Genomic DNA, 283,867 nt, shown 5'->3' with positions numbered 1-283,867 from the left:
TAGGAGAGAACTATTGGTGCCGCATATTAATGACACATAAACTGGAGGAGCCCACAACGCATTACACTTCAAACAACACTGGAAAGTGCTTGAGTATTAAAGGGTAAATAATATATATAATGAGCAGTCATTTAGAACTTGTACACAGTAGATAGAGAGTTACAATATGGCAGTACTAATTCAACTTAACTATAACATTTTCTAGACAATAATAACAATGAAATAAGAAGTTTAGTCATAAAATAGGAATATTTAAATGTTTCTCACCTTGAAACAAGAGAGAAGAGAGCTGTGAGGTCTTTAGGGTTTATTGAAGCAAGTGTGCTGAGGACCAACACCCAAGGAGTTATAGACCCCCACAGCTCTACTCGTATCACATTAACAATTACTTTGAAGTTATAATTTCGGTCTCTGTTACCTGCCCTAGGCTGTCAAAGTTGACTACACAAGGGCAGGTGGTAATAGAATAGTATCAGTATTGCCCAATAAGAATTTTTTAAAATTTTAATTACAGTTTTAGATGATGGTCAAAACCTGCGCCAGCTGGTAACAAAACATTTATCAAGAGAACAAGGGCCGTTGTCCCGGTATAAACTCTCCCCCGTACAATTTCTCCCCCCGCAGATTTTATACCGGTTATCAGTTTATTCATATATAACTGTAAGGCCACAGGCCCATAGTACAGAATACATGACAATGTGGAATGTTACAAGGATTCATTTCTTAATAACATGGCATGATATATAAAGAGAGAGAGATTTTGTATAGCCGTTTTGCTCACATGTGAAATTAAAGAGATAAACTTGTATTTATTTGGATGTACATAGTATTTCTTTTCAATATATTTTTTCCTTAAATTATCATATTTACAACATACATGTAGAAAATGAAATTCATCTTCGACAACATTTAAAGAACATTGTTTACATAATCTTAAACATTTGGGTAGTTTGTTGTGCCTGCCAACTTCAACCATTAACCTGTGTGAGCTGCATCTAAATTGTGTTAATGATATTCTGCATTTTCTTATATTTACATCAGTTAAATATTTTTCTGCGCATATTTGCATTTTAAAATATCTATAATATTCGCATTTGCTAGAAACATCTACAGTAGATCTCCATGTTTGAAAGTACATGTCAAAAAGCGTCTGCCTTATTTTCGATATGAACATGACATGATTCTCTAAGAAACATTGGTTTTCCCAGATGTAACCATACCCACATTTATACAGTAGACATTTAACATTGTATGCCCAATTTTGATCTCCATTCTTTTCATACAATAGCATCATATTATAACATTTTTTTGGCAATCTACTTACTGGCATTTTTAGTAATTTTAACCAGTATCTTATGATTTTTAAGTAGTGATATATATACAAGGGCATGCGACCACATTCACCATAAACCATTACATTTGACGTACTATGTTTAACACCAAAAAATCTTTTGCATGCGTATAAATGTACGGATTCAATTTCTTTAGCCTCTGCAAAACCCCATATTTCTGAACCATAGGAAAGAATAGGAATTATTTTCGTGTCAAAGATTTTGAAAAAAGATTTATAAGCACACTCGCTAAAATGCCCCACACAGACACAGTATACTGACTCCGAGCCGACCAGTCCTTGCTTGAAACATACAACATCATAACTATCTAATTCAGCACTGATTAAATCTACTTTGTCTTTAAGACAGCGTACGTTTAGATATATAATCTTTAAATCTGGACTATGCAAAGGTCCTGGATTCGGATGGATATCACCGCAGCCAAAGAGAAAAAGTAAAACTAAGAATGATAATAGGAAATTTTATAAGCAAAGTAACCCAAAATATAGAGAAATGTGTATCATCTTCCCGAAATGATTAGCATGTAGAATAGATTCTAAAACACCCACCGCCAGCCTGTATTGAACAACATCAACCAGCATCGTCAAAGCAAAGTGCACATGTAATTGTTACAATCGGGCTGGCGGTGAATCTTAATGAAAAACACCTTGTTAAAAAGACACACAGAAACTGATTTGCATAACTGATGACCACAACATATTGCAAAATATCAAAACAGTAAAAATGATACAGTATAACCTCATACTCAATCGCCAGCTGTCAATATACAAAACAGAATCATACATCAAGATGACAGTTTTCATGTATAGATTAAGTATTTCTAAGCAAATTAAAGATACATTTATCTAGATATTGTGCATATCTTTAGGTTGCTTAGAAATACTTAATCTTTACATGGAAACTGCCATCTTGATGTATTATAATGTATTGTATATTGACAGCTTGTGATTAATTGTTACCAGATGGCTCCAGCTGGGGTAGCAGACGACACACTTTCCAACAATGGGGAAAAGGGTAAAAATATGAGTAGGCTGGTTATCATCGAGCAGACGACTCACCAGTCTAAGATGTATTGAAAATACACACACTTAATTCTCAATCTTATCAAATGTTAATTCAACAATTTATCATATACTTAGCAGTGGGATATTCTGTTAATAATCTCTCATAATTCTATTGAATGGTTCTGTATATTATATCAAAGTTTATTTGTACAAAGCTGTTTTATGTATGTACAGAAGTGAGACATTAATAAATTATTGGCTGTCTGTCCACAATGTATACCGTACGGGAGATTTTATTCTGGGGTGACACGCGGACTTTATCTATGATTACGTAATTTAGTTTTTGTGTGTATGAGCTTGCCAAGGAGCAGACGTCATGGTCGACCAGTGGCGATAAAAAAACGAGAAATACTGGTCTAGCGACTTCAGAATTTTCATATTTCATAGTTTAAGTTTAATTTGTGAAAAATATAAAAAGTATAATGAAATATATGCACTGTAACAATACCCCTAAGCGTCGAGGAGCTTTTGTCCTCAAAAGCCAAAAAAAAAGGATTCAAAATAAAGCAAATGTACCTAGATAATCAAAATACAACGATACAATAGATTACGTTGGACATGAACAACGTGTGAATGAAGATAGTTTGATAAGTTGAAAACACAAGGCACATGATTTCCATTACAAAGGTTCTGAAACATACCTACACATTAACTACAAGAAAAATGACAATTTGAAGTAATGAACAAGCATTTCTGTGAAGTGGAAACCAGTTAACATGAACATACATAATATGGATTGAGGAAAGGTTGTGTGATGAGGGATGTTTTAGCGTTCCCGAACAATTTGCCCTTACACTGTGAAACATTTCACATCATGCTAGGGCTACGATTTAAAAGTATCCATGGTGAAATATTAGCATATATGCGGCAAAGAGGTGCTTAAAGAGTTTGTGAATGTGCGGGAAGTGAGACACCAGAAGGAGTTTGGATGTGCCAATAGGAAGGACACAGAGTGTGTGGAAGATTTGGAATTGTGACACTCTCAAGTCTTGGAGAATACAGTTGAGATTTTGAGACAAGGATGAGGAATGCTGCCCAAGGAACAGCCAAGATTCCTAACAGAATGGAAACATTGTAGTCCATTAAGGTGGTGATGACAACGAGAGATTAACGGTAGTTGACGTGTAAGTATCATAGTTAGGGATTGGAGGCAAAGCAAGTTCACTCAGGACAGGAGGCACGAATATCAGCCGAACTCAAGGATAGTGGCTACCCATGATGGACCAAAGACAAAAAGAAACCAAAGTACAAGTCAGATGGGATGACCATTGATGCTAGAAAGTTGTGGCCACAACAGTTCACTGCATAGCACTCACAGAACACAAGGCAATTTGATTACCTGTAGGGGGTGGTCAGAGCTCATCTACCTTGACAAATGATGACTTGTTGCCAGGAGGAATAGCATGGAAGGTCACGACCTATGATTTTGCAAAATATCTGTGTTTCCGTTTCCGTCTGTGACCAGATCCTGTTCTAAATGTATGGTAATCACTTATCATTTCCGCACTAAGGTTGGAGGCAGGTTCCCAGGTGCGTTGGGGGTAACCTTTCCATTCAATTAGGTAATGAGTTACTCCTGACTTCTTTTTAGCTTTGTGTATGCTTTTTACAGCATAAAGTTAATCATCTGGTTGGGCAGATGATGTGGGACTCATAGTGGGTAGCATAATGGGATGCTCTGCGGAAGTGTGCTGTGTTGTGGTAGGATTGTCAGGATGGGAGGATGTTGACTGAGTTGGAGTTGATTGATGCTGAGCTGTTTGTGAGGCTTCTCTACGAGGATTGTCGGGCTTTTAGGCCATCGACTGAGTGGGTGTTGCTAGATGCGGAGCGGGTTGTGCAGGTTGTCTTCGAGGGGTTGGAGGTTTTTAAGTTTTAAGTCTGTTGGCATGAATGAAGGATTTATGTTCTTTGTTTGTGTTAGTGTTCTTTAGTTTGAATGTATGGTTTAGACCGATGTGAATGATTCTGTAAGGTCCGATCCATTTCTTTGACAGTTTGGGGGAAAGGCCAGTTTTGACAGTTGGATCAGTCATGAGAACCTGATCACCAACTGCAAATGAAGTGTCCTTGGCTCTGATTGATATCTTGAAGATTCTTGCTTTTATCCTGAGCAGCAGACATGTTGTCCTTTGCAAGGGATTTTGCCACATTCAGATTTTTCAAGAGATCTTGAAGATGACCCTGTGTATCTTTGCCGAGGGTAGATTTAGGCAGCAAGGTTGTGTCAAAAGGAAGATTCATTTCCTGAATGAATACCCTGTAGATTGACAAGGTACATTGCGCATGGCCATCATTACACATGGAATGAGTTTGGCCCAATTGGTCTGATCAGGGTCAGCATATGTTCGGAGAGCCTGCTCTATGACACTGTTCCTCCTTTCACACATCCCATTAGTCTTGGGGCGGTAGGACGAAGTGTAGTAGTGCTTGATATCGAGGAGTTCACAGAGAGCATTTGCAAGCTTGGAAGTGAACTGCCTACCTCTGTCAGTAAGAAGTGTACGGGGAGCACCAAACCGTGAGAAGACCTCAGTGAACAGGATTGATGCAACCTCAGAGGCTTCTTGAATGCACACAGGGAAACCTTCTGTCCAGCGTGAGAAGGAATCAACTGCAAGGAGAACATACTTATAACCTTCCTTGTGGCCCAAGGATGTCGACATGGAGAAGAGAGAATGTGTCCTCAATAGGCATGGGCACCATTGGTGCTGGCTTGGCATTTGTCCTTCATCACAGTCATCACAGGACTTGACATAATTCTCAATATCCTGGTATAAGCCTGGACAGTAATACTTTGGGAGTATTGTCTGACGAGTGGCATCTCGTCCAAAGTGGCAACCACCAGCTTTGGAATCATGGTAGGCAAAAAGAAGCTATTTGCGACAGCAGACAGGGACAGCTATCTGCATTACCATAGGAGGGAGATTATTTTTCTGACCTCTGTGCTTTGCATGATAGAAGTGGTACAGAATACCATCATGTATGTCATACTCTTGAGCAAGGCCAGTTAGACCCTTGACTTGAACATCTGTATAGGTGGAAGGAATTTCACCTTTTAAATGTAGTCCACCTGCTTTGAAGGTGCTGTGGAATTAGCAGACGTTGACTGTTGCTGGAGCTGTACGGGTAGAAGGGTGGCGTCTGTTGTTGTTGCTGTGCTGTGTGGTTGGGCTGAGGTGATGGGACTGGATACTCCTTCTGTGGTGGCTGATAGTGCTGTGGTGATGGTTGGTATTGTTCCTGTGTAGGTTGATATTGTTCCTGTAGTATCTGGTAATGATGTTGTAGTTGTTGGTTCAGCTGTGGTGGTGGTTGGTATGGCTCCTTTGGTAACTGGTATGGTTCTTGTGGTGACTGGTATGGTTCCTGTGGTGACTGGTATGGATCCTGTGGTGACTGGTATGGATCCTGCTGTGGTTGGTACTGCTGTGGTGACTGGTATGGATCCTCTTGTAGTTGGCATGGTTCCTGTTGTGGTTGCTGGTGGTATCTTCGTGATGGGGAGGGTGGCTGCTGCTGGACCTGGGGCTCGTGCTGCTGATGGTGGGACGAGCGAGTTGCTGATTGTACAGCACAGACCTTGTTTGTAGTGATCAGCATGGTCACCAAGTTCGTTAATTTCTCAACTTGTTGGAACAAGCTGACCTATTCCTTGCTTGGGGCCTGCGATTGTACGGCCAGTTGGGCGTGGTGACGAACCTCATCCTGGGTCAATGGCTCCTTCATATACACCCACTGCTTAATCTGTGGGAGTAGCCCATTGATTGCAATGGCTACTATCACATACTGTGGTAAGCAGGAGTGTAACGCGGATGCTTGGACCCTGGTGATGATGTCTCCAACGTCCTCCTGTTCCTTCTGTGTCATGTCAAGAAGACTCAAATTGAAAGCTGATGAACTTCGGAATCGTTGCTGAAAGGCCGCTTTCAGCAAGTGGATGTCCAGCTGTGTGTGCGCAGGCAGGTCCCTGAACCATACTTTAGCAGCTCCGTCCAGGTAGAAGGGCAGAATTCTACAGGATTGGGGGTCTGTGTGACCATGGAGGAAGTTGAAATTGTAGAAATCTGCCCACCAACTTTCAGCCTCCTGCTGACCTGTGTATGTGGGGAGATGTATCTGTGCCATTACTGGGGGTTGTTGCTGGGTAAGATGAGACTGACTGTGTTGTTGCTTCTGTAGGGGACAATGGTGTCAGCAGGCATAGTGTGGTGTCAAGCCGTGGAGGTGGTGGTGGTAGTGTGCAGTCAGGTACAGGTAACGTCACAGTCTCAACTTGTATTTCACAAGGCTGGCTCCAGGCACCGAGGATCGAACGTCTCCACCAATTAAGACAGCCTTGTTGGTGTGATACAAATAACTGCCAGGCCTCGGTTTGGGGAATTAGCTATTGGGAGCTAGCCTTGAAACAAGAGAGAAGAGAGCTGTGAGGTCCTTAGGGTTTATTCAAGCAAGTGTCTCATATCATTCAAGTTACATCAATTAATATATAATAGTGACGTTTGAACTATTGGTGCCGCATATTAATGACACATAAACTGGAGGAGCCCACAACGCATTACACTAGAAACAACACTGAAGAGTGCCTGAGTATTAAACGGTAAATAATATATATAATAAGCAGTCATTTAGAACTTGTACACAGTAGATAGAGAGTTACAATATGGCAGTACTGATTCAACTTAACTATAACATTTTCTAGACAATAATAACAATGAAATAAGAAGTTTAGTCATAAAATAGGAATATTTAAATGTTTCTCACCTTGAAACAAGAGAGAAGAGAGCTGTGAGGTCTTTAGGGTTTATTCAAGCAAGTGTGCTGAGGATCAACACCCAAGGAGTTATATACCCCCACAGCTCTACTCTTATCACATTAACAATTACTTTGAAGTTATAATTTCGGTCTCTGTTATCTGTCCTAGGCTGTGAAAGTTGACTACACAAAAGCAGGTGGTAATAGAATAGTATCAGTATTGCCCAATAAGAATTTATTTTAATTACAGTTTTAGATGATGGTCAAAAACTGCGCCAGCTGGTAACAAAACACTTATCAAGAGAACAAGGGCTGGGGCAGACGTACGCGGCGACTTTATCTATGATTATGTAATTTAGTGTTTGTGTGTATGAGCTTGCAAAGGAGCAGACGTCATGGTCGACTAGTGGCGATAAAAACGAGAAATACTGGTCTAACGACTTCCGAATTTTCATATTTCATAGTTTAAGTTTAAATTTGTGAAAAATATAAAAAGTATAATGAAATATATGCACTGTAATAGAAAAAAGCTAAATATGCAAAAAGTATAAGAATCGCGAGAAAGCGAAATTTGGCTCAGATCTCGCGTTCTCGCGATCTCGCATTCCTCTGTTGATGTTATTTCGTACTTTTCGTCAATAGTCGAGAACGCGAGAATGCGACATTTTGACATGGGGTATAAACCATCCCCGTGTGGCTACATTCTCGTGTAGCGGGTTTGCCTGTAGAGGAGGTCGGGGACTAGCCTACAGCATTTAGCGATGCAGGAAACGTTGAACCAATTTCCGTGTAACGAGTCTGGCTGACGAGAAGGACGGGGAGAGGCCGAAAGCGGTTAACGGTTTCCTTGTAGCGAGGTATTAGCACTTTTGGACAGCGTGAACAATTGACGTGTCAGAGTAATCATATGAGCGTTAGGGAGGTAACTTTCATTTGATGTAGTCTTACTGTAGAGTAGACACCTCTTTATTATGATTTGGAACCGAGCACTAAACCACAATTCTACCATGACTGCAACAACGCTTTGAAAACGGTGCTCTCTTGCAATGCGTAACAATACAGGCACATAGCTCCGCAATCTTAGATCATTCCGAAAAGTGGTCACAGGTAGTTATATATGTAACAATTATTACTAAAGTTCAAGATTAATAACTCCATAGTCGTGAGTAGTTCAAAATAAGTGTTCAAAACAGATAGTTTTGCAAAAGAAGTTGACACAATAAAACTCCAAACTTAGTCCAAAGACAGATGTTTTAATTCCTTCCAACCCATGGTACACTGTTTCGGCTGACCCTGTCATTTCTTGAAAATCGAACATGCCAGCATTTCTATAGTAGGGGTGACAGGTTGTAGAAAAGGGTTTTAAAATGCTAAACGAATATACTTCTGCAACAGACTTTTTGAATTAACATTCTATTGTACATTTAACTTGTGTCAGTGTTATTAGTTAGTTATCAATTACCCCCAGTAAACAATAATAACACAAATATGAATGCCTCTCCACCCCGAACTTGGATGAGGCAGAACTTGACCTTCATGACGGTGACTCACACCTCACAGCTGTCAATGGCTGACAATCTTGTGTTTACATTCTCCGTTGCAAGTTAAACCAAACAGGATGACAACCCCGATCTATGATGTGGTACAACGATGCTTTTAACAGTATTCCAGTTATATCACGGCGTGTCAGCTTAATGTGGGAGGAAAGCCCCAAGTGATGCAGGTCTCAGACGTTTACCACTTCGGTGAAACCCACGAGCACGGGTATGGTGCTGACAAACTTAGAAACATAATCGGGGCGAACCGGTATTCGAACCCACAATCATAGGTTTCTGGCGAGCCCAAGGGACGCAACTCTGTACAGCGAATCGCAGACGACTGGGCCATCCGTGCCCCCGTGTTCTGAAATGAATTTCATCAAGTTTGACATCAATTTATGTCGGGACATTGTTGGGGACGTGGATTTTCGAATGGACAACTGTTTTCTGAGTTATTGACTTTCAAATCCTTTTTTGCCAAATCCTTACGATGGTGGTTGACGGAGATGGTAACGAATATCGCTCACTTAAAAAGGTTTGTAAAGAACATGTTGTCATGAATAAAGTTTTTTCAAACAATTTATATAATGTTATAATATACTTTCATTGTCTGTTGTTTCAATGAGGAAATACCTTAAATTGTTCCGATTCTGGTCACCATAGAACATTTTCCTAACAGTTTCATAAACATTTCATCTGTTTGCAAAAGATATGCCTTCGTTAAATCTTTTAATGTCATCATCGAAGCAGTTACGGTTGCGGCTAAGCCAACGCTCAAAACATCCGATATCAAACTACCGTATTTCCTCTATTTGACGCTATGTCGTCTTTTAATTTCGCGAGAGCCCTTGCCTCGGCGTGTATGAGAGACCTGGCTGGTATTAGAGACCCAGAGTTTATTAGAGGAAATATAGATACGTTTTACAGTTGATATTGGGTGATCGATCGGCAGCCATTTTCTATGAATCGGTAGCGAGAGAGTTTATTGCAGTAAAGGGGCCACCGGCCCATTATACAATACATATTTCTTTGATTTTTTCAATTCAATTGAGCACCATACAATATTATACATTGGTCAATCAAAGTGACAATTAATTAATATTGAGTTGTTTACATCTTTTTTTCATTAACAGGAAAATATATTTCGCTAAGACATTTACAGTGTAGGCATTTTGTGATGACAGTAGTTGTTGGAATTTAAAAAGAGTTGGGTTTTGTACATAATATTTCGGTAATAGAGTTCTTATATCATTATAGATCTATGATCTATGAATCGATATGTATACTATCTATGTATTCATACGCACGTTTTTTGTGTGTGAAAAGGCTTAATATGTGTGAAAGGGGTTTCCGTAGCAATAAGGAAACCTCTTTTTAACCAATCAGAATCAAGCATTCATCAATGTCATGGTAGAATATAAAATAATATTACAACCATGTAGCTATTACTTATAAAATGTATTTATGACAATAACACTGTAGATATATCAACGCCAACCGTATAATGTATACCACTATGATTATGTCAACATATACCCCTTCTTACTTGAAAAAAATCACAATTTTTTCTGGAAGGTATTGATGTGAAAACATATTACCTTTTATACATGGAAGTACGTTATGCGCGAGGTTAAGGGATTTGAAACCGCTGTCCATCAATCTACGGATTGGTTTAAGTGAGTGAGTGAGTGTGGTATTACGCCGCTGTTAGCAATATACCAGCAATATCACGACGGGGGACACCGGAAAATGGGTTTCACACATTGTACCAATGTAGGGAATCGAACTCGGGTCTTCGGCCTGGCGAGCCAATGATTCAACCACTGGGCCAACTCACTGCCCCCGGCTTGGTGTAAGGACAGGTCGCGTTAAAGATGCGAGGTCAGCCTTCAGTGATCCGACGAAGAGTACGAAAAGGGTCATAGTGAGGGAATAAAATCACACTGCCAAAGACATAGCACAAAAAATGGATACACCTTCTTATAATTGTCGAATCAATGTGTAACACCCCCTTTATTGATTGAGTTAATATAAGAACAAAACAATACATAAAGCTTTGTGATTTTATGGAGTAGTATATTCACGAATAAAACTAAAAGATTGGAGTTGCGAACACAATTGTATACTGAAACGTGCAACATGAAACATTGGTCTTCAGCAACCAATGCTTGCCGTAAAAGGTGACTAACGGGATCGGGTGGTCAGGCTCGCTGACTTGGTTGATGCATGACATCATATCCCAATCGCGTGGATCGAAGCTGATGATGTCAATCATTGACTTGTCTGGTCCAGACTCGGTTATTTACAGACCGACGTCATACAGCTGGAATATTGCTGAGTGCGGCATAAAACAACAAACAAACAAACAAATTATCTTCATCAAGGAGCTGGATGGAAATGCTCTAAGGATCACCAAAGAAGGTCGGCTTCCAGAGTATGAGGTGAAGCTTAGGCTGGCAATGACTGGCTGTCTCAGAAAGGAAATGCACGTTGGATATGGATGAGGCTGATTCAAGTGACTTACGGCCAGTGATTACTGATTTTCTGAACTGGAACGTCCCAGGAGATATGTATTTGTGTCCCAAATTATGAATCAAGATAATACGAACTGACTATAACATATGTGTACCATAAAGCTTTTTATGCATCTGGGAGGACTATGTTTGGTATTTGTTTATGAAACTAAGACTTATCACCTGATACAACAATATGCCTCGCAGCTAGAATATCTATCCTTCATGGGGACAGTACATGAATGGACCGCTGTCTATCTCATGACTGACTGACTCATGTTTCTTCTGTGAATCAACCATGTGTACGCTATATGTAATTGCTTTTTACAAACGGGATCACCAAACTATGGTGTATTGTGCCAAGCATACTTAATTGTAAATGGAATATAGAACTGAGGTATTAATACCTGTAAAATGAATGCCATCCCAAGTGGCCATCCCAACGATTTCATGTAACATATTCTTTTCTTATTTGCCTACTTTGATATGTATCGTTTATCATACTTATATTCTATTCATGCATTGCTTTCAATTGGATGTACAGATTTATGCTTAAAGAAGAGCCAGTCGTGGTTCTTAGTTCATTAACCACCAAGAAATGATATCACTGGAATACCTATCAAACCCTTTGATGTTGATTTCTTATGTTCTTCACTTTATAAACACGCGTTATAGTATCCAGAAACGATATATATTGTTACAAAGCTACGTTCCTCCGTACAGCTGTAGATGTATGGTATACTTTTCCTTTATGTGGATATTCACGGATGCATTCCACGAAAAAGTTAATTGCCTAACATTATACATATAACTTTGGTTGGTGGTAATGACGATATTTGCATTTTGTTTGCATTCATTTGCTACAGGATTAGACAGAAACATTCTTTTCGTTGGGAAGTTCTTCGATGCGAGACGGACAACACTAAGTCGTTGTTTCACAAATCTTTTCGTTTGTAGGCGTTTCTAAGTACGAACTTTGAACTATTTTTCGACAAAACGTACTCCATAAAACGTTTTCAAGAAAAGGGCAAACTCAACCTCGAAGTGAAAGAAGACTAAGACCACAAAGAAAAATAACTATGTGTTTTCTATCCTATTCTTGCTTCTACTCATTCGTCACTACTCGCGTGTTTCCATAACCAACAAAAAGGCTCGTCCACTTCTCGAAGGCCGCCATGCGTCGAAACGGTGCAAGCCAATCAGATTGCGCGTCACTATATGGGTACTTCGATCGGGGTATTCTCAGGACGACGACCCCTCGAATTTTTCCATTCGCAGGACGACGACCGGAGGTACGCCTTTGATAATGCAGAGTATATAAATCAAGTATGGCAACAAGCTTTTGTACAAAAAAAGTGGAAAAATATAGAATGTCAGTTTCACATCGCAGTGTATAAGGATAACAGAAATGTGTTATAAAAATTGATGTTGTTCCTTGTAGGGCTGTTTGGTGATAAATTCAAATATACACGTGAGCTTAGTTACATTCACGCAACGGCTCACTTGACTGCGACAGTTCATTTGAGCTATAACTAGTCTTGGCTTTCAAAAACGACATTCTGTGTAGTATCCTTTGTATAAAAATACACCAAGAGTTGAAAATGTATCAAAGTAATTAACTAATTACCGATTCCAAAACAAATTACTCACGTGCCTATGAAGGTCTATGTCAGCTTTAATTAACTATCTAAAATATTTCTTTGTCAGACATTGACATAAATAGAAACAACCCACTTCCATAACTAGTGCTTTAACAATGATGTTATATTTGCTTTATTATCATATTAACTGGTGCATTTGTGTAGATGGATTATAACTATCAAAATTAGATCAGTGGTAATGTATTTAATATACGGATTTAATTGCTATAAATATATATTTGGGTGATTATCTGGTTCTCTAAGATACCCCTTGCAACTTCTTTGCGACAAGAGATAAGTGAACAAAAAATTACATGTTGCTTGAAAAATATCTATTCTCCAATAAACATTCTCAACTAAGTGATGGTTGGTATAGCATAAATCATAAACGCAGTAATACACAAGATTGAACAAATTATTTCGAAATTTGTAAAAGAAAACTCTCGCATAAAAAAGTTCTATGCCCAACAAACAAAACCAACAATTGTGAAAATGTTTTTAATTTTATGTTTTCAATACACTTCTCATATCGATAGTGAAGCTTTTCAATTTCAATCAGGAAAAAGTTTCTGAAGCCATCCTGATAAACCCATTGACGGCAGCTTTGTGGTCATTGTTGTCGTGAAAGCGCTTTCCACAAAGGTGTTCTTTCAGTTTAGGAAACAGGTGGAAATCACTTGGTGCCAGGTCTGACGAGTATGGAGGATGAGGAAGATCTTCGGACCCATATTGTCGCACAGCATCCTTTGCAAGTCGAGAGGTGTGAGAAGAGGCATTGTCGTGAAGTAGTAGAACAGGAATCAGCATTCCTCGCCGCTTTTATTTGATAGAATCTCTCAGACGATGAGGCAAATCAACATAGTAGGCACCGGTAATCACCTTTTGACTATAAATAATCAACAAGGAAAACATCCGTTGCATCCCAGAAAACAGTGGCCATAACTTGGTGTCATTCCATGGATTGACGTTGTGTCTCGGGATCATAGTGGTAGACGCATGTTTCCTCACTCGTTACTAATCCTTTTCTGAATTTGATGAAATCCTCCTCAATTAGCTCTCAATTGTCTCTGACAATGCCTGTTCCCTTTCCCTTAAGATCAGAATTTAGAAACTTTGGCAGCCAACGAGGAAACATCTTATTCATCTGTAAATGTTCATGAATAATAGTTTCAATGTACCCATGGCTAAGACCTGTGTCTTTATCAAGTTCAGCAATGGTAATACGTCTATCTGACAGTATAAGTTTTTTCTATCTCTTTGATTCAATCTTCATTGATGGAAGTTGAGGGACCTCCAGACCTAGGGTCAACATCAAGGCTTGTATTGTTCATCCAGCCTTAAAATGTCCTTGCAATGAAATACACAAACAATGTACTCTACTGACCAGTTCACTTTGTTATGGTCCATAGTTTAAAGTTAGTAAGACTTAGAACTTTATGACCAGCCCTCGTAGCTTAGAAAGATCAACATTAAAGACCTACAGAAATTGTTTATGAAAATCACGGTAAGCTTTGCAAATTTGTTTTGAATTCCTACTATCGGATGCTCAGTTGCAGTTGGATATGACGAGTTTGTCAACTAGCGGTTACAAGTGTAGAAATATTGAAATTTCCTCTGATTATGTAGGATAGATGGCAGCATTTACGTGGTTAATAGCTCCTTACCGATATGTTGTTCGCTTGGGACAGCACGTTTCAGATCTTGCCCCACGTGCGGGCACGTGCGTTTGTCGGCTGCATGCCGATTTAGTGTTTTCAGTCGTGGGTCGTATGGTAAGAGCGCTCCGATTGGTTGGTGACAGACTGGGTTAGCCAGTGGCTGCACCGTTTAGACGTGTTGACCCATGGGTTACGTGTCCTTGCGAGTATATAAGAGATTGGCGCGAATGCTCTCCTTGTCTTGCATGATCGGGAAGATCACTACAGGTGAGGGAGACCACACCAAATTACCTGTTCGGAGGTCGAACAATTCCTGGATGGGTGGATTTAATTAGGAAATAATGTAAGCTATGTGATGTAGCTACATTGACCGATTTTGTTCGGAGGTTTGGAAGGGTGGTTTGTTTGTCCTCGTAGACGGTGTTAAGGATGCTGTAGGGATTATTTATTAAAGTGGGTTAGTGAGGGGTTTCTCGTCTGCTTTAGGCTGCTTCTGAGTTTTATTCTTAAGATATAAGTAAGTAGGATTTTTGGCTTAATAATGTAAATTTTAGTTAGGCATAGGAATGACTGATTTGTAATTGTTGTTGAGTTCGTATTTATATTTTGTTACAGTTGGTTTTTTTCGTGTGTTTTTATTTTTCTGTAATAAACTGTTGAAACTTGATTATATTTTTTTGAATCACCTCCCTATATCTAACTAACTGAGGTCGTAAAGGACAGACAGAGGGACCGTAGACACCTTCTTTAGTATTTTCGGCATCAATATATCCTTGATAAAAGAATCACAACGCAAAGGCATGCAAATATAAGGTGCCCAAAGCCTGTCTTGTTACACAACTAATATGCTATGTGACGCATTAAACACTGAATACACATCTCATCATTTGATAAATGTCCACACCAGTGTTACGTGATGTTGTAACATACTTGTGGTCATCTTCCAGAGGCAAGGGAGTTAACTGACTATAAAAGTCCAGTTTCCACCCTTGCCGAACTAGGCTGGTATTATGAAGTTACATTTTGGCTGGACTAATGAGTCTATGCATAGTCCAATCAAAATCGCCTTCCGAAATCGAAATCCGGTTCGTAAATTGTCATGTAAATTTCGGTCGATTACAGGATTTGCAAAGCATGTGCACCGCTAGCTCATTGTCAACATATATGCTCACGTGATTTGATGCACTTTTCGATGTAAGAGTCGTTTTATCACAATATATAGATCTTGATTATCGATTAGATCGTCTTGACTGGGCGCCGAGGTTTTTTTGAAGCAAATACAAGTGATACGAGAGGTGGAATCTGATTGGTCCATAAGAGAAGCATAGAAGGGACATAACTCATAACAACCACTGGTGGCGCTACGATCAAGCCGAGGAATTCCAACATGGTTCGGCAAGGGTGGTAACTGGACTTTTACACTCAGTTAACTCTTGCCTCTAGAAGATGACTTGTGGTAGATATATGCATCTACCAATTGGGGTTACAACTGTCAGATTATTTTGTTATGATATGGTTTTTGAGTTGCTTAGATATTGTTATAAGGTAAAACTGCATCCCCCAAAACCTTACAAAATAATAACAGACAACCTTTAAATTGATGGTTATAGCTTTAAAAAAATATGGAGACAGAAGCAAGCAGGAAATCAATAGGGCGATGACAGTCACAGGATATTTCGGGATAGCTTCGGTGGTGTTTTCGCCAATTAATCAATAGACATCTTTAATCGGTTTGTAGGTTCCGGTAATTTGCTGGTCACGACGCTGACACGAGTTCATGGTCTGATATTGTTCTTAACCAACTAAAATTATCTATGAAGACATGTGACAAAGGCCAGGCCCGAACACTTTAAAATGATAGTCAACATTATGAGAGAAGAACGCGGTTTGCGCCCGATCGAGTCAAACTCCGATCTTTCTAAGTTCTACCCACTTAGTGACGAGCCTGGTCGGTCTGATCCCGTCGTGTAGTTATAGATAGATTGAGAGTCAGTAAAACTAATGTGAGTATAAAGCTGGTGATGCGTTTCTTTATCATGCGAGTATAAATGCTGATGGAGACAATTCGGAGTAAGCGTCGATAGACCAATCACTCCTTGACATAGATGACCCGATGCTGACCAGGCGAGCTGCAAAGTCATGGCTTAACTGACCATGATGACCAGGAACGACGATGCGTTCAGGTAACTGTAGTCGGGTCTCTTACTTGACGCCCGAAAGCAGTTACGACAATATCATGAAAGTTCGAAATCAGTATTAAATATTGTGTTAAACAATTCGAACAACATTCCTGGCTGGGTAATAAAACAGCTTAACAATTCATTCATCATGTACCCATTATTAAAATACGAAATAACAGGGTAAATAGTTATGCTTTAGACTAACAACGACTCAAATCAAAACAACTGTTAGACTATAGTTATTAAAATACAATAAAAAGGAGCCCAGAAACTCTCCCCCTGGTACTGCAAGAAATCTAGACTTGCCAAATATTACAGACTCGCATCGGCCGAATTGGATATATTTGTTTCAGGGTCTGTTTGACGGTCTAGTAATGAACATGCGCTGTAACTTTGATATTCAGAAAGTTCGGAAGCCATAGTAATCCTTCTATGGCGATAAAACATTTTTGAATTATGTCAGATGGCCTATTATTTTTATATAAATACATATCCGCGTACTTTTGGATAAAGTTTACTCCACCGAAACCGTAAAATGCTGCATAACAAGACTTACATTCATTAATTCACTGATTAGTGGAAAGCAGAAATGTAGGGCTCCAAGTAAAATTCTTTTTATTTACGTTTGTTTATGCAAAATTTGTTTTGTTTGTTGTTTAACGCAACACTCAGCAATATTCCACTTATATGACGGCGGTCTGTAAATAATCGAGTCTAGACCAGACAATCCAGTGATTGATATCAAGAGCATCGATCCTCGCAATTGACATGCATCAACCAAGTCAGCGAGCCTGACCACCCGATCCCCTTAGTCACCTCTTACGACAAGCATAGTCGCCCTTTACGGCAAGCATGGGTTGCTGAAGACCTTATCTACCCCGGATCTTCACGGGCGTTTATGCAAAAGCAACGCCAATGAACCAAACTTCTTCATGGCTTTAGTTCACTGACTATTTGGGCATTAATGTTTCTGGTCTTATTCCACTAAGACTTTGAACTGTATTTCAGTTATATCACGACCTGTCAGCTTAATATGGGAGGAAAACCTGAAGTGATGCAAGTTGTAGACGTTCATTTCTTTTGTGAAATTCACAAGCATGGGTATGTTGCTCAGAAATCCAGAAACATAATCAGGGCGAACCGAGATTCGAAACCACTATCATAGGTTCCTGGCACACATAAGAGACGCAACTCTACACCGCGAAATACGGCGCCTTATATGACCGCGCAACCTGTGCCTCTTTGTACTGGATAGTGAAAGATCGTAACAGCTCGTTACAACACCACTTATTTATTCAAGATTCAGACTCTGCTATTCTACCATCTCCGTTACATCCTCACTACCGAACCAGATATCGATATTCGATCACTTACCATTACTTACCAGTCATACTTAGCGGCCATAAAAAAATTGTGTCCCCTGAAGGGATTCGAACCACGGACCTTCTGATCAGAGGTCTGACGCGAGGTCTGACGCCTTGTCCACATGACCAAAGAGGTTAACCCCGTCAACAAGCTGTCAAGGTAAGGATGTCATCTGTGGGATGACTCCACGCCCTGCTACATATTCCCCGTCAACAGAAGGTACGTCCCGGGCCGCATAGTAGGGTACTGAGGCTTATTTTGCTCAAATGTAATATGAAAGTGCTCAGCCCAAAGTTGGGCGCCAAATTTGTAGCCGGGGTGGTGTATTTGATCCGGCTCAGGCTGGTGGAGAACACAGACACTAGCAGATGATGATTACGCTTTTATTAAATGATGGGGGTGGCTGCTGTTGAAGAAATAACCTGAAGAAAAGAACATATACTTACTCCTCAACAGCAGCACATGAAGTCAGGTATTTGCAGGATAACAGGTATTTATATTATCATAGAAGTACAAAGCCATTTTGTAAACATAATAAAACTAGTAATAATCTAACATTAAAATTCTATAATACTTGAAAAAGCACATGGGCCAAAATGGACCATGTGGTTAATTATTTTACAAACTAGTTTTATAATATTAATATTTCATTTACTAATTTAATATTACTTTGAAAGATATTACATATGTTATTCAATTTAATTCCGCAACCTAATATAGATATTAATTTCTGACAGAGGCAGATGAAAACAGATTGAAAAGTGGCCATTCCATACCTGAAGAAAAGAAAATATCCTTCCTCCTCAACAGCAGCACAAGAAGTGAGGAGGAAGTCAGGTATGGAAAGAAGCTACCTGTAAAGGACCAGGGTGGCCAATTAGAAGATAGATCAAAGGAAGTGCTTAATGCAAGATATAAATAGACTGGGGAAGCCCTGCAGGTGTGAAAAAATGTCTAAAGATAGACAGAAGGTTTAAGGGGACGATCTGGTGAATTGAAAATAAGGGCGTTAAGTAGATTAAAGAATTATTTACTGACATGCAACTGTAAACAAGACAAACAATCAAAATATAGATAATTATGATGATGACGATGTATGAATAATTATGTAAATAGCAATAATATAATAAAGGTAACAACAGTTGACATTCGTTATCACATCCGGTATCTAGAGTTATCTCCCTTTGACCGTAAGCACTTGTCGCATTCGTGACCAACTCGTGTTATTCCCGGACAAGCAGGTTACGGAAAGGGGCGAGTGGTGACGAATGCGCTTGTCGCTACCACAAGTCTGTGGATATCACAGGTAGCACAAGTATCATATACGTCACTTTTGAGTTTTGGTAATTTTTTACAGGATCACTTCAGCCTGGTCCTGCCCTTGTTGGTCAGTCTGAAGGTGTTGGTCTGCAACATGATGTGGACGAACTCGTCGGGGGTGATCTTCCCGTCCCCCGTGACGTCGGCCTCCTGCAGCATCTCCCGCACCGCCCTGTTGGACAGGCGCACCTGGGTGTGGTCAGCCGCCTCCCGCAAGTCAGAGAACGTCAGGAAACCTTTCCCAGATACGTCGAGAAGATGAAAACACTGAAATTAGATAGTTACCAAGGTAACACTGTAGTGAGGCGTACCACAAGGGAGTGAGTGAGTGAGTTGGGTTTAACGCCGCTTTGAACATTATTCCCGTTATAGCACGACGTGTCAGCTTAACATGAAAGGAAAGCCCCAAGTGATGCAGGTCTTAGACGTTTACCACTTCGGTGAAACCCACGAGGACGGGTATGGTGCTGACAAACCTAGAAACATAATCGGGGCGAACCGGGATTCGAACACCTAATAATAGGTTTCTGGCGTGCCCAAGGGACGCAACTCTGCACAGCGAATCGCGGCGCCTTAGACGACTGGGCCACCCGTGCCCCCACCACAAGGGAAGTTATATCATACTACTGTAACAAACTGTAACAGGCCGACTGTGGAGTGATCGAATAAGTCACATCGATAGAATTTCAGCCATTTTGTGACGAGCCGACTGTAAAAGTTGAGGCAGAAACAATATTGTGAACGTACCTATCAGTTTTTTATCATCCGCACAAAGCAATCTTATCTCTGATTATGTTTGTTTGTTGTTCAACGCTTCCAGCTTTTTGACGACGGTCTGTAAATAATCGTGCCTGACCTGACAGTCCAGTGATTGATATAATGAGCATCTATCTACGCAATTGGGAAACGATCACATGCATCAACCAAGTCAGCGAGCCCGACCACCTGACCTAGTTAGTCACCTATTACGGCAGGCATGGGTTGATGGATACCTATTCTAACCCGGATCTTCACGTTTTTTAAGCTCTGTGAATATTCTATGATGATGGCGACCAGGGCCCACTTGTGCAAAACGTCCTAACGCCCATACTCGTATTTTGACTTACAATAGCCTTAGTGTCTATATGATCTCCTGGGCGAGTGTACAGACTGACTGCTACCAACCTGTATGATCTCCTGGACGAGTGTACAGACTGACTGCTACCAACCTGTATGATCTCCTGGACGAGTGTACAGACTGACTGCTACCAACCTGTATGATCTCCTGGACGAGTGTACAGACTGACTGCTACCAACCTGTATGATCTCCTGGACGAGTGTACAGACTGACTGCTACCAACCTGTATGATCTCCTGGGCGAGTGTACAGACTGACTGCTACCAACCTGTATGATCTCCTGGGCGAGTGTACAGACTAAATGCTACCAACCTGTATGATCTCCTGGGCGAGTGTACAGACTGAATGCTACCAACCTGTATGATCTCCTGGGCGAGTGTACAGACTGAATGCTACCAACCTGTATGATCTCCTGGACGAGTGTACAGACTGACTGCTACCAACCTGTATGATCTCCTGGACGAGTGAACAGACTGATTGCTACCAACCTGTATGATCTCCTGGACGAGTGTACAGACTGACTGCTACCAACCTGTATGATCTCCTGGGCGAGTGTACAGACTGACTGCTACCAACCCGTATGATCTCCTGGACGAGTGTACAGACTGACTGCTACCAACCTGTATGATCTCCTCGTAAGGATCTGGTCCCTCACCCTGCGACTTGATGATAAACTCCAAGAAGTTGATAAAAGTGACCTTCCCTTTTTGATCTGTGGAAAGCTCGTCTGAAATTGAAATGGCGGAGTAGGTTGAATATTAGGTTTGATACAGACTACCAATGTAAATTATTTAAATAAAGAAGTTCACACATATAAATGTCAGGATTCGAACCCCGAGTCGGTTTCCAGGCAGTCTCAAGTTTCAACAATCTTAGGGAAAAACGTTAGAATTCTAAACACATAATACCAGCGCAGCGATTACACCTATCAACAACCAATTCCGATCCATTTCTACCCATATCCATCCTTCGATGTCTTAGCTTAACACCCAAGCTCCATCCCAAACACACTATCCCCTCATAAATACCCTAGCTCCGCCAGTCAATACACTGGTCTCACCCAGACTAGCTCCAGCCTTCATTATCACAGCTCAACCCGTCAATACCCTAGCTCCATCCATCAATGTCCTGGCTCTACGTATCAGCACCCTGCACCCTCCATCCACAACACACCCAGTTCCGTCAATCAACACAGTAGTCTCACCCATCAGTAGCCAAGTTCCACACATCAACAACTTAGATCGACCGATAAAATGCCTAGCTCCACCCATCAACAGCTTAGATCCATCCATCAAATTGCCTAGCTCCACCCATCAACAGCTTAGATCCACCCATCAAATTGCCTAGCTCCACCCATCAACAGCTTAGATCCACCCATCAAATTGCCTAGCTCCACCCATCAACAGCTTAGATCCATCCATCAAATTACCTAGCTCCACCCACCAACAGCTTAGATGAATCCATCATATTACCTAGCTCCACCCACCAACAGCTTAGATCCATCCATCAAATTGCATAGCTCCACCCATCAACAGCTTAGATCCACCCATCAAATTGCCTAGCTCCACCCATCAACAGCTTAGATCCATCCATCAAATTACCTAGCTCCACCCACCAACAGCTTAGATCCATCCATCATATTACCTAGCTCCACCCACCAACAGCTTGGATCCATCCATCATATTACCTAGCTCCACCCACCAACAGCTTGGATCCACCCATCAAATTGCCTAGCTCCACCCATCAACAGCTTAGATCCACCCATCAAATTACCTAGCTCCACCCATCAACAGCTTAGATCCATCCATCAAATTGCTCTAAACGTCTTGGTTTGGGGAGACCCGACGTGTTTTCAGTCGGTTTTTTCCTTCGGGATCAGGGTAATGCATCCATGCCCCATCACTAAAATTAAAATGTTATGGGCTGTGATTCTATCTGGATAACAAGGCATTCGAGGTGATGACCCCAGTGGCCTTTGTGGAACCCATCGAGCACAGACCTTTCACATATTTAGATGTTCACGAAGGATTGAAGCCTGTGGTCTCTTCTCACACATAGAGTGTCATAAAGAGTGTTCAATTATTCAGTCGAAGTCAACTATCAACAAGTCACAAGACTGAAGCACGCTAATTTGTGGACAATGACTCAACCAACATAGGTCTGTACTAAAATATGCCAGCATAACAACCTAGGTTCAAACTTTTTTTTAACCCCTGCTTGTATAAAATAAAGTTATTCCCATCCATCGATATCCTATCTCAAGCCACCAGCATCCCAGGCCCATCCATCGATATCCTATCTCAAGCTACCAGCATCCCAGGACCATCCATCGATATCCTATCTCAAGCCACCAGCATCCCAGGCCCATACATCGATATCCTATCTCAAGCTACCAACATCCCAGGCCCAACCATCAACTCCAATTCCACCAACCCTAGCGACATAATGCGTCTCTCGCAATAACCACCAGCTCCTAGCTCCACCCATTACAAACTTACCTATCATCTCCTTAAACACGTGTCTCTTTGCTGTGAAGCCAAGCATCCCCGCTGCTCTCCTCAGGTCGTAGGAGATGATGTAGCTGCAACAGTCACGTCAAAGTCACCGCATGCTTAAAGTGTTATGGTAGACATATGGAGGTCATTTCGATATTTGACACATCAGTGACAAAAATGATGTCCGATGCAATTCCTTATTTTGACTTGTACCCTATGTTCCCATGTTTTTTCAGGCTAACAATTGATTTGCCTTTGCATGTGTTTGTAACGGGTGCCACCGATGGGGCAGGGTATGCTCACTTTTCGCGAACACCTTGTATCATTACTATTTGATAGTGATTCATTAACACATGCTCACGATATAATCGTAAATCGTAAATCGTAAATCGACTCTGCTTTTTGCAGAGTTCTCTATTAAATAAGGAAAAAGGCTTTTGTAGCTTTGTTTACATGCCACTGTCACAATATCAATTGAATTGTAATAACCAGGGGCGGTCGGGTAGCCTGGTGGTTAAAGCGTTCGCTCGTCACGCCGAAGACCCGGGTTCGATTCCCGACATGGGTACAATGTGTGAAGCCCATTTCTGGTGTCCCCCGCCGTGATATTGCTGGAATATTGCCAAAAGCGGCGTAAAACCATACTCAGTCAGTCAGTGTAATAACCACCTCCGTGGTCTAGTGGTAGAGCGTTCGCCCGGAAAGCGGAAGGTCCGGGGTTCGATCCCCGGCCGCGTCATTCCAAAAGACGTTAAAATATGGTACTTGTTGTTACCCTGTCTGGCGCTCGGCATGAAGGGGCTAAAACAAGGACTGGTCGGCTCGGAGTCAGTATACTGTGTCTGAGTGGGGTATTGTGTCAAACTGCGGCATGGTATCTCAGTGAGCTAGCACTATAAATCGGCATCAGCCCGGACTAGTACAAGCAGCCACACAAACACACACACGTACATGCACGTCGCTATATAAGTGCAATAATCTTGGATGCGACGTTAAACCCCATTTCACCTCACCTCACCTTAAACGTAATAATTTGTGGTTGGATGCTGGTAACTAAAAGATGTTCAAGGTCGTTGGTAGTTATCAGATGTACTTTTGTATTGTCAGGTTCCTGAATGAGAGAAATAGTATATGTGGCCATATTACCTATCTGGGTACAGGAACTCTTTTAAAAAGTCCTTCCCTGAGCTGTGAGTATTAATTAGGTATACGTGTCGATGCTTATACACTGTAAAGATGTCATTAGAATGTAAACACAGACCAAGACATGTTTAGATTTAAACATAATTAGGAATATGTTGAAATCCTAAACGGAATACATTGGTGTGTTCCATCTGAAAGGAGTTTGCGCATGCGTGGGTAGCAAGCGGTCGTGTTCATGTCGCTCTTCAAAATTCGTCTGTGACACGGTCTACACCAAGTTATAAACAACAACAAAGCAGTCACAAGTATCGAATTTCAGTGAGTACACACTTATTCTTAAAAAAGTAACGATAAAAATAGAGTGGAACGTTTTGTAATACGACTGTGTCAGAGTGAACCATAGTCAGATTGTGAAGCACGGACTGCACGCGCAAGATGGGTGTTTGTGTTGAACAGTGGAGGGTCAAAATTGGCTGTTTCATTCAGAAACGGAAGAAAAATAGGGACAAAATGAAGTATTTGACACCATATTGAAGTTTAATAAACAGACAGCTCCAAATATTCATTCTTGTAAATATCTTGCTCTATCTGAATGGATTTCACAGCGCTCGTTATACCGCGCAGTTTGGTAAGGAGTCCCCGTACACCGACTTGACAAATCGCTTTAACGCTCCACCCTGGCGACGACTGGTGTTTTATTTTGATTGTGATGGTCCCCATTGCCTGAGTAATAGTGACTCTCCGTATGTAGATAAACTGTTGCAATTATGTTCCGATATGGAACTTAATCCTGGCCCGGGGGCGTGGGTGGCCCAGTCGTCAGAGGTGCCGCGGTTCGCTGTGCAGAGTTGCGTCCCTTGGGCACGCCAGAGACCTATGATTGTGGGTTCGAAACCCGGTTCGCCCCAATTATGTTTCTAGGTTTGTCAGCACCATATCCGTGCTCGTGGGTTTCACCGAAGTGGTAAACGTTTTAAGCTGACACGCCGTGATATAACTGGAATTCTGTTAAAAGCGGCGTTAAACCCAACTCACTCACTCACTAATCCTGGCCCGAGAGAAACTCGTCAAAGTAAACTTCCCTTCAGTCAGTCAGCCGATAGTAGTCCCGATGACGAAAGCGATGAATCAGTTCACATGAGTTTGAAATCTATCAAAGCAGAGATGATTGCATTGCATAATAAGTTTGACAATCTCAGTGATAGTATACAATCTGAAGACAAGAAAATGCAAAACTAAGAGACAGGATTTCACGGCTTGAAGTGAATCAAGATAAACTTGAAGCCCAGAGCAGAAGGGGAAATATCTTAATTCATGGACATCGTGGTAAAGCCTGGGAGTTTTGGGAAGAAACAGAATCTTTAGTAAGATATATTTCAGGGACACATTGAGGCTAGAAAACTCGGATATGATCCAAATAGATCGTGCACATCGTCTGAATACCAGGTCTACCATCAAGCCTGTAATAGTGAAATTTAGCCTTTACAAAGAAAAGCAAGTGGTTGTAAGTGCAGCAAGGGATATATCAAAGAATGTGAAAGAAATGAGAGTCTCTGATGACTACACGACCATGACAAGACTAAAGCGTAAGGCTTTAATTCATTTTCATGTCCAAGCACGGGATTCAGGGAAATTGGCTTATCTCTCGTACGATAAACTTGTGATTGAAGGCGATGTTCACACACTGGATGAAGACAAGGGAACGCGAATTGGATCCAAATCCAAACACAGAGAACAGCGCGACCAAGCTAACACTACTGGCCCATAGGGACTCGGCCGTGGCCTAGATAATACCGCCCTAGCAGTTGAGAAAATCGATAAGACGGAAACTGTCACTGTGTGTTCGTGGAATATATGTGGGCTGCGCTCACATCTGTCTAATCAAGATTTCTTTTCTTTGCTCTCCTCGTATCACATCATTAGTTTAATAGAAACTATGCAACCGGATAATAGTATTACAGAATACTATTTCCCTGACCATGTTTGTTTTTCTTCATTTGTCACAAGACACCATGATAGAGGTAGATTTTCGGGTGGTGTTTGTCTGTATCTCCATAGTTGACTATCAAATTTTTGTATAAGACTCCATCCAGAATGGAAAAACTGTGTATTTGTTTTATTTCAGTCCGTTTTTCATCAGTTCATTATTGGTGCTGTTTATATTTTACCTGAAAAATCTCACATGTACAGTAATTTAAATACTGATGGAATAGATGAATTAGACAGTAAAATTGCTGTTCTTAGTTATAAATATGGAAATGACTGTGAAATTGTTATAATGGGAGATTTAAATGCGAGAACGGCAAATCAAGATGATTATATTTTGGAAGAGGATAATTATCAAGATTATCTCCAGTTACATGACAATTACATTGCCGACACTTTTAATAAATCAAGAGTTTCACAGGATAAACAGTAAATAAATTTGGCATGTCTTTATTAGAACTGTGTAAAACTTGGAATATCCACATTGTAAATAGACGAACTGCAAAAGACAGATATTGAGACCCAAGCAACTTTAGAGGTATTTCGTTGTTAGGTGTTATGGGGAACGTTTTTACTAATATTGTTGAATCAAGAATTAGGAAATGGGTAGAATTATTTGATTAAGTTGATGAATCACAGGCCGGTTTTAGAAAGGGATTTGCAAATGCGGATAATATGTTTGTTCTTCACTCACTATGTCAAAAGTACCTTAGTAAACCAAATCACAGATTTTATGCAGTTTTCATTGATTTCAAAAAGGCATTTAATTTAGTTGATAAAGAAAAGGTTTTATATAGGTTATTATTAAATGGATTTCATGGTAAATTATATAATGTTGATTCATGTTGATATAAAGGAAGATTCAGGGAGGGGAATATTTGTAAATCAGGATATTGAAGACATTTTACTGCTTTTATTTGCAGATGATGTGGTGTTGGTAGCGGATTCCGTTATTAATCTTCAAAAGCGGCTAAATAGTTTAGAAAAGTTCCCTAAGAAATGGGGGTTAGAATTTAATTTAGGTAAGTCAAATGTTGTTGTGTTTAGAAATGGAGGCATTCTCAGAGCTTGTGAAAAATGGTTCTATAAAGGAATTCAGTTATCGGCTGTTACATATTATAAATATTTAGGAATTGTTTTCTCTTCTCGTTTAGTTTGGTCAAAGGCATGTGAAACATTGGCGATCCAGGCTAGAAAAGCTGCTTCTTTCTTTTATTCGATTTTTTTATAAGTTTCAAAATATTTCCTTTTCTGTTGCACGTAGAATTTTCGACACTAAAATATTACCGATTTTGACATATGGTTCCGAGATTTGGGGATTTAAATATAACGATAAAATAGAAAAGGTTCAAAGTTGGTAGGTTTATCTAAATATTCTTCCAGCAATGCGGTTCTCGGAGACTGTGGTAGAAATTATATAAATGTTGAGTTTTTCACAAAAAACTTTTAACCTTAGATTGTGGTAGATATCCCAGGGCTTGTTATGCCATGTTGAAATCACATGATGAGTTAGGAAGAGTAAACTGGGTCAGTCACGTTCGGGAACTCTTGTTCAATACAGGTTTTTCATATGTTTGGATTATGCAATCGTATGGGGGATGTGGATGCATTTCTGCAGCAGTTCGAACAACGGCGTAAGGATATTGGAATTCAAAATTGGCATAGTAAAGTAGAAAATTCTCTTTTTTTTAGAAAGTTATTCTAGTTTTAAGACACTGTTAACTCCCGAATCCTATATTCTACATATAGAACTCTTAAATCACTATAAGCATTGCATATAAGCACAAAATGATATTCGTCCTCAATAAAATTCTGGTTACAAATCAAACACAGTCTCTGTTCTCTAATTTCCTTAATATATCGACCGGTCTCTATTGGACTTATTGCCTAATGGTATGCACTTTATTGAAACGGGTTTAAATTCTAAACATGTTTTAACGTGTTTACATTCTGGACATGTTTAGATTATGGGGATGTTGTGTTTACCTTTTTTTGTAGGTGGTGTTTTGGTTGTGAGACGATAACTGATTTCATGTGTTTAGATCTAAATGCGTTTAGATGAAACACACCAATGTATTCCGTTTAGGATTTAAACACAATACCTAATCATGTTTAAATCTAAACATATCTTGGTCTGTGTTTACATTCTACTGACATCTTTATAGTGTATAAGCATCGACACATATACCTAATTAATACTCACAGCTCAGGGAAGGACTTTGTAAAACAGTTCCTGTACCCAGATAGGTAATATGGCCACATATACATATCTACAGTTGCCATTGACAACATGGGTATTTGAATTTGCAGGGTATCAGTTCAAATATGGAACTGTATGTATCACGAAAATACATTTTGTAAAATATTTAAAAAGTGTTTTTGCATCTCGAACTCATTTGTGCTTAGTCGCTTTTTCGTTACCCCTTCTCCCATTCAATCAACCATTTACACTCCAGATCAATTTTTCACTCCGATCACTGTGCAGAGTTGCGTCCCTTAGGCACACCAGAAACCTATGATTGTGGGTTCGAATCCTGGTTTTCCCCGATTATGTTTCTAGGTTTGTCAGCACCATACCCGTGCTCGTGGGTTTCACCAAAGTGGTTAACTCTAAGACCTGTATCACTTCGGGCTTTCCTCCAACATGAAGCTGACACGCCGCGATATAACTGTAATGCTGTTCAAAGCGGCGTTAAACCCAACTCACTCACTACAGGTATTTAGGCAGATCCTCCTTACCCCCTTCCTTTGACGTCAAACATGTCAAACACCAGCTTGAGGTCCCGGATCTCCTCGGTGGTGAGATTCAGCCGGATGTGATCAGGTAGCAGCTTGTTAGGCATCTCCTTGCTGCTGTAGAACTCACTGGCCATGACTACCACGTCAGGAGACGTATCTTTGTCCTTTGGAATGCCATGTTTTGATTTTATTTGGGAAATCATTTCCACTGTCTCTTGAGCGAGATCTTTCTGTTGACTCTCCATCGCCATTTTCTCTTCCTCCGTCAGGAACGCTCGTATCACTCCGCGGCTATCACGTGACCCCGGCACGAGTTCAATACCTTTTCGCCTCCTTACTTCTTCCATTTTCCTACGAAGAAGCGCCACCTCTTCATCTCTTTTCTTCCTCGCTGCCATCTTCCTTTCCTCGTCCGCTTTTTGCATCCGGTCCATCTGAAGACGAAGCTCCGAAGAAGTGGACTGCCTGCTACTGAGAGAGTCGCGCTTTCCGGTCCGATTACTGGCGTATGAACACGCACCGTCGTCGCGTGAGCGAAACCCGGGAGCCTCTTGGTTGTCACTGCTGTCATACGACACACGTGACCCGCCCCCACTTCGTCCCCTCCGACTTCCCCCACTCCAGACGCTGTCTTCACGGGAGGGGGGTGCACAATCGCTCTCCAGAAGCAACAGCTCGTCGGGACTTCCGGTTCCGCTCGCAAGTGTCCAGGCTCCGCCGCTCTTGGAAGCCTCTGACCCAACATCCTCCACCTCCACCGCCTCGTGGTCAGACCCACCGTCGGGATAATGGGCGTGGTCCAGATCTTCCCCGGAAACTACGGAGCCCCCTGAGTCGGTTCTGGACGCCATATTGAACTGTGTCAGTTCAGTTTATCTTCACGACTAATCCGCCACTGGTCCCAGCTGCATACTTTAAGCTGAAACTATTAATTTAGACATGTCTATAAATAAACGAAACTATAATAAACCAAGTAGAATTGCATGGTGTGGTTATACTTAAAAAGTTGTGTGCATTTATATGAATAGAAGTTAAAGAACATCCGTTCTTTTTTCATATAACTATAGTAAATCTGTCTTGTTCTTTAACTTTCTGGGGCACGGGTGGCCCAGTCGTCTAAGGCTATGATTGTGGGTTCGATTGTGGGCTAGGGACCCCCTAAATCTTCAATTTACAACATCAGTGTTATGACAAGTATCACTTGAATTTCATGCTATTTTCGAACACCATTGACTGTTATTAATGTATGCTTGTGATAGGAGTCTGTTGAGATTCCATCCCAGAATTGGGGGCACAACTCGTTTAAGACACCACACTTCGCTATACAGAGTTGTGTCCCTTGGGCATGCCATATACCCATGATCATGGGTTCGAAGCTCATTCATACCGATTATGTTTCTAGGTTTGTCACCACCATACCCGTGCTCGTGGGTTTCACCGAAGTGGTAAACGTCTAAGACCTGCATCACTTCGGGCTTTCCTCCAACATTAAGCTGATATAACAGGACTACTGTTAAAAGCGGCGTTAAACCCAACTCACTCACACACTCTTTAACTTTCCTATGAGTAGTGTATTTGAGTCAGTACACAACCAAAGGGTCAACAAGTAAGATAGTTCTATGAATATACAACTTCTTTAATACAATGACGTTTCGGTGTAGAAAACAACACCGTCATCATGCAAGTGGCAGGGGCATTATAACCAGGATAGACTTATCTCCCTTGTTCATCAAACCAACTTGAAAATGCCACTAAATAAAGTTAACCAAAGTGACGTTGGGACGAGTCAAAACTGGGACTGCCAGTTCGTCAGCCTTTAGCCCTAGTAAATGTAGTTAATTATTGTCATACATTTCTGGGATGAGTAATGTTTTATACATTATGGTGACTTATTACCCAGTGCATTACACCTCTATGATAAACACACAGGACCCAATAGCTCTCTCCCTTTGTGTAATATGTTTGGATGGCTATTTTGGCGTTGTGCCTTTCGAATAGGACTGAGAATGAAAATGAAAAAAGCAATGGGAATGTACCCTGGGTGTTTACTCGTATAATAATAGGAAGGAATAACATTAGAAGGTGAATGCTGCCAAATTCAGATACTTGTCCAGCGAGTACTTAAGTTACCGAAGAGTAACAGGACCCGTGAAGATTCCGGGGTAGTATAGGTCTTCAGCAACGCATGCTTGCCGTAAAAGGCGACTATGCTTGTCGTAAAAGGCGACTAACGGGATCGGGTGGTCAGGCTCGCTGACTTGGTTGATGCATGTCATCGATCCCAATTGCGTGGATCGATGTTCATGATATCAATCACTGGATTGTCTGGTCCAGACTCGATTATTTACAGACCGCCGTCATATAGCTGGAATATTGCTGAGTGCGGCGTTAAACAACCAACCAACCAACCAACCAACCAACTTAAGAGTAACAGAGTAGGTAGCCCTTGTACACACGTCCACGGTAGTTCCATTACCGAAGCTTTTGAATATACTCGGGACGGGCTGACGGCTGAGAGCTGATTTGGAAGCTACCATTGTGTTTTCTCACTGCATATGATAATGAATGAGCTTTGTAACAAATCAAGGCCCAACAATAACCCAAAACAGCAAATCACTAAGGCTGTAGCCTTATTCATATTCTTTCACCATGTGAAATTGCACGGAAATAATAGTTACATGTTGGTATTGATTAAGAGTTCAGATTCGGGTTTAACTCCCAAAAGTAATGAAATCAGTTGATTGATTTGTAGAAACATGAAGAGAAAAGATCGAACTATAACACAGCATGTGCCAAACACACGTCTGGAGCTCGGACCAATGCCATAAAACTGAATGTGGTATTGGTGGTACATGTAGCACTACATGGAGGTAACCGTCTTTTTGGATTTTAGAGAGGAAAGTAGTGCAGAAAGGCATTGGTCAGAGTAATGTATAAAAGTAGTGCAGAAAGGCATTGGTCAGAGTAATGAGAGGAAAGTAGTGCATAGAGGCAGTGGTCAGAGTAATGTATGAAAGTAGTGCAGAGAGGCAGTGGTCAGAGTATTGTATGAAAGTAGTGCATAGAGGCAGTGGTCAGAGTATTGTATGAAAGTAGTGCATAGAGGCAGTGGTCAGAACAATGAGAGGAAAGTAGTGCATAGAGGTAGTGGTCAGAGTAATGTATGAAAGTTGTGCATAGAGGTAGTGGTCAGAGTAATGTATGAAAGTAGTGCATAGAGGCAGTGGTCAGAACAATGAGAGGAAAGTAGTGCATAGAGGTAGTGGTCAGAGTAATGTATGAAAGTAGTGCATAGAGGTAGTGGTCAGGGCCTAGATTTTCGAAACGATCTTAGCTAAGATAAATCTTAACAACTTACGTTCAAAGATAAGATATCTTAAGGCTAAGATAAGATAGATTTTCGAAACTATCGTAAACCTGTCGCAAATCGTTCAGAGTTACGATACCTGTCGTAACTCTGACAGAGAACTCATTTGTGTTGGAGATAGAAAAGCGGTGTGTTTTCCCAATGACGTCACAGGGATTTCCCTGCTGCTGACAATAACAACAACATAGATAAGTGACACGGAATTCATGATCACATTGTCAGGTCACATTGTTTAACACGCACATATTTGAGTGAAATTCTGTACAATCCTACTTATGTCCTACATGTAGACGTGTTGTTCTTATGATAAAAGATGCCATGACTAACCGAACACAAAAAGCATTCGTGTGCCATGCAATAGCATTTTTCAAAGCCAAAAAATGTTAAAATCAATAAGTATAGTGTTACCACACTTTAGCTATTAGAATGGAAATAATGTGCCAAAAGATACTTCACTATTTTCCCTTCAAATGGTCCTCTCGTGACCGCGCAGAACTTGGTGATATAAACACATCGCGTACAAAGTCAAGGACGAAAGTAAGGGACGTTATTCTAAATGACAATGACGAGACCTTTGATCGAACAGCATATGCGTTCAGCATTTAACATGCGTGTTCAAGTCTTATGTTAAGTGATGTATACTTATATGTTTGTGTTTATGTCAAAAGTCAAGTTTATATTAGTGTAAACACCAACATTATACCTGGAAACACTCAAAACAAAAATTGTTCAGGAAGCAGCGCACCCACAAGCAAGATTTTATGAAAATCTAAGCTTGTTAAGTTTGTTTTGTTATGTATGTATCCAATATATTTCACGGATTAACCAAGGACGTAAATACTATATCAAGCTATAAGTATTTAGATGATGAAATTATTTTTTATCTATCTAGATCCATGATTCTTTTCAAAATTTAAAAGTGACACTAATTTTCGTTCGCAAAGAGAGATAATTTCGGAATTGTCAAGTTATGTTGTCTCATGGAACACGCCACAAGTTAACGTAAACATACATATAATGTAGTCATTGTCTATCCTTTTAAATTAAGTAGAGCTAATAAACTGATTTGTCTGATTTCATTTAAATCTGACTAAGGAGCGAAATACTTTGTAATGTGTCAAATCTATTCCAGAACGTAGTTCAATGATGTTTGGTTTGTCTGACAGCATTGCTGAGGATCATTTACTAGTATTTGTCCGTTGACCCTAAACGTGACAACGATTTTATTGCTTGAATGGTCTCCAGTATATCTATATATTTTATACATAAAACGGGAAGATGTAGACTTAAATATTAAAAACACCAAAATATTTTAAAATCGGTTTATTGAATGCAAAGATTATTGTGTTGAAAATGTGTATTTTATATTGATCAGTGAATTTCATTCAATAAACCTTTTTTTCTGCGAACATATATTGGAATTTGCAAACCATGCTACATTTTGACGAGAACCAGAACGAGCATGGGAACACATTTTATATTTAATTTGTCGATACGAAAATCTGTGCTGAACTTTTATTGTCAAAATTTCAGTAAATTGTTATATTTAATTGAATACATCTATATGCCGATAATCAATGTTTTTAAAGAATGCAATTGTCAGACAGACAGTTTTTAATCACTTTTTATCAAATATTTGTCTTTCAAGAGGATATAGATAACGTAGGTATTGAATTTAAAACGAAACAAATTACAATTACTTTTGCACGAAAAATATTAGATATTGTATACAAATATTTGATCACATGTATTTCCTTGTTAAGTCAACAAATACTACACTGTATAGTTAAAATTCAATTATTAAAACCACCCGTCCCACACGATTTTAGATGTAAAAATATATGCGAAACCTTTATGGTTTGTTTTTACATATGTAGATTGATATAATTTTATAAAATGCGAAAATAAAGACTAAAGCATTGACACAAATGCGACTCAATAATATAACAGCGGAACTCTGCGCTTTATGAAAACTGTACCATTGAGCAAGGTGTCCCGGGCGAATACAAAGGGAAACCACTCTCAACTAGAGTTTGAACTAAGATTAGCTCCCCCTAAACTATCAATAAGGTCACGGTCATTACTGTAGCCTGCCGACACCTTCCGTTTTTATCCTTCCCCAATTATCGAAAAGGTATGTTGTTTCACACTTCTTCAGCATGGACTCGGATAGAAAAATAATGTAAGCTATCGACTCCACAGTTATGTGTATCGCTGTCGCGATTAAGAACATTTTTGACGTGAAATCCTTGATGCGTTCTTCGTGTTTTCGAAGTGTCAATTTGAATCACTCAGTTTTACAAAATGAAATGTCAATGTTTGAACGTAAAGCGGACTAGTTGTTTGGCACAATATCTATGGAAAAGTATGCCGCCATCTTGGATGAAGATAAAATAAACTTACGACAGGTATAGGGCTATCTTAGATTTACGACAAACTGAAGATATCTTAGGGCTACGATAGTTTCGAAAATAGGCTACGATAGCCTACGATTTCCTTACGATAACTTTACGATAATCTTAGGGCTAAGATCGTTTCGAAAATCTAGGCCCAGAGTAATGTATGAAAGTAGTGCAGAGAGGTAGTGGTCAGAGTAATGTATGAAAGTAGTGCATAGAGGTAGTGGTCAGAGTAATGTATGAAAGAAGTGCAGAGAGGTAGTGGTCAGAGTAATGTATGAAAGTAGTGCATAGAGGTAGTGGTCAGAGTAATGTATGAAAGTAGTGCATAGAGGCAGTGGTCAGAGTAATGTATGAAAGTAGTGCAGAGAGGCAGTGCTCAGAACAATGAGAGGAAAGTAGTGCAGAGAGGCAGTGGTCAGAACAATGAGAGGAAAGTAGTGCATAGAGGTAGTGGTCAGAGTAATGAGAGGAAAGCAGTGCATAGAGGTAGTGGCCAGAGTAATGAGAGGAAAGTAGTGCAGAGAGGCAGTGGTCAGAGTAATGTATGAAAGTAGTGCAGAGAGGCAGTGGTCAGAGTAATGAGAGGAAAGCAGTGCAGAGAGGCAGTAGAATAATGTGATGAATGTTTGCAGTGGCAGTGGTCAGAGAAAAGAGAGAAAAGTAATGTAGGGAGTAAGAAGACATTTTTTCAAATCTAATTCCTCTTTGTAATTACAAACATACAACACAATATGACATTTGATATATTTGTAGTCGTGATATATTCCCAGTACGATTTCACCTTTAAATAAATTTGTTTGCATCAGAGTAATTTCATTTAGAATTATACCTTAACCATTGAATTTCAAGGATGTAATAAGCCTCTCACCTGTTTCGTTCTCCTTCCCCACAGACAGACAACACTGCAGAAATCCCGGGAAATAGCGTTAAAACAGAAAAATCTTAAACGTACAAACGTCGGATGACCAACCAACACAAACATAGAGTTAACATCAGTACAGTCTTCTGGTATACCTGATCGGTGCCGTACTTTCTCCGTCTGGCTCTTTTAGGTCCCACGTTCTTATCAATAACCCTCTGACCATACGGATTTAACCGTTCGTAAATCAATCAATCAATATCCAATATTATCGACACAATAAGCGCGTATCACTCTCTACCGCGGCTTATCGGCCTGTCCCCCGATAAGCCCGTGGCTAACATTCTATCGCAGTGTAGGGAGTCAGGGCTGTGTATAAAGGGGTAGGGGTGGGAAGTGACGGGAGGGAATAATTATTCTGTAGTCCACAACTACAGGGCAGGGGTAGGCATTGTCCCTCAGACCCCCGACAACACCGAGCTTCGACAGAAGACGAACTCTTTGTAAAGAAAAGATCTCGAAATAGCAATTTCACTTTCAGTTAATCCGCGTGATTGAAAGGTTCAAGCCCTCGTGGATTGTACGTATTCAGTGCGTATTGTATGTTGCGTCTGTATGTCACAGTACCCCTGTGCTTTAAGTGGAGGTCGCCGACCCCAGATATAAGTTGGTGAAACCAGGGCCTGTTCAGCAAAGCAATCTTAGTGCTACGACTACCTCAAGCCTATGTTAAAATCTGGGGGTTACGATCATCTAGCGCTAAGATCGCTTCGTTGAACGAGGACCTGGGCCTAGATTTTCGAAACGATCTTAGCTAAGATAAATCTTAACAACTTACGTTCAAAGATAAGATATCTTAAGGTTAAGATAAGATAGATTTTCGAAACTATCGTAAACCTGTCGCAGATCGTTCAGAGTTACGATACCTGTCGTAACTCGGACAGAGAACTCATTTGTGTTAGAGATTGAAAAAGCGGGGTGTTTCCCAGTGACGTCACGGGGATTTCCCAACTGCATATGCGTTCAGCATTTAACATGCGTGTTCGAGTCTGATGTTAAGTGATGTATACTGTATATTTTTATGTTTATGTCAAAAGTCAAGTTTATATTAGTGTAAACACCAACATTATACGTGGACACACTCAAAACAAAAATTGTTCAGGAAGCAGCACACCCACAAGCAAGGTTATATGACAATCTAAGCTTGTTAAGTTTGTTTTGTTACTTAAGTATCCAATATATTTCACAAATAAACCAAGGACTTAAATACAATATCAAGCTATTAGTATTTAGATGACGAAATTATTTTTTTATCTATCTAGATCCATAATTATTTTCAAAATTTAAAAGTGACACTAATTTTCGTTCGCAAAGAGAGATAACTTAGGAAATGTCAAGTTATGTTGTCTCATTGAACACGCCACAAGTTAACGTGAAAATACATATAATGTAGTCATTTTCTATCCTTTTAAATTAAGTAGAGCTAATAAACTGATTTGTCTGATTTCATTTAAATCTGGCTGAGGAGCAAAATACTTTGTAATGTGTCAAATCTATTCCAGAACGTAGTTCAATGATGTTTGGTTTGTCTGACAGAATTGCTGAGGATCATTTACTAGTATTTGTCCGTTGACCCTATTCGTTACAACGATTTTATTGTCTGAATGGTCTCAAGGATATCTATATTTTTTTAAACATAAAACGGGAAGATGTAGACTTAAAAAGATATTAAAAAGACCAAAATATTTTAAAACCGGCTTATTGAATGCAAAGATTGTTGTGTTGAAAATGTGTATTTTATGTTGATCGGTAAATTTCATTCCATAAACTTTTTTTCTGCGAACATATATTTGAAAGTGAATTTTGGACAATGTGCAATCCATGCTACATTTTGACGAGAACCAGAACGAGCATGGGAACTCATTTTTTATTTGATTTGTCGATACAAAAATCTGTGCTTAACTTTTGCTGTCAAAATTACAGTAAATTGTTATATTTATAAGTAAATACATCTACATGCCATTAATCACCTGTTTTCAAAGAATGCAATTGTTCGACAGACAGTTTTTAATCACTTTTTATCAAATATTTGTCTTTCAAGAGGATATAGATAACGCAGGTATTGAATTTAAAACGAAACAAATTACAATTACTTTTGCACGAAAAATATTAGATAATGTATACAAATATTTGATCACATGTATTTCCTTGTTAAGTCAATAAATACTACACTGTATAGTTAAAATTCAATTATTAAAACCACCCGTCCCACACGATTTTAGATGTAAAAACTTATGCGAAACCTTTATGGTTGTTTTTACATATGTAGATTCATATAATTTTATAAAATGCGAAAATAAAGACTAAAGCATTGACACAAATGCGACTCAGAAAATATAACAGCGGAACTCTGCGCTTTATGAAAACTGTACCATTGAGCAAGTGTCCCGGGCGAATACAAAGGGAAACCACTCTCAACTAGAGTTTGAACTAAGATTCGCTCCCCCTAAACAATCAATAAGGTCACGGTCATTACTGTAGCCTGCCGACACCTTCCGTTTTTATCCTTCCCAAATTATCGAAAAGGTATGTTGTTTCACACTTCTTCAGCATTGACTCGGATATAAATATATTGTAAGCTATCGACACCACAGTTATGTGTATCGCTGTCGCGATTAGAACATTTTTGACGTGAAATCCTTGATGCGTTCTTCGTGTTTTCGAAGTGTCAATTTGAATCACTCCGTTTTACAAAATGAAATGTCAATGTTTGAACGTAAAGCGGACTAATTGTTTGGCAAAATATCTATGGAAAAGTATGCCGCCATCTTGGATGAAGATAAAATAAACTTACGACAGGTATAGGGCTATCTTAGATTTACGACAAACTGAAGATATCTTAGGGCTACGATAGTTTCGAAAATAGCCTACGATAGCCTACGATTTCCTTACGATAACTTTACGATAATCTTAGGGCTAAGATCGTTTCGAAAATCTAGGCCCTGAACCACCGCTGTGTACTTCGACAGAGGGAACTAAGTGTATGTTACAGGTTACACACAACCAAATGTTTTCCCATATATTTTTTTTAAAATAACTAAGCATTCAACAGCTATTACCTGTACCTGTGTGCACAGTTTGGCCTTAGAGCAGCAATAAAAAACATAAAAAATGACTAGCTTAGCCAGCTCCTTTTCCGGGTACAGGAAGCTAAACACACCACCCCCAGTTTCGCACCATATGTCAACTCCTTGAAAATAGCTGTGGTCACATTCAGCATAAGTCATCATGTTGAAAAAGACAGTACTAAATATAGAAAAACATGGTCAGTTTTAATAACTGGATGGATGTACATTTAAAAGACATATAAAAATCTCACAGAATATCCTCCAATCACAGCCTGCAGATATCTCTCGATCTGCATTGAAGGCTCCCTACGAAAACCGCACTGTCCCAACTGGTTCTGATTTGGTGTAGTAGAACCTTCATACTCTGAATCGTTCTCTATAAATACTGAGATGCAGAAGTGCATTCTCCACTTCGGTATGTCAATCAAAGGTAACCTAGCTTGCAGCTCGTCATGGCGAAAACCACTGTTAGGATGAACACATAAATTGAAGCATGTCTTTGGTTTCGCGGTTATGATTTTGCTGCAGTAGGATGGTGATATTTGTGACTGATGCACACCTGCGAGCTGTACAGGCAGCGGAAGTTATCTACACGGGTGGGACTTTCACTGCCAGTTCTGATTTGTGGGATCAAATTTATATCCCTCATGCCAGAGTAGGATCATCATGTTATGCTCTTTTGAATGCCCAGATGCCCAGCCGTTCCATTGCTGCCTATCGTCGTCTCCTGAGTCACCTACCCGTGAAGATCCGGGGTAGAATAGGTCTTCAGAAACCCATGCTTGCCGTAAAAGGCGACTATGCTCGTCGTAAGAGGCGACTAACTGGATCGGGTGGTCAGACTCGCTGAGTTGGTTGATGCATTCATCGTATCCCAATTGCGTGGATCGATGCTCATGATGTTATTCACTGGATCGTCTGGTCCAGACTCGATTATGTACAGACCGCCATCATATAGCTGGAATATTGCTGAGTGCAGCGTTAAACAACAAACTAACCAACCAACCAATCCTGAGTCTCCTCAAGACGCATGTTCTGCGCATTGTAGATCAACGTTCTCTCCAGCTAAAATCCAGAGAGATTTAAAATTATTTGAATTATTTTTGGGGAAATTGGGTTGACTCTTGATAAATTATTTGAGTGACCATTAAAACCTTTTTGTTTAAATTATGTCATATTTTCGTGAGGTGTCTGCCAAATGGGGTGAGACAAACTCACTCACTCACTCACCCTACATCATTTCAGATAATATTCAGGAAGCGTCCCGATTCAGCCGTTTCCAGCTGAATTCGTCCCGATTCTCCCGTTCTCAATCCGAATCTGATCCGATTTGTATCTTCCGCATGGTAAAAAAACAACCGAATCTGTGCCGACAGCGTCCCGACTCACCCGAATGGGATCCGACAGTGGCCGGACAGTGAACCGACAAAGGCGGTTCGCATTCGGCAAGATCCGAACTCAGTCGACAAGAAACGGCAATGAACAATCCATGCCCGTTCATCACGACAGAATCCCGATCCACAAGAAACCGTCCAGACATCACCGGGCATTGTTACGATTTTGATCCGATACAGCAGAATCAGTCACGACATAGTCACGATTGTAATACGACTGGACAAAATTGACTGAGTTTCCCGAATGTTACGGGACGCACCATACTGCCGGGAGTGCTTGGCCGACCTCTCTGGACCTTTCCCGATCCGTAGAACTCTGTTACGAACGTATACGACTGCGTTCAGACAATGATAGGACATTCCAGATCATTGAGGATAGTAATCCGACTTTTTCACTTTTCGTGTCGTAGCGCAGTCAGATCTCAAACGGGAACCATAATCGGCACTGAGTGAACCTGGCCTAAGGAGAGGTTTCAGGTAGTGCGACACTTAAGACTTTGGTCAAATATATATGTTCAGATCTAAGGTGAAGTGAGGTGAAATTTAACGTCGCGTCCAAGATTATTGCACTTTTATAGCGACGTGCATGCACATGTGTGTGTTTGTGTGTGTGTGGCTGCTTGGACTAGTCCGGACTGATGCCGATTTATAGTGCTAGGTCACTGAGATACCATTTTAACATGAATACCCCACTCAGACACAGTATACTGACTCCGAGCCGATCAGTCCTTGTTTTAGCCCCTTAGTGTCGAGCGCCAGACAGGGTAACAACATGTTCCATCTTTGAACGTCTTTTTTTATGACGCGGCCGGGGATCGAACCCCGGACCTTCCGCTCTCCGGGCGGATGCTCTACCACAAGACCACGGAGGCGGTCTCAGATCTGGGGACGGACATGTGTGATAGTATGTACGTAATCACCATCATTCTACAGGAACCCTGAATCTGAACAGTCAAGAAGTTAATATAATCTCTGGATGGATTTAGGGAGAGATGTATGTAAAAACTGGTTAGAGTTTAATCTTGCAGCTCTGGGTAGTTCGGGGTAGTTGGTTCAAGATTTGAACGTATAAAAACATGACCCCTATTAGTACAATATCGACTGTTTTGTATTGAAGGTATTGGTTGCCTATTTGTACCAGATAGGAAGACACCTACAATACATACTAGGCATAAGTGACAGTAGGTATATAACTCAACTTAATGTCACGAACACAAGAAACAGTTGTTTCATGACATCCGCCATTGCGCTCCCCAACCAATTTAGGATTTTATCAACAATCACTGAACAATATATTTCGGACGAATCTGTGAAATGGATGGATGAGTGAGTTGCGTTTTTAGTAATATTTCGGGAATATCATGGCCAGGGACTTAAACATTAATGGGCATCAAATTACTGCATCCATGCAGGGAATCAAACTCTGTGTAAGCTGCCAAAATCTACCCCCCTTCAGAGTATACCCGGGTAGATTCTGGGAGCTCCCAGAATCTACCCCTGGGTAGATTTTAGGGACTTCCCAGAATCTAACCCAAGGAGGTATAATCTGGGAGTTCATCATCAACCATGCCTCCTCGCCGAACAGCCCGAACCAGAGGTTTCTAAAGTTTCGGGGACAGATGCAGTAAGTATATTCTTTTTCACGTATGAATACAGACGTAACGGGGAGTATGTAACTGTGTCACTGTTGAGTCATCACAAGCTTCTACTGTGTGTGTGTGTGTGGACATCACAAGCTTCTACTGTGTGGGTGTGGGGACATCACAAGCTTCCATCGTGCCAGTGTTGAGTCATCACAAGCTTCTACTGTGCGGGTGTGGGGACATCACAAGCTTCTACTGTGTGGGTGTGTGGACATCACAAGCTTCTACTGTGTGGGTGTGGGGACATCACAAGCTTCTACCGTGTGGGTGTGTGGACATCACAAGCTTCTACTGTGTGGTTGGACACCACAAGCTTCTACTGTGTGGGTGTGGAGACATCACAAGCTTCTACTGTGTGGTTGTGGGGACACCACAAGCTTCTACTGTGTGGTTGTGGAGACATCACAAGCTTCTACTGTGTGGTTGTGGGGACATCACAAGCTTCTACTGTGTGGTTAAGGGGACACCACAAGCTTCTACTGTGTGGGTGTGGAGACATCACAAGCTTCTACTGTGTGGCTGTGTGGACACCACAAGCTTCTACTGTGCGGGTGTGGGGGCATCACAAGCTTCTACTGTGTGGGTGTGGGGACATCACAAGCTTCTACCGTGTGGGGGTAGGGACATCACAAGCTTCTACAGTTTGGGTGTGGGGACATCACAAGCTTCTACTGTGTGGGGGTAGGGACATCACAAGCTTCTACTGTGTGGGTGTGGGGACATCACAGGCTTCTACTGTGTGGGTGTGGGGACATCACAAGCTTCTACTGTGTGGGTGTGGGGACATCACAAGCTTCTACTGTGTGGGTGTGGGGACATCACAAGCTTCTACTGTGTGGGTGTGGGGACATCACAAGCTTCTACTGTGTGGGTGTGGGGACATCACAAGCTTCTACTGTGTGGGTGTGTGGACGTCACAAGCTTCTACTGTGTGGGTGTGGGGACATCACAAGCTTCTACTGTGTGGGTGTGGGGACATCACAAGCTTCTACTGTGTGGGTGTGGGGACATCACAAGCTTCTACTGTGTGGGTGTGGAGACACCACAAGCTTCTACTGTGTCAGTGTGGATGGACACCACAAGCTTCTACTGTGTGGGTGGACACCACAAGCTTCTACTGTGTGGGTGTGGGGACATCACAAGCTTCTACTGTGTCAGTGTGGGGACATCACAAGCTTCTACCGTGTGGGTGTATGGACATCACAAGCTTCTACTGTGTGGGTTTGGGGACACCACAAGCTTCTACTGTGTGGGTGTGGAGACATCACAAGCTTCTACTGTGTGGTTGTGGGGACACCACAAGCTTCTACTGTGTGGTTGTGGAGACATCACAAGCTTCTACTGTGTGGGTGTGGGGACATCACAAGCTTCTACTGTGTGGTTGTGGGGACACCACAAGCTTCTACTGTGTGGGTGTGGAGACATCACAAGCTTCTACTGTGTGGGTGAGTGGACACCACAAGCTTCTACTGTGCGGGTGTGGGGGCATCACAAGCTTCTACTGTGTGGGTGTGGGGACATCACAAGCTTCTACCGTGTGGGGGTAGGGACATCACAAGCTTCTACAGTTTGGGTGTGGGGACATCACAAGCTTCTACTGTGTGGGGGTAGGGACATCACAAGCTTCTACTGTGTGGGTGTGGGGACATCACAGGCTTCTACTGTGTGGGTGTGGGGACATCACAAGCTTCTACTGTGTGGGTGTGGGGACATCACAAGCTTCTACTGTGTGGGTGTGGGGACATCACAAGCTTCTACTGTGTGGGTGTGGGGACATCACAAGCTTCTACTGTGTGGGTGTGTGGACGTCACAAGCTTCTACTGTGTGGGTGTGGGGACATCACAAGCTTCTACTGTGTGGGTGTGGGGACACCACAAGCTTCTACTGTGTGCGTGTGGGGACATCACAAGCTTCTACTGTGTGGGTGTGGAGACACCACAAGCTTCTACTGTGTCAGTGTGGATGGACACCACAAGCTTCTACTGTGTGGGTGGACACCACAAGCTTCTACTGTGTGGGTGTGTGGACACCACAAGCTTCTATAGTGTGGGTGTGTGGACACCACAAGCTTCAACTGTGTGGGTGTGTGGACATCACAGGCTTCTACTGTGTCAGTGTGGGGACATCCCAAGCTTCTACTGTGTGGGTGTGGGGACACCACAAGCTTCAACTGTGTGGGTGTGTGGACATCACAGGCTTCTACTGTGTCAGTGTGGGGACATCCCAAGCTTCTACTGTGTGGGTGTGTGGACGTCACAAGCTTCTACTGTGTGGGTGTGGGGACATCACAAGCTTCTACTGTGTGGGTGTGGGGACATCACAAGCTTCTACTGCGTGGGTGTGGGGACATCACAAGCTTCTACTGTGTGGTTGTGGGGACACCACAAGCTTCTACTGTGTCAGTGTGGGGACGTCACAAGCTTCTACTGTGTGGTTGTGGGGACATCACAAGCTTCTACTGTGTGGGTGTGGGGACATCACAAGCTTCTACTGTGTGTGGACGTCAGAAGCTTCTACTGTGTTAGATTTTGGACATCACAAGCTTCTACAGTCTGGGTGTGGGGACGTCACAAGCTTCTACTGTGTGGGTGTGGGGACATCACAAGCTTCTACAGTTAGGGTGTGGGGACATCACAAGCTTCTACTGTGCCAGTGTTGGGACGTCACAAGCTTCTACTGTGTGGGTTTGGGGACACCACAAGCTTCTACTGTGTGGGTGTGGGGACATCACAAGCTTCTACTGTGTGGGTGTGGGGACATCACAAGCTTCTACTGTGTGGGTGTGGGGACATCACAAGCTTCTACTGTGTGGGTGTGGGGACATCACATGCTTCTACTGTGTGGGTGTGGGGACATAACAAGCTTCAACTGTGTTAGATTTCGGACATCACAAGCCTCTTCCATGTTTGAGGGGTAGTAAAGACAGAAACAATGTATTTACTTGTATACCTTTATTTCATTCAAGAGAGCAGATAACAGAGTCGGTGGTACATATATACACTGTTATCAAAATAGAGAGAATGTCCGGTGATCACACGTGTGAATGAAAGAAAGCTACACCCAAAATACTTCTGGTAAAAGATAAAAATAAATAAAATGACAAAGGACGGTATTTGTTGAACCCGATTGGGAGAGTGACAAGAAACCAAAGTGAATCTTGTCTAAGTGTGACCTGTATACAAGTCTGTGTGACTGACTGACTGTCTGTCTGTCTGTATGTAGAGCATACCGACTCACCAAATATCACTCGGGGGTGGATATCTGGATGTGGGTTCAGTTCTCACACAGATGTCTATTATATTAACAGCTATGTGTCTCACTTCAAAACACATTATTCAACCATCATATTGTCACCATATACAGTTCCTACTCAATATAGAGTAAATAGTAAATGTCGCCATTTACAGAACAGTATTTGCTTATAAGGCCCACATAACCTTTTATTGTTCCATCTAAAAAAACAACTACCATTATTCATCAGTCTCCATAATCAACAGGACTTAAGAGGATGCTATGGTTCCTTATACAAATCTTTGAAATTTGGGTCAACTGCCTTGGAATTTTTTAAATGTTATTTTTTTGTACAATTTCAGATTAAAGATAATGCAAAAACAATTTCTCATGTAATTAATACCGAAGTCCCTTGTGTTGTTGCAGGTGCAATGGAACCACATCATTTCCTTTTAAAACCTTTATTGTTTCTGTAAAGATATGGCTTTACAGCCCTCAATACAGATGGCGAATGTTTTACATATGTTACCATAATATACATGGGAACTCCTTAAACTTTGAGCAGATTGCTAAACTTGATATGTACGAGGACCTTTGGATGATGAGAGCGTATCGGCAACAGTGAATACACAAACAAAACTGATGATACAGCACTTTCAACAGCTTTTTGTCATAAATATCCCATTCTCTACACGATGCACAGCAATGTGTTGGACTGCCCATGGTGGACAACTTACACTGATATGTAGACGATGGTTCTTGCGTACATAGAGCTGGTACAGCCTTGTACATAAAGATACCGGTACTGGTAAACAAACGCAAGAAAAACCTTACTGCAGTAAACCCTCAGTTCGCAAATATATGCAGGCCAGGCTATTCATGAATGCAAAAATGCAAGACACTTCAGTGAAGAACATCATTATTCAGTGCAAATTACAAGGATGGTTGAAAAATTGAATGTAATAACTTTCAGATCTTTGCACATGTGCATTTTTCAATTCTAAAAGTTGATTGGGCATCTTGGTGCCCCTTTACTGCACTGATGAGACCAATACGATGATATGTCAGAAACTGATAATGTTTCGTCACCAGGAGAAGATGAGTTTCACAAAGGTTACCTTGTTTTACGTTTGAAATGGGTTTTTTCATATTCTTTCTTAAAATGTCAATGTGTAAAGCACAAAAACATATCATAAATTTCATAACACAGATTGTGTCGTGAATGAACAATGTAAGTACTAACCAAAGACTTGTCACATGCTTCATTCACTCGGGACACGTCTCATTGCATCTCATGGTTATTTCTCCAAATCTCCCTATCTTGATGATTTTGTTTGTGTTTTGCTTAACGACATGCCACACTCGGCAATATTCCAGCTTTATGATGGCAGCCTGCAAATAATGAGTCCGGACAATCCAGTGACATGATGACATGCATCAACCAGTCAGCGAGCATGACCGCCCAATCCTGTAAGTCGCGTCTTACGACAAGCAAGGGTTGCTGAAAACCAATTCTAACCCAGACTTTCATGTTGATGAAAAGGACTATTTTTATGCAGTAAGGCTACACCTGTGAACTGGGAATATGCAGGTTTTTCTTAAGTTAAGTTTGCCAGTAGGATGAAAACATGTCTGGTTTCCTATCTCGATCAGTCATTAACACAAACAAACTTGTTTACCTCATGCAGGGAGGTTTGAATGAGGTCATGCTCATGCATTACCTATTTCACATCATGGACAGAAAACAAATATTTCATTATCAACAACTGCTACCATTTTGCAGTTGATTCAAATCTTCAAAAATAACAACAGCTTAAAATTACAGCAAAACACACAAATAGGATGGACATAAATTCTGATTTGTTAAAGCTATATTACAAGTGGATCAACGAATTAGTGAGGAGTCATTATTTTGGCAGAAACAACAGTATCTGTTAGATGTACAAGATTAGAGGTTGGACCAACAGAGGAATCTGAAGATACTGACTACTGGGTACCCAGGACGTTAAGTTCCAAGGATGACGGATCAATTAAAGACAATAGTTTGGAATTAATGAACGAATGAGAATGGTTTCACGCCGCTTTTAGCAATATTCCAGCAACATCACGGCGGGGGGACACCAGAAATGGGCTCTACACATTATGCCCATGTCGGGAATCGAACCCGGGTCTTCGGCGAGACGAGTGAACGCTTTAACCACTTGGCTACCTGACGCCCCTGTTTGGAATGAAGAGATGGAGAAGAAAATGGAGGGATGGTAGAAGCCAGTCAGGGTTACCTTACAGTTCTGGATAGTTGGTTCAAAATTTGAACGTATGAGATCATAACTTTTATTTTATTCCCTCAGCAATATTCCAGCTATATGATGGCGGTCTGTAAATAATTGAGTCTGGACCAGACTATCCAGTGATTGACACCATGAGCATCTATCCACGCAATTGGGATAGGATGACATGCATCAACCAAGTCATCAAGCCTGACCACCTGATCACGTTAGTTGCCTTTAACGACAAGCATAGTCGCCTTGTGTAAGTCTAAGGTGTTTGTCGCCTATCTAAGTCAGGGGGGTTGAATTCATTTTTCTTCCAGAAGTGACTTAAATGACTATCACAAAAATACATACCAATAAGAAAACTGAAACTAATTGTTGGATCAAGCAGTGCCCTTATGCTTGTCCCTTTGTCAACATCCCTGCTCACACATTTGTGTCATACATACATCCCCCTGACCATCCCAAAAAATGGTATTCCCCCACCCCTCCCCAATAGTATCAGCAGCAGGTGTGGTCACTCAGTCTGCTGCCACAAAATCATTCAGATGAAGATGCTTTCTAAACCCAGGTCACACCAATGTTCTGCACACCGTGACTCAGAATTTACCTGTCATCAATCATACATGTTTTCAAGGAACATTATTCAGCCCTACGATAGTCAGGTAAAAGCCACTCTCTCCACAGATTAATTGTAAAATCATAAAAATACAACATTATCATATGGTCAATTCATAATTGTCTCTCTTTTCAATCAGTAAAATTTGATTATGTTTTTAAGGAATTTCACATGAACCTCAACTTCAAATACATCAGTTTCCATCAGTTATATTGATAAGATTGGGTGAAATTCTGGTGCCATGTATTCCAGAATTGGTAGAATGTGTCTGTGGCACACATGCCTGTAACACCAGGGTGATTGAGGTGACCTATCACTGGACAGAGGTCATCACGTCGAACTAGGTCACTGGTAGGCCATATTGGGGACATATATCCCAGGATATATGTACAAATATACTATGTGTACAATATATATATACACCTTGTGTACAGATATGCAATGTGTTGATATCCATAAGATGTGTACAAATACACCAGGTGGAAATATACACCAAGAATGCAAATACACTAGTTATCACATACTGAGGTCAGTGTAACCACCAAAGATGTAAATATACTGCTTTAAAAAAGGTAAGAATACAGATTCTTTCAAATGACTATGGTTAATCTGTCATGAAACTAACCATAATATGAAAAAATCAGTTGTTCTTATCTTCTTTTGAGAAGTATACATTCAAGCTATTACACAAACAGCATGATGTAAGTGTACACAAAGACATGTCAATATGATATACCGTATTCGACGTAATAAGCGCCCCGCTCTAATAAGCGCCCACATCGATATTACTTAATATATTGGCTAGTGAACAATCCCAATCAGCACCCCTTCCAATTGATCAATGTACACAAGACTTACTTATTCATGTATAATACACACTCGTGTGTTATATGCATCCTTAATTATGGGCAATTAAATTCTGGAAAAATATATATATGTCGTATATAAACATTTCAGGCTGTCAGCATGAACCACAAAATTTATCTTTCAACTCTGTTTTTTTCACCAAAATATTATTCTAATAAGAGCCCCCTATTTCTAATTTTGAGAGCTCCCTGGGAGCTTATTACGTTGAATATGGTATTGTCGAATATCATCTCACAATAGACAAATACAGCGGATGCCAATATACACCAATGTGTATCACACCCCAGGTTACACACAAACCAGACAAAACACACACTCTTATGACCGATACGCACAGATAAAGTAAGAACAAGTTGTATCTATTGTGATTATTATGACCATCACAAAATATTATGTCCATACACAATATGTCAGTATCGAGATGTAGTTTACACTCTGATAGTAAGGCAGCTGTCAAATGCATATACAAGGTGATGACCACTACAACGCCATCTGTATCAGAACCATGAACAGGGGAGACAACCGCTGTGAAGTTAAAAAGGATTTGACCTAAAGGGGCATGGAAATCAGCCTCTAAATCCGGTACTAAAAAGCAGTGCAAACTCTTCCTTTTCGCATGAACACAAATTTCTTTAAGCGGCTACCACAACACGACCTCTTGGGGCAGAGCTGACATGTCTGAAAACATGTCTGTCACAACAACAACATTTGAGTTTAACAAATTAAGTAACTTGTAAAACATAGGCAGTAAGCCAAGGATGAGTTTCAGATCTACATCCCTCAACTATCATCAACTCAAAATATGTTAGTTCCAATCAAAAATATTTCTGGTAAGTAGTTAAGGAACCAGCCATTTATTATTTATTGCAGGGGTGGGGGTGGGGGTGGGGGTGGGGGTGGGGGTGGGGGTGTAGTAGGGGTAGGGGGAAGCGATTGGTCTTAGGTTTGTATCATATTTTGCTACCCCCATTTTTTCAAGAAACCCAAAATAATTTTAACATTTAACTTTTTTTCATGACCTTTCCCCCTGTAATAAATTACCAGTCCTTACATACTGTTCAAATTTTTCAAATTTATAACTATTTCATATGAAAAAATAGAATTTTGTCATTTCTTTATGCCTCTATACAGACAGTTGTGAAAAGTGTTGGTGACCCCATCTGTTTAGCTCGGTCATTTTTTCATGACCTCTTATCTCACCGTTCCCCTACTCCTATAATAAATTACCAGTCCCTTCACTGCTACCAGGGTCAAGGTAAGTGAACACAAAACACACAGCATAGGATGGCACGAGTCATCATTCACTCTCACCCCCCGTAGCAGTTTCTTCAACACTGTGCAAACACAGTACATATGCAGCGACAACAAATCACATGAGTCAAGAGAATCATTGAATGTCTGGTTGACATCAGTGAAATGACTTGCGTCACACTGAATACTGACATTTGATTAATTACTTGCTAAAAAAAATGGGCTTTTGATGATCGTGATATCTAATCATGTAAATATATTCATAAAAAAAATGAGTTTGCTAATTCCAAAATAATCTCCAGATCAATTGAAAGAAATGTCTTGAACATGTATTTGTAAAAGATGGATGATACGAAGCTGAAATCTAGATTGGTTTATTTAGTTTCTACGTCCCACGCATGGTGGGTGTCGAGTGATGGATCACAGCATTGCTGGAATGTGCACATGAATATGGGGGGGCAGTAGGACGACGGCTAGTGTGGGTACGCCATGCCGCCATTGCTGTGAAATGGGCGGAGTCACTGAGTCGCTAACAGCACAACAAAATATCAAATAAATAAAACATCAGACACGCAGAAAGAATCCACAAACAAAGGAAGGGAAGAGGTGGGCTTGTTGTCATTCAACTTCGTCATATTTTGATTCATTTCCTCTAAGTCATTACGTAACTAGGACAACCACTTCACAAACAAAACAAACATTCACAACCATTGGCTGGATCCCCAGCCAATCACATCACACACAGCTATAGCATCGGAATATAGAAGTTCTAATAAACTCTAAGTAGTTTGCAAAACATGATGCACACTTGAGTAGGTGCTACGTTTACCGAGTACCTAGAGAGTAACTCAAAATTGTTAGTTTATAAAATAGACTTTATGGTATTCGGCAAGCATGTCTATGTGTACAGACAAGGAGACGCCAGGTCCTGATGAAGTCTACCCATGGGGATGATGCTGAAGCCGTTGATGACGCCTCCAGATTCCGATGTCGTAAGGCCCACCCATCCAGTCCCTGTCTGAAGAACACACACTTGTAGAAGTCAATGTCCGAGTGCACAGAGCAGCCCTAACTACACACTACCACCTGCCTGCTGTGGTAAGTCCGAACATCCTTCAAGTTTCCTATTAGCACTTGAACTTATTGTGACCTAGATCTTGAAAGACAACAAAGCTAGATACTTTGTGAATAACCCTTCTCGTAGCTATAAGCTCTGCACGGCAAGTCGGGCTCGCACGGGGCCGTGTCATGCTCTGTCTACGTACACGTATATACATATATATAGAGATATAGATTTTCCTAATGATTGCACCCCGTTGCCATGCAGTGTTGCCATGCAGCAGACAGTACTACATCACTCGGATTCCCACTTGTCCATCAGCCATCCTATAATGTACATAGATGAGGGTCACTCGCACGCCAGCTTGCCGTCGAAGCTACTGAGAGCAATGCCGAAGGCTTGGAGAGCACACATGGGATAGTTGAAGTCCATGGTAAACACGTCCTCCGCCACACGGCCAAACTGCATCACGATGTAGTCAACTGTAACAAGAAAGGAAGTTATTAACTATGATGTGATACCTGTGAAGATCCAGGTTAGAATTGCTCTTCAGCAACCCGTGCTAGTTATATGAGGCGACTAATGGGATTGGTCAGGCTCCGTGACTTGGTTGATGCATGTCATCGTATTCCATTTGCGTGGATCGATGCTCATGATGTCAGTCACTGGACTGTCTGGAGAAGAATCGATTATTTACAGACCGCCATCATATAGCTGGAATATTGCGCTATTTCATAGTGCAAGCCCATTGAGATACTATGCTGCAGTTAAACATGGATACCCCACTCAGACATACAGTAAACAGACTACGAGTCGACCAGTCCTGGTTTTATCCCCTTAATACACATCTCCCCGAAGCAAGAGAGTTAACTGACTATAAAAGTCTAGTTTCCACCCTTGCCAAACTAGGCTGGTATTATGGAGTTACATTTTGGCTGGACTAATGAGTCTATGCATAGTCCAATCAAAATCGCGTAACATAATCGAAATCCTGGTTCGCAAACTTTCGTGCTGATTTCGTTCAATTCCAACTCGTTGACAACTGATATTTTCCAAACCTTTTCATTATTTTAATCAAGATGCACTTCGCGATGTAAGACTCGTTTTATCACAATAGATCTTGATAATCTATCAGATCGTCTTGACTGTGCGCCGCCACTTTGTTTGAATCAAATGCAAGTGATCCGAAAGGTGGAATCTGATTTGTCCATATGAGAGGTTTAGAAGCGTCATTACTCGTAATAACCACTGGTGGCACTACGATCGAGCCCAGGAATTCCAGCCTAGTTCGGCAAGGGTGGAAACTGGACTTCTAAAGTCAGTTAACTCTCTTGCCTCGGGAAGATGCTTAATACAGGGCACCAGGGATGGTAACAACAAGTACAATCTTTTAACGTTTTCGATATGACGAGGCCCAGGACCGAACCATAGACATTCTGCAATCACCGGGCAGACACTCTATCCACTACACCACAGAGACAGATTATGAATACTGGCAGGGGATTGTTATTTTACACCACCCTGAACAGTATTTCAGTTACATCATGGTCTGTCACTAAATGTTGGAGTCAAGGCTGAAGGCATGCAGTTCTTACACATTTACCTATCTGTTTAAATTCACAGTCAGTAATTTCCTTAAAACGTTCCCGTTCTTTGTAGATATATTTTTTGCTCACTTGCTGGAGCTGCTAAAATATTTTCACGCTTCCCCACTTCGGATTTAGAGCCTTTACACGACAAACTTTTTGGGGTTTTTAAAATAATAAAAAAATTGATTTGGCATTTGGGTCTTTTGATAATGGTTTCTTCCTCTTCTTTTTTTTTGACTGATCACTGTGTCTATCAGTACTAGACATTAAACTTTAATGACATCACCACAGGCAAGGAGTGGTGACGTTATCTCAACATGACGTCACATAACAATTGAATAGATTGTCCAATCAAGGATAAGAGATCATGGTAAACTTGATATAATATATAACATTGTGAATCTGCCACGGATCTGAGAACCTGCCATGGATAAGCTTCCCGCCCTAGATCTGAGTCCCACATATTGTGTCGAGAAGTTTCAGTTTAATGTGGAGAGCAGTACAGACTGACAAAGATATGCTGTGTCAAACATGATAGGATTACAAGTATTTAGGATAAAAGCCTCTCCAAACATGCAGAAGTCCTGCGTCAAGAGGTCAAACCCTGGGGACGAATAGCTCACTAAACACATGAACATTCTAAAGGTAGACAAAACAGTAAGTGAAATTAGCCACTCTATAATAGGTGAGGTGAAATTGGGTTTCACGTTGCGTCCAAGATTATTGCACTTATATAGCGACGTGCATGCACGTGTGTTTGTGTGGCTGCTAGTACTAGTCCGGACTGATGCCGATTTATAGTGCTAGCACACTGAGATACTATGCCGCAGTTTAAAATGAATACCCCACTCAGACACAGTATACTGACTCCGAGCCAACAAGTCCTTGTTTTAGCCCATTAATGCCAAGCGCCAGACAGGGTAACAACAAATACCATCTTTTAATGTCTTTTGGTAGATGCAGACCTTCCTCTCTGGGCAGACGCACTACCACTAGACCACGGAGGCGGTCCACCCTATTATAAGCAACATTGTAAGCAGTTGAGATGAAAATATGGTATTCTTCAATGAAATTCTCTTGATAGATAATCAAATCAAATTTCAAGGACTCTGCCTGAGTGCGTCTACTGTGGAGAAATGGAGCCACTGTAGACCTTGGTAACCTTGGTAACCTACCATCATTATCATGCACAATCTGGAAATTCTTCACTGAAGCCTGGGTGACACGTCCGTGGAAATTCAGCACATAGGACTGGGTCTCTGAAACACCATGAGAACATTAATAATCACATAAACAGTAGGTATCTGGTGGAGGGAGTTATTTTACCAAATTCACTATTGAGTAGGGCTGATTATTAGCTAGTTTAACGATGGTAATTGTATTGTAATAGTAGCTAACACTATGGCAATAGTATTCCAAAGGTAGTAAACCAACATTAAGGCTTCATTATATCATTAATCAATGTAATAGAAATGAATAAAGTATTATTGACAATTTCAAAGATGGCCATTTTCCTCAAACCAAAGGGAAGTAACTCTAATCTGAAGTTGTCGTAATCCTTGCTAACCAACAACACAGATAGGTTTGAAATTCGCCTAAAATATGTATTATTTATAACGAATTGCAACCATTGAAACTATCAATTGTTATGCATACTATTGACATTTATAAATTCCTATCGATATAGTACTATTTTAAGGTTTGATAGTACTATATATCATTACACTCCTAGTAGTAAGTGAGTAAATGTTGTTTAAACTCCAGTCAGAATTATCCCAGCTTTATGACAGCAGCCTGTAGAAAACTGTGTCTGGCCCCAGCAGACAAATGGTTGATGGCAACAATGCCCGATCAGGTTCGATGACACACTGATGTGTGTTGTTGAAGTGTTGTACTGACCATCGTTCCAGACCGGTGTCTTGTTGTGAAGCTCCAGTAGGTTCTCCATATGTTTCCTCTTGTACCGCTCCACCAGCCCATCATGATCCTGCAACACACATTGATTCAGTAATAAAACACACCAATTCAGTAACATCACACACCGATTTAGTAACAATACACACTGATTCAGTAACATCACACACCGATTGAGTAATAAAACACACATATTCGGTAACAACACACACATATTCAGTAACAACACACACATATTCAGTAACAACACACACCGATTCAGTAACAACACACACATATTCAGTAACAACACACACCAATTCAGTAACATCACACACCGATTCAGTAACAATACACACCAATTCAGTAACATCACACACCGATTGAGTAATAAAACATACATATTCAGTAACAACAGACACTGATTCAGTAACAACAAACACCGATTCAGTAATAAAACACACATATTCAGTAACAACACACACTGATTCAGTAACAACACAAACCGATTCAGTAACAACACACACCGATTCAGTTGGTTTTTCTAATCAAGCAACCTCAAAAACGTTAACACAGGGTATTCTGAACTAGAGTTGCGAGCTGTATGACAGACTCCATCCAAATCGTCTATCTTTCGCTTCAACGGGATGAACAGCTTTCATTCATAAAAAAATATAATGAAAAAATGATATCAAATATGAAATACAGAAATGTTTCAATTGCTGCCCCAGAGTTATGTCCCCTTGATCAGCTACCTCCACAGCGTCACTCACCCCTCTAGGTTTGATGTCCACTCTCTCGTGGTCCAGATTCATCCCAGGGATGATGACTGTCATCTTGCGCGGACCCTTGAAGCCCAGCACATTTGTTTCCTGAAAGCAAGGACAGTGTTACAGCAGATGTACAGTAGAGACCTTGCACATGTTCTGAGGTGAAATGGGCTTGAATGTCAAGTTCAAGAAAATTGCACTTACGGTATATTGTGATGTGCATGCACGTTTGTGTGTGTGCGTGCATGGGTGCGTGCTGGTGCTTGTACTAGTCCGGACTAATGCTGATTTTAAAGTGCTAGTCCACCGAGATACCATGCTACAGTTTAACATGAATATCCCACTCAGAAACAGTACACTGACTCCGAGCAGATCAGTCCTTGTTTTAGCCTCATAATGCAGAGCACCAGGCAGGGTAACAACAAGTACCATCTTTTACTGTTTGGTATGATGCCGCTGGGGATCAAACCCCCAACCTACAGCTCTCCGGGCAGATGCTCTACCACTAGTCCACGGAACGGTCACACAGGACCCTTGCATTATTGAGAACTTATAGATCCTATGGTCTGCATGTACAGCATAAGGTAGCCTCATGTGGCACCGGAAAGCATCTATTCCATTGAGGTTAGTGATGAATGCTGTTTTATGCAGCACTCAGCAGTATTCCATTTACATCATGGAAATGTATCAGTTCCATCCCACACCTTTGGGGTATGATGACACACAATCATGCAAATTACTGAGCCTGACCATTTTAGGTTACTAGGGTGAGATGAGGTGAAATTGGATTTAACGTCGCGTCTAAGATTAGTGCACTTATATAGCGACGTGCATACACGTGTGTGTGAGTGTGGCTGCTTGTACTAGTCCGGACTGATGCCGATTTATAGTGCTAGCTCACTGAGATACCATGCCGCAGTTTAACATGAATACCCCACTCAGACACAGTATACTGACTCCGAGCCGACCAGTCCTTGTTTTAGCCCATTAATGCCCAGCGCCAGACAGGGTAACAACAAGTACCATCTTTTAATGTCTTTTGGCGTTTCCGCTCTCCGGGCGGACGCTCTACCACTAGACCACGGTGGTGGTCTAGGTTCCTGGGGACCTTACCAGGGTCCCCTCAAGTTTATTCCACTTGGAACATACAGCATGATACAAATTATCTTCCGCTATGAGAGTTAGCAATAGATAGGCAGTAAACTACTCACATAGACAACAGCAACCATTTCCCGTCTTGCGCCGTCCCCAGCTTTCTTGGGGTTGTCACCATTATCAAACAGCGTGAACTGTGTCCCTAGCAGGTTAGATCTGGAATGAAAATTTGAGTGTCAGTGTGAGTGAATTGGATTCACTGCCTCTTAAATACACTAAACAAAGTAAGTTAGGGATCATGGTTAGTATTGGGGCTATTCACTACAAAAACATTTATCATATCTCCATGTCAGAATGTCGAGATGTGATTGGTTCACGTGATAATGATAAAATACAAGGTATCCTGCTTGCAAGAGAAATAAATTTCTGAGAGGGAGAATAGATTCCTTATACCCCATCATGAAGAAAACAGGCTGCACCTGGATTTCTCAGTGGGAGCATAAATCTCTTATACCCCACCACGAGGAAAACAGGCTGCACTTGGATTTCTCAGTGGGAGCATAAATCTCTTATACCCCACCACGAAGAAAACAGGCTGCACTTGGATTTCTCAGTGGGAGCATAAATCTCTTATACCCCACCACGAAGAAAACAGGCTGCACTTGGATTTCTCAGTGGGAGCATAAATCTCTTATACCCCACCACAAAGAAAACAGGCTGCACTTGGATTTCTCAGTGGGAGCATAAATCTCTTATACCCCACCACAAAGAAAACAGGCTGCACTTGGATTTCTCAGTGGGTGAAAAAAATCCTTAAAGGCAAAAAGCTGCATGCTTTTTTCAAGTCAATGAAAGACAGGTGACAAGTTCACCTCAGCAGATTAAAACATGTCTAAACCTAACACGGGATGCATAAAGCCCCATGTACCCCAAGTGATCCTACTACAACTTATAATACCAAAAATTACTGATGACCCCAATCAGTGTAGTATAACAAGGCTGCTGTGAACATTGACAGGCATGTTAACCACAGGGGATGCAGCTTGTTGATGTATACCAGAGTGTTGGCAGCTTATGACCAATACTCAGGATAATATTGGACTCAGGTACCCTGTGCACAGCCATTTGCCATACAGATCATGATCACAAACACGATTGCTGAATCACGTATTTTCATCTCAACTGCTTATTCAAACTCAGATGAAGTATACTGTTTTGTTTGTTTCTTGTTTAGCACCGCACTCAGTAATATTCCAGCTATATGATGGCGGTCTGTAAATATTCGAGTCTGGACCACACAATCCAGGGATTGACATCACGAGCATCCATCTACGCATTTGGGATATGATGACATGAAGTGTACTGACTGACAGGACCAATGATGGTGATTCTCACAAAGTCAAACATACCTTAGTTTGCCAATAAAGGACTCTCCTGTACGGGACAGGTCGGTGGGGTCAGTTGAGATCAGATAGTTTGAGGTCGCACTCTTCTTCCGTTTTCTTCCAGCTAACAGGAATGTCTGCAGACACACAAAGCAATAACTTCAACGAAACCTTCAGGGCAAATGTGGACTAAAGTCTACCAGTCTTTTCACTGACTGATATCTCTATTCAATCTAATATCAAGACCATTGTTTGAGATTTTGTATGTAAACTGTATACCCGTGAGACAGTAGTCTCGAATCAATAAACTATTATATCTGAGGCTAAAAAAAATAATAATCTTGGTTCAAAGGCACCATCACATCATCAGAAACTCTGGTGCACGTTTCGTTTTTATTTCCATTTAATTTTTTTTTTTAAATTCCTAATTCTTTAAAACAATGCGATCCAATATAGCACAAAGTTACTTCCCTTACATGCACACTGCTTAACCGTGGATCTCGTGTTATGGTCATGGCGGCAATAGGAGTTTGGATGCTTGTTAATGTAGGGGGGCCCTTTCCCATGTTGATGGTACACAACTGTTTATTTGGTTACATATTAGTTTGAACAAGCAAAAAAATCAAATAAAAAAATCACTGCCTGCCCGCACTATATTTTCAAAATTCATTGCTCCAGAACCAATTATTTTATTTTTTTCAGCCTGAAGAAAGTATTGTATGAAAGAATACTATCATGCAGATCATTTTCTTGACCTGAGTTCTGACAGTCTACATGAGCAGAAGGCATAACATGGCTATTCTCACCTTCTTGCCATCATCCTTCTCCATGTGAAGGAAGTAGGTGGGGAAAATACCACGGTCCACACCCTTCTTGTCCCTGGTGATACGACATTTGACAGTTACCCCTTGGGGCGCGGGGCGCAGAACGAAGTCATCCAGATCCTCACCGGGGTCGGGGGTGTACACACGAGGACCAACAGCACCCATGGCAGGTCCATCAGCATTGTTGCCTTCCTGCCCGCAGAGATAAGCACAGGTTAAGACAAACACATCACAGCAAGGCTGTGCTCCTTGTAGATTATAAGGAAGATAGGGGGAATGGTGTAATCGAATGGTATTACCATCAGTAAACAGGAGTGAGTTGGGTTAACAACAGCTTAATCTGGAAGAAACACCCACAAGGATGAAAATCACATGTGTATGCGTATGTGTGTGCATGTGTCTATCTGTCAAAGGTTCTTTGGGTGAGGTGAGGTGAAATGGGGTTCAACGTCGCGTCCAAGATATTGCACTTATATAGCGACGTGCATGTACGTGTGTGTGTGTGTGTGTGTGTGTGTGGCTGCTTGTACTAGTCCGGACTGATGCCAATTTATAGTGCTAGCTCACTGAGATACCATGCCGCAGTTTAACATGAATACCCCACTCAGATACAGTGTACAGACTCCGAGCCGACCAGTCCTTGTTTTAGCCCCTTAATGCCCAGCACCAGACCGGGTAACAACAAGTACCATCTTTTAACCTCTTTTGGTATGACGCGGCCGGGGATCGAACCCCGGACCTTCCGCTCTCCGGGCGGACGCTCTACCACTAGACCACGGAGGCAGTCGGTTCTTTGGGAGATAAATGTGGTAATTTTGGGGGGAATTGGGGGGAAGATTCAAGATGCATATGATTTAAGAAATCAGAACATGTATGTCAGCAAAAGAACCACTACATTAACTCTTACTGATGCCATGAATCTCTCAGGAACCTAACTAGCACTGTGGCTATAAATCTTCGGTTCATAAATAAGACATTTGCTTAAAAAAAAGGCCAAAAGCAATTACAACTTAAGGATCCACTTTGCAATGCAAAAACTAAAAATGTCAGCAGCAACTGAACCTATTTTTAGCTTGCTACATCACATACATCAAGTAACTGGGGACTTTTATTACCAAAAATTGATTCTTGTTGCCCTAATTTGCTATTAGTAATTCAAAAGAGATAATTTTGTGCAGTTCTAGATAACATTAATCAAACTAGCTCAAACAAACATTTCTAATCTGTATGAAAGAATAATGCTGTTCTGCTAACAATTCCAACTTCTTAATTTATCAAAGCTGGAAACCAAATATGGCTACTTCCTCTTACAGACATAGTTTGTAGAAATGTGAGAAAACTGCTAATATTTTGAATCCAACATGTAGTACAACTACAAAAAGGTAATAACTTGATTTTTTTGGGATTGATTGGGAGATATCATAAGATCTGGCACTCCTTATGTAAGTCATATTTCAAGGCCAGACATTGTATAAACTACCGGTATGTGCTAATAGTGAGAGTCTGGTCTCCGTTAGTCTCTGTGTGTTGGATGACCATTCATGTGTTGGTTGATCGTGTGCATGTGCTGGGTGATTGTGTGTGTGTGCTGGGTGATTGTGTGTGTGTTGGTCGATCATGTGTGTTAGATGATCGTGTGAGTGTGTTGGTTGATCGTGTATGTGTTAGATGATCGTGTGAGTGTGTTGGTTGATCGTGTGTGTGTGCTGGGTGATCGTGTATGCGTTGGTCGATCGTGTGTGTGTTAGATGATCGTGTGAGTGTGTTGGTTGATCGTGTATGTGTTAGATGATCGTGTGAGTGTGTTGGTTGATCGTGTGTGTGTGCTGGGTGATCGTGTATGCGTTGGTCGATCGTGTGTGTGTTAGATGATCGTGTGAGTGTATTGGTCAATCGTGTGTGTGTTAGATGATCGTGTGAGTGTGTTGGTTGATCGTGTGTGTGTGCTGGGTGATCGTGTATGTGTTGGTTGATCGTGTGTGTTAGATGATCGTGTGAGTGTGTTGGTTGATCGTGTGCATGTGCTGGGTGATCGTGTGCGTGTGCTGGGTGATCATGTGTGTGTGCTGGGTGATCGTGTGCGTGTGCTGGGTGATCGTGTGCGTGTGCTGGGTGATCATGTATGTGTTGGTCGATCGTGTGTGTGTTAGATGATCGTGTGAGTGTGTTGGTTGATCGTGTGCGTGTGCTGGATGATTGTGTATGTGTTGGTTGATCGTGTATGTGTTAGATGATCGTGTGAGTGTGCTGGTTGATCGTGTGAGTGTGTTGGTTGATCGTGTATGTGTTAGATGATCGTGTGAGTGTGTTGGTTGATCGTGTGAGTGTGTTGGTTGATCGTGTGTGTGTTAGATGATCGTGTGCGTGTGCTGGGTGATCGTGTGTGTGTGCTGGGTGATCGTGTATGCGTTGGTCGATCGTGTGTGTGTTAGATGATCGTGTGAGTGTGTTGGGTGATCGTGTGAGTGTGTTGGTTGATTGTGTGTATGTGCTGGGTGATCGTGTGCGTGTGCTGGGTGATTGTGTGTATGTGCTGGGTGATCGTGTGCGTGTGCTGGGTGATTGTGTGTATGTGCTTGGTGATCGTGTGCGTGTGCTGGGTGATCGTGTGCGTGTGCTGGGTGATCGTGTATGTGTTGGGTGATCGTGTATGTGTTAGATGATCGTGTGAGTGTGCTGGGTGATCGTGTGCGTGTGCTGGGTGATTGTGTGTATGTTAGATGATCGTGTGTGTGTGCTGGGTGATTGTGTGCGTGTGCTGGGTGATCGTGTATGTTTTGGTTGATCGTGTATGTGTTAGATGATCGTGTGAGTGTGTTGGTTGATCGTGTGAGTGTGTTGGTTGATCGTGTGCGTGTGCTGGGTGATTGTGTGTATAGTGTTTGCGGTGGTGAGAGGTGGTTGAGTCAGTACCTGATTGAACTGTGATGAGTTCTCTGTTGTGAATGAGGATGGTGCATCTTTCTGGTTCATGGCTCGAGGGTTGGGAGACCTGGGAGGCTGGGGGGCTATGGGCATACTCTCAGTGTCCACATCATCATCCTCCTGGTCTGTGATGATTGTGGATAACGTCCCTGCTGATGAAGTCTTGTGAGCAGCTCGCTGTGACCTCATCGGTGTGACAGCATCACTATCTGTACAGCAAAATATCCCATTTAGGTCCAGGTCAAACAGCAATGAGCATAACAGCAAACTTGCAACAAACATGTTCTTACTTATGATACAATATTATCCAAGAAATCATGCTTCATGATTTTCAAAGTACACTTGATACCTTTGATTTAGACAGATTTGATTTAAGCTTAGAGTTTATCACACAGATTCAGCAAGGAAAATCTGAAGCAACAAGCAAGCCACTCCCAACATTAGCAACACAAGACACACAGACATCATGGCTGCTCATCCTTCACACGCTGCAGCACCTCAGACTCTTCAGGTCTACCTTACATGGTGAAACACCTCCATTTCCAGTGTCCCCGTTGGGTTTGGAAACTGCCGGTCCTGGTGGACTGGCAACTCTAAAAATTACCAGTCCCTAATTTTTGTAAGTCCCAACTTTCAACAAATAAATGCAATGACATCATCCCTGAAGTAACTTAGTTAGATCTACACGTCATTCACACAAAGTTCAGTCACAATTTTCTCAGGTTTTTTTTAGTATTTCGAGACTAATTCACTACAAATATATATTTAACCTCAAAGCAAACCGAACTGTTATTTCCTTGCACAAAAAATAGACAACAGGAAACCCTGATGGTAACAGACAAGCTGACTTTGTTAAAAAAATATACTTATCTGATCGCCAATGTTTTGTTCAACAACAAAGATTTATAAGGTACCTTATTTGCCAGTCCACAGGGACTGGCAGTCACATGAATAACGGTCCAAGCCTAATTTTACCGGTAAAAACTGGTAATTACCAGTAAACGGGAACACTGACTTCATAACATTAGACGTCCCCTGTTCCTGGTTGTGTGATACTAAGTACATCACTTTCATGGGAAATAGTGATGACTAACATTGGTTTGAATCCACTCCAGGTATGGTACATCTCTATATAACTTTGATACACCTATTACTGAACTACTACCAGTACTGGTTTGGATACTACTGTGCTATAAGGTAATGACCTCGGTTGACTGTAATACCCGATACTGTCTTCAGCACAGCATCTGACAGCTCGCGTTGAGTCAGTCTTGCACTGCCGCTGTTTTCATCTGAACAGAAATGGCACGAGTCAGCAGATTAGTTTGAGCTGGCTTAACCTTGGTGCAGTGTGTGTGAGCAATAATCTTAAGCTGATCAGAAACCGGTGTTAGGTCACGCAGATAATTTGAAGCAAACAAACAGCTTATATAATGCGTCTGAATATGGGAAAGGCTATAGGTTTAAGAATGAAAAAAGTGTACAAAAAAACTCAAATAATGATATTAGTGTAATGGTATACCCCAAAACCAACACATAACACAGGGAAGACCAATGTAAGGTACTGTAGCTCATTTTCCCTGATGGCAAAGTGAGTGAGTGAGTTAAAATCTTAACCACAGTGATGACATAGCAACTGTGTTAGCCAAGGCGTAACAGTTGATTGATTACTAATGGTCAGGGAGTGACATACGATTCATTACCAATCCCTGTCTGCTAACAAACAGCCTCTATCTGAACATGTCGTAAGACCAATTCAATTAACTATTTTTTTAAAGTAATGGTCCTTTTGATAATGTTTTTTCATCATCCAACTTAATAGAATGCACCATAGGTTCATCATTAGGAAAGAGAAAATAATTTTATTTTAAAAATAATATTAGTTATATATGTATTATATATTTATATTTTTTAACCAATGACAGTGTTTAAGGATGCCATCGCTACATACTGGCTGGAAGATCTTAAGTATAACATGTCCAAATAATCCTTTCTGCACTCAATCCCAGTGTTGACTACCAGGATATGAAGAATATATCTTGTAACACAAAGCCCACATCCAAGCCAATCAGAAGACCAGATAAATGACAATGGTCTGTTAATAATCGTGTCTGGACTAGACAATCCCCTGATTGATATCATGAGCATTCATTGGGATATGATGATATGCATCAACCAAGTCAGGGCCTGAGCACCCGATTCAGTTAGTCGCCTGTTACAACAAGCAAGGGTTGCTGCAGACGGATCTTCACGGGTACATGTTTATTCTACAGCTTACTGCTGCTACTACTCTGGATTCCTTCAAGAATTCTCTGAATTTTCCCTCCAGTCACATAAACCGGTTGAATAATTTTGACTTGAAACATTTTGGCAGTCTTATTTATCTTGCGTCATTAGCAAGGATTAGGAGGAGAGAATAACAATGCTGAAAACAGCATGGCAATCAGAGCCTATTATTTGATCTAAACAGCTCATGAAACTAGCATTCTTAACCTTGTCTTAGGATCACCTCGTTTAACATGGACCTTGGCCTCCCAATAACTACTGCTAAAAATAAGAAGCATAAGTCTACCTATGTTTGAGCTATCCTTGCCTGGCATATCCTCACTGGTTGTTAATTTCTTTCTTTGTTCTAAAGTGTGCTATTTGAAACTTAAGTGTTCGGGAATGACACAATACCACACCTAGAATGAAGTTTGGAACATTCCATAAGTAAAGGTGTAGGGTATTATGTTTGTTTTCTTTTTGATGCCGCACTCAGCAATATTCCAGCTGTATGATGGCAGTCCGTAAATAATCCAGTCTGAACCAGAAAACCCAGTGATTGACATCACGAGCATCGACCTAAGTTATTGGGATATGATGTTTTGCATCAACCAAGACAGCGAGCCTGACCATCCATATCTGACGACAAGCAGTCGCCTTTTACAAGAAGGATGGGTTGCTGAAGACCTATTCTAATCCCGACCTTCACAGGTTCCTTGGAAAGATCATCACTGGGTGGAGGATTTGGTTGGTTTGTTGTTTTACGCCGCACTCAGCAATATTCCAGCTATATGACGGCAGTCTGTAAATAATCGAGTCTGAACCAGACAATCCAGTGATTGACATCATGAACATCGATCCACGCAGTTGGGATGACATGCATCAACCAAGTCAGCGAGCCTGACCACCCGATCCCGTTAGTCACCTTTTACGACAAGCATAGTCGCCTTTTATGGCAAGCATGGGTTGCTGAAGACCTATTCTACCCCAGAATCTTCCCGGGTCCACTGGGTGGAGGAGGACCTATCAACCCAACCATAGTGTTTGCTTGGTGGTAGGAAGATTTGAGAACTGATAGGTAATTGGATGAGATGGATGAGATGGATGATGGAGAGCAGATAACACACATGGATGACCTTATCAAGTGTGCTCATACACTTGATATAGACACAATGTTACTTCTTTCACAGCAAAACATAGTTACTTAGTCATTCTCATACACATAAAACAGTACATTTAAAGATGTAAGTCTGTTAGTATCATATAGCCAGCGACAAAGTCACGTTACTGGGTAGTTCCACATCTGAAGTTGACCATTGGGGATTTTTAGTCCAGCCCTCTGTCAGAATACCAGCTTGGATTAACAAAGCGTCTAGAACAAAGACAAAGACACAGACACACATCACATCAGAAATCTCTGAAAGACACAGACAACTTCAGCAGATCATGTCACAGCAGAAAATAACCCATGGCACTGTCTAACGTCAGCAGAGTTATCCATAACATAATCTAGCTTCAAATGATGATTACATATGGCACATTCTAGCATCAACAGAGAGTCACGCACATGGCACGCAACACCTCATCAGTTGTAACACACTAGCCCCTCTCCTACTTTTTGTAACTCTATGACCCACTTGCACAAAGCCACCACAGCGCTAAGACCATTGTCGATACCCAACTTCAACACAGACCTACAAAGCTCTTAGTGCTAAGGTCTTTGAGCAAGTGGGTCCAGACACTAAGTTATCCCTATTACCCCATGTCCATGGTGCTCCCACCTTACTTGCCACATATAGGCAGATCTTACTTTATCAACATTATAAACTGCCTCGATCATACCTCTGATTTATATAAACATCTTCACACTATACTACTCATAAATCTTTCCCAAAGAAATGAGAAGTTTATATGAAGTGCTGGTACTAGCCTCCTTATGTAATTCTAATGTTTGGAAACTTTCCATAAAGATCCTGATCCTGTTCCACAACGCGATCGTCGTGCTTATACAATCATAATTCCAATACTTTAACATAGGCTTACGACAATCGTAGCGTTAAGGTCGCTGCATGTTTGTCCGACCATGGGGACCTGGATGTTCCATGGTCGGTTATAGCATGTGAAATGTCCTATAGACATGACCCTCTGTCCACCCTGTTCTACGTCTATCTAGCATCTACTGCCACCACGCTACACACACAGTTGAGACAGACAGCTAGGATGTTTACTGTCACTAGCAGAGAAGTCTATCGCTGAGTAGTCTTCCTCAGTGTTCATCTGCAGATGGTCACTCTCTAGTGACCCCTCTCTCCACCCTGTTCTACGTCTATCTAGCATCTACTGCCCACACGCTACACACACAGTTGAGACAGACAGCTAGGATGTTTACTGTCACTAGCAGAGAAGTCTATCGCTGAGTAGTCTTCCTCAGTGTTCATCTGCAGATGGTCACTCTCTAGTGACCCCTCTGTCCACCCTGTTCTACGTCTATCTAGCATCTACTGCCCACACGCTACACACACAGTTGAGACAGACAGCTAGGATGTTTACTGTCACTAGCAGAGAAGTCTATCGCTGAGTAGTCTTCCTCAGTGTTCATCTGCAGATGGTCACTCTCTAGTGACCCCTCTGTCCACCCTGTTCTACGTCTATCTAGCATCTACTGCCACCACGCTACACACACAGTTGAGACAGACAGCTAGGATGTTTACTGTCACTAGCAGAGAAGTCTATCGCTGAGTAGTCTTCCTCAGTGTTCATCTGCAGATGGTCACTCTCTAGTGACCCCTCTCTCCACCCTGTTCTACGTCTATCTAGCATCTACTGCCCACACGCTACACACACAGTTGAGACAGACAGCTAGGATGTTTACTGTCACTAGCAGAGAAGTCTATCGCTGAGTAGTCTTCCTCAGTGTTCATCTGCAGATGGTCACTCTCTAGTGACCCCTCTGTCCACCCTGTTCTACGTCTATCTAGCATCTACTGCCCACACGCTACACACACAGTTGAGACAGACAGCTAGGATGTTTACTGTCACTAGCAGAGAAGTCTATCGCTGAGTAGTCTTCCTCAGTGTTCATCTGCAGATGGTCACTCTCTAGTGACCCCTCTCTCCACCCTGTTCTACGTCTATCTAGCATCTACTGCCAACACGCTACACACACAGTTGAGACAGACAGCTAGGATGTTTACTGTCACTAGCAGAGAAGTCTATCGCTGAGTAGTCTTCCTCAGTGTTCATCTGCAGATGGTCACTCTCTAGTGACCCCTCTCTCCACCCTGTTCTACGTCTATCTAGCATCTACTGCCAACACGCTACACACACAGTTGAGACAGACAGCTAGGATGTTTACTGTCACTAGCAGAGAAGTCTATCGCTGAGTAGTCTTCCTCAGTGTTCATCTGCAGATGGTCACTCTCTAGTGACCCCTCTCTCCACCCTGTTCTACGTCTATCTAGCATCTACTGCCACCACGCTACACACACAGTTGAGACAGACAGCTAGGATGTTTACTGTCACTAGCAGAGAAGTCTATCGCTGAGTAGTCTTCCTCAGTGTTCATCTGCAGATGGTCACTCTCTAGTGACCCCTCTGTCCACCCTGTTCTACGTCTATCTAGCATCTACTGCCAACACGCTACACACACAGTTGAGACAGACAGCTAGGATGTTTACTGTCACTAGCAGAGAAGTCTATCGCTGAGTAGTCTTCCTCAGTGTTCATCTGCAGATGGTCACTCTCTAGTGACCCCTCTCTCCACCCTGTTCTACGTCTATCTAGCATCTACTGCCAACACGCTACACACACAGTTGAGACAGACAGCTAGGATGTTTACTGTCACTAGCAGAGAAGTCTATCGCTGAGTAGTCTTCCTCAGTGTTCATCTGCAGATGGTCACTCTCTAGTGACCCCTCTCTCCACCCTGTTCTACGTCTATCTAGCATCTACTGCCAACACGCTACACACACAGTTGAGACAGACAGCTAGGATGTTTACTGTCACTAGCAGAGAAGTCTATCGCTGAGTAGTCTTCCTCAGTGTTCATCTGCAGATGGTCACTCTCTAGTGACCCCTCTCTCCACCTTGTTCTACGTCTATCTAGCATCTACTGCCAACACGCTACACACACAGTTGAGACAGACAGCTAGGATGTTTACTGTCACTAGCAGAGAAGTCTATCGCTGAGTAGTCTTCCTCAGTGTTCATCTGCAGATGGTCACTCTCTAGTGACCCCTCTGTCCACCCTGTTCTACGTCTATCTAGCATCTACTGCCAACACGCTACACACACAGTTGAGACAGACAGCTAGGATGTTTACTGTCACTAGCAGAGAAGTCTATCGCTGAGTAGTCTTCCTCAGTGTTCATCTGCAGATGGTCACTCTCTAGTGACCCCTCTCTCCACCCTGTTCTACGTCTATCTAGCATCTACTGCCAACACGCTACACACACAGTTGAGACAGACAGCTAGGATGTTTACTGTCACTAGCAGAGAAGTCTATCGCTGAGTAGTCTTCCTCAGTGTTCATCTGCAGATGGTCACTCTCTAGTGACCCCTCTCTCCACCCTGTTCTACGTCTATCTAGCATCTACTGCCAACACGCTACACACACAGTTGAGACAGACAGCTAGGATGTTTACTGTCACTAGCAGAGAAGTCTATCGCTGAGTAGTCTTCCTCAGTGTTCATCTGCAGATGGTCACTCTCTAGTGACCCCTCTCTCCACCCTGTTCTACGTCTATCTAGCATCTACTGCCAACACGCTACACACACAGTTGAGACAGACAGCTAGGATGTTTACTGTCACTAGCAGAGAAGTCTATCGCTGAGTAGTCTTCCTCAGTGTTCATCTGCAGATGGTCACTCTCTAGTGACCCCTCTGTCCACCCTGTTCTACGTCTATCTAGCATCTACTGCCAACACGCTACACACACAGTTGAGACAGACAGCTAGGATGTTTACTGTCACTAGCAGAGAAGTCTATCGCTGAGTAGTCTTCCTCAGTGTTCATCTGCAGATGGTCACTCTCTAGTGACCCCTCTGTCCACCCTGTTCTACGTCTATCTAGCATCTACTGCCAACACGCTACACACACAGTTGAGACAGACAGCTAGGATGTTTACTGTCACTAGCAGAGAAGTCTATCGCTGAGTAGTCTTCCTCAGTGTTCATCTGCAGATGGTCACTCTCTAGTGACCCCTCTGTCCAGTCCTCATGCTTACGAATACGAGCTACAAAATAACACACAGTCAGGAGTATCATTCCACTAGAGTGTCACTCGACACTGGTGGAAACAGACAGTGAAGCACAAAGACTTCTTATTTGCTGGGATCCAACAATTTCTACATAGATGACACTCTAAAAACAATGCACCCAATACGAATAACGACAATTCTTAACAATCACTAGATTCAGTAGACCTAACCAAAGCTATTTGTTTGACAATTTGTAGGTTTCTCTGTTTAGATATGTTATGAGGGTAGAGGGCTTAGAACTGTTTGCATATTGGACCACGGTCGGCTCCTCAACCAACTTCATATTCTGTGTAGATCTGCCACAATGAGATACGATACAATATTTGAAGTGAAAGCATTAAAACTGTAATGTTATTTAAGAATTGACCTTCACTTTGTGTGAGTTCATTGGATTATGAACCTTCATAGAGTGAGGGTCAAACTGTATGAACGTCGGAACATGTGTTCATATAATATCCCCATTAAATGAGAAAGGTCTGTAATGAACTACCTCAGTAAGTCAGTCACAATGACAGCGCGTCGTAATACATTTACATAAAGTACAAGACGTCAAAATATCCGACACGATAAACGTGACGGGAGGATTACCGAAGTTGTTAATGAACCTGTGGCGGTTACATGTGTTAGTCATCATTGATCAACTGACCGATTATTAAAAGGTGATTAAAGATGCATCAAACAGACACCAAGGTAAATTCATAGATTGCTGGAGACGGTCACTGTCAGCCTAGACACAGATCGAGTCGATACTGACGATAGTTTGGATGTGCATTTTTTCGTTTGTTCATTAGGATGGGCCGTAGCGAGGAAATTCGTGAACAATCATGCAGTCAAGCTCTCTTACGTTTCTCAATGTATACTGAATTGCTGAGACCAAGATTAAAGGTTCTAAATGATCAGAAATAATGCTTATATATGTTTTCGTGCTAGGGAATTCCCAGGGGTTTCCCCAGGAATGTGGAAGTAGTCCGTCAGTGTTTACGTCATTTCAAGAACATGGTCTCGTGAAAAACGTATGAACATCAAATTGTGTCGTTCATATGCTTATGAACGTCAATTTCGCGGTCATGTGACCGACCTCTCGTCTGATGCAAAAGCCGTATATCATAACGTAACCCATGACATTACATCGGCCATACTGTACGAGTCTCAGTGAGACCCATGACATTACATTAGCCATACTGTACGAGTCTCAGTGAGACCCATGACATTACATCAGCCATACTGTATGAGTCTCAGTGAGACCCATGACATTACATCAGCCATACTGTACGAGTCTCAGTGAGACCCATGACATTACATCAGCCATAATGTATGAGTCTCAGTGAGACCCATGACATTACATCGGCCATACTGTACGAGTCTCAGCGAGACCCATGACATTACATCGGCCATACTGTACGACTCTCAGTGAGACCCATGACATTACATCAGCCATACTGTACGACTCTCAGTGAGACCCATGACATTACATCAGCCATACTGTACGAGTCTCAGTGAGACCCATGACATTACATCAGCCATACTGTAAGACTCTCAGTGAGACCCTTGACATTACATTAGCCATACTGTACGACTCTCAGTGAGACCCTTGACATTACATTAGCCATACTGTACGAGTCTCAGCAAGGCCCATGACATTACATCAGCCATACTGTACGACTCTCAGTGAGACCCTTGACATTACATCAGCCATACTGTACGACTCTCAGCAAGGCCCATGACATTACATCAGCCATACTGTACGACTCTCAGCGAGACCCATGACATTACATCAGCCATACTGTACGAGTCTCAGTGAGACCCATGGATGTGTTGTAGGCAGTAGCAACACATCTCGCAGGAGGTGACAGTAAAGCTGTGACTGTGCAGAATATTTTTAAGCAGTGAGGTTGTGACACAACATGAAGGTGGCAGGCTAACACGAGGAGGGAGAGAGGAGGGGGAGTACTAGTGCCAGGGCAGGAGCAGATGAAGCAGACATACAGATGCTCCTGCCAATAGAGTTGGAGTCACAGTGTAGTACCCAAGCAGGAAAAATAACAAATTTTCTAATGACTTGTCCGATTAACATGATTAACAATAACATGAATGTTAAATATATGAGGGTTTCTACTCCATGAATATCTTGGACATGGGGACGGCTCCTTGGGACAACTCAAGTGGTTGAGTGGCTAAAATGTCAGTCAAGTACATGACAATAGAATGACATAATACACACCTATCATGAGGACACTCCGACAGTATTGTAAAATCTATATATGTCTAATGAAGATACATAGTCCAATTCATGTATCAATATTGAAAGAACATGACAAAATCAGTGTATCAATGTTAAGAGTATACACTCCACCTATCATACAGACAGTTCACCATACATTCTATAATGAATTTGGAAATTATTTGATCGGTCAGTCAGAGGTATCAAATCACAATTACAACCTCTGATTGAAATAATCCCTATAATGGCTGCATCACCATGGAAGATAATTTTTACATTCATGGGAAGGCTTTCTAAAATAACATGTACAGTTATTAGTTACAAAATGCAGACTTGAGTTTACTACACTATTCAAAATGTGTGTAGCAATATATTTTTGGTCGAAAACATACAATAAATGGACTATAAAAGTGTATTTCAAGTATTAGAGACAACAGGGAATTTGAAATTTGGCGTTTTTCTCTATCGAAATATGTCATATCTTATGTATCACAGAGAGCGGTATGACATGCTCATAGCGACATATGGTGTAGACCGAAACCTTGCAAGGCTTGCCTAACTTATTTTGGTGTGTCAGCTTCATGATGGGTTACAAAGGATCCGTGCGACATTATCTATACCCGTCACATATGAAGTGAAGAATAATGATGTGAAAAAACAACATTTTAGCATAAAAAGTGCCATACTTTTCTTAGAGGCTATTATAAGTGTTTCCTATGTTCAGATAAAACTATTGAGATAAACAAAACTACTAAAATATTGGACTCAATCCATGCCACTTCACTCAAAATATTTTCTAACACCAAGGGATTACCATGGTAAATGGATATAAACGTCTGTACAGGGTCTTCAATGTAAAGCTTTGTTACCGGTATATTTAACTGCGCTAAACGTGACATTTGAAACCTCAAGCTCTGTGTTCATTGGGAAACACAGTATGTTTATTTCCTCAATCTATATGCTATTCAAAAGAAGTTTAAAGAACTCCCGATTCTTTTGTATGACTACAGTTAATCTGTCATGCCATGACAAAATAACTATAGTCATTTGAAAGAACCGGTTGCCATGAAAGATAGAAACTATAGTCATTTGAAAGAACCAGTTGCCATGAAAGATAGAAACTATAGTCATTTGAAAGAACCGGTTGCCATGAAAGATAGAAACTATATTCATGTGAAAGAATCGGGAGTACTTCTTATATATCAATGATGGCACATGGTACAAGAAAAATATTTGTACTGAAGGTATGGTTTAATCTATATTTGAAGGTACATGTTACATAGCATGTATCTCTATTGAGTGAGTGAGTGAGTTGGGTTTAACGCTGCTTTTAACAGTATTCCAGTTAATTCGCAGTGTGTCAGCTAATGTGGGAGGAAAGCCCCAAGTGATGCAGGTCTCAGACGTTTACCACTCCGGTGAAACCCTCAAGCATGGTATGGTGCTGACAAACCTAGAAACATAATAAGGGCAAACCGGGATTCAAACCCACAATCATAGGTTTCTGGCGTGCCCAAGGGACGCAACTCTGCACAGCGAATCGCGACACCTTAGACGACTGGGTCAGCCGTGCCCCGTATCTCTATTGAAGGTACATGGTAGTCTATATGTATCTCTACTGAAGGTACAATCTATCTACATAGAGGGTATAGCGTTAGTATCTGGTGGTCTCAGAAACAGGTGTTAGTCAGGGTAGTAACACCACACAACCATAGTTACCTGCAGCCCTTTTGTTTTTTTTCTTGCCCTTCTTTTTGGGTTGGGTGTTTTCTTGAAAATGAACACAAATCAATAAAGACAATGCATGAAAGCAACAGACATTGCTGTGCGTACAATATGGAAACACAACAGGTACACACACCAACAGCATGTGGAAACAACTGACTGAAGGAAGGATGATCTCTGTATGACATTAACAACACTGGCGGGATCAACATTTACATGCTGGGCACAGTATAACGATAAACAGCCAAAATATCAAATGAAATGGCAATGATCAGGGTTCGAAATTAACAGAAGTAAACTCGTTTGAGAGTTTGGGCTGGCTATAAAGATCGATAATTGGAATTATTGTCGATTGGACGAAATATTAACGATTATTGATTTGAAAATTGTTTCATCGATAATATCTTCCATAAACTATTGTGATGAAATAAAGCTTTAATTTACCGAAGCAGACTTGTTTTTGTCCATTTCAGAAGACAGAAAACAACTGATCTTAGTTGTCCACAAAATAAGCCATATATACTTGGTCGCCACTCCACAGTGATGTGAAATATGTTATGTTTTCTCTGAACTTTTTCATTTGCTCAATGTTACTTCTCCGATATTTATTGATAATTGATCGATATTTAGCTAAAGATTATCGATCTCTAAGATCTATACTGATAGCCAGACCTACTGAGAGTTGTAAATTTCTGCCTCTCTTATCACCAGATAGATAGCAAATCTGCAACCATTTTTGCAGAAGAGTGCAAATAAAAATTAATTTCTAACCCTGATAATCCACATGGATTTATGATAACTCATAAAAATGACTGACAAACGAAAGTGTGACGATTTGTGCAAGTGCTTCCTGACCATGAAGACGTAATGACGATAACATCTTCCTGCAGACTTGGCTAGTGTGACCTACCTGTTCCTATCGTGGGGATATCCTCGCTGTCAGTGTCACTGTTGTAATCCTTTGACACAGTGGACGTGACATCCAACACTTGTATCGTGGTCGATGTCCCTGAGTTAAGGGTATCAGGGCTGCCCAGGTCGTAGCCTCCCGGGCCGTCATATGCTGCAAGAGAAAGTACAGTAATGCATGCCAATCTTGTATTGATCATGTATGGAAATATCTCATAATGATGCCAGAATGATCCACATAGCTGCACTTTGCTGAAATACCTCACAGGACACCCATGGAGATCTGTGGTAGAATAGGTCTTCAGCAACCCATGCTTGCCATAAAAGGCGACTATGCTTGTCGTAAAAGGCGACTAAGGGGATCGGGTGGTCAGGCTCACTAACTTGGTTGATTCCATGTCACCAATCCCAATCGATGTTCATGAAGTCAATCAGTGGATGGTCTAGTCCAGACTCGATTATTTACAGACCGCCGTCATATAGCTTGAATAATGCTGAGTGCGGCGTAAAACAACAAACCAACCAAACAACCAACCTCACAGGATAATACTGAGGGGAGATAACCCTTCCAGGATCAGTCAAACAGTGATCTCACGTTCATGATTGCACAACATGGGACATATTACAACTGCTTCACACAGTTGAACATCCGCGTGTTGGTGACTTCAAACGCACTATAACATACACTCGTAGCTATTTCTCACAGTCTTTCCACCTGACACATTGCATTGGTATGTGCCGAGTAAAAAATACTGACATCTCTTCGAGGACGTACTGTATATGAACACAAAAGTGATCACTGTCACGAAACTTTGCACCTTTTCGGGCACTTCTTCAAAGCAGGAACAGTATGGAACTCTTTGTACAAAAATGGACCCTTACAGAATTTGCAGGGACTGACTGAAGGCCAATACAATAATTAGCATTTCCAAAGTATACTATTTAAAACTTAAGTGTGCGAGAATGACGCAATGCCTCACCTAGAATGAAGTTGGGAACATCCCAGAAAGTTAAGATGTAGGGTATTTTTTCTATTGCTTGTTTAACGTCACACTCAGCAATATTCCAGCTATATGATAGAGTCAGCTGTAGATAGAGTCTGGACCAGAAAATCCAGTGTTTGACATTACGAGCATCGATGTATTTATTTGGGTCATACATACATCAGCCAAGTTAACAAGTCTGACCACCCGATCCAGTCAGTTGCCTATTACAACAAGTCTCACCACCGGATCCCGTCAGTTGCCTATTACAACAAGTCTGACCACCCGATCCTGTCAGTTGCCTATTACAACAAGTCTGACCACCCGATCCTGTCAGTTGCCTATTACAACAAGTCTGACCACCCAATCCTGTCAGTTGCCTATTACAACAAGTCTGACCACCCGATCCTGTCAGTTGCCTATTACAACAAGTCTGACCACCCAATCCCGTCAGTTGTCTATTACAACAAGTCTGACCACCCAATCCCGTCAGTTGCCTATTACAACAAGTCTGACCACCCAATCCCGTCAGTTGCCTATTACAACAAGCATGGGTTGGCAAAGAACAATTCTAACCCTGATCTTCATTGGGCGTGTAGGGTATTACTTAGGAATCATGACCAAAGCACTAAGTAAAACACCTCGAGGTATGAAATACATTCTGTCATACAAGCCTATCTCCAGTGAATACAGTGAGGGCTGGGACGTTACACAAACTGTGCAATCCAACATACACTTGCATGTACCTGTTAACCATCAATTTATAAACTTTAGAACGAACTAATGATATAAAAATAATCATGTTTGTGAGAGAACTGTATTCATAAGATTCGAGATGCAGTTGAGTGTCTGCCACTGTCAATTAAAGCACAATGGATGGAAATACTTTTCACTTCTAATTAGTGTGGAAGTTTTTAAAGCAAACATTTCAGATAATAATTGATATATTTTACAGTGCGTGACATTGACTGATACATGTACTAGTATTGGGAATCATAAATCGTGCACTTTTGTATCGTTCCAGCACTATCTGACAGGGTATAATTATATTCTGACAATTGTAGTCATTCATTCATCAACATACCAAAATTGGTGGGTGTGGTTGATTTGGGCGTGGAGTCTTTAACTAGTGGACGGGACTCCTCTCGGTTCTTCCTGCCGGACGATGGTCGACTGTCAACATTAGGCTGCATCATCCCCGGCGTCTGCCTCTTCCGCCGGTTGTTCTTCTCAATGATTTGACGCTGCAACAGTTCAGGATAAATTCAGTTAAGGGTTTCTCGAGGCCTGTGTGATTTTTGTGTTCTGAGACTGCCATATTGACTGATGCTATAATTTGTTCATACTGGGGAAATAGGTACTACTACGGCATACACCTACTGCTCCAATAACCACATCTACAACTACACCTACCGCTACAATACCGCATCAACTACTCCTACTGCTACAATACCACATCTACAACACACCAGCAACAACACTCACTGCTCCAAACAGCAACTCCACCTACTGCTCCAATACCACAGCAACTATACCCACTGCTACATTACCACAACTACGCCGACTGCTACATGTTACATCTACAACACACCAGCTGTTACACAACTACTACTACAGCCACTGCACCACAGCTAAAAATCCGGCCTGTAACGTATCTGATAACTAGCTAATCTATACTCAGTCCTATCTCCACTTCAAGCAACCGCTAGATATTGCCTCAGAGAATCTTTTAATAATCTCCTGATTTCTTTAGAACAAGGGAGACAGACTGCAATATGAGTGACTGTGACAGATTCAACTATTTCTGGCAGGCTTGTTTCGTAACAACATTTCTTCAAGAACAGAGCATTGACTGGTACATACCCATCAGTGTAGACAGCGGCAGTCACATGCACACAGCACATACCATATACCTAGCATCATAATACTTGCACACAGCACACACCATATACCTAGCATCATAATACTTGCACACAGCACACACCATATACCTAGCATCACGATACTTGCACACAGCACACACCATATACCTGGCATCATGATACTTGCACACACCATATACCTAGCATCACGATACTTGCACACAGCACACACCATATACCTGGCATCACGATACTTGCACACAGCACACACCATATACCTAGCATCATAATACTTGCACATGGCACACACCATATACCTAGCATCATAATACTTGCACACAGCACACACCATATACCTAGCATCATAATACTTGCACACAGCACACACCATATACCTGGCATCATAATACTTGCACACAGCACACACCATATACCTAGCATTATAATACTTGCACACAGCACACACCATATACCAAGCATCACAATACTTGCACATAGCACACACCATATACCTGGCATCACGATACTTGCACACACCATATACCTAGCATCATAATACTTGCACACAGCATACACCATATACCTAGCATCATAATACTTGCACACAGCACACACCATATACCTGGCATCATGATACTTGCACACAGCACACACCATATACCTGGCATCACGATACTTGCACACAGCACACACCATATACCTAGCATCATAATACTTGCACATGGCACACACCATATACCTAGCATCATAATACTTGCACACAGCACACACCATATACCTAGCATCATAATACTTGCACATAGCACACACCATATACCTGGCATCACGATACTTGCACACAGCACACACCATATACCTAGCATCATGCACCTATTATCAGCGAGACCTCACAAGGATGGGGTTTAATAGGTGGGTATGAGACTGGGTCTAAGGCTGGACGTTTCATGCAGCTGTTATCAGCGACACCTCACAAGGACGGGATTTAATAGGTGGGTATGAGACTGGGTCTAAGGCTGGACGTTTCACGCAGCTGTTATCAGCAACACCTCACAAGGGTGGGATTTAATAGGTGGGTATGAGACTGGGTCTAAGGCTGGACATTTCACGCAGCTGTTATCAGCAACACCTCACAAGGGTGGGATTTAATAGGTGGGTATGAGACTGGGTCTAAGGCTGGACGTTTCACGCAGCTGTTATCAGCAACACCTCACAAGGGTGGGATTTAATAGGTGGGTATGAGACTGGGTCTAAGGCTGGACGTTTCACGCAGCTGTTATCAGCAACACCTCACAAGGGTGGGATTTAATAGGTGGGTATGAGACTGGGTCTAAGGCTGGACGTTTCATGCAGCTGTTATCAGCAACACCTCACAAGGGTGGGATTTAATAGGTGGGTATGAGACTGGGTCTAAGGCTGGACGTTTCACGCAGCTGTTATCAGCAACACCTCACAAGGGTGGGATTTAATAGGTGGGTATGAGACTGGGATTAAGGCTGGATGTTTCACACAGCTGTTATCAGCGACACCTCACAAGGACGGGGCTCAATAGGACGGGTATGAGACTGAGAGCCCTAATTGTCCCTAGTAGTATTCAGGGCCAGGAAGGCAGCATGAATCCAAAGGCTCCCTGAATCTCAGAAGAGCGCCATAGCAATAGAAAATGGTTAACTTGGGCTTAAAATTTGATTAACAGGAGCTGGGTATAACTGCCAGAGTAAGTGGGATAATACCCTCCAGGAAAGAAGGCACAATCTGTGTGTTAGACGGTGGCGAGATCAATACCTGCAGCTGATTATATTAACATGCACAAACACTCACACAACCATATCAGACATTTTATACGGCAGGAAACTATTTAGTCATCAGGCCTTCGAGAGGCACAAGAAGAACGGGAGAGATTTACAAGTAATGGCTGTTGCAACAGCACTGGAATCAATAGCTGGCAGTAGATTACAGACTCTTTAAACAGCCCAACACTCTCATTCACTGCCTCAACACAAGAACAATGCTGCCTTCTTGTTACACTGAAATTATGTATTTCTTCACTTCTATAAGACCTTTCATTAGATACAAGAAATACACATATATATATATTACATGATGATGTGGATTATGCCTAAATATTATATTACAATACAGGTAATATCTAAAATATGATAATATCTAACATATATATTCAGGTAAGACCTACTATGGATATCTAACTCTCAAAATACAGAGCATATTAGAACTATAATTACCACAATCGGTGATGACTATACGTCAATATGCTGATATTGCAGACCTTGAAGTCACGTGTCTCCTATAATTATACCTGCTCTATAACCACGTAGCCATGAAAAGAGCCTTAGGTCCATACGCTGAATTATTATGCAACCTTGATGAGATGTTGCCTACCACTGAGGCAAGGGTCAAGAATTTCATGTGTACAAAGGATGTGTACTTAAGAGAGTATTTCAACAAACTAATATTGTGTCCATCCATACTAGGAAAAACTTAAAATGCTATTCTCCAGCTCATATCCCCCTGAAGTAAAAGTCGTTTTGCATAATCTCTGAGATTAGGCGAGGCTCTGTCCAAGCGCCATCTTTACGCAGTGTTGCTCATTCCTCTGATTTAGGGGATTAACTAATCTGCGTAATCCCCTGGAGCAACATTACTGGTTGCGGTCAGGGTTACAGCAAGTGTAACTGTGCGGGTCCACGCTCAACCAAGACGTGTTAGTCTGGAAACACATTCCAGTCACTGCCACTCTATAAATGCCAAATGTTGCAGCAAGTGAATGTTTTAATCATTTATATTGCTGAAATAAGGTATTTCATTGTGGTATTGTGATTATTTAAGTAACCTGAACTTTTGCCTTTTACGTCTAAAGGAATCTGTTTCTGAGGATAATCGAGATAATTCTCCGATTTTTTATCTGTTATATTGCCATTATGAGCTAAATTTTAGTCATTTTTATATCAATCAGTGTGTTATCCAATCTATGAAGGTATGGCATTTTAGGAGTTAGGCTTGTATTACAAACATTAAAAATTAACTTGATATTTGTTAATGTACAGAACTTGTTGCTCATTCTCTGGTGTTACGCAATGAAGGGTGCCCAATTTGCGGATGCTACACAGAGGATCCCAGTTCCGGGGAATGGGGCAATTGCATTGTGTTGTGGGCAGTTCCTTACATTACGCATAACATGTATACATGTTCAATACAATATACATGTGTGTGTATACTTGTATAACGGGTTGGTAGCCTCATTATGAATAAACAAAAACAACAACAATATGGTGAGTGAGTATTGTTTTTACGCCGCTTTTAGCAATATTCAAGCAATATCACAGTGGGGGACACCAGAAATGGGCTTTACACATTGTACCCATATCGAGATTCGAACCTGGGTCTACGATGCCACGAGCGAACGCTTTAACCACTAGGCTACCCGACTGCCCCAACAACAATATAGAGTACAACAACTTCGATTGAAAAATGACAAATGGAAACATGAAACAATAAATGTATTTTTCTTTGCCAAAACTAGATCTAGTCCATTAGGAAAGCTCATCATATTACACAGTAAGTTGAAGTAAAGCCACCCACCTGTGTCTCCAGCTTGGTGGAGGCATAGTCGTCGCTGATGCTGCAACAAGACAGGTGGTTCTTGGGTAAATTCTTGCATGTAAGATAATAAAGTGTGATCAAGTTGCTTTCAAAATAACTACGGGTACAAGTAGAAAGAAGTTATAGACCAACACTCGGGGCAACACAAAAGGAAGTGATGGCCAGGTAAAAATGTCATGATTACCTGGATATGTCACACCTATAACATGGTGGCAGGTAACAATGGCATAATTACCTGGATATATCACACCTTTAACATGGTGGCAGGTAACAAAGTCATGATTACCTGAATATATCACACCTTTAACATGGTGGCAGGTAACAATGTCATGATTATGTGGATATGTCACACCTTTAACATGGTGGCAGGTAACAATGTCATAATTACGTGAATCTATTACACTTCTAATAAGGTGCCAGCTGACAGGTAACATTGACATGGTAACTCAATCTATCCCACCTGTAATTAGGTTGCAGTAGACAGGTAACTGTCATGTTTTCAAGCAACTTGGCTGCCAAATAGGATATGCTTGAAGTGCTTACTCAGTCAGTGAGTTAGTTGGGTTTAACACCGCTTTGAAAAGTAAATCAGGGATATCATGCAGTGTATGGTGTATGGTGCTGACAAACCTAGAAACATAATCGGGGTGAATCTGGGATTCAAACCCATGATCATACGTTCCTGGCACAACTAAGGGAGGCAACTATGCACATCGAAATGTAGAGCCTTTACATGTTGACTGACATGGTCCCCTGTGCACCATATTTGGTTGGTTGGTTTGTTGTTTAACGCCGCACTCAGCAATATTCCAGCTATATGACAGCGGTCTGTAAAGAATCGAGTCTGGACCAGACAATCCAGTGATTAATATCATGAGCATCGATCCATGCAATTGGGATCGATGACATGCATCAACCAAGTCAGCGAGCCTGACCACCCGATCCCGTAAGTCGCCTTTTACGACAAGCATAGTCGCCTTTTACGGCAAGCATGGATTGCTGAAGACCTATTCTACCCCGGAATCTTCACAGGCCCTGTGCACCTTAAGCCCTCATTACATCAACACAAGTAAGTAAGCTGTCAGAAGACAGGTTTTGTTTGTTTGTTGTTTTACGCTGCACTCAGCAATGTTCCAGCTATATGACAGTGGTCTGTAAATAATCGAGTCTGGACCAGACAATCCAGTGATTGACATCACGAGTATCAATTCATGCAATTGGGATACAATGACATGCAGCAACCAAGTTAGCGAGCCTGACAACCCGATCCTATTAGACTCTTTCAACAAGAGGTCGCCTTTTAAAATTTATGGCAAGTATGGGTTGCTGAAGACGTATTCTACCCCGGATCTTCACGGGTCCAGATGACAGGTAAAAACAGGTAAAGGGTGAGTACTCACCTGCCTGGAGGCCCACTCATCTTCACTTGTGGGGTGGGGCTGAAAGTACAAAACACCAATGTTAGCAAATATCTCTTCATAATGTGTGTAGGTTTATTAGGATATGTATATACACCTCACACAGATATACAAAGTACTGCCTGTTGGACATTAAGTTTTAAAGAAACCATGACTTTATCAATAATAATTATAGAGAAAATAGAACGTAATATAGGATGACGTCACAAACAAGAAATGTGACGCCAATGACATAGCAATAGAATAGATAACAGCCCGTTGTTAGGGAAAAGCGGGCTGCTATTACGTTACCATGGCCCGTAGAGTTGTGATACATGCAGCATTTTTATGACTATCTAATAGGGCTGCAACGATACAGGAAGGTCACGATACGATACGCATCTCGATATTCTGGTCACGATACGATACGTATCTCGATACGCAATGATAAAAAAAACAAGACTTTAAATGAAATTTTGAGTAAAATTAATAAAATATACTACAAACACAAGTCCAGATATACAATGAACACGTTTTAATAACAAGATAATATAATAATGGTATTGAATTGCGTACTTCAGTTCGGACTTGCAGACTTGTATTTCCATTGTTATGTGCTTGCGGGGATCAGCTGATAATGTTTAATGAGATGGGGAAAAACATCTGTCGTTGTAAAACCTGAGCTTATTAAAAATGTAAGTACGTTTTTGGGAGCCATGCGTTACCGCGCGCTATAACCAAGTTTGCGGTTTTTTGAAAGGCACAGTAGCGAGGAAACGCTGTACTTGAGATTTGCGTTCCGTATTGTGGCGTATCGATAAATGGGCCCACGTTTATCGTATATCGTATCGTGGGTTAAGTATCGCGATACATTGGAATATCGGTGTATCGTTTCACCCTTACTATCTAAACTATAATACTTGTCTAAAGGTTCACATTGAGTGCATCATATATTCTATTGTTAACGATTGTGTTTACATTACAGTTCTTGTTTTCATTTATTCCGGTTCTAAGTGTCAAGTTTTCATTTTGACATGACGGGTGATAAAGACACCAGATATTAAAAGAGTTTAGAAATAGGAAAATTGTTATATTGTTTTCAGTCTTCATATTAGGTAAGCAGTAAAACATTGGGCAGGGCATTAGATTTTTCTGCTAACCTAATATGACACTGTATACATAAATAAAAGACACCATAACTAGTAAAAAACACCAGTCAGGTGTATGGCATTATTCTGTGAACAATACAGAATCTATCTGAAGTAGTGATATCGACCAGAAGAGATGGAGCGAAAACCATTGCTCAACATGGCATTTCTTGGTCTCAATGACAAGAGTTCTGTATCAGGTTTCAAAACTGGCTTGGCAGCTCACTGGGCTTCACTATCACTATTGTCTGAAGTCAGATGAACAAAGCTTTTCCCAATGGCAAGGGCAGTTTGGTTGAAAGTGGTTATGTGGTATGGTGGGTGTGAATCATGGACATTAAATAGCTTCTTCAACTGATACCCCAATCATCAAACCATATCCTCCACCTCACCCAAAACCAGTCCTGGTGGACTGGCAATTCTAAAAATTACCAATCCCCCTAATTTTTGTCAGTCCCAACTTTCAACAAATAAAAAAAAGGTATGAAAATTACATGTTTTTAATTCTTTCAACATCATGTTCAGTTGCAATGAAGCAATCACTGAAGTAACTAAGTTCGATCTACACGTCATTCACACAAGAGTCAGTCACAGTTTTTCTCTCTTTTGTTTGAATATTTTGAGACTAAATTGCTACAAATATATATTTAACCTCAAAGGAAAGCGAAATGTTATTTCCTTGCACTACAAATAGTCAACGGGAAACCCGGATGGTAACTAGCTGACTTGTACTTATCACCAATGTTTTGTTCAACAACAACAAAATACTTTATTTGCCAGTGAACAGGAACACTGAGCATTGGTGAGTGAGTGAGTTTGGTTTTACGCTGCTTTTAGCAATATTCCAGCAATATGGCGGGGGACACCAGAAATGGGCTTCACACATTGTACCCATGTCGAGAATCAAACCCGGGTTTTTGTCATGACGAGTGAACACTTTAACCACTAGGCTACCCGACCGCCCCCTAGCATTGGTGAGACTCTCCACCAAATCCGCTGCCAACGTTCTGCCTGACGCCACTACGGAGATATCAGCTTCCCTGCTGTGTGACAGAGACATTGGAAAGTGATGGCTTGTGACAACTTCATCTTGCTCATCTTTGACTTAATATGACTAATATGGCTACTTGGAACAAGACAGCAGGGAGTAATGTGATTACATCGGGGGAGACCAGGAGGTCAGCCCAGAATTGTGGCAATCAACGCCTGTGCTGTTGTGCCACACAGCTGCCTGACAACATCCAATCATTAAACCTTGATGAAATCACTGTTTACAACTTCCTCGGGATGGAGAACAATGTCTCTGCAGATCATTATCATATTAGACAAATGCAATTTATAAAAAGAAATTCTTTCGCATGTCAAAAATGTCTTTATCTTAATAAAATAACTCCTTATTCTCATTTTTTTCTATCTATTGGTAATGATAAAAAATATACATCAAAATGGTTTCATTCAATTTTTTTATAGTTTTATGCAAATACGTTTTTGGAATTGGTAATTCTGGTGATTTACTCATTTTGTATTGCTAATTCTATAGAATTACTAACATACTGAAAGATATGAAATACAAAAAGAAAAGGGTTTCAAACAATATGAAACTGTAGTATCACTGGAATGTTGCTAAGTTTGATTGTTTGTTTGTTTGTTGTTTAACGCCGCACTCAGCAATATTCCAGTCATATGACAGCAGTCTGTAAATATTCGAGTCTGGACCAGACAATCCAGTGATTGACATCATGAGTATCGATCCATGCCCAGCCGTAGAAACTAACAGTTTTAGTCCACTAGTCCTTATAATGATAACATATAGCAAAACCCTTATAAATGGCAAATTTCTAGTCCTTATGATACCTTTACCATTAGGCAGTTTGGCAAGGACTACAGGACTAGTGCCAATTTCTAACGCTGATGCCACTGGGATACGATGACATGCATCAACCAAGTCAGCGAACCTGACCACCCAATCCTGTTAGTCAACTCTTACAACAAGCATAGTCGCCTTTCACAGCAAGCATGGGTTGCTGATGACCTATTCTACCCCGGATCTTCATGGGTCAGAATGTTGCTAAGTGTGACTTTGAAACAACAAACAAAATCCTTCACATGCCACCTGGACTACCTAGTCGAATATTGAGCCTCAATTAAACTGCTAATTTTACACTGTAAACACACCGAAGTCTATGTCAAGAGATAAATGGTGATCAATCAGCTTAAACTCCATCACTGGACTACCAGCATGGAGAGTGGTAGTCCCCTTGGAATCACACATTGATGCAGCATACAATAACTCTGTTGGTAGTTATACAGCCATATCACAACCGCAGTATCAATATATCATCCTAGGATGGGTTCTCTGTATTCCGTGTGCGAAATACGCTACAGTCGGAAAGCGCACGTTAAATCTTCTATATCAGTCAGTCAGTCTCTGTATTGTTAACAGGGTGTATGATGCATTGAATTGCAGACACACATCGCCCAAGGTGGAGTTCAGGAATTGATCCCACCTACCCCCATCACTGCGTGGGTGTGCTGCAGAGACAGCTGACTCCATCATTGATTTACACTGTTGTTTTTTACATACAGTTCAGAGGAATACTTATAAATACTTTATTACACTATATAAGATAATTACACAATAATTTGCAAAGAACAATGAAGAACGAAGCATGGTAAATTTCACTACAAAAAACATTGTTCTATCATGACTTCATTTTTGGAGATTCGATAACGCGTTTGTATCTTGATGACGTCGTATATTGGACGACATTATTTTGTAGTGGGAAGTGAGTTTTTTCCCATAGATGTAGCTGGGCAATGTATATAAATGCAATGGTCGGACGATGTGGGAGAGACGAACGGTATTGGGAGAAAAGGTACAGATAATCGCCCTGAATATTGTGAGAATATGCAGGACAGATCAAATTTACCCCTCATTCATAAAATGGTATATCCGATTTGCCGAGGTCGGATTCTATTCAGGGAGTCATCATTATTTAAATACGGGTAAATATTTTAAAAGCTTGTACATTTTATTAACATCCTTAAAGAGACTATACATAATATTGATATAAGAAATAAATGCCTCATGGTCGTTTATCGTACAATAAAACACTGCAGGGAAAGTGTTTTACTGTGCAATAAACAACTCTCACTCGTAGTGGGACACTTAAGTACACCTAGTGCAACCATGTCCTGCCTTCTAACATAGCTGTGCCATTGCTACATAAAGGCTTTCATCCCTTCTCTGGGACATGCTAGTGATGATGCTACCCCCAATAGCAGGCTTGGCCTACAGCTGGCAGAGAGGCTGGATAGATAAATATTTGCATTGTATGTTCATTGTAACTGCAGTACGAAATAGAAGCATTATTACCTTGTTTCCCTTCCTGTTTGTCTCTAACGAACTAAAGATGACTCCAAGGTATGTATACTTAGAACCACGTGACCCTCTATTCACCTTAGCTATCGAGTTCATGCCTACTTCAATCACTGCACAAGTGGACAACACAACAGTCTGTTTACCTGGCCAAAGATGACACACCTGTACAGTTTCTCACTGCTGGAAATACCAGGTATCTGAGATCTAATCCTTAACACGATCCTTCAATATTCCATAGAACTAGGAAGCAATAACTTTGTGTAGTAGTTGTAAATTTCCTATACCAGTCTGTCACTTTAGACACTAGTTTAAAGCCCAGGTCAAGTTACATTTATTTTGGGATAGTATGTTCAGCTAAAAATAATTTATATGTTAAGATTATATCCCCATGAAAAAGTCTTTGAAAGACAAAATTGTTAGGGTTGGCATGGCTAGTACACAAAACATCTTTTGGCAAAGACTACCATACTAGTGAACATACACCATGCTATTACATACATATACATCATACTTCTATTTGACTGATTTTGTTTGTTTGTTGTTTAACGCTGCACTCAGCAATATTCCAGCTATATGACAGCGGTCTGTAAATAAACGAGTCTGGACCAGACAATCCAGTAATTGACATCATGAGTATCGATTCACGCAATTGGGATATGATGACATGCATCAACCAGGTCCACGAGCCTGACCACCCGATCCTGTAAGTTGCCTTTTATGACAAGCAAGTTGCCTTTTACGGCAAGCATGGGTTGCTGAAGACCTATTCTACCCCAGGTTTTCATGGGTCCTATTTTACTGAGAAAGTGTAGATAGAACTGTGACTACCACCACCTCCAGGATTAAGACACTGTTCATTTGTGTAGAGCCCTGACAATCACAGATACAACTCACAACACAGCCATAAACCTGCCCCACAAAGGCTAACACAATACCACAGCTGGTGAGCCTCAATTAACACATGGAGCAAACCAATAACTTCTTAACATGCAGGCACCTGACTGACATTAACATGAACATATCTTAATCATTGGAACACAGATATATGTGATATATACATGTCAACTTTACCGACCACATTGTATATAAACGTCTGGGCCCAGGTCCATAAAGCGATCTTAGCGCAAAGATTACTGTAACTCCCATACTTTAACATAGACTTGAGACAATTGTAGCGCCAAGATAACATTGTGGAACTCAGCCCAGTTTAGTTAGTTTATCTATTTTATGTTACCGAAACTTACTTACTTACTTACTTACTTACTTACTACTGTTGGTTCAGATAGAATGACCAGTTACAAAACAAGGAACATGGATGGAGCCTGACCTTGTAAGAACCAGTAAGACCTAAGACTGACCTTGTAAGAACCAGTAAGACCTAAGACTGACCTTGTAAGAACCAGTAAGACCTAAGACTGACCTTGTAAGAACCAGTAAGACCTAAGACTGACCTTGTAAGAACCAGTAAGACCTAAGCCTGACCTTGTAAGAACCAGTAAGACCTAAGACTGACCTTGTAAGAACCAGTAAGATGGATCCTGACCTTGTAAGAACCAGTAGGACCTAAGCCTGACCTTGTAAGAACCAGTAAGATTTAAACAGAGTCTGACCTTGTAAGAACCAGTAAGATGGATCCTGACCTTGTAAGAGCCAGTAGGACCTAAGCCTGACCTTGTAAGAACCAGTAAGATTTAAACAGAGTCTGACCTTGTAAGAACCAGTAAGATGGATCCTGACCTTGTAAGAACCAGTAAGATGGAGCCTGACCTTGTAAGAACCAGTAAGATTTAAACAGAGACTGACCTTGTAAGAACCAGTAAGATGGATCCTGACCTTGTAAGAGCCAGTAGGACCTAAGCCTGACCTTGTAAGAACCAGTAAGATTTAAACAGAGCCTGACCTTGAAAGAACCAGAACCGCCCTGGAAGACAGCAGCAACCTGATTCTTGCCTAATTCAGTGAAAAAATAAAATAGTAGCATCGCACTATAACTGAGTTTGCTAGTTACAGACTTTGCTCCATGTATTTCTAAGAGCATGCATGCTGTCCTCAGGGCTTCACCTGGACTAATCACCATCCTCAGGGGTCTATACCTGTCCTGAATCAGGAATAATTACAATCATGGCTGACCTAACCTCTAACCTCCGATTCCCATCTACAACACAATACACTCAGCAAAGCATCATTAACAGTTAATGTTAATCTACATACATATGATGAGACCAAGCATGTCGCTGTTTCACAACAAGACAATAGCTGTCACAATTTCTGCCCAGTAATTGCATAGATCAGCTCTCATCTCCTGCAGTTAGTAGACAGACAGTGACACGACAAGATGCACCTGTGACAGATTGACTCGGTGGGAGTGATGTGGATTATTCTAAACATGCTGCTTTCTCAAAGATGCTGATTCTGGATCCATCAGACAGGATTTGACTTCCACCGCACTCCACTGTGGATAACATATTTCTTATGACTATAGTCAATCTGTTATACCATGTCATATTATTGTAAGAGTTTTAAGGGTTTTCTTTTACTTTTGAGTAGTATATATATTTAATTATAATTATATTATGATTCTAGGGTGGGGCCTTGTGCTTTTAGCCCCTAAATTGGAAAAAAGGACCCCATTTTCAAATACAATGGGGCATTTTAACAACGTGCTGTATGGGTGAACCTCTGAGAATATTTGAAATGTTCACATAAAGGGCCCATGTCAGAAAATTCTTCGAGTGAACCCTGTTTCTGCAATTTGAAACCTGTACACTTTTCAAATTGAAACCATGCCATTGTGATTGATTTGAATCAAATTAACAGGTATCAAATCTACTTCAGATTGTCTATATTGTAAACACAGACTTATGTCCTAGTTAACATCGCCTCCTACAACTCTACACACAATTAAATTAACTCTGTCCCCGTATGCCCAGTCACTGATCCAAGGGGACCTGCGACCATGCAATCAGTCAATTATGCAAATCTTTCCCTTCTTCACTAAATCTGCCACCTAGTAATTTCGTTTCCATTTCCAAAATGATGTGAGTGATTCAGTGAAGAATCTCGAGGTGGGTAGCCCATACATCCCGTGTCCCTGATCACATCACACAGCATTAGAGACACACACCACATGACCTCGCACATATGACCTTGCACATCACACGCACATAAAATTTCTGTGTAAACATATCAATGGTACACATTTGAATACCTAAACATGACAAACATAAACACATTTGACCCACCAGAGTGAGTGAGTGAGTTGGGTTTAACGCCGCTTTTAACATTCCAGTTATATCACGGCGTGTCAGCTTAATGTGGGAGGAAAGCCCGAAGTGATGCAGGTCTAAGACGTTTACCACTTCGGTGAAACCCACGAGCACAGGTATGGTGCTGACAAACCTAGAAACATAATCGGGGCGAACCGGGATTCGAACCCACAATCATAGGTTTCTGGCGTGCCAAAAAGGGACGCAACTCTGCACAGCAAAACGCGGCGCCTTAGACTGGGCCACCTGTGCCCCCCCCCCACCCGATTATATCACGATACCTTGATCACAATCCGATATGTATCACAAAACTTGCATGTGTTCCTATCTGTGGACCGTAAGCCATCTTTTTCATAGACAGGATGGCCAAATGCCTGGCACCATAACTATGGATGAAAATATCTATTTTTGCACAACTCATTTTCACTAGTAATTAGTGTTTGGTGTAACATTTATTGACGAATATATTTACGGTAAGAATTGATACTTTTTACTTACTGTGAGATTGTGATCGATACATGTATTGAGAAGTAAAAAATCGCAATCCACCGATGCATGTGTATCGTCCTACGACTTCTTGTTAGAACTATTTACACAATTGCTGACCAAATCAGCTGATGCCAAAAGCAATTGTTGGGAGAATATATTTGTGTTCTGGGCCATGTTCCACAAAGCGATCATAGCGCTATGGCTGTCATAAGTTTACGTTAAAGTACTAGCGTAACCATCACATTAGTGCTGAAAACACTTTGTGGAACAGAGCCCTGGACTACACTGACATGGATGGAAAGTAGTAAACAATATAACATAGCTACGTGATAAATTGCAAAGAACAATGAAGAATGTAGCGTGGTTTATTTCACGATGAAACATGATGACGTCGTATAATGGACAACGTTATTTTTTAGAGGGATGTGTATATTGACTTGTTCCCCTTAGATGGTGCTGGGCAACACAGATAAACGCAATGGCCGAATGATCGCTTCCAAAAGTGGGAGAGATATGACAATCAGTATTGGGAGAAAAAGTACAGGTAATCAACAAGAAATTTGTGAGAATATGTATGTGGGTAAACCAGTGCATAAAATGAACTTGTCCGACATTGCCGAGATCAGATTCTATTGAGGGAGACATCATTTTTAAACTTGCAACTGATGCAGGAAGAAGAAATTTTTTTGTTATTGAGCACAAAAGTAACAATGAAGATCAATTCCAATTTTTGTTCACAACTGAAATTGTTAATGTGAAGCAATTTTTTATTTTCCCCATTTCGTAATCACAAAAAAACTAATTGTCTTGCAGGGATTCAGATCGGTTCATTTTCTCGCACACTGACCACCCAAACTGTCCCAATGACCTTTTTTTATTTAATTTGGTAATGATACAGAAGAAAGTCCTATCAAAAGCGGAAAGAAAATGTCCTCTGTTAGGCCTCCATTATGATCAATTTCTGTTAAACCGTTAAACCAGTGTTTGTGAACAGATGACAGAAGCACTCAATACACAATGCAGAAAGTATTTCCAAAGATATAGAAATAAATATTGTTCAGTTTTAAGAGTGAGTCTGAGTGACACGCCAATGTCCGCCCTCCCAGTGACACTTTTTTACCCCTCAGGTCGGTCCAATCCAGGGTGAAACCTCTAAAGAGCCTGTATACCAGGAGGTGATGGGGAACTGACACAAAGTAGTGAATTTGTTCATTAAGAGTGATGCCTTACATTGCTCACTTCACTCTACACCAGGAACCCTATTGTTGTCAAGACTCATGCCAAGAATGTAAGACTATTTTTGTGTGTTCGTATTTATGTATTATTTAAGTATTTATTTAAGAATTGACTTTCACTTTGTGTGAGATCATCGGAGTATGAACCTTGATAGGATGAGGACCAAACTGTATGATCATCAGAGTTTACAATGGTTGGCCTTCACTCTATACATAGTATACATGCATTCAGATTGTATGTATAACATATAAATTGTTACCCACAGTGCTGTGTAGATCTGGTGTTTCAAGATGTCCTGACAATACATTAATGTAGCAATAAGATTGCTTAATTGTTGATTAGAGTGGGACAATGCGGGGAGCTAGTTTGGTTTGGTTGGGTTTGTTTATTGTTTAACGCCGCACTCAGCAATATTCCAGCTATATGACGGCGGTCTGTAAATAAGGCCAGGCGTTTTATATTTTTCGTATTACGAACCCGCCTACCCTAATTTTTGAGAAAATGTAAAAATAATAATAATAATCAGTTTTCCATTTTTTTTCTGCGTAGTTTTGATGGTAATTTTAGTGTTTGTTTGTTCTTTTGTTGTTTAATGCCGCACTCAGCAATATTCCAGCTACATGACAGCGGTCTGTAACTAATGGAGTCTTGACCTGACAATACAGTGATTGACATCATGAGCATTGATCCACGCAATTGGGATCGATGACATGCATCAACAAAGTCAGCGAGCCTGACCACCCAATCCCATTAGTCGCCTCTTACACCAAGCATAGAGGCCTCTTACGACAAGCAGAGGTTGCTGAAGACTTTTTAGTGATAGCAAAAATGAAAATAATGTTTGCGGTTTGCTAACTTTTTCAAACTCCTAGTCAATGTTTGAAATCATGATCACTCGTCAACAAATATATGGACAATGGTTAACATGGTCAACTGATCACAGAGCCTACGGAGCAACGGTTAGAGGCACAGCAATGTAAACAAGAAACTACAGTGATGGCAGATGCAGCCACATTTAACCTGCCTCGATGCAGACACAACTACACCCATATGAATAATTAACAGGAATCAATGGAAACCCGGCCAACAACTGCAGCCCATATTGCATGAAATGTCTGTCGAAGCATAATTCAGTAAAGAATTGACCATTTGATATTCTTGGGGTGCTTGGGATTATGTATGGAGATTACCGTATTCGACGTAATAAGTGCCCCGCTCTAATAAGCGCCATCGGCGATATTTGCTAATATATTGGCAAGTGAAGAATCCCAATCAGCACCCCTTCCGATTGATCAATGTACACAAGACTTATTTATTCGTGTATAATATGCACTCGTGTGTTATATGCACCCTTAATTATGGGAAAAATATATCTGTCGTATATAAACAGTTCAGGCCATCAGCATAAACCACGAAATTTATCTTTCCACCCAAATAATATTCTAATATGAGTCCCCTATTTCTAATTTTGAGAGCGCCCTGGGCGCTTATTACGTCGAAAACGGTAACTATTTTTTCAGCAACATTTTCAAAAACTTTTAGAGTAGGAGCCTAATTATGTAAAAAAAAAACACAAAAGCTTGTAACTATGTAATATATTTTTTTATGGCTGATACCGGTAATTTCTTTCTTTTTTCTCAAGTCAAAAGCACAATTATATTTTTCAAGCATATTTTGACACAATAAGTTTTTACAAAATCCCCTGTTGGCGTACAAGGACATGCTCTCTCCCAAGTCACTGAGCTTCAGACCTGGATGTAATCCATTTGGTCATCTCCAACACCAAACTTGGGTTGCTGGGGGCCTATTCTAACCCGGAATCCCAATGGGGAATTAAGCTGGCAATTAGGCACAGTCAAGACTTCATCAAAGTTGAACCTGAGATGTATACTCATTGGCACATCAGCAGTTTGACATCACTAGACTTTGGGTATCAAGGCATAGGAATGACTGACACATCAGCCATTTGACATCACTAGGCTTTGGGCATCAAGGCATTAGTAGGAATGACTGACACATCAGCCGTTTGACATCACTAGACTTTGGGTATCAAGGCATAGGAATGACTGACACATCAGCCGTTTGACATCACTAGGCTTTGGGTATCAAGGCATTAGTAGGAATGACTGACACATCAGCCATTTGACATCACTAGACTTTGGGTATCAAGGCATAGGAATGACTGACACATCAGCCGTTTGACATCACTAGGCTTTGGGTATCAAGGCATTAGTAGGAATGACTGACACATCAGCCATTTGACATCACTAGACTTTGGGTATCAAGGCATAGGAATGACTGACACATCAGCAGTTTGACATCACTAGATGTGAGACATCAAGGCATTGGAATGACTGACACATCAGCAATGATCAGACAGTAACATTAATAGAGTTTAGGTAGAGATATGACTGACACCTACACAGACTGGACCACTAGGTAAACATAATTATCCTTTCAGTGACTTTGAGATAAGCCTAATATAACACCAAACATTTGATAAGGATACTCTGGGTGTCCAGATATGAATCTGACTGGATGTTTGGAGATGTTGGTATTCAAATAGGATGCAATTTGGGCATGGAACTGACATCCGTCAAGCTTCATTTGAAGTAATAATTGTTTTTGTTTTTGTTTAATGCAGCACTCAGCAATATTCCAGCTATATCATGTATATGACAACGGTCTGTAAATTACAATCGAGTCTGGACCAGACAATCAAGTGATTGACATCACTGGCAATTGGGATACGATGACATGCATCAACGAAGTCAGCGAGCCTGACCACCCGATCCCATTAGTCGCCTTGTGCAGCAAGCATGGGTTGCTGAAGACCTATTCTACCCCAGATCTTCACGGCTGAATAAAACATGGGGGCATGAGTGAGTGTGAAGTTTCAGAGTGAGTGAGTGAGAGGTTTTACACCGCTTTTAGCAATATTCCAGGAATATCATGGAAGGGGACACCAGAAATGGGTTTCACACAATGTACCCATGTCGGGAATCGAACCCGCGTCCTTGGCGTGATGAACGAACGCTTTAACCACTAGGCTACCCGACCGCCCCGTGAAGTTTTAGAAGATTTCCGCAATATTGTAAATGGTACTGCGTACTTTAAACTGTCTGAACACCAAGAAGTTAATCTTTACTTCTCTTTCAAACAACCACACAATGAGTCCAAAGTTCACTCAAATGGATTGAACAATACTACTCAACTCTTTAAAGAGATACTGTGCTAGCTAACACTACACGAAAATCATTAAAAAACATTTACTTTTGTTTATTAGGAAATGAAGCTTAACATAAGTTAGCTCCGGCCCAAATGCATTCTACGACAACATCTCGAACCAATCAGATTTCCCCCCACATAGCACGCCGACTATCCCTATCACATGTTGAGTGGTATATCCTGAATCTCTGTGCTGAAGCCAGTTGTAAATCCTTGCCAGTGGTCTTTATAGTATCATGGGAATATCAAATTTTGAAACAGGAAAGTGATAATGGAGATCTCTTGAGGTTTCATCATGTTATCAGGAGTTAAAAATTAAAACCCTCCAAGCTTTGAAACCTACAAGTTCTTAAAAATAACATCCTGGTGAAGCATGTGTGTTTATTGGCCACCGCATTCAGCTTCCTGGTTGGCTTGGTGGTAACTGGGCCATCCCAGTGTATGAAGTATTTATGCCCTCCATTACAGGTGTGTATTCTGCCATATCTCCCCTAACTCTGGTTAGCTAGGGGACCACCCTTCTTGTTAATTAGTCATGTTATTAATGAAAGGTCAATGCAGCAGGCAGTCTGGTTGGCTGGGGAACACACAACATCCAGGCCATCCACAGATGTGGCAGCCAGCTTCGATTACCTTCTCAAGACCTTCACTGATATCAATTATTCAGAGTATAAACGGTTGGACTTTTTAATGACCTCCTCGAACGCCATTTTCAACATTCCAGAGGGAAAATCTGGAACTATAGAATCTAATAAAACAATTTTGAAACTCTTCTAGTGATGATAATAACAGCTAAGATAATATTGATTTGACTTTGTTGTCTGTACAGGAATATCGACCAACTTAAGGTTGTCATAAACTGTGTACAGCCTTGACCCTCTGTCACAACTGCAGTGTGTGCCTTTCCGATATTGGGCTAATACTTTGAAGTATGATGGTCATGACAAACACTCGTTATCCAGGGTAACATACCACAGGTAGAGCCTTTCCCGAGTCTTGTCATACTACAGGGTGTTGACCATCTTCACTCTTTGACCAGCAGTTGCACTCTACACACCAGACACCAGACTGTCCTCCTTCAACCACACATGGTCCACCCCAGACAACAAAGTGACCAAACTGTGCCACATTGCCCTCACTGCCTGTTCTCCATGTAATCCGATAGCAGGGTACATACATTCCATGTCAGTAATTACACTTAATGAGGGTGGCCTTCACACCACAGGGCACTTGTACTAATCCAAAGCAGGACTGTTGCTAGTGTCAACAATCCTGTATCTATCTATATTACAGTAATGGCAATTGTATTAAGCACTGTTAAGGGTATGGGACATACAACAGTACTGGTTGTCTATTCCTCATGGTGAACGTTAGATTTGATACTGTTGCAGCCTTCCCATATAGTTATACCATTCTATATAGTGACTCATTTCTTTAATATGCTACACAACTATTGATAGGGATATTCCTATTACTCCAGTTGGGCATTGAATGTGATTGCTCTGAAATTTTAACTGGACATCTAACATTTCAAATTCATTTCAAGATTAAAAAAAAGATACATACATATTCTCATATGCCTGATAAGAAATGAAATGTGACGTTTAAGATTACTTCACCTAAATAGAAATGTCCGTTCGTGCATGTGAGAGATCAGGACATATTTTTTTTCGCCAATCAGACATTTGCATTTTGGCCATGTCCACCTCATATCAGAGGTGCTTGACAGTCCAGACTTGTGCCTGTTTTTAAGTGCTAAACCATTCAGATAATATGCTGCAGTTTAACATCTATGCCCCAATCAGACACATTAAACTGACCCCGAACTGACCAATCACCTCAGGCAGGGTAACAACAAGTACCATCTTTGAACTTCTTATAGTATGACGTGACCAGGGACTGAACCTCAGACCTTCCCCTCAAGGCAGACGATCTATCCACTACACCACAGAGGCAATCTTACCAAAGGATGAACCACGTACATGTGACGTTTTTATTATGTTATAAATGTTATAACTAAGTAACCATTTCTCCGCGAGTTTTGACAAGAGTCCCTCACTGAAGCACCCCTGTCAAATATGCAATAAACAGGATACACAGCTGATATATGGCAGTTGTTTCGATCTACCTGACCACATAGCTGTCTTGCCAGTTGGCACAACACGCAGACTGCCCTTATTATAGACAATCTATAACAACATATCACAAAAAGCTACATGTATATACAATCCCTGTATAGTTGGTTTGTGTTGCAGGTCTTAGACATTTACCACTGTGGTGAAACCCACGGCATAAGGTGCTGTGTGTGTGAAGTATGTTTAACGCCGCTTTTAACAGTATTCCAGTTATATCATAGTGTGTCAGCTTAATGTGGGAGGAAAGCCCGAAGTGATGCAGGTCTTAGACGTTTACAACTTTGGTGAAACCCAAGAGCACGGGTATGGTGGTGACAAACCTAGAAACATAATCGGTATGAATGAGCTTCGAACCCATGATCATGGGTATATGGCATGCCCAAGGGACACAACCCTGTATAGCGAATTGTGGTGTCTTAAACGAGTTGTGCCCCCAATTCTGGGATGGAATCTCAACAGACTCCTGTCACAAGCATACATTAATAACAGTCAATGGTGTTCGAAAATAGCATGAAATTCAAGTGATACTTGTCATAACACTGATGTTGTAAATTGAAGATTTAGGGGGTCCCTAGCTTCAAATATATCTGTAAACATCAAAGACCCCCGTTTTAATTAGTGAGTTTGAACAATATTTCAGTCTTGTCAGCATGATGTGGGAAAGCCAAGAAACATAATCAAGGCAAATCTGGGATTAAACCAAAGATCCTAGGTTTCTGACACATCTTGGGGACAGCAACCTGCCATAGACAACTGGCCCACCCATGCCCCCATTAGTGTGTGACACATCAACATCATCTACTACTACCATGCATACTTCTACCACCAAACTGTCTACCTGCTAAATCAGGTTTATATAATTCTATGCTATTTCAGTCCAAGCCTGTAACAATGTCGACAGTGACTCAGCATTTGTATTATCGCTCTCCTCTCTGCTTAAAAGCATTCTTCTTGTGACAGGAATCTATCTCCCTGGCCTCTCTACAGTACAATCAGTTTTTCAGATACTCTCATTTCTGCTGACTGACATTTCCTAATGCAAGTAAAGCTGAAGCCAACAGTTCGAAAAGGGACCAGTCATTTATTACAGGGGTTGATGGGTCAGAGGTTTTTGATGCAGTAACCTACTGAAAATAATGACCCTCCCCTAATGCTTGTCACTTTTTTGGATGCCCCTCCCCATGTCCTTGTATATTGTTTTCAAGACGGGTGGGGGGGGGGGGGGGGGGGGGGGGGCCTACCTGAAAGACACCAAGCAAAAGCTGTCCATTTTGTCATGACCCTGACCCTCCCATGGAGACTTTTGGGGTGACCCTCCCCTTATTCTTACTGACCCACCCACCCCTACAATAAATGACTGGTCCCTAACTACAGGAAAATAATTCCAGTGGTTCAACAATGGATCAAATTATTAATTCATCCTAATTTGCCATGACAACACATATATGTATGTTGATGGCAAGTCAAACTATCAATAGTTTATACACATTCATGCTGGCTTCAATATCAACCATAGTTATAGACACAATAAATGGCATAAATATACTGTTAATCATTAATGTTTCCATTCAATTGATCCAAGTTACATCTTGCTTGAATGGACATGTTAGTATCCATTCAGAAAACATTATATAAGAGAAAATCCAGATCAACATCAACATTAAATCTGTAACAACTTCCTACCTAGCGGTACAGGTGGTGCAGTCATCTAAGGCTGTGGAAGTTGCTTTGCAGAAATGCGTCCCTAAGGCATGTCAGACACCCATGATCTTCGGTTCAAAGCCAAGAATTGCTTTCATTATGTATGCTCACACACTGTGACATAAATGCAGTAATGTTTAAAGTGGCGTTAACATGGTTAAACCAGATTCCCTCAAAAGCATTATCTGCTGAATCTAGAAGTGAGTACGGATTCACGCCTTTTATAGGTTCTACTACACCAAATCAGAACCAGTTGGGACAGTGCGGTTTTCGTAGAGAGCCTTAAGTGCAGATCGAGAGATATCTGCAGGCTGTGATTGGAGAATATTGTGTAAGATTTTTATGTCTATTAAATATACATCCATCCAGTTATTAAAACTGACCATATTTTTCTATATTTAGTTCTGTCTTTTTCAACATGATGACTTTTTTATGCTTTTATGTGACCACAGCTATTTTCAAAGAGGTGACATTTGGTGCGAAACTGGGGGTGGTGTGTTTAGCTTCCTGTACTCGGAAAAGGAGCTGGCTAAGCTAGTCATTTTTTTTGTTTTTATTGCTGCTCTATGGCCAAACTGTGCACACACGTACAGGTAATAGCTGTTGAATGCTTAGTCATTTAAAAAAAAAATATAACATTACTATAGAAGTCTATGGGAAAACATTTGGTTGTGTGTAACCTGTAGCAATATTCTAGGAATATCAAGGCAGGGAACCAAGAAATGGGTTTCACGCATTGTACCCATTTGAGGAATCGAACCCAGGTCTTTGGCGTGCCAAGTGACCACTTTAACCACTAAGCTATCCCACCACCCCCCATTGAATCGAGGACTCGACAGACATATGTGATATCAATGTCCTTGATCATCAATCATAATAAATTCATATTCCATGCACACTAATGATTACTAATAACACCATAATAACTAAATGTACATATCGCCTTATGCAGTTCACTACCCCCTCGGGAGAGATTATGGAGTCTCTCTGTGATGATAGTCATCAGGTTATCTCACACCAACGCCATCAACAAGGCAGCTCTATGTGAGCCATCAGCATCAACTATCAACATGATATCTCCCCACAGAAGGGTTGTGACATTACTGCAGTAATGGCATCAACTGACACCTCCTGATGCGAAATCTTATGAGTTTCCCTTGTGTGACCATAACTATCAGGTTCTGATTAATCATATCCATCCGTATCTATTAGCAAACCTCTATTATCATGTATTAAACGGGATTCAGGATCAGTTTACAAGATTTTATCACACTAGGTGTAACAAAGTCATCAATATACCACACCCTTTGTTCATGAAATGTGCATAAAATGAGGAAAAGTATGTCATATCCCCCATTGTATCAGAGACCCGTGAAGATCGGGGATAGAATAGGTCTTCAACAACCCATGCTTGGCGTAAAAGGCGACTATGCTTGTCATAAGAGGCAACTAACAGGATCGGGTGGTCAGGCTCGCTGACTTGGTTGATGAATGTCATTGATCCCAATTGCGTGGATCGATGCTCATGATGTCAATCACTGGATTGTCTGGTCCAGACTCGATTTTTTACAGGCAGCCATCATATAGCAGGAATATAGTGCGGCGTTAAACAACAAACAAAAATCAGAATAGGTTAATCCTAAAGCTTGTGAGTCCAACTGACATTATGATTGACGACAAAGCCAAATGGTTCACTCTCTTCTTTAAATGCTTTCAATACCTTCCAAGGACATGAATAAGCAATGGTACTTTTCAACAGACAGAGCTTTTCACTTGATAGCTGAATGTTACATATATTTTGCAAAACTCATACTTCCCTGACAAAACAGCAACAATTAAACAATTCCTGAACTGATTTATGCATGACACTGTGCTTATTTTTTTAATTAAGGCTGCATTACGAGCAACATCCCAGTCTGTCAGGGCACAATGTCACACAATCAACCACATCACCAAGCCTCACCACCCAATCCAGTCGCCTGTCAAAACAAACACAGGTTGCTGGAGGCCAATATTAATCAGGAATTCAAACAGAGTCATATGATGTAGGATATCTAATTAGGGATTTATCCAATTTGTTGCCTTGGAAAATGGAAAATGCAAAACAAAAAAACCACACCCAACATTTCGTGGCAAAAAGCACCAGTTCAGATCATGCCTGTTGTATATTGAACAAGAAATATTGAACAACAAGAAATATTGAACAGTTTCTGCACAATTTATGCTTCTGAAATTAGCCCTACCCTTGTTTGAACCTAAGTTCAACGTGTTGCCTTGGAAATGTTAAATATCAGCATGATAAGAATATAAAAAGTCCTGAAGAGCAATGGGAACCAGTTCAATGCATCATCATGAGACCTGATGGGTATAAAACATTTCAGGAAGAAATATTGAATGGTTACTCTGAAGAAATGAACTCAATCTCATTAAAATCAGATCTGAATTCTCGGTGCCGATAAACCAAGATCTGAGGACATCCCACTACGGGTCATGTCAGAACGACCTTTCATCCGACCAATCAAAGCGTCGCTTACCAGATCATGAAAGTGACAGTCGGAATGTGTTTTCTAATCATGCAACCTCAAAAATGCTAACATGGGGTATTCCGAACGACAGTTACGTCCCGTACGACTGATTCCGTCAAAATCATCGTCTATCTCTAGCTTCCGTGGGATAAACATTTGAACTGAGGAGGTGTTAGTGGGAAGTACTGCCATACAATCGCAACCATATATAAGACATTCCGGAAGGTTCGTTTGTTCCGTTTTTGATATTTTAATCCAGAACTGTGTCAACAAATTTTTCAAGCGTAGTCTGAAATGGAAGTCGCCAGGTTGAAATGAGTGCCGTAAAGCTCGAGAAAGCTGCTTTCTAATTGGTTAATGTTGACTTCTTGTTAGTCATTTCAGTGGTCGGTCAATGTTCGCGTTATGGGATGTCTTCAGATCTATGGTTAGCGGCAGCGAGAACTTAGATCTGATTTAAATGAGATTGAAATGAACCCTACCTTTATTTGAACCTAAGTTTAACTTGTTGCCATGGAAACACAAAAAATCTAAAAATCTTAACTTCTTGAAAAGCAAGAGGCACCAGTTCATTGCATTCCTGACGTTTAAAGATTCATGAAGATATTTTGAACATCTTATGAGTTCAGGAAATGAAACATGTCACACTCCCCCACAAACCTTGTCATGTGTGGGATCAAAATTTGTTTGATTTTTACTCAACCATCTGTCATTTTCCATGAAAAGATTGTCCGAATGTGGGAAAAAGAAATTCCGAAGACTTCAGGACAATGTCCATGCAATGAGGTCACAGATGGGTGGCGAACCTGATCAAACCTGCAGTCTTCAGGCCTCTGATCTGAATTCAAGCCATTGAAGACACACACTTAGTATTCACTGCCTCAACGGTGTCACACAATACAGATAAATATGGCAATCTGCAATATCTAAATCGAGTCTGATCAATACCTCCCTATAGAGTCCAAGTCATGGCAGTGGTCCCCATAACCATTACAAGGCAATATATGGCACTAGCAGTCACTCCACTACAAGCATGCATTCATCCACATAACAGGGGACAAACTGATAGCACAGTCCACAATAACACCAATGCATAATGGGTAAGAATGGGTAAGAAGGAGCTTAGCTTAGTGGTCAAAATTTGAGTGAGGTGTCACCAAGAGTAGGACTCTACATAGTGGTCAATCTATCGTTAAGTATGTTAAGGTGTCACAAGAGTAGGAATTAACTTAGTGGTCAATGTTTCACTGAGGTGTCACAAGAGTAGGAATTAGCTTAGTGGTCGATGTTTCAGTGAGGTGTCACCAGAGTAGGACACTGCTTAGTGGTCAATGTTTCAGTGAGGTGTCAGCAAGAATAGGACTCAGCTTAGTGGTCAATGTTTCAGTGAAGTGTCACCAGAGTAGGAATTAACTTAGTGGTCGATGTTTCAGTGAGGTGTCGCAAGAGTAGGAATTAGCTTCTTGGTCAATGTTTCAGTGAGGTGTCACCAGAGTAGGACACTGCTTAGTGGTCAACGTTTCAGTGAGGTGTCAGCAAGAATAGGACTCAGCTTAGTGGTCAATGTTTCAGTGAAGTGTCACCAGAGTAGGAATTAACTTGGTGGTCGCTATTTCACTGAGGTGTCACCAGAGTAGGAATTAGCTTATTGGTCAATGTTTCACTGATGTGTCACAAGAGACAGACTCCATGGACACAGATTAGGGAACAGTTTAAATACACACTGTAACAAGTGTGTGAGTTAGTGAGTGAGTTGGACTAAAAGTAAGATGTCAGTGTAATGTTGAAGAAAAGCTACAATTGACAGTTTTTAACATTATTTCTACAATTTATATAAAACCAACAAGCATGGTGATACTGGCAGCTGCACACAGGATAACCAATGCTCCTCGTGAAGACATTTCCTGTACATTACTCAAGAACAAGGATATTGCCTTGATGACAATCAGGATGACTCACGCCACACTGAAAGGTGGCACACATGGCTGACAGAGCATCATAGGATTACCTGGGTTTATCTACTTGTGAGTCCTGTGGTCTCTTGAGATTAATAATTCCAGGCCCAGGCATAAAAAGGGAATACAAGGATAACCACTGTGACGTATTTAACATCTACAGGTTTGCGATATGTGCACTTGACTTTTTAATGATGTCATAGCACTTGCATTCTCAACATGCCTACACTCAACATGGAGACTTAATTCCTTGTTGGAAAATACACTGGAGTGTGTGAAGACAATCAGACAAGGACAATATGATTGTATTTCTAACATGGAAAAGTCAGTTTAACAAAAAAAAGGTAAAGTGCTGCAATTGAATTAGTTTTCGAAATTCATACAGCCATACTTATAAATTCTCTCAACAAAGAATGAATTTCTGCAACTCAACTTTTCATAGGGATAATCAGATACCGTATTCGACGTAATAAGCGCCCCGCTCTGATCAGCGCCCATGGCAATATTTGCTAATATATTGGCTTCTGAACAATCGCAATTAGAACCCTTTCCGATTGATCTATGTACACAAGACTTATTTATTTGTGTATAATATGTGTGTTATATGCATCCTTAATAATGGGAAATAAAATTCTTGAAAAATAACCACGAAATTTACGATCCTTCAACTCTGTTTTTTTTTTCACCAAAATAATATTCTTATAAGAGCCCCCTTTTTCTAATTTTGAGGGTGCCCAGGACACTTATTATGTCGAAAATGGTATGTCATTCTATTTAAATATACCCTTGACACAAGAATTAAGAGAATCAGTTACGCTTAGCATGTAAAGATTAAAATATCCCTATCAATTGTGGAGACGTATATTAGTTGATCCCTCAGCGGAAATGATAAACAGGTGGTTATACAAAGTCAGCAGTTACAACATGAGAATGCAAGACTAGTAAGAAAGCACCTTCAACACATGGTTCAATGAGTCTAGTGTTTGTTTGTTTGTTTGTTGTTTAACGCCGCACTCAGCAATATTCCAGTCTGGACCAGACAATCCAGTGATTGACATCATGAGCATCGATCCTTGCAATTGGGATTGATGACATGTATCAACCAAGTCAGCGAACCTGACCACCCGATCCCGTTAGTCGCCTTTTACGACAAGCATAGTCACCTTTTACGGCAAGCATGGGTTGCTGAAGACCTATTCTACCCCGGAATCTTCACGGGTCTAGTCTAGTGGAGTATATGCACAACATAATCATTATCAACATTTCACCTGCTATAGCTGATACATCACTGTTATATAAATGACAAGCATTTGTCTCACAGTTGAACTTATCGAAGTCCATTTCTTTCATTTCTGAGTCTTGGTTATGTTTTGTGTGATCCTTCCTTGCTCTACAGTCTTATCTGTACAAAGCTATCAATTTGGATAATTGGTATTTTAGTTTGTGAGTACAGAGTAGATGCTAAGGAAGAACAATGTTGTAAAAGTAATATCTCCATTAATGTTTAATGAAAAAACAAGTGCTACTTCCCCCCCTCAAACTTAACGACTGTCAGATCCGAAGATCTCACAGGATGTGGTGTACAGCACAGACGTCATTCAGCAGCTGATATTGTGCCTCTTATGAAATAATTATTCCTTCATGGCGCAATAAACAGGGAGAGGCCATATTTCCACATTGTTATTTTCTGTGTGCAGATGCGGACAACTACCTGGGAAAATGGTAATTGAGCAGACGCAGAGAGAATCTGACAGGGCAATGTGGCATAAGTGGTCCTTGAACCACATCTCTGCAAGGGTTGGTATTAATGTGTAATGACTTCTCAGGCCACCAGGGGGCAGACCTTGGTTCCTTAGCCAGCTGTTAGTGTTGACGGAATAATCATCAAACTTGAGTGAGTGAGTGAACACTTTTGTCAACAAGATGAAACTGTACTGCTATGATTGTCTGAAGAAGCAATTTTTGTTTGTTTGTTTGTTGTTTAACACTACACTCAGCAATATTCCAGCTATATGAAATCAGTCTGTAGATAATTGAGTCGAAGACCAGACAATCCAGTATTGATATCATGAGCATCAATCCATGCAATTGGGATTCAATGACATGCATCAACCAAGTCAGTAAACCTGACCCTCCTATCCCGTAAGCCGTTCTTATGACAAGACTAGTCGCCTTTTATGGCAAGCATGTGTTGCTGAAGACCTATTCTACCCAGGATCTTCTCGGGTCCCAAAGCAGTAAACCAGTGGCTGACAGCATGAGCATCGATTCCTCCCACCATCGAAAGATGAGAAACGAACAGGTCGAAGTTGGAAGCTAGCGTTCCCAGGTGGTAATCCATCCAAATCCATCCTCAGTGAGCAGACACCAAAGATCCAATCTTCGTTGAACTTAAATATTAAGTCCCCTCAGTGAGGGGGTCTTGTTCTATCAGCGTAATGCTATGTTAAATAGCATAACATAGCACTGTTGACTGATCATCATGTATCTCCGGATCTACCCACACTGTATTATGTCTAATGACAATGTTGACCCAAACTATGAACACAAGGGGGAGGGATCATGGGAGGCATCGAGGGAGGGATTAGGGGAAGGGCTAAACTGTGATCCTGTCTTGCTTAATATTGTGCATGAGTCACAGTTGTGGCGCAACTCGTGTTTCCATAATAAACACAATCAACACCGGGGAGTAAATAGGTCAGAACTAACACAGATGTATCTAACTCCACAACATCAATATATCGGTCAGTAAATGGATGCCATTTGATGCTGCCATCAATAACACATAACCCAACTGGTCCACGAGGGACCTTTACCAGGTCTACTACTCTCATTTGTATTCTCTTTGGCTCTTTACAATTCTGCTCTGTTTTCGTCTACAGGAAACATCATATACAACTGACAAAATATAAGGGAACTAATGATTTGAATGTAGCTATCACTGAGGTCTTCAGTTTATTCTGTACTTGTAGGCCATGGTTCTTTTTGGACAAACAAAATACAAATACAATCACTGACGTTATTTACAATACCGTGGTGTTAGACCTGAATGCAGCATCTAATCACAATGAAATTGTACATCATGCATGAACAGCACACAGAGGCCAAAGTATAGGGGAAGTCACAATCACTAATGCATTGAGCTAAACACACATAAAAATGCCTCCGAGACCCTATGAACAGACTGCATGGTAAATCGGGGATGACAGAGGGGGCTCAATATCACAAGTTGCCACCGTATTCGACGTAATAAGCGCCCAGGGCACTCTCAAAATTAGAAATAGGGGGCTCTTATTAGAATATTATTTTGGTGGAAAAAACAGAGTTGAAAGATAAATTTAGTGGTTTGTTTATGCTGACGGCCTGAACAAATATATACGACAGATATATTTTTCCAGAATTTAATTGCCCATAATTAAGGGTGCATATAACACACAAGTGCGTATTATACATGAATAAATAAGTCTTGTTTACATTGATTAATCGGAAGGGGTGCTAATTGGGATTGTTCACTTGCCAATATATTAGAAAATATCGCCGTGGGCGCTTATTAGAGCGGGGCGCTTATTACGTCGAATATGGTAATTATTTGGGAAATCAAAAAGTGTAACTTCTCGACTGCTGGACAAGCAAAGTCAAACAGGTGGGGCCGCAATGAGACCTGGCGTGGCAGGCCTGAACAACGACACCCAGACAAGATTGCTCATTTCATTAATTGTAATATGAAATAAATTCAAATCTGCTCCTTCCATCAACAGAGAATTCTGTACAATAACAGAAAGGTGAATTCAGCATCAACCATTAAAATATGGCTCAATGCAGGCCGCCTGAAAATAAAGGCGTCCTGTGAAGGGTGTGACCCAAACAGTTTACCATAGCTGACAGCAACTGGGGTAGGCTAGGCAACAATGGGGACAGGATGTGCGCCAAGTGTGTTACACCATATTCACAGACAATTCAAGGTTTATCCTCCGATTCACAGATGGCAAAGTTATTGGAGACGTAGCAGCAAGCGGTTTGCCAGGGCAACAATTCTTGACCAGATCAGTAAGGGGTGGGAAGTATCATAGTGTGGGGTGTTATCACACATGACAGGCGAATTGATTTGGATAATGTTAACAAACATTTGACTGGCCAATGATATGTTGCTGACTATTTGCAGCCTGTAGTTGTTCCATTCATTTGAATTATCGGCCAAAATTTTGAAGATGACAGTACCAGATCATATCGTGTCCGGGAGGTCATCGATCATCTGCGATAAGAAGGCATACGGACATTGGACTGGCCTGCTAAATCTCCTTACATGTCCATAAAAGTGTTTCCGTGGGATGTCCCCGGGCAGAGAGTGTACGTGAGAGACCCTGCACCCTCCAAGGCCCAGCTTGGGGTAACTCCCAGGCGGAATTGCGGGAAAGTCCAAGGAGAACCATATGCAAGTTAATCAACAGCATGCCAGAAATGTGTGGTGCATGTATCGACCAACCAACATGGTGGACACACCAGATACTGATCTACATGCCCAAAATTAACTTCAGACATTTAACGACATTACGCCTTCACCATCATTTCATCAGTCCCCTTACTTTTTGTCATTATTGTCAATTTTTTTCGTCTGCTGGGGAGAAATCACATGTTTTCACAACGGTTTTGGTGGAAATGCATATATGTGTGTGTTAGGCTTTTATAGGAGAGCACTTCGAAAATCAGCAAAATCTGATGTTTTGTTGGTTGTTAAATACTGTAGCTATCAATATTCCTGCTATACAAACCAATGATTGATATTATGAGCAATGCGGTAAATGACATGGAACCAACCAAGACACCGAGACAGCCACCCGATCCACCTACTCACCACGAACAGGTTGTTGGCGACCTGCCAAGGGTTCATGAACACCATAAATCTGATAGTAGAAGGCCAGCAAATTTCAGGAAGGTCTGGTGACCTTGTGGACTATCACTTTTACCATTAAGCAGATTTTTGGAAAACGTGAAAATATCCACCCTACTAATCAGTATCTCTATCATGTGTCTATCCAACACCTACATTTTGAACAGACAAATGAAAATAAAAATTGATGGTAACACTGCCTCCACCCTACCAATTTGTATCTTCAGTATTCAGCACTGGACCTGCAACTCTTTCACAATAGAATAATAGATACATAATAGACCTCACTGGACAACCAACCTATCAATGATCAAGATGGGGTGGATAAGCCCAACCCATCCATCCCCGCTATCTGCCAACACAAGGACCTGCCAGACACAGTGGAACTGTACCATACACCTATCAATCTCCATCTACCTTCACACACAGAACAATCAGTACTGCAGCTGCAAATCCAACACAATGGAACTGCAGTGTTAACTGAGGTTCTGACGGCCATCTGGTTGCCAAACAATCTCCAGTAATTAGTAAGTTTTCAGAGTATTTATTACTTCGCTATCACATCCTCAGAACACCTACTCTAGTTAACACCTTTCCTCTGACATTCTGATTAAACACTTTTTCTAGAACACCTACTCCAGTTAATACACCTCTGACATTCTGATTAAACACTTCTTCTGTAAACCATTCATTCATCTGTGAAACAAGAACTACAAAAAAATAAATGGAAATATTTCTGTTATAAATTCTTCCATCCCTAAAACACCCGATTGTCTGGATTTATCTACCGTGTGTCTTTGTGGCCATTGATCACAATCCACCCGAATGTGACGATGTTAGATCTGCCTACCTCATGTTGTAAGTCCACTTATCCAGCTTGAAGCTTGGCTCCATGTTGATGGTATCCCACTGTTCTACATCAGATAAATGACATTACAGCCACATTGGCCTCCAGGTCATGTCAATACCCGTGATGGGGGTCTGTCTGTCCGTCTGTCTGTCTGTGAGTGTGTCTGCTCAGTGTCTGCAGCTGGTATGTGCCGACCAGTTCACAACGAGAGGAGTTGAGACACTGCGCACTCTGTCACATATTGATCAGCTCTCTGATGGTGACAACAATCCTTCTCCTAGACCTCAACCTGCCCAAGCTGTACGCTATCTCTCTCTCTCTCTCCCTCTCCACCCACTTCCTGATCGTCGTCAATGAACACTACAATGGCGGATTCCGCAATATAAGTTTAACCCACTTCAGGTCAACACACCGACACCTCTCCCATCTGAGAAGCACACTTCCTTCTTGTCGCACACAAAGGGTTAGCGTGACTGTTTAGCAACGTTTATCTGCTGCTATGAAGCAAGCTGAGTCAGGCCGACTTCCCCAGCCACAGTTTCTCATCTGTCCATATTGACACAGCTCTCAATCACAGTGATAACCTAACACTCTTCGTTAACAGATTATGCTCACGAAACCTCCCTCCTCTGCTAATCTTATTGCCTCTCACAACAAGTCCCTGTCACCAGTAGCTCCCTCTACAGGTGAATGTGTGCGATCAGACTGTACTGTCCGTGTGACCAAGTGTATAGACAGTGTGATCGGCTGGTGCTCGGCCAGGCAGAACTGCGACGTTGTGTCCACACTCACCTAGGGCCAGCGAAGTGTGGCATTGTCCTCAACACCATGGGATACACAAGTAAGACTTGTTTATAACATGCCAGCTGGAAGGTGTTAACTTGCTTATATCACTACTCGTTTGCACGTCATGTGGACATATCTAACTTTGTAAAAGTAATGATTTCCATATACTGTAAAATAATTCGATTGATTTTTGCTACTTGCTGGAACACAAATAATTGAGATATTGTGTTTATTAACTTATTATCTATGAAATGCTGATATCTATAAATCAAATATTACAGATATTAATTAAAAATGTTTAAGAGAATCAAGAAAGTCACAAAAAATAAACAGAAGGAAATGAAAAGAAATGAACATCTTTAGGCAGGGTTAGGAAAACCACTAAAAATTATGGTAAAATTAATATTTTTTTGTTTTTATTATAACATAAAATTATACTTCATATGATCCTAAGGACAGCCGGGGCTTACAACAAATATTTTTTAAATTAGGGTTGTATGAATGAACTGAAATTAATCCCTTAAGATAAATCGAATTACAAATTTCAAGTATGCAGTCACAAAAGTAATACCATAAAGATCTTAAAAATGTATACCGGTATGTAGCTTGGGCAAATGTTCTGCGCACATTTCGGCCACGTTAAATTTTTGCATGTGGACTTTTATTATTATTAATTTTTTTTACTCTTTGTACCATTTTTCCCCCCTGGCATTTCTTTGTCTGTATTGAGATTACAGCTCAGGGTCTGCTCTTTCTGCAGATACCATACTGTTAGGGGTTTTCAACAATGGTCTTGAAACATAAGGGGTAACTGACAGACACCAAAATGTCATATTTTTTCATAACCTCAAATGGCTATAAAGTTATTATTTTTTAGTGTTGATTTATTTTAGGGATACTGTCAAATGCACATTTCTAAGAGCTTTCTATATATCTATAACTATAATGGTTTCTAAAAGGGGTCATGTGACCAGCCCCTAATGCATTGTGGTCGGAAATTACGTTTGAACCTGGTTTGGACATGCAGTAGATATATCTTAGGGATAGGTTATCAAAGAATAGGACGAGCATTTAGAAAGGGTCATAAACTGTACAAATGTCCAACATTTGGGGTCAATCTCATTTGTGTCAACCTATGGAAGACGTCCATTTGGGGAACGTCATGCTTTCTTGTAAACATATAGAAGGCATACATCGTGTACATTCGGAGTCAGCCATTATTTTTGTCTTAAGTGAGGCAACTTCCTTGTTTATAACATGCTTTAACATGCCTGCATACAGATAAGAATGTGAATAGATATCTAGATGTCTAAAATGTCCAGTCATTCATCTGTAGATAAGCAGTACAACCTAGAGATATTTCAAACATATTTCTAAGAAAAATCGATCTTACAGTCTGATAGTCCAGGAAGGAAATGTAAATTAGCATATTATTCTAGAAATTCATTGTATTAATTAAAGTGTTTGGGAATTAGATTTAAAAAACAAAAGTCAAAGGTTTTATGTTCATTACAAAAGCCTGATTAGAAACTGCCATGCCTCCTTTAAAGATTCTGTATTAAATTTCCATCATTTATCATCCTTAAAACAAATTCTGCAGTGCTGAAATTAGGGGGTACTGGGGACCCTGAAGTATCTCGTGCCCCCTAAATCGGAAACTGTTAACATTAAGGTAATGACTTGGACCCCTTGACTTTCATGTTTAATTTTTTGAAATTTTGAGTTCTAACTGAATTGCTTCATTTGTATCTGAATAAAAATCACTTTCTTAACTTGAGACAATTACATCAAATATCATGCACCCTGTACATGTTCAATCATTCGTACAACTAAGTTAACATGCCTTGTTCCAGCTATTTCAATGCCTCCCACTCATCGTATATCAACCACCCTGATGTGTTTTACATACCGGTATATAAATATGTGCTTTTAAAGTCTCAATTTCACAAGAAATATCACAAAAATAAAATATTTATCTTGCCATGGCAACTTGATCATACAGGTCAGCGAGATTGATTGATTTTATTAAATGTTAATAGGTAAGGAGGCAGATTTCAAATGTAGACATATTTGTCTTATACAAACCATGGTAAATTGCTTTTTCAGGATTGAGATGATTTATTGATTTTTTAGAGTAAATCTTTTTCTTTTCTAAACCGGGATAAATAGCAGAGTAGATAACAGAGCCGGGTATTTTCAGAATGACAAACCCACTATCTCCAGTCAATGAAATAGAGCTCAGTAAAGACAAACAGTGCTGTGTGTCCTGAGGTTGATAAATCTGTCGAATAAATCTACTAAATACATGTCTATTTCATATACTTTCTTCACCCACACTCTAGTGTTATATAACGAATGGAATGGTTGGTTGGTTGTTGGTTTGTTTACCTCTGCACTCAGCAATATTCCAGCTATGTGACAACGGTCTGTAAACAATCGAGTCTGGACCAGACAATTCAGTGATTAATATCATGAGCATCGATCCACACAATTGGGATCGATCACATGCATCAACCAAGTCAGCAAGACTGACCACTCAATCCCGTTAGTCGCCTCTTACGAGTGGAGTGGAGTGGAGTGGAGTGGAGTGGAGTGGAGCTTTGACCACTAGGCTGGCCCACCACCCCCTTCATGTTAGAAAGTGAATAAAAAAAAAGTACATATGAACATATTTATCCATTTACTAAAAGACTGCCTAACCTAGACAAACTGGAAAGATTTCAACAGAGGCAGCCCCATCCAAACCTTTTCCTGACTGCCCCCAAACTTTCGATCTAGAAACACTATCAGGCGACATCATAGTGATGTTGACGAGTGACAAAGGAAGGTTACGGCTTGTCCATGGAGTCAGGGAAATGTCACGAAACAAACGACCAGCTCAAGGCAAAAAGCATCGGACACATATGACCAATTATTTGACTGGTATTAGTGGTAATAACATGCATCATACAGTGCACACAAACTGATAACCAAGTTGCTTATTACAAGAAGGATAAAACTAAAGATACTTGAGAATCAGTTGTGATTATGATTAAAATATTTCCGTTTGTATCTTCAGCCATGGAAAGAATACATCCTCTTAAAATTTCTTCGGCTAGAAGAGCAAGCGCTTAAACCACCAGGCTACCCGACCGCCCCTTTTTGAATACATCACAGTTGTGACCTGTTGTTACATTTTAGTCAGGGTGATCAGATAAAACAACATATCTGCCGAAATCAAGCCTTTTGAAAGTCAGTTTGACCTAGTCTCTTGCACTGATTAACTGTATACAGGGCATGATATATGGAACTTGATTGAACTTGCACAAGGTGCATGTTGACATGAATATCTAGTGGGGCCAGACTAAACCAGGTTGCACCCTGATTCAATTAATATTTCAAAGTTAAAACATAAACTACTCTAAACAAACAAAATCTCAAATCCCTGATGATTGTGTCATGATTATTCATAAGCGACATATTGCTGTAAAATGTAATAGGAACAAGCAGTAAACTACATTTATAACAAGCATGTTTATAACATATTATAACGAACTGACGGATATAACAAACTATTTCTTGTCCTGTCCTTTTGCTGTATATATGCCGTACAGTTATAATGAACTACGGTTATAACAAAATATAAGTAGTGGTCCCTTTGAGTTCGTTATAACTGTAATTTACTGTATGTAGTCTGCGTAAAAAGTACCCACAGTTTGATGATGTCAAGCCCAAGAAAGCATGACAAATTACACATAACACAGAGATTAGTGTGGTACATAACACTTAGAGGTATTGAGTGTGTTCACAAATCGATTTTGTGTGGAAAAGTATGGGTTAGTCAGACACAAATTTGAGTTTTATTGACATGCACTTGGTGGATGTAGACATAAATATTAGGTTGCATTTTTCAATAATAGGCTGCACTTATGAATGTTTTATATAACTAAATGGAGCACAGAGTAAATATCAAGTTTATTAAAATTCATGCCTATCCTACATAACATACAGATCCAAGAGCGACTATGCTGGTCTAAAGAGGAGACTAACGGGATCGGGTGGTCAGACTCGCTGACTTGGTTGATGAATGTCCAATCTCAATAAAATCAGATCTTAGTTCTCGCTGCCGCTAAACAAAGATCTGAGGACATCCCATTACGGGTCACGTCAGACTGATACATGTTTGTTTGTATGCTCAATCGTTGATTCAAAAAAGCCCTCTTCACGTTTCCTAGATTAGAATTCAGAATAGTTGAAATGTTGTCAACTGTGGAATAAAACAACATTCATTCACTCGCTCAGTAAGTCTCCTCTGAATGCATATACTTTCTAAATTTACTTGGCTGATAGTTAAATAAGTACAGTCCTCATTCGGTTCTTTAATAATCAATCACCCTCACAATGTCTTGCTGCGCTTCCACACCCAGCTACCCGACCTACTAGAGATACCCTCACTTGAGCAGATCTTGTCAGTGAGGTTGACACTGCACCATGGCAATGGTATTTTATCTATTGATCTATGGAGAGTCCTGTTGACAATTTTGCTATGCAACCTCACCATTGGAGATACAGGGATGTCGCCATCTCTTGTCTCCACGGTGACAAGCTGATGTTTCAAAGAAAAGTACTCCCAACATATCAATAATTTCAAACCTACACATAACACATCAGTTCAGTGTTTGTATAAACCCAAACAATTCTGTCTTACGGCAACAAATTCCCATATTTAGATCAAAACAAATAGCTTGGGTCTGACTCATATCATGACAAGCAATTTAAGGAAATAGCTGATAAGGCAAAATTATTCTACAGCCTTGAAGAAGGGACATGAAATATTGATATTAATGGATCTTAGGTAGAATCAATCCCTGATTGGGAAATAATACCCGACTGACTTCCCTCTTGCACGTCAGCTTACGAAAATAGACAGTCATTGTTGATACTGCTCGTTACAGCAGATCACCAGGGGAGGAGCACCATCTTAGTCGTTGCCTTGGTTACACCCTGGGTGCAGAGAGCTTAGAAGTTTATGTTTTTGTCCATTCAGATTGTGCCAGTCTCCACACAAATGTGCAGCGTTAGAAATTTTCACTAGTCCTATAGTCCTTACCCAAACAGCCCAATAGCTAAGGTATCATTGGGACTAGTAGAAATTTGTCCTTTTTAAGGTGAGGTGAAATTGGGTTTAACGTGGCGTCCAAGGTTATTGCACTTATATAGCGACGTGCTTGCACGTGTGTGTGTGTGTGGCTGCTTGTACTAGTCCGGACTGATGCCGATTTATAGTGCTAGCTCACTGAGATACCATGCCGCAGTTTAACATGAATACCCTATTCAGACACAGTATACTGACTCCGAGCCGAACAGTCCTTGTTTTAGCCCCTTTTTGCCGAGTGCAAGACAGGGTAACAATGTTTTAACGTCTTTTGGTATGATGCAGGCGGGAATCGAACCCAGGACCTTCCGCTCTCCGGGCGAACGCTCTACCTCTAGACCACAGAGGCGGTCTCCTTTTCAAGAGTTTTGCTGTATGTTATCATTATATGGATTAGTGGACTAAAACTGTTAGTTTCTATCGCTAATGTGCTTAAAACGCATGACACATTACTCTTTCAACACCTCGATTTATGTGGGAACGGTACTGTCTTGTATTATCTTGTGATGCGACGTGTGAAGATCCAGGATAGAATAGGTCTTCAGCAACCCATGCTTTTCATGAGAGGTGACTATGCTTTTTGTAAGAGGCAACTTACGGGATCGGGTGGTCAGACGCGCTGACTTGGTTGATGCATGCATCCCAATTGTGTGGATCGATGCTCATGATGTCATCACTGGATTGTCTGGTCCAGACTCAATTATTTATAGACCGGCGTCATATAGGTGGAATATTGCTGAATGCGGCGTTAAACAACTAACAAACATCCTGTGATGCCCACTATACCCAACCATACCCACCTGCTTCAGCCCTGATAAAATCCGGGTGAGAATAATAGCGTTATAGACATGATTGATTATCACATGGATAATACAATCTATCCGATAAACATGGTATCACGATCTGATAAACATGCAAATAATGTCACCCTACCAGAGCTACTTTTAACATTGTTTAAGTTCCACCCTGTGAAGATCCAGGTTAGAGTTGGTCTTCAGCAACCTATGCTTGTCATAGTGAGTGAGTATGGTTTTACGCCGCTTTTAGTAATATTCCAGCAATATTACAGCAGGGGACACCAGAAAAGGGCTTACACATTGTACCCATGTTGGGAATCGAACCCAGGTCTTCGGCGTGATGAGAGAATGCTTTAACCACTAGGATACACAACCGCCCCTATGCCTGTCGTAAGAGATGACTAGCGGAATCGGGTGGTCAGGCTCGCTGACTTGGTCTTCGATGTGCCAAGCGAACACTTTAACCACTAAGCCACCCCACCGCACCACAATCCCATGGGATGATGTCATAAGGCATGTGGGGCGACGATGATAGTCATTCTTGTAGATGGCTGCCAGGGGGAGCCACACTGCCCTCTACCCCCTCGTCGTATGCAAACAACTGATTGCAACAAAATGACATATTGATTCAAACAAAAGGTAATTTTCCTCCACAACGGAACTGACTATGCAGAAGTCAAGCGAGCAACGTCTGTTTGTGTCAGGATGTATTGAATTCATTGATTAGATGGCATCAATTAAGACCTCGTTCATCAAGTCAAGCCGATGATCGAAGCATAAGTCTGTTTGACATGCAGGTAGAAGCTTTTATTGTCTGTGCTTGTGTTGAAATCAATGTCAATTTGGTTCCGAGGTTTTGACGGCAGCAGTTGATTCCAATTAGAATAATGACATTTGACCATCTGACCCTCACCTTGATTACCATAAACATAACAATGCAAGTCTTGTGAAGTTAAAATAATTGTGTGGATATTCTCATGTTAGTAATCCTCACACCAGTAACCTTCCCTTGATGTAGGGCAACTCTGGACTGCTCGTCACCATGGTCACTGGGGAAAACATAGTAAAGGATACCAAACTGTAATTTTGGGTACGGGTATGATGAATGACTGCTTTACCCACAAGGCTACCCCTAGGGCTTGGACGAGTCTAAATTTACTACCCAGGAACCCCCCCGCCCCCCTTATTACCCGACCCTACCCGGGTACCCACCGTAGGTCTCAAGAGATACAAAATGTCCGATTGGGAATAAAATATTTTACCACAGCACTAGCAAAACGTATTTAGATACATGTATTAAACAAGTTGGGTTCACACATGCAAGGACTATGACACATTTTTCTCAGCAGTAAACTTAACATGATGGCGACCCAAAACACAAAAACACAAAAACAAATCCCTTTGCAATTATCCAGTGTACCATACCTCCATTCTATTATGATCCTGGACCCTATTGCCACCTAAGCTATGTTGATCAGTCTGGCATGAAAGACAATGACACGATGCTAAAATTAGACATCCAATCAAATTGCACTGTTCTTTCAAGATTAAAAACAAGCAGCAATGTCACTTCCAAAATGATGTATATTTCAGATGAAAAACGTGACGGTTTCTTCCTTGTTATCTGTGCTGAGTCAATGACAACAGTGACGGGGAAGCAACACGAATTACAAACAGCAGATTTCCATGACTTAGGCTGCCTTTCAAACTCACATTTGGCCATATCTAAGATAGGGCCATTCTTACATTTAAAAATCTAAGATTGTAAATTTTTCAGTAAATTGTATATATTATTCCTGATAAAAAAATAATTTCACATACAATTTCTTACGACCATTGCATCAAGATTCTTTGAAGTTGTATCATTGGATACGTTTTAACTGAATCACCAGTAGATTGGGAGGAAACGTGTGCACAGCTGATTGCTATTTCTGGCTTAGTTTACGAGAAAATACACACAGTAATTTTAATCTCTGCACATAAAACAATTCCTTGGAGTCCAGGAAATACATTTTAAATGGTAAATCAATATGTCTAGTGATGTTTTATATCAAATTTCATACTTTATTGACCAAGTTTGTTATACCTGTTTATTCACCCGAATCCGCTGAAGGGATATGTTGGGTTGTTTTTTTTAAAGCGCATATTAATACTCGATAATTATTTTTTTTACACTATGAATCATAAATATCTTCTATTCTAATCTTTTTTGAAACTCTGAAACGTGCGACATAGATTGTTTTAGGTAGGCAGAGCATGTATATTGTTTTGTTGGTCATCTACCACCTACGACTCGACCTTCGTTAAACCGCTGATCATCTATAACGCTCATCAATTATTTGGACCCCGAAGGTAGCGTTATGGCGAGGGATCACTGTATTTTTATAATACTTATCCTATCTCACTCTATGCTCTAAGAAGGATGAGATGCATAGTGTGAGATGGGATAACTTTAAACATTTGTGAATTTTACAGTAAATTGTATATTTATTATACTTATCCAATCTCACTCTATGCCTCTGACCCTTCTCAGAGCATAGAGTGAGATGGGATAAGTTTAAAAATTAAGTGTTTTGTATCATCAGGTATAGCGATACATCAGGTATGTATCATGTATCAGTTTCTGTGTGTTACTTCACCTTACAACTTTGCAAAACTTCCTCTGCCAGTGTATGTCTTCCAGTAAACACCATTATCAATCACTGATTACCCTACTCAGACAGATGAATTTGTTTTTAACTGGAGTATTTTAATCATATTCCGATGATACTGATGAATAAATAAAATCAAGTCGTAAACTGCCATTGTCTGTCAGCTGAAATGCCAGATTCCAGACTCTCTAACGACTGCCACAACAATTGAAATGTGTCCAAGTCTAATATATTACCAGTACCTAACGAGCCCTTTGATTGGTAAATATTTGCATTATTCTCGGTCGGAAATGTAATACATCTCCGCCACATGGCTTGAAGTAATCAAACACATGTTGAATTAATGGATTGTTATTCCAGACCCATGTGTCTTTTTTAGGACCACACCATTATTTCAAAAAATCAGTCTAGAGGAAACACTGTTACTGTATTCGACGTAATAAGCGCCCAGGGCGCTCTCAAATTAGAAATAAGGGTCTCTCATAAGAGTTGAAAGATAAATTTCATGGTTTATGCTGACAACCTGAAATGTTTATGTATGACAGATAGATACTGTTTTTTTCCAGAATTTAACTGCCCATAATTAAGGGTGCATATAACACACGAGTGTGTATTATACGCGAATAAATAAGTCTTGTGTTCATTGATCAATCGGAAAGGGTGCTAATCAGGATTGTTCACTAGCCAATATCTTTGCAAATGTCGCTGCAGGCGCTTATTAGAGCGGGGCACTTATTACGTCAAATGCGGTAATATGGAATATGTTAGTTCCATCATGTCTCAGTCTCACATATTAAAAACCCAGGGATACTGTGCAAAGACAGTTGTTGTCATGGTTACCTAGGTGTCATGGCATGATGTGAAGGCATCGTGTATGTTGTATAATTATTGCCCTCTTTATCTGATTTGTGTTCGACTGTTGTCAGATCGAGCTAGCTCCCCTCTCTGCTGCAGACACACACAGAGAGGCCCCATATATTTCCTAGCAGTCAGTTCATGTTTACATGTGAAATACTGCATTTGAATAATAATACCTTCACAGTCCCTACACTGTACGTGACACAAACATGTAAATAAAAGACAAAACTGTTGCTATCGCTTTAGTGGAATTGTCAGATTTGAAGTTATTATTTTGGCATAAAAAACAAAGACATTTTCTATGTAAAAGTCCATTCCTGGACAGAATATGCTGTATGTAATCCTTCAAGTTTAAAGATGGCAGTTTTTACAATAGTTGTTGTTTCCAAGATTTGTGGGTCTGTTAAGTAGTACAAGCATGATAAGATGACATACTAGATCAAAGTTTATTCAAATTTAACAAATTAGGCCATTGCTTACAAATATTAGCTTTCAACATTTTGTGTCAGATAAAATTAATCTCAACTGAACTGATCACTTAGAAAAGCACATGATCAGTGCTGTTGGTGTCTCTTACATTGTCTAATGCTGTTCCAATGCTCTCATCACAGCACTGTGAATTATGTAATTTGTTTCCCTTGCAATGCATGTCACACTCTGGAGACGGCAGACAGTGTAAGGGAGATAACTCTTGTAGACATGTCTTAGTCAACCTTCAGCCACATTGAGAAACGCTTATCATCTTCAGCGATAGAAACTACCAGTTTTTTGTCCACTAGTCCTTATAATGATAACATATAGCAAAATCCTTATAAATAGCAAATTTCTACTAGTCCTTATGATACATTAACTACTGGGCATTTGCAAGGACTGTGGGACTAGTGCCAATTTCTAACACTGAAGACTGTAGATGAACAAGTACTAAATATTTACTGGGACATAAAAGAAGATGACTTCAACTTTAACATGTTAAACTAAAAATATAACAAAACAATAACAAAGCTCATTGGTTACTTCATGAGAATTCAAGGCTTAAAAAAAATAAAAGCATTGGTTCTCAGGCAATGTTTTTTGAAAATATAGTGCGGCCCAGTGTCTTTTTTTGTCGTTGTTCAAACTAGCATGTAACCAATAAACAGTTGTGAAATCAATAAACAATTGTGTACAATCAACCTGGGAAAGGGCCTCCCTACATAAATGTATTCCTTGGTGAGTAAAATACTGGAATATTTAAGGACATTTTTTTTTTTTTTTTTTTTTTTAAATTGTCAGAAATACAAATTAAATTTTATGATGATGCGGGCGGTGCCTGAGAACAAAGACTATTTTTTTAACTACTGATTGGGAAGAGCAATACAACAGCCCCAAACATAAATCAATATTTCCATTGGCATTCTCTCACTAAAAACCTATACTAAAACGATCTCTGCTGTTAATGTAAAAACATCCCATCACCAGCCCTATATACAAAACAGGAAGACAAGGCAGCAGGAACAACAGCCCCACCCACCCAACAGGACATGGAGCAGTAATGGAGATAAACATTGTTATGCAATGCCAGCAAGCTGTGTTTACGATTCTTATTACTGTCCAACTGTCCTGGTTCAATCAATACCACCCATGATTAAACGATGCAGAATACTCATGTGACAAAATATTGGAATCTTCCACCGGGTAAAAAGTGTTTGGTTTCCATGGTAACACAGAAAGCCACCATGAGGCTCATGCGATCAATTGTGAACTACCTGCTTGTTAGGACTGATGAGCCCCTGTCGGGATTACATATATTACATCAACAATAATAACAATGTCAAACCCTGGCAAAGATTTGATAAGCATGATCAAAGTCAAAGTAAGCTTGAAATATTTCTTGAACATTTCCCGAAATATCTTGGCATTAGCTTAAAATATTTCTGAATGAAGTACAGATGAACTACAATAATTCTCTACAGGAAACAGTTGATTAATGCTGTTGGTATTATCACTGCCAGTACTATTTCAGGCAGACCAGCAACTATTACAGGCTCTTGTTCAGACTGTCTAATATATTCCCACTTATTTTACGCTTGACATGATTAATGACAAATTGTGTGCATTTATCTAAACTTGAAATTCAGTTTTAAGTTGTTATGAGTGTGAGTGAGTATGGCTTTACGCCGCTTTTAGCAATATTCCAGCAATATCACGGCGGGGGACACCAGAAATGGGCTTCACACATTGTACCCATGTCGGGAATCGAACCCGGGTCTTCGACGTGACGAGCGAACGCTTTAACCACTAGGCTACCCGACCGCCCTAGTTGTTATGAGTGTTATCAATACGATGTAAGAATTAAACATCAAAATGAATACATTAGGTTTGATCAAATCTTCTTTTGATTGCGTGTCTTCTTACCCCTTATGAGATGGAGTGTTTATTGTATATTTGAATGTGTGCTCTTTGTTTTGACCCAAACAGAGTTTGTTTGTTGTTAAATGCCACACTTGATATTAATGTGTCACCAAATACTGCAAAAACCAAACCCAAGCCTAAAAGGAATGCATGAATTTAATGTAAGTAGCCATCTCTTGAAATTAAAAAAAACCTCAATATATCTGATTACCGACAAGCGTTTGTTTGTTTGTTGTTTAACGCCGCACTCAGCAATATTCCAGCCATATGACGGCGGTCTGTAAATAAACAAGTCTGGACCCGACAATCCAGTGATTGACATGATGAGCATTGGAATATGATGACATGAATCAACCATGTCAGCGAGCCTGACCACCCCCGATCTCGTTAATCGCAAAGCAGACACATTTTATGGATAACAACTTCTTTAATACTATACAGGTTTGGGTATAGATCCTTATACCAGGAAGACTGGACTCGTTAATCGCCTCTAACGACAAGCACAGTCGCCTGTTACAGCAAGCATGGGTTACTGAAGACCTATCCTCTACCCAGATCTTCAAGGGTCTCTCAAACAAAGAGCTTGACAATACCATATTAGGGTTGGCACCTTAAACTATTATTGGTTGAGTCATCAGACTAAATGTTCTCCTGGAGAATGCTATATGGGCGACAGGACCAATGCCTGGTTCTTATGTTGTGAATACAACATGACTCAACAGAGTTTCTTTTCTTACCTGGAAGGTCGTTACAGGTGGTGCAGGAGGTGATGTGAGGGTGAGGAGAGGAGGTCCCAGCTGCCACTGCCACAGACCTCACTGTAGCATACAGGAGTGATGAGCACTGTAGAAAGAAATTTGACACACTGAGGTACACGGTCCAACACAGACACTGAGTAGCCCTTGTCCAGTAGCACGCGAACAACACTTCCACAGAGTACAAGCAAGTCAACAGGGGGACAATCTAACCAGGAATGACTTCACGTCCACCGAACACTTAATATGAGTTGACTCTTGTTGCATGTTGCCACTAGTCCCAACAGGCCACAGGGGACTAAACACAAACCCCTCCATCACTGAGGGGAATGTGAGGATTAGCTTAATTAACTTCTACAGCATACTAATCCCATCAAACAATGGCCTGGTACAAGCAGCCTAAATGAGCAGAGATTTCATTATTTCAATGGAGCATTGTCCTGACTTAATAAGGTAATTAAGTAACAGTTGTTTTCAATCTGGATAATTGATCTGATTCTGTGGTTGCTGGCAGCATGCGGTGTGACAATCACACAGTGGACTGTGTACTGATTACTCCAGCAGCAAAAGCAGGGAGACTGGCCTGTCTTAGACATACAGAATACTACGGTTATAACAAATTCAAAGTGACTGCGAATTTTGTTTGCTATAACCAAAGTTCGTTATAATCAGTTTATTCAGCAAATGGCCTGGACAACGAAAATAACAGTTTGTTATATCCGTCAGTTCATTATAAGCATGTTCCTTATAAACATACTTTACAGTAATGAAATAGATGCTAGAAGTGCAGACATGCCTAGGGTTTCACACAGTCAATTCAAAGAGGGAAACTAGTAAGTTAACCATATCTCACAGTACCAGTCTTTGTCTGATCAGTGTCTGAAATAATTTTAAAACCCAACCAGTCAGAAGGGCATGTGCCCATCTTCAAAGTTACCTGCCTGCATTCAGACATCATAAATATTGAAAAGTCGCATAAAATTTGACAAATCGTGTCTTGTTTCAGTAGAAATAATGCAATCAATTACTTGAGAATATATGACGAATTATAATAAAACTAAATACGTAAGTAGTCTTAGTATACTTATATTATCCGCCAGACAGGTTGAGGAATTTTTATGCAGCCCAACAGAAAAGTTACCAGCCACGGGCCGGCGGGCAGGCAGTTATTTCGGACACAAAGTCTAATACTATGGAATCTACTATAGTCCTCACCACTTGAAATAAAATCACGAAATATTGTGATGATTAATTAATGGAGATAGCTACAGGTGTGCTAATACTTATAAAGTGAAAACATGCCATTCCGCCGATAAGGAATATTACTTTCAGTATGACAAAAATTGCAGATTGAGCTTTTCTAGAAATATCCATTTTACTGGCGATAAACATCATCAGTGAGTTTCAATCACATGTCAACAATGCGGGTAAGCTTTGGCAGTCCAGCCGTGATATTGCTGAAATATTGCTAAAAGAGTTGTAAAAACATACTCACTCTCTCACTCAAAATATGTTCATGTGTTCAATATCATCCATGTCATAAACAAAGGACGGAAATTCTTTCACCAAAGTCTCAGTGACATAATACTTGTACGACAAGTTGGTCATCACTTACTGTAGATCATGACATTAATGTGCCACCAAATACTGCAAAAGTCAAACCCAAGGCTAAAAGGAATGCATGAATGCAAGTAGCCCTCTCTTGAAATTTAAAAAAACCCAATATATCTGATTACCTACAAATGACAACACTAAGAATGTAGACTTGGAATACCACGATACAGAATGAGGTAAACGCCAGGATAGTCGTGAGTGTTAGTAGAGATGTCACCATTCACCAATTTGTCGGTACATCTAAAAGTTCAATGGAATTACTTTGTTGGCAAAATGGATCCTACCTAAAATTAATTAACAATTTTATCATTATTCACTTTCTGTTTATATAGTAGTCATGATAGTATTAAGATTTAAATTCTGTTCTGGTCTTTTTCTAACTGGTATTGACACTCTGAAATCTGAATAATAGTGATTGAACTGAGACATTAACATGATTAATGTTCAAACATAACACCAGGCATTCAATGGGTTTCTTTGACTTTGATAGTGTTTATGGCCTATGAAAAATAAAATTTTACGCAAATTACGTATCGCCAACAAAGTATCGTAAAACAGAATCGTATTATGAGATAGTTGTATGATGACATCCCTAGTGCATGTAGGTTCTTTGTTGTTCAACGCCACACTCAGGAATATTCCAGCTATATTATCAAGCTGTAAATTATCAAGTCTGGACCAGACAATCCAATGATTAACATCAGGAGCACCGATCCATGCAATTGGGATATGATGACATGCATGAACCAAGTTAGCAAACCTGACCACCCGATCCCCTCAGTTGCCTCTTACGAAATTTACGACTAATTCTAACCCGGATCTTCATCATGTTCAGGGGTATGTACACGTAGTAGTAAGACAGTGAGTGAGTGAGTTAGTATGGTTTTACGCCACTTTTAGCAATATTCCAGCAATATCACGGCAGGGGACACCAGAATTGGGCTTCACACATTGTACCCATGTCGGGAATCGAACCCGGGTCTTTGGCACGACAAGCAAACGCTTTAACCACTAGGCTACCCGACTACCCCAGAATAATAGTGTTTACATTCTCCTTGTCATGGTGATCCAACTTCCACAAAAGAGGGAAATACTGACTAAAGCATATTAAAATAAGGTAGGTAAGATGCAACAATGATGCTTCCAAGTGTTGTAACACAAATCCTTTGAACCTAACTATGCAATGTCAGTTATTAAACATCACCAGTCTGCTGCAACTGTATTAGACAATTTCACTATGTGGATGGTCAGTGTTTTGCCAATAATTATAGATTATTTGACAAGGTTGCCAAGAACAAAGACACCATCATATGTGGTTGGCGGCTGTCATAACAGCTTGATCAACATGTGTAAACAAACAGCAACAGGACTTGACATAGTACTTAATGAGAAATACTATGTCTTGTAGGGCTGAAAATATATCCCGGGACACTGATGCATCGCGATTCACTCTATACGATAAGGTGCACGATTTGTGAGGTGCTGTATCTCGATTTTCACGATACGTTTTTTTTAATAAACTTTTATCACAGATATGTTTTAAATGTGTTTTAAATGAATTCCAAATTCAAACCAAGTCATAAAAACGTAGGGACAATATAATTTCCGCTACACACACGTACGTCTCCGAAAATACAGCGGCTATACTAGTTTTGTATTTCAGTAGCAGTTCAAGCTTTCTGATTGGCTGAGTGGTCTCTAACTCAAACATGTCGGAAAAAGCAGATGCCTGTCCTTTGCTGGAGAAACCAACTGGGACTCACAAATCAGTATATTTCGGGTTCCAAGTAACCATGGTAACATTTGAAGATGGAATCAAACACGTGTTCAAAGATGAAACGTGCTGTTGCATGTGTCACGTAAGGTTAAAATACAGGGGCAGCACGACAAACATGACAACACACATACACCGTCATCACCCAAAGATAGACATTAGTGGTGCCACATGCTCAGGGGAAAAGACAAAGCCTGTAACTTACTTTACTGAATCCCAAACGCATTTTAACATGAATTATTACTCCCACCAAGCTCCAGTTGGTCAACTTCATTTACCAGAGACTTTCAAAAACAAATTGAAGGCAATGTCAACACAAAATTTACAAAATTCCACCAAGAACCAATTTTGCAAACACTGTTGTTCCTAGCCTCTATGCTAATACCAGGGATCACGTCCTTGAAACTCTGACAAATGCATGTTCATTGGCCCCAACTACCGGTTGTTTGTTTGTTTGTTTGTTGTTTAACGCCGCACTCAGCAATATTCCAGCTATATGACGGCGGTCCGTAAATAATCGAGTCTGGACCAGACAATTCAGTGATTGACATCATGAGCATCGATCCACGCCATTGGGATCAATGACTTGTATCAACCAAGTCAGCGTGCCTGACCACCCGATCCCGTTAGTCGTCTCTTATGACTAGCATAGTCACCTTTTACGGCAAGCATGGGTTGCTGAAGATCTATTCTACCCCGGAATCCCCTAACTACCAAAAATGGCAGATGATTCATTAAGTTAAAATACTCATTACAGTATATACTTTACTCATGAACATTCATTCACTTTTATTTAATTTTTCATTTAAATAAACTAAGTTTAATTCATTTATCTCTTGTCTTCTCTTGTCACTATGTGTATCGTAGCGTGTCGAGATACATAACGAATCGTGATGTAAGTATCGAGATACATATCGTATCGTGACCTAACGTCTGGGGCTAATTTAATTGTTCATTGGCAGATTTGTTAAGTAACACATGTTGTTTCCTGGATGTGTAATTGACCTGACTTGAGAGTTTGTCAAGTCATAAATGTGTCACATACTAATGGGAGTAAAGGATATGCACAGTCTTCACAAGGATTCATGCTAGGATCAACATGACCAACTTAATAACTTACAGTATGTTACCTAAATGATTCAAAGCACACCTACGCAAGTGACTTTAAAAACTATCCAGAACAAGAGTTGGCCACTAACAAGGCTATATCCCCCACCCCTGTTGCAGAAGTTATGACCTAATTAAATCTAAACAAACCCTAAACTTTTTTAACCAAGGTGGAACTTGTCATGGAAATTGTAAAAGAAAGAAGAGTTTGGAACCGAAGTCCATCTTGTTGCCATGGAAACGTAAAAAATAAAAATTTCTAAAATTTCTAAATAGCAAAAGGCACCAGTTTAGCATGTATCTGACAAACCTGCTAAGTTTCATGAAAAAATATTGAATGGTTTATGAGTTATGCTCCGCAAACAAACCCTACCCTCACAGAACCTAAGTCCATCTTGTTGCCATGGAAACTTAAAAAATAAAAATTTCCAAAATTTCTAAATAGCAAAAGGCACCAGTTCAGCATGTACCTGACAGACCTGCAAAGTTTCATGAAAAAATATCGAACGGTTTACAAAGTTGACGGGGGATATTGAACCAAGAACAAGTCCTCAATCTTCACTTCCTTAGTTATATGTTGGTACAGAATGCAAAGGTTTTCCACCAAAAACATGGTCAGTTGAATCATATTGTGTACTCTTCAAAAATAGTAAGGGATACTCAGAAATAACTTCAAATTTCCGCAAATTGTAAGAGATATAAGTTTCCAGTAACAGTTACATGATAATAAATAATAAAGAACAAACTGGAAACACATTACAACCGAAGTGAAGTAGGACAGTAGATGTTGACTGCCAATTATCTTGACGGACGACAAAGGTGAGATGGGAAATTTCAAGGTTGACGTTTTCATATCAGTAGGGCATAATATCGCCACAATGTGTCAAACATTCATTTCCTCATTGCCTCCCGATGGGGATTTGAGGGAGCCTGTCATGTCCCAGACGTTTGTTTGTGTGTTGTTTAACGCCGCACTCAGCAATATTCCAGCTATATGACGGCTGTCTGTAAAATAATTGAGTCTGGACCAGACAATCCAGTGATTGATATCATGAGCATCGATCCACGCAATTGGGATCGATGACATGTATCAACCAAGTCAGCGAGTCTGACCACCCGATTTTCCCCTTTTACGACAAGCATAGTCGCCTTTTACGGCAAGTATGGTTTGCTGATGACCTATTCCAACCCGGAATCTTCACGGGTCTGTCCCAGATGTGTTGGATGAGGGAAAGGTCTGGGCTTATTGCTGGTCTTGGCCTTCTGTGGATGTTGTGTTGCTGGAGGTGAGCATTGACGATTCGTGCATGGTGAACATGGGCATTGTCGTCCTAAATGACATAACATCGACCCACTTGCCTCTCAAATGGGACAAGAAAGTGCATCAGCATGATCAGTATGTTGTCCCGATAGTACTATCCAGTGACCCTTACTTGCACAATATGGAGTGGGAATCGCTCAGTCATAGTGATGCCACCCCACACCATAACAGATCCGATGCTAAATGTGTCTTGAGGTCTCAGGTTGACACTGGCTTGATGCTCATTTCAGCGTCACCTGACACGAACATGACGATAAAAAAGTGCAAAGTAATTTGGGACTCATCTGAAAATACATGTGACCAGCGACGATTACCCCTGTTTCGACGGTATGTACACCATTGATGTCTGTTGGCAACATGACAATTTGTAAGGGGTGTTGTATCATGTGGCTATCGAGCATGGATATGAGTTGCATGTAGATGACTTTTAATCGTTAAGCCCGTAACTCAAACCCAAGTCGCCTGATGAAAGTTTGCAGCAATTGATTCGCCATTTAAGCTTGATTTTTTGGAGCCTGGTTTCAGATCAATCGATTGTGTACTCTTGTCGTTGACCTGGGATGCTCTGATCTGAGTCAATCGTCAACATTTTGGGTTTCTTGGTACCTGTTCCATAGTCCACTTATCACTGACTGTGAAACATTGACATATTGGCCACTGCATGCCGACTTCTGCCAGTTCTCAACACTCCCCACATTGCAGATGCTGACACGCTAGTTCATACACATACAATAAATAAAATCTAGAAAATCACAACTGTATGATATGCAGAATCAATAATATTGACAGAAAGAATTGTCAACAGATTAATTAACTTTCCTTAAAAGTGTCAAAATCAGGAATGACACCCAATGCACGTGTGGGGCACTACTGCAAGCAAACTATAGGTTAGGCTTTGGTTAGAACTGCAAGGAACTTTCAGTATATAAGTAGATCTTTACTGCAATATTTTTTCTGTTTTCCGGTATATTGGGTAAAAATTATGTAACAAGTGTCATGATTAATTTTACTGTTTAACCTAAAAGATACTGAGGAATTCACTCACAGATGATGTTTCCATTCGAAAAATTGATTGACAAAACGGCAGAAACAGGGATCCATGGCAACCATTTATTGGGAAAACATAAATTTCCCTAATAATTCTTGAAAATTTATTTTTTTTAAATTGCCGGCCACAAAAATGATATTGTTGCAAGGGGTTTTACTGAAATTAAGATTTCAGACTCATAGTTCTAAATAATCTGGTTTTCATAGCTGTAGCTGAAAAAATATCTAATCTCGATACAAAAACCCAGGTAACACGCAGAATATCAAATGGTTGATCACTCAGATTTTATCACATAAACTAAATTTCTTTTTTAACATTGATAATCATGATAATATGTACAAATCACAATCACGACAACATTCTTGCAATGCTTCAAAAAACAGCGGTTTCACAACTAATCAGTCATGGAGGAAACATTCCAAAAACACATGAGCATGATTTGAGCAATTGCATCACTTATGGAATGTGTACTACCATGGCTACAGAATCGGTAGAATGGCGCAAAAGGCAGAATTGAAAAGTATCTAAAAATACCTGAGAGATGAAAAGCATGCTGCTGGTGAAGTCAGACTTCACTATGTCTAACATGCAATAACACACCTGTTGATAAACCAATGTGGTTTGAATCACTTGATTCACTGGATCTGGACACAGGATTCACAGGATAATAATAACAATAATAATAACAACAATAACAATAATAACAATAGGCCTATTAATATTGCGCTATATCCACACCACATGGGCATGCTTAATGCACTACTCTATTATTACCCCGGTCAGTGGATCGGTGTGTGCTCAACCATCATTCTCAGCTCCCTAGGGAGTATACTACCCAAGCTGACTGTGAAGCGCTAGAAGGTTAACAACCACATTGCCATCTTTATCCTACCCGGTACCCATGCACTGCTGGGTGAACAGAGGCATATTTCGAACAAAGTCACTTGCCCAAGGAGACACAAAATGTGTTGCATGATCGGGACACAAGACTCACATGGTATTGGTACCAGACACAACATTCACAGGATCAGGACATAAGACTCCCAGGGTCCGAGTCACTTGATTCACTGAATCTGATCACTGGAGTCACAGGGTCAGAGTTGCCCGATGACAGGTCTATCATTGAGTCTTACAAAGTTACCTAGCACATGTTTGTTTGTTTGTTGTTTAACACAGCTCTCGGCAATATTCCATATATGAGGGCGGTCTGTAAATAATCAAATCTGGACCAGAAAATCCAGTGATTGACATCATGATCTTCGATCCACACAACTGGGATACAATGACATGCATTAACCAAGTCAGGGAGTCTGTCCACCTGATCCCGTTAGTTGCCTCTTACGACAAGCATAGTCACCTTTTACAGCAAGCATGGGTTGCTGAAGACCTATTCAGTATTCTACCCCAGATCTTGACAGGTCCCTGGTACATGTAGGAGGCTCAGTATAGTTCTACAAAAGCAATTTACCTGGTCATTCCAAACTGGCGACAGACAACAACCATCCAATCAGTATCTCTTGAAAACAACAGAGAAGTCGTAAATCACCAAAGTCCATCATCATGTCCTTGTCAATAGTTCCTACGAGTTGCCAGGCAACCAGGTTAACCAGTCATTGTACAGCAATCAAATCTCACACAATGTAATTATTGTTGCACTTGCTTCCTGCTAATTCATTCATGACGGGTAGCTGTGCCTGCACTGCAGAATAACCAGAGCAGTCAAGCACCACAAGTGACAAGTAAATCCGAAAAAACTGACAGAGGAATCCTTCAAACTTAGACTCTACAGCTCCCTGATACCATTAAGGTGACAATGTAATTGTGGAGGAGAGGTTGTGTGTCGTGTAGAAGTTGTGTGCTGTGCCTTCCAGTGGTACTGATCAGTATCAGTGTAAGCAGCTTCGTTGATCACTCTACATACAGCTCGCCTTACTCTCATCAGCTTTGATTAACTTGGGTTATCTGGTAGTGTGGCATGGCATAGACCCAGATAATGCTATCACCTATCTTAATAATACATTACAGACAGGTCTTGCCTCAGGCTCTATGGCAAGGGGAGGCAACTGGTGGGGGATGACAGACACAACCTCAAGGCTGATTACACCAAGCACTTTCAAACAAATCAAAATGTCCCATTTGACAACTTTGCAGAAGCAATTTCAATCAGTATTAAGCATTCATGAAATAGGCAGTATTTTATGTAAATGCAACAATAACATTTTTTTTCAAAAATTAGATCATCCTTTTACTAAACAATTGATAATGCACAGTGGGGAAGGCAGGTACATGTTTATCCCCGTACCAGGGCTGGGACGGATAACTCGGGTACCCCGGTCAGGTGGGTACTGAGAAGGACCTGGGTACCCACAGGACTACCCGGACCCATGGTTAGTCATGTGATCATATTGTTTAAAGGCAAAAATTATCTAGAGCTCTATGGTTACACAATAAGTGATAAATGTTCTCATTTCTTTCTGACTTTGCACACATTCCTTCTGACTTTATAAGTTTGCATAATGATAAAACATCAGTCAACGTCAGTGTATGCATGACCAGATCGGTTTATACGTGTACCTAAATATATTTTGACAGGAGTACGGTCAAACTATTCCCCATCGGACATGTTTTACCTATCTCTTGAGACATACAGCGGGTACCCAGGTAGGGTTGGGTAATAGGGGGGTGGGTACCCGGGTAGTAAATTTGGATTCGTCCCATCCCTATCCCGTACTGACTTATTGAGTGAACTTATTGTACCTGGGGAATGACAATGTGCAGCACATTAATAGCACACTGCCGGATACTTATGAAAAGAACCATATGAGTCAGCCCTTTTAACATAACTTGTCAATGCAAGAGCAAAAGCAGTCTGTATTTAGAGCAAAGGGCAATATAGCTTTGAAAATGTTATGAATGGACCACTAAAAATCAGTGGTGACACCAGGTGTTCGCAAAAAGGGTAAACACATCCTGTCCTACCGGTAGCAACCGCCATTCACACAATTTGCATGAAAAAAATAAGCCTTTATTGTCCGACACCACACTCCTGCCTTGCGACAGTGGCCTGATAATCAAGTGATTGACAAACCAGAAAATCTATGAAAACGACAGTGAATTTACTGATCTTGTTGAAATAAAAGAAATCTGATATGCCAACTTTGCATTATGTCTGCTGTGTACAACATGTACAAGTGACGAGATTCAGCTGCTTATAAATAACCAAACTGGTTTAAGAAATATTTTCATTTTGCAACACAGTGGGGGTCAGTTTTAATGTCTCGACCCAAACACTTAATAATATCCCTGACACAAACACTGGAGTTGTATACGCAACAGGCACAAAGGCAAATGTAACAGTGACCATGTTCCTATTCAGGGTTAGAAACTAAACAGTTTGGTAAGGACTACAGGACTAGTGCCAATTTCTAATGTTCCTATTGGTCCATATTGTGATATATTTCCCTTGCAGTTTCAAAAGCATGTAACTCAAACATGTATATTTTTTAAATACTTTTTATTTGGCTGAAAATGGACCCAAACATGTTAAAAATGTTATCATTTAAAAACTGAAATTGTAAACAGTTTGAAAATGGAAGAAAATTAGAGCTTTGACATTCTTTAAAACAGCATGGAGCTACCCTGATTTGTCTTCACAAGTGTTTATTTTGTGTACACAAGATTAATCAATCAGTAAAGGCATATATCAGGCCTCAAATTTTAATTTTTATACCAAGTAGCCATACAAGCATTTATTTCCAGGCAGCCAGTGGTAAAATTAAGAAGTCGAACCAATAAAATAGGTAGCCAAAAGCATTTGAAAGAATCTTTTATCAAATAACTACTATTGTATATTAGTGGAAACTGTACTTGACTTTTGTTATTTGTGACTCGAACAATGATGCAATTAATGTTACAAGTTTATATAGGTATATCCTTGGTTATCCAATAAATTATCAACTAAAATAAAATACTAATTACATTAGTATTTATCTTTTAGGTTCATTGTTGACTTTGGAGGAATTATTTGGGAGTACAATTAGTAGCAGACATGTTTATTTTTGTGTCTACATATGTGTAGCAATAGAATTTATTCGCCACGAGATATTTTTCAAGGTAGTCATTTTGCTACCTCTGAATTTTAGACAGTAGACAAATTGAAATTCAGGTTGCATTGGCGACTTTGAGGCCTGTATATATATATATATCCTGTAAGGATCAGGTAATATTTTGAGCTAATGAGTATCATTCACAATGGGTGTTGATAGGTGTCTCTGGCTAGTCAATATATTTTCACTCTTCTGGGTCCAGTAGAGTGTATACCTACACCAACGAGTAGGGCTGGGACGACACACCAACTGTGAGATCAGATACATATCACGATACCTTGCTCACGATCCGATACATATCGCGATACATGCATGTGGACTTATCTGTGGTGCATAAGCCATCTTTTTCATAGACAGGATTGCCAAACCTGGCACACTAATGATTAACAGTTAGCAGTGTCAAGTATGGCACAACAGATGAAAATATATGTTTTCACTACTCATTTTCACTAGAAATTAGTGTTTGGTGTAACACTTATTCAATAAAAAATATTTAAGGTAAGAATCGATTCTTTTTACTTAGTGTGCGACTGTGATCGATACTTGTATCGAGAAGTAAAAAATGCATCGGTGTATCATCCCACCACTACCAATGAGTCGACATATTCTTTAATGATTCTGCTTCAACGCAATTTCAGGTGACTTCCTATTTGTATCTGTTCGTGTGCTGCCCCAGGTGTGTAACATGTTGCATAATGTCACCACAATGCTATACTCAGTGCTCCCATTTACCGGTAATTACCAGTTTTTTAACAGAAAAATTTATCTTGGACCGGTAATTCATGTGACTGCCAGTCCCTGTGGACCAGCAAATCAAGTACTTATTATAAATCTTTGTTGTTGAGCAAAACATTGGTGATATTCATGTAAGTACATTTTTCAACAAAGTCAGCTTGTCTGTTACCATCAGGGTTTACCCTTGTCTATTTCTAGGTTAAATATCCAGTTTTAGCGACTTTGTCTCAAAATATTAAAAAATAAAGAGAAAATTGTGACTGAACATTGCTGAAGTTTATGTGAATGACATATAGATCTAACTAAGTTAGTCCAGAAATGACATCTTTGCACTGAACATTTAGTCGAAAGAATTAAATCCAAATAATTTTCATATAGTTTTTTATTTGTTGAAAAGCCAGCGGGAACACTGTATACTCTACATGTCTCATTAACAATAAGAGGGACATCGCACTTGCACTATTTACAAAAGCAGACATGTGTGTTTGATGCCTGCACTTGATCAGTAAATAAAGATGTGTAAACAGTGTTCCAGTTTACCGGTAATTAGTTTGCCATTAAATTTCTACTGGTAAAATTAGGCTTGGACCGGTAATTCATTTGACTGTCAGTCCCTGTGGACCGGCAAATAAAGTACCTTATAAATCTTTGTTGTTGAACAAAACATCAGCGATAATCATTTATCAGTAAAGTAGTCTCAAACCAAAGGGAGAATATTCCCAGGGTAAAAGAGAATGCCATGTAAATCTCACTTAGTTACTTGTCAACAGCACTGTCAATGATGTTGAAAGAATCAACCCCAGGTAAAAGTTGGGACAGGCAAAAATCGGGGGAGCGGAGTCCACAGGACTGTTTGTCTCCAGAGCCAGTGGGAAAACTGGTCAAGAAACGCAAAAGAAAAGGATACATTGCATAATTACGCAGTGTTGCTACACTAGTGGGTAACGCATGTGTGGGGGGCATGGGGGGCCCAGTCGGCTAAGGTGCCGTGATTCGCTGTACAGAGTTGCGTCCCTTGGGCACGCCAGAAACATATGATTGTTGGTTCGTATCCCAGTTCACCCTGATTATGTTTCTAGGTTTGTCAGCACCCTACCCGTGCTCATGGGTTTTATTGACTAAGACCTGCATCACTTTCCTCGAAGTTAAACCCAACTCACTCAGTCACTAACTCTGCATATTTGTAAGCAAATGAACTCTATATTCATTGGGTAATGGTGACTTATTCTGCATATTTTATGCAGATATGTGGCTTATCTGGAGCTCTGCTTATCATTATAATTATCATATTTGCTCAGGTATCAATAAATCCATATGAGCAGTTACTTTTGCCTATGCAGTGATCACTCACAGAATTTTCAGACATGGGCCCTTTATTTAAAAAATACCAGAGGTACACCCACACTTTTGTCCATACAGCACAATCTTACAGTGCCTCATTGTATTTGAAAATCTGCGCCTTTTTCAAATTTAGGGGCTAAAAGAAAAAAGGCCCCCTCCCGTTACCCCCTTAGAATTATACCTGTCTACGAGTACCGGTATGTCTCTACACAGAATGGAAACTGAATTCCATGTGTGAGTGTTGCAAGTCACTGTACAACCAATTTCAATCAAACTCACACATATAAATATCAAGGAAATATATTTTCATGACATACTGTATGATAGTACAGTAAACGGTCATAATGAACTCAAAGGGACCACTAATTTTAGTTTGTTATAACCGTAGTTCGTTATAAGCATATATACAGCATAAAAAATACAACAAATGGCCGGGACTAAAAAATCAGTTTGTGATATTGGTCAGTTCGTTATAAGCGTGTTCGTTATAACCGTTGTTTACTGTAATCAAATGAATCTCGAACTCAGTGGTAGAAACTAACAATTTTAGTCCACTAGTCCTTATAATGATATCATATAGCAAACCCCTTCAAAATGGCAAATTTCTACTAGTCCTTATGATACATTAACTATTGGGCAGTTTGGCAAGGACTATAGGACCAATGCCAGTTTCTAACGCTGGTTTGACTGTGCCCTGGTGGCAAGGCTCATCGCTCATTTTGCAATCACTGGCTTGCTTGGGCCCAATTGTTTACAGGCCTCCGTGAAATATTCGCTGATTGGGGAGTTAAACAACAATCACTCACTCAAATCATACCAAATTCTAAGCCAGCATAAAAAATTCCGAGCATAATTAATGCATTTTCCTAACCACCAGGGCCCCGTTCCACAAAGCCATTTAGCGCTAAGGTGATCGTAACTCCCAATCTATAACACTGGCTTACGATAGTTGTAGCACTAAGATCGCTTTGTGGAATGGTGCCCTGGGTCTCATTCCACAAAGCAATCGTAGCGATGATTGTAACTCCCACACTTTAACATAGACTTACGACAGTCGTAGCGCTACGATCGCTTTGTGAAACGGGGCCCAGGAACTCATTTCACAGAGCTACATTGTGCTAAGATGATCAGAACTCCCATGCCTGTACATACACCAAGGCTCATACAGATATGGAAGACTGACATTCAAAGCGTTTTCAATACTTTTAACTGTCATTTCCAAGGTTTTTAGTTGGTTAATTAGCAATAGTCTTTTAATATTTCTATATTTTTATTAAATTCAGCATACTTCATATTAGTCGTAAGACCTAAAAGGCAAAATGAACATGACAAATTTTCCCAAAAGATTAATATCAGAACCAACAAATAAAATGAATTAAGGATGTCAAGAATTTTTATACATTTACTGACATGTATATGTGATTTTTACAAATTAAAGTTTTTTCAAGCTATTTTGGTGATTTTCAAGGCTTTTCAAGGTTGACACTTTAGGTAAAGGCTTTTCATGTGGGGCCTTACAATTCAAGGCCTTTTCAAACTTGTATGAACCTTGCAGACTTACGGCAGTTCTAGTATCGCTTTGTGGAACAGGGCCCACACCAAAGGCACATCCTATGAGACTCTGATGTCAGAATCAAGTCATGACAAAATAGATCTGTTGTGAAATCTGAGGAAAATGCTTACCAGGCTCTGAACAAACCTATTGGAACAGGATGCCAAAGGACAAGAATATTTACCTTCCCCAATTTCTTAAAAATCCCATACTTATGTAGTACAAACGGCTTCCCTTGTAATTCCAATGTTATCCGTGTGCAGGGTGTTGTCAAACTGAATTATACAGACTGCCACTGTAGGTTTTTCTCTGAAGCCTGTGCTCCCCTGAGTTCAAACACAATGAAATATGTATGTGAAGAAACGTGAAGGTAAGATAAGGCCCTCATTAACCTTGTACCTTCTACTGACAATGACCTTGACAGTTGTAATTCATTTGATTACATCCTCAGGTTCTAAGCATCTATCCAATCAACAGAGCTGGGACGATACACCAACTGTGTGATCCAATACGTATCACGATACCTTACTCATGATCCGATATGTATCACGATACTTGCATGTGCTCTTATCTGTGGCGTGCAAGCCATCTTTTTCATAGACATGATGGCCAAATACCTGGCACACTGATGATTTACAGTTTGCAGTGTCAGGTATGGCACAACAAATGAAAATATTTATGTTTTGACTTTTAACTTGCACACTGATTAGTGTTTAGTGGAACAATTATTAAAGCAAACATTTAAGGTCAGAATCGATATTTTTTACTTAGTGTGCAAATGTGATCGATACTTGTATCGAGAAGCAAAAATTTGCGATCAACTGATGCATCAGTGTATCGTCCCACCACTAGCAATTAACATGAACAAGATGATCAAAACATTAAAGTTAAGGTTCCAGCACTTCGTAGTGGTTTTCACTAGTCAAACGGAACCTTAGTCATGTGAGTGAGTATGGTTTTACGCCGCTTTTAGCAATATTCCAGCAATATCACGACGGGGGACACCAGAAATGGGCTTCACTTCACACATTGTACCCATGCTGGGAATCGAACCCAGGTCTTTGGCGTGACGAGCTAACGCTTTAACCACTAGGCTACCCGAATGCCCCCCCTTAGTCATTGAGATCTGTTCGCACATTGAGCATGACAGGACATGTGACTGTTTCTAATGAGACCGCCCCCGGAGTCCAGTGGTAGTGTCTGCCCGGAGAGGGGAAGGTTCGGGGTTCGACCCCCAGCCACAGCATACCAAATGATTTTAAAAGATAGTAGTTGTTTTTAACCTGTCTGGTGCTCAGCATAAAGTGGCTAAAACAAGGACTTGTTGGGTCGGGGTCAATATACTGTGTCTGAGTGGGATATTCATGTTAAACTGCAGCATGGTATCTCAGTGGGCTAGCACCACAAATCGACATCAGTCCAGACTAGAACAAACAAACAAACGTCGCTATATAAGAGCAATAATCTTGGAAGCGACATTAAACCCAATTTCACCTCACCTGTTTCTAATGCTGTTCCTACATACCATGTCTGAAAGAATTGCCTGTGGCTGGAAATGTTTTCTGTTGGAATAGGTGAAATTTATTCCTACCTGCCCGACTGTCAGCATAAAATTTTATTGCTACACTGACACTGACAATTTTGATTCAGACACTGATATGTGACTGACGTGCTATGAGCAGGACCTAGCTCTGTGGTCATAAAACTGTGACTGCTAAAGGCACAGAGTAAATTAAATCAGAGAACAATGATAACAGTTATCTACTTAGTATATAGTGACAAATGTCGCCCCGCAACTTTCCAGACAGGCAATTTACACATGCTTATGATCATAATTACCATAAATGTTCACTTATCAATAAATCCATATGAGCACAGTTACTCTATGAATTTTCTGACATGGGCCCTTTATCTCAAAATGTCAAAGATTCCAGAGGTACACCCGCACTTGCCCATACAGTACAATGTTAAAATGCCCCATTGTATTTGAAAATGTGGGCCTTTTAATAAATTTAGGGGCAAAAAGCACAAGCTTATCCCTGCACATGTAACATGAATGAGTCACCAGCCTGTCTGGCTTGTTAGGAGTAAAATATATTTCACACACAGCTTACAGCAGTTACACACTTTTGCAATAAATAAATGTCATCATGATATGATCGTCAAATTAAAGAGTCATGAACTTCAAGCTACTTTAGTAAATTGTTGCAGTGTTATATCACACAACTTATCTCAGGTGACTTCATGAAGCTTAAGTACCCTACCTTAGTGTTGCTGACAGTTTTGAAAAGTTGCACGCCCGATAGTCGAGAGTTAAAGTTGCCAAGTTGACAAACCACCAGTTTATTGTTACTTACTGACAACTAACATTCTAATGTTTACCCTTTGGTTCGTTAGTTTCAGAAATTCTGGACTGGCAATAATTTATCTGGTCTTGCATCTTTGCATTGTTGCCAGTCCGGTTGTCTGACTGAAATTTGGGGGAATTTTATACACTGGTATAACCCATTATATTTCACTGGCATGATCATGGGGCAGTGAGTTGGGAAAGGTTTGGGGATTGCCCTTATCAACAGTCAAGCATCTAAGACTGATAATGATGAAAGAAGTAACTAATCTGAAATCCATTTTCCTCTTAGTCCTGCACCATGACTGTGGAATTGAAATATTTATACTAAAAGCCTTGGCAAATAGTTTCCTTGATTCCACATACGTATATATACAGCAGAGTGAGTGAGTGGGTGAGAATGGTTTAATGCCACTTTTAGCAATATTCCAGCAATATGGCACCAGCGGGGACAACAGAAATGGGCTTGACCCATGTGGGGGATTGAACCCAGGTCTTTGGCGTGATGAGCGAACACTTTAACCACTAGGCTACCCCACATGCCCTATAAACAGAAGAGGAAAGGTTCTTTTGAAATAAATAAATTACAAGTATTTTAAAGAAATGTTTCCATAGACTAAGTGTTAGTCTACTTTCCTCCATCAATAATATTTAAAGTGCAAGTTTCATGAAAAATAGTAATAGATTTTTCTTACATCATTGTGTAGCCAGTATGATGTAAAATACAATTGCCGAGAAATAAAGTGTGAAAACGTAAACTTAGCACTGCTGGCTCAATTAAAAGTATGTATTTTGAGGTCTGTACTTGTACCCCAAATGAATCTCAAAAGCGCTAACAAGGAGGCACGGTTTAATTAGCACAGCCGGTTAGGCCTGCAAGCTGATTGGGTATTACCACCAGTTGGGTACAGAAAATACACGATCGTTTCATTAGTTGTGGGGAGATCTGTGTTGTATATATAATACCGGTATTGATTCCACGTAAGTCAAGAGCATGGCTAGTGGGGGCGTGACAAGTAACCTTGATAAAACGTGAATTATCTCACTGGCACTCATTAATGCTTTGCATGAAAGACGTATGCTGAAAAACGTAACAGGATAATGTGCACATAATAAGTACACACAGTTCTATGACATCATGCCCAAGAAAGCATGACAAATTACACATAACACAGGGATTAGTGATGTAGTATACTATAGTACAAAATGCTTCAAGGTACTGAGTGTGTTCACAAATCGATGTTGTCTGGGATAAGTAAGGGTTATTCAGACATAAATTAGAATTTTGTTGACATGCACTTGGTGCATGTTGTCAGCTTGCACTTTTCAATAATAGCCTGTACGATGTATACTGGTATATGTTTTATATAGCTAAATCAAACCCGCGAATATGGGCTACAACTTTCTCTTCTGCTGGAGAATAATGATAATCGATCATTATGTCAAGAGGCTGTTTAGGTGGGTGGCAAATGGTGAAATTCATCATGATTTATGCATTCAGGTTTCTAATTCAATTTTAATTTTCAATAAAAGATTTTATGTACTTAATGGTAAATGGTTTGAAAGATCTTTTCACCTGTATTAATGTCCAAAAAATGTTGGATAGAAAATGCATAAAGGTACACGGCTACAATTTTGCATCATCATCAATGCTATATATATATCATTCTTAGTGTAAAAAAAATTGAATTGTTAATTATGCATTAGCATGATTAGAGATTGTTTAAATAATATCAGTTGTGGCTTAATCAATATTTGATAGGGACAGAAAGTGGTACTGCTGAGGTTTTTGAATGGAGAACATCCACCATTTATTACAAACATCCATAAAGTAATCAAACAGTAGAAAAGCTCATCTGACACACCCATTCAATAACTTACAAAAAAAAACGACCCAAAAAGTCCAACATTATCAAATGGACAAACTTAATGATGAAGCACAAGCCAGAAATAACATCATATCCAGAAACTATATATTAGACATTGCTAGTCAGTTTTGAAATAATTTATAGGCAATCTGAAAAATTATTGTGTTGTAATGGTGAAGGTATAATTTTTTATGGACATACACTTATTGTTTCAAAAGTTCAAGTATTTTTTTGTCAGCAGAAAAGCTCTATTGTCCTACATTCCATATTATATATGAACTACTGGACCCTACATAATCCAAAATTATCACCAAAGCTAGAGTCTAGTTCAACAAGAGAACGATAAAATTTTGTCATGGACTGAAACAGCTCTGAATACAATTACTTATATTAGGGTTATGAATGTGAAGTTATCTAAAAGTAATTTGATATATTGAGTACCGGTATGTCTTGTGTGTCTGGTATGAACATCCCAAAACATGATCATAATACCAAGATAAATGTAGTTAGATTCTATTATGATTTGTGCATTTGATAGTCGTCCAAACTGTTCAATGAAAAGATTCTATTCTGTATACAGTATTTTTTAATGGCATGTAACAACACGCAAGCAATAAAGTTAAATTGACCCTGCCGTTCTATCAAATACGAGCGCCAGAACAGGATGCAAAAGGTAGTCATCAAATCATTAACTTCACACACGAAGCGTGTAAGCCGAAAGTGCGAAACAAGACCACCTGACGACGAGACACGACATGCATAGGCATTGTAAACAACACGCTCGGGATGAAAATCACTGGGTTTACATCGCAACAATGCCATGGTAAATTCACAGACATAAGATCTAGATAGGTACGTGGTAACTAATGCATTTCTAACCCAAACCGGTACTGTATTGTCACATATCACAACACAAACACGCTTTACCTGACTGATAAACAAAGTGACAGTCCAATTTCCCTCAAAGTATGTTCAGCGGAAGTGGCTCAGCAGCGGAGAATACCGGCTTTTCTCATTGGCTATATTTGGAAGGGCCAAGCGCCATCTCTTGGCAGCGTTGACAAGCATTCTGTCAAAATCAGCTGTCAAGTTGTCATACGCTAAAACTTGAATAAATATTTACCCACGTGCACTCTAGTTACATGGCCTGTGGGGGAAACCCGCTTCCGCAACTTTAAAATCGACGCTTCATTTATGTCCAATGATTCATAGCTTTTGTATTCATAAACAATTCAAGTATGGTATATGATCATTTTTTAGAATAAAGTGGAATCGCTAACTGTACACCTTTACTACCGATACCCGATTTAAAACAAATTATATTATAACTTGTTGATCAACGTTGTTATTGGTAAAAATACTATATGCAGTATATATGTTGTGATATAATTCTGATGGGACGACGGCTACAGACAGAAACCAATTGACGTCATTATAATTATACCAAAAATGTTGTTTGGCAATTATTTGACTGTGGGCATGATTTTGTTAATAAAGCGTTTGTATAGTAAACGCAGTACGTTGCCAGTGGACCCGTGAGGATCCGGGGTAGAACAGGTCTTCAGCAACCCATTCTTGCCGTAAAAGGCGATTATGCTTGTTCAAAGGGGCGATTAACGGGATCGGGTGGTCAGGCTCGCTGACTTGGTTGATACATGTCATCAGTCCGTATTGCGAGGATCGATGCTCTTGATATCAACCACTGGATTTTCTGGCCCAGACTCGATTATTTACAGACCGCCGTCATGAAGCTGGAATATTGCTGAGTGCGGCGTAAAACAACAAACCGAACCAAAACTTTGCCAGTGTTCCCTTATTTTTGATCGTCAGTATATATATGGCTCAATTTCCTCTTTTCGCAATGGCTACTTTTGGTATGGTCAAGCGTTATCGCTTGGCATTGTTGACAAAAAAGCCATCTGTCAAAATAATACGCTAATACTTAAATAAATATTTACCCACGTGTAGTGGTAGATGGTATTTATATCAATCGGAGACACTTTCTGGTCGTGTTCTCGGTCATCTCCTTGCTTTACGACATATGCATTCAGACAATAATTATATCAAGCATGGGCGGATACAGCTTTTTTGAAAAGGTGTGTGTGTGGGTGGGGGTGGGGGTGGGGGGGGGGGGGTGCACAATTAAGATCTATTTATTGTCTTTGGTGGTAATTTATACAGAAATAAAGATTTTTTTCGAAATAAGAATGTCAATTGGGACGTCTAACTAATGGGACGTCTAAGTAATGGGATATAACCAAAATTTCTGTTAACCACTAGTTTTTACACATGTGGGTATTTAAGTTAAATATTTAAAAACACTATTCATCTAGCCCCTGCAAACTGATGTCGTAGAGCTTTATAGGACTCAAAAATACCATGATACTTCCACAAGAAAGTGTGATGGCAAATGGTCATGATGTAACTGTCATCGTGGAGTTTGGCAAGGTTGACGGAATGTCCGTTTATAATTTCAAAATAAGTTGCTGATTTGCTAATCGAATACGCAGGGTTACTTCACAATATTTTGATGATACGCACAAGTTTTATTTTTGTAGCGTATCTGTAATGTTCGTTGCGTATTTGATACGCTTGGATATTATTTTACTGCGTATTTCTGCATTTCTGATGCGTAGTTTACGCAGATACGCAGCTTATCTGGAGCTCTGCCGGTAGTATCATTTGACTGCAGTGTAAGGTGTGATCCATTTCCAAACTGAAATAAACCTTAATTTACAAGTGTCTGCCCACCAGTCTTGACGTACACAGCCTGACTTGCGATATGATCTCCATGGTGACTGGAATGCGTGTAAATTACAGGATGTTGGTTATCGCATACAGTTCCCGTATCTCATGTCACAAAGAATGAGATAAAGTAGTGACACATTCAATGTCAGACCCTGTTTACGTAATTAGCAACACCCGTGAAGATCCGGGGTAGAATAGGTCTTCAGCAATCCTCGCTTGCCGTTAGAGGCGACTATGCTTGTCGTAAGAGGCGACTAACGGGATCGGGTGATTGGTTTAGGCATGTTATCGTATCCCAATTGCGTGGATCGATGCTGATGATGTCAATCACTGGATTGCCTGGCCCATACTCGATTATTTATAGACCGTTGTTAAACAACAAACAAACAATGTCAGATCTATTTACTTTATTAGCGACATATCAGTTTGTCACAGTGACCTGCACGTTATAACCTGTGTCATCGTACCATGTCTGGGATTGTTGTTCATGTTATCAATTATAGTGGGGCGGTTAAGCCTGGATTTTAGTCAAAATTGTGCACTTTGGGTTAAAAGCACCAAACTTGGCACATTTATACATTGAACCATTCCGAACATTTCTGGATATGGATCCATCTCAGCAGCGCCACCTGGTGGTAGAAAATCCAAGATGGACACCAAAATGGTTAAAATCTCTTATGACGTCAATTTATATTCAATATATCATCATTATTTTGTCAATTTTAGTCATTTATGTAAAACTATTTGCAACAATGTTGTATATAATTCAAATCTAATATGCAGCGCCCACTGGTGACGAAGAAAATCCAAGATGGCCGCCCAAATGACTTAATTAATCTTCAAAAAAATGTCAAATGTTTATCCACAATATCCGTATCATTTGTTCATTGCAATCATTTCAATCAAATCTGGCTTTAAAACAATTCCAAGTAATGCTTTACTGAATTATAAAATTTATGTAATATTCAGCAGTCAACATTACTGGTAACACTACCCATACGGCGTGCTGTGTATACGACCGGGACTGAAGATTGCTGCATATGACAATGGACAAATTAATTGCAGAAAAGTGGTTTGTTTGTTGTTTAACGCCGCACTCAGCAATATTCCAGCTATATGACGGCGATCTGTAAATAATCGAGTCTGGACCAGACAATCCAGTGATTAACATCATAAGCATCAATCCACGCAAATGGGATCGATGACATCAAGCATCGGGGAGAGATCTGGAGGGAAGGTTGTATGTGCCAGTAATAGGGATCGAGGTGAATGAGTAACTGAGTTTTGATAACTGAAAGAGGGAATAGGTTCTTGGCGAGTGAGTCGTTTTGTGAATGAGTGAGAGAATGATGAGTGGGCTTATGGAATGGTTCTTTGTTTCAGAGTAGGTGAGGTGAGGTGAAATTGGGTTTAACGTCGCGTCCAAGATTATTGCACTTATATAAATAGCGACGTGCATGTACGTGCATGTGTTTGTGTGGCTGCTTGTACTAGTCCGGACTGATGCCGATTTATAGTGCTAGCTCATTGAGATACCATACCGCAGTTTAACATGAATACCCCACTCAGACACAGTATACTGACTCCGAGCCGACCAGTCCTTGTTTTAGCCCCTTAATGCCAAGCGCCAGACAGAGTAATAACAAGTACCATCTTTTAACGTCATTTTGGTATGACGCGGCCGGGGATCGAACCCCGGACCTTCCGCTCTCAGGGTGGACGCTCTACCACTAGACCACGGAGGCGGTCTCCAGAGTAGCTAAGGGAAGGATCGGTGGGCGAGTGAAAATATTCTTGGTGAGTGAATTTTTTGGAGAGTGAGTGATAGAGGTTGTGGGCGAGTTACCTACTTATTAAGAAGTTAGATTCAGCAGGAAGGAAGACATGGACATCTTGTGTAATATTGTTGTTATACACGCATGGTTTCGGATATGCATGGGTTAGTCAAGATATTGGAGATATTTCATATTTTCTGTAGATATTCAGACAGAGATTAGAAGACTGTGGAAATCGTTTTATTTTAGTATGATCAATGATTCAAAACGACTTATTTAATATTATTTGAGTATTAAGTCATTGCATACTGTTTAATATTATGTTACAAACATCAATGTTAGGGAATTAAGAAGATGTTTATGTTTGTTGATATTGCATGAACTGCCGTTGCGTTGTAATATCAGATGTAAAAAAGCTATAACTGTTAACCTAATTTGTAGGATGTGTAATACTAATAGCTCTGAAGATGAACTCCATTTCATTTTTGATTGAGTGAGTTATTTGTGACTGAGTGAGGAAATGATGGGTTGGCGAATGAAAGGGGTTTGAGTAAATGAGTTTTGATAATAGGAATAGACAGAAGGTCGAATGGGCAAATGAACGTTTTCTTGGCGATTGTAGGAATGTTGGACGGCCGAGTGAAACGTGTAAACGGGTTTTAGTTGAGTGTGTGGTGTCTTTCTCTCTATAATTCTCAATAACAAACATTAATAGCAACCAGCTGTCAATTCTACAGGCGGTCTTGGTGTAAAAAAAACAATGATCCATGATAAGTGCAAGGAGATTGTTTCCTCTATGTAAGTATGTAAAGTTTTTCTCCATGTTTTGGGGAAGAACAATGTTGACATTACCCCGTCAAACATCCAAGCTTGTGTCAGACTGCACAGTAAACAATCGGTGCATACCTTGCGATGTCGTTTCCATAGCAACCGAAAGTAGCTGAGACAAAAAGTATATAGTTAATAACTTGGATCACAGGATAATGTATTTAATGAATCTGGAATCGCTTTTTTTGTTTGAAACGAGGTTCTTATGGGCTCTTCGTTAGACATTTAATTTGATTTTTGTTACATAAGACAATGTGAATCTTTCTGTCCATACAACCGAATCTCGATAACGCGCCAGGAAAGTTTGATCCGAAGAAATATTTGTGTCGCCACCTGACAGACGTTTTGACTCCATGACATTCATCATCAAAGCTTAACCCATGTTGCTGTATTTCAGCATATTAAAGCGCGGGGAGACGGAACTAAGAACGGGTTCATAGTTTTATGAGTCTACGAAGGTTGCACTGGGTAGAATAGGTCTTCAACAACCCATGCTTGCCTTAAAAGGCGACTGTGCTTGTAAGAAGCGAATAACGGGATAGGGTGGGTGTATTTGAATCTAGTTGGAGACAAGTGATACTTGTACAAATATTAGGTTAACTACGGCCTTGAATACTGTGTAGGGGTGCAGGTGGAGAAGTGGTCTGAGGCGCAGCAAGTCGCGGTGAAGAGTTGCGTCACGTGCCAGGATCAGCGTTCGCGCTTAGACGATTTTAACTCCCATTCTTTAACATAGGCTTGCGATAGTCGTTGCGCTACGATCGTCTGTGGAACGAGGCCCTGATGAACCTAAGTTCGAGCCCAGAATGATCATTATTATTACTGGTCTGTCTGTAGTATACCTTCGGCTCGGAGAGCGGAATGTCAGGGTTAGATCCAAGGCCACGTCATGTATATCTTACCAAAAGACGTTAGAATATAGTACAGTAAACTACGGTTATAACGAACTCAAAGGGACTACTAATTTTAGTTCGTTATAACCGTAGTTCGTCATAAGCATATGTACAGCATAACTACAGCAAATATTCCGGACCAAAAAGTAAGTTCGTCATATCCTTCAGTTCGTTATAAGCGTGTTCGTTTTAACCGTAGTCTACTGTACTTGTTACTCTGCCTGGCACTCGGCGTTAAGGGGATACAAAATGCACCGGTCGGCTTGGAGTCAGTACATTACGTCTGAATGGGGTATTCATGTTACAACTGCAGCATGGTATCTCAGTGGGCTGGCACTAAAACCGGCATTAGTCCGGAATAGTACAAACAGGCACACCCGCGCGCCTGCACGTACGTCGGTATATATAAGTGCAATAATTGAACGCCACCTTATTATAAACCCCAAACCACCTCACCTGCACCATACCTGCAGGTGCTCGTGGCTTTCGCTTTAGCTACGACCGATGTCACTTTGGTCTCCCCCATTAATCTGACACATCGTGACACACATAAAATTCTGTTTATTTTTAGTAAACCGAGCTCGCGCAAGGCGTTATGTCACCAAACTGCATTTATATACACATGCACAAAAGTTAAGCGCCACCCACCATATTTGTCAGCTGTTACTTTTGGCACTTAATGATGACTATTATAACGAGATGTACGATTGTTATAAGCCGTATATGTAAACCTCATGTGATGCAAAAGTTGTCCCAAAGCAAGTTTATCTTGTGTTCCAAATGAATATGAGCAGAAAGGAATTTTACGGAAGACCAGAAATTGAAAAAAACATTGAAAAACTTTTTTTGTCATGTAACTGTCATGATATCAGCAGACCATATCAGGTGTCACATAGACACCCTAGGGAGTGCAGAGTCTATTGCAAGACGTCAGTAACGTGTGTATGATCCACGGACATTGACCACAGCTTCAGCCCTACGCCTCATACTCATTACAAGTCGTTGAATGCTTCTCTGAGGCAAACGGATCCATTCTTCATGAAGTGCGGCTTCAAGTCCAGAGAGATTTTGAACTGGGGGATCACGATCTCTGATTTTCTGGTCTAGCATTGTCGTCCATGTAAACCGGTCTTGTCCGAAGAGGGTGGTTGTCAAAATGAGGAACTACCACTGGACGAAGAACGGCATCTTGGTATTGTTGGCCATTCAGGTTTCCACGAATTGTCACCAGCGGAACTTTGCAGCCGAAGGAAACACAACCCCATATCATGACAGACCCCCCGCCACATGCTAAGGTCTTCTGGATGTTCCTTGGTGCAAAACGAGTGTTACGTTGCCTCCAAACACGTATTCGACCATCAACAGTTCGTAGCAGCATTCGACACTCGTCAGACCAATGGGGCCTTCTCCAGTAGGCCAAGTTCCATCAACTACGGGCACGACACCATATCAGACGATTCCGCATGTGCCTCTCAGTCAGTTGAGGACATTTTACTGACCTTCTGGCGTTATAACCAGCCGCTCTGAGGCGACGCCTTACGGTCATCGTCGAGAGTCTCTGATGGGTAATCCACTGCAGTCTTAAATCTGTTGAAGTGGCAAATGGAATTCGTCTGACTATCCTGAAAAGACGTCTATCCTCTCTGTTAGAGGTGTTTCTTGGCCTACCAGACCTATGCCTGTCATTGACATCATTGGTTTGACCATGTTTGACAATCAAACGAGTGATAACACTGTGATGACGAACCATTTGTCTTGCAATGGCCCTGCATGACATGCCTGCATTTTTCATCATGCCTATCACTTGCCATCTTTCAGCGTTCGTTAACTTTCTCCTCACCATGGCTGATTATCAACCTCTATTGGAAGTGGAATCTCACACAGGAACAAAATGCAACCACGTGTCTGAAACTTGAATTTCACTATTTATAGGGTAGGGGAACTGCAGCAACACGCTTTCCTTGTGGTATCTGGACAAATTTGGGTTCATGAAACTATGGAAGCCTAATTCAGTCATACATCATCATATTTCTGATTCCCACACGTGAAATCAAGAGACTATGAATATGGTGGCGCTTAACTTTTGTGCATGTGTATATAACAGTCCCCAAACGGTATATTTTATGCCCGTTTCGTTCCATTATTTTGTTTGTTTGTTGGTTGGTTAACGCCGCGCTCAGCAATATTCCAGCTATATGACGGCGGTCTGTAAATAATCGAGTCTGGACCAGACAATCCACTGGTTGACATCATGAGCATCGATCCACGCAACTGGGACCGATGACATGCATCAACCAAGTCAGCGAGCCTGACCACCCGATCCCGTTAGTCGCCTCTTACGGCAAGCATGGGTTGCTGAAGACCTATTCTACCCCGGATCTTCACGGGAGCGTTCTATTATTAAATCAGTGGATTAAGGTAAGGTTTTAGTTGCTGGACTAAGACGACTGCTGCTGTTTCCGAGGTTAACTCCCTGTATAAACATCACTTTATTCCCGTTATACATTTACACAAATCAGATTTAAACATTTAAGACATAAAGCGGAAGCAACCATTTGTTGCCACTATGGACTGCCACACACAGAGAGATGGTGACTCTGCCTATTTGTTCACTTGCCACGTAACGTTTGGGAGAAGAGGATCCAACAAAAAAAGTAGTGTTTCAGGGCTCACATCAATCTCATGAAAATCAGATCTTTTACTCCACTTCAATACTGAGCATGGTCAACTGAATGGGAATGTTTGCTGAAATGTTGAAAAACGGGACTACCGTATTCGACGTAATAAGCACACCGCTCTAATAAGCGCCCACGGCGATATTTGCTATTATATTGGCTAGTGAACAATCCCAATTAGCACCCTTCCGATTGATCAATTTACACAAGACTTATTTATTCGTGTATAATACGCACTCGGTTGTTATATGCACCCTTAATTACAGGCAATTATATTCTGGAAAAATATATCTGTCGTGTATAATACGCACAGACTTTTCTTTTGTATTATTTCAGGCTGTCAGCATAAAACACGAAATTTACGATCTTTCAACTCTTTCACCAAAATTATATTCTAATAAGAGCCCCCCATTTCTAATTTTGAGAGCGCCCTGGGCTCTTATTACGTCGAATACAGTAAATAGGATTCGGAGACAGAATATCCTGGACTATTCACAGCTCATAAATATTTTTTCATAAGTATCTTTTTTCTCTCAATCCCAAAATTAGACAAAAGTACCATTGGGCTTGGCTAAATTGATACCATGTTAACTACTCAGTTGGATAAAATTCAAATTTCAACTTCAAATTAGATCTTTTGCACATTCTGCTAACCAGGCTAGTTCACTGTTTGATTGGCATTCTAAAAGTTTTTGGATAACAACTTCTGTTTTGTTGCATTTAGGGATGATGTTGATTTCTACAGGTTATGTAGACCTTACCTACTTTGAAACATCGCTAAATGCAATTAACCAGAAGACCATAACGTTGTATGTTTTCTTACAGGCTAGTTCCGTTATCACCAGAGCATGTGGCGCCACCCATTGTATCACGAGGCCATCACATTTCAGAGTGGCTTCCTGTCTGTCGGACAAGTGTAAGAGTTCTGGTAGGGAGAGTGCTTTAGAAAATGACTGATAACTTTTGTATTTTACAATGTGGATAAACATTATGTGTTTTCAGATTTGTCCTTGGGTAAGGACGTTAACTGACCATAAAAGTATAGTTTCGACCCTTGCCGAACTAGGCTGGAATTTCCATGCTTACGGTAGCCCCACCAGCGGCTATTACAAGTTAAGTCCCTTCTATGTCCTTCCTATTGACCAATCAGATTCCACTTTTCACATCATATGCGTTTGCTTCAAACAAAATGGCGGCGCCCAGTCAAGACCATTTGATCAATAATCAAGATCTATATTGTAAGATAACAGGCCTTATCTCGCAATGTGCATGAGATCACTTGAGCACCTTGATTAAAAACATGAAAAGATTTGAAAAATATCTGTCAACGCCCATGGCACTACACATACTTTACAAATCTTTCAGTTGACCGAAATCTACCGGTACACCTTGAAATCCATGTTGTTTGCGAACCGTATGTCTATAGTTCGTTACGCGATTGGACTATGCATAGACTTGTTAGTACAGCCAAAATGTAACTCCTGAATTCCAGCCTAGTTCGGCAAGGGTGGAAACTGGACTTTTAAAGTCAGTTAACTCGCTTGCCTCGGGAAGATCAGATTTGTTGGCTTTATATGGTATTCAATGCTGGAGGTATTAAAATGGTAAAACACTCTATAAAACATGCCAATCTGAAACCACAAGTGTTTAGCTCATAAAAAGATCTGATATAAATGATATTGAATTATGAATAAAAGTTTCTGGGACTGTCAATTAGGCAGAGCCAAGTGCCCCTTTAACATCAGGTCACAATAAACTCATAAAAATCTCATTTCATTTTTTTCTCTGCCTCACTTTTTAATTTAATTATTTAAAAAAATATTTTTTACTTCACTTAGGTTGATCAACAATAACAGCCATCTTCTCCTTGACATCCACATTAGACTGTACAACAAACATCTTGATGTCTCCCTCACAAACCTTTTTATTTCAATTTTTATTACAAAACATAACACAAATATTCATAAATAGATAATGAATAAAACTGTTCAAAGTGGAACTGAGGACAACCCTTCCATTGAGTTCCATCCTTCCATTTTTAGTCTATCACATGGGAAGGAATGCAGAGAGTCACCTCACGTCACACACGTCACATGGAACCTGTTTTAGAGAGGTCACTCTTGTGGCACACTGTCATCACCATAGTGTGATAGTGTTGTTCTATCAGTGTTGAAACATTATGTCGTGTAGTAGACGCTATGACAAGGGCTGTACTGGCATAGTGATTGTCAGAATCTGAAATACAAAATTGAGATAGAGATGTACTCTGGACATGAAGATCCCTTGCTAATATAATAGGATAGCTTGCATGGCTTGGGCACTGTACTTCAGGGGCTTTGGACCAGACAATCCAGTGAATTGACATCATGAGCATCGATCCATGCAATTGGGATATGATGACATACATCAGCCAAGCCAGCGAGCCTGACCACTGTCCCCGTTAGTCATCTCTTACGGCAAGCATGGGTTGCTGAAGACCTATTCTACCCCAGATCTTCACGGGTAAAGAAGAAGAAGAAGTTGTAGAAGTACCGGTAGTCTATTTGGTGTTTATCTGCCCAAGAGTACAATAAATAAGACAAAGGTTTTGCACATGATAAGGTGGGACAAAAGTTACACGATCTCAATAAAATATTTTTGTTACATTACACAGGGAGATTTCTTTTCAAATATACAGTAATATTTTTTACAAGCTTAACATTCTTTGCTGGTTATTATTGATTGAACTTTGTTTGTTGATAGATACATGTTTTGTGATAGATACATGTTTTGTGATAGATACATGTAGAAGGAACTTGGGGTATAGTCTTCTTTTCAAAGATCAGCAGACGCAGAGAGACTCTGGACAGACATGGAGTCCTACCTTGTTCTTCCTGTGAAACTGTGAGCCGACCTCCTCCTGGATGACGTTGTATGGCAGGTAGATGTCCAGGTAGTAGACATTGGAGCGAGTGTCCAGCACCACACGGTCCTCCCCCACGTCCAGGGTCAGTGTGCTGGCCGTCTTCTGAAACAGTGGATGGAGACATGACATGCCCGTGTGTGGAGTGGGACTCTCCCCGGTGTCTGTTTACAGTATAGGTCACAGGGACAGACACACTATAGTTGTGTTGGGGGACATGACATGCCCGTGTGTGGAGTGGGACTCTCCGTGGTGTCTGTTTACAGTATAGGACACAGGGACAGACACACTGTAGTTGTGTTGGGGGACATGACACACCTATGTGTGGAGCGGGACTCTCTGTGGTGTCTGTTTACAGTATAGGACACAGGGACAGACACTGTAGCTATGTTGGGGGACATGACACACCTATGTGTGGAGCGGGACTCTCTGTGGTGTCCGTTTACAGTATAGGACACAGGGACAGACACTGTAGCTATGTTGGGGGACAAGACACGGCCATGTGTGGAGCGGGACTCTCTGTGGTGTCTGTTTACAGCATAGGACACAGGGACAGACACTGTAGCTATGTTGGGGGACATGACACACCTATGTGTGGAGCGGGACTCCCTGTGGTGTCTGTTTACAGTATAGGACACAGGGACAGACACTGTAGCTATGTTGGGGGACATGACACACCTATGTGTGGAGCGGGACTCTCTGTGGTGTCCTTTTACAGCATAGGACACAGGGACAGACACTGTAGCTATGTTGGGGGACAAGACACGGCCATGTGTGGAGCGGGACTCTCTGTGGTGTCTGTTTACAGCATAGGACACAGGGACAGACACTGTAGCTATGTTGGGGGACATGACACACCTATGTGTGGAGCGGGACTCTCTGTGGTGTCTGTTTACAGTATAGGACACAGGGACAGACACTGTAGCTATGTTGGGGGACATGACACACCTATGTGTGGAGCGGGACTCTCTGTGGTGTCTGTTTACAGCATAGGACACAGGGACAGACACTGTAGCTATGTTGGGGGACATGACACACCTATGTGTGGAGTGGGACTCTCTGTGGTGTCCGTTTACAGTATAGGACACAGGGACAGACACTGTAGCTATGTTGGGGGACAAGACACGGCCATGTGTGGAGTGGGACTCTCCGTGGTGTCTGTTTACAGTATAGGACACAGGGACAGACACACTGTAGCTATGTTGGGGGACATGACACACCTATGTGTGGAGCGGGACTCTCCGCGGTGTCTGTTTACAGTATAGGTCACAGGGACAGACACTGTAGCTATGTTGGGGGACATGACACACCTATGTGTGGAGCGGGACTCTCCGCGGTGTCTGTTTACAGCATAGGACACAGGGACAGACACTGTAGCTATGTTGGGGGACAAGACACGGCCATGTGTGGAGTGGGACTCTCCGTGGTGTCTGTTTACAGTATAGGACACAGGGACAGACACTGTAGCTATGTTGGGGGACATGACACACCTATGTGTGGAGCGGGACTCTCTGTGGTGTCTGTTTACAGTATAGGACACAGGGACAGACACTGTAGCTATGTTGGGGGACATGACACACCTATGTGTGGAGTGGGACTCTCCGTGGTGTCTGTTTACAGTATAGGACACAGGGACAGACACTGTAGCTATGTTGGGGGACATGACACACCTATGTGTGGAGCGGGACTCTCCGCGGTGTCTGTTTACAGTATAGGACACAGGGACAGACACTTTAGCTATGTTGGGGGACATGACACACCTATGTGTGGAGCGGGACTCTCCGTGGTGTCTGTTTACAGCATAGGACACAGGGACAGACACTGTAGCTATGTTGGGGGACATGACACACCTATGTGTGGAGTGGGACTCTCCGTGGTGTCTGTTTACAGTATAGGACACAGGGACAGACACTTTAGCTATGTTGGGGGACATGACACACCTATGTGTGGAGCGGGACTCTCCGTGGTGTCCGTTTACAGTATAGGACACAGGGACAGACACTGTAGCTATGTTGGGGGACAAGACACGGCCATGTGTGGAGTGGGACTCTCTGTGGTGTCTGTTTACAGTATAGGACACAGGGACAGACACACTGTAGTTGTGTTGGGGGACATGACACACCTATGTGTGGAGCGGGACTCTCTGTGGTGTCCGTTTACAGTATAGGAAACAGGGACAGACACTGTAGCTATGTTGGGGGACAAGACACGGCCATGTGTGGAGTGGGACTCTCCGCGGTGTCTGTTTACAGTATAGGACACAGGGACAGACACTGTAGCTATGTTGGGGGACATGACACACCTATGTGTGGAGCGGGACTCTCCGCGGTGTCTGTTTACAGTATAGGTCAAAGGGACAGACACACTATAGTTGTGTTGGGGGACATGACATGCCCGTGTGTGGAGTGGGACTCTCTGTGGTGTCCGTTTACAGCATAGGACACAGGGACAGACACTGTAGCTATGTTGGGGGACATGACACACCTATGTGTGGAGCGGGACTCTCTGTGGTGTCTGTTTACAGCATGGGTCACAGGGACAGACACACTATAGCTATGTTGGGGGACAAGACACGGCCATGTGTGGAGCGGGACTCTCCGCGGTGTCTGTTTACAGCATAGGACACAGGGACAGACACACTATAGCTATGTTGGGGGACATGACACACCTATGTGTGGAGCGGGACTCTCCGCGGTGTCTGTTTACAGTATAGGACACAGGGACAGACACTGTAGCTATGTTGGGGGACAAGACACGGCCATGTGTGGAGTGTGACTCTCTGTTGCTGCTACCATGTGGTGTCCGTTCACAGTATAGGACACAGGGACAGACACAATCCTCATTAAAGTTAGTCTGTTTATTTGTTGTTTAAGCCACATTCAGCAATATTCCCATTAAATGATAGCGGTCTGTAAATAATAAAGTCAGGACCAGACAATCCAGTGATTGACATCAACAGTATCGATCTACGCAATTGGTATATGATGACATTCATCAACCAAGTCAGCGAACCTGACCACCCGATCCCGTTAGTCGCCTCTTAAAACAAGCATTTTATGGCAAGCATGGGTTGCTGAAGACCTATTTAATCCCGATCTTCACGGGTTTAAAGTTAGTAGTCGTGTGAAGTTTGACTGTTGTTACACTGGTGATGTCACTATTTCATGAAGCCTGCGAGCGAGCTACCAGCATGGGTATGGTGTGGACATAACTGGGACCGAGATTCTAAACAATGATCAAGGTTTCTGGCGTGCCAAATGGTTGCAATTCTGCACATCAAACTGCAGCAACCCACACGACTGGGCCACCTGTGCCCCAAAACATAACAGAAATGGGAGAGAAATGAACCTCTCTATGAAACAGAGGACGTCAACAACATGGACTGTTACGTACAACTTTTGGAAGCTGGATTTCAGCCACAATAAATTCAGGGTGGCCTTCCGCTGGTTCCTGGACTAACGTGAACTTTGGTTCTGGGCCTCTGCAGACAGAACATCACATGCATCACAGAACCGGTAAGGGCAAGATAAGTGAATCAAGTAAAATTGTACAGTTGCATTCATTAAGGCTTATCATCACGTATGTTTAGTCTACACGGAACTAATTTTTACAAGCCTTGTTGAAGGAAAAGTAATTATTTTGCAAAACAAAAGTACAGTTGAATGTCCTTATATCAAAATCCTCATGAAAATAAATCAACTTATCCGGGTATTGTTGTAGCTCTTTGGACTATTTATGGAATAAACCAGGAATTCAACACACAAAGTTTGTTTGTTTGTTGTGTAATGCCACACTCAGCAATATCCCAGCTATATGACGGCAGTCTGTAAATAATCGAGTCTGGACAAGAAAATCCAGTGATGGACATCATGAATATCGATCCATGCAATTGGGATACGATGACATGCATCAACCAAGTCAGTGAATCTGAGCCCCCGATCCCGTTGGTCGCCTCCTATGACAAGCAAAGTCGCATTTTATGGCACCCGGGATTTTGGTTTGACGAGGGAACGCATTAACCACTAGGCTACCTGGCTGCCCCACCAGGGATTAGACACATCTGAGTTGGAGACAATGTGGGGAATCGCACCTGGGCCATTTGCGTGAAGAGCCACATAAGAATGTACGATACAATGAGCACAGAAGCAGCTGGTTAGGGCTACTATTACACTGAACTCACTTCTTGACTTCGGTAGTGGGTATCTCCTGCACCAGGGGCTTGGCCTGGGGGGTGGGAGTGGGCGTCTGGGGGGCCCTGCAACACAAGGATTAGGTGAGTGAGTGAGTGAGTATGGTTTTACGCCGCTTTTAGCAATATTCCAGCAATATCACGGCGGGGGGACACCAGAAATGGGCTTCACACATTGTACCCATGTCGGGAATCGAACCCGGGTCTTCTGCGTGACGAGCGAATGCTTTAACCACTAGGCTACCCGACCGCCCCCACAAGGATTAGGAGAGATAAGGTTTAACATGAGCTACATCCTGATAATCTATCGAGGATTTTAGGAGGAATTGAATAGTATCTCATTTTGAGAGGAAAGTCCGAAGAGACATCTCCCACTGCAAGTATTGTCAAGCCAAGAAAATGGGCTTTGAACAAATGTGGAGTCAGCGAAGGGAGGTAACTCTGCATAGCGAATTTCAGTGCCTCATAATAACCATGCCTCCAACAGAAGATGAGTGAGTGAGTGAGTAAGTTTGGTTTTACGCTGCTTTTAGCAAAATACCTGCAATATCACAGTGGGGGTCACCTGAAATTGGCTTCACACATTGTAGCCATGTCAGGAATCGAACCCGTGTTTTCGGCATGGCAAACTAACGCTTTAACCACCAGGCTACCCGACCGACCCCCAAAAGTAGATGAAACATAACATGGCCTAATGTATGGAAAGTAAGCTGACATAATCGTGGTACTACTTGAATGATGCCTTCATACTCTAAACATAGAAATTAACGTAACTGTCTCCATATTGTTTCCTGATACTTCAGCTTTGCTGGTGTTAAGTTTGGCTGAAGATGGGCCTTAAATTACTAAAATCAGTATGGCAGAATTAATTCACATGCTGCCTGACAAGAGCGATGCTTTCTACATCGGTAATCTTTTAACATTAAGGTGAGATGAGGTGAACTGGGGTTTAACGTCGCGTCCAAGATTTTTGCACTTATATAGCGACGTGCATGTACGTGTGTGTGTTTGTGTGGCTGCTTGTACTAGTCCGGACTGATGCCGATTTATAGTGCTAGCTCACTGAGATACCATGCCGCAGTTTAACATGAATACCCCACATAGACACAGTATACTGACTTCGAGCCGACCAGTCCTTGATTTAGCCCCTTTATGCCGAGCACCAGACCATCTTTTAACGTCTTTTGGTATGACGCGGTCGGGGATCGAACCCCGGACCTTCCACTCTCCACATGGACGCTGTACCACTAGACCAAGGAGGTGGTCTTTAACAGTAAGCATAAACAGTACCAACACAATAGTTTTCTAGACAAGTGGTGATGACACTTAGGACGTTTGACCAAATGTTAAGGCTACATAAACAACTATCATTAAACTGTTCCCTTAATCAACAGATATTGATAATTTATCAGATAAATAGGTACTTGGTAGTTTAGTTAATACATTTGATAAAAGAACTTCAATTATTTTTTTTGTAAATAAACATGGAAGAGTTCAGATGAGAGTGAGAACATCCTGATGACCAACTCACCCGCCGTCCCACTCTCCTGCCGACCACTCACCCATTCCTAACTCACCCGTCTCCTCACTCACCCATCCCCAACTCATCCATCCCAAACTCACCCGTCTCCTCACTCACCCATCCCCAACTCATCCATCCCTAACTCACCTGTCTCCCCACTCACCCGTCTCCCCACTCACCTGTCCCCCACTCATCCATCCCTAACTCACCCGTCTCCCCACTCACCTGTCCCCCACTCACCCATACCCCAACTCACCCGTCTCCCATGTCCATGATGAAGGGCTTGGACTTGGTGCGCACGTTCTGTTCCTGTAGCTGACCGATAGACTTGCGGTTCTTCAACACCACATACTCTACAACACACACACACTTACATGGTCAGTCACAGCCATGTAGGAGATTGACAACAACACAAGCTGGACATAGCTGACCTACAAGATGTTCATGTGTAAATAACACAATGTTAAATCTTCTTGTTACCAGCCTTACCAACCCGTAAGTTGCTATTCTACAAAACACAAATCCCAAAATTTATCGGCTTTAACTTAAACTGAATTGTACCTCTTTACCATGTTAACTAGGTTGGTTGGTTGATTTGTTGTTTAACGCCACACTCAGCAATATTCCAGCTATATGACGGCAGTCTGTAAATAATTGAGTCTTGACCAGACAATCCAGTGATTGACATCATGAGCATCAAGCCATGCAATTGGGAACGATGACATGCATCAACCAAGTCAGAGAGCCTGACCACCCGATCCCGTTAGTCGCCTCTTACTACAAGCATGGGTTGCTGAAGATATATTCTACCCCGGAATCTTCACGGGTCTGTTAACTAGGTATTGGAGTTTAATGCTGTAAATGCTACTTCAAGCTATGTCACATGATATATCTATGAAATATTAAGCCTTCATTTGTATCGCTGATAAACACACGCCCACATGTCACTGATAGACTCGCATCCACATGCATCTTCCATACGGGAAGGGAGTTAACTGTCCATAAAATTCCAGTTTCTACCATTGCCAAACTAGGCTGGTATTTTATGGCTCGATCAGAGTGCCACCAACGGCTATGAGTCCGCCAAAAGACAAATCGACTCCAACTCTCATATCACTTGCATTTGGCTGCATTTACTTGCAAAATGGCCCATCCTGTCAAGACGATTGGATTGATAAATCTACATTGTAATAAAACGGGTCTTGCTTTGTGAAGTGCATCAAATCACTTGAGAACATAGATTATAACATGAACAGTTTGGGACACTATCTGTCGACGCACAGTAGATGGTACAGATGCAAAAACCCAAATATACCGTATATCGCTGTGTATAAGGCGAGTTTTTCATACCTAAAATGAGGGGGTTAAAAAGGGGGGTCGTCTTATACACGGAGTCGAAGATCTCACGTTTTTTTCCAGGTGTGTCACTTTCAGCTTCCACTGGCAATGTCGACCAGCTTTCGATAGCCATCCCAGCATTTGACAATAAAACTTCGCATTTCGTCCTAAATAACTGTTCAAATAACTATTTCCATACATAAACATGATTTGTATCTGATTTCTTTGAATAAAGTTGAATATTTTCTGCAAATAAAGTCGAAATGACCCTCGCCTCGATCCAGAATGTCAAGCCAGCTGACACGGTAAAACAATCAACATCCGTGAGTAGAGAGCCGGAAGTACCGGTAAGCATTTGCATATTTCACATGTGACCTAACATGTGATAACCGGTGAAGCTGAAATCAATTCCCGTTGTTTTTACAGTTGTATTAACAAGTGTTGGAGACGGTGTGTATAAGTGAATGTTGAATAAACACGCTGAATGTGATGCATATCTCACCTTGGTTGAGCTGGACGTCATACTTCCCCTCAATCCCCTCACGGGTCACCTGGATGAAGAACGCCAGGAACAACTTGCCGATGTCTAGCTTCTTCAGGAACGTGGGATGGATGATGACATCATAGGCCGTGCACCCAGCGCCACCTGGTACAGGACATGTTCATCTATACTCCTGTGTACTCAGCAACTTTCAACAAATGGGGGCGGTGGGGTAGCCTAGTGGTCAAAGCGTTCACTCGTCACGCCGAAGACCCGGGGTTTGTTTCGCCAAATGGGTACAGTGTGAAGCCCATTTCTGGTGTCCCCCGCCGTGATATTGCTGGGATATTGTAAAAAGCGGCATAAAACCATACTCACTCACTTCAACAACGCAGTGACATTTTGCTACCACTTTTTTCAGCTAGCATAGTTACATATATGGTAGTAAATATCAACCAGACCACATGATTTTAGTTTTTTGTTTGTTTGTTTTTTAACGCCACACTCAGCAATTTTCCAGCCATATGACAGTGGTCTGTAAATAATCGAGTCTGGACCAGACAATCCAGTGATTGACAGCATGAGCACCGATCCACACAATTGGGATCGATGACATTTATCAACCAAGTCAGTGAGCCTGACCACCTAATCCCGTTAGTCGCCTCTTACAACAAGCATAGTTGCTGAAGACCTATTCTACCCCGGATCTTCACAGGCCTTTCTATTGAGACTTCTGTTCATGAACCTACATTTGACAGCATTCAAAATCAGTGTAAGGAGTAAATATGTCTATATTATTGGTCAGCCGAAAATACCTGCTGAGGGCATCATTTTGTAATATATTAACATACAGGGCATGTCCAAGGCCACATGAGCTCATGGTGAACCACATACTCATTCAATGATACATTCCTGTTTCCTATCTCAGGATGTTCCTGTAGGTTGCATCAAGCCTGTTGCAACCTCATGAGTGACTGTTCTAGTAGAAATTTTGAAGAATTAGTTCTGCAGTTCACTGCATTGAGACCACCTGTGTATTTCACTAATTTCATGAACATTTGGTCCCTGGATTCGAAAAGATTTGCAGCCAGGTGTAAAAGACTTCAGTTTTCCACTGTTATCAAATATGAATTGCTGTGCACTTGTGGTGGGAACTATTACCTGCACTGGTGCATCCTGGCAATAAAAGTTACCTGCACTAGCAATGTTTTACCTGGTGCAGCTTGGATATGGCGAAATCACCCTGCTGTTGTGTGCTGAGAGAGCAATGTTCGACTGGTCTCACACCTGCCTACCTTTATCCATCTCTGCATGTGGTTCTCCAATAGACATGGGTATCCGGAACCCAGTCGGGTCGTCGGACTCCAGCAGCTGTATCAACTCTGCCTCTGTCAGGTCTTTTGGTTCTGGTACCTGTCAGGTGTAGCACTGGCGAATTAGTGAGTGAGAGTGTGTGTGGGGGAGGGGCAGGATGGGAGCGGGTGAGATAGTGTGAGTGAGAGTGATTGATAGGGTGATTGATGGAGTAAGTCGGAGTGAGTGATAAAGAAAGTGATAGAGAGAGTAAGAAAGTGAGAATGTGTGTGGGGGAGGGGCGGGATGGCGGGCGGGTGAGATAGTGTGAGTGAGAGTGATTGATAGGGTGATTGATGGAGTAAGTCGGAGTGAGTGATAAAGAAAGTGATAGAGAGAGTAAGAAAGTGAGAATGTGTGTGGGGGAGGGGCGGGATGGCGAGCGGGTGAGATGGTGTGAGTGAGAGTGATTGATAGAGTGATTGATGGAGTGAGTCAGAATAAGAGAGTAAAACATTGAGAGTGAGTGATTAAGAAAGTGAATGATTGAGTATGAGAGAGTGATAAAGAGAGAAAGAAAGTGAGAAAGTGTGTGAGCATGGTGATTGAGTATGGTTTTATGCCTCTTTTAGCAATATTCCTGCAATATCACGGAGGGGGGAGAGAAAGCAGGTGAGAGAGTGAAGGAGGGCAGTTTTGTTGTAGTCAGTAGTGAGTGACCAATATTCAACCTACATCACAGATCCATGTCTAACGCACATGAAGAAACACAATCAGCCAGGTCAAACACTGACTTGAATCAATCCTCATCATTTGTTTGTTGTTTAATGCTGCACTCAGCAACATTCACGCTATGTGACGGAGGTCTGTAAGTAATCAAGTTTGGACCAGCCAATCCAGTGATTGACATCATGAGCATCGACCCACAATTCGGATACGATGACATGCAATCCTCATCAGTTGGCCCTTATAACAGGCAGTGTCAGAGAATCATATGAATATTACAAAGTTGATAAACACAAAATGGAATGTCACAGAAAGAAGTAGGTTGGACTAGTCTTGCAGCATCTAAGGTTATCCGTGGTATTATATGTCCATTCTATTGATTAAATACCCTGGACCCATTTGCCACCATAGCATCATTTCGGAAGTAACATCACCATCCCCATCCCCATCTCTCTTATCACCTAAAAACCTAGCTCAGAATTTCCCTTGCTCTTCAGCTTCAAATAAACAAGTAATCAACATGACTCTCCCAGGGTACGATTTCATTCTGTTTTATCACCTGCAGCCAAGTTGGTTGGTTGTTGATTGATAACATGAGCATCGATCCATGCAATTGGGATCGATGACATGCTTCAACCAAGTCAGCGAGCCTGACCACCCGATCCCGTTAGTTGCCTCCTACGACAAGCATAGTCGCCTTTTACGGCAAGCATGGGTTGCTGATGACCTATTCCACCCCGGATCTTCACGGGTCTCTATATTGTTGGAATATGATTACACACAATCACCCAGGTTGCACATTATACACATGCCAATACACACGCCTACTGGTAGTCATGGTTAATGACAAGCGCTGAGTACATAGAACCTATGCTGTCACGAAACCTCCCAATGGAGAGACAGGCATTACACAGTTCTTATAACCATGATACACGAACATCCCATAGAAGCATGTACTCACATTATCTGAGACACACACATTGATGAAGACTTTGTCATTCTTCTCTGTCTTCATTTTCACGCAGAATCCTGCAAATAGATGACACAAAAACCTGCAAAATATTTGAGACATTCAGAAACTGTGAGACACAGAATCAAGTACAATTAATACATTACACGTTAGAATGGTTGGTTTTAGTTTATTCAGTTAATAATATCACAGACTTGATATTAGGGTGTATAACAAACACTAGATATTTGAGTGAGTGAGATCTTGTAGAACTACAGAAATTCCATCATAATCACACTCGTAGCAGGGATGAGGTTTATACTGAGAATCACACTCACACAGGGGGACCACATGACAAGGTAACACTGGTGAGTGCTTTCAGCTCCAATACATCTATTCCGGCTAGACATAACAGATAATGCTGTGTGTGATGTCATGCATCTTCTCGAGGCAAGGGAGTTAACTGACTAAGAAAGTCCAGTTTCCACTCTTGACGAACGAGGCTGGAATTCCATGGCTCGATCATAGCTCCACCAGTGGCTATTACGGGTTATATCCCTCCATATCTCTCCTATTGACCAATCAGATTCACCCTCTCATATCACTTGCATTTGCTTCAAACAAAATGGCAGCCCCTAAACAAGACAATCTGATCGATAATCAAAATCAATATTGTTATATAACAGGCCTAACCTCGCGAAACACATGAAATCATTTGAGCACCATGATAAAAAACATGAAAAGATTTGGAAAACATCTGTTGACGTTAAGTTGACTGTACACATGCTTTGCAAATCCTGCATGAAATCTGCACGTTGAAATCCATGTTCCTTATGAACTGAATGCCTAGTTTGTTACGCGATTTTGATTGGACTATGCATAGCCTCGAAAGTCCAGCCAAAATTTAACTTTGGAATTCGAGCCTAGTTTGGCAAGGCTGGAAACTGGACTTTCATAAGTCAGTTAACTCCCTTACCTCGGGAAGAGGGACATCACGTCATCACAGAACACTGACATCTCATAACAATACCAAGGAAACAAGGGAGATAATCATGATCCTTCATTCCCTACATACAATACTGTAAATCTGTATTTTCCAAAAACAAATGTGTATTATACACAAGAAAATATGGTATGGGCTGCTTATACATGTTATAGAGAGGACTACCAGATAAGTCTTAAAATTCATCAGGGGGTGCATAACGTGGCAAATACGGTATCTTGAAGAATCAATTTTTAGCCAATATATTTAGGTGGGTGCCCTTGTGTTATCAAGTCAAATACTTTCCTTTCCCACATTAAGCTGACACGCAGCGATATAACTTGAATACTGTTCAAAGCGGTGTTAAACCCAACTCACTCACTCACTCAAGTCAAATAAAAACTTTGTGAAACTTTATTTTGTACCATAGCACCAAGGTAATCTTGGTTACAGCATCACCTTCTGATTGACAAGAGATATACCGTATTCGACGTAATAAGCGCCCAGGGTGCTCTCAAAATTAGAAATAGGGGGCTCTTATTAGAATATTATTTTGGCGAAATAAAACAAAGGATAAATTTCATGGTTTATGCTGACACCCTGACATGTTTATATATGACAGATATATTTGTAACTGCCCATAAGTCAGGGTGCATATAACACACGAGTGCGTATTACACGCAAATAAATAAGTCTTGTGTACATTGATCAATCGGAAGGGGTGCTAATTGGGATTGTTCACTAGCCAATATGTTAGCAAATATTGCAGTGGCGCTTATTAAATCGAATATGATACTTCTCATACACACAGAGCACTCATTGACATACTCAAGCTCTACACATGCAACATGTCTTCAGTCCCTACCTGGTTTAGGCACCAGTGTGGTGTACCCTGGCCCCTCCGGCTGGCTTCCAAGGTCTCCCCCCATAGGACTGCCTGCTGCAGGATCCTGGAATCACATCAAGAGTTGAATGACATTTCTCGATCATCTCCATATGTGTGATTGAATTCATTAATTTTAATAATGAAATACTTTCACCAATACTTTGTTGGCTTGACTTAACATTCATTCATTAATAATTAAATGACATGACAATTGCTTTTTATCAAATCGAATTGGGGTATAAAAATGGCAACAACGCAATGTTTGCCAGAGATTAAAATTAAGAGAACAGTTATCTGTGAAAATCATTAGTTTCTGTTTTTTTTGTAAATATGTTAAGTTTTATTGATATCCCCAAATCGATCAGTGAGGTTATTGAATACATGTCCGATTCCCGGGTCACGAGGTCCGTGTGAAAATGCCCGGGTCACAGGCCCCAGAAGATGGCCATATATATCTGACACACCGAACCCTTAATGTCACTATCCTACTTCAGGGGCCTGGGTTAGAAACTACGTCTACGGACTCATTTTCAACATCAAGAATATTTTTACCGTATCTAACATTAATCGACTCAACAGGCTCTGGGCTTCATCAGCGCTTGGTTCCAGCAGAGAAGTCATTTTAAAGTGTCAGATCGACAGCTTCTCAAAATGTACTGCAATTTTCGTTCCCAACCAAAACATAAACATGCTACAACATGGAGGCGGCCATTACGGGTGACATATGGATCCAATCACCGTTAAGATTACAGCTACAGACCTTGACCTCAAATGACCGATTTATTTACACCAATCAACATCGTTCTAAGTACGCAACGGTGGAACGTCATTGACCTTCTCAAAATGGCTGCCACAGGTGCGAGTGGGCAAACCTCCAATAGTGTGTCAAATATTTTCGAAAATTTAACCTACGGACCAGCGCCAGAAGCTGACAATGTCGCAAAGGTGATGTCCTTGATTTGTTGCGCTTAGAACTGTACCCTTGTGAAAGACGAATTCTGTTAAATATTAACCGGTTTAAAAATAGACCATCAATCAATTTCAGCACGAGTATCACCAAACTGGTTACTGAACTATCTGAACTATTAATTAGTTGATTGACCTTCGTAGTGTAAGGTTATCAGTAAGTGGATATGTCGATATCTCATTAAAACTATATGCACATTTTCAAGGTTTTGAACTTTTCAAGTGCCTGTTTAAAATGTCTCGTGCATTTTGCTTGTTGACAGGAACAGAGGGTAAAGGGCATATCCTTGTTAGGAGTTGAAGTCCAGTAAGTGGGGCACAGCTCTCTCTGACGCAAAGCTACTCTTATCATGTTTGCTGAGCACTGACTTATTTGCCCCATAAGTATTTCTATTATTATTGCCTATCTTAGGTCAGAATATATATGATATGTCCTCAGGTCCCCGGCAGTTCTGTATCATTTCATATTGTGATACTATTGTAAGCTTTGTTACCCTGGATTGCTTAAATTGCATCACATATATTTGTGCTTCACAATTTGCAGACATAGCTGCATGAAAAATATCATGAATTTATTAAGATGGGAGCCAAGTTCTGTGTTAAAGTATGTTACTTAAACATTTAGAAGTATCTACTTCCATATGTATTGTTTGAAAGGCATTCCTGAGAAGTTGACTTATGAGAAAGTAGATGCACAATATGTCTACTTACTTCCTTTTGGCTTATGTTTAATGTTACTCTTATGTGAACCACTTTGTATATTCTACTAAAACTAGCTGTTATTGCCAGGTGCTAATAGAAATTCCTTTCCTTGAAAACAAGCCTTTTACGAAACAACCTGATCATCAAACGACATATAGGATACAAAACTACCGGGTTACAAATTGACACAAGGGATATGAAACTACTGGGCCACAAAACTACTGGGATACAAAATGTCCTGTTTCCTGACTGCAACATTATTCCACCTTCACAATCACAATCAAATATAACCGTCTCTCAAATTCATACCTTTTGGATTGACATTTTCATTTAACATTTTCATTTCAGTACAGGGCAACAATTTGTATAACCCATTAGTCCATTAAACTGAATCAGTTCAATTAACTTCATGAACATGTTTTGGGTAAAGGTAATGGAGCTAGTAAAATTTTAGGCTTTGGAGGTGTTATTAGATGTTGTCACTAATCATTTCAGATTAATTTCTACAACTGCCAATTCACAACTATGCTGGTGACCCGTGGAGATCCGGGGTAGAATAGGTCTTCAGCAACCCATGCTTGCCATCAAAGGCGACTATGCTTGTTGTAAAAGGCGACTGACGGGATCGGGTGGTCATGCTCGCTGACTTGGTTGATGCATGTCATCGATCCCAATGGCGTGGATCGATGCTCATGATGTCAATCACTGGATTGTTGGTCCAGACTTGATTATTTACAGACCGCTGTCATATAGCTGGAATATTGCTAAGTGAGGCGTTAAACAACAAACAAACAACAACCATGCTTGCTCACGATGGTCAGTCATACATAACGTATTATGCTCTGTATGTGTCTTTGGCCATGATGGCAGCTAGATCCATTTTTTTATTACAGGCATGGCTAGATGACCATAAGAGGGAATTTGGACATTTCATCAATGGCAAATGGCACAAACCTGAGGGACGCAAATACTACCAAACCAAGTCCCCTGCAACAGGTAGTGTAAACAAGTTATGAACCTGACTGCTGGAGCATGTAGAGTGTAGACAGGGGTGTTTACAGTGGTAATATTGAATGGTGACTCCACTACCATTTCATACTTATTGATGTCAGACATATCAAAAGCATGAATATCAACTCCTTTGAAAATTGCAGTTGTGATGTTGGAAGAACAGAACAATATTATATATTACTTGTTGAAGAAGATCCTTTTCTTCCTCTCACTGTTACCTAAATACCTATTAATTGATTCCCTGTGTATCTTTATTGTTTACACTGCTGCAGATAGAGACAGAGTTATGGGACGTTAAATTATAAGACAACATTGAACAGCTGTAAAAGCATTGACAGTTTTTCATGAAAATAGACAAGCTGCTTCAATCTTAAAATTTTAAAAGTGGGAAAAAATATTTGAAATTAATAGTTACATGTACAGTTAAGAAATGTTCTGTTTGCATTATACATGGCTCTGATTATTGAGGCAGTCAATACATAGTTTCCACTGCAAAGTTTCACGTGTCACTGTTTGAGTGTTTATAGCCTAAGTTTATAATTTAAGTTTCTTTGCTTTTGATATTCTTAGTGATGGGATTCTGGGAAATACCAGGATTTGGTATGAATGTGGTATGATTGGATACAAATAAAGCAATGACATTTCAACAACACTACTCTGAGTCTCATTGTCGAATATGCAATATGTGTCATACAGTTTTGTGAACATCAAAGACTGTGCATTCAGGAAGTACCAGGTTCATGTTCACATTCACTGCAGCAGAGTGAGGTATGTATTTTTATTTCCAGGTGAGATCTTAGCCTCAACCATCCAGGGTGAGGAAGCAGATGTTGAATGTGCTGTTAGTGCAGCGAGAAATGCACTGGACGACTGGCGTGATGCACCCCCTCACGTGAGGGCCAGGCATTTGTACAGGTAGAGATCTCATTATATACTAAATGAGTGTGTGAGCGAGTTGGGTTTAACGCCGCTTTTAACAGTATTACAGTTATATTGCGGCATGTCAGCTTAATGTGGGAGGAAAGCCCGAAGCCATGCGGGTCTCAGACGTTTACGACTTTGGTGAAACCCACGAGCACGGGTATGGTGCTGACAAACATAAAGGGTGAACCGAGATTCAAACCCATAGTCATAGGTTTTTGGCGTGCCCAAGGGACGCAACTCTGCGCAGCGAATCGCGTTGCATTAGACGACTGGGCAAACCCGTGCCCCCATTATATACCAACAAAGTTACAGGACATGTAGGATAGGGAGGAACATTAACCATGCATGTTACTAGTGTGATAAGGGGACACGAGTCACCCAGTCGTTTAAGTGCCACAATTTGCTGTGCAGAGTTGTGTCCCTTTGGCATGCCAGAAACCTATGATAGTGAATAGGTTTCTAGGTTTGTCAGCACCATACTCCTGCTCGTGTGTTTAACCAAAGTGGTAAACGTCCGAGACCTGCATCACTTCAGGTGTCCCTCCCACCATCAAGCTGACAAGGCTTGATATAACGGGAATACTGTTCAAAGCGGCATTAAGCTTAACTCATTCCCTCACTCATGTGTGATAAATTGTGAGACACAAGTGTTTTTGTTCAAAGATATATTTGAATATAGTTGTTTCCTGGTATGTGGAGTTTGTTGCTTGCCATGCCCAAAAAACTGGAGACAAAACAAAAGTGATATCAGGGATAATTTGAGGTCAATTCCTTGAACTGTAAGCTGTCAGACAAGTGAATGTGGCTGGCTAGAGGCTGTTTGAAATGCCTATTTTCAATAAAATACATCATTTCTATTTGTAAAATATTTGTTTCTTCATAACTGAATTATTTCATGGTAGTCTATTCCATATTAGTCGGTCCTGGTCCCACTTGCACAAAGTGATTTGAGCAGTAGGATTGTCATAAGTCAATGTTAAACTAAGGGGCGATCAATGTGGCGCCAATGAGGACTCTGATTGGAAAATTATAACCATGGTAACACCTGGACTGAAAGCCATGTTTTGACAACAGAATATTCTGTGGCTTATTCCTTCTGACAATGATTGTTCCTGCTGTGCAGCATAGCCCGACATGTCCAGAAACACCAGCGGCTACTCAGTGTGGTGGAGGCCATGGATAATGGCAAACCCATCCGTGAGACTAGAGACGCGGACATCCCAATCGTAGTGCGCCATTTCTACCACCATGCCGGCTGGGCAGAGCTCATGCCAACGGAGATGAAAGGGTGGAAACCTGTTGGTAAGTAGGACCAACATGCTGCAGTTTTAGCTCACTGATGTGTCTGTTTATTACTACTGAAAATATATTGCAAGTGATTCCAGGGCACTTGAATTACCAACCAGCTAATTGTTTTGGCATTTATGATCCCATAATCTGAAAACAAATTATGCCATGTTCACAAGCTGTCTACTGATTCTTGATTGGCTGATAATGGGGTGGGTGGGGCTTGGGTTTCATTATTTTGCTGAACGCTGTAAGCGATTTCATATGGTTTGCCCTCATATGGCCTATACCTATTGCCTACAATATGACCACTCGCTCACTCACTCACTCACTCACTCTTTCACTCACTCACTCACTCACGCACTCACTCACTCTTTCACTCACTCTTTCACTCACTCACTCACTCACTCACTCACTCACTCACTCACTCACTGTCATGTAACTAGGTGAAGAGATATTATTCTGTAGGTACTAAGTTGATGTATTGTCTCAGTGTTGACTTGGCTGTGACTGAACTTGCAGGTGTGGTTGCCGGTATCGTGCCATGGAACTTTCCCCTGATGCTGCTCACCTGGAAGGTGTGTCCCGCCCTTGCCATGGGCAACACTGTCATCCTGAAACCAGCCACATTCACTCGTCTGACAGCGCTGCTGTTCGCGGAGATATGTGCCGAGGCGGGCTTGCCGCCGGGGGTCTTCAATGTTGTGACGGGGGGCGGGGCTTTCGGCAGCAAGCTGGCATGTCACTCTGATGTAGACAAAGTAGCATTTACTGGATCAACCGAGGTACGAGGAAGAAAGTTTATCTTGTTTGTTTTCCCATTTCCTTCTCTCTGTGGCCTCCATTGTCTTGTGGATAGAGTTTCTGCCCTGAGGGGCACCTTCATCAAGCATGTGAAAAGTGTTTAACGATAGTACAAAGGACTAATGACCCCCTTTATTGTCTTTCTTTACAGTAATTTCATCATGCATTGTCACTGTGAAAACAAATCAATATAAGTCTTTCTCGTGGTAGAAACTATCATTTTTAATAAACTAGTCCTTATAATGATAGCATATAGCCAAAGCCTTAAAAATGGCAAATTTCTACTTGTCCTTATGATACCTTAACTATTGGGCAGTTTGGCAAGGACTATATGACAAGTGTCAATTTCTAACGCTGTCTTTCTATTGACTCCGTCAACAAACCCATATGTTTCTTGCTATTTGTATGCATGCTGGTATCCTTCAGGTAGGACAGATCCTGCGACATGTCACGGCTGGGAGTGGCAAGAAGCTGTCCCTAGAGTTAGGTGGAAAGTCCCCTGTTGTTGTGTTTGAGTCGGCAGATCTGGACTCCACGGTCGAGGGTATCGTTGACGCCATCTGGTTCAACCAAGGACAGGTGAGTAGCTGTTGAACCCCGCCTTCTGCTGACCCTTGTGTTAAGTCACCTACCATTCTGGTTTAGAGCTTCAGCGATGCGCTATCATGATAAGTTAGTGAGTTTGGTTTTACGCCGCTTTAAACAATATTCCAGCAATATCACGGCGGGGGACACCAGAAATGGGCTTCACACATTGTACCCATGTCGGGAATCGAACCTGGGCCTTTGGCGTGACGCGCGAACGCTTTAACCACGAGGCTACCCGACCACCCCCTATCATGATAAGACACAGGTCGATCTATATTGGGAGCCCTTACAGTATGTTCAAGTGGCTCCACAAACCCATGAGACACTGTCACAGGTACGCAGATGTGTGAGATCTGATTGGCTGCACCATGGTGATGACCTAAGGTCCTAGAAAACCACAATTTGTCTAAGGTGGTGGTATTTAAGAGTGTCTAAGAAACAGAGTAATGTGTCTGTCATGTACCATTTATCTTATAGACCGCCTCCGTGGTCTAATGGTAGAGCGTCCGCCCGGATAGCGGAAGGTCCGGAGTTCGATCCCCGGCCGTGTCATACCAAAAGACGTTAAAAGGTGGTAGTTGTTGTTACCCTGTCTGGCACTCGGCATTAAGGGGCTAAAACAAGGACTGGTCAGCTCGGAGTGCATGCACGTCGCTATATAAGTGCAATAATCTTGGACTCGGCGTTAAACACCATTCACCTCACCTCACCATTTATCTTATAACTCATTCTTAGAGAGATACCAGCTGACAGACACTTGTGTGGTAGTCTCTATATCTGTTCTAACCATCCATGAAACATCCACTGGTTGATCAGAAGACCTTTCAAACTGTCCTATTTCAGTGCATGTTGACCCCTGAAGATCCAGGGTAGAATAGGTCTTCAGCAACCCATGTTTGCCGTAAGAGGCGACTAATTGGATCGGGTGGTCAGACTCACTGACTTGTTGATGCATGTCACCGTGTCTCAAATGCATGGATCATGATGTCAATCACTGGATTTTCTAGTCCAGACTCGATTATTTATAGACCACCGTCATATAGCTGAAATATTGCTGAGTGTGGCGTTAAACATCAAACAAACAAACAGTGCATGTGATTAAACACTGATATAACTGGAATACTATTCAAAGGTGCATTAAACCAATCTGACTCTGTCACAGCATCATAATGTGATCTTTAGTTCACTTACCTGTGTTGTCTTTCAGGTGTGCAGTGCGGGGTCAAGGCTGCTGGCACAGGAGTCAATCTATGATAAGTTGATCCAGAAACTGAAAGATAGACTGACCCACTTCCGTTTAGGTAACAATCTGGACAAAGCTATTGACATGGGAGCCATCGTGGACGACAGTCAGAAGCGCTCAGTAGAGGAGTTTGTAGAACACGCCAAAACAGAAGGGGCTGAGGTGAGAGATATTCTCATTAAGCACCTGGACAAAAGTTCATAGTAGGCCATGACAATGAGGACATGCTTCTTGGATTACGTAATACATTGTACTACATTGTAACCTCACTAATATGGTTTCGTTGGGGTTCCTATGCAGGTGCTTGCTGACTTGGTTGATGCATGTCATCATATCCCAATTGTGCAGATCGATGCTCATGATGTCAGTTTTGGATTGTCTGGTCCAGGGTCAATTATTTACAGATTGCCGTCATTTAGCTTGAATATTGCTATGTGAGGCGTTAAACAACAAACAAAGAAAAATAAAACAAAACTATGCAGGTCATAAGAGGCTGCCTCATGGATTGGGTGTTCAGGATTGGAGACTTGGTGGATGGCATGTCATTGTACCCCTGCTGTGTTGATCACAATATTGATCACTATTGATCCAGATTTGAATATTTACAGGCTGCTGTCATATAGCTGGAATATTGCTGAGTGCCATGTTAAAGTAGAAAACAATATATCAAGATCCAAGAAGAATGTTCCACTTACAGCTTTTGGGAAGGGGACATACTGTGGGTGCTGCAGTTGACTATACAGAGTTGTGTCCCTTAGCTGCTAGCGTCCACTTATCATTGGTTCTAAAGTGGCTCCAATGTGGCAAATATTTACAACCTGTGTCACTTTCTACCATATTAGGGGGCACGGATGGCCCAGTCTAAGGCGCCGCGATTTGCTGTGCAGAGTTGAGTCCCTTGGGCACACCAGACAACTATGATTGTGGGTTCGAATCCCGGTTAGCCCCAATTATGTTTCTAGGTTTGTCAGCACCTACCCGTGCTCGTGTGTTTCACCGAAGTGGTAAATGTCTGAGACCTGCATCACTTCGGGCTTTCCTCCCACATTAAGCTGACACGCCGTGATATGACTGTAATACTGTTGAAAGCGGCGTTAAACTCAAATCACTCGCTCACTCCTCCCATATTAAAGCCCAAAATATTTATTTAGTTACTTGATTTCATCGCCTCCCGCCTCACTACCAAATACCTTTGGGAAGTACATTGTTACACATACCTACCTGTATTCTTAATTAGTCTGTCACATGCTCCAGGTGTACCAGGCCAGTGCGTGTGTACCGGCAAGGGGATGCTTCTACCCCCCAACTCTCATCACCAATGTCCAGACAGTGTCCAGGGTGGTTGTCGAGGAGGTGAGTAGTTGACCATATATATCATGTTGACTTCATATTTTCAGTACATAGACTTGACCACCAACAGCCTATGCTGGTTGTAAGATGCAACTAATGGATTGGGTGGTCAGACGTGTTGGCATTGTTGATTGGGTGGCATTATTCCCCAACAGTATTGATTGTTGCTCATACTATCAATCACTGGATTGTCTGTTCCAGGCATAATTATTATCATTTACAGGCTGACATCATCATGATCATATAGCTGGAATATTTCAAACGAACAAACAAACAAACAAATGCTATATCCAGTGTACAGATAGTATTAACAGATATTCTATTCTATTTCACATCACTTTTTAAAAAAACAAATCAGTTTTCTTGATGCCCTATGTGAATTTTCTATCGGGATAGTTACAATTTTGAGAGTCCATCACAACCAATAATAGCATGATAGATGATTCGTCAGATTACAATAATATTATACTAATTTACGCTTAGCTCAATATTCCAGAATGATTCAAAAGAGTAATCATTCTTATCTTTTTGACAAGTTAATCATAGCCTCAGCGTAGTACATACTTTGGGCACATGTCTGTGTTAAAAGGTATCTTGGATCACATAACATGGTAACCATGGTGATGATTTCCCCACTGATCCTGTTAGTGTGTTACTCCTGACAGGTGTTTGGGCCTGTACTGGTGGCAATGCCGTTCCGGACAGCCAAGGAGGCTGTGGCCCTGGCTAACAATACCCGGTACGGCCTTGGAGCCAGTGTGTGGACGGAGAACATCAGTCTGGCCATGGAGGTCGCCCTCAGCATCAAGGCCGGGACTGTGTGGGTCAACGCTCACAACCTCTTTGATGCTGCGGCTGGCTTCGGTGGCTACAAGCAGAGTGGCTACGGCAGAGACGGAGGCAAAGAGGTGAGCAGTAGCAGGGATGCAAGTTAGTATGAAACAAGTCGTAAAGATGATTCAGGGCTACTTCTTGTGCCTTCATCATTCACCTGATAAGGAAACAATGAGGCAGTTGTGTACCATGTTTCATGATGTACCATGTTTCATGATGTAGTTAGTGTCATGATACATCATGTTTCACGATACACCATGTTTATGACGTACCATCTCTCATGATGTAGTTAGTGTCATGATACATCATGTTTCACGATACACCATGTTTATGACGTACCATCTCTCATGATGTAGTTAGTGTCATGATACATCATGTTTCACGATACACCATGTTTATGATGTACCATCTCTCATGAAGTAGTTGGTGTCATGATACATCATGTTTCATGTTGTTGTTGCATGACACACCATGTTTCATGATGTAGTTAGTTGTTTCATTATACACCTTGTTTCATGACGTAGATAGTTGTTTCATGATACACCTTGTTTCATGATGTAGTAAGTGTCATGATACACCATGTATCATGATGTAGTTAGCATGGTTAGTTGTTTCATGACACACCATGTTTCATGATGTAGTTAGTGTCATGATGCATCATGTTTCACGATATGGCATGATGATGATAATGACAACCACTTTGTTTGTCTCATCTCTCCCGAGGCAAGAGAGTTAAATGACTATAAAAGTCCAGTTTCCACCCTTGCCGAACTAGGCTGGTATTATGGAGTTACGTTTTGCCTGGACTAATGAGTCTATGCATAGTACAATCAAAATCGCGCACCGAAATCAAAATCCGGTTCGTAAACTGTCGTGCAGATTTTGATCGATTGCAGGGTTTGCAAAGCATGTGCATCGCCAATTCGTTGTCAGCAGATATTTTCAAAATCCTTTCATGTTTTTAATCAAGGTGCTCACTTGATTTGATGCATTTCGCGATGTAAGACCCGTTTTATCACAATATAGATCTTGATTATCCATCAGATCCTCCTGACTGGGCGCCACCATTTTGTGTGAAGCAAACGTAAGTGATACGAGAGGTGGAATCTGATTGGTCCATAGGAGAGGCTTAGAAGGGACATAATTGGTGATAGCCACTGGTTGGGCAATGATCGAGCCCAGTAATTCCAGCCTAGTTCGGCAAGGGTGGAAACTGGACTTTTAAAGTCAGTTAACTCCCTTGCCTCAGGAAGATGGTTTGTCTAGGCCAGACTTATTTATTAAAAGGCTTCCTGATATTGCTGGAATATGTCTGACTGTTGCACAAAACAACAAACAGAGCAGTGTATCCTTGACTTCTTGGTCTGCCAAGGAGCAACATTTGCATCAAACCACACTGACTATATGATGTATGTATCAGGGCCTGTATGAGTATGTCCGCCCTGAGTGGCAGGAACGACCACGCCCGGGAATTGTTCAAGTCAACATAAAGACATTTGGTGCAACAGTTCCAGGCCGGCCGACCATCAATGACATTGACAAGAACGAGATACAGGTCAACGGGGTCAAGATGCCAAGGTAAATATTGAGGCAAATAATTATCACAGTCATAGGCAATGTGTCCCTAGTAAACTTACTTGTAGCTTGACCGCCTCCGTTGTGTAGTGTTAGAGCACCAGCCCGGAGAGTGGAAGGTCCGGGGTTCGATCCCCGGTCACTTCATGCCAAAAGCATTAACAGGCTAAAACAAGGACTGGTCGACTAGAGTAGAGTATACTGTCTCTGAGTCCTATTACAGAGTGAGTTATCAATGTAGGATATAAAGGACATTGCCCTACCACCATAATTTTCTGATACTGTCAAAGAAATTTACGACCCCTGAAGATCCGGGGTAGAATAGGTCTTCAGCAACCCATGCTTGCTGTAAAAGGCGACTATGCTTGCCGTAAAAGGCGACTAACGTGATCAGGTGGTCAGGCTCGCTGACTTGGCATGTCATCGATCCCAATTGCGTGGATCGATGCTCATGATATCAGTCACTGGATTGTCTGGTCCAGACTCGATTATTTACAGATCGCCATCTTATAGCTGGAATATTGCTGAGTGTGGCGTTAAACAATAAACCAACCACAGAAATTTACCTCCGACAATCTATTTTCAAGTCCAGGGGACACTCATTAAATTAATACAGTTCTGGGATCGAAGGAATGAACAAGGGGGACCAGGCTGGTGACTTGTTGGGAATTGAACCTTGGTATTCGGCGTGACTGAGCTACCTGACCGCCCCTAAGTGTATTATAGATGGGGGATTCCAATGTTAGATTGAAGAAAATCAACCTCTGACACCCTTAATTTTGAGTGTATTACTTACCGCAATAGAAACTCAAAAGTGATTGGTAAAAATTCAATCTACAATTTTGATAAATGTAATTATTTGAAGAGGCATAAGACCTGCAATGAAACTTATTTGTGTCAATTCTCTAATTGTATGGTCATTAAATTGTGTCTGGTAAAACCCTGATCTCATGTAAACAATATGACAGTGTTTTTAATTAAGCATGAAAGTCAAGGGGTCCTTGTTATTACCCTAATGTTAAGGGATTTAGAGGGTCCCAACCTTACCATACTCCTGGATCTTCTTCATTGCTGACACAGGTTGCCCAGTCGTCTAAGACGCCACAATTTGCTGTGCAGAGTTGTGTCCCTTGAGCATGCCAGAAACCTATGATTGTGGGTTCGAATTCTGGGTTGCTCCAATCATGTTTCTTGGTTTGTCCTCATCATACCCATTGTGGGTTTCACCTGCATCACTTCAGGATTTTCTCCCACATTAAACTGTTCAAAGTAGTGTTAAACCTAACTGACTTGCTCACTCATTGAAGATACTGCAGGATGAACATTGAATGGTTCATTTATTCACCGGCATGTGACGGTATGATGTCATGTTCCTCATTATATCTCTTTAATGATGGAAGGGAAAGAGCAGCCAATCAGAGCGCAGCAGAAGTTATCAATGGTTTACCGTAAAAGGCAACTATGCTTGTCGTAAAAGGCGACTAACGGGATCGGGTGGTCACACTCGCTGACTTGGTTGATACATGTCATCGATCCCAGTTGCGTGGATCGATGCTCATGATGTAAATCACTGGATCGTCTGGTCCAGACTCGATTATTTACAGACCGCCATCATATAGCTGGAATATTGCTGAGCGCGGCGTTAAACAACAAACAAACAAACTATCAATGGTTTACAGCTGCGTACGGAACTATGTAGTTGATAGTTGTGACAAGTGACACAAGAATGTAGACATATCATTGATGACTGAGGTTGTGTTCCAGCATCGACCGGACGTACAAGATGTACTACGGAGGAGCTCAGAAGAGACCTGATGGCCAGTACACTCGGCCAGTGATGAGCTTGTCCGGGAAGGTCGTCGGCCATGTTGGTGACGGCAACAGGAAGGATATCCGGAATGCTGTGGAGGCCGCTCACAAGGCTGCCCCAGGGTGGGTGCATGTAATAATAACAATGATAACTACTTTAAACATGATACTTAAAATGTATTGCTAATAATAACTTAATAGTCACTTTTATTCTCAGCGTGTGACTCTTAGCCCTTTGTTGATGTATTGGTACATGATTGTGTATTGCAACCTGTTTAGTTTGAAATGTGACACTGTTATTTTGAAAACCTTTAAATTTTAAAGAGTGTATTGTGACATTCTATGCAATTCAAAATATTGACTGTATACTGTACTTCTCTACAACCCTTGGAACAGATAAAAATTCATGAAAAAAAACAACCCAAAATTTAAAAAAAAAAACAACAACAAAAACAACCAAACAATGAAAACAATAGACAGAGGGACATGCTCATAGTGCATGACATTATTATGCCAGGTCAATAGATCAGGGTGCCTTCATATTGTATCTTCATTTGCCTGGGGAGTGTACAATTCAAGCTGGCTGTCCTGTGCTAGATTGTTGTGCATTCATATAAATATTTCATCCTATCAGGGACCGTAAGAAACACTCATCCACCTCCTCCCCCTGTAGGGGGGCACGGGTGGCCCAGTCGTCTAAGGTGACGCGATTCGCTGTGCAGAGTTGCGTCCCTTGGGCACGCCAGAAACCTATGATTGTGGGTTCGAAATCCCGGTTCGCTCCGATTATGTTTCAAGGTTTGTCAGCACCATACCCTGCTCGCGGGTTTCACCGAAGTGGTAAACGTCAGAGACCTGCATCAATTCGGGCTTTCCTCCCACATTAAGCTGACAAGCCGTGATATAACTGGAATACTGTTAAAAGCGGCGTTGAACCCAACTCCCTCACTCACTCACTCCTCCCCCTGTAAAGTAATATAGGACTTGTTGTATCAGTCAGTATATATAGGTCTGAGTGTGTCACTCAGTGGATCGGCCTGGGAAGGAATGGGAAGGGTAGGGAATAGGTCTTCAGTAACCCATGCTTTCCGTAACAGGCGACTATGCTTGTCGTAAGAGGCGACTAACAGGATTGGTTGGTCAAACTCGCTGACTTGGTTGATGCATGTCATCGTATCCCAATTGTGTAGATCGATGTTAATGATGTCAATCACTGATTGTCCGACCCAGGCTCGGTTATTAACAGACCGCTGTCATATAGCTGGAATATTATGTGCAGCGTTAAACAACAATCAAACAAACAAGACAGTCGGTGGATCAGATATAAGCTGTGTAATGTGAGTCGACATGTTTGTGTACGGTCTGTGTGGGCATGTTGCAGCTGGGGGAAGCGGGCGGCACACAACCGAGCACAGATCGTGTACTACCTGGCGGAAAACCTGGAGGTGAGGCGGGAGGAGATCGCTCAGAGGATCTGTGCCATGACCGGTCAGCCACTGGACGCCGGTCGGCAGGAGGTGGACCAGGCTGTACAGAGGCTGTTCTACTGGGGGGCGTACTGTGACAAGTACGGAGGCAGTGTACAGGTGAGTGACGGTCGTCATGGCTCAGTGGAGTGTCAGACTTCTTCACCTGATATCGTCAGGACATGATAGTGTGGAGGAACTGTGAGAGTCTGTCAGAAGTAGGTTGTTGTAGTATGTTGTATAAAGTGTGATATATATGCAGTCTGTGACTTCAGCCACTCATCCACTGTCTGGTAAAATTTATTTCGGTTCATGTTGCTACAGTTATAATAGTCCATAGAAAAAGAATAAATTCTGAAAATGTCTCTGAAAGACTTGTGGTCTACTGGACAAAAATATTTTTGGTGCAAATTATTTATGAAATATTTACCTGTATATAATCATATGTGTATTATATATTGAATTAAGCCTGAAATAAAACAAATCATAGTCATTTTAAGGCAGTGGCTTCCATTAAAACATTGCTTGTATATTTCTGTGGGGTAAATCTTAAGTTAATTCACTACTGTCTTGGAACATGATTTCCAGTGCATCATTGGATTTCTGTCATGAGATGTGTGACCCCTGAAGATCGGGGGTAGAATAGGTCTTTGGCAACCCATGCTTGTCGTAAAAGGTGACTATGCTTGTTGTAAGAGGCAACTTACGGGATCGGGTGGTCAGACTTGCTGACTTGGTTGATACATGTCATCGATCCCAGTTGCATGCATGGATCGATGCTCATGATGTCAATCACTGGATTGTTTGGTCCAGGCTTGAGATTTACAGACCGCAGTCATATAGCAGGAATATTGCTGAATGCAGCGTTAAACAACAAACAGACAAACAAACAAACAAACAAACAAACAAACAAACATGAGATATGTGACTGAGATGAAGCAACAAGTCTAAATAATGTTCTTCATCTTTTCTCCAGGAGACAACCCTGTATGGAGCTACTGTCAAGATCCATGAACCCGTGGGAGTGATCGGCATCGCGTGTCCTGATGAGTATCCTCTTCTAGGCTTTGTCTCCCTCTTTGCTCCCGCTGTGATCCGAGGGAACGCTGTTGTCATCATCCCCAGCGAGAAGCATCCACTTGTTGCCCTGGACTTATATCAGGTGGGTGTAGCTTTGCGTATCAAAAGATACTATTTTGTATTTTGTAGCAAATAAGCCCTGGTAGATGGGATGCTGCCCGTGTTGGTGGTGCGTTGTTGTTATCACATTACCATTTTACTATGTGGCACAGCCAGAACAGACTTCTTCTCAGGGTTAGAAGGGTGATATTTGTACAAGGTCAGTTTGGCGTTATTCGTTACATTTGGCAAAATGTAATAGTATGATCCACCATGAATTGTAGGAAATGTACACAGATCTGGGAATTCACCAATGATATGAAACTTTAGTTGACCATTGTAATGCTGTCAATCTATTTACCCAGTCTCATTAAAATCAGATTTTAGTTCTCGCTACCGCCAAACAAAGATCTGAGGACATCCGATTACGGGTCACGTCAGACCAACCTTTTGCGAACTTAGACCGTCTTATTGAATGACTGACAAGAAGTTGACAATAGCCAATCAGAAGGCAGCTTAATCGAGCTTTATGGCACAAGTTTCAAACTGGCGACTACGCTTCGAAAGATATTCTGTCATATACTCGATTAAAAAAATATAAACTGAACAAAAGAACATTCTGGAATGGCTAATATCGTCTAGATTGTATGAATACAGACATAAAGACTATAACTATCTTTCAGAATATCCTGTGTGTTTGTTTTTTTCGAGGTTGCACAATCAAAAATCACATTCCAACTGTCACTTTTATGATCTGATAAGCGACGCTCTAAATGGTCAGATGAAAGGTCGTTCTGACATGACACGCAATGGGATGTCCTTAGATCTTTGTTTAGCGGTAGCGAGAGCTAAGATCTGATTTTAATGAGATTATATATCTACCATACCTTGGTTTAAGTAGGAGAAGTTCCACACATTTGTTGATTCCAAAAGTGGAATCAACTTGCCACTTCGGAGCTTGTTGAGCATGTTGAGTCTACTCCTGGAATCAATATATTCTCATGATTTCTCCGTTACAGAATTCTGGATAGGTAATTACAGGCCGAGGCAGAAGGGGGCACGGGTGGCCCAGTCATCTAGGGCGCCGCGATTCGCTGTGCAGAGTTGCGTCCCTTGGGCACGCCAGAAACCTATGATTGTGGGTTCGAATCCCGGTTCGCCCCGATTATGTTTCTAGGTTTTACAGCACCATACCCATGCTCGCGGGTTTCACCGAAGTGGTAAACGTCTGAGACCTGCATCACTTCGGGCTTTCCTCCCACATTAAACTGACATGCCACGATATAACTGGAATACTGTTAAAAGCGGCGTTAAACCAAACTCACTCACTCACTCACTGAGGCAGAAAATAACATTCACTCAATCCCTTGGTGGATAATAGGGCATTGTGATTGTGCTGATTGTACATAGTTGATAACGTTACTGTTAAAGGTGTTTGACACGTCTGATGTCCCCGGCGGGGTGGTGAACATCATCACCGGCGACCGTAACCATCTTACCAAATACCTCGCTGAGCATCAGGACGTCCAGGCCATGTGGTACTTCGGATCTCCGGAAGGGTCCAAGTTTGTGGAGTACGCTTCTGCAGACAACATCAAGCGGACATGGGTCAACTACGGAGTGAGTCGCAACTGGTCAGAGGTTGAGGCGGGGCAGGGGGAGGAGTTTCTGTTCCACTCCATACAGGTCAAGAATATATGGATACCCATGGGAGACATCTTTGCCAATTAGACTCGCTATTGCAGGAAGTATTTGCTGACCGCTGCCAGTAGTTACGGAGGTTGCTGTGGTTGGTGGAGATGGATGCTGGTCGTCTGACCAGTCCGCAGATTTGTTAACTAACGAGAGTGGTGCTGAACTAACCCATGTTGAAGCGGTTCCTCGACTGGCATTTTAGGGACAAGTTGCTGGCTGTTTGAATGTTATCACATTGTTATACAAATCGTGGAATTGGAAATGTGGTGCATCGTCAATTCTTGATGGTTTTGTATAAACTGTATTCCTCCATCACCTGTGAATACCCGTGCTATGCAGGGTCGTCATTATTTTTTACCATGGTCATGGTTCGCGTCAAGTCTTACAGTGCAGGGCTGTGCATAGTTGCACAGTGGAGGGCCGTGCACAGTCGCACAGTGAAGGGCCGTGCACAGTCGCACAGTGCAGGGCCGTGCACAGTCGCACAGTGAAGGGCCGTGCACAGTCGCACAGTGAAGGGTCATGCACAGTCGCACAGTGCAGGGCCGTGCACAGTCGCACAGTGAAGGGCCGTGCACAGTCGCACAGTGAAGGGCCGTGCACAGTCGCACAGTAAAGGGTCATGCACAGTCGCACTGTGCAGGGCTCCCATTTGACTTCAGTTAGTCATAAGCGCACTCATTTAATAAGAAATAGCATGGAGGACTGTAATGTTTACAAACCTGTGACGAATTGACGATGAATATTGTGTGGCGGTGAAAGTTCCGTTGATTGTAATGCATCTCTAGGAGTGGAAGCAGAACACTGTTGTCTGATTGATGATTGTAAGAATCCTGAATCTCCCCATAGCTGGCGATGGTCAGACATGATAAAACGTATGTGCACATCTCCGCGTACATCTCATCACGTCTCAAAAACATACATATTTGGGGTTTATTTCTGTCTGGGTTCAGAAACCAAGCATTAAGAGGCTTAAAAATAAAATAATTGGTTCTCAGGCAATGGCTTTTGAAAATATAGTGTTGGCAGTGTTTTTTGTTTTGTTTTGGGGGGGGTAACCAAATAAACAGTTGTGGGAAAGGGCCTCTTAACATAAATGTATTCCTTGATGAGTAAAATACTGGAATACAGTATTTGACTACTATGGACTGGTTTTTTGTTGTTGTTTTTTGTAAAAATAAAAATGAAACTTGAGGTGATGATGATGCAGGCGGTGCCTGAGAACCAAGACTATTATTTGTTTTAGCCTAACATATGAATTTTATGCAAGACTGTAGGAAGGTAAGTAAGGAAGTAGATGAGATGGATGTACATTTGTAGTGCATGGTGTAGATGATATATTACGCAAGGTCAGAGCATCAGGGATAGCATCATCCAGAGTTCACCATGACTCCACAGAATATACCCAAAGCCACATTGTATTCCCAGAGACGGGACTCTCTTCCTTATCTGTTTACAGTTGAATCTGTCCAAACCTAGTTTATCTAATACAGAACCAATTGTAGGGTCCAAGCACTAAAATCTGTCTTAGAGTTTCCAGTCCAGATTCTGCATTTAATTTGTTTGATAAAAGTCACATTATTGGTGCTATTATCATGTTATTGGTGGTGCAGTCATGTGTTCTTGCCTTTTTGTATGCATATTTATAATCGATAGAATTATTTAGGTGTTCAGGTATATTAAAGGAAAACATATAACAAGATATACCCTATTCGACGTAATAACCACCCAGGTCGCTTTCAAAATTAGAAATAGGGCGGCTCTCATTAGAATATTATTTTGGTGAAAAAAGATGAGTTGAAAGATAAATTTTGTGGTTTATGAACACAGCCTGAAATGTTTATGAACGACAGATTATTTTTTCCAGAATTTAATTGCCCATAATTAAGGGCGCATATAACACCCAAGTGCGTATTATACGCAAATAAATAAGTCTTGTGTACATTAATCAATCGGAAGGGGTGCTAATTGGGATTGTTCACTAGCCAATATGTTAGCAAATATCGCGCTTATTATAGCTGGGCGCTTATTACGTCGAATACGGTAGTTTCAACAAAATTACACGATTACAGAACACGAATTGCCAGATCACAAGATGTACCCCTCCTTTTCAAACCCTGTGTCAGGGCTTGCAAGTGATATCTCTTTGGTCACATATATTGCTCGAAAGAAGTTAAGGAACACCTGATCATGGCACGACAGATTAACTATAGTCATGTGAAAAAATCAGGTGTTCTTAATCTTCTTGATAAGCTGGTTTCCTACCTCTGGTCTTTTGCTTTGAACGTTTGTTACAGGACTATAATTTGCATCCCAAAGGAGTGTGGTTTACACAGGTTCTACTGTAGTGTATCAATAGATAGTTCTTACTTCCTGTATTGAACTATTGAGGGACAGGTATGTATGATATTTGTAATCAAGGTACCATGTTTGGTGATGGGTTTGTGAGACATAATCTACCACCTGTATTTGTTTGAATATGTGTGCATGTTAAACCTGCATTGACAGTGCTGACTGTCAGATCCTGTAATCAAGTAATTTAGTTTAGTACTTTTCTGATCAGGTCATCATATATACCCCTATATATATATATATCACTTTCTGACTTGTTCTTTGGAATGGTGGACATCAAGCGTGGAATTTTAAATTTCAAATTTAATGGGGATTGATATTTTTCAAATATTCAAAATATTTAACTTTGATTTCTGACTTGCTTGTGTTAAATTGATGCTTTTATATGTCTTGCTATACAAGACAACTACTGCATGAAGTATGAAAGTATAGTCCTGCATGAACAAAAACACTAAACCTCGGACTGGTGTTAGGATAGAACACGCCTTCCAGCACAAAGAATAGTAAACACAATACACTAAAGTAGGGGTGGGGGAGTAGACCCAGGTTCGATTCCCCACATGGGTACAATGTGTGAAGCCTATTTCTGGTGTTCCCAGCTGCCATACTGCAGAAATAGGGCTAAAAATGGCGTAAAACCATTCTCACAAAACTCATTCACAAAAGTAAGAAGTAATATTTGGTGCGTATTCTACATTACTGACATTCATTGTTCGAAATATGGCCAGTAATAATAAATATTTTAGCCTGAACAGTAATTATTGGCAATCTGTGATTATCCTATCTAGTCTGGCTTTACAAGTTTCCAAAGTTTAAACACTGCGTAAGTTTTAAAATACAAGGGTATGTCTTCCTGTTTTGACCTTGAAGTTGTTGTTGGTTCTTGGCTTCAGATCATCACTGCCGGGAAGTTCTCGTCTCCACATACACTCCTCATGTCATGCATGGAGTTTTTGTTGTGTATTATTTTCTAAGTTTTTAACTTACATCTTGTTTCCCTAATCATTTGCTGATGCTGTTATTTTGTTTGTTTGGTATTATACAGTTTTTGTTATCCTTGAATATTTTGTTTGATTTTGCTCATTACTGGATCACTTCTCTATGAATGATGTTGGATTATTGTAGGTGTTCAGACAGAGTGAATGTTGTATGTTTAATGTGCTAAGGACAGCATCATTGTTCCAAGGTGATTGAATTCCCAGAAAGATGCAAACATATCATTATAGAGCTGATAGAGGCTTTGTATAATGTACCTGGAGCATTGTCAGGGATCCTGTGTGTCTGTCTTCGTATCGTGTATCAGGAATCTCTGTTCCATGCATCTGGAGCCTTCATGTCGTGTACCCCTGGAGCCTTATTGGAGAGCCTCTGTGTCTGCCTCTGCATCATGTACCTGGAGCCTCTGTTCCATGCATCTGGAATCTTTTATCATGGAGCCTTCATATCATGTACCTCGGGAGCCTTATTGGAGCATATGTATCTCCGTATCTCCATAGCATTAACCTGGAGCCTCTGTATCATTTATCTGGAGCCTCCATATAATGTACCTGGAGCCTCTGTTCCATGCATCTGGAATCTTTTATCATGGAGCCTTCATATCATGTACCCCGGGAGCCTTATTGGAGCCTATGTATCTCCGTATCTCTGTATCTCCATAGCATTAACCTGGAGCCTCTGTATCATTTATCTGGAGCCTCCATATAATGTACATGGATTCTCTGTACCATAAAACCTCCAGTTAATGTACCTGGAGTCTCTGTACCGTAAAACCTCCAGTTAATGCACCTGGAGTCTCTGTACCATAAAACCTCCAGTTAATGCACCTGGAGTCTCTGTACCATAAAACCTCCAGTTAATGCACCTGGAGTCTCTGTACCATAAAACCTCCAGTTAATGCACCTGGAAGATGATCCCAACCTGAGCACTTTCATGTAAGTGTTTAGAGAAAAGCTGTCTTATGTTTCAACAGGCTTAAGTTTGCTCAAGTAGTCATCTGCACTTACAGGTACCGGTAGCTGATTTCACAGTGTGAACATTCTCCGAACGATAGAAGAAAAATAGAAACACTGACCTGAAAATCAGTTTGTATGGAATTTGTTTATGTTTGATAAGTGAGTGAGTACTATTTAGTGGCCATTCAGTATTTTTTGTTATGTGATAAGTGATGTTTGAAAATCCGGTAAAGTTTATTATGTTTACAGTGAATCTTGTAGCATTTGATTGGCCAGGAGTCTGTCATATGTTACACATGGGTACAAAAGTTCAATATGAATTCCATTTTGCCTTTTGTGAATAGTATATCGTCTAGCAGAATTATTTTGAAATTGTGCCATAACTGTTTATTATATATGCTGCTTATCATAACACTACTAGATTACCTCTTCGGTCCCATCTGTCTCCACTTTTTGTTGAAAATAATTGTGCCAAAAGTGTTAAAATTAATTCATGAATGTTAAAGCTGTTGTCTCTAAACATGTATATAGACAAGTGAAATCTCCACTGTTTAGAAAGCTTGGCTGTTAACTGTCGGCAGCTACTTAAGGCAGTCAACATTTGACTGGAATAAACTGGTTATAACAAGATAATTGTTGTGTTTCTCTTTCCTCTCTGTGCTGGACATACACGGAACCACTGATTAAAAAAGGTGTACTGGTACATCGAAGCTGGAAAGCTCTAAAGGCATCCTCCAATAATACATGTTTGTCACAGAGGTGAGGTGAAATTGGGTTTAACGTTGTGTTTAAGATAATTGCACTTATTTAGCTACATACATCCCTCTCTCCTCTTGCCCCTCCCTCATTCCAGACTGATGCTGATTTTTATAGCACTTGCCAACTGTGCCACAGTTTAACATGATTATCCCACACTGTTTACTGACTCGGAGCCGACCAGTCTTGTTTTAGCCCCTTAATGCTGAGCGCCAGACAGGGTAACAACAAGAACCATCTTTTAACATCTTTATGCAGGACGCGGACAGGGATTGAACCCCTGAATTTCCACTCTCCAGACACTCGACCACTTGACCACGGAGCAGGTCGTTTGTCACAGAAGCTGGCGGTTCACATTACATCCTGCTGAACAACTGCTGAATAACTTACAGGACTGTAGGAATTAATAACCACATAAAAACCTCATCATTTATTGGTCAAGACTTGTCAAGTTTTACTGGCATACACAGATTGTAGAATGATTCCTGACAGAAGTTCTCCAGTGACACCCATTTGACCCAGCACTTCTCCTGCAGTTGATGTCGTGTGATGCCAGCTCCATAGCAGTGAGGATCCTGTAACAGACAATAGATAGAACTCGACGCCAGCTCCATAGCAGTGGGGATCCTGTTACAGACTATAGGTAGAACTAGACACCAACTCCATAGCAGTGGGGATACTGTAACAAACAATAGGTAGAACTAGACACCAGCACCACAGCAGTGAGGATCCTGTAACAGACAATAGGTAGAACTAGACGCCAGCTCCATAGCAGTGGGGATCCTGTAACAGACAATAGGTAGAACTAGACACCAGCACCACAGCATTGGGGATCCTGTAACAGACAATAGGTAGAACTAGACGCCAGCTCCATAGCAGTGGGGATCCTGTTACAGACTATAGGTAGAACTAGACACCAACTCCATAGCAGTGGGGATACTGTAACAAACAATAGGTAGAACTAGACACCAGCACCACAGCAGTGAGGATCCTGTAACAGACAATAGGTAGAACTAGACGCCAGCTCCATAGCAGTGGGGATCCTGTAACAGACAATAGGTAGAACTAGACACCAGCGCCACAGCAGTGGGGATCCTGTAACAGACAATAGGTAGAACTAGACGCCAGCTCCATAGCAGTGAGGATCCTGTAACAGACAATAGGTAGAACTAGACGCCAGCTCCATAGCAGTGGGGATCCTGTAACAGACAATAGGTAGAACTAGACACCAGTGCCACAGCAGTGGGGATCCTGTAACAGAAAATAGGTAGAACTAGACACCAGCTCCATAGCAGTGAGGATCCTGTAACAGACAATAGGTAGAACTAAACACCAGCACCATAGCAGTGAGGATCCTGTAACAGACAATAGATAGAACTCGACGCCAGCTCCATAGCAGTGGGGATCCTGTAACAGAAAATAGGTAGAACTAGACACCAGCACCACAGCAGTGGGGATCCTGTAACAGAGAATAGGTAGAACTAGACACCAGCTCCACAGCAGTGGGGATCCTGTAACAGACAATAGATAGAACTCGACGCCAGCTCCATAGCAGTGGGGATCCTGTTACAGACTATAGGTAGAACTAGACACCAGCACCACAGCAGTGGGGATCCTGTAACAGACAATAGGTAGAACTAGACACCAGCACCACAGCATTGGGGATCCTGTAACAGAGAATAGGTAGAACTAGACACAAGCGCCACAGCAGTGGGGATCCTGTAACAGACAATAGGTAGAACTAGACACCAGCTCCACAGCAGTGGGGATCCTGTAACAGAGAATAAGTAGAACTAGACACCAGCGCCACAGCAGTGTGGATCCTGTAACAGAGAATAAGTAGAACTAGACACCAGCGCCACAGCAGTGTGGATCCTGTAACAGAGAATAAGTAGAACTAGACACCAGCGCCACAGCAGTGTGGATCCTGTAACAGAGAATAAGTAGAACTAGACACCAGCGCCACAGCAGTGTGGATCCTGTAACAGAGAATAAGTAGAACTAGACACCAGCTCCATAGCAGTGGGGATCCTGTAACAGAGAATAGGTAGAACTAGACACCAGCGCCACAGCAGTGTGGATCCTGTAACAGAGAATAAGTAGAACTAGACACCAGCACCACAGCAGTGGGGATCCTGTAACAGACAATAGGTAGAACTAGACACCAGCACCACAGCAGTGGGGATCCTGTAACAGAGAATAGGTAGAACTAGACACCAGCACCAAAGCAGTGGGGATCCTGTAACAGAGAATAGGTAGAACTAGACACCAGTAGTGAGGACCCTGTAACATAGACACCAGCACCATAGCAGTGGGGATCCCGCAAAGGTGTTTGGATTACATGAAAAATCGGAAACAAAAACCCCAGATTGGACCGAATCATGTTTCTAAGTTTGTCAGAACCATGCCAGCGCACGTGGGTTTTACCAACCGGTGAAGACCTGCATCACTTTAAGTTTACCTCCCACATCAAGCTACCACACTGTGATATAACTGAAATAATGTTCAAATGGGCAGTAAACCAAACTCACTTACACACTCGAACTCACAGTCCTAGGTTTCTGGCACGCCTAATTCCGGCACCTAAGACGACTGGACCACCCGTTCTTCCCATCATAATTACAAAAGATTACGGAAACTCTTTGTTATATGTATTTTAATGTTTTAAAGATATTGAAGATGTGTATGTACTTACCACTACAAGCAAACTGGGTGGATCTCTACATGCTCCCACAATGCCCTTGGAGGAAGCATCCGTGTCGCCACCTATACGCAAGAGAAACACTGCGTTCTTCAAGAAAGAAGCTCATGATAACAGGCGGTAAACTTAATGAAGGATTTCTCGATGTGATTTGGTAGATTTGATAAATAAAAAGCTGGATTTGCCTCTAACCAACTAATGACCTTCGTTCAGTTAACACTTCGAGGGCATATAACTAGACCCCTGAAGATCTTGGTTGAGAATAGGTCGTTGTAAGAGGCAACTATGCTTGTCGTAAGAGGCGACTAACGGGATCGGGTGGTCAGGCTCGCAGACTTGGTTGATGCATGTCATCGTATACCAATTGCGTGGATCGATGCTCATGATGTAAATCATGGTATTGTCTGGTCCAGACTCGATTATTTACAAACCGTTGTCATATAGCTGGAATGTTGCCGAGTGCAGTGTTAAACAACAAACAAACAAAGCATATGATTTATACTTTGGAACACAATTATCACGTTTATATATAAGAGACAAATCCATTAATGAAGACTCTGGTCCTAGTGTAAGGAAACAGGCCAGGTATAGGTATCCTTACCCATCATGACTGGAGCCCCGACATCCCGGAAGTGCGAGTAGATCTGGTCGATGAAGTCGGGCAGCTTGGCCCCACGGGCCACGTGGACAACGCGACAGGGGACCTGGCGATAATAATCAGGTCAGGCATCAGGCCATAGTGCATAACATAACACATCTGATAATAATCAGATTATACATCTGATAACACATCGGGCAATACATCTGATAACAAAGCAGATAATACATCAGTACTAATCGGATAATGCATCTGATAGCGTATCTGGTAATACATCAGATACATATCATAATACATCAGGTATTCATTTGATAATACATATGATGATATATCTGATGTTACATGAGTACAAATCTGATAATTCATATGATAATACATCTGATAATCTGACATCAGGTAATCGTAGAGTTATGACTGCCCTAACCCCCATTACATTTAAAACAAACTTACGGGAAAAAATGATGGTTGAATTGTTTGATAGGCATTACTTAGAGTGAGTGAGTGAGTGAGTGAGTGAGTGAGTGAGTGAGAGAGAGTATGGTTTTACGCCGGTTTTAGCAATATCACGGCGGGGGACACCAGAAATGGGCTTCACACATTATACATTACTTAGAAGTTGACGGATGACAAAGTAGACACAATTTATGGATAACAACTTCTTTAATACTGTATATACTGTTTCGGTATAGATCCTTATGTTGACAACGGTATAAGGATCTATACCGAACCGTCGCCTTTACAGTATTAAAGAAGTTGTTATCCATACATTGTGTCTACTTTGCAAAATGATGGTTATAACGACATATTTTAACACCTCTTTACAAAATGAATTTTTCTGGTTATATTTAAATGTCCCGATGTGTTCAGGCGGGTCTCTCTGGTTAATTCAAATCTGCAGGGTCTCGTTCCAAAACGCGATCTCAGCTCGAGGACTATCGCTAAGCCCCTGTCACACAGGGCTGCGACCTTTGTGCCACCTTCGAGCGATCAAAAACTGGCCAGGACGCTCAATTGTCGCCTAAACCCAGAAAATCAGGTTTCTGTGTAACTGCTCCAGCAGTTGTTCAGCAGTAACTGCTCAAGTTGTTCAACGTCTGCAACCACAATGAAACACTGCAGGTACAAGCCCTTTATTTATAGGCAGGCTGAGGAGGCACTACAGGTAGCTCAAAGGAGGCAGAAAAGAGGCAGAAGCATTGCCATGGTGTCTCAAGTGTTGCCGTGGTCGCCGAATGGAGGCAAGGCGATCGCCCTACTCATCATTCAATGCACGCTGTTGGTCGCCCAAAGAAGGCACAAGGAAGGCAGACGCATCGCCCAGATTTACGGGACTTTATTTAAGCAGAATGTATCTATTACCTGGCGACCATTGGGCGACCACTGTGCCTTCATTCTGCAACAACGGCAATGCTTGTGCCTCCCTTCTGCCTCCTTTGAGCGACCAACCTCCTCGGCGACCTTTGTGCGACTGTTTTGAACATGTTAAAAAATTCACTGCGAACATGGCGTCCATGGCGATGTCTGATCCTCCTGTGTACAACCTTGGAACGACCTAAGCAGCCATTCTGCCTCCTTTGAGCCTCCAACGACGACCTGGCAAATTCTATGATCGCACACGGGAGGCACAACGGTCGCCATCCTGTGTAAAGGCCCCATTATAATCTATGCTCAAGTATTGACGTTATGACAGTCGTTGCGCTCCGAGCGCTTTGTGGAACGGGGCTCAGCCATTTACCTTTATTTACTTGTTTCGTGTTGGTCATCCGAAAAGATATGCCAAAATTTACGACTAGTTTAAAAAATAAAGACAATTTTTGTTGTAGAAGGTTTAACTGACAACTTCAAAACAACCCAGAGCGTGCAACAAATCGCATCAACAAAACAGATCTAATTCAGATTAACTTGTTGTCACGTCTTTACCCTGAAAGTGTCTAAACGTCACTCGGGGCATAGTACAGACACCGGTCGTCTCCAAGTCAATGTGGACAACACGCTGTGTCGTTAGTGCCGTCGCTGAAACAACGCTAACTTCTATCACAACATCGGAAACTGTGACAACACTGACATATATCGTCAGCCACTATGACAACACCCAAGCACATCACTGCCAGTAAAAACACCGAGATGATGGGTGTCGTACTGTCATGTGATAAAGAAAGTTTTATTTTAATGTTAGAACTGTCTCGAACATTCTTCTGACAGTGATCAGAGAGTGAGGGCTCACATCGCTTTTCGCAAACTTCCAGCAATATCATTGTGGGAGAAACCAGAAAAGACTTTACACATTCGACCCATTTAATCGAACCCGGTTCTTTGGCGAGAACAGCCAACACCTAAACTACTAGGCTACCCCATCGCCCCAATTCGCTTTATAAGATGTGTTTCATATCGCGTGTTCCCAGCGGGCACAGTAAAATCTTGTAACAAATCGAGTCTTCACCTGAGTTTGTGGGTGAGTTCCGTTGAACGCCGCTTTGAACATTATTCCAGTTATATCGCGGCGTGTCAGCTGAATGTGGGAGGAACGGGATGCAGGTCTCAGACGTTTTCCCCTTTGGTGAAACGGGTATTGTGCTCACAAACTCAGTAACATAACCGGAGAGAAACGGGATTCGAACCCACAATCATAGATCTCTGGCATGCCCAAGGGACGCAACTCTGCAAGCGAATTGCGGCCCCTTATACGACTGGGCCACCCGTACTTCCATCTGGACCTGGGGAAAAATCAGTGATTCGTAGCATGATCAGCGACTTGTGTCGTTTGGGTATGATGTTACACAATCAGACCTCGCTCTACCCATCCAGTCCCCATTTGCGACGAAATGCATGGTATGCTGGGGGTCTATATTGCCCCGAGTCAACACTATACGAGAGAATTATTGTCGTGCACGGACGCTCGGTCCCCGGAATCCATTGGCGCTAGTTCACAAAAAGAATTTAAAACTTTAATAATTTTCCTCCGAAGGCCTCGGAGGTTTTTATCATTATGCATCATTTTTGTCAGCTGGTGTAGATATATTTGATATCAAAAGACACTCGGGTGAGATTCTATGTATACCAATCCAAGTGTTTATTTTCAAGAACAAAAAAAAAAATCATAATTAACCAAAGCGTGACAAGCGACAACGCGACATTTTGACCATTTGTTGCAGTGTCACACTTTGAATATCTTTTACTTTTACCGACAATGCGACAAGGTAAAGTTAAAATATGTCGCTTTGTCGACCATTTGAAACGTATAAAAAGGCTTTTAAGTGCGCGACAATATAAATGAAACCAACACTTAACAACAAGTTTAATTGAGTTGCATTGTTTGTTTGTTGTTTAGCCCCCTTTAAATAATGTCCAGACCAGACATTCGATTGATCTCCTTCTAGACCAATGTCTCGGCGACTCCTTTGAATTCCTCGGGCCATTATACACAAACTTAATCAATCTTGTACAGGACACATACCATCGTCTTGGGTCACAGGAATAATAAAACCAATATATAAGAAGACAGGTGATGCTCTGGACCTTAACTGCAATAATGAGCTATTTGAAAAGTATTTACCAGTGTTGTAACATAAGGTTTACATTTTTTGTGGAAGTAAATCAAATAATGTCAGATACTTAATCCGTATTCCAGAAAGATAACCCCAATGTTGATAACCTATTTGTGTTCATGCAAAGTTTGAAATCCTCGAAGAAAAAACTGTTCTGTGCTGTTATTGATTTCTCGAAAGCCTTCGATAGCTTTTGGTGTATTGGAGTTGCGATAGCTTTTGGTGTATTGGAGTTGGTCCAAATTACTAAAATATGGCATCCAGGGTAGATTTTTCTCTCATTAAAACATGTATAATAATATGTCATGTATTTCTATGATGATTCAATGTCATATTGGCGTGCGTCAAGGAGAGAATCTTTCTCCTTCGCTATTTCCTTGTTGAGCTAAAACTTCTACACCATGGATGAGAAGGTTTCGATATGAATTCTTTATTGTCATTTCTTACGATTCCTAGTGTGATAGTATGCAGTGATATTTGGCGAGGATCATGGATCATTACAAACATCATTGAACATATACCATACCTACTGCATTAAACAGAGACGACAAGTAAATATTTAAATAAATATAATTGTAGGTTTTGATGGCTGTCTTTCAAACAAGATTAAGAAACCTTTCAGTTTGTAGAGACTATTTTAGGCTGTTATACTAATCTTGGTATCAAAATAGAAAGAAATAGAACATTTACTTTTGCGAAGAAACAACTGACACACACTGCATATGAGGCCCGTGTTTTGTCTCCCAAAAAGAGCTCAAATCATACTTGCCTTTAGACTGTCTTTTGAAATCGTTTGATGTTATGATAGTTCGAAGTTTGTCATATGGCGGGAGTCTGGGGCTTTGAAATCCTCGACCTCCATTTAACATTCCTTAAAATTGGGGAGTAAGAACTCCTATTTCTTTCGTTTACGAGGAACTTGGAAGAGAACCTTTAACTATTAAGGTATCCAAACGAAATGTTTCATTCTGGCATAAAAACAACAGATGCAAGTGAAGCTAAACGCTCTGTAATTATCCTTAGAATATCAAATACTGGAATAGTTGGCTCTATAAAGTCGAAATCATACCCCATTCATGTGGATTAAATATTTTCATAAACCAAATACTTTCCAACTCTTTGGATTATAACACAAGTAGAAATCATCTGAAGAGGTCAGTTTTATCAATCTTAGAGAAAATCAGTATTAGCAAGTTCTATAGGCAATTATGATCAGTTATTTAAAGATTACCAAAAACAGTGTCTTATCCAATTATACACTTCTGAACATCTAACCACCATCTACCCCGAGGGGATACAACATGATTTATCATCCAAAACTGGCTCCCACAGGAGATATCACTTGTATGAGATCAAGCGATATCTACACTGTAGATATCGCTGCAATGAAATTACATCACAATGCTTTGCAGACCATTGTGACATCACTGGTTACCATGACGTCACAATCAAATGACATCACGAATGGCTCTGCTACTGAAGACTGAAGACACTGCTAAGTATTGTCTACAAATTGAAAAAGTTGAAAGAATGATGTTGGATGATAAATAAAATCTCACCCTTGTGTCTTTTGACATCAAATATATCAACACTCGTTGATAAAAGTGGCAAAATTCGGCAAGCCTCGGAATTTTTCCACTTTTATCAACTCGTGTTGATATATTTGATATCAAAAGACACAAGGGTGAGACTCTCTATATCTCTCTGATTCTCCTGCAGTAAGCCTCGGAATTTTTCCACTTTTACCAACTCGTGTTTATATATTTGATATCAAAAGACACTCAGGTGAGATTCTCTATATCTCTCTGATTCTCCTGCAGTAGCTGGTGAATTACATTATACCTTTAAATATACTATTATTCATAAACACACTCTGCTTTATGCATAGATTTTTATGGAAAGGACTTTATTTATTTGAAAAGGAGAGAAAACAGGAAATTAATTAAATGTATTATGTATGGCCTTATTTATATGAATTTAAAAAATATGAGTGAAAGTAAACATTTATCACAATATACCATGATTGTCTATGTACGTGTTAAGATCATTCGAGAATTCTGTGATTATGTTGTACATCGAAACCATTCTTGTCATATGATCTAACTTATGTTGATATGTACATTGAGTTATTTTATTTTATTTTTTAAACAATATTTATTTCCACTTGGTACAATGAAAGGGGATTGATAAACAGACAGAGCCTATGTAAATATCTCTCCCCAACACAATTCAAACAAGCAGCAGTAATATGATTATACAGTAGTATAGACTCCGGTTATATGTTGAAGATCAAAGGTAAACAGTTGTTAGCGAGATATATATAAGAGTGCATGTTTAGACAAATCTTTTGCTCATAGAGAAAAAATGATGTACAGAGTCAACGATATTCAGCAGTATTTCTTTGCTAGGCTGACGTTACCAAACAGGACGGTTCGAAGGTCATATCCATTAACATAATAGTAGCTTTCAGATCTATTCTCAGTATAATTTGGGCAAGTATATAGGTAATGTAAAGCGCTTTCATTGAAAAAAACACATGAACATTCAGGATTATCACTAATACATCTTTCAAATTTGTGACCGTTTAGATCACTACACCCCAGTCTTAACTTACATTGGGTTATGGTCTCTTCTATCACCGCGGGTGGTTTCGAGAAATAAAGATTGATTGATTGACATCATGAACTACGCTCCACGCTCTTGTGGTACGATGACACCCGATCAAGCAAGTCTCCTGTCTGACCACCGATCCATTCAGGGTGTCTTACGACAAGAAAAGGTTCTAAGCCAATTCTTACCGGGGATATTTGTATTGTCTCATTTACTCGACAAGAAATAATGCACAAGGACTATTCTTTCAATCATAGACATCTTATATTTTTCCATTCCGTCCACAATGTGTCTGGGGGATTGAATCACTGATGTCCGAAACTAGACAGACAAATTGCACTTTGAAGTTAGCTGGAAGACAGGAAAATATTGACATGTTCTTACAAATAGTTAGTCTAACGTAAATTTCTGTCAGACATTGATGCTAACGAACAAAAATAAATCTCAACCAGATCAACAAACACATTGGTGTCAATTGTTATTGTGAATTTACCTATAGCAAACACTTTAATCCCGGAGCGTGCCAGAACTGCAGTTAAGTTACAACGCAGACACAACAGCAGTGGCGATAATCCGTCGTGAATCAGTCCTCTCTGTAATCCCTGGACATAGGTCTCTGTCAATCTGTACAACAAGCTGACTAATGACACACCAACAACTTTGACTACAACAACAACAACATTTGCTGTAACAACACAAATAGATCACCTGCGTGTTTACAACAAACATTTGTGGCCGCTAATTAACGAGATAAGTAATGAGATGGTTGAACCTAATGAAGCAGAACAAAACACCAATTAGACAGCTAAGAAAATTAACTAAATTTAATTTTAATGTTATTTTCAAGTGACATTGATTGCGATGGTCCACGGGTATAAAAGTGAACAGTGAGGGGGTCATGTCACTACATAGCCACTGCTGGGTTCTCACAGGTGTAACACAGGTAAACTACAGGGGTAAATCACAGGTGAGATGTCCAGTTGTCCAGTTATAAGAATATCAGGTAAGAGGTAACAGTTTTTTTAATGCCCGTCTTGGAGATACTTGGTAAGTGTTGATTTACAGTGAGAAAAATGACATGCGTAATGTTATGCAATACCAGTATACGTTTATTGTCCCACTATATTTCCATATCAAACTATAAGTATTACTACTGCACTGAGTCAAATGCGGGAAATAATTAAAACATTGATTTTTTATGACGTCAACAATATTTTATTTGTGCATAGGATGACAGGATGACACAAATCTTAGACACACATCAGTCATTAGGAATAATCACTTATACTATTAACTGATACAATTGCATGTATATATCACAAACATGATTATTCTACCATAAATGTATTTATTTATAAATGGTATATAAATCTAAACTCTAAATATGATTATTTTCGTAGTGATATGTTTTTCATCGTAAAATATGCTGTGTTTTGATCGTAAAAATACTTCTCTTTTTTTTCAAGTTAAATATACTGATTTTTTTTATAGAGTAAAAATACTGCGTTATTTTTTCCCCACAAATTAGCTTGGTGTCGCCCAAACCTACATAAATTATCTAAATTGTATTTTCTTAATCACCCCACAGTTTTCATTGTCTGGGCCATGTTTTTCTATGTTCTGCTGTGGCACTAACAAGCTTACAGACAACTCTCTAATTAACGAGCTGTCCGGAACAAGACACTGATTGACAAGCTAGCTTTGATAAGACAATTAATCTGGTTAATTACACAATTATTCCAACTATCTACCGTTGTGACTGTGTAACTGCTTTACAAACAGTAACATTAAATACCTGCTCCACACCCTGCTATTCTCACTGCACTAACGAACAACTGCAGCAGGAGAAGGAGGTCTAGAGACACCCCCATCTGATCTTTACATCCACATAACTATTGAATTAGGTTTTATTCCTTATCTCAGGGGTTAACGTGTTTATAGAGGTCGGCTGTGTCCTTTATTTAATATAAGTGTCAGGAGGAGCAGCGTCTATGAGAAGCTTCTCAGGTCCCCAACGGTGTGAAGAGGGGACATATATATGTATGGCATATCCAAGACTTCGTGGACAGAGTATCACCTCCGTCTTCAACAGAAGACATATGTAAGCATAACGACCCACCTCTGTCTCCATACATGTGTCGTCATCAAGTTAACAATTATAGCTAATGAAATTACCCGTTTACAATCAAATCGAAGATACCACGAAAAATATCTACAACTTTGTAGGAGAAGCACAAGGCTTGACTTCTTTTGATGGCAAATGTATACCAGTTTGCACCAACTACACACAAGAAACGCGTCACTCTATCTACATAAATGAATGATTTACGTGTATTAGTGTACCAGAGAAATCTGTGTGGAAGTATCCACGATGAAAACATAACCTGCTGTTGGTAAGTAAGTTATAATAGTTATAATTTTGTGCTTCTTTATGCAATTGTTTGAACTAGCAAATGCTAGGGGTTACCATGTAACCATCAACATAACCTCTAAAAGACACTCCATCAAAGAGTACCTTCAGTAAACTCTGCCACAATATCACCCCTCTTCTGAGGAAACCTAGAATTTGTATTGTGCTTGTTTTATACAAACTAGCACTAGCAAATGCTAGGGTTGTTCAGGGGAACATCGACACATGTTAACATCCAGAAACAAGACCAAAAAGACATTTTCAAGTAAGTATACTTGCTCGGTCGATTATCACCAATGTGCTCATCAATTCACACCTATGTAGACTACTAGTATTTGCACTGTGCTTGCTTTCTCATATGCTAGCACTAGCAGATGCTGGAGGTTGACGGGGACTATCAACATTGACAATATCCTTGTACCCACATATGGTAAGCTTAATACATCTTGGTCTCCTCTGAGCTACTAGTATTTGCACTGTGCTTGCTACTTAAATTGCTAGCACTAGCAAATGCTTGAGGTTCATTGGCGATTCTCAGCCTGTACTCAGATGACCCCTCCACGAATTCAAACAATACCTATCACTTGGGAACTACTAGTAATGCTTTTGTGCTTGCTTATGCAATTGTTAGCACTAGCAAATGCTAGGGGTTTCCATGTGACCAACAACACGACCTGGAAAAGAATCTGCACGAAGAAAGAGTTGCTTTAGTTAACCCTGCTAGGATGTCAGCCCTCTTCTGAGGAAACCTAGAATTTGTATTGTGCTTGTCTTATACAAACTAGCACTAGCAAATGCTAGGGTTGTTCAGGGGAACATCGACACATGTTAACATCCAGAAACAAGGCCAAAAAGACATTTTCAAGTAAGTATACTTGCTCGGTCGATTATCACCAATGTGCTCATCAATTCACACCTATGTAGACTACTAGTATTTGCACTGTGCTTGCTTTCTCATATGCTAGCACTAGCAGATGCTAGGGGTTGACGGGGACTATCAACATTGACAATATCCTTGTACCCACATATGGTAAGCTTAATACATCTTGGTCTCCTCTGAGCTACTAGTATTTGCACTGTGCTTGCTACTTAAATTGCTAGCACTAGCAAATGCTTGAGGTTCATTGGCGATTCTCAGCCTGTACTCAGATGACCCCTCCACGAATTCAAACAATACCTATCACTTGGGAACTACTAGTAATGCTTTTGTGCTTGCTTATGCAATTGTTAGCACTAGCAAATGCTAGGGGTTTCCATGTGACCAACAACATGACCCGGAAAAGAATCTACACGAAGAAAGAGTTGCTTTAGTTTTACCCTGCTAGGATGTCAGCCCTCTTCTGAGGAAACCTAGAATTTGTATTGTGCTTGTTTTATACAAACTAGCACTAGCAAATGCTAGGGTTGTTCAGGGGAACATCGACACATGTTAACATCCAGAAACAAGGCCAAAAAGACATTTTCAAGTAAGTATACTTGCTCGGTCGATTATCACCAATGTGCTCATCAATTCACACCTATGTAGACTACTAGTATTTGCACTGTGCTTGCTTTCTCATATGCTAGCACTAGCAGATGCTAGGGGTTGACGGGGACTATCAACATTGACAATATCCTTGTACCCACATATGGTAAGCTTAATACATCTTGGTCTCCTCTGAGCTACTAGTATTTGCACTGTGCTTGCTACTTAAATTGCTAGCACTAGCAAATGCTTGAGGTTCATTGGCGATTCTCAGCCTGTACTAAGATGAACCCTCCACGAATTCAAACAATACCTATCACTTGGGAACTACTAGTATTGCTTTTGTGCTTGCTTATGCAATTGTTAGCACTAGCAAATGCTGGGGGTTTCCATGTGACCAACAACATGACCCGGAAAAGAATCTACACGAAGAAAGAGTTGCTTTAGTTAACCCTGCTAGGATGTCACCCCTCTTCTGAGGAAACCTAGAACTTGTATTGTGCGTGTTTTATACAAACTAGCACTAGCAAATGCTAGGGTTGTTCAGGGGAACATCGACACATGTTAACATCCAGAAACAAGGCCAAAAAGACATTTTCAAGTAAGTATACTTGCTCGGTCGATTATCACCAATGTGCTCATCAATTCACACCTATGTAGACTACTAGTATTTGCACTGTGCTTGCTTTCTCATATGCTAGCACTAGCAGATGCTAGGGGTTGACGGGGACTATCAACATTGACAATATCCTTGTACCCACATATGGTAAGCTTAATACATCTTGGTCTCCTCTGAGCTACTAGTATTTGCACTGTGCTTGCTACTTAAATTGCTAGCACTAGCAAATGCTTGAGGTTCATTGGCGATTCTCAGCCTGTACTCAGATGACCCCTCCACGAATTCAAACAATACCTATCACTTGGGAACTACTAGTATTGCTTTTGTGCTTGCTTATGCAATTGTTAGCACTAGCAAATGCTGGGGGTTTCCATGTGACCAACAACATGACCCGGAAAAGAATCTACACGAAGAAAGAGTTGCTTTAGTTAACCCTGCTAGGATGTCACCCCTCTTCTGAGGAAACCTAGAATTTGTATTGTGCGTGTTTTATACAAACTAGCACTAGCAAATGCTAGGGTTGTTCAGGGGAACATCGACACATGTTAACATCCAGAAACAAGGCCAAAAAGACATTTTCAAGTAAGTATACTTGCTCGGTCGATTATCACCAATGTGCTCATCAATTCACACCTATGTAGACTACTAGTATTTGCACTGTGCTTGCTTTCTCATATGCTAGCACTAGCAGATGCTAGGGGTTGACGGGGACTATCAACATTGACAATATCCTTGTACCCACATATGGTAAGCTTAATACATCTTGGTCTCCTCTGAGCTACTAGTATTTGCACTGTGCTTGCTACTTAAATTGCTAGCACTAGCAAATGCTTGAGGTTCATTGGCCATTCTCAGCCTGTACTCAGATGACCCCTCCACGAATTCAAACAATACCTATCACTTGGGAACTACTAGTATTGCTTTTGTGCTTGCTTATGCAATTGTTAGCACTAGCAAATGCTAGGGGTTTCCATGTGACCAACAACATGACCCGGAAAAGAATCTACACGAAGAAAGAGTTGCTTTAGTTAACCCTGCTAGGATGTCAGCCCTCTTCTGAGGAAACCTAGAATTTGTATTGTGCTTGTTTTATACAAACTAGCACTAGTAAATGCTAGGGTTGTTCAGGGGAACATCGACACATGTTAACATCCAGAAACAAGGCCAAAAAGACATTTTCAAGTAAGTATACTTGCTCGGTCGATTATTACCAATGTGCTCATCAATTCACACCTATGTAGACTACTAGTATTTGCACTGTGCTTGCTTTCTCATATGCTAGCACTAGCAGATGCTAGGGGTTGACGGGGACTATCAACTTTGAAAATATCCTTGTACTCACATATGGTAAGCGTAATACATCTTGGTCTCCTGTGAGCTACTAGTATTTGCACTGTGCTTGCTACTTAAATTGCTAGCACTAGCAAATGCTTGAGGTTCATTGGCGATTCTCAGCCTGTACTCAGATGACCCCTCCACGAATTCAAACAATACCTATCACTTGGGAACTACTAGTATTGCTTTTGTGCTTGCTTATGCAATTGTTAGCACTAGCAAATGCTAGGGGTTTCCATGTGACCAACAACATGACCCGGAAAAGAATCTACACGAAGAAAGAGTTGCTTTAGTTAACCCTGCTAGGATGTCAGCCCTCTTCTGAGGAAACCTAGAATTTGTATTGTGCTTGTTTTATACAAACTAGCACTAGCAAATGCTAGGGCTGTTCAGGGGAACATCGACACATGTTAACATCCAGAAACAAGGCCAAACAGACATTTTCAAGTAAGTATACTTGCTCGGTCGATTATCACCAATGTGCTCATCAATTCACACCTATGTAGACTACTAGTATTTGCACTGTGCTTGCTTTCTCATATGCTAGCACTAGCAGATGCTAGGGGTTGACGGGGACTATCAACTTTGAAAATATCCTTGTACTCACATATGGTAAGTTTAATACATCTTGGTCTCCTCTGAGCTACTAGTATTTGCACTGTGCTTGCTACTTAAATTGCTAGCACTAGCAAATGCTTGAGGTTCATTGGAGATTCTCAGCCTGTACTCAGATGACCCCTCCACGAATTCAAACAATACCTATCACTTGGGAACTACTAGTATTGCTTTTGTGCTTGCTTATGCAATTGTTAGCACTAGCAAATGCTAGGGGTTTCCATGTGACCAACAACATGACCCGGAAAAGAATCTACACGAAGAAAGAGTTGCTTTAGTTAACCCTGCTAGGATGTCAGCCCTCTTCTGAGGAAACCTAGAATTTGTATTGTGCTTGTTTTATACAAACTAGCACTAGCAAATGCTAGGGTTGTTCAGGGGAACATCGACACATGTTAACATCCAGAAACAAGGCCAAAAAGACATTTTCAAGTAAGTATACTTGCTCGGTCGATTATTACCAATGTGCTCATCAATTCACACCTATGTAGACTACTAGTATTTGCACTGTGCTTGCTTTCTCATATGCTAGCACTAGCAGATGCTAGGGGTTGACGGGGACTATCAACATTGACAATATCCTTGTACCCACATATGGTAAGCTTAATACATCTTGGTCTCCTCTGAGCTACTAGTATTTGCACTGTGCTTGCTACTTAAATTGCTAGCACTAGCAAATGCTTGAGGTTCATTGGCGATTCTCAGCCTGTACTCAGATGACCCCTCCACGAATTCAAACAATACCTATCACTTGGGAACTACTAGTACTGCTTTTGTGCTTGCTTATGCAATTGTTAGCACTAGCAAATGCTAGGGGTTTCCATGTGACCAACAACATGACCCGGAAAAGAATCTACACGAAGAAAGAGTTGCTTTAGTTTTACCCTGCTAGGATGTCACCCCTCTTCTGAGGAAACCTAGAATTTGTATTGTGCTTGTTTTATACAAACTAGCACTAGCAAATGCTAGGGTTGTTCAGGGGAACATCGACACATGTTAACATCCAGAAACAAGGCCAAAAAGACATTTTCAAGTAAGTATACTTGCTCGGTCGATTATCACCAATGTGCTCATCAATTCACACCTATGTAGACTACTAGTATTTGCACTGTGCTTGCTTTCTCATATGCTAGCACTAGCAGATGCTAGGGGTTGACGGGGACTATCAACATTGACAATATCCTTGTACCCACATATGGTAAGCTTAATACATCTTGGTCTCCTCTGAGCTACTAGTATTTGCACTGTGCTTGCTACTTAAATTGCTAGCACTAGCAAATGCTTGAGGTTCATTGGCGATTCTCAGCCTGTACTCAGATGACCCCTCCACGAATTCAAACAATACCTATCACTTGGGAACTACTAGTATTGCTTTTGTGCTTGCTTATGCAATTGTTAGCACTAGCAAATGCTGGGGGTTTCCATGTGACCAACAACATGACCCGGAAAAGAATCTACACGAAGAAAGAGTTGCTTTAGTTAACCCTGCTAGGATGTCACCCCTCTTCTGAGGAAACCTAGAATTTGTATTGTGCTTGTTTTATACAAACTAGCACTAGCAAATGCTAGGGTTGTTCAGGGGAACATCGACACATGTTAACATCCAGAAACAAGGCCAAAAAGACATTTTCAAGTAAGTATACTTGCTCGGTCGATTATCACCAATGTGCTCATCAATTCACACCTATGTAGACTACTAGTATTTGCACTGTGCTTGCTTTCTCATATGCTAGCACTAGCAGATGCTAGGGGTTGACGGGGACTATCAACATTGACAATATCCTTGTACCCACATATGGTAAGCTTAATACATCTTGGTCTCCTCTGAGCTACTAGTATTTGCACTGTGCTTGCTACTTAAATTGCTAGCACTAGCAAATGCTTGAGGTTCATTGGCAATTCTCAGCCTGTACTCAGATGACCCCTCCACGAATTCAAACAATACCTATCACTTGGGAACTACTAGTATTGCTTTTGTGCTTGCTTATGCAATTGTTAGCACTAGCAAATGCTAGGGGTTTCCATGTGACCAACAACATGACCCGGAAAAGAATCTACACGAAGAAAGAGTTGCTTTAGTTAACCCTGCTAGGATGTCAGCCCTCTTCTGAGGAAACCTAGAATTTGTATTGTGCTTGTTTTATACAAACTAGCACTAGCAAATGCTAGGGTTGTTCAGGGGAACATCGACACATGTTAACATCCAGAAACAAGACCAAAAAGACATTTTCAAGTAAGTATACTTGCTCGGTCGATTATCACCAATGTGCTCATCAATTCACACCTATGTAGACTACTAGTATTTGCACTGTGCTTGCTTTCTCATATGCTAGCACTAGCAGATGCTAGGGGTTGACGGGGACTATCACCATTGACAATATCCTTGTACCCACATATGGTAAGCTTAATACATCTTGGTCTCCTCTGAGCTACTAGTATTTGCACTGTGCTTGCTACTTAAATTGCTAGCACTAGCAAATGCTTGAGGTTCATTGGCGATTCTCAGCCTGTACTCAGATGACCCCTCCACGAATTCAAACAATACCTATCACTTGGGAACTACTAGTATTGCTTTTGTGCTTGCTTATGCAATTGTTAGCACTAGCAAATGCTAGGGGTTTCCATGTGACCAACAACATGACCCGGAAAAGAATCTACACGAAGAAAGAGTTGCTTTAGTTAACCCTGCTAGGATGTCACCCCTCTTCTGAGGAAACCTAGAATTTGTATTGTGCTTGTTTTATACAAACTAGCACTAGCAAATGCTAGGGTTGTTCAGGGGAACATCGACACATGTTAACATCCAGAAACAAGGCCAAAAAGACATTTTCAAGTAAGTATACTTGCTCGGTCGATTATTACCAATGTGCTCATCAATTCACACCTATGTAGACTACTAGTATTTGCACTGTGCTTGCTTTCTCATATGCTAGCACTAGCAGATGCTAGGGGTTGACGGGGACTATCAACTTTGAAAATATCCTTGTACTCACATATGGTAAGTTTAATACATCTTGGTCTCCTCTGAGCTACTAGTATTTGCACTGTGCTTGCTACTTAAATTGCTAGCACTAGCAAATGCTTGAGGTTCATTGGCGATTCTCAGCCTGTACTCAGATGACCCCTCCACGAATTCAAACAATACCTATCACTTGGGAACTACTAGTATTGCTTTTGTGCTTGCTTATGCAATTGTTAGCACTAGCAAATGCTAGGGGTTTCCATGTGACCAACAACACGACCTGGAAAAGAATCTGCACGAAGAAAGAGTTGCTTTAGTTAACCCTGCTAGGATGTCAGCCCTCTTCTGAGGAAACCTAGAATTTGTATTGTGCTTGTTTTATACAAACTAGCACTAGCAAATGCTAGGGTTGTTCAGGGGAACATCGACACATGTTAACATCCAGAAACAAGGCCAAAAAGACATTTTCAAGTAAGTATACTTGCTCGGTCGATTATCACCAATGTGCTCATCAATTCACACCTATGTAGACTACTAGTATTTGCACTGTGCTTGCTTTCTCATATGCTAGCACTAGCAGATGCTAGGGGTTGACGGGGACTATCAACATTGACAATATCCTTGTACCCACATATGGTAAGCTTAATACATCTTGGTCTCCTCTGAGCTACTAGTATTTGCACTGTGCTTGCTACTTAAATTGCTAGCACTAGCAAATGCTTGAGGTTCATTGGCGATTCTCAGCCTGTACTCAGATGACCCCTCCACGAATTCAAACAATACCTATCACTTGGGAACTACTAGTACTGCTTTTGTGCTTGCTTATGCAATTGTTAGCACTAGCAAATGCTAGGGGTTTCCATGTGACCAACAACATGACCCGGAAAAGAATCTACACGAAGAAAGAGTTGCTTTAGTTTTACCCTGCTAGGATGTCACCCCTCTTCTGAGGAAACCTAGAATTTGTATTGTGCTTGTTTTATACAAACTAGCACTAGCAAATGCTAGGGTTGTTCAGGGGAACATCGACACATGTTAACATCCAGAAACAAGGCCAAAAAGACATTTTCAAGTAAGTATACTTGCTCGGTCGATTATTACCAATGTGCTCATCAATTCACACCTATGTAGACTACTAGTATTTGCACTGTGCTTGCTTTCTCATATGCTAGCACTAGCAGATGCTAGGGGTTGACGGGGACTATCAACTTTGAAAATATCCTTGTACTCACATATGGTAAGTTTAATACATCTTGGTCTCCTCTGAGCTACTAGTATTTGCACTGTGCTTGCTACTTAAATTGCTAGCACTAGCAAATGCTTGAGGTTCATTGGCGATTCTCAGCCTGTACTCAGATGACCCCTCCACGAATTCAAACAATACCTATCACTTGGGAACTACTAGTATTGCTTTTGTGCTTGCTTATGCAATTGTTAGCACTAGCAAATGCTAGGGGTTTCCATGTGACCAACAACATGACCCGGAAAAGAATCTACACGAAGAAAGAGTTGCTTTAGTTAACCCTGCTAGGATGTCACCTCTCTTCTGAGGAAACCTAGAATTTGTATTGTGCTTGTTTTATACAAACTAGCACTAGCAAATGCTAGGGTTGTTCAGGGGAACATCGACACATGTTAACATCCAGAAACAAGGCCAAAAAGACATTTTCAAGTAAGTATACTTGCTCGGTCGATTATCACCAATGTGCTCATCAATTCACACCTATGTAGACTACTAGTATTTGCACTGTGCTTGCTTTCTCATATGCTAGCACTAGCAGATGCTAGGGGTTGACAGGGACTATCAACATTGACAATATCCTTGTACCCACATATGGTAAGCTTAATACATCTTGGTCTCCTCTGAGCTGCTAGTATTTGCACTGTGCTTGCTACTTAAATTGCTAGCACTAGCAAATGCTTGAGGTTCATTGGCGATTCTCAGCCTGTACTCAGATGACCCCTCCACGAATTCAAACAATACCTATCACTTGGGAACTACTAGTATTGCTTTTGTGCTTGCTTATGCAATTGTTAGCACTAGCAAATGCTAGGGGTTTCCATGTGACCAACAACACGACCTGGAAAAGAATCTGCACGAAGAAAGAGTTGCTTTAGTTAACCCTGCTAGGATGTCAGCCCTCTTCTGAGGAAACCTAGAATTTGTATTGTGCTTGTTTTATACAAACTAGCACTAGCAAATGCTAGGGTTGTTCAGGGGAACATCGACACATGTTAACATCCAGAAACAAGGCCAAAAAGACATTTTCAAGTAAGTATACTTGCTCGGTCGATTATCACCAATGTGCTCATCAATTCACACCTATGTAGACTACTAGTATTTGCACTGTGCTTGCTTTCTCATATGCTAGCACTAGCAGATGCTAAGGGTTGACGGGGACTATCAACATTGACAATATCCTTGTACCCACATATGGTAAGCTTAATACATCTTGGTCTCCTCTGAGCTACTAGTATTTGCACTGTGCTTGCTACTTAAATTGCTAGCACTAGCAAATGCTTGAGGTTCATTGGCGATTCTCAGCCTGTACTCAGATGACCCCTCCACGAATTCAAACAATACCTATCACTTGGGAACTACTAGTACTGCTTTTGTGCTTGCTTATGCAATTGTTAGCACTAGCAAATGCTAGGGGTTTCCATGTGACCAACAACATGACCCGGAAAAGAATCTACACGAAGAAAGAGTTGCTTTAGTTTTACCCTGCTAGGATGTCAGCCCTCTTCTGAGGAAACCTAGAATTTGTATTGTGCTTGTTTTATACAAACTAGCACTAGCAAATGCTAGGGTTGTTCAGGGGAACATCGACACATGTTAACATCCAGAAACAAGGCCAAAAAGACATTTTCAAGTAAGTATACTTGCTCGGTCGATTATCACCAATGTGCTCATCAATTCACACCTATGTAGACTACTAGTATTTGCACTGTGCTTGCTTTCTCATATGCTAGCACTAGCAGATGCTAGGGGTTGACGGGGACTATCAACATTGACAATATCCTTGTACCCACATATGGTAAGCTTAATACATCTTGGTCTCCTCTGAGCTGCTAGTATTTGCACTGTGCTTGCTACTTAAATTGCTAGCACTAGCAAATGCTTGAGGTTCATTGGCGATTCTCAGCCTGTACTCAGATGACCCCTCCACGAATTCAAACAATACCTATCACTTGGGAACTACTAGTATTGCTTTTGTGCTTGCTTATGCAATTGTTAGCACTAGCAAATGCTAGGGGTTTCCATGTGACCAACAACATGACCCGGAAAAGAATCTACACGAAGAAAGAGTTGCTTTAGTTAACCCTGCTAGGATGTCAGCCCTCTTCTGAGGAAACCTAGAATTTGTATTGTGCTTGTTTTATACAAACTAGCACTAGCAAATGCTAGGGTTGTTCAGGGGAACATCGACACATGTTAACATCCAGAAACAAGGCCAAAAAGACATTTTCAAGTAAGTATACTTGCTCGGTCGATTATCACCAATGTGCTCATCAATTCACACCTATGTAGACTACTAGTATTTGCACTGTGCTTGCTTTCTCATATGCTAGCACTAGCAGATGCTAGGGGTTGACGGGGACTATCAACATTGACAATATCCTTGTACCCACATATGGTAAGCTTAATACATCTTGGTCTCCTCTGAGCTATTAGTATTTGCACTGTGCTTGCTACTTAAATTGCTAGCACTAGCAAATGCTTGAGGTTCATTTGCGATTCTCAGCCTGTACTCAGATGACCCCTCCACGAATTCAAACAATACCTATCACTTGGGAACTACTAGTATTGCTTTTGTGCTTGCTTATGCAATTGTTAGCACTAGCAAATGCTAGGGGTTTCCATGTGACCAACAACATGACCCGGAAAAGAATCTACACGAAGAAAGAGTTGCTTTAGTTAACCCTGCTAGGATGTCACCCCTCTTCTGAGGAAACCTAGAATTTGTATTGTGCTTGTTTTATACAAACTAGCACTAGCAAATGCTAGGGTTGTTCAGGGGAACATCGACACATGTTAACATCCAGAAACAAGGCCAAAAAGACATTTTCAAGTAAGTATACTTGCTCGGTCGATTATCACCAATGTGCTCATCAATTCACACCTATGTAGACTACTAGTATTTGCACTGTGCTTGCTTTCTCATATGCTAGCACTAGCAGATGCTAGGGGTTGACGGGGACTATCAACATTGACAATATCCTTGTACCCACATATGGTAAGCTTAATACATCTTGGTCTCCTCTGAGCTACTAGTATTTGCACTGTGCTTGCTACTTAAATTGCTAGCACTAGCAAATGCTTGAGGTTCATTGGCGATTCTCAGCCTGTACTCAGATGACCCCTCCACAAATTCAAACAATACCTATCACTTGGGAACTACTAGTATTGCTTTTGTGCTTGCTTATGCAATTGTTAGCACTAGCAAATGCTAGGGGTTTCCATGTGACCAACAACATGACCCGGAAAAGAATCTACACGAAGAAAGAGTTGCTTTAGTTAACCCTGCTAGGATGTCAGCCCTTTTCTGAGGAAACCTAAAATTTGTATTGTGCTTGTTTTATACAAACTAGCACTAGCAAATGCTAGGGTTGTTCAGGGGAACATCGACACATGTTAACATCCAGAAACAAGACCAAAAAGACATTTTCAAGTAAGTATACTTGCTCGGTCGATTATCACCAATGTGCTCATCAATTCACACCTATGTAGACTACTAGTATTTGCACTGTGCTTGCTTTCTCATATGCTAGCACTAGCAGATGCTAGGGGTTGACGGGGACTATCAACATTGACAATATCCTTGTACCCACATATGGTAAGCTTAATACATCTTGGTCTCCTCTGAGCTACTAGTATTTGCACTGTGCTTGCTACTTAAATTGCTAGCACTAGCAAATGCTTGAGGTTCATTGGCGATTCTCAGCCTGTACTCAGATGACCCCTCCACGAATTCAAACAATACCTATCACTTGGGAACTACTAGTATTGCTTTTGTGCTTGCTTATGCAATTGTTAGCACTAGCAAATGCTAGGGGTTTCCATGTGACCAACAACATGACCCGGAAAAGAATCTACACGAAGAAAGAGTTGCTTTAGTTAACCCTGCTAGGATGTCACCTCTCTTCTGAGGAAACCTAGAATTTGTATTGTGCTTGTTTTATACAAACTAGCACTAGCAAATGCTAGGGTTGTTCAGGGGAACATCGACACATGTTAACATCCAGAAACAAGGCCAAAAAGACATTTTCAAGTAAGTATACTTGCTCGGTCGATTATCACCAATGTACTCATCAATTCACACCTATGTAGACTACTAGTATTTGCACTGTGCTTGCTTTCTCATATGCTAGCACTAGCAGATGCTAGGGGTTGACAGGGACTATCAACATTGACAATATCCTTGTACCCACATATGGTAAGCTTAATACATCTTGGTCTCCTCTGAGCTACTAGTATTTGCACTGTGCTTGCTACTTAAATTGCTAGCACTAGCAAATGCTTGAGGTTCATTGGCGATTCTCAGCCTGTACTCAGATGACCCCTCCACGAATTCAAACAATACCTATCACTTGGGAACTACTAGTATTGCTTTTGTGCTTGCTTATGCAATTGTTAGCACTAGCAAATGCTAGGGGTTTCCATGTGACCAACAACATGACCCGGAAAAGAATCTACACGAAGAAAAAGTTGCTTTAGTTTACCCTGCTAGGATGTCAGCCCTCTTCTGAGGAAACCTAGAATTTGTATTGTGCTTGTTTTATACAAACTAGCACTAGCAAATGCTAGGGTTGTTCAGGGGAACATCGACACATGTTAACATCCAGAAACAAGGCCAAAAAGACATTTTCAAGTAAGTATACTTGCTCGGTCGATTATCACCAATGTGCTCATCAATTCACACCTATGTAGACTACTAGTATTTGCACTGTGCTTGCTTTCTCATATGCTAGCACTAGCAGATGCTAGGGGTTGACGGGGACTATCAACTTTGAAAATATCCTTGTACCCACATATGGTAAGCTTAATACATCTTGGTCTCCTCTGAGCTACTAGTATTTGCACTGTGCTTGCTACTTAAATTGCTAGCACTAGCAAATGCTTGAGGTTCATTGGCGATTCTCAGCCTGTACTCAGATGACCCCTCCACGAATTCAAACAATACCTATCACTTGGGAACTACTAGTATTGCTTTTGTGCTTGCTTATGCAATTGTTAGCACTAGCAAATGCTAGGGGTTTCCATGTGACCAACAACATGACCCGGAAAAGAATCTACACAAAGAAAGAGTTGCTTTAGTTAACCCTGCTAGGATGTCAGCCCTCTTCTGAGGAAACCTAGAATTTGTATTGTGCTTGTTTTATACAAACTAGCACTAGCAAATGCTAGGGTTGTTCAGGGGAACATCGACACATGTTAACATCCAGAAACAAGGCCAAAAAGACATTTTCAAGTAAGTATACTTGCTCGGTCGATTATTACCAATGTGCTCATCAATTCACACCTATGTAGACTACTAGTATTTGCACTGTGCTTGCTTTCTCATATGCTAGCACTAGCAGATGCTAGGGGTTGACGGGGACTATCAACTTTGAAAATATCCTTGTACCCACATATGGTAAGTTTAATACATCTTGGTCTCCTCTGAGCTACTAGTATTTGCACTGTGCTTGCTACTTAAATTGCTAGCACTAGCAAATGCTTGAGGTTCATTGGCGATTCTCAGCCTGTACTCAGATGACCCCTCCACGAATTCAAACAATACCTATCACTTGGGAACTACTAGTATTGCTTTTGTGCTTGCTTATGCAATTGTTAGCACTAGCAAATGCTAGGGGTTTCCATGTGACCAACAACATGACCCGGAAAAGAATCTACACGAAGAAAGAGTTGCTTTAGTTAACCCTGCTAGGATGTCAGCCCTCTTCTGAGGAAACCTAGAATTTGTATTGTGCTTGTTTTATACAAACTAGCACTAGCAAATGCTAGGGTTGTTCAGGGGAACATCGACACATGTTAACATCCAGAAACAAGGCCAAAAAGACATTTTCAAGTAAGTATACTTGCTCGGTCGATTATTACCAATGTGCTCATCAATTCACACCTATGTAGACTACTAGTATTTGCACTGTGCTTGCTTTCTCATATGCTAGCACTAGCAGATGCTAGGGGTTGACGGGGACTATCAACATTGACAATATCCTTGTACCCACATATGGTAAGCTTAATACATCTTGGTCTCCTCTGAGCTGCTAGTATTTGCACTGTGCTTGCTACTTAAATTGCTAGCACTAGCAAATGCTTGAGGTTCATTGGCGATTCTCAGCCTGTACTCAGATGACCCCTCCACGAATTCAAACAATACCTATCACTTGGGAACTACTAGTACTGCTTTTGTGCTTGCTTATGCAATTGTTAGCACTAGCAAATGCTAGGGGTTTCCATGTGACCAACAACATGACCCGGAAAAGAATCTACACGAAGAAAGAGTTGCTTTAGTTAACCCTGCTAGGATGTCAGCCCTCTTCTGAGGAAACCTAGAATTTGTATTGTGCTTGTTTTATACAAACTAGCACTAGCAAATGCTAGGGTTGTTCAGGGGAACATCGACACATGTTAACATCCAGAAACAAGGCCAAAAAGACATTTTCAAGTAAGTATACTTGCTCGGTCGATTATCACCAATGTACTCATCAATTCACACCTATGTAGACTACTAGTATTTGCACTGTGCTTGCTTTCTCATATGCTAGCACTAGCAGATGCTAGGGGTTGACAGGGACTATCAACATTGACAATATCCTTGTACCCACATATGGTAAGCTTAATACATCTTGGTCTCCTCTGAGCTGCTAGTATTTGCACTGTGCTTGCTACTTAAATTGCTAGCACTAGCAAATGCTTGAGGTTCATTGGCGATTCTCAGCCTGTACTCAGATGACCCCTCCACGAATTCAAACAATACCTATCACTTGGGAACTACTAGTATTGCTTTTGTGCTTGCTTATGCAATTGTTAGCACTAGCAAATGCTAGGGGTTTCCATGTGACCAACAACACGACCTGGAAAAGAATCTGCACGAAGAAAGAGTTGCTTTAGTTAACCCTGCTAGGATGTCACCCCTCTTCTGAGGAAACCTAGAATTTGTATTGTGCTTGTCTTATACAAACTAGCACTAGCAAATGCTAGGGTTGTTCAGGGGAACATCGACACATGTTAACATCCAGAAACAAGGCCAAAAAGACATTTTCAAGTAAGTATACTTGCTCGGTCGATTATCACCAATGTGCTCATCAATTCACACCTATGTAGACTACTAGTATTTGCACTGTGCTTGCTTTCTCATATGCTAGCACTAGCAGATGCTAGGGGTTGACAGGGACTATCAACATTGACAATATCCTTGTACCCACATATGGTAAGCTTAATACATCTTGGTCTCCTCTGAGCTACTAGTATTTGCACTGTGCTTGCTACTTAAATTGCTAGCACTAGCAAATGCTTGAGGTTCATTGGCGATTCTCAGCCTGTACTCAGATGACCCCTCCACGAATTCAAACAATACCTATCACTTGGGAACTACTAGTACTGCTTTTGTGCTTGCTTATGCAATTGTTAGCACTAGCAAATGCTAGGGGTTTCCATGTGACCAACAACATGACCCGGAAAAGAATCTACACGAAGAAAGAGTTGCTTTAGTTTTACCTTGCTAGGATGTCAGCCCTCTTCTGAGGAAACCTAGAATTTGTATTGTGCTTGTTTTATACAAACTAGCACTAGCAAATGCTAGGGTTGTTCAGGGGAACATCGACACATGTTAACATCCAGAAACAAGGCCAAAAAGACATTTTCAAGTAAGTATACTTGCTCGGTCGATTATCACCAATGTGCTCATCAATTCACACCTATGTAGACTACTAGTATTTGCACTGTGCTTGCTTTCTCATATGCTAGCACTAGCAGATGCTAGGGGTTGACGGGGACTATCAACATTGACAATATCCTTGTACCCACATATGGTAAGCTTAATACATCTTGGTCTCCTCTGAGCTACTAGTATTTGCACTGTGCTTGCTACTTAAATTGCTAGCACTAGCAAATGCTTGAGGTTCATTGGCGATTCTCAGCCTGTACTCAGATGACCCCTCCACGAATTCAAACAATACCTATCACTTGGGAACTACTAGTATTGCTTTTGTGCTTGCTTATGCAATTGTTAGCACTAGCAAATGCTGGGGGTTTCCATGTGACCAACAACATGACCCGGAAAAGAATCTACACGAAGAAAGAGTTGCTTTAGTTAACCCTGCTAGGATGTCACCCCTCTTCTGAGGAAACCTAGAATTTGTATTGTGCGTGTTTTATACAAACTAGCACTAGCAAATGCTAGGGTTGTTCAGGGGAACATCGACACATGTTAACATCCAGAAACAAGGCCAAAAAGACATTTTCAAGTAAGTATACTTGCTCGGTCGATTATCACCAATGTGCTCATCAATTCACACCTATGCAGACTACTAGTATTTGCACTGTGCTTGCTTTCTCATATGCTAGCACTAGCAGATGCTAGGGGTTGACGGGGACTATCAACATTGACAATATCCTTGTACCCACATATGGTAAGCTTAATACATCTTGGTCTCCTCTGAGCTACTAGTATTTGCACTGTGCTTGCTACTTAAATTGCTAGCACTAGCAAATGCTTGAGGTTCATTGGCGATTCTCAGCCTGTACTCAGATGACCCCTCCACGAATTCAAACAATACCTATCACTTGGGAACTACTAGTATTGCTTTTGTGCTTGCTTATGCAATTGTTAGCACTAGCAAATGCTAGGGGTTTCCATGTGACCAACAACATGACCCGGAAAAGAATCTACACGAAGAAAGAGTTGCTTTAGTTAACCCTGCTAGGATGTCACCCCTCTTCTGAGGAAACCTAGAATTTGTATTGTGCTTGTTTTATACAAACTAGCACTAGCAAATGCTAGGGTTGTTCAGGGGAACATCGACACATGTTAACATCCAGAAACAAGGCCAAAAAGACATTTTCAAGTAAGTATACTTGCTCGGTCGATTATCACCAATGTGCTCATCAATTCACACCTATGTAGACTACTAGTATTTGCACTGTGCTTGCTTTCTCATATGCTAGCACTAGCAGATGCTAGGGGTTGACAGGGACTATCAACATTGACAATATCCTTGTACCCACATATGGTAAGCTTAATACATCTTGGTCTCCTCTGAGCTGCTAGTATTTGCACTGTGCTTGCTACTTAAATTGCTAGCACTAGCAAATGCTTGAGGTTCATTGGCGATTCTCAGCCTGTACTCAGATGACCCCTCCACGAATTCAAACAATACCTATCACTTGGGAACTACTAGTATTGCTTTTGTGCTTGCTTATGCAATTGTTAGCACTAGCAAATGCTAGGGGTTTCCATGTGACCAACAACATGACCCGGAAAAGAATCTACACGAAGAAAGAGTTGCTTTAGTTAACCCTGCTAGGATGTCAGCCCTCTTCTGAGGAAACCTAGAATTTGTATTGTGCTTGTTTTATACAAACTAGCACTAGCAAATGCTAGGGCTGTTCAGGGGAACATCGACACATGTTAACATCCAGAAACAAGACCAAAAAGACATTTTCAAGTAAGTATACTTGCTCGGTCGATTATCACCAATGTGCTCATCAATTCACACCTATGTAGACTACTAGTATTTGCACTGTGCTTGCTTTCTCATATGCTAGCACTAGCAGATGCTAGGGGTTGACGGGGACTATCACCATTGACAATTTCCTTGTACCCACATATGGTAAGCTTAATACATCTTGGTCTCCTCTGAGCTACTAGTATTTGCACTGTGCTTGCTACTTAAATTGCTAGCACTAGCAAATGCTTGAGGTTCATTGGCGATTCTCAGCCTGTACTCAGATGACCCCTCCACGAATGCAAACAATACCTATCACTTGGGAACTACTAGTATTGCTTTTGTGCTTGCTTATGCAATTGTTAGCACTAGCAAATGCTAGGGGTTTCCATGTGACCAACAACATGACCTGGAAAAGAATCTACACGAAGAAAAAGTTGCTTTAGTTAACCCTGCTAGGATGTCAGCCCTCTTCTGAGGAAACCTAGAATTTGTATTGTGCTTGTTTTATACAAACTAGCACTAGCAAATGCTAGGGTTGTTCAGGGGAACATCGACACATGTTAACATCCAGAAACAAGGCCAAAAAGACATTTTCAAGTAAGTATACTTGCTCGGTCGATTATCACCAATGTGCTCATCAATTCACACCTATGTAGACTACTAGTATTTGCACTGTGCTTGCTTTCTCATATGCTAGCACTAGCAGATGCTAGGGGTTGACGGGGACTATCAACTTTGAAAATATCCTTGTACCCACATATGGTAAGCTTAATACATCTTGGTCTCCTCTGAGCTACTAGTATTTGCACTGTGCTTGCTACTTAAATTGCTAGCACTAGCAAATGCTTGAGGTTCATTGGCGATTCTCAGCCTGTACTCAGATGACCCCTCCACGAATTCAAACAATACCTATCACTTGGGAACTACTAGTATTGCTTTTGTGCTTGCTTATGCAATTGTTAGCACTAGCAAATGCTAGGGGTTTCCATGTGACCAACAACATGACCCGGAAAAGAATCTACACGAAGAAAGAGTTGCTTTAGTTAACCCTGCTAGGATGTCAGCCCTCTTCTGAGGAAACCTAGAATTTGTATTGTGCTTGTTTTATACAAACTAGCACTAGCAAATGCTAGGGTTGTTCAGGGGAACATCGACACATGTTAACATCCAGAAACAAGGCCAAAAAGACATTTTCAAGTAAGTATACTTGCTCGGTCGATTATTACCAATGTGCTCATCAATTCACACCTATGTAGACTACTAGTATTTGCACTGTGCTTGCTTTCTCATATGCTAGCACTAGCAGATGCTAGGGGTTGACGGGGACTATCAACTTTGAAAATATCCTTGTACTCACATATGGTAAGTTTAATACATCTTGGTCTCCTCTGAGCAGCTAGTATTTGCACTGTGCTTGCTACTTAAATTGCTAGCACTAGCAAATGCTTGAGGTTCATTGGCGATTCTCAGCCTGTACTCAGATGACCCCTCCACGAATTCAAACAATACCTATCACTTGGGAACTACTAGTATTGCTTTTGTGCTTGCTTATGCAATTGTTAGCACTAGCAAATGCTAGGGGTTTCCATGTGACCAACAACATGACCTGGAAAAGAATCTACACGAAGAAAGAGTTGCTTTAGTTAACCCTGCTAGGATGTCACCCCTCTTCTGAGGAAACCTAGAATTTGTATTGTGCTTGTTTTATACAAACTAGCACTACCAAATGCTAGGGTTGTTCAGGGGAACATCGACACATGTTAACATCCAGAAACAAGGCCAAAAAGACATTTTCAAGTAAGTATACTTGCTCGGTCGATTATCACCAATGTGCTCATCAATTCACACCTATGCAGACTACTAGTATTTGCACTGTGCTTGCTTTCTCATATGCTAGCACTAGCAGATGCTAGGGGTTGACAGGGACTATCACCAATGACAATATCCTTGTACCCACATATGGTAAGCTTAATACATCTTGGTCTCCTCTGAGCTGCTAGTATTTGCACTGTGCTTGCTACTTAAATTGCTAGCACTAGCAAATGCTTGAGGTTCATTGGCGATTCTCAGCCTGTACTCAGATGACCCCTCCACGAATTCAAACAATACCTATCACTTGGGAACTACTAGTATTGCTTTTGTGCTTGCTTATGCAATTGTTAGCACTAGCAAATGCTAGGGGTTTCCATGTGACCAACAACATGACCCGGAAAAGAATCTACACGAAGAAAGAGTTGCTTTAGTTAACCCTGCTAGGATGTCACCCCTCTTCTGAGGAAACCTAGAATTTGTATTGTACTTGTTTTATACAAACTAGCACTAGCAAATGCTAGGGTTGTTCAGGGGAACATCGACACATGTTAACATCCAGAAACAAGGCGAAAAAGACATTTTCAAGTAAGTATACTTGCTCGGTCGATTATCACCAATGTGCTCATCAATTCACACCTATGTAGACTACTAGTATTTGCACTGTGCTTGCTTTCTCAAATGCTAGCACTAGCAGATGCTAGGGGTTGACAGGGACTATCAACATTGACAATATCCTTGTACCCACATATGGTAAGCTTAATACATCTTGGTCTCCTCTGAGCTACTAGTATTTGCACTGTGCTTGCTACTTAAATTGCTAGCACTAGCAAATGCTTGAGGTTCATCGGCGATTCTCAGCCTGTACTCAGATGACCCCTCCACGAATTCAAACAATACCTATCACTTGGGAACTACTAGTATTGCTTTTGTGCTTGCTTATGCAATTGTTAGCACTAGCAAATGCTAGGGGTTTCCATGTGACCAACAACATGACCCGGAAAAGAATCTACACGAAGAAAGAGTTGCTTTAGTTAACCCTGCTAGGATGTCACCCCTCTTCTGAGGAAACCTAGAATTTGTATTGTGCTTGTTTTATACAAACTAGCACTAGCAAATGCTAGGGTTGTTCAGGGGAACATCGACACATGTTAACATCCAGAAACAAGACCAAAAAGACATTTTCAAGTAAGTATACTTGCTCGGTCGATTATCACCAATGTGCTCATCAATTCACACCTATGTAGACTACTAGTATTTGCACTGTGCTTGCTTTCTCATATGCTAGCACTAGCAGATGCTGGAGGTTGACGGGGACTATCACCATTGACAATATCCTTGTACCCACATATGGTAAGCTTAATACATCTTGGTCTCCTCTGAGCTACTAGTATTTGCACTGTGCTTGCTACTTAAATTGCTAGCACTAGCAAATGCTTGAGGTTCATTGGCGATTCTCAGCCTGTACTCAGATGACCCCTCCACGAATTCAAACAATACCTATCACTTGGGAACTACTAGTATTGCTTTTGTGCTTGCTTATGCAATTGTTAGCACTAGCAAATGCTAGGGGTTTCCATGTGACCAACAACATGACCCGGAAAAGAATCTACACGAAGAAAGAGTTGCTTTAGTTAACCCTGCTAGGATGTCACCCCTCTTCTGAGGAAACCTAGAATTTGTATTGTGCTTGTTTTATACAAACTAGCACTACCAAATGCTAGGGTTGTTCAGGGGAACATCGACACATGTTAACATCCAGAAACAAGGCCAAAAAGACATTTTCAAGTAAGTATACTTGCTCGGTCGATTATCACCAATGTGCTCATCAATTCACACCTATGTAGACTACTAGTATTTGCACTGTGCTTGCTTTCTCATATGCTAGCACTAGCAGATGCTAGGGGTTGACGGGGACTATCAACATTGACAATATCCTTGTACCCACATATGGTAAGCTTAATACATCTTGGTCTCCTCTGAGCTGCTAGTATTTGCACTGTGCTTGCTACTTAAATTGCTAGCACTAGCAAATGCTTGAGGTTCATTGGCGATTCTCAGCCTGTACTCAGATGACCCCTCCACGAATTCAAACAATACCTATCACTTGGGAACTACTAGTATTGCTTTTGTGCTTGCTTATGCAATTGTTAGCACTAGCAAATGCTAGGGGTTTCCATGTGACCAACAACATGACCCGGAAAAGAATCTACACGAAGAAAGAGTTGCTTTAGTTAACCCTGCTAGGATGTCAGCCCTCTTCTGAGGAAACCTAGAATTTGTATTGTGCTTGTTTTATACAAACTAGCACTAGCAAATGCTAGGGCTGTTCAGGGGAACATCGACACATGTTAACATCCAGAAACAAGACCAAAAAGACATTTTCAAGTAAGTATACTTGCTCGGTCGATTATCACCAATGTGCTCATCAATTCACACCTATGTAGACTACTAGTATTTGCACTGTGCTTGCTTTCTCATATGCTAGCACTAGCAGATGCTAGGGGTTGACGGGGACTATCACCATTGACAATATCCTTGTACCCACATATGGTAAGCTTAATACATCTTGGTCTCCTCTGAGCTACTAGTATTTGCACTGTGCTTGCTACTTAAATTGCTAGCACTAGCAAATGCTTGAGGTTCATTGGCGATTCTCAGCCTGTACTCAGATGACCCCTCCACGAATTCAAACAATACCTATCACTTGGGAACTACTAGTATTGCTTTTGTGCTTGCTTATGCAATTGTTAGCACTAGCAAATGCTAGGGGTTTCCATGTGACCAACAACATGACCTGGAAAAGAATCTACACGAAGAAAGAGTTGCTTTAGTTAACCCTGCTAGGATGTCACCCCTCTTCTGAGGAAACCTAGAATTTGTATTGTGCTTGTTTTATACAAACTAGCACTAGCAAATGCTAGGGTTGTTCAGGGGAACATCGACACATGTTAACATCCAGAAACAAGGCCAAAAAGACATTTTCAAGTAAGTATACTTGCTCGGTCGATTATCACCAATGTGCTCATCAATTCACACCTATGTAGACTACTAGTATTTGCACTGTGCTTGCTTTCTCATATGCTAGCACTAGCAGATGCTAGGGGTTGACGGGGACTATCAACATTGACAATATCCTTGTACCCACATATGGTAAGCTTAATACATCTTGGTCTCCTCTGAGCTACTAGTATTTGCACTGTGCTTGCTACTTAAATTGCTAGCACTAGCAAATGCTTGAGGTTCATTGGCGATTCTCAGCCTGTACTCAGATGCCCCCTCCACGAATTCAAACAATACCTATCACTTGGGAACTACTAGTATTGCTTTTGTGCTTGCTTATGCAATTGTTAGCACTAGCAAATGCTAGGGGTTTCCATGTGACCAACAACATGACCCGGAAAAGAATCTACACGAAGAAAAAGTTGCTTTAGTTAACCCTGCTAGGATGTCAGCCCTCTTCTGAGGAAACCTAGAATTTGTATTGTGCTTGTTTTATACAAACTAGCACTAGCAAATGCTAGGGTTGTTCAGGGGAACATCGACACATGTTAACATCCAGAAACAAGGCCAAAAAGACATTTTCAAGTAAGTATACTTGCTCGGTCGATTATCACCAATGTGCTCATCAATTCACACCTATGTAGACTACTAGTATTTGCACTGTGCTTGCTTTCTCATATGCTAGCACTAGCAGATGCTAGGGGTTGACGGGGACTATCAACTTTGACAATATCCTTGTACCCACATATGGTAAGCTTAATACATCTTGGTCTCCTCTGAGCTGCTAGTATTTGCACTGTGCTTGCTACTTAAATTGCTAGCACTAGCAAATGCTTGAGGTTCATTGGCGATTCTCAGCCTGTACTCAGATGCCCCCTCCACGAATTCAAACAATACCTATCACTTGGGAACTACTAGTATTGCTTTTGTGCTTGCTTATGCAATTGTTAGCACTAGCAAATGCTAGGGGTTTCCATGTGACCAACAACATGACCCGGAAAAGAATCTACACGAAGAAAAAGTTGCTTTAGTTAACCCTGCTAGGATGTCAGCCCTCTTCTGAGGAAACCTAGAATTTGTATTGTGCTTGTTTTATACAAACTAGCACTAGCAAATGCTAGGGTTGTTCAGGGGAACATCGACACATGTTAACATCCAGAAACAAGGCCAAAAAGACATTTTCAAGTAAGTATACTTGCTCGGTCGATTATCACCAATGTGCTCATCAATTCACACCTATGTAGACTACTAGTATTTGCACTGTGCTTGCTTTCTCATATGCTAGCACTAGCAGATGCTAGGGGTTGACGGGGACTATCAACTTTGACAATATCCTTGTACCCACATATGGTAAGCTTAATACATCTTGGTCTCCTCTGAGCTACTAGTATTTGCACTGTGCTTGCTACTTAAATTGCTAGCACTAGCAAATGCTTGAGGTTCATTGGCGATTCTCAGCCTGTACTCAGATGACCCCTCCACGAATTCAAACAATACCTATCACTTGGGAACTACTAGTATTGCTTTTGTGCTTGCTTATGCAATTGTTAGCACTAGCAAATGCTAGGGGTTTCCATGTGACCAACAACATGACCTGGAAAAGAATCTACACGAAGAAAGAGTTGCTTTAGTTAACCCTGCTAGGATGTCAGCCCTCTTCTGAGGAAACCTAGAATTTGTATTGTGCTTGTTTTATACAAACTAGCACTAGCAAATGCTAGGGTTGTTCAGGGGAACATCGACACATGTTAACATCCAGAAACAAGGCCAAAAAGACATTTTCAAGTAAGTATACTTGCTCGGTCGATTATTACCAATGTGCTCATCAATTCACACCTATGTAGACTACTAGTATTTGCACTGTGCTTGCTTTCTCATATGCTAGCACTAGCAGATGCTAGGGGTTGACGGGGACTATCAACTTTGAAAATATCCTTGTACTCACATATGGTAAGTTTAATACATCTTGGTCTCCTCTGAGCTGCTAGTATTTGCACTGTGCTTGCTACTTAAATTGCTAGCACGAGCAAATGCTTGAGGTTCATTGGCGATTCTCAGCCTGTACTCAGATGACCCCTCCACGAATTCAAACAATACCTATCACTTGGGAACTGTTAGCACTAGCAAATGCTAGGGGTTTCCATGTGACCAACAACATGACCTGGAAAAGAATCTACACGAAGAAAGAGTTGCTTTAGTTAACCCTGCTAGGATGTCACCCCTCTTCTGAGGAAACTTAGAATTTGTATTGTGCTTGTTTTATACAAACTAGCACTACCAAATGCTAGGGTTGTTCAGGGGAACATCGACACATGTTAACATCCAGAAAGAAGGCCAAAAAGACATTTTCAAGTAAGTATACTTGCTCGGTCGATTATCACCAATGTGCTCATCAATTCACACCTATGCAGACTACTAGTATTTGCACTGTGCTTGCTTTCTCATATGCTAGCACTAGCAGATGCTAGGGGTTGACAGGGACTATCACCAATGACAATATCCTTGTACCCACATATGGTAAGCTTAATACATCTTGGTCTCCTCTGAGCTGCTAGTATTTGCACTGTGCTTGCTACTTAAATTGCTAGCACTAGCAAATGCTTGAGGTTCATTGGCGATTTTCAGCCTGTACTCAGATGACCCCTCCACGAATTCAAACAATACCTATCACTTGGGAACTACTAGTATTGCTTTTGTGCTTGCTTATGCAATTGTTAGCACTAGCAAATGCTAGGGGTTTCCATGTGACCAACAACATGACCCGGAAAAGAATCTACACGAAGAAAGAGTTGCTTTAGTTAACCCTGCTAGGATGTCAGCCCTCTTCTGAGGAAACCTAGAATTTGTATTGTACTTGTTTTATACAAACTAGCACTAGCAAATGCTAGGGTTGTTCAGGGGAACATCGACACATGTTAACATCCAGAAAGAAGGCCAAAAAGACATTTTCAAGTAAGTATACTTGCTCGGTCGATTATCACCAATGTGCTCATCAATTCACACCTATGCAGACTACTAGTATTTGCACTGTGCTTGCTTTCTCATATGCTAGCACTAGCAGATGCTAGGGGTTGACAGGGACTATCACCAATGACAATATCCTTGTACCCACATATGGTAAGCTTAATACATCTTGGTCTCCTCTGAGCTGCTAGTATTTGCACTGTGCTTGCTACTTAAATTGCTAGCACTAGCAAATGCTTGAGGTTCATTGGCGATTTTCAGCCTGTACTCAGATGACCCCTCCACGAATTCAAACAATACATATCACTTGGGAACTACTAGTATTGCTTTTGTGCTTGCTTATGCAATTGTTAGCACTAGCAAATGCTAGGGGTTTCCATGTGACCAACAACATGACCCGGAAAAGAATCTACACGAAGAAAGAGTTGCTTTAGTTAACCCTGCTAGGATGTCAGCCCTCTTCTGAGGAAACCTAGAATTTGTATTGTACTTGTTTTATACAAACTAGCACTAGCAAATGCTAGGGTTGTTCAGGGGAACATCGACACATGTTAACATCCAGAAACAAGGCCAAAAAGACATTTTCAAGTAAGTATACTTGCTCGGTCGATTATCACCAATGTGCTCATCAATTCACACCTATGTAGACTACTAGTATTTGCACTGTGCTTGCTTTCTCATATGCTAGCACTAGCAGATGCTAGGGGTTGACAGGGACTATCAACATTGACAATATCCTTGTACCCACATATGGTAAGCTTAATACATCTTGGTCTCCTCTGAGCTACTAGTATTTGCACTGTGCTTGCTACTTGAATTGCTAGCACTAGCAAATGCTTGAGGTTCATTGGCGATTCTCAGCCTGTACTCAGATGACCCCTCCACGAATTCAAACAATACCTATCACTTGGGAACTACTAGTATTGCTTTTGTGCTTGCTTATGCAATTGTTAGCACTAGCAAATGCTAGGGGTTTCCATGTGACCAACAACATGACCCGGAAAAGAATCTACACGAAGAAAGAGTTGCTTTAGTTAACCCTGCTAGGATGTCACCCCTCTTCTGAGGAAACCTAGAATTTGTATTGTGCTTGTTTTATACAAACTAGCACTAGCAAATGCTAGGGTTGTTCAGGGGAACATCGACACATGTTAACATCCAGAAACAAGACCAAAAAGACATTTTCAAGTAAGTATACTTGCTCGGTCGATTATCACCAATGTGCTCATCAATTCACACCTATGTAAACTACTAGTATTTGCACTGTGCTTGTTTTCTCATATGCTAGCACTAGCAGATGCTGGAGGTTGAAGGGGACTATCAACTTTGAAAATATCCTTGTACCCACATATGGTAAGCTTAATACATCTTGGTCTCCTGTGAGCTACTAGTATTTGCACTGTGCTTGCTACTTAAATTGCTAGCACTAGCAAATGCTTGAGGTTCATTGGCGATTCTCAGCCTGTACTCAGATGACCCCTCCACGAATTCAAACAATACCTATCACTTGGGAACTACTAGTATTGCTTTTGTGCTTGCTTATGCAATTGTAAGCACTAGCAAATGCTAGGGGTTTCCATGTGACCAACAACATGACCTGGAAAAGAATCTACACGAAGAAAGAGTTGCTTTAGTTAACCCTGCTAGGATGTCACCCCTCTTCTGAGGAAACCTAGAATTTGTATTGTGCTTGTTTTATACAAACTAGCACTAGCAAATGCTAGGGTTGTTCAGGGGAACATCGACACATGTTAACATCCAGAAACAAGACCAAAAAGACATTTTCAAGTAAGTATACTTGCTCGGTCGATTATCACCAATGTGCTCATCAATTCACACCTATGTAGACTACTAGTATTTGCACTGTGCTTGCTTTCTCATATGCTAGCACTAGCAGATGCTAGGGGTTGACGGGGACTATCACCATTGACAATATCCTTGTACCCACATATGGTAAGCTTAATACATCTTGGTCTCCGCTGAGCTGCTAGTATTTGCACTGTGCTTGCTACTTAAATTGCTAGCACTAGCAAATGCTTGAGGTTCATTGGCGATTCTCAGCCTGTACTCAGATGCCCCCTCCACGAATTCAAACAATACCTATCACTTGGGAACTACTAGTATTGCTTTTGTGCTTGCTTATGCAATTGTTAGCACTAGCAAATGCTAGGGGTTTCCATGTGACCAACAACATGACCCGGAAAAGAATCTACACGAAGAAAGAGTTGCTTTAGTTAACCCTGCTAGGATGTCACCCCTCTTCTGAGGAAACCTAGAATTTGTATTGTGCTTGTTTTATACAAACTAGCACTAGCAAATGCTAGGGTTGTTCAGGGGAACATCGACACATGTTAACATCCAGAAACAAGACCAAAAAGACATTTTCAAGTAAGTATACTTGCTCGGTCGATTATCACCAATGTGCTCATCAATTCACACCTATGTAGACTACTAGTATTTGCACTGTGCTTGCTTTCTCATATGCTAGCACTAGCAGATGCTAGGGGTTGACGGGGACTATCACCATTGACAATATCCTTGTACCCACATATGGTAAGCTTAATACATCTTGGCCTCCTCTGAGCTGCTAGTATTTGCACTGTGCTTGCTACTTAAATTGCTAGCACTAGCAAATGCTTGAGGTTCATTGGCGATTCTCAGCCTGTACTCAGATGACCCCTCCACGAATTCAAACAATACCTATCACTTGGGAACTACTAGTATTGCTTTTGTGCTTGCTTATGCAATTGTAAGCACTAGCAAATGCTAGGGGTTTCCATGTGACCAACAATACGACCTGGAAAAGAATCTACACGAAGAAAGAGTTGCTTTAGTTAACCCTGCTAGGATGTCACCTCTCTTCTGAGGAAACCTAGAATTTGTATTGTGCTTGTTTTATACAAACTAGCACTACCAAATGCTAGGGTTGTTCAGGGGAACATCGACACATGTTAACATCCAGAAACAAGACCAAAAAGACATTTTCAAGTAAGTATACTTGCTCGGTCGATTATCACCAATTTGCTCATCAATTCACACCTATGCAGACTACTAGTATTTGCACTGTGCTTGTTTTCTCATATGCTAGCACTAGCAGATGCTGGAGGTTGACGGGGACTATCAACTTTGACAATATCCTTGTACCCACATATGGTAAGCTTAATACATCTTGGTCTCCTCTGAGCTACTAGTATTTGCACTGTGCTTGCTACTTAAATTGCTAGCACTAGCAAATGCTTGAGGTTCATTGGCGATTCTCAGCCTGTACTCAGATGACCCCTCCACGAATTCAAACAATACCTATCACTTGGGAACTACTAGTATTGCTTTTGTGCTTGCTTATGCAATTGTAAGCACTAGCAAATGCTAGGGGTTTCCATGTGACCAACAACACAACCCGGAAAAGAATCTACATGAAGAAAGAGTTGCTTTAGTTAACCCTGCTAGGATGTCAGCCCTCTTCTGAGGAAACCTAGAATTTGTATTGTGCTTGTTTTATACAAACTAGCACTACCAAATGTTAGGGTTGTTCAGGGGAACATCGACACATGTTAACATCCAGAAACAAGACCAAAAAGACATTTTCAAGTAAGTATACTTGCTCGGTCGATTATCACCAATGTGCTCATCAATTCACACCTATGTAGACTACTAGTATTTGCACTGTGCTTGCTTTCTCATATGCTAGCACTAGCAGATGCTGGAGGTTGACGGGGACTATCAACTTTGAAAATATCCTTGTACCCACATATGGTAAGCTTAATACATCTTGGTCTCCTCTGAGCTACTAGTATTTGCACTGTGCTTGCTACTTAAATTGCTAGCACTAGCAAATGCTTGAGGTTCATTGGCGATTCTCAGCCTGTACTCAGATGACCCCTCCACGAATTCAAACAATACCTATCACTTGGGAACTACTAGTATTGCTTTTGTGCTTGCTTATGCAATTGTTAGCACTAGCAAATGCTAGGGGTTTCCATGTGACCAGCAACATGACCTGGAAAAGAATCTACACGAAGAAAGAGTTGCTTTAGTTAACCCTGCTAGGATGTCACCCCTCTTCTGAGGAAACCTAGAATTTGTATTGTGCGTGTTTTATACAAACTAGCACTAGCAAATGCTAGGGTTGTTCAGGGGAACATCGACACATGTTAACATCCAGAAACAAGGCCAAAAAGACATTTTCAAGTAAGTATGCTTGCTCGGTCGATTATCACCAATGTGCTCATCAATTCACACCTATGTAGACTACTAGTATTTGCACTGTGCTTGCTTTCTCATATGCTAGCACTAGCAGATGCTGGAGGTTGACGGGGACTATCAACTTTGAAAATATCCTTGTACCCACATATGGTAAACATAATACATCTTGGTCTTCTCTGAGCTACTAGTATTTGCACTGTGCTTGCTACTTAAATTGCTAGCACTAGCAAATGCTTGAGGTTCATTGGCGATTCTCAGCCTGTACTCAGATGACCCCTCCACGAATTCAAACAATACCTATCACTTGGGAACTACTAGTATTGCTTTTGTGCTTGCTTATGCAATTGTAAGCACTAGCAAATGCTAGGGGTTTCCATGTGACCAACAACATGACCTGGAAAAGAATCTACACGAAGAAAGAGTTGCTTTAGTTAACCCTGCTAGGATGTCACCCCTCTTCTGAGGAAACCTAGAATTTGTATTGTGCTTGTTTTATACAAACTAGCACTAGCAAATGCTAGGGTTGTTCAGGGGAACATCGACACATGTTAACATCCAGAAACAAGACCAAAAAGACATTTTCAAGTAAGTATACTTGCTCGGTCGATTATCACCAATGTGCTCATCAATTCACACCTATGTAGACTACTAGTATTTGCACTGTGCTTGCTTTCTCATATGCTAGCACTAGCAGATGCTAGGGGTTGACGGGGACTATCACCATTGACAATATCCTTGTACCCACATATGGTAAGCTTAATACATCTTGGTCTCCGCTGAGCTGCTAGTATTTGCACTGTGCTTGCTACTTAAATTGCTAGCACTAGCAAATGCTTGAGGTTCATTGGCGATTCTCAGCCTGTACTCAGATGACCCCTCCACGAATTCAAACAATACCTATCACTTGGGAACTACTAGTATTGCTTTTGTGCTTGCTTATGCAATTGTTAGAACTAGCAAATGCTAGGGGTTTCCATGTGACCAACAACATGACCCGGAAAAGAATCTACACGAAGAAAGAGTTGCTTTAGTTAACCCTGCTAGGATGTCAGCCCTCTTCTGAGGAAACCTAGAATTTGTATTGTGCTTGTTTTATACAAACTAGCACTAGCAAATGCTAGGGTTGTTCAGGGGAACATCGACACATGTTAACTTCCAGAAACAAGACCAAAAAGACATTTTCAAGTAAGTATACTTGCTCGGTCGATTATCACCAATGTGCTCATCAATTCACACCTATGTAGACTACTAGTATTTGCACTGTGCTTGCTTTCTCATATGCTAGCACTAGCAGATGCTAGGGGTTGACGGGGACTATCACCATTGACAATATCCTTGTACCCACATATGGTAAGCTTAATACATCTTGGCCTCCTCTGAGCTGCTAGTATTTGCACTGTGCTTGCTACTTAAATTGCTAGCACTAGCAAATGCTTGAGGTTCATTGGCGATTCTCAGCCTGTACTCAGATGACCCCTCCACGAATTCAAACAATACCAATCACTTGGGAACTACTAGTATTGGGAACTACTAGTATTGCTTTTGTGCTTGCTTATGCAATTGTAAGCACTAGCAAATGCTAGGGGTTTCCATGTGACCAACAATACGACCTGGAAAAGAATCTACACGAAGAAAGAGTTGCTTTAGTTAACCCTGCTAGGATGTCACCCCTCTTCTGAGGAAACCTAGAATTTGTATTGTGCTTGTTTTATACAAACTAGCACCAGCAAATGCTAGGGTTGTTCAGGGGAACATCGACACATGTTAACATCCAGAAACAAGACCAAAAAGACATTTTCAAGTAAGTATACTTGCTCGGTCGATTATCACCAATTTGCTCATCAATTCACACCTATGCAGACTACTAGTATTTGCACTGTGCTTGCTTTCTCATATGCTAGCACTAGCAGATGCTAGGGGTTGACGGGGACTATCACCATTGACAATATCCTTGTACCCACATATGGTAAGCTTAATACATCTTGGCCTCCTCTGAGCTGCTAGTATTTGCACTGTGCTTGCTACTTAAATTGCTAGCACTAGCAAATGCTTGAGGTTCATTGGCGATTCTCAGCCTGTACTCAGATGACCCCTCCACGAATTCAAACAATACCTATCACTTGGGAACTACTAGTATTGCTTTTGTGCTTGCTTATGCAATTGTAAGCACTAGCAAATGCTAGGGGTTTCCATGTGACCAACAACACAACCCGGAAAAGAATCTACACGAAGAAAGAGTTGCTTTAGTTAACCCTGCTAGGATGTCACCCCTCTTCTGAGGAAACCTAGAATTTGTATTGTGCGTGTTTTATACAAACTAGCACCAGCAAATGCTAGGGTTGTTCAGGGGAACATCGACACATGTTAACATCCAGAAACAAGGCCAAAAAAGACATTTTCAAGTAAGTATGCTTGCTCGGTCGATTATCACCAATGTGCTCATCAATTCACACCTATGTAGACTACTAGTATTTGCACTGTGCTTGCTTTCTCATATGCTAGCACTAGCAGATGCTGGAGGTTGACGGGGACTATCAACTTTGAAAATATCCTTGTACCCACATATGGTAAACATAATACATCTTGGTCTTCTCTGAGCTACTAGTATTTGCACTGTGCTTGCTACTTAAATTGCTAGCACTAGCAAATGCTTGAGGTTCATTGGCGATTCTCAGCCTGTACTCAGATGACCCCTCCACGAATTCAAACAATACCTATCACTTGGGAACTACTAGTATTGCTTTTGTGCTTGCTTATGCAATTGTTAGCACTAGCAAATGCTAGGGGTTTCCATGTGACCAGCAACATGACCTGGAAAAGAATCTACACGAAGAAAGAGTTGCTTTAGTTAACCCTGCTAGGATGTCACCCCTCTTCTGAGGAAACCTAGAATTTGTATTGTGCGTGTTTTATACAAACTAGCACCAGCAAATGCTAGGGTTGTTCAGGGGAACATCGACACATGTTAACATCCAGAAACAAGGCCAAAAAAGACATTTTCAAGTAAGTATGCTTGCTCGGTCGATTATCACCAATGTGCTCATCAATTCACACCTATGTAGACTACTAGTATTTGCACTGTGCTTGCTTTCTCATATGCTAGCACTAGCAGATGCTGGAGGTTGACGGGGACTATCAACTTTGAAAATATCCTTGTACCCACATATGGTAAACATAATACATCTTGGTCTTCTCTGAGCTACTAGTATTTGCACTGTGCTTGCTACTTAAATTGCTAGCACTAGCAAATGCTTGAGGTTCATTGGCGATTCTCAGCCTGTACTCAGATGACCCCTCCACGAATTCAAACAATACCTATCACTTGGGAACTACTAGTATTGCTTTTGTGCTTGCTTATGCAATTGTTAGCACTAGCAAATGCTAGGGGTTTCCATGTGACCAACAACACAACCCGGAAAAGAATCTACACGAAGAAAGAGTTGCTTTAGTTAACCCTGCTAGGATGTCACCCCTCTTCTGAGGAAACCTAGAATTTGTATTGTGCTTGTTTTATACAAACTAGCACTAGCAAATGCTAGGGTTGTTCAGGGGAACATCGACACATGTTAACATCCAGAAACAAGACCAAAAAGACATTTTCAAGTAAGTATACTTGCTCGGTCGTTTATCACCAATGTGCTCATCAATTCACACCTATGTAGACTACTAGTATTTGCACTGTGCTTGCTTTCTCATATGCTAGCACTACCAGATGCTGGAGGTTGACGGGGACTATCAACTTTGAAAATATCCTTGTACCCACATATGGTAAGCTTAATACATCTTGGTCTCCTCTGAGCTACTAGTATTTGCACTGTGCTTGCTACTTAAATTGCTAGCACTAGCAAATGCTTGAGGTTCATTGGCGATTCTCAGCCTGTACTCAGATGACCCCTCCACGAATTCAAACAATACCTATCACTTGGGAACTACTAGTATTGCTTTAGTGCTTGCTTATGCAATTGTTAGCACTAGCAAATGCTAGGGGTTTCCATGTGACCAGCAACATGACCTGGAAAAGAATCTACACGAAGAAAGAGTTGCTTTAGTTAACCCTGCTAGGATGTCACCCCTCTTCTGAGGAAACCTAGAATTTGTATTGTGCTTCTTTTGTACAAACTAGCACTAGCAAATGCTAAGGTTGTTCAGGGGAACATCGACACATGTTAACATCCAGAAACAAGGCCAAAAAGACATTTTCAAGTAAGTATACTTGCTCGGTCGATTATTACCAATGTGCTCATCAATTCACACCTATGTAGACTACTAGTATTTGCACTGTGCTTGCTTTTTCATATGCTAGCACTAGCAGATGCTGGAGGTTGACGGGGACTATCAACTTTGAAAATATCCTTGTACCCACATATGGTAAGCTTAATACATCTTGGTCTCCCCTGAGCTGCTAGTATTTGCACTGTGCTTGCTACTTAAATTGCTAGCACTAGCAAATGCTTGAGGTTCATTGGCGATTCTCAGCCTGTACTCAGATGACCCCTCCACGAATTCAAACAATACCTATCACTTGGGAACTACTAGTATTGCTTTTGTGCTTGCTTATGCAATTGTAAGCACTAGCAAATGCTAGGGGTTTCCATGTGACCAACAACATGACCTGGAAAAGAATCTACACGAAGAAAGAGTTGCTTTAGTTAACCCTGCTAGGATGTCACCCCTCTTCTGAGGAAACCTAGAATTTGTATTGTGCGTGTTTTATACAAACTAGCACTAGCAAATGCTAGGGTTGTTCAGGGGAACATCGACACATGTTAACATCCAGAAACAAGACCAAAAAGACATTTTCAAGTAAGTATACTTCCTCGGTTGATTATCACCAATGTGCTCATCAATTCACACCTATGTAGACTACTAGTATTTGCACTGTGCTTGCTTTCTCATATGCTAGCACTAGCAGATGCTGGAGGTTGACGGGGACTATCAACTTTGAAAATATCCTTGTACCCACATATGGTAAACATAATACATCTTGGTCTTCTCTGAGCTACTAGTATTTGCACTGTGCTTGCTACTTAAATTGCTAGCACTAGCAAATGCTTGAGGTTCATTGGCGATTCTCAGCCTGTACTCAGATGACCCCTCCACGAATTCAAACAATACCTATCACTTGGGAACTACTAGTATTGCTTTTGTGCTTGCTTATGCAATTGTTAGCACTAGCAAATGCTAGGGGTTTCCATGTGATCAACAACACAACCCGGAAAAGAATCTACACGAAGAAAGAGTTGCTTTAGTTAACCCTGCTAGGATGTCACCCCTCTTCTGAGGAAACCTAGAATTTGTATTGTGCTTGTTTTATACAAACTAGCACTAGCAAATGCTAGGGTTGTTCAGGGGAACATCGACACATGTTAACATCCAGAAACAAGGCCAAAAAGACATTTTCAAGTAAGTATACTTGCTCGGTCGATTATCACCAATGTGCTCATCAATTCACACCTATGTAGACTACTAGTATTTGCACTGTGCTTGCTTTCTCATATGCTAGCACTAGCAGATGCTGGAGGTTGACGGGGACTATCAACTTTGAAAATATCCTTGTACCCACATATGGTAAGCTTAATACATCTTGGTCTCCTCTGAGCTACTAGTATTTGCACTGTGCTTGCTACTTAAATTGCTAGCACTAGCAAATGCTTGAGGTTCATTGGCGATTCTCAGCCTGTACTCAGATGACCCCTCCACGAATTCAAACAATACCTATCACTTGGGAACTACTAGTATTGCTTTTGTGCTTGCTTATGCAATTGTTAGCACTAGCAAATGCTAGGGGTTTCCATGTGATCAACAACACAACCCGGAAAAGAATCTACACGAAGAAAGAGTTGCTTTAGTTAACCCTGCTAGGATGTCACCCCTCTTCTGAGGAAACCTAGAATTTGTATTGTGCTTGTTTTATACAAACTAGCACTAGCAAATGCTAGGGTTGTTCAGGGGAACATCGACACATGTTAACATCCAGAAACAAGACCAAAAAGACATTTTCAAGTAAGTATACTTGCTCGGTCGATTATCACCAATGTGCTCATCAATTCACACCTATGTAGACTACTAGTATTTGCACTGTGCTTGCTTTCTCATATGCTAGCACTAGCAGATGCTGGAGGTTGACGGGGACTATCAACTTTGAAAATATCCTTGTACCCACATATGGTAAGCTTAATACATCTTGGTCTCCTCTGAGCTACTAGTATTTGCACTGTGCTTGCTACTTAAATTGCTAGCACTAGCAAATGCTTGAGGTTCATTGGCGATTCTCAGCCTGTACTCAGATGACCCCTCCACGAATTCAAACAATACCTATCACTTGGGAACTACTAGTATTGCTTTTGTGCTTGCTTATGCAATTGTTAGCACTAGCAAATGCTAGGGGTTTCCATGTGACCAACAACACGACCTGGAAAAGAATCTACACGAAGAAAGAGTTGCTTTAGTTAACCCTGCTAGGATGTCACCCCTCTTCTGAGGAAACCTAGAATGTGTATTGTGCTTGTTTTATACAAACTAGCACTAGCAAATGCTAGGGTTGTTCAGGGGAACATCGACACATGTTAACATCCAGAAACAAGGCCAAAAAGACATTTTCAAGTAAGTATACTTGCTCGGTCGATTATCACCAATGTGCTCATCAATTCACACCTATGTAGACTACTAGTATTTGCACTGTGCTTGCTTTCTCATATGCTAGCACTAGCAGATGCTAGGGGTTGACAGGGACTATCAACATTGACAATATCCTTGTACCCACATATGGTAAGCTTAATACATCTTGGTCTCCTCTGAGCTACTAGTATTTGCACTGTGCTTGCTACTTAAATTGCTAGCACTAGCAAATGCTTGAGGTTCATTGGCGATTCTCAGCCTGTACTCAGATGACCCCTCCACGAATTCAAACAATACCTATCACTTGGGAACTACTAGTATTGCTTTTGTGCTTGCTTATGCAATTGTTAGCACTAGCAAATGCTAGGGGTTTCCATGTGACCAACAACACGACCTGGAAAAGAATCTACATGAAGAAAGAGTTGCTTTAGTTAACCCTGCTAGGATGTCAGCCCTCTTCTGAGGAAACCTAGAATTTGTATTGTGCTTGTTTTATACAAACTAGCACTAGCAAATGCTAGGGTTGTTCAGGGGAACATCGACACATGTTAACATCCAGAAACAAGGCCAAAAAGACATTTTCAAGTAAGTTTACTTGCTCGGTCGATTATCACCAATGTGCTCATCAATTCACACCTATGTAGACTACTAGTATTTGCACTGTGCTTGCTTTCTCATATGCTAGCACTAGCAGATGCTGGAGGTTGACGGGGACTATCAACTTTGAAAATATCCTTGTACCCACATATGGTAAACTTAATACATCTTGGTCTCCTCTGAGCTACTAGTATTTGCACTGTGCTTGCTACTTAAATTGCTAGCACTAGCAAATGCTTGAGGTTCATTGGCGATTCTCAGCCTGTACTCAGATGACCCCTCCACGAATCCAAACAATACCTATCACTTGGGAACTACTAGTATTGCTTTTGTGCTTGCTTATGCAATTGTTAGCACTAGCAAATGCTAGGGGTTTCCATGTGACCAACAACACGATCTGGAAAAAGAATCTACACGAAGAAAGAGTTGCTTTAGTTAACCCTGCTAGGATGTCACCCCTCTTCTGAGGAAACCTAGAATTTGTATTGTGCTTGTTTTATACAAACTAGCACTAGCAAATGCTAGGGTTGTTCAGGGGAACATCGACACATGTTAACATCCAGAAACAAGGCCAAAAAGACATTTTCAAGTAAGTATACTTGCTCGGTCGATTATCACCAATGTGCTCATCAATTCACACCTATGTAGACTACTAGTATTTGCACTGTGCTTGCTTTCTCATATGCTAGCACTAGCAGATGCTGGAGGTTGACGGGGACTATCAACTTTGAAAATATCCTTGTACCCACATATGGTAAGCTTAATACATCTTGGTCTCCTCTGAGCTACTAGTATTTGCACTGTGCTTGCTACTTAAATTGCTAGCACTAGCAAATGCTTGAGGTTCATTGGCGATTCTCAGCCTGTACTCAGATGACCCCTCCACGAATTCAAACAATACCTATCACTTGGAAACTACTAGTATTGCTTTTGTGCTTGCTTATGCAATTGTTAGCACTAGCAAATGCTAGGGATTTCCATGTGACCAACAACACGACCTGGAAAAGAATCTACATGAAGAAAGAGTTGCTTTAGTTAACCCTGCTAGGATGTCACCCCTCTTCTGAGGAAACCTAGAATTTGTATTGTGCTTGTTTTATACAACCTAGCACTAGCAAATGCTAGGGTTGTTCAGGGGAACATCGACACATGTTAACATCCAGAAACAAGACCAAAAAGACATTTTCAAGTAAGTATACTTGCTCGGTCGATTATCACCAATGTGCTCATCAATTCACACCTATGTAGACTACTAGTATTTGCACTGTGCTTGCTTTCTCATATGCTAGCACTAGCAGATGCTGGAGGTTGACGGGGACTATCAACTTTGAAAATATCCTTGTACCCACATATGGTAAGCTTAATACATCTTGGTCTCCTCTGAGCTACTAGTATTTGCACTGTGCTAGCTACTTAAATTGCTAGCACTAGCAAATGCTTGAGGTTCATTGGCGATTCTCAGCCTGTACTCAGATGACCCCTCCACGAATTCAAACAATACCAATCACTTGGGAACTACTAGTATTGCTTTTGTGCTTGCTTATGCAATTGTTAGCACTAGCAAATGCTAGGGGTTTCCATGTGACCAACAACATGACCTGGAAAAGAATCTACACGAAGAAAGAGTTGCTTTAGTTAACCCTGCTAGGATGTCAGCCCTCTTCTGAGGAAACCTAGAATTTGTATTGTGCTTGTTTTATACAAACTAGCACTAGCAAATGCTAGGGTTGTTCAGGGGAACATCGACACATGTTAACATCCAGAAACAAGGCCAAAAAGACATTTTCAAGTAAGTATACTTGCTCGGTCGATTATCACCAATGTGCTCATCAATTCACACCCATGTAGACTACTAGTATTTGCACTGTGCTTGCTACTTAAATTGCTAGCACTAGCAAATGCTTGAGGTTCATTGGCGATTCTCAGCCTGTACTCAGATGACCCCTCCACGAATCCAAACAATACCTATCACTTGGGAACTACTAGTATTGCTTTTGTGCTTGCTTATGCAATTGTTAGCACTAGCAAATGCTAGGGGTTTCCATGTGACCAACAACACGACCTGGAAAAGAATCTACACGAAGAAAGAGTTGCTTTAGTTAACCCTGCTAGGATGTCACCCCTCTTCTGAGGAAACCTAGAATTTGTATTGTGCTTGTTTTATACAAACTAGCACTAGCAAATGCTAGGGTTGTTCAGGGGAACATCGACACATGTTAACATCCAGAAACAAGACCAAAAAGACATTTTCAAGTAAGTATACTTGCTCGGTCGATTATCACCAATGTGCTCATCAATTCACACCTATGTAGACTACTAGTATTTGCACTGTGCTTGCTTTCTCATATGCTAGCACTAGCAGATGCTGGAGGTTGACGGGGACTATCAACTTTGAAAATATCCTTGTACCCACATATGGTAAGCTTAATACATCTTGGTCTCCTCTGAGCTACTAGTATTTGCACTGTGCTTGCTACTTAAATTGCTAGCACTAGCAAATGCTTGAGGTTCATTGGCGATTCTCAGCCTGTACTCAGATGACCCCTCCACGAATTCAAACAATACCTATCACTTGGGAACTACTAGTATTGCTTTTGTGCTTGCTTATGCAATTGTTAGCACTAGCAAATGCTAGGGGTTTCCATGTGACCAACAACACGACCTGGAAAAGAATCTACACGAAGAAAGAGTTGCTTTAGTTAACCCTGCTAGCATGTCAACCCTCTTCTGAGGAAACCTAGAATTTGTATTGTGCTTGTTTTATACAAACTAGCACTAGCAAATGCTAGGGTTGTTCAGGGGAACATCGACACATGTTAACATCCAGAAACAAGACCAAAAAGACATTTTCAAGTAAGTATACTTGCTCGGTCGATTATCACCAATGTGCTCATCAATTCACACCTGTGTAGACTACTAGTATTTGCACTGTGCTTGCTTTCTCATATGCTAGCACTAGCAGATGCTGGAGGTTGACGGGGACTATCAACTTTGAAAATATCCTTGTACCCACATATGGTAAGCTTAATACATCTTGGTCTCCTCTGAGCTACTAGTATTTGCACTGTGCTTGCTACTTAAATTGCTAGCACTAGCAAATGCTTGAGGTTCATTGGCGATTCTCAGCCTGTACTCAGATGACCCCTCCACGAATTCAAACAATACCTATCACTTGGGAACTACTAGTATTGCTTTTGTGCTTGCTTATGCAATTGTTAGCACTAGCAAATGCTAGGGGTTTCCATGTGACCAACAACATGACCTGGAAAAGAATCTACACGAAGAAAGAGTTGCTTTAGTTAACCTTGCTAGGATGTCACCCCTCTTCTGAGGAAACTTAGAATTTGTATTGTGCTTGTTTTATACAAACTAGCACTAGCAAATGCTAGGGTTGTTCAGGGGAACATCGACACATGTTAACATCCAGAAACAAGGCCAAAAAGACATTTTCAAGTAAGTATACTTGCTCGGTCGATTATCACCAATGTGCTCATCAATTCACACCTATGTAGACTACTAGTATTTGCACTGTGCTTGCTTTCTCATATGCTAGCACTAGCAGATGCTAGGGGTTGACGGGGACTATCAACATTGACAATATCCTTGTACCCACATATGGTAAGCTTAATACATCTTGGTCTCCTCTGAGCTACTAGTATTTGCACTGTGCTTTCTACTTAAATTGCTAGCACTAGCTAATGCTTGAGGTTCATTGGCGATTCTCAGCCTGTACTCAGATGACCCCTCCACGAATTCAAACAATACCTATCACTTGGGAACTACTAGTATTGCTTTTGTGCTTGCTTATGCAATTGTTAGCACTAGCAAATGCTAGGGGTTTCCATGTGACCAACAACACGACCTGGAAAAGAATCTACACGAAGAAAGAGTTGCTTTAGTTAACCCTGCTAGGATGTCACCCCTCTTCTGAGGAAACCTAGAATTTGTATTGTGCGTGTTTTATACAAACTAGCACTAGCAAATGCTAGGGTTGTTCAGGGGAACATCGACACATGTTAACATCCAGAAACAAGACCAAAAAGACATTTTCAAGTAAGTATACTTGCTCGGTCGATTATCACCAATGTGCTCATCAATTCACACCTATGTAGACTACTAGTATTTGCACTGTGCTTGCTACTTAAATTGCTAGCACTAGCAAATGCTTGAGGTTCATTGGCGATTCTCAGCCTGTACTCAGATGACCCCTCCACGAATCCAAACAATACCTATCACTTGGGAACTACTAGTATTGCTTTTGTGCTTGCTTATGCAATTGTTAGCACTAGCAAATGCTAGGGGTTTCCATGTGACCAACAACACGACCTGGAAAAGAATCTACACGAAGAAAGAGTTGCTTTAGTTAACCCTGCTAGGATGTCACCCCTCTTCTGAGGAAACCTAGAATGTGTATTGTGCTTGTTTTATACAAACTAGCACTAGCAAATGCTAGGGTTGTTCAGGGGAACATCGACACATGTTAACATCCAGAAACAAGGCCAAAAAGACATTTTCAAGTAAGTATACTTGCTCGGTCGATTATCACCAATGTGCTCATCAATTCACACCTATGTAGACTACTAGTATTTGCACTGTGCTTGCTTTCTCATATGCTAGCACTAGCAGATGCTGGAGGTTGACGGGGACTATCAACTTTGAAAATATCCTTGTACCCACATATGGTAAGCTTAATACATCTTGGTCTCCCCTGAGCTACTAGTATTTGCACTGTGCTTGCTACTTAAATTGCTAGCACTAGCAAATGCTTGAGGTTCATTGGCGATTCTCAGCCTGTACTCAGATGACCCCTCCACGAATTCAAACAATACCTATCACTTGGGAACTACTAGTATTGCTTTTGTGCTTGCTTATGCAATTGTTAGCACTAGCAAATGCTAGGGGTTTCCATGTGACCAACAACATGACCTGGAAAAGAATCTACACGAAGAAAGAGTTACTTTAGTTAACCCTGCTAGGATGTCAGCCCTCTTCTGAGGAAACCTAGAATTTGTATTGTGCTTGTTTTATACAAACTAGCACTAGTAAATGCTAGGGTTGTTCAGGGGAACATCGACACATGTTAACATCCAGAAACAAGACCAAAAAGACATTTTCAAGTAAGTATACTTGCTCGGTCGATTATCACCAATGTGCTCATCAATTCACACCTATGTAGACTACTAGTATTTGCACTGTGCTTGCTTTCTCATATGCTAGCACTAGCAGATGCTGGAGGTTGACGGGGACTATCAACTTTGAAAATATCCTTGTACCCACATATGGTAAGCTTAATACATCTTGGTCTCCTCTGAGCTACTAGTATTTGCACTGTGCTTGCTACTTAAATTGCTAGCACTAGCAAATGCTTGAGGTTCATTGGCGATTCTCAGCCTGTACTCAGATGACCCCTCCACGAATTCAAACAATACCTATCACTTGGGAACTACTAGTATTGCTTTTGTGCTTGCTTATGCAATTGTTAGCACTAGCAAATGCTAGGGGTTTCCATGTGACCAACAACACGACCTGGAAAAGAATCTACACGAAGAAAGAGTTGCTTTAGTTAACCCTGCTAGCATGTCAACCCTCTTCTGAGGAAACCTAGAATTTGTATTGTGCTTGTTTTATACAAACTAGCACTAGCAAATGCTAGGGTTGTTCAGGGGAACATCGACACATGTTAACATCCAGAAACAAGACCAAAAAGACATTTTCAAGTAAGTATACTTGCTCGGTCGATTATCACCAATGTGCTCATCAATTCACACCTGTGTAGACTACTAGTATTTGCACTGTGCTTGCTTTCTCATATGCTAGCACTAGCAGATGCTGGAGGTTGACGGGGACTATCAACTTTGAAAATATCCTTGTACCCACATATGGTAAGCTTAATACATCTTGGTCTCCTCTGAGCTACTAGTATTTGCACTGTGCTTGCTACTTAAATTGCTAGCACTAGCAAATGCTTGAGGTTCATTGGCGATTCTCAGCCTGTACTCAGATGACCCCTCCACGAATTCAAACAATACCTATCACTTGGGAACTACTAGTATTGCTTTTGTGCTTGCTTATGCAATTGTTAGCACTAGCAAATGCTAGGGGTTTCCATGTGACCAACAACATGACCTGGAAAAGAATCTACACGAAGAAAGAGTTGCTTTAGTTAACCCTGCTAGGATGTCACCCCTCTTCTGAGGAAACTTAGAATTTGTATTGTGCTTGTTTTATACAAACTAGCACTAGCAAATGCTAGGGTTGTTCAGGGGAACATCGACACATGTTAACATCCAGAAACAAGGCCAAAAAGACATTTTCAAGTAAGTATACTTGCTCGGTCGATTATCACCAATGTGCTCATCAATTCACACCTATGTAGACTACTAGTATTTGCACTGTGCTTGCTTTCTCATATGCTAGCACTAGCAGATGCTAGGGGTTGACGGGGACTATCAACATTGACAATATCCTTGTACCCACATATGGTAAGCTTAATACATCTTGGTCTCCTCTGAGCTACTAGTATTTGCACTGTGCTTTCTACTTAAATTGCTAGCACTAGCTAATGCTTGAGGTTCATTGGCGATTCTCAGCCTGTACTCAGATGACCCCTCCACGAATTCAAACAATACCTATCACTTGGGAACTACTAGTATTGCTTTTGTGCTTGCTTATGCAATTGTTAGCACTAGCAAATGCTAGGGGTTTCCATGTGACCAACAACACGACCTGGAAAAGAATCTACACGAAGAAAGAGTTGCTTTAGTTAACCCTGCTAGGATGTCACCCCTCTTCTGAGGAAACCTAGAATTTGTATTGTGCGTGTTTTATACAAACTAGCACTAGCAAATGCTAGGGTTGTTCAGGGGAACATCGACACATGTTAACATCCAGAAACAAGACCAAAAAGACATTTTCAAGTAAGTATACTTGCTCGGTCGATTATCACCAATGTGCTCATCAATTCACACCTATGTAGACTACTAGTATTTGCACTGTGCTTGCTTTCTCATATGCTAGCACTAGCAGATGCTGGAGGTTGACAGGGACTATCACCATTGACAATATCCTTGTACCCACATATGGTAAGCTTAATACATCTTAATCTCCTCTGAGCTGCTAGTATTTGCACTGTGCTTGCTACTTAAATTGCTAGCACTAGCAAATGCTTGAGGTTCAATGGCGATTCTCAGCCTGTACTCAGATGACCCCTCCACGAATTCAAACAATACCTATCACTTGGGAACTACTAGTATTGCTTTTGTGCTTGCTTATGCAATTGTTAGCACTAGCAAATGCTAGGGGTTTCCATGTGACCAACAACACGACCTGGAAAAGAATCTACACGAAGAAAGAGTTGCTTTAGTTAACCCTGCTAGGATGTCACCCCTCTTCTGAGGAAACCTAGAATTTGTATTGTGCGTGTTTTATACAAACTAGCACTAGCAAATGCTAGGGTTGTTCAGGGGAACATCGACACATGTTAACATCCAGAAACAAGACCAAAAAGACATTTTCAAGTAAGTATACTTGCTCGGTCGATTATCACCAATGTGCTCATCAATTCACACCTGTGTAGACTACTAGTATTTGCACTGTGCTTGCTTTCTCATATGCTAGCACTAGCAGATGCTGGAGGTTGACAGGGACTATCACCATTGACAATATCCTTGTACCCACATATGGAAGGCTTCATACATCTTGGTCTCCTCTGAGCTACTAGTATTTGCACTGTGCTTGCTACTTAAATTGCTAGCACTAGCAAATGCTTGAGGTTCATTGGCGATTCTCAGCCTGTACTCAGATGGCCCCTCCACGAATTCAAACAATACCTATCACTTGGGAACTACTAGTATTGCTTTTGTGCTTGCTTATGCAATTGTTAGCACTAGCAAATGCTAGGGGTTTCCATGTGACCAACAACACGACCTGGAAAAGAATCTACACGAAGAAAGAGTTGCTTTAGTTAACCCTGCTAGGATGTCAGCCCTCTTCTGAGGAAACCTAGAATTTGTATTGTGCTTGTTTTATACAAACTAGCACTAGCAAATGCTAGGGTTGTTCAGGGGAACATCGACACATGTTAACATCCAGAAACAAGACCAAAAAGACATTTTCAAGTAAGTATACTTGCTCGGTCTATTATCACCAATGTGCTCATCGATTCACACCTATGTAGACTACTAGTATTTGCACTGTGCTTGCTTTCTCATATGCTAGCACTAGCAGATGCTGGAGGTTTACGGGGGCTATCACCATTGACAATATCCTTGTACCCACATATGGTAAGCTTAATACATCTTGGTCTCCTCTGAGCTACTAGTATTTGCACTGTGCTTGCTACTTAAATTGCTAGCACTAGCAAATGCTTGAGGTTCATTGGCGATTCTCAGCCTGTACTCAGATGACCCCTCCACGAATTCAAACAATACCTATCACTTGGGAACTACTAGTATTGCTTTTGTGCTTGCTTATGCAATTGTTAGCACTAGCAAATGCTAGGGGTTTCCATGTGACCAACAACATGACCTGGAAAAGAATCTACACGAAGAAAGAGTTGCTTTAGTTAACCCTGCTAGGATGTCAGCCCTCTTCTGAGGAAACCTAAAATGTGTATTGTGCTTGTTTTATACAAACTAGCACTAGCAAATGCTAGGGTTGTTCAGGGGAACATCGACACATATTAACATCCAGAAACAAGGCCAAAAAGACAATTTCAAGTAAGTATACTTGCTCGGTCGATTATCACCAATGTGCTCATCAATTCACACCTATGTAGACTACTAGTATTTGCACTGTGCTTGCTACTTAAATTGCTAGCACTAGCAAATGCTTGAGGTTCATTGGCGATTCTCAGCCTGTACTCAGATGACCCCTCCACGAATCCAAACAATACCTATCACTTGGGAACTACTAGTATTGCTTTTGTGCTTGCTTATGCAATTGTTAGCACTAGCAAATGCTAGGGGTTTCCATGTGACCAACAACACGACCTGGAAAAGAATCTACACGAAGAAAGAGTTGCTTTAGTTAACCCTGCTAGGATGTCAGCCCTCTTCTGAGGAAACCTAGAATTTGTATTGTGCTTGTTTTATACAAACTAGCACTAGCAAATGCTAGGGTTGTTCAGGGGAACATCGACACATGTTAACATCCAGAAACAAGGCCAAAAAGACATTTTCAAGTAAGTATACTTGCTCGGTCGATTATCACCAATGTGCTCATCAATTCACACCTATGTAGACTACTAGTATTTGCACTGTGCTTGTTTTCTCATATGCTAGCACTAGCAGATGCTGGAGGTTGACGGGGACTATCAACTTTGAAAATATCCTTGTACCCACATATGGTAAGCTTAATACATCTTGGTCTCCTCTGAGCTACTAGTATTTGCACTGTGCTTGCTACTTAAATTGCTAGCACTAGCAAATGCTTGAGGTTCATTGGCGATTCTCAGCCTGTACTCAGATGACCCCTCCACGAATTCAAACAATACCTATCACTTGGGAACTACTAGTATTGCTTTTGTGCTTGCTTATGCAATTGTTAGCACTAGCAAATGCTAGGGGTTTCCATGTGACCAACAACATGACCTGGAAAAGAATCTACACGAAGAAAGAGTTGCTTTAGTTAACCCTGCTAGGATGTCACCCCTCTCCTGAGGAAACCTAGAATTTGTATTGTGCTTGTTTTATACAAACTAGCACTAGCAAATGCTAGGGTTGTTCAGGGGAACATCGACACATGTTAACATCCAGAAACAAGGCCAAAAAGACATTTTCAAGTAAGTATACTTGCTCGGTCGATTATCACCAATGTGCTCATCAATTCACACCTATGTAGACTACTAGTATTTGCACTGTGCTTGCTTTCTCATATGCTAGCACTAGCAGATGCTGGAGGTTGACAGGGACTATCATCTTTGAAAATATCCTTGTACCCACATATGGTAAGCTTAATACATCTTGGTCTCCTCTGAGCTACTAGTATTTGCACTGTGCTTGCTACTTAAATTGCTAGCACTAGCAAATGCTTGAGGTTCATTGGCGATTCTCAGCCTGTACTCAGATGACCCCTCCACGAATTCAAACAATACCTATCACTTGGGAACTACTAGTATTGCTTTTGTGCTTGCTTATGCAATTGTTAGCACTAGCAAATGCTAGGGGTTTCCATGTGACCAACAACACGACCTGGAAAAGAATCTACACGAAGAAAGAGTTGCTTTACTTAACCCTGCTAGGATGTCACCCCTCTTCTGAGGAAACCTAGAATTTGTATTGTGCGTGTTTTATACAAACTAGCACTACCAAATGCTAGGGTTGTTCAGGGGAACATCGACACATGTTAACATCCAGAAACAAGGCCAAAAAGACAATTTCAAGTAAGTATACTTGCTCGGTCGATTATCACCAATGTGCTCATCAATTCACACCTATGTAGACTACTAGTATTTGCACTGTGCTTGCTACTTAAATTGCTAGCACTAGCAAATGCTTGAGGTTCATTGGCGATTCTCAGCCTGTACTCAGATGACCCCTCAACGAATCCAAACAATACCTATCACTTGGGAACTACTAGTATTGCTTTTGTGCTTGCTTATGCAATTGTTAGCACTAGCAAATGCTAGGGGTTTCCATGTGACCAACAACACGACCTGGAAAAGAATCTACACGAAGAAAGAGTTGCTTTAGTTAACCCTGCTAGGATGTCAGCCCTCTTCTGAGGAAACCTAGAATTTGTATTGTGCTTGTTTTATACAAACTAGCACTAGCAAATGCTAGGGTTGTTCAGGGGAACATCGACACATGTTAACATCCAGAAACAAGGCCAAAAAGACATTTTCAAGTAAGTATACTTGCTCGGTCGATTATCACCAATGTGCTCATCAATTCACACCTATGTAGACTACTAGTATTTGCACTGTGCTTGTTTTCTCATATGCTAGCACTAGCAGATGCTGGAGGTTGACGGGGACTATCAACTTTGAAAATATCCTTGTACCCACATATGGTAAGCTTAATACATCTTGGTCTCCTCTGAGCTACTAGTATTTGCACTGTGCTTGCTACTTAAATTGCTAGCACTAGCAAATGCTTGAGGTTCATTGGCGATTCTCAGCCTGTACTCAGATGACCCCTCCACGAATTCAAACAATACCTATCACTTGGGAACTACTAGTATTGCTTTTGTGCTTGCTTATGCAATTGTTAGCACTAGCAAATGCTAGGGGTTTCCATGTGACCAACAACACGACCTGGAAAAGAATCTACACGAAGAAAGAGTTGCTTTAGTTAACCCAACTAGGATGTCACCCCTCTTCTGAGGAAACCTAGAATTTGTATTGTGCGTGTTTTATACAAACTAGCACTAGCAAATGCTAGGGTTGTTCAGGGGAACATCGACACATGTTAACATCCAGAAACAAGACCAAAAAGACATTTTCAAGTAAGTATACTTGCTCGGTCGATTATCACCAATGTGCTCATCAATTCACACCTGTGTAGACTACTAGTATTTGCACTGTGCTTGCTTTCTCATATGCTAGCACTAGCAGATGCTGGAGGTTGACAGGGACTATCACCATTGACAATATCCTTGTACCCACATATGGAAGGCTTCATACATCTTGGTCTCCTCTGAGCTACTAGTATTTGCACTGTGCTTGCTACTTAAATTGCTAGCACTAGCAAATGCTTGAGGTTCATTGGCGATTCTCAGCCTGTACTCAGATGACCCCTCCACGAATTCAAACAATACCTATCACTTGGGAACTACTAGTATTGCTTTTGTGCTTGCTTATGCAATTGTTAGCACTAGCAAATGCTAGGGGTTTCCATGTGACCAACAACACGACCTGGAAAAGAATCTACACGAAGAAAGAGTTGCTTTAGTTAACCCTGCTAGGATGTCAGCCCTCTTCTGAGGAAACCTAGAATTTGTATTGTGCTTGTTTTATACAAACTAGCACTAGCAAATGCTAGGGTTGTTCAGGGGAACATCGACACATGTTAACATCCAGAAACAAGACCAAAAAGACATTTTCAAGTAAGTATACTTGCTCGGTCTATTATTACCAATGTGCTCATCGATTCACACCTATGTAGACTACTAGTATTTGCTCTGTGCTTGCTTTCTCATATGCTAGCACTAGCAGATGCTGGAGGTTTACGGGGGCTATCACCATTGACAATATCCTTGTACCCACATATGGTAAGCTTAATACATCTTGGTCTCCTCTGAGCTACTAGTATTTGCACTGTGCTTTCTACTTAAATTGCTAGCACTAGCAAATGCTTGAGGTTCATTGGCGATTCTCAGCCTGTACTCAGATGACCCCTCCACGAATTCAAACAATACCTATCACTTGGGAACTACTAGTATTGCTTTTGTGCTTGCTTATGCAATTGTTAGCACTAGCAAATGCTAGGGGTTTCCATGTGACCAACAACATGACCCGGAAAAGAATCTACACGAAGAAAGAGTTGCTTTAGTTAACCCTGCTAGGATGTCAGCCCTCTTCTGAGGAAACCTAGAATGTGTATTGTGCTTGTTTTATACAAACTAGCACTAGCAAATGCTAGGGTTGTTCAGGGGAACATCGACACATGTTAACATTCAGAAACAAGGCCAAAAAGACAATTTCAAGTAAGTATACTTGCTCGGTCGATTATCACCAATGTGCTCATCAATTCACACATATGTAGACTACTAGTATTTGCACTGTGCTTGCTACTTAAATTGCTAGCACTAGCAAATGCTTGAGGTTCATTGGCGATTCTCAGCCTGTACTCAGATGACCCCTCCACGAATCCAAACAATACCTATCACTTGGGAACTACTAGTATTGCTTTTGTGCTTGCTTATGCAATTGTTAGCACTAGCAAATGCTAGGGGTTTCCATGTGACCAACAACACGACCTGGAAAAGAATCTACACGAAGAAAGAGTTGCTTTAGTTAACCCTACTAGGATGTCAGCCCTCTTCTGAGGAAACGTAGAATTTGTATTGTGCTTGTTTTATACAAACTAGCACTAGCAAATGCTAGGGTTGTTCAGGGGAACATCGACACATGTTAACATCCAGAAACAAGGCCAAAAAGACATTTTCAAGTAAGTATACTTGCTCGGTCGATTATCACCAATGTGCTCATCAATTCACACCTATGTAGACTACTAGTATTTGCACTGTGCTTGTTTTCTCATATGCTAGCACTAGCAGATGCTGGAGGTTGACGGGGATTATCAACTTTGAAAATATCCTTGTACCCACATATGGTAAGCTTAATACATCTTGGTCTCCTCTGAGCTACTAGTATTTGCACTGTGCTTGCTACTTAAATTGCTAGCACTAGCAAATGCTTGAGGTTCATTGGCGATTCTCAGCCTGTACTCAGATGACCCCTCAACGAATTCAAACAATACCTATCACTTGGGAACTACTAGTATTGCTTTTGTGCTTGCTTATGCAATTGTTAGCACTAGCAAATGCTAGGGGTTTCCATGTGACCAACAACATGACCTGGAAAAGAATCTACATGAAGAAAGAGTTGCTTTAGTTAACCCTGCTAGGATGTCAGCCCTCTTCTGAGGAAACCTAGAATTTGTATTGTGCTTGTTTTATACAAACTAGCACTAGCAAATGCTAGGGTTGTTCAGGGGAACATCGACACATGTTAACATCCAGAAACAAGGCCAAAAAGACATTTTCAAGTAAGTATACTTGCTCGGTCGATTATCACCAATGTGCTCATCAATTCACACCTATGTAGACTACTAGTATTTGCACTGTGCTTGCTTTCTCATATGCTAGCACTAGCAGATGCTGGAGGTTGACAGGGACTATCATCTTTGAAAATATCCTTGTACCCACATATGGTAAGCTTAATACATCTTGGTCTCCTCTGAGCTACTAGTATTTGCACTGTGCTTGCTACTTAAATTGCTAGCACTAGCAAATGCTTGAGGTTCATTGGCGATTCTCAGCCTGTACTCAGATGACCCCTCCACGAATTCAAACAATACCTATCACTTGGGAACTACTAGTATTGCTTTTGTGCTTGCTTATGCAATTGTTAGCACTAGCAAATGCTAGGGGTTTCCATGTGACCAACAACATGACCTGGAAAAGAATCTACACGAAGAAAGAGTTGCTTTAGTTAACCCTGCTAGGATGTCACCCCTCTTCTGAGGAAACCTAGAATTTGTATTGTGCTTGTTTTATACAAACTAGCACTAGCAAATGCTAGGGTTGTTCAGGGGAACATCAACAAATGTTAACATCCAGAAACAAGGCCAAAAAGACATTTTCAAGTAAGTATACTTGCTCGGTCGATTATCACCAATATGCTCATCAATTCACACCTATGTAGACTACTAGTATTTGCACTGTGCTTGCTTTCTCATATGCTAGCACTAGAAGATGCTGGAGGTTGACGGGGACTATCAACATTGACAATATCCTTGTACCCACATATGGTAAGCTTAATACATCTTGGTCTCCTCTGAGCTACTAGTATTTGCACTGTGCTTGCTACTTAAATTGCTAGCACTAGCAAATGCTTGAGGTTCATTGGCGATTCTCAGCCTGTACTCAGATGACCCCTCCACGAATTCAAACAATACCTATCACTTGGGAACTACTAGTATTGCTTTTGTGCTTGCTTATGCAATTGTTAGCACTAGCAAATGCTAGGGGTTTCCATGTGACCAACAACATGACCCGGAAAAGAATCTACACGAAGAAAGAGTTGCTTTAGTTAACCCTGCTAGGATGTCAGCCCTCTTCTGAGGAAACGTAGAATTTGTATTGTGCTTGTTTTATACAAACTAGCACTAGCAAATGCTAGGGTTGTTCAGGGGAACATCGACACATGTTAACATCCAGAAACAAGACCAAAAAGACATTTTCAAGTAAGTATACTTGCTCGGTCGATTATCACCAATGTGCTCATCAATTCACACCTATGTAGACTACTAGTATTTGCACTGTGCTTGCTTTCTCATATGCTAGCACTAGCAGATGCTAGGGGTTGACGGGGAGTATCAACATTGACGATATCCTTCTACCCACATATGGTAAGCTTAATACATCTTGGTCTCCTCTGAGCTGCTAGTATTTGCACTGTGCTTGCTACTTAAATTGCTAGCACTAGCAAATGCTTGAGGTTCATTGGCGATTCTCAGCCTGTACTCAGATGACCCCTCCACGAATTCAAACAATACCTATCACTTGGGAACTACTAGTATTGCTTTTGTGCTTGCTTATGCAATTGTTAGCACTAACTAATGCTAGGGGTTTCCATGTGACCAACAACATGACCTGGAAAAGAATCTACACGAAGAAAGAGTTGCTTTAGTTAACCCTGCTAGGATGTCAACCCTCTTCTGAGGAAACCTAGAATTTGTATTGTGCTTGTTTTATACAAACTAGCACTAGCAAATGCTAGGGGTTTCCATGTGACCAACAACATGACCCGGAAAAGAATCTACACGAAGAAAAAGTTGCTTTAGTTAACCCTGCTAGGATGTCAACCCTCTTCTGAGGAAACCTAGAATTTGTATTGTGCTTGTTTTATACAAACTAGCACTAGCAAATGCTAGGGTTTTTCAGGGGAATATCGACACATGTTAACATCCAGAAACAAGGCCAAAAAGACATTTTCAAGTAAGTATACTTGCTCGGTCGATTATCACCAATGTGCTCATCAATTCACACCTATGTAGACTACTAGTATTTGCACTTTGCTTGCTTTCTCATATGCTAGCACTAGCAGATGCTGGAGGTTGACGGGGACTATCAACATTGACAATATCCTTGTACCCACATATGGTAAGCTAAATACATCTTGGTCTCCTCTGAGCTGCTAGTATTTGCACTGTGCTTGCTACTTAAATTGCTAGCACTAGCAAATGCTTGAGGTTCATTGGCGATTCTCAGCCTGTACTCAGATGACCCCTCCACGAATTCAAACAATACCTATCACTTGGGAACTACTAGTATTGCTTTTGTGCTTGCTTATGCAATTGTTAGCACTAGCAAATGCTAGGGGTTTCCATGTGACCAACAACATGACCCGGAAAAGAATCTACATGAAGAAAGAGTTGCTTTAGTTAACCCTGCTAGGATGTCACCCCTCTTCTGAGGAAACCTAGAATTTGTATTGTGCGTGTTTTATACAAACTAGCACTAGCAAATGCTAGGGTTGTTCAGGGGAACATCGACACATGTTAACATCCAGAAACAAGACCAAAAAGACATTTTCAAGTAAGTATACTTGCTCGGTCGATTATCACCAATGTGCTCATCAATTCACACCTGTGTAGACTACTAGTATTTGCACTGTGCTTGCTTTCTCATATGCTAGCACTAGCAGATGCTGGAGGTTGACAGGGACTATCACCATTGACAATATCCTTGTACCCACATATGGAAGGCTTCATACATCTTGGTCTCCTCTGAGCTACTAGTATTTGCACTGTGCTTGCTACTTAAATTGCTAGCACTAGCAAATGCTTGAGGTTCATTGGCGATTCTCAGCCTGTACTCAGATGACCCCTCCACGAATTCAAACAATACCTATCACTTGGGAACTACTAGTATTGCTTTTGTGCTTGCTTATGCAATTGTTAGCACTAGCAAATGCTAGGGGTTTCCATGTGACCAACAACACGACCTGGAAAAGAATCTACACGAAGAAAGAGTTGCTTTAGTTAACCCTGCTAGGATGTCAGCCCTCTTCTGAGGAAACCTAGAATTTGTATTGTGCTTGTTTTATACAAACTAGCACTAGCAAATGCTAGGGTTGTTCAGGGGAACATCGACACATGTTAACATCCAGAAACAAGACCAAAAAGACATTTTCAAGTAAGTATACTTGCTCGGTCTATTATCACCAATGTGCTCATCGATTCACACCTATGTAGACTACTAGTATTTGCACTGTGCTTGCTTTCTCATATGCTAGCACTAGCAGATGCTGGAGGTTTACGGGGGCTATCACCATTGACAATATCCTTGTACCCACATATGGTAAGCTTAATACATCTTGGTCTCCTCTGAGCTACTAGTATTTGCACTGTGCTTGCTACTTAAATTGCTAGCACTAGCAAATGCTTGAGGTTCATTGGCGATTCTCAGCCTGTACTCAGATGACCCCTCCACGAATTCAAACAATACCTATCACTTGGGAACTACTAGTATTGCTTTTGTGCTTGCTTATGCAATTGTTAGCACTAGCAAATGCTAGGGGTTTCCATGTGACCAACAACATGACCCGGAAAAGAATCTACACGAAGAAAGAGTTGCTTTAGTTAACCCTGCTAGGATGTCAGCCCTCTTCTGAGGAAACCTAGAATGTGTATTGTGCTTGTTTTATACAAACTAGCACTAGCAAATGCTAGGGTTGTTCAGGGGAACATCGACACATGTTAACATTCAGAAACAAGGCCAAAAAGACAATTTCAAGTAAGTATACTTGCTCGGTCGATTATCACCAATGTGCTCATCAATTCACACATATGTAGACTACTAGTATTTGCACTGTGCTTGCTACTTAAATTGCTAGCACTAGCAAATGCTTGAGGTTCATTGGCGATTCTCAGCCTGTACTCAGATGACCCCTCCACGAATCCAAACAATACCTATCACTTGGGAACTACTAGTATTGCTTTTGTGCTTGCTTATGCAATTGTTAGCACTAGCAAATGCTAGGGGTTTCCATGTGACCAACAACACGACCTGGAAAAGAATCTACACGAAGAAAGAGTTGCTTTAGTTAACCCTACTAGGATGTCAGCCCTCTTCTGAGGAAACCTAGAATTTGTATTGTGCTTGTTTTATACAAACTAGCACTAGCAAATGCTAGGGTTGTTCAGGGGAACATCGACACATGTTAACATCCAGAAACAAGGCCAAAAAGACATTTTCAAGTAAGTATACTTGCTCGGTCGATTATCACCAATGTGCTCATCAATTCACACCTATGTAGACTACTAGTATTTGCACTGTGCTTGTTTTCTCATATGCTAGCACTAGCAGATGCTGGAGGTTGACGGGGACTATCAACTTTGAAAATATCCTTGTACCCACATATGGTAAGCTTAATACATCTTGGTCTCCTCTGAGCTACTAGTATTTGCACTGTGCTTGCTACTTAAATTGCTAGCACTAGCAAATGCTTGAGGTTCATTGGCGATTCTCAGCCTGTACTCAGATGACCCCTCAACGAATTCAAACAATACCTATCACTTGGGAACTACTAGTATTGCTTTTGTGCTTGCTTATGCAATTGTTAGCACTAGCAAATGCTAGGGGTTTCCATGTGACCAACAACATGACCTGGAAAAGAATCTACATGAAGAAAGAGTTGCTTTAGTTAACCCTGCTAGGATGTCAGCCCTCTTCTGAGGAAACCTAGAATTTGTATTGTGCTTGTTTTATACAAACTAGCACTAGCAAATGCTAGGGTTGTTCAGGGGAACATCGACACATGTTAACATCCAGAAACAAGGCCAAAAAGACATTTTCAAGTAAGTATACTTGCTCGGTCGATTATCACCAATGTGCTCATCAATTCACACCTATGTAGACTACTAGTATTTGCACTGTGCTTGCTTTCTCATATGCTAGCACTAGCAGATGCTGGAGGTTGACAGGGACTATCATCTTTGAAAATATCCTTGTACCCACATATGGTAAGCTTAATACATCTTGGTCTCCTCTGAGCTACTAGTATTTGCACTGTGCTTGCTACTTAAATTGCTAGCACTAGCAAATGCTTGAGGTTCATTGGCGATTCTCAGCCTGTACTCAGATGACCCCTCCACGAATTCAAACAATACCTATCACTTGGGAACTACTAGTATTGCTTTTGTGCTTGCTTATGCAATTGTTAGCACTAGCAAATGCTAGGGGTTTCCATGTGACCAACAACATGACCTGGAAAAGAATCTACACGAAGAAAGAGTTGCTTTAGTTAACCCTGCTAGGATGTCACCCCTCTTCTGAGGAAACCTAGAATTTGTATTGTGCTTGTTTTATACAAACTAGCACTAGCAAATGCTAGGGTTGTTCAGGGGAACATCAACAAATGTTAACATCCAGAAACAAGGCCAAAAAGACATTTTCAAGTAAGTATACTTGCTCGGTCGATTATCACCAATATGCTCATCAATTCACACCTATGTAGACTACTAGTATTTGCACTGTGCTTGCTTTCTCATATGCTAGCACTAGAAGATGCTGGAGGTTGACGGGGACTATCAACATTGACAATATCCTTGTACCCACATATGGTAAGCTTAATACATCTTGGTCTCCTCTGAGCTACTAGTATTTGCACTGTGCTTGCTACTTAAATTGCTAGCACTAGCAAATGCTTGAGGTTCATTGGCGATTCTCAGCCTGTACTCAGATGACCCCTCCACGAATTCAAACAATACCTATCACTTGGGAACTACTAGTATTGCTTTTGTGCTTGCTTATGCAATTGTTAGCACTAGCAAATGCTAGGGGTTTCCATGTGACCAACAACATGACCCGGAAAAGAATCTGCACGAAGAAAGAGTTGCTTTAGTTAACCCTGCTAGGATGTCACCCCTCTTCTGAGGAAACGTAGAATTTGTATTGTGCATGTTTTATACAAACTAGCACTAGCAAATGCTAGGGTTGTTCAGGGGAACATCGACACATGTTAACATCCAGAAACAAGACCAAAAAGACATTTTCAAGTAAGTATACTTGCTCGGTCGATTATCACCAATGTGCTCATCAATTCACACCTATGTAGACTACTAGTATTTGCACTGTGCTTGCTTTCTCATATGCTAGCACTAGCAGATGCTAGGGGTTGACGGGGAGTATCAACATTGACGATATCCTTCTACCCACATATGGTAAGCTTAATACATCTTGGTCTCCTCTGAGCTACTAGTATTTGCACTGTGCTTGCTACTTAAATTGCTAGCACTAGCAAATGCTTGAGGTTCATTGGCGATTCTCAGCCTGTACTCAGATGACCCCTCCACGAATTCAAACAATACCTATCACTTGGGAACTACTAGTATTGCTTTTGTGCTTGCTTATGCAATTGTTAGCACTAACTAATGCTAGGGGTTTCCATGTGACCAACAACATGACCTGGAAAAGAATCTACACGAAGAAAGAGTTGCTTTAGTTAACCCTGCTAGGATGTCAACCCTCTTCTGAGGAAACCTAGAATTTGTATTGTGCTTGTTTTATACAAACTAGCACTAGCAAATGCTAGGGGTTTCCATGTGACCAACAACATGACCCGGAAAAGAATCTACACGAAGAAAAAGTTGCTTTAGTTAACCCTGCTAGGATGTCAACCCTCTTCTGAGGAAACCTAGAATTTGTATTGTGCTTGTTTTATACAAACTAGCACTAGCAAATGCTAGGGTTTTTCAGGGGAATATCGACACATGTTAACATCCAGAAACAAGGCCAAAAAGACATTTTCAAGTAAGTATACTTGCTCGGTCGATTATCACCAATATGCTCATCAATTCACACCTATGTAGACTACTAGTATTTGCACTTTGCTTGCTTTCTCATATGCTAGCACTAGCAGATGCTGGAGGTTGACGGGGACTATCAACATTGACAATATCCTTGTACCCACATATGGTAAGCTAAATACATCTTGGTCTCCTCTGAGCTGCTAGTATTTGCACTGTGCTTGCTACTTAAATTGCTAGCACTAGCAAATGCTTGAGGTTCATTGGCGATTCTCAGCCTGTACTCAGATGACCCCTCAACGAATTCAAACAATACCTATCACTTGGGAACTACTAGTATTGCTTTTGTGCTTGCTTATGCAATTGTTAGCACTAGCAAATGCTAGGGGTTTCCATGTGACCAACAACATGACCCGGAAAAGAATCTACATGAAGAAAGAGTTGCTTTAGTTAACCCTGCTAGGATGTCAGCCCTCTTCTGAGGAAACCTAGAATTTGTATTGTGCTTGTTTTATACAAACTAGCACTACCAAATGCTAGGGTTGTTCAGGGGAACATCGACACATGTTAACATCCAGAAACAAGGCCAAAAAGACATTTTCAAGTAAGTATACTTGCTCGGTCGATTATCACCAATGTGCTCATCAATTCACACCTATGTAGACTACTAGTATTTGCACTGTGCTTGCTTTCTCATATGCTAGCACTAGCAGATGCTAGAGGTTGACGGGGACTATCATCTTTGAAAATATCCTTGTACCCACATATGGTAAGCTTAATACATCTTGGTCTCCTCAGAGCTGCTAGTATTTGCACTGTGCTTGCTACTTAAATTGCTAGCACTAGCAAATGCTTGAGGTTCAATGGCGATTCTCAGCCTGTACTCAGATGACCCCTCCACGAATTCAAACAATACCTATCACTTGGGAACTACTAGTATTGCTTTTGTGCTTGCTTATGCAATTGTTAGCACTAGCAAATGCTAGGGGTTTCCATGTGACCAACAACACGATCTGGAAAAGAATCTACACGAAGAAAGAGTTGCTTTAGTTAACCCTGCTAGGATGTCACCCCTCTTCTGAGGAAACCTAGAATTTGTATTTTGCTTGTTTTATACAAACTAGCACTAGCAAATGCTAGGGGTTTCCATGTGACCAACAACATGACCTGGAAAAGAATCTACACGAAGAAAAAGTTGCTTTAGTAAACCCTGCTAGGATGTCAGCCCTCTTCTGAGGAAACCTAGAATTTGTATTGTGCTTGTTTTATACAAACTAGCACTAGCAAATGCTAGGGTTGTTCAGGGGAATATCGACACATGTTAACATCCAGAAACAAGGCCAAAAAGACAATTTCAAGTAAGTATACTTGCTCGGTCGATTATCACCAATGTGCTCATCAATTCACACCTATGTAGACTACTAGTATTTGCACTGTGCTTGCTTTCTCATATGTTAGCACTAGCAGATGCTGGAGGTTGACGGGGACTATCAACATTGACAATATCCTTGTACCCACATATGGTAAGCTTAATACATCTTGGTCTCCTCTGAGCTACTAGTATTTGCACTGTGCTTGCTACTTAAATTGCTAGCACTAGCAAATGCTTGAGGTTCATTGGCGATTCTCAGCCTGTACTCAGATGACCCCTCCACGAATTCAAACAATACCTATCACTTGGGAACTACTAGTATTGCTTTTGTGCTTGCTTATGCAATTGTTAGCACTAGCAAATGCTAGGGGTTTCCATGTGACCAACAACATGACCTGGACAAGAATCTACACGAAGAAAGAGTTGCTTTAGTTAACCCTGCTAGGATGTCAGCCCTCTTCTGAGGAAACCTAGAATTTGTATTGTGCTTGTTTTATACAAACTAGCACTAGCAAATGCTAGGGTTGTTCAGGGGAACATCGACACATATTAACATCCAGAAACAAGGCCAAAAAGACATTTTCAAGTAAGTATACTTGCTCGGTCGATTATATCCAATGTGCTCATCAATTCACACCTATGTAGACTACTAGTATTTGCACTGTGCTTGCTTTCTCATATGCTAGCACTAGCAGATGCTAGAGGTTGACGGGGACTATCAACATTGACAATATCCTTGTACCCACATATGGTAAGCTTAATACATCTTGGTCTCCTCTGAGCTGCTAGTATTTGCACTGTGCTTGCTACTTAAATTGCTAGCACTAGCAAATGCTTGAGGTTCATTGGCGATTCTCAGCCTGTACTCAGATGACCCCTCCACGAATTCAAACAATACCTATCACTTGGGAACTACTAGTATTGCTTTTGTGCTTGCTTATGCAATTGTTAGCACTAGCAAATGCTAGGGGTTTCCATGTGACCAACAACATGACCTGGAAAAGAATCTACACGAAGAAAGAGTTGCTTTAGTTAACCCTGCTAGGTCGTCACCCCTCTTCTGAGGAAACCTAGAATTTGTATTTTGCCTGTTTTATACAAACTAGCACTAGCAAATGCTAGGGGTTTCCATGTGACCAACAACATGACCCGGAAAAGAATCTACACGAAGAAAAAGTTGCTTTAGTAAACCCTGCTAGGATGTCACCCCTCTTCTGAGGAAACCTAGAATTTGTATTGTGCTTGTTTTATACAAACTAGCACTAGCAAATGCTAGGGTTGTTCAGGGGAATATCGACACATGTTAACATCCAGAAACAAGGCCAAAAAGACAATTTCAAGTAAGTATACTTGCTCGGTCGATTATCACCAATGTGCTCATCAATTCACACCTATGTAGACTACTAGTATTTGCACTGTGCTTGCTTTCTCATATGCTAGCACTAGCAGATGCTGGAGGTTGACGGGGACTATCAACATTGACAATATCCTTGTACCCACATATGGTAAGCTTAATACATCTTGGTCTCCTCTGAGCTACTAGTATTTGCACTGTGCTTGCTACTTAAATTGCTAGCACTAGCAAATGCTTGAGGTTCATTGGCGATTCTCAGCCTGTACTCAGATGACCCCTCCACGAATTCAAACAATACCTATCACTTGGGAACTACTAGTATTGCTTTTGTGCTTGCTTATGCAATTGTTAGCACTAGCAAATGCTAGGGGTTTCCATGTGACCAACAACATGACCTGGAAAAGAATCTACACGAAGAAAGAGTTGCTTTAGTTAACCCTACTAGGATGTCACCCCTCTTCTGAGGAAACTTAGAATTTGTATTGTGCTTGTTTTATACAAACTAGCACTAGCAAATGCTAGGGTTGTTCAGGGGAACATCGACACATGTTAACATCCAGAAACAAGGCCAAAAAGACATTTTCAAGTAAGTATACTTGCTCGGTCGATTATCACCAATGTGCTCATCAATTCACACCTATGTAGACTACTAGTATTTGCACTGTGCTTGCTTTCTCATATGCTAGCACTAGCAGATGCTGGAGGATGACGGGGACTATCAACTTTGAAAATATCCTTGTACCCACATATGGTAAGCTTAATACATCTTGGTCTCCTCTGAGCTACTAGTATTTGCACTGTGCTTGCTACTTAAATTGCTAGCACTAGCAAATGCTTGAGGTTCATTGGCGATTCTCAGCCTGTACTCAGGTGACCCCTCCACGAATTCAAACAATACCTATCACTTGGGAACTACTAGTATTGCTTTTGTGCTTGCTTATGCAATTGTTAGCACTAGCAAATGCTAGGGGTTTCCATGTGACCAACAACACGACCCGGAAAAGAATCTACACGAAGAAAGAGTTGCTTTAGTTAACCCTGCTAGGATGTCACCCCTCTTCTGAGGAAACCTAGAATTTGTATTGTGCTTGTTTTATACAAACTAGCACTAGCAAATGCTAGGGTTGTTCAGGGGAACATCAACACATGTTAACATCCAGAAACAAGACCAAAAAGGCATTTTCAAGTAAGTATACTTGCTCGGTCGATTATCACCAATGTGCTCATCAATTCACACCTATGTAGACTACTAGTATTTGCAATGTGCTTGCTTTCTCATATGCTAGCACTAGCAGATGCTGGAGGTTGACGGGGACTATCAACTTTGAAAATATCCTTGTACCCACATATGGTAAGCTTAATACATCTTGGTCTCCTCTGAGCTACTAGTATTTGAACTGTGCTTGCTACTTAAATTGCTAGCACTAGCAAATGCTTGAGGTTCATTGGCGATTTTCAGCCTGTACTCAGATGACCCCTCCACGAATTCAAACAATACCTATCACTTGGGAACTACTAGTATTGCTTTTGTGCTTGCTTATGCAATTGTTAGCACTAGCAAATGCTAGGGGTTTCCATGTGACCAACAACATGACCTGGAAAAGAATCTACACGAAGAAAGAGTTGCTTTAGTTAACCCTGCTAGGATGTCAGCCCTCTTCTGAGGAAACCTAGAATTTGTATTGTGCTTGTTTTATACAAACTAGCACTAGCAAATGCTAGGGTTGTTCAGGGGAACATCGACACATGTTAACATCCAGAAACAAGGCCAAAAAGACATTTTCAAGTAAGTATACTTGCTCGGTCGATTATCACCAATGTGCTCATCAATTCACACCTATGTAGACTACTAGTATTTGCACTGTGCTTGCTTTCTCATATGCTAGCACTAGCAGATGCTGGAGGTTGACGGGGACTATCAACATTGACAATATCCTTGTACCCACATATGGTAAGCTTAATACATCTTGGTCTCCTCTGAGCTACTAGTATTTGCATTGTGCTTGCTACTTAAATTGCTAGCACTAGCAAATGCTTGAGGTTCATTGGCGATTTTCAGCCTGTACTCAGATGACCCCTCCACGAATTCAAACAATACCTATCACTTGGGAACTACTAGTATTGCTTTTGTGCTTGCTTATGCAATTGTTAGCACTAGCAAATGCTAGGGGTTTCCATGTGACCAACAACATGACCTGGAAAAGAATCTACACGAAGAAAGAGTTGCTTTAGTTAACCCTGCTAGGATGTCACCCCTCTTCTGAGGAAACCTAGAATGTGTATTGTGCTTGTTTTATACAAACTAGCACTAGCAAATGCTAGGGTTGTTCAGGGGAACATCGACACATGTTAACATCCAGAAACAAGACCAAAAAGATATTTTCAAGTAAGTATACTTGCTCGGTCGATTATCACCAATGTGCTCATCAATTCACACCTATGTAGACTACTAGTAATTTGCACTGTGCTTGCTTTCTCATATGCTAGCACTAGCAGATGCTGGAGGTTGACGGGGACTATCAACATTGACAATATCCTTGTACCCACATATGGTAAACTTAATACATCTTGGTCTCCTCTGAGCTGCTAGTATTTGCACTGTGCTTGCTACTTAAATTGCTAGCACTAGCAAATGCTTGAGGTTCATTGGCGATTTTCAGCCTGTACTCAGATGACCCCTCCACGAATTCAAACAATACCTATCACTTGGTAACTACTAGTATTGCTTTTGTGCTTGCTTATGCAATTGTTAGCACTAGCAAATGCTAGGGGTTTCCATGTGACCAACAACATGACCTGGAAAAGAATCTACACGAAGAAAGAGTTGCTTTAGTTAACCCTGCTAGGATGTCACCCCTCTTCTGAGGAAACCTAGAATTTGTATTGTGCTTGTTTTATACAAACTAGCACTAGCAAATGCTAGGGTTGTTTAGGGGAACATCGGCACATGTTAACATCCAGAAACAAGACCAAAAGACATTTTCAAGTAAGTATACTTGCTCGGTCGATTATCACCAATGTGCTCATCAATTCACACCTATGTAGACTACTAGTATTTGCACTGTGCTTGCTTTCTCATATGCTAGCACTAGCAGATGCTGGAGGTTGACGGGGACTATCAACATTGACAATATCCTTGTACCCACATATGGTAAGCTTAATACATCTTGGTCTCCTCTGAGCTACTAGTATTTGCACTGTGCTTGCTACTTAAATTGCTAGCACTAGCAAATGCTTGAGGTTCAATGGCAAATCTCAGCCTGTACTCAGATGACCCCTCCACGAATTCAAACAATACCTATCACTTGGGAACTACTAGTATTGCTTTTGTGCTTGCTTATGCAATTGTTAGCACTAGCAAATGCTAGGGGTTTCCATGTGACCAACAACATGACCTGGAAAAGAATCTACACGAAGAAAGAGTTGCTTTAGTTAACCCTGCTAGGATGTCAGCCCTCTTCTGAGGAAACCTAGAATTTGTATTGTGCTTGTTTTATACAAACTAGCACTAGCAAATGCTAGGGTTGTTCAGGGGAACATCGGCACCTTTTAACATCCTGAAACAAGGCCAAAAAGACATTTTCAAGTAAGTATACTTGCTCGGTCGATTATCACCAATGTGCTCATCAATTCACACCTATGTAGACTACTAGTATTTGCACTGTGCTTGCTTTCTCATATGCTAGCACTAGCAGATGCTAGGGGTTGACGGGGACTATCAACATTGACAATATCCTTGTACCCACATATGGTAAGCTTAATACATCTTGGTCTCCTCTGAGCTGCTAGTATTTGCACTGTGCTTGCTACTTAAATTGCTAGCACTAGCAAATGCTTGAGGTTCATTGGCGATTCTCAGCCTGTACTCAGATGACCCCTCCACGAATTCAAACAATACCTATCACTTGGGAACTACTAGTATTGCTTTTGTGGTTGTTTTTGCATATGCTAGCACTAGCAGATGCTGGGGGTTGACGGGGACTATCAACATTGACAATATCCTTGTACCTACATATGGTAAACTTAATACATCTTGGTCTCCTGTGAACTACCAGTATTTGCACTGTGCTTGCTACTTCAATTGCTCCTATCAGGTGAAATGGGGTTTGACGTGGCTTTCAAGATGATAGCACTTGATATAGGGAATTGCATGCACGTGTGTGTGTGAATGTGTGTGTAGTTGCTTTGTACTTTTTCGGACGAATGTCGTTTTTTTAAGTCATAACAGCTCACTAATATGCCATGCTACAGTTGTAACATGGATACCTCACTCAGAGCCGACAAGTCCTTGTTTTATATTTTTAATGCTAAATGCCAGGCAGGATAACAAGAAGTACCATTTCTTAACGCATGTTCGTATGACGCGGCTCGGGATGAAACCACTGACCTTCCGTTCTCGGGCAGACTATCCAGTCATTCGAAGACACTGTTAGCACTAGAAAATATCGGGTTTTGGTATTGAGAAACAGAAAGATTTGTGCGTATTTTGTTGCAAGGGATCAGGCTTTTCTAGTCAACCACATCTCTTTACGTATATTCTGTTAGCAGAACTCAGTTTCCATATACGCATCAATCAATCAATCATGATCCATAAGGTTACTATGCAAAAACAGCATGCTGTATTTTGTTAAAAACTACAGGGAAATACATGTCTGGCAATCAAAGCAAGTGATTAATGTGGCAAGAACACTTCCGAAAAACCAGGGTCCCAAACACAACACTGTGACAGTCATAAGGCACGTGACCTCTGACAGCACGTTCAATGGGTGGTATGCCAGATTTACCAGACTCGGTTGTAAGCAGACACATATTTTCTTGGATTCAAACGCTCAAGTACACTTTATTAAACACATTTAATCACTTAGAAAACAACACCATTGACCAAGTGATGTTTGCAACGTGCTGAACACTTACGTGCCATAGGCATGTTGCAGGTCAGACACATGTCAGAATATCGTTGCCCAAACGGTGCATGTTTCTCAATCTGGCATCAGCAGATTTTGAACCAGATACCAACAAACACAAAATGTCGATGACCGACGACGCTCTGGGCCCCCCAAGGGCAGAAACCCCCGGCCAGGACACAGGCACAGATGGCAATTGAGTGCATGACGTCCAAGCGACAACCCTTACTTACTGGACGACATTTGAATCAGAGGCGTCAGTGGTGTGGGGAAGATCAGCATTGGGATAATCGATATTGAGCTAATGTCATGTTTTCGGACAAATCAGCGTTCACTCTCGACTTCCATGACCTAAGGAATCGAGCTTGGAGACGTCGTAATGAACGTTTTATAGATGTTAACATCATACATCATGATCGTTTTGGGGCTGGGTCCATAATGGTATGGGGCGGTATCACAATGACTGGCAGAACTCCGCTCCATGTTGCCCATGTCAGAATCACTATCGGGACAAAATCATTACACAACATGTTGGGCAATCATCTTTCAAAATGATAATACACCTTCTTTGATAGGCATTTAGAAGTTGGAGTACTAAGTAAGGATAAGAATTTATGGATGAACAACTTGTTTATTATAATTAAGAGCGACGTTTCGGTGTAGGTTCTAACACCGTTATCAAGCAATACACCTGCTCATCGTGCTCGGAGTGTGACCCAATTCTTCCAACAGCAAAACATCAAGCCATGGCCAGCACCCAGTCCTGACCTTTCCCCCATTAGAAAACATATGTGACGTCAAAATCACCCCTCTCTCAATGAATTGAACTCACTGATGAGTGAGTTCAAGCTGACATTGATCGACTCATCAGAAGCATGCCTCAACGAATTTGTGCATGTCAGTGGGTTTTATACGATATTGGAGACGTTGACTGCAAAACGTTAATTTCGAATTTGAACCCCGATCTCTTTAACGACCTAGTGCGCCACCATCTCATCACACCAACCATTAGATATGATCGCCTACTTCCCAGAAGATATGATCATATCATTTCCATATATGTCTTCATGATTCCAACTATCCCCTAACTTTTTGGTATAGTATATAGACATGGTTTTTAAGGGCATTTATAAGTTCAATAACGCCTCGCTGAGCAATATCCCAGCTATATGTCAGAGGCCTGATGATAATCGCGTCCACACAATACAGTGATGGATGTTTTGAGCAATGATGGACGTCTCTGGGGTACGACATCAAGCAAGTCACCAACCCTGGCCACTCGATTCGACACCTCCTACGGCAAGCTTGGGTTTGCATGGGATCTATTCTAACCCGCAAACCCCACAATTTAGTAAAGACACAAAACATATCTTTTCTTGATATAAAACATGTAAAGAAAACTTCATACCGCTTCACCGAAAGCCATTTTGTGTTCCTATCTTTTATTTTGACCTCTGTGGTCATCCTGGTATGAAACCTCCGTCGTCACACTGGATTGACGGTTATGACAAATTTGTCAGGGCATATTCTTTGATGAAGAAACCACACTGCCTAACACCTTGTGGTGTACATCAGAAGGGCGACATAACACTGCACACGCTGGACACTTTTATGCCCCGACAGCTGCATAATGGGAGTTGGTGCGAAGATGACCTGCAACTTTGTAATCGGGTATTTACGAGCACAGTGGTTCGTAAGTCGTTTGTCACCGCTGATGCTTGCTCCGGAAGCCATGGTTTTCATCATATTTCTGAGCTTGTTTTTCTTTTCTATTGATTGCCTCTTTTTGTAGTGCCCGTTTTATTCTGTCTCTCACACATCTCCAGATACTCTCCCCCATCAGTGTCAGTTTTAACACTGATATCCCCCCCCCCCCCCCCCCCCCCCAACACAAATATATGCGTGGTGTGCATGACCTCATACAAAAATGAATCGCACTTAGCAACAAGAGAGTTTTTATTGTGGCTTCGGATAACTATTGCCCAACTGTCCCGATGACCACAATTTATCTATTGCACCATCTGTCGGGGCCTCGATTAGGTGACTTTACCGTGTATACTGAGCCGCAAAAGAAACGTCACCATGGATAGATATATGAGAAACCTTATTTGTCCAAACACTGTAAACATACTTTGAGACATATTAAATAGTTGAAACTTGGCAAAACTGATTATTAAGGTTGAAATTTAAATGTCAAATGTTCTTCAAGTTAAACACAACACTAGTATAAGGTAATGTTAAATTTTAGAAACTTTGACAAAAGTTACCCAGATATTTAAATGACAACTTTTCATGCAATGTTACTTGGAGTGACGTTTCTTTTGCGGTTCAGTATATATTCAGTGGGAGGCATATCTTGAACTTGTCAAAGATCATGTTCGATTGCGGTCATGTAGGAGTTAAAAACCGAAATGTCATATTTCGTCTCTTTGGCAGTGTCGTCGTTTTCATTTTCATTTAAGAAGTCGGCAATTACTGTGTCAGACACTTTCCCAAATCTCTGCACATTTGGCTCATCAAAATAATTGTTTTTAAAAGTTCAGCAGGTACCTGCAGGGGATGTTTGTGTAACAGTTTCTGGTATTCTCTGTAGTCTTTATCTTGCAGCTTGTCGGATCCCCTCATCAGTTATGACAACAAAACAAACGTTTTCATTGGCTGAATGACGTTAATAACTCTTCCTTTTAACTGTTTATCAGTTTTAACGAGACAGCTGATAGGTATGGGAGCTGCCGTATTGTCTGCGACGATGCTAATATTGTCATCCTTAATAAAAGATCTACAACAATTTCAATGTCTGTATTGTTTTAATTAACGGATTTATGAATAAATGTTTTCTGTAAATATATGTCTCTTGTCATATTTATTCCTGGATTATAGTAGTATTTGAAAGAATTACATCGTCTCGTTCTAACGAGAGTGTTACGTTCCTTTAACATTTCGTAGTAAAACATTTATGAATGAAAACAATAGTTCCGCACAGGGGTAATGGGGTTTTACTTGACCAAAGGAAAACCTTTTCGGATTTACGACACGCGTGCAACATGTGATTTCAATGTACTTGGTCATCTGTGACCATAATAAACAAAAGAATCGTCTTCCATTCTCATTATCTCAGTTACATTCACATCAAAACAGAACTATAAAAAGTGATGCAAAGTAATCAATAAGGCAGTGATGTGGTGACGAATAAGGCTTTGATGTGGTAATGAATAAGGTAGTGGTGTGGGGACGAATAAGGCATTGATGTGGTGACGAATAAGGCAGTGATGTGAGGAATAAGACATTGATGTGGTGACGAATAAGGCAGTGGTGTGGTGACGAATAAGGCATTGATGTGGTGACGAATAAGGCAGTGATGTGGTGACGAATAAGGCAGTGATGTGATGACGAATAAGGCAGTGATGTGACGAATACGACAGTGATGTGGTGATGAATAAGGCAGTGATGTAGTGACGAATAAGGCAGTGATGTGACGACGAATAAGGCAGTTATGTGGTGACGAATAAGGCAGTGATGTGGTGACGAATAAGACAATGATGTGGTGACGAATAAGGCAGTGAAGTGTTGACGAATAAGGCAGTGATGTGACGAATACGACAGTGATGTGGTGATGAATAAAACAGTGAGGTAGTGACGAATAAGGCAGTGGTGTGGTGACGAATAAGGCAGTGATGTGGTGATGAATAAGACATTGATGTGGTGACGAATAAGGCAGTGGTGTGGTGACGAATAAGGCAGTGGTGTGATGACGAATAAGGCAGTGATGTGTTGACGAATAAGGCAGTGATGTGTTGATGAATAAGGCAGTGATGTGGTGACGAATAAGGCAGTGATGTGGTGACGAATAAGGCAGTGATGTGGTGACGAAGTAACTCATGATGTAGGATGGTAACACATAATAATTACTTACTTTACAAGATCTTAATGGTTACATGTTTGTCCATTTTAACAAACATGCATAACAAAGTGAGTGAGTCAGTTTTGCGTTTTACGGCGCTTTTAGTATTATTCCAGCAATGTGGACACCAGAAATAGGCTTCACGTATTGTCCTGGGCATTCGGTGTGACGAGAGAACGTTCGGCTACCCCATCGCCCTTATGCACATCATGATTCATGTGACCAAAGAAATGCGTATCTGTAAAGACAAATAGTTTCAATGTACTACATGCTTGTTGTTAGAGCACATCAGAACGCCGCCTGATTTGTGTTCATCCATGACTGTGGGATCCACTACTGAACACAATCAATATCTGGTTAAGTCATTGTCCTGAAATGCGTGCCAAGTCAACATAATCATGTTTGAATGATTGTTAAATTTGGGTTAATCGTGAGTGAGTGAGAAGGGTTTTACGCCGCTTTTAGCAATATTCCAGCCATATCACGGCGGGGGACACCAGGAATGGGCTTCACGCATTGAACCCATGTAGGGAATCGAATCCGGGTCTTCGGCGAGACGAGCGAACGCTTTAACCACTCGGCTACCCGACCGCCCCTGGGTTAATCGTGAGTTTTATATCTATTGAATATTATCCATACATCAAATATGGTCAAAATCCAAGGAAACAAGTCCCCAAAGTACTAACACAAATTTACGACATTGTCAAGTGACATAATTGTTCATCAAACGTGAATTCTGAAGACACCATCTAAAACCAGGGTCAACCGATATAAAATAAGGAAACCAGTCTCAGACCATGCCACTGAGAAAAACCACGGGAGTCCCTAGGTTATGTAACGTTTAAGTAATGAATTTAAATAAATTCTTTTGAGTTTTTTTTTTAGCTCAATTGCCCTTGGCGCGTCGTTTACTTTGATGGTCGTATTGGGAATTGTGGATAGGGCAGGTAGAAATAACATTAGAGAGCATGGGTGGACTAGTCGTCTAAAGCACTGGAAACCGATGTGCAGAGATCCCAAATGTTCCCCACAGAAACGGAACAGAATGTGTCAACAGTAATTTAACATAATATATTGTACTTTATCTGGAGGTTGTGTCACAATTGTTCAAAATACGTAACTTGACAGAAAGACATTAAGTCATCCCGGTTATTAACAGGTAGCAAGTATATATATAGCTGAATATATCTTTTACTCCAGTGGTGTTATAGTGATTTAATAACGGCATGTACTTTTATTTCGTGTAGTTGTAACATGACTTGTAACTTTCTCAAGTAAAGCATTCCAATTGTTCTTTGGCTGTTTCCCTTCCGGACATCTGTGATCACTGTATAGTCTCAAATACAACTGAGTCTAGTAATATATCCATGGTTGGACCATACAATAATTAATGGTTAATTATCATGAGATTAACTGTGCAATCAACCATATTTTATTTATCAACCATTTTTTTATGTTTTTAAGTATTGGAGATACGATCACCTTAGTGATGCGATAGCTTTGTGGAACGGACCCTTGAGTTATAAAGGTAGGCCGTTTATGGTATAAATATACACATGAAACGTTAAGCACCCCATGTATATTTCACATACTGGTCATACGAGAGTCGACATCACTACCCTGATAGCATATATCATAACCTCGGACAAACGAATGTGGTTTGCAAGAAGAAACCTCTGACAATAAGAAAACATGAACAATTTGTCCTGTTTTGAGATAAGTCTTAGGGCACTTTATTTATGCAAAAAAAATAGCCACAATAAGTATGGAGGTGCACATTCATTATACAAATCATCAATAGCGGGTAAACCCGCCACGTGCTTCCGGCCTTCGTCTCATCTCTCCAGTAGGGCGTCTGATCTGCTGAATGGGCAACTGCAGCCATTTCGGATGATAAGTGCCTCCAATTGGGCCATCCGTCCATTGGCGTTTCAGAACAGGAGATGTTGCAAATGGTTGACGATGGGCAAGCTGAAGCAGGGCCATGTCTTCCCGCCTTGACGGGGGCTGTGGGGTAGCCTAGTGGTTAAAGCGTTCGCTCGTCACGCCGAAGACCCAGGTTCGATTCCCGACATGGGTACAGTGTGTGAAGCCCATTTCTGGTGTCCCCCGTCGTGATATTGCTGGAATATTGCTAAAAGCGGCGTAAAACCATACTCACTCACTCACTCACGCCTTGACGCCATGCCAGGTCTTCCTGGCCGTGGGAGATCCTGTACAACATTGGTTTGCCCGTGTTTTCGTACCAGTCTGCTGATTACGGGATCATGATACCCTAGTTGACGTCCCCTGCTTTTGAAGGTCATGCCTGTGGAATGCATGCCAATAATACGCCATCTTTGCGTCTCTGATAACCTTCTTCGTGCCATATATACAGATAATGCTTCAGCATCGGAAAACACAGTGACGTTAAATGCCCGCAATGAAGGTGTACAGAATCTGCATTTTGTATTGGTCCATTGTTACGTGCATGTCGTGCTGCGATGTGACGTCATAGTTGCCGTTGTCATATCACTCATCACGAAATTTTCAGTTTTGCTAATTGGGATATTTCAGTATCAAGTATGTCCAGATGTGTTTTACTTTTTCCTTTGTGTACGGATACGTGTTAATTTTTAATGTGTTTGAAGTATTATTCTGTGAACCTCAGCCGGATTACGCTGTGGATCTGCATATTTACAAACAATGAAATTGTGAAAAGGGTGTAAACGGCAAGTAATAAATGAAATACTAAACTCGCTCCCGTGTAATACCAATTTTATGGAATGAGTGAATAGTTCTGGTATTTGACGAGCGATCGTATTCTCTATTTCAAATATATCTACCTCACATGAGTTTGTTATTGTGAGTTACATATCGCTGACCCATCATCCCCATATCATATTGAGACTATCTTGAGCACTCAATACAAACAGCCTTTGACATTTCATCGAAAGAAGTTACAATTGGGGACTTAAACGAAGATTTGTTGGAGATCAGAATGCACCACAGGAGTTGCGATGGTATGCCAGAATTTTATTACACGTTTTGTGATAGTTATGTGTAGAGGTTCCCTGCCTAATTCCCCATAAACCATAAAAATTGGAGTTGCTGTTCTTAATCCAGCAGCAAAGTTTAGAAATTTAAAATGAACATGCTCAAAGATTTGTACATTTTCGTATTCCCATATTTCTGAACCACATAACAAGATAGGTCATACCATAGAATAAAAAGCCGAGATAAGACAATCGAGAGGTAAATTAATATTTCTTGCTCTCTTCAGGAGACAGAATACAGCTTTCTTGGCATTAGAGGCAATAGATTTAATTGCGGGTATCATCCTTCGAATTCTGTGGAACGTTATTCCCAGGAAAACATAACTATCTACTATCTCGAGATGTCTTCCACCAAACATCAACTGGAGTTTACTTCGTTTGACAGGACCACTGCCAAATATATAAAAATAAATTTTAAACGTTATAACATCTAATTCCCATTTAGTGCAGTTTATTCTAAAAGAGTCAAGGGTTTTCTGTAAATCTACGGGGTATCTACTAAATAAGACCTTATCATCAACATACAGTAAAATTATAAATTGTATTAAAGGGTTGCGGCGTCACCAAGATCGTGACCACGAAAGTTATGTTCCAGTGGAGATAGCTCGAGATCATTCATATACATTGAAAATGGCAATGGGGGTACATTTCTCTCCTTGTCAAGCTCCGGAAAGGTTTGGGAAGAAATCTGACATTTCAATTTTTTTACAACACATGATTTAATACCACTGTACAGTTAGTTAATCAGAAAGAGACATTTACCTCTGACGCCATTTGTCAACAATTTGTGCCACAGACCTATTCTCCACACTTAGTCAAAAGTCTTGGTGAAGTCTATAAAATCACAATACAACTTTTGTTTTCTATGCTTAAGGCTCTGCATAAACATATTGAAGATAAAGATGTCTGTTGTGCGGGAGACAGGATGTTATTGTTATTGTGAAAGATGACAATCGTGTATTTAGTAAACACGTAAAAGGTTTCCCAAAGCAATTTCAAAATTGTGTTAGGTTGTAAAAGTCCGGGTCGAGTGGGTTACCTTTCCTTTTTAAATCTTGATCACACCGGTTAGCCAAGCATCTGGTACGTTTCCGGTAGTGAACACGGCAATAAAGTAATCAAGATATAAGGGTGCTAATAATCATAAGGAGTTTACTATATACTCATTTACAATGAGATCTATACCGAAAGATGTGCTATGCAACCTTTTTACAGCTTTATATAGTTCTCCTATTGTGATATCACTATCATTTTGATCATCGTGCATAGTAGTATTTGGATATTCTTCATCAATAATTGTATCTGTATCCATGTCTTTGTTCATTTCTCTTTATAGTGTTCATAATTTGTTTCGATTTTAGCCTCATTGTTATTCACCTAACTCTTATTTTTAACAGCGTTTTTCCAAAATTCACGTGGACTATGTTTTCGATTGGCACTATTTGTATGTTTCTTATAAAGTTTGTCTAAGCATTTCTTATATGCCTTAGATTGCTCTCGGAAAAGCTTTCTATGTTCAAAAGTGTCAGTTGTTTTTTTGTTTTTTTGTTTTTTTAAATTAGCCTTACAGAAGTAGTTCCTTTGGGTTTTGTTTACATTCGTACCCGAAACAATGTTTTTGCTTTCTCAAAGTGGCATCACGCCGGTTACAAGGTCTGACCCCGAATGTTGCAGGTGCAGCGTCGACAAGCACATGTGCGATTTCGATTGCTCTCTCATTCATGGCGCGATGACCTTGCTAATTTGACAAGACAACACGGTTTCTATCAATATTATCAAAATATATCTGGCTTTTAGTATTCTCAAATCTTTGGGGCTTTAGTTCACTTCCTGTGTTATTTTTTTCAGAACATTTTGATTGTTCTAGAGAAAACCTTATTGGGCAGTGTACATCTGTAAACAATGAACTGTAACATTTGATTTCAAAATCTTTACATCAAGGAAGACCCATTGTCGATGAGATTACATAATCGATCACACTCTTGTCTAGACTCGTAATCTTCCCTACCATTTTATCTCGTCCCATACGCCCATTGCATATAAATATGTTCTGATTCTTGCATAGTTCTATCAATTTTGCACCTGAGTCATAAACTCGTGATGTATCTTTTGACGGCTTAATCCTTGGAAGAAAATGATAATCGTGTACTGCTTCAGGTTCGAGTTCAGACAAATCATTTATATAAATTTATTATATAAATCATCTATATTCAACTCTTCAAGTATGTGTTTCTCTATGATACAATAGTCACACAGGTTACTCGTTTTAGCATTGAAATCGACCATCAATACGTTTCTTAAGATAAATTTGACAGTTTACCGTTAAACAGGAGTGTTAATCTGGAATAAAGATAAAGTTTTATTTATAGATATATACTTTTATATTTAGAAATTACGTAATACATTCACATACCACTATCGTACTCATGTGATATGAAAGGAACTGTTCTCTTGGCCACGAGGCGTTAAATACTGAGTGAGTGAGTTTGATTTTACGCCGCTTTTAGCAATATTCCAGCAATATCACGGCGGGGGACACCAGAAATGGGTTAAATACTGAATAAACTCGCTCTCTCTGTGCAAAATCGATACCTCCTGATCTTCTTAAGCTCTGTTTCTATGTTGAAGATAAACATGAAAACCGCCATTATGGATATCATCCAATACATCAGTTTATGTTTCTTGGAATCTAGTATATCATTGTCAAGTAGATCCATCAATTCTGGGTATTCTAATCGTTTCTTTGTTCCACACACATTCACATTTACAAAGTGAAAAGAGGTAGGACGATGGTCAGAAGCTTTGATATAATCCTTAGATATGCTTAGTGGTGATATACGTGTTGGGCAGTTTAAGAGTACCATCGTTGGACGTGTTAAAACTAGAGTCATCAATATTGCAAACACTATTCGTATTAATGGCATAATGTTCAATTGTCCTCAGTCCTAATTCCAAATTACCACATAAGCAATGTGATTATGATCGCCTAAAGCAGCTTGCTGTTTTCACAAATTGGGAAAATATGTTTGACTCGTGTAATTCGGTCAGCTAAGCTTGTGACGCCCTAACAATAGCACACGCTCACTATGTAAGAGAGTGCGTGCCCTTCACATGAGTTATAATAAGGGCAAGGAATAAGCCCTGGTTTAATTCGACGAGCAATCCGTATTAGAGAAAAACTTTTAAAAAAAAGGTAAAATTATCCAATAAATCAAATAACAGTTTAAGGTACAAGAAACAAAGACAAACTGTTAATAATCTCCGAAAACAAGCAAAAGAGGACTTCCATTACGACCTTGAAGAGTGTCTAACGACTGAATACAAAAGAAACAAATTCCCACTATTGAAAATTACGTAGAGGGTAATGTCCGAGTAACTCTTCATTACTTAAAAGTAATGGAACAGAGGCCCAATATTTTTAAGGAATGGAGAGTTATAATGTCGTGGGGTCCTAAACTAGTATCTATCAATCGCTTGCACATTGTAAATACATCCTGACGTGAATGATAGGAAATAAAGAGCCCCGAACAAGGATATATATATATTACCGGATTTGTTTTATCGTCAAAGGTTTATCTAATTGCTATAAAGATTGTCGTCGGTAACCTGCTCAAACACAAAATATATACATATTATTTTGAGCTTTCAAGCATTATGCAAAATTATGAAAATATTTAATAGTTAATGTCACACCATACCTTCATGTGCTGCCGTGGCTGAGGTTGACAATTACACGTCCTCAAATCAAACGATGTGGGTTCCAACCCTGCTGTCGACACATGTTTTCGGAAAAATAATCTAAAATTACTCACTTGTCAATAAATGTTAAAAAAAAGCTCCGTCTATTCCAAGTGGAAATTAATTCAAATGTTGGTTCAAGGTAATGTATGATTGACAAAAAAATCTCCATTCCTGAAAAAAACCTGAGCATCACATATGTGTTTTAATTAGATTTATTCTGAATACTTCTAGTACAACAACTAATACCCACTTTGGTCACAAATGTTTCGCGTATTCCAATCGCTTTTTCAGATTCGGAAAAGTCCGAAATATCAATAATTTTAACCATGTGTGACCTGACACTTATGACATATGTGAAGGTGAATTTCAAGATTTTTATGTTGAGCATAACGATATAATCGATTTCAGATAATCACCTCCAGTAAACAAAGCTAGTGGTCCAGATTACATTAATCATCGCTTTTTTAAGCATACTGTCCATTCTCCATAAAGAAGCGACAAAATCCTTTCCATATTCATAAGAAATATTGCCGGACTTTGGAAATACGTATTCATATGCATAACAGAACAGCAAAAAGGGGACCCACTCAATTGCATATTTTTTTTATCTTTGCTCAAGTACTGATGATTGTCACATGTCATTCCACACATTATTTACACATGCTGTCTGGTTTGTTTGCTGTTTAACGCGATATCCAGCAATATTCCAGCTGTTTCACGGCGGCCTGCACTAGACAATCCAGTGATTCATAGTAAGAGCAACGATCCATGCTGTCAGAATACAATAACACACAAACAATTAAGTCACCGAACATGACAAAAACGCCCGCTCCAAGTATAGTTTGCTGGGGACCAGATCTAACCCGGAATATCCATGGGCTATTAACACTTGCAAAGATCGGCTCGTATCCCAACGGAGGTCGTATCACAACTGAATCCTGACGGATCGCGACAGGCTAACGATCGAGAGGACGTTAGTTACGACGTGTTTGAAACATCTATCGCCTCTCACACCCCAAAACAATTTCAAAATTATGTCGTAGTTTGAACTTCGATGTTTTCAAAACTGACAAAACAATGTTACGGTCAATTAACGAAAGCTTCGTGCCATACTAAACATTAAGCACAGACACATCTGAAGTCGTGATAATCTGGTCTTCATGATAATCTCTGGACATGTCTTTCTGTCAATCTGTACAACAAGCTGTCTAATGACACACCAACAGCACTGACTGTCACAACACACAGATAAATCACCAGCGTGTTTACAATAAACGTCTGTGGTCGCTAATTAACGACTTAAGTCACTAATTAACGAGTTAAGTAGTGAGGCGACTGAAGTTAACTAGTGGGAACAAAACAGTAATTATACCATTACAAAATTAGCTGAATTGAATTCTAATGTCATTGTGACATCGGTTGTGTTGGTCACGGATATAAAACAGAACATGAGAGGTCATGTTACCACAGAACCACTGCTGGACATGCACAGGTAAACAACAAGTGTAAATTACAGGTAACTAGCCACCCTGCGTTGATACGACATTTCAAGCCATGTTTTGAACATTTGGTTAGCACAAATTGCATGTGTTAACAGTAGATTTACAGGCACGTCTGTCTAATGACGTCGATGAAATCTAATATGAAATTGATTTGGTTTACTGATTTAAATGCTATTGAAGTGCATGACTGTTGTGTGGTTAGTATGGGAAATAAAAAAACTGTATTTATGACTATTAGGATTATAACATCGTAAAGGGTATCGAGGTGAAGAACGTCTCAATCTGATATTGTGATAACATACTCTTATTACAAAGCTGGAATGATTTTAGTTTCTGATTTACCATGTGGACAGACAGAAAGTTCTATTCATATATTTGGCCTTGATGCGAAAAAGAAATGACCTCTTTACAAGAAGTATTAATAGCGACTGGAATATTTTAATATTTTCTTGGCTAGTTACTTTCAAATAATACATATTTTATAAAGAACAATAGCTAAACGTGTGATAACGTTTATATTTTTGTATTCATGCGAAGTACAATGTTTGGTTCACTTTGGGTATTTTAAAATTGAAATCGGAAAAATAATTAAAAAATTTCAGCATATAAAGGGACATATTGCTATGTTAATATCATCATCTTTTGATAATCTATTAAATTGACTATTCAGGCTGTTAATACTACATCAAAATTTTATTAAGGATATTCGTAATAGCAAAGGCGATAAAGCATGTAAATAAAACTCAGTTTTTAATGTGGAGTATTTCAACACATTTTGAGAGTTTAAAATATCTGAACGCTTGGCAATAACTGTATTTTGAACGTTGTTCAAACATAGTTAAAACAGTTCCATATTTCTAACGTCTCAGCCATCCAAGCATATGCAAACCCATAACTAAATAACAGTTCTGGTATAAATCCAATTAATATTCCTAATACCATCTACATCTTTAAGTTTATTGCAGCAGTGTTTTGAATACCGTTCATTTGGTTGCCGAATTTGCCACATAACTGCCTTGTTTATCCTATAATCTGTTTCCTGCTGTGGCACTAACAAGTTTACTGATAACTCAGTGATTTACGGGCAATCTGCTTGGAGACACTAATTGACATGCTTAAATTAATGCGACCAGTAGGCGTTGACAATCAAGCAAATAAGCTGTGTTAACTGCGCTTTCTGATTTACAAACAGGTTCGTTAAAATACACCTAGCCAGTGTATTATCTAAATACATGACACTTTTTATGGATAGCAACTTTTTTATGCTTTATCACGAGCTACTTTCTGCTCATTCACCTGATGAAGGAGCAAGAAGTAGCTCTGAATCGTCGTGACAAAAAATGAAAGAAGTTGCTATGCACAAAATGTGTCATGAATTCATGTTCCTCCAACTTCTAAATGCCTATCAAACACTTCATTGTATCATTTGTTCATCATAGATACAAAGGAAGGCACACGCTCGTCACACCCTTTGGGATCTTTACAATCACATGACTGCCAGTGTATATTTGTGTATCTCAACTGATGTGTAAATTATTGCGTTATGAGACATTTCAGTTCCATGTTCAATATAATGTCAACGAGTAGTGCAATGGTATTTGGAAATCGGGTGACTTGAATATTTCAGTGGCAAAGTAGAAGCAACACAAAGGATGTATTTGTTGTTTGACAACATCGAACCACAATTCATTAAAAACATTTAGTCTCCACAGAAATCAGCCTTCGCCGGTTCCTGACATAATCTGCGTGAAAGTGTCCTTGATCAAACTAGCACCAGATTATGTCAGATGCTGGTGCTTGGAATGGTATTATCGCCAGAAGAAGAGCAATGTATTTGTCAGTACTACACAACTGGTGTTGGTATTAGTTTCTGTTGGAGACGAGTGTATTTGATTCATATTAAGTAAAGTGTCCATCACTTGACATCGAGTCTTTCCATTGGGCGCTTCAGGAAATTTGCCAATACAAACATATTCTTGAGGTTTATTGGGGGTGCTCAATCTATAGTCCGAATCCCCTCAATGACTTCAAACAAAACTTATCTCTTTAGAACTACAAGTCTTGCTTTTGTGCTTGGTTCTGCAATTGCAAGAAGAAGCATCCTTAACTTAACAGTATTTACACAATGTACACTAACAGTATTTGCGAAATGTTTCCTTTCTCTGATGCTAGCACCAGCGGATACAAAGGAATGACCAAAAATTAAAACATTGACATGATCACTACAATATCACATAACAAGTTCGCTCAATCAAACACTACTTTTGGGAACTGTACTAGGAATTTCTGAGGTTCCTTAGTTCATCAACCCTTTTTCATGTGATGTATCTACAAACACTTTATATCCCCTCAGCTACGACTATTTACCCTAATCCTGTTATTTCAATTACCTCTACTATCATGTTCTTGATGTTCATTGGAGTTCCTCGACTACTAGTATTTGCACTGTGCTTGCTTTTCTAAGCATATGCTAGGGGTTGACACGGAACACCAACACTGACATTGTTATACAACACATGGTAAGCTTGAACACATTTGGTCCCCTCTCGATTACGACCATTTACCCTAATGTTGTTATTTCAATTAACTGTACTAGCATTTTCTTGATGTTCATTGGAGTTCATCGACCTATTCTCAATTGGCCTCTCAACAAACACATTAATATATATCTCTTAAAAATTACTAGTATTGCTTTTGTGCTTGCTTCTTTAAATGCTAGCACTAGCAAATGCTAGGGGTTTCGAAGTGACCAACAACATGACCTTCAAGCAACTCTACTGCATCCTTATATATTCATCAAGTTAATCCTGTCAATAAATGACAACTGCCTTTTGAGAAAGCCTAGAATTTGTATTGTGCTTGTTCAAAACAAACTAGCACTAGCAAATGCTAGAATATTTGTATTGTGCTTCCTCAAAACAAACTAGCACTAGCAAATGCTAGAATTGCTCAGGGGAACATCGGCAATGACGAAAACCAAGAAACAAGACCAAAAGACATTTTCCAAGTAAGTTCATATCAACATTACTCTTCAGCAAAGTGTCCATCATTTTACGCCCATGTAGACTACTAGTATTTGCACTGTGCTTGCTTTCTCCTATGCTAGCACTAGCATATGCTAGGGGTTGACACGGAATACCAACACTGACATTGTCATACAACTAAACACATGGTAAGCTTGTAAACATTTCATCCCCTCTCAACTACGAATATTTACCCTAATGTTGTTATTTCATTTACCTGTACTAGCATTTTCTTGATGTTCATTAGAGTTCATCGACCTATTCTCAACTGATCTCTCAACAAACACCTTGATACATATCTCTTGAAAATTACTAGTATTGCTTTTGTGCTTGCTACTTTAAATGCTAGCACTAGCGAATGCTAGGGGTTTCCAAGTGACCAACAACATCACCTTAAAGCAACTCCACTGCATCCTTATATAGTCATCAAGTTAATCCTGTCAATAAATGACAACCGCCTTTTGAGAAAGCCTAGAATTTGTATTGTGCTTGTTCAAAACAAACTAGCACTAGCAAATGCTAGGGTTGCTCAGGGGAACATCGGCAATGACAAAACCAAGAAACAAGACCAAAAGACATTTTCCAAGTAAGTTCATATCAACATTACTCTTCAGCAAAGTGTCCATCACCTTACACCCATGTAGACTACTAGTATTTGCACTGTGCTTGCTTTCTCCTATGCTAGCACTAGCATATGCTAGGGGTTGACACGGAATACCAACACTGACATTCTTATACAACTAAACACATGGTAAGCTTGAAAACATTTCGTCCCCTCTCAACTACGAATATTTACCCTAATATTGTTATTTCAAATGCCTGTACTAGCATTTTCTTGATGTTCATTGGAGTTCATCGACCTATTCTCAACTGACCTCTCAACAACAACCTTGATACATATCTCTTGAAAATTACTAGTATTGCTTTTGTGCTTGCTACTTTAAATGCTAGCACTAGCGAATGCTAGGGGTTTCCAAGTGACCAACAACATGACCTTCAAGCAACTCCACTGCATCCTTATATAGTCATCAAGTTAATCCTGTCAATAAATGACAACCGCCTTTTGAGAAAGCCTAGAATTTGTATTGTGCTTGTTCAAAACAAACTAGCACTAGCAAATCCTAGGGTTGCTCAGGGGAACATCGGCAATGACAAAACCAAGAAACAAGACCAAAAGACATTTTCCAAGTAAGTTCATATCAACATTACTCTTCAGCAAAGTGTCCATCACTTTACGCCCATGTAGACTACTAGTATTTGCACTGTGCTTGCTTTCTCCGCAATGAAGGTGTACAGAATCTGCATTTTGTATTGGTCCATTGTTACGTGCATGTCGTGCTGCGATGTGACGTCATAGTTGCCGTTGTCATATCACTCATCACGAAATTTTCAGTTTTGCTAATTGGGATATTTCAGTATCAAGTATGTCCAGATGTGTTTTACTTTTTCCTTTGTGTACGGATACGTGTTAATTTTTAATGTGTTTGAAGTATTATTCTGTGAACCTCAGCCGGATTACGCTGTGGATCTGCATATTTACAAACAATGAAATTGTGAAAAGGGTGTAAACGGCAAGTAATAAATGAAATACTAAACTCGCTCCCGTGTAATACCAATTTTATGGAATGAGTGAATAGTTCTGGTATTTGACGAGCGATCGTATTCTCTATTTCAAATATATCTACCTCACATGAGTTTGTTATTGTGAGTTACATATCGCTGACCCATCATCCCCATATCATATTGAGACTATCTTGAGCACTCAATACAAACAGCCTTTGACATTTCATCGAAAGAAGTTACAATTGGGGACTTAAACGAAGATTTGTTGGAGATCAGAATGCACCACAGGAGTTGCGATGGTATGCCAGAATTTTATTACACGTTTTGTGATAGTTATGTGTAGAGGTTCCCTGCCTAATTCCCCATAAACCATAAAAATTGGAGTTGCTGTTCTTAATCCAGCAGCAAAGTTTAGAAATTTAAAATGAACATGCTCAAAGATTTGTACATTTTCGTATTCCCATATTTCTGAACCACATAACAAGATAGGTCATACCATAGAATAAAAAGCCGAGATAAGACAATCGAGAGGTAAATTAATATTTCTTGCTCTCTTCAGGAGACAGAATACAGCTTTCTTGGCATTAGAGGCAATAGATTTAATTGCGGGTATCATCCTTCGAATTCTGTGGAACGTTATTCCCAGGAAAACATAACTATCTACTATCTCGAGATGTCTTCCACCAAACATCAACTGGAGTTTACTTCGTTTGACAGGACCACTGCCAAATATATAAAAATAAATTTTAAACGTTATAACATCTAATTCCCATTTAGTGCAGTTTATTCTAAAAGAGTCAAGGGTTTTCTGTAAATCTACGGGGTATCTACTAAATAAGACCTTATCATCAACATACAGTAAAATTATAAATTGTATTAAAGGGTTGCGGCGTCACCAAGATCGTGACCACGAAAGTTATGTTCCAGTGGAGATAGCTCGAGATCATTCATATACATTGAAAATGGCAATGGGGGTACATTTCTCTCCTTGTCAAGCTCCGGAAAGGTTTGGGAAGAAATCTGACATTTCAATTTTTTTACAACACATGATTTAATACCACTGTACAGTTAGTTAATCAGAAAGAGACATTTACCTCTGACGCCATTTGTCAACAATTTGTGCCACAGACCTATTCTCCACACTTAGTCAAAAGTCTTGGTGAAGTCTATAAAATCACAATACAACTTTTGTTTTCTATGCTTAAGGCTCTGCATAAACATATTGAAGATAAAGATGTCTGTTGTGCGGGAGACAGGATGTTATTGTTATTGTGAAAGATGACAATCGTGTATTTAGTAAACACGTAAAAGGTTTCCCAAAGCAATTTCAAAATTGTGTTAGGTTGTAAAAGTCCGGGTCGAGTGGGTTACCTTTCCTTTTTAAATCTTGATCACACCGGTTAGCCAAGCATCTGGTACGTTTCCGGTAGTGAACACGGCAATAAAGTAATCAAGATATAAGGGTGCTAATAATCATAAGGAGTTTACTATATACTCATTTACAATGAGATCTATACCGAAAGATGTGCTATGCAACCTTTTTACAGCTTTATATAGTTCTCCTATTGTGATATCACTATCATTTTGATCATCGTGCATAGTAGTATTTGGATATTCTTCATCAATAATTGTATCTGTATCCATGTCTTTGTTCATTTCTCTTTATAGTGTTCATAATTTGTTTCGATTTTAGCCTCATTGTTATTCACCTAACTCTTATTTTTAACAGCGTTTTTCCAAAATTCACGTGGACTATGTTTTCGATTGGCACTATTTGTATGTTTCTTATAAAGTTTGTCTAAGCATTTCTTATATGCCTTAGATTGCTCTCGGAAAAGCTTTCTATGTTCAAAAGTGTCAGTTGTTTTTTTGTTTTTTTGTTTTTTTAAATTAGCCTTACAGAAGTAGTTCCTTTGGGTTTTGTTTACATTCGTACCCGAAACAATGTTTTTGCTTTCTCAAAGTGGCATCACGCCGGTTACAAGGTCTGACCCCGAATGTTGCAGGTGCAGCGTCGACAAGCACATGTGCGATTTCGATTGCTCTCTCATTCATGGCGCGATGACCTTGCTAATTTGACAAGACAACACGGTTTCTATCAATATTATCAAAATATATCTGGCTTTTAGTATTCTCAAATCTTTGGGGCTTTAGTTCACTTCCTGTGTTATTTTTTTCAGAACATTTTGATTGTTCTAGAGAAAACCTTATTGGGCAGTGTACATCTGTAAACAATGAACTGTAACATTTGATTTCAAAATCTTTACATCAAGGAAGACCCATTGTCGATGAGATTACATAATCGATCACACTCTTGTCTAGACTCGTAATCTTCCCTACCATTTTATCTCGTCCCATACGCCCATTGCATATAAATATGTTCTGATTCTTGCATAGTTCTATCAATTTTGCACCTGAGTCATAAACTCGTGATGTATCTTTTGACGGCTTAATCCTTGGAAGAAAATGATAATCGTGTACTGCTTCAGGTTCGAGTTCAGACAAATCATTTATATAAATTTATTATATAAATCATCTATATTCAACTCTTCAAGTATGTGTTTCTCTATGATACAATAGTCACACAGGTTACTCGTTTTAGCATTGAAATCGACCATCAATACGTTTCTTAAGATAAATTTGACAGTTTACCGTTAAACAGGAGTGTTAATCTGGAATAAAGATAAAGTTTTATTTATAGATATATACTTTTATATTTAGAAATTACGTAATACATTCACATACCACTATCGTACTCATGTGATATGAAAGGAACTGTTCTCTTGGCCACGAGGCGTTAAATACTGAGTGAGTGAGTTTGATTTTACGCCGCTTTTAGCAATATTCCAGCAATATCACGGCGGGGGACACCAGAAATGGGTTAAATACTGAATAAACTCGTTCTCTCTGTGCAAAATCGATACCTCCTGATCTTCTTAAGCTCTGTTTCTATGTTGAAGATAAACATGAAAACCGCCATT

General features: G+C 40.9%; 5 protein-coding genes and 1 long non-coding RNA gene across 10 annotated transcripts; 2 read left to right on the top strand and 4 right to left on the bottom strand.

Moving 5' to 3' along the window:
- Window positions 1-18,944: 18,944 nt before the first annotated feature.
- LOC139475813 (uncharacterized) lies at window positions 18,945-29,715 on the bottom strand. The gene is made up of 4 exons (XM_071259013.1): window positions 28,865-29,715; window positions 23,000-23,082; window positions 21,122-21,228; window positions 18,945-19,652 (listed from the first exon to the last, which is right to left on the bottom strand). The coding sequence occupies exons 1-4, from the start codon at window positions 29,713-29,715 to the stop codon at window positions 19,425-19,427; spliced, it is 1,269 nt and encodes a 422-aa protein (XP_071115114.1). The 3' UTR covers window positions 18,945-19,424.
- Window positions 29,716-44,594: 14,879 nt separating this feature from the next.
- Window positions 44,595-141,645, bottom strand: LOC139475859 (tubby-related protein 3-like). 4 transcript variants are annotated; one of them, XM_071259069.1, is made up of 16 exons: window positions 141,591-141,645; window positions 121,833-121,938; window positions 81,679-81,717; window positions 80,258-80,297; window positions 75,883-76,042; window positions 73,817-73,969; window positions 72,901-72,951; window positions 62,643-62,729; window positions 61,426-61,646; window positions 58,495-58,704; window positions 57,713-57,825; window positions 56,420-56,519; window positions 55,212-55,310; window positions 54,445-54,532; window positions 53,721-53,804; window positions 44,595-51,438 (listed from the first exon to the last, which is right to left on the bottom strand). In XM_071259069.1, the coding sequence occupies exons 3-16, from the start codon at window positions 81,696-81,698 to the stop codon at window positions 51,305-51,307; spliced, it is 1,560 nt and encodes a 519-aa protein (XP_071115170.1). In that variant the 5' UTR covers window positions 81,699-81,717; window positions 121,833-121,938; window positions 141,591-141,645; the 3' UTR covers window positions 44,595-51,304. The 4 variants fall into 4 exon arrangements, with proteins under 4 accessions (XP_071115170.1, XP_071115169.1, XP_071115172.1 ...); XM_071259068.1 differs by lacking the exons at window positions 121,833-121,938; window positions 141,591-141,645 and adding an exon at window positions 108,479-109,179; XM_071259071.1 differs by lacking the exons at window positions 62,643-62,729; window positions 121,833-121,938; window positions 141,591-141,645 and adding an exon at window positions 108,479-109,175.
- On the top strand, window positions 109,177-152,692 carry LOC139475861 (uncharacterized). The gene is made up of 3 exons (XR_011654027.1): window positions 109,177-109,319; window positions 150,408-150,510; window positions 152,403-152,692. It is a non-coding gene; the product is annotated as an uncharacterized lncRNA (long non-coding RNA).
- LOC139475860 (PIH1 domain-containing protein 1-like) lies at window positions 151,670-165,555 on the bottom strand. Of its 2 annotated transcripts, XM_071259074.1 has the most exons (10): window positions 165,403-165,555; window positions 164,830-164,914; window positions 162,995-163,062; window positions 161,310-161,427; window positions 160,036-160,179; window positions 158,452-158,548; window positions 156,665-156,739; window positions 155,878-155,965; window positions 152,446-152,589; window positions 151,670-151,817 (listed from the first exon to the last, which is right to left on the bottom strand). In XM_071259074.1, exons 1-10 carry the CDS (start codon window positions 165,469-165,471, stop codon window positions 151,779-151,781), a joined length of 927 nt encoding a protein of 308 aa, XP_071115175.1. In that variant the 5' UTR covers window positions 165,472-165,555; the 3' UTR covers window positions 151,670-151,778. The 2 variants fall into 2 exon arrangements, with proteins under 2 accessions (XP_071115175.1, XP_071115174.1); XM_071259073.1 differs by lacking the exon at window positions 151,670-151,817 and having other exon boundaries at window positions 152,365-152,589.
- A 138-nt stretch (window positions 165,556-165,693) lies between these two features.
- LOC139474080 (aldehyde dehydrogenase family 16 member A1-like) lies at window positions 165,694-187,026 on the top strand. Its single transcript, XM_071256944.1, has 14 exons — window positions 165,694-165,795; window positions 167,412-167,514; window positions 168,318-168,444; window positions 169,577-169,755; window positions 170,263-170,525; window positions 170,971-171,123; window positions 172,340-172,537; window positions 173,630-173,728; window positions 174,391-174,633; window positions 175,980-176,137; window positions 177,899-178,066; window positions 179,325-179,529; window positions 180,386-180,571; window positions 181,960-187,026. The coding sequence occupies exons 1-14, from the start codon at window positions 165,694-165,696 to the stop codon at window positions 182,257-182,259; spliced, it is 2,484 nt and encodes an 827-aa protein (XP_071113045.1). The 3' UTR covers window positions 182,260-187,026.
- A 686-nt stretch (window positions 187,027-187,712) lies between these two features.
- LOC139475296 (ufm1-specific protease 1-like) lies at window positions 187,713-191,974 on the bottom strand. The gene is made up of 4 exons (XM_071258526.1): window positions 191,942-191,974; window positions 190,586-190,688; window positions 189,979-190,049; window positions 187,713-187,858 (listed from the first exon to the last, which is right to left on the bottom strand). The coding sequence occupies exons 1-4, from the start codon at window positions 191,972-191,974 to the stop codon at window positions 187,721-187,723; spliced, it is 345 nt and encodes a 114-aa protein (XP_071114627.1). The 3' UTR covers window positions 187,713-187,720.
- Between the last annotated feature and the right edge of the window lie 91,893 nt (window positions 191,975-283,867).

Source organism: Haliotis cracherodii, unplaced genomic scaffold (assembly GCF_022045235.1).
Source record: "Haliotis cracherodii isolate W230 unplaced genomic scaffold, xgHalCrac1.p SCAF_3, whole genome shotgun sequence".
NCBI lineage: Eukaryota > Metazoa > Mollusca > Gastropoda > Lepetellida > Haliotidae > Haliotis > Haliotis cracherodii.
The sequence above is the reverse complement of the archived record's forward strand: the minus strand, read 5'-3'. Positions and strand labels throughout refer to the sequence as shown.

What these genes read in the sequence shown, in the direction of transcription:
- LOC139475813 (XM_071259013.1), bottom strand. Translation starts at nt 29,715, where the DNA reads ATGGCGTCCAGAACCGACTCAGGGGGCTCCGTAGTTTCCGGGGAAGAT. An exon ending in TTTGACGTCAAAGGAAGGGG is followed by an intron (nt 23,083 to 28,864) that starts GTAAGGAGGATC and finishes TGACTGTTGCAG; the next exon opens with CTACATCATCTCCTACGACC. An exon ending in CTTACGAGGAGATCATACAG is followed by an intron (nt 19,653 to 21,121) that starts GTTGGTAGCAGT and finishes ATCTAATTTCAG; the next exon opens with TGTTTTCATCTTCTCGACGT.
- LOC139475859 (XM_071259068.1), bottom strand. Translation starts at nt 108,522, where the DNA reads ATGGAGCCAAGCTTCAAGCTGGATAAGTGGACTTACAACATGAG. An exon ending in AAATGGTTGCTGTTGTCTAT is followed by an intron (nt 55,311 to 56,419) that starts GTGAGTAGTTTA and finishes CCTTGCTTTCAG; the next exon opens with GAAACAAATGTGCTGGGCTT. An exon ending in GATTGTGCATGATAATGATG is followed by an intron (nt 51,439 to 53,720) that starts GTAGGTTACCAA and finishes TTCTTGTTACAG; the next exon opens with TTGACTACATCGTGATGCAG.
- LOC139475860 (XM_071259073.1), bottom strand. Translation starts at nt 165,471, where the DNA reads ATGACTTCTCTGCTGGAACCAAGCGCTGATGAAGCCCAGAGCCTGTTG. An exon ending in ACATGCAGAGATGGATAAAG is followed by an intron (nt 160,180 to 161,309) that starts GTAGGCAGGTGT and finishes GTCCTGTACCAG; the next exon opens with GTGGCGCTGGGTGCACGGCC. An exon ending in TGACGTCCAGCTCAACCAAG is followed by an intron (nt 158,549 to 160,035) that starts GTGAGATATGCA and finishes TGTGTGTTGTAG; the next exon opens with AGTATGTGGTGTTGAAGAAC.
- LOC139474080 (XM_071256944.1), top strand. Translation starts at nt 165,694, where the DNA reads ATGGCTGCCACAGGTGCGAGTGGGCAAACCTCCAATAGTGTGTCAAAT. An exon ending in AAGCTGACAATGTCGCAAAG is followed by an intron (nt 165,796 to 167,411) that starts GTGATGTCCTTG and finishes TTTTTATTACAG; the next exon opens with GCATGGCTAGATGACCATAA. An exon ending in AGGGCCAGGCATTTGTACAG is followed by an intron (nt 168,445 to 169,576) that starts GTAGAGATCTCA and finishes CCTGCTGTGCAG; the next exon opens with CATAGCCCGACATGTCCAGA.
- LOC139475296 (XM_071258526.1), bottom strand. Translation starts at nt 191,974, where the DNA reads ATGAAGGCACAGTGGTCGCCCAATGGTCGCCAG. An exon ending in GGTCGCCCAATGGTCGCCAG is followed by an intron (nt 190,689 to 191,941) that starts GTAATAGATACA and finishes TATTATCGCCAG; the next exon opens with GTCCCCTGTCGCGTTGTCCA. An exon ending in CACCCAGTTTGCTTGTAGTG is followed by an intron (nt 187,859 to 189,978) that starts GTAAGTACATAC and finishes TGTCTGTTACAG; the next exon opens with GATCCTCACTGCTATGGAGC.